Here is a 269,822-nt window from a genome sequence, read left to right on the forward strand (position 1 = left end):
GGCTTTATTTGACACGAAACCAAAATGGGAAATGAGGATATTTTAGCGAGAACAGAAACAATAAGTAGAACAGGAGTAGAATGGCCCTCATCTCCAACCTGGGCCTTTCTGAGAGCCCTACGCCTCCCAGAGCAGACCCCTGCCAAGTGGAACACATTTCTTCACGTAAGACTGTACACACACACACATTGACTGAAACTGCTTGTCCCAAGTGGGGTCGCAGCGAACCAGAGCCTAACCCGGCAACACAGGGCATAAGGCTGGAGGGGGAGGGGACTCACCCAGGATGGGATGCCAGTCTGTCATAAGGCACCCCAAGTGGACTCGAACCTCAGACCCACCAGAGAGCAGGCCCCAGCCAAGCCTGCTGCTGCACCCCCCTGTAAGACTGTAGATTCAGACAATTATGGATGTCAAAGTTGAAATGTACCCTTCCAAAGACTGTGGCCAAGAAGCTCTCCAAAGCTCTTCTATTGTCTCCAGTTTTGCTGTCTCTCAAATGAATGTGTACATTTAATGTGATCTGGTTAAGAAGGCAGAGAAAAAAACCTGCGGTTATATGCTTGTTTATCTTTACATATCCTTGTGACACAAGATGTCAGAGACCTCAGGTGCGTGCTCTTGTGTCCTTTTATTGGTCCCTTGAGACAGTCAGACGGCACCAGATCACGGGGAAGGAAGAGGAGGAAAAGGGGGAACCGGGAACTGGTACGACGAGGGAGGTCTTTGGGTTTGGTCGGGGCTAAGTGAGGTCATCTCTGTCTCATGCTCTTGGCTTCCTTCTCCATCTCCTCCATTCACTGTCGAGCACAGGGTCAGAAAAAGTGCTCGTTATTAGCCCCAGGTGTGGCGAATCCTCCCCTCTCCCCTCTCCATCCGGCCGGCATGCCACAATCCTCTAAAAACAACATCCCCGGGTTCAAAAAATGAACTTCACTTTATAGTCAAATTAACCACTTGCTAACATTTGCAAGAGTTGGTCTAATGTATAGTGGAATAAATGAATAAGGAACTGGCCGTGGTCTAGTTATCCACTGGCTGTTGAGAATGCTTAGAAACATTGAAAGCAACATGTAGAACTATATTCTTCATATAAATAATTTGCGAGCAAATAGTCTTCACAGTACCCTGCTCAACTGTTTTAACCTCGACTTGTCTAACATGACCATCGGTTCCAGGAAACGTGGAGCTTATTCTTGCCATAGGCTAACAATTGCGTTCGGCCTGCTTGTCTTTGAGCAGGACCACATCTCCAACTTGCAAGTCTTTGCGATGGGTGGTCCATTTTTGTCTGCGCTTTAAATAAGGCAGGTATTCTCTGCGCCATTGTGTCCAGAATTGGTTTGCCAGTGCTTGTACTTGTTTCCGCTGTTTAGTGTACATACCCTTCTCCGAGAAGTCACCAAGTGGTGGTGGAGCACCTGACTTTTGGGTGAGAAGCATGGATGGAGAAAGAACCTGAGGGTTGTCCGGGTCTGTAGAAACCGGTACTAGTGATCGCGCATTCATAATCGCAGCAACTTCCGCCATTAATGTAAAGAGAACTTCGTGGGTGAGGCGGGCATTTAGCAACATAGAGTCCAAGATCCTTCTAGCAACGCCTATCATTCTCTCCCAACTGCCGCCCATATGCGAAGCATGAGGAGGATTAAACTCCCAAACATCCTTTCTTGCTGAGGTATCTTTGTATTCCCGAGTCCAGTTGGTTTTTATCCATTCCAAGTTCTTTGCTTGCGCCGATGAAGTTCGTGCCACAGTCGGACCTCAACTGCTTAGCTGGTCCTCTGATGGCAAAAAAGCGCCTAAGTGCATTTATGCAATTTGATGCATCCATAGATTCTATCAGCTCTATGTGTACTGCTCTAGAACTTAAACAGCTGAACATGATTGTCCATCTTTTACTTTCTGCGTGTCCTCCACGGGTCCTCCTAGCAGTAACCATCCACGGACCGAAAACATCTAGTCCAACATATGTGAATGGAGGGCATATTTGTAGACGCTCTGTAGGTAAGTCTGCCATGTATTGTTTTAATCCTTTAGCACAGTACTTAGCCAGACGAGATCTCACAAACTCGGGCCTCCACCAGTTTGATGACAAACCTGAGAACTATCGTGCATGGTACGCATCATTTACTAGTATAACCAGTGACATTAAATTAAGTGTTGTTCAGCAACTCGACCTCATGATCAAGTGGCTTGGGAAAGAATCCCCTGAATATGTCAAACGCATATGGGCAGTTTATGTCGGCAATCCATCCGAGGCACTAAACAAAGCACGGGAACGGCTGGGGGAGTGTTATGCTGCTCCAGAGATAAAATAGAGAAGTCACTTTTTGAGCGTCTTGAGAATTTTCCAAAGCTCAGCGCAAGAGATCACATCAAGCTCCGTGAGCTTGGAGACTTGTTGACAGAAATACTTGGTGCCCAAGAACGATCAGCCAAAACGTGGGATATATTAGGCAGCAAGTGAATAGCCAGTTCTTGAATTTGATGTGTAGGAAGCAGGAAAAATGGTAAAAGTGTAAGGATCTGAGCGACTCTGAGAAGGGCCAAATTGTGATGGCTAGACGACTGGGTTGGAGCATCTCCAAAACAGCAGGTCTTGTGGGGTGTTCATGGTATGCAGTGGTTAATACTTACCAAAAGTGATCCAAAGGAAGGACAATCGGTGAACTGGCAACAGGGTTATGGGCGCCCAAGGCTCACTGATGCACATGGAGAGTAAAGGCTAGCCCGTCTAGTCTGACCCCACAGAAGAGATACTGTAGCACAAGTTGCTGAAAACATCAATGCCGGCCATGATAGAAAAGTGTCAGAGCACACAGTGCATTGCAGCTTGCTGCATATGGCGCTGCGTAGCCGCAGACCAATCAGAGTGCCCATGCTGACCCCTGTCCACTGCCGAAAGTGCTTAGAATGGGGACATGAACATCAGAACTGGACCATGGAGCAATGGAAGAAGGCTGCCTGGTCTGATGAATCATGTTTCTTTTAGATCATGTGGACAGTCGGGTGTGTGTGTGTTGTTTACCTGGGGACTAGATAGCAGCAGGATGTACTATGGGAAGAAGGGAAGAAGGCAAACCGATGGAGGCAGTGCGATGCTCTGGGCAATGCTCTGTTGGGAAACCTTTGGTCCTGGCATTCATGTGGATGTTACTTTGACACGTACCAAGTACCTAAAGATTGTTGCAGACCACGTGCACCCGTTCATAGCAACGGTATTCCCTGATGGCAGTGGCCTCTTTCAGTAGGATAATGCGCCCTGCCACACTGCAAAAATTGTTCAGGAATGGTTTGAGGAACATGACAAAGAGTTCAAGGCGTTGACTTGACCTCCAAATTCCCCAGGTCGCAATCGGATTGAGCATCTGTGGGATGTGTTGGAAAAACAAGCCCGAACCATGGAGGCCCCACTTCACAACTTACAGGACTTAAAGGATCTGCTGCTAAAAATCTTGGTACCAGATTCCACAGGACACCTTCTGAGGTCTTGTGGAGTCCATGCCTTGATGGGTCAGAGCTGTTTTGGTGGCACATGGGGGACCTACATAATATTAGGCAGGTGGTTTGAATGTTTTGGCTGATCGGTGTATGTTGTGTGCAAAGTGACGTCTCGTTTTATGGACAGTAAAGTAACTCTCACGCGCACTGTTAATAAAAACAAAAAACATATTTTATTGTGGGTTATGCCTTATGACTAAGCAGCAAACGTACAAAATTTGCCCTAGGAACATTGAGAACTTTTCCTGGCCGGTCTAAATATACACTCCATTACACTGATCCTCATAACCATTTTTGTGTCCCTAGCTATATGCTCCTCTAAAAATTACACTTTTCTCTTGACAGCAAAATACTTTCCAAAAGTGTGAAATCATGTTGCCTAAATTTTAGAGCAAAATCCACTTAATTATGAAGTCCAACCATCGCCAACGACCGCTTGTCCCGAGCCAGAGCCTTACCCGGCAACACAGGGCGCAAGGCCGAAGGGGAATCACTCAGGATGGGACGCCAATCCATCACAAAGCACTCCAAGCAGGGCTCGAACCCCAGACCCGCCACACAGCGGACACCGGCTGAACCCACCATGTCCCCTCTTAATTATGAAGTGAAACATGTAATACATATGCATCAGTAATATGGTTGTTTGCTAGTTAAACTTTAGCGGTCTAGAACATTCATTCAATCAATCAATCAATGACCACCTGTGCAATGCAAAGTCAGAGCATTCAACACAACAAATTCATGCAACAAATGTCAGGGAAAACTATTAACACCAATAAAATTAGCAAATTGACTTTTTTGTTTTTCCTCCACATAAATGCAATCAATAGATTTGCTTTAAAAATACAACTTAGCTTATTCTGAGAAATGGATAGAAACAGCAAAAGTAGTAATATATTTTGTTTTGGTCTATGTATATAAATATATATGCTTTCCTATTACTCTTCTATTTGTGTTATAGAAGAGGTTCCCAGGTATCATAAAAATGACCCAACTCTCAAACAAAAAAAAAAAATCAATAAATGTATATTATCCTAAGCAACATAAGGGTTCTTTATTCCCATTAACTTGTGTTCTATCAAAGATGGCATACCAATGCTTTCGGACACACACAAAAAAATAGTTTTTCCTTAATATTAAGGCACAAGGTATAACTTACATTAACAAATTCCACTTTTCCATTTGTTTGCACTAAGACAATTTACTTAGTTAATAAAATGTAAGTATGAATATGTACTATCAAAGCTAAATTTGGGAAAAGGAACTAAAGGAATAGAACTAAAATTAAACAACTTACAGAACTTTGGCAGTTTAATTGATAAGACTTGTAGCTGTAAACAAGAACAGGTCCCACAACACCAGTGCTGCTCTCATCTTACTGATAATAGGGTTCACAGATATGAAAAGTCCAAACACCAGAAGTACAGGAAAAGATCTAGTTGTCATAAGTTGTTTGTAAAACCTTTGAAATCATCAATCATCAATTCCTTTATGAATGGCTACCGTGAATGTGATCCCAGTCTTAATTTAAAAATCATAACAAATACTTTATGCAAAATTTTACCTTGTAATGTTATTGAACATATTGTTTAAATAGTCAAAGTCCAGAGCATATAAGGTATGTGAAACTCCAAGAAAGAGTGTAACTGGACTCCAGTCAATAAGAGGATATTCGGAGGTAGGTTGAAATGCACCGGCCTTTAAAAAAACACAATCTCACAAATGTGGTTATGTGCTCTTTGCAACAAAGATCTGCTGAAGCACATCATGGGCCCATTGAATACATTTCAGAGGAGCTCAGAAAAAGGTGCTGAAACTCATAAAGCTGGAAATGGCTACAAAAACACTCAGCCTCCACCAGTTGTCAGGCAGACAGTGCACAAACAGGAAGAAGTTCAGCATTGCTGCTTACTCTCCCAACGAGTGAATGTCCTACTAATATTCCTGCGAGATCATTTAGGGAGGTGACAACTAAGAATCTGAATACATCTCTTGGTGTCAATAATGTTTGGATCCATGAGTCTACAAGAGCAACACTGAACAAAAGTGGTGCTTGGGAAAGGAACAATGAAGGAAACTTTTGCTCTCCAAAAAGACCACAGAGCACTGAGACAAGACTTGGCAAAATTGTACAGCACCAAGACCACTAGCATCAAAACCTGATTCCCAACAGTAAAACAAGGTGGAAGAAGCATCATTGCATGGGGCTGCTTTGCTACAGTCATTGAGGGAACAAAGAATTCAAAATTGTATCAGGAAATTCTACAGGACATCAGAGCATCCGTGTGCGATCTGACGTTCCAAACAGTTGGGCCATGTAGCAAGACAACAATCCTAAAAAGGAGTAAATCAAAAAGTGTGCCTTAAAAATAAATTCTGCATTTCAAAATGGTCAAGTGAGAATCCTGATCTCAGGCCTATTGAAATGCTGTGACATGATCTGAAACAATGTGGTTAGTCAAAACATCCCAGAAATGTAACCGAACTCAAATAGTGAAGAGGAATGGACCGAAATACCTTGTAACGACAGTGCAAGTCTGGTCAACAGCTAAAGAAAACTTTTGACTTATGTTAGTGCTACTAAAGGAGGTCCCACACATTATTAAATACAAGGTATCACATCCTCAACCCTTGAATATTTATTTTATATTTACAAAATATGCTCAATGAAGATATGACAATGTGCAGTTTTGTGTAAGCAATTAGTTTAATCAGACCGTCTTCATCAAATGACTTGGATGAAGATGACATTTTAGAAGCCATTCATGAAGAGATTGAGAATTCCTAAAGGTTCACAAGCCTTTACTGCCAATGGTTTATAAATTAATGAAACCTACAAGCAACAAATGGGTTCGTTTTGAGAGTGCAAATACAATTTAGGAAGGTAAACGCATAAAAACAACATGGAGGATACAATTCAACACCTCAGAACAAACATTGTTATTAGAAACATGCTTAAATTTTACGAGGAGACTCTTCATACCTTAATCAACCAAACAGTCTTGAATTTTTATCAATATAAACACTAAATCGAAGGAAATAAGACATAGCATTGAGAATATCTTTTACAATTCCTTAGTCTTTTTACACTTGTCATAGAACTGACTTCACATGGCTTCTTCTCTCAAACAGGACCAACATTTTAACAACTCAGATGGCTGAAACATTCTTCTTAATATAAGCATATCAGCATTGCCTCCAGCTAAATACTGACTAACCATCACAGCAGGCCTAGAAAAGCCTCCTAATGCAGTCGTGGCAGTAGCGGAAGTGCTTTGTAGCTCCCAGCATTCTTTGCAGCTCAGCCTTCTACAATTCTTCTCAGCAGTGTTCCCAGACCTCCTTTCGCAGCCTGTAGGGGGGTCTTATCCTCTTTATTCTCGATGTAGATGCTGGCACCGTGCTCCACCAGTAGCTTGGCAGCCTCCACTCGCTCCTCATCACACGCCAGGTGTCTGGGAAAACGTCTGCAGTGTTACTTGAGGTACGAGAGCTCAGTGGATAAAGTGCAACCACTGCTGAGGACAGTATATCAGAGTGTAGGAGTCAAACTCAGCTCAACTCATTGCTGTCGTTATGTATGTAGATTTTTTTTCTTTTGCATCAATGATGTAATTAATTTTTTTAAAAAAAAAAAGATTAAATAAAAATACAGACTGATTCGGGAAAGAGACACATATCAGTGCAAAAAACTGGAAGATTTTCAGCCATAACTGGGGAATAAGGTGCTACAAATACATACCAAAAAAGTATACTCATAGCCTACCTTGAACTGAGTTTAACATCCCTGTTTTGGAATTAATTGACAACGTACATTAACACAACAGCAGGCTACTACAATCTATTTTCAATAATTCATTTATACACTGGCTCCAAAACATAAGAACACAACTGGGACTGGAAGCCTGCCTGTAAATTGTTTTGTTTGCAAATCACATTTACCACTAATTAACTGTCAATAAAAGCTTAATAAAATAGAGATCCTTCAATTTATTCATAGGGCAGGCTCTGTAGAAATCTGATACAGTAATAAATAAATAAAAAATGGTTGCAAGACATTTTAAATTTCTATTTGCTGTGAGCTACATCAAAACTAAAACAATTAGATATTCAATATAAAATTATTGAAAAAAAAAAAGTCTCCACAAACTCTACTATTGACTGATTCATCACATTACCATGTGCAGCACTGCACATGTTGATACTGATGAGGGAACTCATGAACACAGTCATGAGCCGAGTACCACACTCCTGTTCTGGGTGTGTTTTATCGACACGTATCTGACGAGCGCAGTCTGAATAAGTGTGGTGAGGAAAAACGGAGCACAGTGAAAAGGCCATACTTACAAGGCTGTGTTTCCCTCTGAATCCTGAATGTTGGTGGAAGCGCATTGATTCAGGAGAAGCTGAATGAGCCGGTAGTTACCCTTTGCAGAGGCTCTGTGTAAGGGAGTGGATCCCAGTTTATCAGTGGCGTTGGGGTCAGCTCCATTTTCCAGCAAAATCTGGGCAATCTGTCAAAAAATGAAGAGAGTATCTTGAGCATTTGCCATGACTAAGTTTAAGAGTGGTTAAATTCGGAGGAAAAACTAGCTGTGGCACGATCAGCCGGGGGACCTTGATGATCCGAATACACTGGCACACAATAGTCTGCACCATTAATCATCTGTTTAACCTTCTCACTTTAGTAGACATAGTTCACGGTGATTTATACAGATGCTCCTCGACTTATGATGTTTCGATTTTACAATGGTGAGCTGGCAATAAACATTCAGTGGAAACCGTACTCCAAATTTTGAATTTTGATTTTTTCCCAGGCAAACGATGTGCGGTGCGATACTGTCTCACAATGCTGGGTAGCGACAGCGATCCACATCTCCCAGTCTGTCACACAGAGGTGTGTATTAGGTGTATTAAATGCATTTTCGACTTACGATTTTTAACTTGCGATGGGTTTCGCGGAACGTAACTCCATCGTAAGTCGGGGACCACCTGTATACTGGTTCTGAATATTAAGCTATTTAGAATCATCACCATTTTTACAAAAACACAATAATTTCACTGTTTTATACTCAGCTGACACTGTTATCCAAAGCAACTTACAGTATTTGTTCCATTTCCCAGATGAGAAATTTTGCTGGAGCAATTCAAAATATCTTTATTTATTTATTAAAAAATTTTTCTTTGCAAGGGTACAGCAGTGAAAGAAATTGGGGCTTAAACCAGAAACCTTCAAGTCACAAAGTCCATGTCCTTAACTGCTGCACTTCAATATTTATTAAATATTAAGCTGGGTTTTTCCACTCAGTTTACCTCATATCTGTCCTTTGAGGCAGCATAGTGCAGCGGAGTGCAGCCATTCTGGTTGACAGGGTTCAGCTGCGCTCCTTTGTTGATCAGAGCCCTCACGATCTCCTCTCTCCCAGCAGAGGACGCGATGTGTAAAGGGGTCCAGCATGCCTGCAATACAGTTCAGAGACAAACTGTGATTTTTTTAAAACCGTTCACTGGGTTACACAAACAAAATATTGACATGAAGCCACAACACTTAAAATAATAAAAAAAAAATCTTTAAAACATTAAAACTCATTATAATCAGTGACAATAAAAACGTCATCTCCACACCCTCCCATTCAACACGGTTGACCACTTCATCCCATAAACATGTCCAGAGTTTGTTAGTTACAGGATACTTTCAGTTATATGATCTACCCAGTCAAAAAACCTTCATTATTCCCTTGACTTGTATTTGGTCAAGTTTCCATAAATACTTGGGTATAGCTATAGCGAATAAAAGAATTTCATTTGAACATTTTATTAAATCTGAGCTACATCAATGTTACACTGACTACATTAAGAGACCGTATAGAGTCCCAAAGGGTAGACTCAACAGGTTTAAGGATTCTTCCATTCCTCAATCAGTTCAACCAAAAAGGCGGTATACTGAGATATATCAGTTATTGTCATACAGGCAGTCCCCGGTTTACGAACATCCGACTTACGTACAACCTGTAGTTATGAATCACCCCCATTAAAACAAAATTTAAAAAAAAAAAAAAATTATTAGGAAGGTGATCAGGAATCGTCGATATCCTGATAACGTTTTATCCAGCTACTTGGGTGAGTAACACTGGTTCATATGGTGAAAGAAACAAACTGTACTTAAGAATCACGTGTCTGCATCTAAGTCTCTCTGTCTGCTAATGTAATTTACACATTGCATTTTCTATGAGATGTACATCGCTTTGTAGAAAAGCATCTGCTAAATGAATACATGTAAACTTAAAGCCTACCAAAAATGAGTTACATACAGTGATTTGTAATAACAAACGGCGCTACTTTGCAATGCTCATCAAAACATCGCACGTCTACAGCGGTTCGTTGGCTCGAGGAACGTGAATCCAAGGTAGGACAAAGACTTGGTTCTTTTCAGTCGGACTGTCACGCCCACAACCTCACCCCGAACGTGCACACTTTCCCTAAATCAGAGCAGGGCGGTATAAAGAAGCCACACCGGCACACCCTGGTTGCGAAATCTCATTTGAGAAACCCGTTTCTCCAGTGCTCTTGAGTGAACCCATGACTACCTATCTGTTCCTTCCAAGTCCCTAGTTCTCTTCAGTCCCTCGTTCCCATTCCTGACGACCATGGCTCCCGAAACTTGTGTCGCCTCCTCAACTACGACATTGGATTCTCCCCAACACCTACATTTGTACACTGACCGACCCACGCCTATCCCCGACCATGAGTCTTGCCTGCTCCCTTGTGTACCAACAATAAAGGACCTGTGATTAGTCTCCCCCCCGACAAACCCCTACCCATCAACCTACCTACCCACCTCAGCCTCCTACCGGCTCAATATGACACGGACCATGCCAAATACAGTAACACACATGAAAACGATATGACTGAAACTGAAGTGGAAATAATAAAGCGACTGGAAAAAGGTGAAAAGCCAACAAACACTGGAAAAGCAAACATTAAAGTTTCTTTAATGTTTTTATACCCACACACACACACACACACACACACACACACACACACACACACACACACACTCTCTGTCTCTGGCTATTATAAATACTGCAGTTACATATATTATTATTATTAAAAATGTTTTAGTGTATCTAGAGGTCTTTAATATTTTTTACGGATAGAAAGGTACACTACATACTATATACTAAGACAAACATTTCACTAACTGACATTAGACACAAACCATACCTAACTGTTCCGACTTATGTACAAATCCGACTTAAAGAGAGACTTTACAAGGGACTGCTTGTATTCCACAATAACAACTGCGCAGGTTAGAACAAAAACTGTTATCATTTTGCGCAATTTTCCTGGTGGAAAATTCGGTTGTCCAACATATTGGACATCGAACTGTACGAATGTTGTGTACGGTCGATCTCCTGTGTTTAGAGTGTGTGTCTTTTAGAAAACCACTGTGCATTATCTACTTATCAGTCTATTTATTCATCTACTTATTTTCTCATTTTGTCATTTCTGATTCTTATTTATTCTTTTCTCTTTTCTGTAACACCCTTGTTTTCTGCAATATGTCATTGTCCTGGACACAGTTACCACAACTAAAAGCTATTTTACCGAACTGCTTGTCCCATTCGGGGTTGCGGGGGACAAGCGGTTCAGTAAAATAGCTCAACTAAAAGCTACTTTCAGAGAAATCTTACAGTAAAGTTTAACTGTACAGGATGTCACTGAAACTATAACTTACTAAGGGGTGGCTGCTATTATACTGGTTAGTCCAGATGCCTCTGGATCCAAAGGTCGCAGGTTCTAGTCTCACCTCCAGCTGTAGTACCATTGAGTAAGGTACTCACCATAAATCACTGTGGTAACATTACCCAGCTGTATAAATGAGTAAATAATTGTAAGCAGTTTAATGTTGCAAGCTGCTTTGGAGAAAAGAGTCAGCTAAATGAATAGATGTAAATTTTAAATCTAGCTTTTAGTGTAATGGTTAGCACTGGCCTTTGGATCCAAAGGTTGCAGGTTTGATCCCCACCTCCCGTTGTAGTACCCTCGAGCAAAGTACTTACCCTGAATTGCTCCAGTAAAATTACCCAGCTGTATGGGTGAATAACTGTAACCTCAAAACTGTTAAGTCGCTTTGGAGAAAAGCTTCAGCTAAATTAATAAATGTAAAAATGACTCAAAAGGAAAAAAAAAAAAAGAGTGTAGCTACTCCACACGCGCTTTGCTGCCAACTAGCGGCCACACAGAGAACCGCAGCAGACAGAAGAGCGCTAGAGGACAGATCGGTAAACAAAATACGATCAAAATCATTCAAACCAACAAACGGGCTGTTCGCGGACGCAAAAATTCGCAATTTAAATAAGAGGAGGAAGCAAAGTAGGATTTAGACTGGAACGCACAAGGCTCACTTACGTCATCTTTGAGATTAACTTCCACTCCACAGTCGAGCAGGAAGCTCACGATGTCCAGGTGTCCCGCGGAACAGGCCCAGTGCAGCGCCGTTCGGTGGTCCTGCAACGCATCACAACGCCAGACACTTGACTTTTACCTTTCTCTCTCTCCTACTCGAGTCGATAGCGCGACTTAGTTAGTTAGTCTACGTAATACGCCGATCTCATGGTGTGCAGCCACCTCACTGCTAATCATAATGTCCAACGCACCACGAAGACGCAGACTGTTTTTCTGCCATTACCTACCGAGCTAAGTCACTAAACGGTGATGAGCTGAAGCTGTTCGCCTCCGTACCATACGCGATCGAACCGCATTCGATTCGGCCAATTTCATGTTGCCTGTGAAACACACTGTGATATTGTTTTGTAATTTTACTCTTACCTGGTCTGTTTTCGAGGCCAGTGATTTGTCGGACAGAATGCATTGTTTCAACTGGTCAAACTTTCCACTGTAAGCCAAATTACACACTTCCAAGTTGGACACAGTACCCTCCATAGTTATCAGTGCAACTAAGCAACAACAAATAATTTCCAGCGGGGCAATTTTTCAGGACACCTTCCGGGTCATTGCTACTCTGTAGATGTAAACCAACTAGATTAGCAACACAACCTTCCAATGCCATACAAAGTACGAACATGTCTACATCACTGACTATATATCTATAGTAAAACCTACCGGATGTTGTCCCCGTTTCCGCTGGGGCGCGCCAATCGGAATATCCGATTAGCTAGGAACTTAATTGTTGTCAGTGTGTTTCATAGGGAATCTAAACACGAAAGAACCTCTATTTGTTCGAGTGTTTGGTGAGAGCATGCGTGGTAAATGTGGTTACTGCTTTTACGAACGGCTTCGCACACGGACATAAACCGAGGAATCTCCTCGCAGGCTGTTTCACGATCACCGCAACAACATGGCGTCCACGTTAGTAAGTGTTATTCTGGCTAGTACGTCGTTGCAGGGGCGTCGCTAGTTAGTGTACGTCGATGTGTCAGATTTTCTTTATTACCGCACCGGAGCCTCACCCATGAACATGGAGTTGTGTTTGAATAATGTCACGTTCGAACCGTGTGGCGCTGGTGCCTCTGAGGCCATGATTGCTCGTCATGTTGTTACACACCGTATTGTAACGATCCGATGCGTTCTGTAAATTCGAGCGGGAAAGCGTTTGTCGTAAATAGTTGCATTATGGGAAAAATGAGTACTATGAGAGTGCAACCACTGGGGGCGCTTCTCGGGGAAATGATGGTGTGACCGTGTATTAAGAAGAGGAGCCTTGTGGCGCTGAGCAGGCTGGGAAGGCGGGCATACATACATAGAGAGAGAAATATTTGAAAATATATCAGGAATAAAACCATAGACATTCATAAGCCAGTATCTTCATGTTAATACATTAACAATGGTGCTTGAATGTATGTGAACCCCTGGTGTCCCTTAGTTTTACCACAAAATAGTTATGTAATGAATCAGTGTTTCTCATGTGACTCAATAGGTGTGTAATGACCAAATGTGTGTAGTAGAAACACACAAGTAGTGCAAGTGTGAAAATAAGTGATCCTCAAGTAGGTAAGGAGAGTCAGGTGTGTAAAACAATTTATTAATTTTATAAGTTTTTTTTTTTTAAATATTTATATTTCATAAAAATAATATTTTATCTAACATCAATGAGCATCCCTCGGTTCACATACTTTCAAGAAGCACTGTAGATATAAATGTGTATACGGCACATATTAACAGTAATAAGATATCATGGTCTCTATTTATTTACTTATTTACTTCCTTACTTTTCATACCATGTGCCCAGGAGTTTAGGACCATTGTGGACCAGTCCTGCAGGTACTCGGAGGAGTTTGTCAATATATACTACGACTACATGGACAAAAAGCGGAGGGTATGTATTTTTGCGACAGCGATCGCGTGGATGTCCTTGCTGTTTCCCATCCTTTACATATTCGTTAAAATGTAATAAGAAAGGAAGTTGTTATATGTGCTTTCAAACTCACTTATCTGATAATTATCAAATTGTAATGATTTAAATTAAATCATAATTTCGGAAAAAACAAAGTCTTTATGGAGCTACTCGTGTGATGTATACTGGTTCATATGGTGGTGTGTGAAACGTGGACTGTACTCTAGAATCACGTGTCTGCATCCAAATGTGTCCTCCTGTTGACGTGGCGCACTCTTTGTATTGTTCTCCGGGTTGTACGTTGCTTTGGAGAAAAGTATCAAATGCATGTATATGAATGATTGTAAATGTGTGGCCGTGCTGTGCAGCACCTGACGCGGCTGTACCTGGACAAGGCGACCCTGGTGTGGAACGGCAACGCGGTGTCCGGCCAGGACGCGCTCGGCGAGTTCTTCGAGTCTCTCCCATCCAGCGAGTTCCAGGTGCACACGTTGGACTGCCAGCCGGTGCACGGTGAGAGGACAGCCACAGCTTTTTCTCAAAGGCTTCTGGGAAATAACTTCAGTTTTATAGCTTTAGCAGTATTAACTTGAGTTTAGCCAGTACCTTTGTCCAAGTTGACTTCCAGTGTTAAACGTTGAACTTCACTATGATTTACCTTCACTTACAGCAGGGTAATTACCTTGATCAAGAGTGCAATTCGAACCTAAGACCTACCGATTATAGTCGTAACCTGGACAGTACCTACTGGTTTGATTATTTTATGCGTGTTGATATAATACACTGGCTCCTCCTTATGAATTTTCAAATATGCATTTTTCAGATTATATTTATTTTTGTCTGTAGTTTCTTCACCTGTGTAGTTTTCTAAAGAGTACTTTACAGAGTGAAAGTGACCTGCCTTTCCACAGCTAGCCGCTAGTTGGCACTAGCGTGACACACAAGGTGTAACAGTAGAGGTGTTGGCTGACCGTGATTCATCTCCTTCCCATGGTGTGGTGTTCGTGATAAATGACAAGATGTTGAATGGGGCGAAAGGTTGAGGTGAATCAGGCAATAATTTTCAATGGATGTTTTAAGCTTATGTTCAAATTTTGTAGAAATGTTGAAAGATCAAAGAATGTTTAAGTGTGTTAGCAATGTGCTGTAACACAGAACTGAATCAGTGAATAAATCAAGGGATGTCTGTTTTACTGATTGTTGCTTGGTGGTAAAGGTCACTTTGTCCTGCTTTTGAGTGGAGGTCAGTGTGTATCAATGAGTTTAAAACAAAGCTAAAAACTTTTATAGATTCAAATCTCTTCATACATACCAGTCAAACTACAAATATATGAATTACTTGAATGTTTGCACTGTGGTTTTAACCCCCCCAATTTCACTGCAGAACAAGCAACTCAAGGACAAACGACTCTGCTGGTGGTCACTGGAGGGTCAGTAAAATTTGATGGGAATAAACAACGCTATTTCAACCAGAACTTTCTTTTGACCGCCCAAGCTTCTCCCACAAGCGACCAGCCTGTGTGGAAAATTGCAAGCGACTGCTTCCGATTCCAAGACTGGGCCAGCTGAAGAGGAGGCGTTTTTGGAATCTGGAACTTTCTGGAAATAGGATCATTTGTGGAATAGCTGTAAAGCCAAGGCATTGATGTACATGATCAGGATTTTAAATCTTGTTGTGAATAAATAAAATGTATTTGAATAAATAAAACTCCCAAAACAAGATTTAAAATAGTTTTATTTTATGGAATGTGCAATACCCAAGAGTACAGTATAGCAATATCATAATACATGAAAGCCATAAAATGTAATAAATAACAATATTCAAAGACAATTTAAATGATTGAATAACAAACTATGATGTTGTTCCCACAACTCCACTGACAACGTTTGGCACACGTTCTGAACCCTGAGGACTAATGAAACAAAACACCACCTCCGAGTGAAAACGCAAGGACCGTTGCGTTGGACACAAACGAGGCTGTTGAGCTGCTGTGCCTGTCAACATGTTTAAATAAATACATAAACCAAATGGGGAAAGAGCTACAATATGATCTTCAAATGAAGGTGATTGAGAGCAAAACCCTCCCCTGATGAGCAGCAGTTGAGGGGCAACTCTTTCCAGCATCACTCCGCACCGTTATTCATCCTTTCTAACAGGAGCATCAGTCTGCTACATGGCCTCTACTGGACACCGTATCGCAGCTGACCTAACTCCTGGTCCCTTCTGCTGACCCTTTTTAAAAAGCAGTGAAATCTGTGACAAAGGTATTAATGTTACTACAGTGCACAATGGAGCGCTGCTGTTCTCGTTTCTCCCCACACCTCTCACAATTTGGGCTGTGCAAGTTCAAAATGCCCTTAATGTTCCATCATGTGCTTCCAAAAGACTTCCACCAACTTCATTCTAGTTACTGGGTCCTAGACTAATAACTTCATAAAACATCTTAATTTTTCCATTCAAACTGCACCGATCACATGGTCAAAAGATTCTAAACGCGTCAGATGGCACACAGAGCCTCAGTTATGCATCGGATATGGCCGAGGATGGAATTAAATAAAACATTTCTGAAATACCTTATCAGATTAATAAACTTCTGTCCTTTAATGTTCACCTAGAAAGACAAACAGCAAAAAATGTCTCTTTCAGATTTGTGCTTTTCCATTAGTGACAGAAATACACACCAGGCATGACTTCTAGTGTTTAAACAGCCTTTCACGTTCTAAACTTTGTGACTGCACCATCACTGTAACTTCTTGTGCAAAGAATGACTGCGCCAAGGTGAACAAGATGTATTCAAAGTCAGAATTTCTCAGAATTTGTTATTTCTGGGCAGTCAGTGGGGAGAAAAATTGGTTGACATCAATAAAACATTAATTTTATTAACACTAAAACAACTGGTAGCCTAGTGCCTTTGGACCCAAAGGTTGCAGGTTCAATTCCCACCTCAAGCTCTAGTACCCTTGATTAAAGGTTGAATTCCTCCAATAATAATAAAAAAAAAAAAGCTGTATAAAATGAGTGAACACTTGTAGGTAACATAGAAAAGCATCAGCTGAACATATAACTAACAAACAAATGTGGCACACAGCAGAGATGAATTTGCAATCAGAAACTGAAGTACAACACAAACTAAAGTAGAAAAGGTAATTATTAAGCATGCGAACCTGGAAGAATAACACAAACGAAACACTGATCATTCGCCACAGTAAGTGCGGGAGGAGTGTGGTACTCTACCCACGATGCAGGTGTGGCTCGTGACCGGCAACAGCATACTTTTCATATACATCCACACACACCTGTACCTGCTATGGACCCACCTAAATTACTGCGCTTTTCAACTTACACAATAGGGACGTTAAAAATATGACTCGCTTCTTGCGAGTTGAGCGTTTGCACCAGCTCCGGAAATGCGCCTACTGACCACGGGGTGTCGTGTCACGGCGACGGCGCTCGACACTTTTTACACAAGGCACAGCACGCGTGCGTCACGCCACCGACAGCATCCCGCAGCCAGGAGGCTGGGATGCTCTACATTTGACCGCTTTTCCCCTCCATCATCAGTAACTCCGCCCCTCCCCCCTTCCCTCCCTCATGTTACGCACAAGCGCAGTGTTTACAGTGTACAGAATGGGATGGGTGTTCACTCAACTAATAGCGCTTTTTCTCTGCAAAGGATGCTTGTGATTGTTGTTGACAGAGACCCTTTTGGACGCTTATGTACAGTCCCCCGACACAAGACTTTAAGCTCTGTATTTTACTCTACAAGGCTACGACTACAAAGCTTCCGCATGGTCCCTACTGTGGGGCCGGATGGGTCACCAATACAAGCATCTAAACAACATCCATTTAACGTTGTATTTGACTCAGATGTACACAGGGCCCCTACTTTCTCCCATACATTCTCTCTATGTCGTGCAGGTAGTGGTTCTTCAGCTCCTTCCTCTTCAGTTTATAGGCATCAGTGACCAGGCCCGTCTCCGGAGTCCAGGGTTCTGAACTCAGACGCACTTTGACTGGGATCTCGAAGCGCTGCAGTTTCTCTGTAGGGGAAATAAAGGAAGAACGAGACACGTGATGACAATTCCCGCTGCACCTCAACGCACTTCCCCGTGCGGCTCATTAATATTCATCTACGACTAATTCATCGTTCTATGGCCACCGCATGCAGATGGTTGGCGAACCATTGCCGTGGCCGTGGCCTTACTTGACTTGGCAACCTCTCTGATCTCTGTCAGCACTGCTGTCTCGATGGCGGGGTGGTTGCAGATCTCCTCCCAGCTCCCTTGAATTCCCTTGTCACTGGCAAGGTCCATCAGCTTCTTCTTATTGGCAACAACAAAGCTGATCACATAGTTCTGGTCACTGGAGAAACATAGGAAGTTCAGCGACAGCATTGCGACGGCACCCGGAAAGAGACTCAACGTACACGGTAGACGAGAGGTCCACAGCCGCTGGGAGGTAGGTACCTGTTGGCGTAGACACAGATGTTGTCGATGAGCGAACAGCTCTTCAGAGCAGACTCCACCTTCCCCAGAGAGACGTACTCTCCAGCTTGAAGCTTCACAAGGTCCTTCTTTCGATCTGTGTGTTGCAACAACACAGAGAGAAGTGACTACTTGATCTCAACACATCTCACTGTTCAAAGCCACGTCAGAAGTCGGCTCCAACAAACAGGCCAAGACAGAGCGACAGAGTCATGCTGTGCTTTGTGAAGCCTTTAGGAAGCTCCGACTTAAGGCTTTAGAACCTTGTCTGCAAAGGGTGAGATTACAGCCATGAGTGATGAGCCCGGATAACGATTCACCTAAAGAAGAAGCATCGGGGGAGGCTGATACCCTAGACATCACCAACCGTGCAAAGCAAAAACGGGACACGGCGGTAAGTCAACGGGGTAATCCGGCTCCTCACCTACAATTTGGAGACATCCATCTGGGTGGATCTCGCCCACATCCCCCGTGCAGAACCAGCGCTGGCCATCCTCATCTACAAAGAAGTCCTTGTTGATATCACCGTCACTCCGATAGTAGCCCACGGTGACGTTGGGACCCCCGATGAGGATCTCCCCGCGGGGATTGGGTTGGTCCTTTGTGGTGTAGCTGCCTGGAAACAGAGGACTTTTGCATGTATCTGGAGGAGCCAAGGCAACTTGGACTGGACCTCACAGGAGAACCACCGAACAACAGTTACACTTTGAGATGTTGAATAAGCCAGGGTGTACCTCAGCACCCACCGTATCTATCAATAGTCCTTCCTGGCAACTAAATCCCCAGGAGTGGATAAAAAATGTCGATCAAATGACAACAAGCACTTCACTGAGACCTCAACTGATAAAGCAGGGAACTCCAAAGTTTTGATGAGCCAGGAGGGGACTGGAGCGCTTTGAGTCACTGCACCGGGGACTGTCCCAACAGCACCCAGCTGTGTCCCGTCTCCCAGCACCCAGAGCTTTGCCTCAAGTGTCACGTCGGCAAGGGAGCAAAGTAAAAACCTTCAAACGAAATCAACATTTAAATGACTCTACGAGCATCACATGGTGTTGATCAAGAGGAGTTTAGACCGGGGGACACCGCCATATGTTTGAGAGGCGGCGGGTACACTTACCATCAGCCAGATCCCGGAGTTTGATCTCGCAGCAGACGAGGGGTGCGCCAACTCTCCCTGTGCTGTAGTCTGCCACTGCACATAGGGCAAGGAGCGCCTTCATTAACGTGATGTAACAAACACATTCTTTAAGTGAGCCATGACCGAGTAAAAGCACGGTACTCCGGTGGAGAGCAGCGTCAAGGCGTGTCACCTCCCACAGAACACTGAGAATACAGCAGCTGTGTTTGTTTCCCCAAACTCGTCGCTTCCCTGATCCTATGGAAGCTGAAAGCAAAACTGAGCTGAACTTTATCGGAGAAGGGAACATGCCGGGTGACCTTGAGGCCCTTCTCGCCCCGCACGTCCCGCAGTGTGCTCCTGAAGCACCACGAGGAGAGCGTGTTGAGTGAATGGACATGCACGCGATTAGCCTGATGGCGGCATCCCCACCACCCCTCGCCTCCGCTCACCCTCCGTGATGGTGCCCGCGCCGCACGTCTCCGTCAGCCCGTAGCCCTGGCCCACCGGGCAGCAGAAGCACACGTTCATGAAACGCTGCGTGGCAGAGGACAGGGGGGCCCCCCCAGAGAGCATCATGCGGACGTTGCCCCCCAGCAGTGCCCTCACCTTCTTGAACAGCAGCCTAGAGGTGTAGAACAAGTGTCTCAGACTACATCACAATCTGAGCAGCTGGTGTGTAACGTGGTACAAATTAGACCGGGGTGCTCGCATTGAGAATATCCCGCTTTTTTTGTAGAAATAACCCAAAATAATCACGTCACAATTGAGATCGGGCACCGCGGAACAGCGGGATGAAGCCAAGGCTCGAGATTACCGCTTACGTAAGCACACAAATGTGTTCTACTCGCGCAGGGAAGATCTCGCATGTTCTGGAGACGGTAAAGGACAGATGACCGCAGCACTGCGTTCACTCCATTACACCACCTAGTCGCTTAGCAGCCGCATAATGTCGTTAAGGACTTACGACACCCTTTAGTGCAACTGGGTGTTTACAAACCAGCACAAGGCCAAAGCCACTCAAAACTGAGGACCTGCCCCATACCTTAACCACTTCGCCATCTACTGTACATCTCTACGAGCCGCAGCAGTCAGGAGCGTGGACTGGCGACGTACGCTGCAGTCAGCGATTCATATGAAGCTTCTGCGTGAGGAACGTGTGTGTGTGTGCGTGCTTACAGATTGCACAGCGGCGCATCGTAGCCCTTCTTCACTTGCGCCAGTTTGTAGTCGTAGCCGAGCTGAAAGAGCGTCCTCCGGAGGTAGCCCATCTCCTGGACCTTGCTCATGACGTTCTTGTAGATGCGGTCCATGATCTCCTGAGAATAAAAGCCAGTGGTGGATTGGGGGGGGGGGGGGGGGGGCCCATGGAGGCAGACACATGGATGAGAGCCAGTTACAATGTGTACCATCTCCTCACATGTTCTAGTATGGGGAGGGGGGTAATATCAGTTATGCAACACCCGTTACCGTCAGTAATCTGAGAGCAAACAGTCCTCCGAAAAATGGCAGGAAACGTCCCTCAACTAGTGCTCTCTTCTTAAAACGACCAATGGGGGGGGACATAATGATCTGTCTTTTTTTTTTCTTTTTTTTTTTTTTTAAAATCTACATTATGTTCACAACGAATGAAACATTTAACAGCCATACAAGTAATATGATCTGCTGAATGCTTGAGATACTCAACGTACACGAGAACCTCGGAGCGGGAGGCAGGGTAACCGACAGGGCTCGACCAGGTCCAGAGAGTGACCTGACAGCTAAGAGCTGCACGCGCTGCTGAGCACAGTGTCCCCAGCAGACGAGGTCCAGACGCAAGTCCGATACGTGTTTCTAACCCTAACCCTCCTTTGCCGGGAGGCATCGTACTGTAGCGCTTAGAGCTGCTGCCTTCGGAGCCAAAGGTTGCAGGTTTGACTCCCGCCTCCGGCTGTAGCACCCTTGAGCGAGGTACTCGCCCTAAACTGCCCCAGTAAAATTACCGTGGTGTAAAAATAAGTAAATAGTGAGTAACATTGTGAGTTGCTCTGGAGGACAGATAAATAAGGAATAAATGTGATGTAAACATGATATAAGTAAGGAGGGACAGGCTGCTCTTTCTCAGAAGGCTTTAGAAGGTCGCTTAATGTGCGTAGCAAATGTCTACATGTTATACCAGAGCGTAATGGCCACGGTCATCTCTTACACCCTTTACTGTTCTGTGTGGGTTCTGTCATCGGTGTGACCCCTCCCCCCCAATCCCGTGGAGGGAGCTGCAGCGGTCAGAGCGAGGAGGAAGTTACTGGCCACCGTGGACGACGGCACATAATCTGTCCACAACGTGATCACCACGAGCTCCTTTAGTCACTGGATTGTTTCGTTACGGTGCACAAAGAGGCATCTTTGGGGCCCTTTTTCCAAACCGCCATCCGGCTCCATGACGCACCGAAGGCCTGAGTCACTGCCCTGCTTCGATCTTTTTTTTTTTTTTACTGTGGTTGAGTGTAAGCGTAACTTGTCTAGAAGCGTAAATGTCGATTTTCATTCTTGAGTGGTTTATTCTGTTTTTTTTTTTTTTTTTTTTTTTTTTTAGAACTGTCCCTTTTCTGTGTCATGGTGAGCTGCTTTGTGTGATTAATAAAAGCCCATAATCCCTCATCTGCAATCCCGAAATCCAGGAGGCTCTGAAATCCAAATGTTTCTTCGTAAGTTTGGTGCCAAACCCATAAAAACAAGCCCTGATGACAATGACAACACTCATGTACATTTATTACATGCATATGGACAGGCCTTTAGCGCAGGCTGGATCCTTTATGCTACAAATTTTACTGAACATTTTCATAAATAATAAGAAGTCCTGGAGAATTTATGGGTTTCATTTACCACTTTGTTACTGTACAATTAAACTATAAATAAATGGTAACGCCACTTCTAGTCTAAATTTTTGCCACTACAGTATTTCATTTGCCAGTTTATTACTCTATAAATAAACTGTAAAGAAACAGTAATACTATTTATAGTCCATCTCAGTGTGCATGTTCATGTGTTTCGCTGCAGAAATACTAATATGTTTGCTCATGGAGTGTTGGGGGCATTACCTACTACATGGTAAATGTATTGTATTACCTTCGTAAAATGGGAAACATTCTGATTCCCAAACCTCTGGGCCCAGGGCTTTTGGACAAGAGACTGTGGACCTGTATGACACCATCACATCCTACACCGTTGTCCGTAACGTTTTCTGAAGTAATGTTAGCTAGCTTCTTTTTACCCGAAATCAGGACGACCAACTCAGAATAAGCACAGTTTTACATGATGAGGTTCTCCTACCGGCACGGCTGCCATCAGGGTGGGCTTCAGCACAGAGCAGTCCCCTTTGCTTCCCTTCTTTATCTTTGTAGACTGTGGCAGAAAGAATTGTCTTATATATTATGTACAAATACAATCATGTCACAGTAACATAATGACATTCATCCATATGTCGGGGAAATTAAAGCAGCCGCTAAGAGAAACAAGCTTCATACCGTTACTAATTCAGCGTTTTTACTCAATGGCAGTGATTTCTTATTCGGAAACCCTTCTGACGGACTATGTCCATTTGTCCACGTCCACCGTGCTAAGCGATTATTCCATTTCGGAGCAAGCTACAGGTGTCAAAGGTTACCCCGAACCCAATTCTGTCCACTGTAATCGGAACCCCTTAAAAGTTCCTCGCATTCCTGCTTGAACCGTTCTCCGAACTCCTTTCAGCTGGGGTGAAGGAGCTGACTTTGAGAAGGCGATGCGGGAGTCACCTGGTCCGAGAGCGTCTGAGGAGAGGAGTAGCCGATCCGGCAACCATACGTCACACAAGAGATCTCTGCCGTCATCTCCAAGACGTGGGCCAGCGGGAGGTAGCCGATGTACGTGTCCTTCGGCCTGGGAAAGTGCGGGAGAACATTAAGGCATCCGGTGCATGTTCCCGCCGCACGTGTTGACGGTCAATTTTTCCTTCCATTACTCAAGAGATGCTTCTGTTCAAAGGCACATGGCCTGTCTGTGAACGATCGGACCCACCCCAGGCCTGGGATCCTCGCACACTGGCCGGCCATGCCCGCGATGAGGTTGCTGTGCATCATCAGGACGCCCTTGGGCTTGTCAGTGGAGCCGCTGGTGTACATGACGACCGCGAGGTCCGAAGGCGAGGGCCGCTGCGCCTCTGCATTCACTGCGGATGACAGAACGCCGCTTGCCTTGCACTTCTTACAAAAACTCTCTCTCTCCTTGCTATTTAAATGTCCTGAGCGAGACCTGCGGAGTACTTTGGCTTTGCTGGAGATCGTACTCACAGTTTTCCGGTTTGGCCCCCAGCTCCTGAACCTCGTGCATGCTGTGGATCCGCAGACCCTCGGGGTAGCCTCTCAAACTCGACCGCTTCGGATCCACGTAGATGATGTGCTTCAGGTTCCGAATCCCAGACAACACGTTCTGTCCAAAGAAGAGGAAACGCTGATGGAACGACTTCGCAGCAGAGCGCGGAGAATAAATGTCACGTTTTGTGACGGTCGCCCAACTACGCCACTTGCATATACACACTATACATTATATTGGCACATAGATGAGGTGTTTGTGAGGCAGCATAATGAATAACAAACCCAAGTGACCCATTTGAGCAACCGTCAAGTCATTGGATTGTCTGACATTTGAATCGTGTCCATTTTACAAAAAAAAGGAATAACATGAAGGGGTGAGGCTGAAAAACACGCTAATTTTCCATTGGCACCCTATGCCTGGTATTACCTGCCGAAAACACGGTGTAACACTCTTACATTGGCATTTATTCATTTAGTTGACACTTTTCTCCAGTTAATTTACTGTTTATTACAGTTATTGATCCATTTGTACAGCTGGGTAAACTTACAGGGGAAATTTAGGGTAAGTACCTCGCTCAAGGGTACTAGAAGGAAAGGTGAGATCTACTACTAGAACTACTACAGTACCAGCCCCCCCCTTATCGTTTTGCTTAAACTTGTGGTTCTCAGTCCACGCCTGGGCGACCCCAAGTGCAGCCCGACCAGCGTTTAAGTGGCGATCAGTCTAGACGAAGCGGCTCATTCAACGAGTCGCACAATTTCAACCACAGCAAATCTGGCCGTGGCGTAAGAACATAACCGCTTTACCTTCAGTCTGGTTTCCAGCAGCTCCACGCTGGTGATGAGATGGGTGACTCCGCATTCGTTGAGTCCATAGGCCACAGCATCCTCTCCCAAGGTTGCGTACAGAGTCACCACTGAGGAGCGAACACACAAACTTACTTTTACACAAAGTGCGTTTAAGACAAACTCCTTCCGACAGCAATCTGAATTTCAGACTTTCAAAGGCCCACAAGCAAGTGAAGGGAACATGGTGCTCACATGGGAAGTTGTGCCTGAAGCAGGCCTGGGCACTGATCATCCACTCAGCCCGAGTCTCACAGAAGATGGCGATGGTGTTCCTGGGCTTCTGGCCGAGGGCCGCCAGCCCGCTGCCCAGGTGTTTCGCTGCCACGTCCACCTCCTGGTAGCTGAGCCATTTGTACTGACCCAAGATGAGCTGGAAGAGGAAATGCGTACATGGTCAGGTCCTCCGCGGGCGCAAGCGGTGTGAGACAAGTACCGAGAAGAGACGCGCAGTTCAGCTACTTGATTATGCAGCGTAAATTGCGGGTGGGTGGTGTTAGAGCCAGAGATCTGGAAGAGGAAGTGTGGATGTGGAGGAGGGGGGCTGCGCACCTTCTTGAAGATCTTGCCGTTGGGTTGAACCTCGTTCTCCTCGCTCAGCAGCTCCCGGGTTCCCAGGCAGTCGGCGGTGCCAAAACGCTGCACGGCCAACTCGAACAGCTTGTCCAGGGTGTCTTTCCCAGGGAAGTCTATGGTGGCCAAGGAGCCAAAGCAATCCACCGAGCGGTACGGTCCCTCAGCCAGGCCAGACATTGACCTGGCCTTCACCCGTCTTGCCACGGCTTGCTTTTTTCTGGCCCCAGTGATCAAGTACCATGGTATAAACGTGAGGAGTGTGTATAACCATATGATCAGGTGTAGAGGGAAGAAAGCAACTGACTGGATGTTGTCTTTGAGATTCATGGTGAGGCTCAGAGGACGGCTATCCCGGCTACTTGAACTTGGATAGTGAGGAGAACCCCAAAAGTGTACCGAGTGAACCGAGAGCAGCAGGCTGTGGAATGTGTAAAGGGACAAGCACCGGTGCTCAAAGTTTGATTAACGGAAAAGAACGCAATCCCAGGCTCTTGTGTGCACTAGAAAATCAAGAATAAAAGAAGGGGGGGGGGGTGGGGGGAGTGGAAAAATGTCAATCACATTTGCTTTTAAGTGCAACTCATTTACGTCACTTTGAGAAAAGGATGGAATCTCCCCACACAGTCATAGTACACACGCACACTTTCAGAACCGCTCGTCCCATACGGGGTCGCGGGGAACCGGAGCCTACCCGGCAACACAGGGCGTAAGGCCGGAGGGGGAGGGGACACACCCAGGACGGAACGCCAGTCCGTCGCAAGGCACCCCAAGTGGGACTCGAACCCCAGACCCACCGGATAGCAAGACTGTGGTCCAACCCACTGTGCCACCGCACCCCCCCCCAGTCATAGTATTATAGGCAAAAACACTAAAAGCATGTAACATATCAACGCTAAACACGAAGCCCATGCTGCGAGAATCGTCTCATTAAAAACGTGTCCACCGTACTTGACCTACGAGATGCGACCTTCCTGACGCCATGTTTCAACAAGTTTCCAAACGCCAAGCACAGGACCGCTAGTTACAGCACCATCTTGTTTTGTTAACAAAAACGAGGTATAAAGAAAGTGAAAATAAGAGGACTCGTTACACTGATTCACTGAGCTAACGCTTTAAATGCGAAGCTACTTACCACGATTTACGCAGTAGGGTAATTTTTACTGGAGCAATTTAGGATAAGTACCTTGCTCAAGGGCACTACAGCAGGAGGTGGGATTCGAACCTGTGACCTTCTTATCTGAAAATGGGAACTCTCTGCACAGAGGCTCAAGTTGTTTCCCCGATTCTTCTTCTCCTGAGATAAAGTGATGGACAGCACTGCAGAGAAAGGCAGAACCTGCATCGTGCCTGGGCTCTACTCGTGGGCCCCGACCGCAGAACACTACCGGTGCTCTCAGAGACACTTCTAGAAGTGCTCCCTTCCCTGAGCACCAGTATTTTAACATTGCCCGTTTGTAGCAAGCAGCATGTCACGTCAACCTTTTTTTAAAACCACCGGCCTTACCACGTGAAGGCTGGGAAAATCGAAGACAACGGAGATGCCAGAACGTGACCTGGGTCTCAAAGACCACCGGCTTTCCAGCGACAAAACACATACATCTGTAGCCAATAGCAATTAGGTGTATTAAATAAAAAATAATAAACTGCATTAAACAGCTGCCTCAGTTTACACATCTACATGTAAGAATAAAGGGTACGAGACGGCGACAATTCATAAGAAAGAAGACTGCCGTGATGATAGATCGCTCTAACTCAGAGCGCCGAATCTGGAGCTTATGAACTGTGGAAAGCGGAGAAATAAATTTCACCTCCTTCTCTTAGACAAAAAAGTTCACATTGCTACTATTTTTTTTTAAATTAAATGCACATTCTAAATGGATGCCTTTGTGCACAACGGTGGTGCAGTGGGTTTGGCCGGGTCCTGCTCTCTGGTGGATCTAGGGTTTGAGTCCCGCTTGCGGTGCCTTGCGATGGATTGGCGTCCCGTCCTGGGTGCGTCCCCTCCCCCTCCGATCTTGTGGCCTGCGTTGCCAGGTTGGGCTCTTGTTCGTCGCGACCCCCACTTGGGACAAGCGGTTTCAGTCAATCAGTATGTGTGGGCTTTCATGCACGTAAGTGAGGGATGACAGAGAAACCGTAGTCCATCACAGACAAAGAGAGAGAGGTACTTACAGAGAGGAGGAGTGTCAGTGGCAGATCTTCCTCATGTGACACTGAAAGGGAACAAAAATCGTGTGAAACAGGATTCGCCCCTAGGTGTGTGCGCGTGTGTACCGAAAACACAGTAACCGGTTCGGCCGCCTCGAGGTCGCTCTGCTCCCGAGGGGTGTCGGCACAGAGGACGTGGCAAATGAAAAGCGACCCAGAGCATCGCGTTGCTTCCAAAGTGACCCGGGAGCAGAGTAAGGCTGCTTTAAACGACTTCTTTTCTGAGAAATCTATCAAATATAAAACTATATGTACTAATGCTTATATGGACATGAAAGAGGCAATGATGCATATGAACATATAGGCCAATAAACTTTACATTCATTCATTTATCCAGCAGATCCTTTTCTCTAGAGTGACATACATCTCAGAGAAAAATATTGAGAGTGCATCACATCAACAGGAGATATTTATATATATATAAAAAAATAATAATTCAAGACTCAATCACATTCAAGTAATTAAAAAAAAAAAAAAAAAAGGCAAAGCTCTATGTCAGACCACAGTGGAGTAACTCTTACAGCTTTACCCTCTTTATCCGTGGTGTTGGCGTCTTCGGCTTTGTTCAAACTCTTTAGTCCATCTTTACTAGCGTTTTCACAGTTAATCGACTGATGGCGACAAAACCACTTTACTCAGGACCGTTCGCCATACTGCACTTCATTACGCCACCAGGAAATTGATCACCGCGTTCTTACCCCGCGAACTCCGACTGTTCTTTCATCGCAGGCTCTATTTACTGCCCGCTAAACACAGGGACGCTGATCGTACTTCCATTTTACTCTGCTCTCAATACGTGACAGGACGGTACCAATTTGTACACTTCTTCAAAAAGTGGACGTTGATCACCCGTCCCTCCGCATCTTGGAATATGTAATAACGCAAATGTGTCCGCGTCCACGTCCTGTGTATTTATTTACCGCCCTGTACTCTGTTCTCTTGCACCGTGGTCTCCGGAGAAACGACATTTCGTTCCGCTGTATACAAGCTATATAGAGGAATGACAATAAAAACGACTTGACCTCGAAATGTGCGCGATCGCGAAATACGGGGTTCAATGTTGCAGACCGTCGACACGCACCACATGGACACGTCGGGCAGATTAATAAAGCTGGACGAGAAGAGTCTCTGTAGAGTCTCTGTGCCTTGCGACAGAGTGCAGCTCCACCTTCGTCCAGCATCGGTCAAACACCCGACCCGCATGGTCATCATTCTCATAGAAAATATTAAAATAAGCTCACAAAATGTAAACGCTACGCCTTAAATGTATAAAATGAGTAAGCGATTATCATTTACACACCTAGTTACCTACTTGGCTTAACCAGTTCAACTTGGGATGCACTTTTGCATCTCCACTACTTTTTTCTACTACATACATGGTTAAAGCAACATATGGAACTGGTCATTACACGCCTATCATGTCACATTCGACACACTGATTCCCATTAAACAACCATTTCGTGGTAAAACTAAGGGACACAAGGTGTGTTTTGTATATGAAAACCATATTTGACTGTGTGGAAAACAGGAGGACATCACATGGGCTCAGTTTATGGGTTTAACCGGTTGATGGGGGGGGTCCCCTCCTCCAGAACATATCCGATTTCCCACACACACCGGTCAGATGAACAACAAATACCACGACCTTCACTAGAGCAACAAGCTGTGCTTCTTTTACCGCTACACATACAATACAGTGTATCACATTTCATTGCCTTCCACACCAAGGACATGGGAGAAAAACACCACCGATGTCCGTTCTTCTCTCCGATCCTCCATTCGCATACTACCGGAACTGAGAAAAACATCTGATCAAGTTTAACACCAAAAACATGATGAGAAGGAGGAAAAATCAATGTAAATGCATGTGGATGGGTATATATAAACTGCCACTTTTCAAAGATAATTTTATTTTTAATGCATTTTTTAATACATATTCTACAGTGTATGTTTGTAGCGGAGCAAATATGTTTACCAGACGGTAGAGAGGTATGCGGGACGGTCCATTTTCCTGGCTTCCACCGCACTTCCGCAGCTCGTGTCAGGATCGGTGATTATTATGCTGTTCATGGTTATATTATTGCTGGTAAGAACAGTCACCCAAGTCGCACGAAGAACAAAGTAGAGCAAAATTAAAAAATTCAAAAGTGGATCAACAACGTACAAACTTGTATGATGAAGGGGTCTACAACTGACATCTAATAGGAGTTTATGGGGGAGAAGAATTATTTTCACCACTTTCAAATTAGTTTTCATAGAAGTTACAGAAAGTAAAAAGTTAAACATTTTTTAAAATTTCCTAAAACGCTTGAATATTAATTTATTATAGGTACTGAAGAGGCTTCTTACAGAATCCAACACTCTAATAAATTGACTTTTCTGTATCATTAAGTTTTTATTGCTTGCGGCTTCTGGGTAAAAATGACTTCGTGGATCCCTACAAAACAAGTTATTTACACTGACGCCGGAGGTCATAGAAACCTTGTTTGTAGTGACCCTTCACATTCTGCCCTAGTGCCTTCCGGAAGTGTTCATGACACCAACGTTGAGATGGCTCACCAGCAATAAGTGGACACATCATGCCTACGATTCAGGTTTAGTGAATACAGTGGGGCGTCAATGTTCATGAAAAACACATTTAGTTTACAGTATCAAGGTAACGCTTCAAAAAAAATTTTGGAGCCACTAGTTACCCCCCCCCCCCCAACCCCCAGCCCTATTTGGCCTGTATTCCAAAGAATTAAACTGGTGGTGCACATGCTTTTCCTACAGTGACAGGCAGTGCTGTACCGTGTCATATAGACGGTTAACGTTATGGGCACAGCAGGCGTCTCATGTAACGGACACCGTGCTCGGGGGGGGGGGTCATTGCACATGGCATAACAGAGGGCAAAAAAAAAAAAAAAATACAACAACTGCACCCAACTGTCACCAGGATCACAATGGGGACATTGACAAAGGAATGCTGTTCGGAAACGACCAACAAAGTTAAATTCAATCACGTCACTTTATTCCTACAATATTCCTCCTTATTCCTTTGATGTGTTTGAACTGCTTTAAGTCTGTATTTTTTAATTGAATTTTGTTAAAATGATCATGTTTTTTGAGTATATTGAGTTTTGCGTTGGTATTCGGACTGGTGGTTTCAGACGGTCGACGTGCTGAGGACCAGAAGCTTCTCTCCACAGGCGCTGTGGCAGACACGAGCGGGTTCGAGGAAAAGCGTCACAAATCTGGTTACAAGACAGGGTCAGCTAAACGCTGTGGGTAGCACACACCCCCGAGGGCTGGCTGTGCGACGCTGCAGCTGGCGATTGGAGTTGGTGCCGTCGCCCAAGGAGGGAGGACAGAGGCGCTTTGTGAGCCGAGCAGCAGCTGGTCTCCGCGGCGGCGTTCAGGCGGTCCTGGTGTCTCCGGTTGGTCGTTCTCCATTCGGATTTGTGACGCTTCTCCTCAAACCCAGGTGTGTCTACCACAGTACATGTGGAGAGAAGCTTCTGGGCTTCACAGAAAACCACATGAGAAAATTGTCTGTTACAGTAATGAGCCCTTCACATCTCCGCTCACACTGGTGTCGGTCATGATGATCTAGGGAAAATTTTGCCGCCATCATCATCTTAGGCCCTTCAATGCCTTTCTAACCCATTCATCATTTTAACTTCCTTAAGATTTCCAACAAGGTCCTGTTACAGTAATGAGAACCCATGGTGTTATAGGGATTAGAGAGAAAATATTTTTAAGGTATGAAAAACAAAAGATCAAATCTTGTCTTCATTTTTAATCTTCACTTCTTGTTGAAGCATCATGGAAGAATGAAACTATTTAAACTCCATCTGTAACTATGACAAGAACTTGAACAAGTTTAACGATACTGAGAAACCTGTTCCAGACGCCGTAATTTCACTTTGTTTACTGACCTTTTTAACAAGGTTATTTCAAGTTTTCAACAAGATTTTAATTTGGGTTGCTGTAAAAACAACTTCTTTCAAAAAGCTAGACATGATTATAAATATTTTGAATCTGAAGGGTAACGACATTAATAGATTAGACTATAGAATACAGATGATACTTTTTTAAATAAAAAAAGTATTTTGATAGATTAGGATATTCAACATGATTGTATGTTTTAAAATTAATTTTATCTCTAAAAATTTGAAGAGATCTAATATAAATACTTTGTGTGCCGACTGGTAGTTCACGCAGGACTGAGTAAGCATGTTTACCACGGATGTCACTCGCAACGGTTTTATAAGACTGACCCGACTGATAGATGAGTGCCGACAGAAAGATCACGGACATACATCTTTTTCCTACACCCTGCCTGCTATCTCGCACCGCAGGCCACGGCGGCTGCAGTAGGTCATCGCTTAATCTCGCACCCAGAACATTAGTCTGCAGTTGCAATATCACTCCGAGGGCAGAACTGACAACGCAAGCAGAAAAGGCCTTCAGCAAAACCACATGCGACACGCATGCAGCCATGGACTCTCCACAACTTAAATACACGGCAGCTCATTTCAAATAAACAGTATCTTATACATCTTCACAGGTTTTAAAACAAAAAAACGGATATTTCATTCGGACTCCGACAACGATTGCGACACCCAACGTGAAAACGGAACAGGCCTCAGGAAACGTTCACTATGTCCGTACACCAGGTTCCACCTTTTTTTTTTTTTTTTAAACCTCTTCCCACTGACTTGGGTTGTAAAGTCTACCGGTTTGCTTGCACTCGTACGACATACCGCGTTGAAGACAGAAACGCAGTTGGGTAGCCCAAGATATCCAGAAACGTCAAAGTCATCCCTTCTTCAGCGCTTTCCTCAGGGTCATCTGGCCTAGGATCAGGATCCAAGTGACATACGCACTGGAAGTTATGGTCATTAGGAACGGGAAGGAATATTAGATAGTATGGAGCGTGACAGTACAGGACATGGACTTAAAGCCGTTCAGCTGAAGAATTTACTGCCTACTAAGTGCTGTAATACCCTGAATTACACCAGTCAACATACCCAGCTGTGAAAATGGGTCAAATACCATAAGTATCTTGGGATAGAAGTATCAGATATGTAATTAATTAATAACAGGCAGGAAGATTTAAAATACTGCAGAATTTTGGGAAACATTTTGGTTTTAACAGCACTCTTCACGTCCTTCTCGTCAACACACCTGTTAGAAAGAAGGGACCGAGCTCAACCGTGGAGCGTGTCCTGCCCTCCCAGCTAAACTACGTACCGTATAGGTGCGGCAAAGTGCCATGGAAAATTGTGGTATGAAGCACATTGCATTTTTAAATGAATGCAATTGCGGGGGGGGAATTGCATGGAAACTGACTTGAGAAATTAATTTGCTCCTATGAAGAAATGTTACATAAGAGTTAATGAAAGTGAGAGCAAATGACAGTATTATGAGTCATTCTTACAAGTGAGGAGGACATTCTAGAAGGATTTGGGAACACTCGTTTCAGCCCGATTTCAGCTGCTGAAGGAGGCCAAGTGAAAGCCACGGCGTGTTGTCGGTGAAAGGAGAAACAACTGACCGACAACATGCCGATCAAAACAACAACAACAAGCCACGTGCACAACTCTTGACCCATGTCCTCGACTTCAGGGTGAGAGGGAAAAAAAAAAAGCCACACATTTTCCATTTGAAATTCTCAAAAGTTCAGCCTGAACGCCTTGAAAATGACGGCGTGAACATGCGCTGCGTACACAGGCATCAACAAGACAAGAAAACTTCACTGGCACACAGTACAAAACTAGTTTAAGAGCAACAAACAGGAGATACAAAGGTTAGGTGCTATTTGCACCACAAATCCTTCTTACCGCCATCCTGTTTCATCAGCAACGCCGCACACATCACATACGCTGCACCTCTATAAACCTGACGTGTGCCATAAAACTCAAAGTGAATATTATATTTTCAAATGTCATGAAATTCATAGCAGACACAAATGTCACGCGCACAGAACAACGATCCATCGGCGAACTCATCTCCTCTCAGCCCCTGAACATTTTCAGTCCGCGTGCCTTTTGGGAGCTTATCCAAATTACCGACTGAGCCAGTTCCTACCAGAAGCAAACCGAACATGATTTACCCCGACAACAATCCCAGAACATCTCAAATCATCACTTTAATTTGACAAAAGTTTCAAAAATGCAGGAATCTGGAACTTATTTTGCAAGAAAGGAAAAGTACATATGTAGTTCAAGCCATCAAATCAAAAATCACATTTCCCTGGAGGATCTGATTTGTGAGTTTACAGACAGTTAAATAATAGAAAGGTGGAAATTACTGTATTCATTTATAAATGAACTAGAGGAAAACGGGTGGAATTAAAAAAAAACAAAAAAAAAAAATTTATTCATAGGAAACAATTCAGTTTCCCTTCCACTCTCCTCAAAAGTGTACAGCTAGGATTTTACAGAGAGTTTATTTTAATTTAGCAGGGTATTCCCACCAAGTGCCTTGATCAAGGTAGAGCAGGAAAGGAGCTTTGATCCACAACCCTTCAGGATTCCGATGGAAGAGCTCTAACCCCTTTACTGTGTGCGGACCTACTGTCCCACTGTGGAACTGGGTGAACAACCGCATTTGAACCTGCATGGGACACAAAGGGCCTCTGCACCCCACCCCGACAAACCACCTGTCACTCAAGACAAGGCCAACCTTTATTCATGTCACCATAAAACCCTTAGTGACCTCTGCAGAAAGGGGCCTTAAATACGGGATGGAGCCCCCAGCTGGCCGAAAAGGGCACGACTAAGACTCAGCCAAGTAGGACTCCTGGATCTTCAATCAAAACATCTCTCTCCCTCTCTTTATATGTCACACATACAATATATACATGCATACATACTGTACACACACACACACACAGTCCGAAACGGCTTGTCCCAAGCAGGGTTGCAGCGAACCGGAGCCTAACCCAACAACACAGGGCGTAAGGCTGGAGGGGGAGGGGACGCACCTAGGACGGGACGCCAGTCCGACCCCAAGCGGGACTCGAACCCGGGACCCACCAGGAGAGCAAGACCCGGCCAAACCCGCTGCACCACAGTGCCCCCATATACGTACTACACATATGTAATACACATGAGCCACAGTGCAAATTATATATGCATATAAACTGTGTGAGAGTGACGGTGCATATTTTACATACATATATGCACATATACACACAGATATGCTATAATATGAAGCCTTAAAATACAGTTATGCAGTGTGTGTGTGTATGTGTATATATATATATATATATATATATATATGAAATTACAATTGTGCACACATTATAAACAAATATACGTATACTCATATGAGTGTAACAAACAAAGCATGTACAGGCACACAATACAGAATACTATACTAAATATATATATATACACACACTATAGTATATAGTAAATTAAGAACTATATATATAGTAAATGTACACAAAAGGTGTTCAACACGAGCCACTGACGATCGTGCTCATCGCTGCTCCTCCGCCACTGAATATTATTTATTATATACTCTGCAGGCGAGAGAAAGTTCCAGCACGGACGCCGGTACAGAACGAGGTACGGCGGCGCGATCCGCGCGAGGAGCAGCTGCGAGCAAAAGAAACACAGAGAGAGGAGCTCAGGCGCCGTCTCGTGTGCGAGTTCAGCTCAGTGCTGCTGCAACAGGCAGGATAGCCGAGTGCGTGGGCAAAAAAAAAGTGGGTTCCTTCGCACACGCATGATTTCCTCAGAATGTGAGCTGTATTTGTCCACAAACCATACGCGAGACGGAGAAGGACAGGCTCTCAGACTGTCCGCATCTCCTCAGCGCGACACCAATGATGCTCTTTCTTTGTGACGAAGCAAAACAGGCACCGTTGCTTCCAATGAGCATTGAGTTGCTATATACCCGCCACAACAGCAACAAAACCAATTATAAATATTATTATACAATTAGGAATCAAATTTAATTAAAACGAATGCAGGTCGCGCTGAGGAAACACGGCGACAGTAATTCCATTAGTGCGATACAGCTAAGAGGGTCAAGAGGTGTTAAGCGGATCTTTAGCGCCGCGTCGCGTGCCGCGTCCGCGCGCCTCCTTACCTTCCCCGCGCGCTTGCCGAACCCAAACACAACGGCGACAGCCGATGACCGACAGTTACCTCCCCATTCTCCTCAGGAAACATACACCCGGAAGCGTTACGTCACCTGACTCCATCGCGCAGAACCAATAAATGCGCAGGACATGCCACGCCCCTTTATTTCTACCCTTATAAGGATGCGCAGAAGCGTTGGGACGCGTAGCCACGAAAAGATTTGCTTAACGGCGGCGACTTTCTTCGGGAAACTGCGTCTTACGACGACACAACGTAAAAAGTGCGCATATTTTCCATACAAGACATGTAAACCTCATCGATAAAGACCAAGTTTTGAAAATATTGTGGTTATCATTAGGTATCCATAATCACAAACATATGGAACATGCCTGTTATTTTTTGCATTACAGATCGTTTTTACACTGAAACATGTTTAGGTTGCTGTACGTACAGTGAATGGAACAGAGTAATAAGAGGACAAAAAAACAAAGAGGATGTGTCAGTACTGTATAAAACAGACACGTACTGTAATTTAAAAGACTTGTTTTCTTCAGACTTCTTCACACTTAACACTCCTGACACGACCATAGGTTACTGACACCAAGTAGAACCTCTGCCGCTCACCTGCTGTAAGGGACAAAACCTGGAGCTCTAGCCAATAAATAGCGCATTTTGCACACTTTTGGGTTCCTCCAAAACAAGGACACACTTACCTCGCTGTACAGTGGAATTTCTGTGCCTAAGCAGTGCTAAATTAGTTTGTGAAAGCTAACCTTCGGGCCTAAGTATGTGGCGTATGGGTTAACGTTAGAGCAACTTTTATTTATTCATTTAGCTGACACTTTCCTCCAAAACAACTTATATTCTTCAGTTATTTACCCATTTACACAGCCGGGTAATTTTTACTGGAGCAATTTTAGGGTGTGTACTTTGATCAAGGGTACTATAGGTAGAGGTAGGATTTGAACCCGCAACATTTCCAATCACAGTAGCTACCCCAGCGGAGAACGTTAAACCAGGGTACCACATCAGCACTTTGCAGCAAAAGTAACACTTGCAGTAAAATTTGTCATGGTTAAATATATTAAGTTAACTGATTAACTGATAATGTTTATAAGATCATTAGTTTTCATGATCCCTCATCACCCAGGAGTTTGTTTTATATTAAAGAATTTTTCAATGGAACCAAAAACACAACTCTAAAAATGAGCATTTATACTCCTTACAAGTGCAAAAATGAATACACAAATAAGAGAGAACAAGTTGTGTTTAAAGTATTTTAATAGACAAGTTCTAGTCAACTTAGATTTTCAAGTCCTGGAAAAATCAAGTTTATGTAATTACACCCTCTACCAAAAACAATGTGTACAAAGTGATATACTCTTTTCGCTGCTTGGACTGTATCACTTCTTGCCCTCTACCATGATGATGTGATAGCCAAACTTTGTCTTGACAGGAGGGTCTGTGTACACTGGTCTGTCCATAGTGCTCACGGGCAGGGCGAACGCCGCATCCTGGAATGGTCCCACCATGGAGCCCCTTGTCATCCAGCCAAGGTCGCCCTGCAACATGAGCAACAAGCTCTTCACCATTTCACAACTCTACGTTAGAGTAATGTACAAAGGACAAGCCCAAACACAACTTTATCACATTTCTGCACTTCCCATCCACCAATTGTACTAGACACTTTGGTACAATATCAAGGAAACCTTTAATAAATAATAAATAAATAAATTCAAAACCCTGGTTACTGTGTACAAATGCATCAATAGGACTGCTCCCGGCTATTTACAGGACTTGATCAACCGGTACGCCCCAGCCAGGCCCCTTCGCTCATCTACTTTGCTCGTTTGGTGGTCCAGTGCACGAAAGGCAAAGCTCAGAGGTTCTCGGTTCTGGGTCCGTTGTGGTGGAATGACCTTCCCCTGTCACTCAGAACTGCGGAAACTCTGTCTGTTTTCAAGAAGGGTCTGAAAACCCACCTTTTCCAGATCCACTTCGCCCAAGATCTCTCCAGCTCATCTATGATGTAACTGTTCACACATCGTAACTCCAGAAGCATCCCCAGATACAACCTTTATTCAGCCATTACTCTGGTATTGTACTGCTCATTTGTGCATCTTATAATTTTTAATTTTAAAAAAAAATTGGTGTAGGTATCAGGATTTGTCTATCCTGTGTCTTACGCACCTACTTGATCGATGAACCTCGGTGCAGCAAGTGGTAGGTAACGAACTAGGTTTGCTCGAGACTTTCATCTCTGCAGCTATGTCTCCTTCTCTTAATGTAGTGCATAAATTGTACTTTTGCTGAGATGTACGTCGCTTTGGACAAAAGCGTCTGCTAAATTAATAAATGTAAATGTAAATTTAATAACATTCATCTAATTTGATATTCAGTTTTCTTGTATAGAAATTCTTTTTTGTAAAAACCGTTTCCCATACAAATGTTTCCATACATTTTCAACAATATCCTTCAGATATTTTCAATATTAAGCTCTGTAGTGAAACGCAGAATACTTTCACAGGGTGTGAAGAACTACTGGAATTTTTTGGCACTTGGCAACGTCTGTCCTCAAATGAAAATACAGCTTTACTTGGTCCTGGAGATGGTGAAACACTTATCCTCTGCCACTACAACCTAGAATCTACTCTATGTTTGCTTTCATCTTTTCAGCTGTTGATGTACTCATCTTTTAAAATTTTCGATTTTTTTTTTTTTTTGCTGCTTATTGCTAGTTTATGTTTGAGGTGGGTTGGAGCGTAAGGGTTTTTTTTCTGTAGAAAATGGGGTAATATATTGTTTTCTCCGTATGTCTGGGTCTAAAAGTCAAATAAAAAAGAATCAAAATTTTAAAACTCAGATATTGCACCATCTAGTGGAAAAAACTGGTACATGGGGTTTGATGTCGCAGTCACCTGTATATGAGTCCAGAAGAAACAAACAAGACAAAAGTTCTCTGAGCAAACGTCATTATTCAAGGACAGAAATATACAGATAAATAATTTTCAAGAAAAAACTGCCAAGGAATCACATTTATTTTTTCATTTAGCTGACAACTCTGTCCAAGACGACTCCTAGTTTGAAAGCTATTTACCCATTTATACGTCTGGGTTTTCTTACTGTATCAGTTCAGGGTAAGCATGAGGGTCATGGCTGATATGCAAAAAAAGTGTCAGTAATACAACTAAACAAATACCAAGAACAACCACCTCTGGCCTGTGTCCACACTTGTAGAGTCATCAGAAGGTGTAATGAAAGCTTAGAGTAATGTGACAGCAAAGTCAGCTTTTTAATGTGCTGCTTTGTTTACTAACCCCTTGTCTGGCTTTGTCTTCACTGTACTGTGATGCCACCTCACTGAATCGCACACCTGACTTCAGCTTCTCCATAGCCTCCATACACTTTCCATGCTTCTCACAAAGGATGTGGCGCACCTGGAAAAACAATATCACATTAAACCTTCTGATGGCGAGTTTTCGCCAATATACACCTGCCACAGAAATGAAGTTGTGACAAATTCATGTTCACAACATAGGTTGCTGGTTCTCAGCCTATGAACTGCTTCAGCAAAAATAATCAGCTCAATTCACGTGCGTAAACTCATTTGCTGAACAACAAGAGTCCCCCTAGATCATTTCACAGGACAGATGTCACACCAGAAGGAAACATCCTGCTGATGTCCAGCAAGAAGGGACTGTCACACCTTAACAGCAGTTCCTCCCTTTGGCGTTTTCTCTTTCTTGTCACTGTCACCGCTTCCTGAAGCACTTGCACCTGTGAATTGATCATTTTACAGCAAAACAAATGGCAGACTGATCATTAAACTGTAATATCTGTGTGAGTAAACAAATGAAATACAGGGCATAATATTTATTTACATCACTGTTGTGTGTTATTGTCCCACTCAGGGCGTTTTTGTCCCACTCAGGGCGTTTTTGTCTCATGCAATTTCCTTCTGGATTAAATTATACATCTACCAACCTATCTATACTTAAATGTATTAATTCAGCAGACATTCATCTGTAAAGAGATGCAGATTTCATAGAAAATACAGCATGTGTTCATTAGATATTAGCAAAAAGAGACTGATGCAGACTCCATGATTCTAAAGTACAGTTAGTTTCTTTCTTTCGAATCAGGGAAAAAAGTAAGAGAACAACAAATCGACCAAGAATAATTACATTTAAGCCTCCCGAAGCCCCCTGCTTTGCTTAACTGAAATCCTGAAAAAAGCAGGACAGAATTTCTGATTCTGTCAGCTCGATGAAGACTCGAGTTGACATGACAAGACTCGAGTCGGGGGCGTCGGAGTCTCTATCTATGCAGCACAAAAATATAACGAGATGAACCATTTACCTCAAGAATATTAAATAAATTAAATTAACTTATAGTTTGTTCACCTTTTGCTCCTTTGCCACCCTTTCCTTTAGGTGGCATGTCTGTCCAGTAACGTTAAACTGTATTTAGGAATAGAGCAGACGAGCAGAGCCAGAGACACAGTAAGGCCCCCAACTGAGGTGTTCACTCTAAAGCCTGTTCAAATATTGTTTTTTTTTTTTTTTTTTTTTTTTTTTTTTTTTTGCACAAATGAAGAGTACATCTATTATGTATGCTTGAAATTATGTTTAAAAATGATCATATATGCATATTATTTTTTTAATTTTCTTTCGCATATTCCCACGTAATACTTTATGAAAAAACTGTAAAAGAAAAGGACGTGGTCTGGCCACCCAATGACGTTTAATGAAAGTTGAAAAAGTTGAGAAGGACCTTCTCTCTTCGCGTTGCAAATCTGAGGGAGAATAAAAGTTAAACAATGTTGACGTGTAAAGTTTGTACTATACGTTTTATTGAATCTCGTTATAATAAACACACTGCACCTGAATAAAATCAGGTCTGAAAAATCGCACATCTCAATAAGATTAATGCAACACGCAAAACTATCCAAAAAAGAACAATTATGAATTAGAAAAACAAGAAAAGCGAAGGGGAAATGCATTTATTTACAGATAGATAAAAAAAAATTAAAAATAAAACAAAGGATTTACAAAGTCTGTACACAGTTCGGATCAATATGTTTTCTCTCAATATCTTTTCAGAATTTCTGAAGGTACTGCCTTGGGTTGACTCATGGATTTTGCCCAGCAAATTACCTTCAGAAAGTGAAGAAAGATGGATACAAACTGTGTACTGTGTGAAGAGCGTGCAGAAACTGTTCTGCACTTACTCTGGCAGTGCTCATAGACTATAGACTGTGATACTTAAGCAAAAAGTGCAAAAATACACTAATATAAACTCATCACAAGCCATTGTACTTACGAAATCATGTCATGTCGTAAAAGCAAATTCACTAAAAAAACTGACTTTTTGGCTGTCGAATGAATTCAAATAGTAAATTATTACTATCCAAAACTCCACTAATAAAAGAAGTTTTATTTTACATTTATTCATTTAGCAGTCACTTTTCTCAAAGTGACTTCCAATGCACTCTGTGTAGTGTTATTAGCCCACACACTTTATTCACCGTGGTGACTTACACTGCTAGATACACTACACTCTCTCTGTCACTCACACACTATGGGTGAAGCTGAACAGCATGTCTTTGGACTGTGTGAGGAAACAGGAGCACTCAGAGCAAATCCAGCAAATCCACACAGTCAACATGCCAACTCCACACAGACTGAGCGGAGATTGAACCCACGTCCTCTCGCACCACCCAGGTGCTCTCAGACTGCAGCACTATTCGCTGTGTCACCATGCCACCTTATTTTTACTTCGTAAAATTAGTACAATAATTTGTACTATTTTACTTTGTAATTTTAATTTTACTTTGTAAATCCTTTAATGTTTTTAATAATTTTACAAATGTTCTTGTAGTCCACATTGCTTGAATGGCGGGCCAAACATTAGACGCCCCTGATGTCCATCATCTACATTTTAAAACTTTTGATATTCTACCAAACGAAACACTAAGAAACGTACCAGAAAGCGCTCTAAGACTAATACTGAGTCATGTAGCTTGTGCAGAGGTACCGCAGCAATGGAAATCAGCAGCTAACCTAAAGCTCTAGGGCCACAACCAGAGGCCTCTGCACCCAGCTTTGAAATACATACCAATTTATAGTCACAAACCAGAAGTTTAGTGCTGCAGGGAGACACCATACAAGTAGTTTCTCCCCAGCTCCACTGTTTATCAAGGATCTGCATACTCACAGGTGTCATATTGAAATCACAAAGATGATATTTGAGAATAGCAACTTGCATGCAAAATCATCCAGTTGTCACAATTAATTATACAACTACTGAAACTATAACTGTAACACAGGGAAAAGAGTGCATAACATTGACATTATTATGGACTGCAGCCATAACAATGGAGCCTCAGACCTGAAAACATTATATATAACATTTACGGCTTGGAGTTCAAACATGACTGAGTTATGTATTTAATTTCTGCGCTTCCTTTCTAAGGAGTGAGGCAATAAAGAAAAAAGATTGTCATGTGTATTGCACTTCACTGCGATGAGGAGCCACTGACTCCAGTGACGTCAGTGCCAAGTTGGCACTTTATTATAATTATGTATTTCTCTGGGGGCAGGTGCTAAGGCAAGGTGCTCAAGGAAGCAAACAACAGTACTCTTCCTGAATCATTGATGATTGCACTCGAGTTCGTTATACGACACCGCACTTAGTGTCATATATAATTTTGTCTCGAAGGCAAGCCGTAACCATGGTGACGGGGGAACGCTAACACAGCGGAGCAGATCGCGCTGGGAGACAGTGGTGACGTCACGCCGCTCTTTGCGCTCGTTTTATTCGGCGATGCTTTTTGTCTTTAAATCGAATCTTTACTATTACACCTAGAAATGACACGAATCTTTCTATGGGAGCATAACTATCGGTCTTGTAAAATTGTTTTGTTGAGCCGAAGCGTCCGGCGTCACCTCAACAACGGCTGAGAAAAATCCTCACCCACTCGGCTCGGTAAGAAGGAAAAGCGCAAAATCCGTATATAACCCTAACACTCCTCTCTCTCCCAAGTTCTGTTTGTGTGTGTGTGAACGTAGATATGCAGAGTTTCAATAAACTTACCTGAAATCGTTGCACTGTAATGGCGTGTTGTGATAATACACTTTGACTTTCGGGGTGAGAGTTTATTCTCAGTCTTTTTATTGTTTTCCTCAGTTTTGTTGAGCAGTTTACCTTTGTAATCTAAACCATGGCATGGATGGTACATCGCAGCTACTCACATAGTTTGAATTTCATTATATTCGAAATTTACATTATATTCATTCAGCTGACACTTTTCTCCAAAGCTGCTTACAATTATTTACCCATTTATACAGCTGGGTAATTTTACTGAAATAATTTAGGGTAAAGTACCTTGCTCAGGGGTACTACATCTGGAGGTTGAGATCAATTCCATGACCTTTGTCAAACTCCAAGGCAGCAGCTCTAAGTACCACTACGCTACCAGCTATTCCGCAAATTGATGCATTCTGATCTTTGATGCTTATGAATTACAGAAAACAAACAAAAATGAACAGCATTAAGAACAAATTGTTGAATCTGGCTCAATGTTAGATTTGTAGAAACCACTGAGAACTGTAATAATCAAAATATTTTAGAATCATGAAGGGACATAATGGTGTCAATGACAAGCCTTACCAGATATTGTCCTTTTTTTTTGCCTAAAAATAGTAATTTAATGATAGATGGATATCATGGATCTTTAAATCCTACGCTATTGAAGAATTTATAATGCTACTGCTGTGCTTAAAAATATCAACCTTACTACAAAATCACTGCCTATTAAGACAAGTTTAATCTTTTTTCTTTTGCTGTCCACAAACACGGAGGAAATTGTTTTCTATTAATAACATAAAATATACAGAAATTTGTGAAAGATCACCTTGGGAACACTTTTAATCCATGGACTTTAAATCAGCATTCAGGAATCTGTGTGCAAGACATATCACCCAGTTAGTTTAACTGTAATGGAATAGGGAGCAAAAGTAAAATAACAGCAATCTACATCTTAAGTAGTTTAAATAATATTGTGAAAATTATTGATTGTATTAATCATAATATCCATTCTGACTCAGTACAGATTGTTTAATCATTGGCTTTGGGTTACTTTTCATTGGCATCCTGAGCACAAGAGCTGTTCTCTTACGGTTAGGTTCATATCACCTGGTGTACTGTTTGAATTGAATTGAAACTGTGTGGGAAGCATGCTGGAGGAAAAACAACTCAGGTATACCACTGGGCAAGGAGGTCATATTTAGGGCAAGGGTACATCTCAACAATGTCGAAAAAATGACTGAATTTCATAAGGAAGGAGTCGTTGCATCTTCTAAATGAACGTTAACTAAACACGTTGATGATTCTGCGTCGCTTATTGCTCAGATTAGCCCGCGAACCTGTAAAACTCATCAGTCTGTTGTTGCTGAAAGTTTGGTGCTCATTACAATTCTCTAAAATCGGGATCACAGAACATTTCGCAGTCTACGCAGAGACGGGCTAAAGGCTCTCACTATTTCCCCGAAAATGTGCTGATGAGTTCAGAATGGCAAAGGAAACAGCACTAGTAACTCCAACACTTTAAATCATACTGTTTTTGTTTTACAGCTGATAAAAAATAATACCATGGAAATGTATGAGAATGTTCTCACGCTAGGAAGGGGCGCAAGTGCAGTAGTGTTTCTAATGAGACACGCTGAATCGAAAAAACTGTATGCTGTGAAGAGAATTCAGATCAACAGCCACCGGAAAACGAGAACCGTGGAGGCCGTCGTGCAGGAGGCCGAAATACTTAAGAAACTCGAGCACCCCCACATTGTGTCCTGCTACAGTCATTTCATTGACGACGACTACATTCACATCGTCATGGACTACTGTGACGGCGGGACGCTGGATGACCAAATCAAGGAGAGGAAAGAGCTTTTTACGGAAGACCACGTCATGGGGTGGTTTGTTCAGGCTGTCATGGCGGTAAACTACATACATTCTGTCAGAATCCTTCATCGGGACATCAAGACCACCAACGTGTTTGTGACCAAGAAAAACATCATAAAACTGGGGGATTTTGGAATATCGAAAGTGATGAGCCACACAACAGACATGGCCAAAACATGCATTGGAACTCCAAGCTACCTGAGCCCAGAGGTCTGCCAGGATGTTCCTTACAGCTCCAAGTCTGACATCTGGGCCCTGGGATGCCTCCTTTTCGAGATCTGTGCACTCAGACCGGCCTTTGAGGCCAAGAACCTCATTCGCTTGTATCACAAGATCATAAAAGGGGAGTGCGGCAGAATACCGGAGGAGTACTCGGAAAACCTGGCTGCTCTAATTCAGAAGATGCTGTCCTTGGAGCCAGGGGAGCGACCCAGTGCAAGCTGCATATTGAACATGACCTATGTCCAAGAGCACCTCGGGAAATTTGTGGAGCAACGGGAGAATCAACTCACAAAGAGTAACCAGTGTTCAAAACATGCACCTCAAAGCAACCTCGCCACCAGGGGTGCATCAGCAGTGGATCCATGCAGCAAGACTATGGTCTCCCCCAGCGAGCTGAAGGACAGCGGCTATGGCAGAGCTCGGTCGGCCCCACCGAACCTAGATGAGGAAGAGGACGGGGGGCGAGACCTCCAGAGGGACAAAGCAGAGGAATTTCCCAACATGGGGAGTGGCTCTGACTACTCTGATGATTTCGATGAGGAGGGCAGTTTGTCCTCCATTGAGGAGCACATCGTAGAGGAGTCTTCCTGTCCTCTAAATGCACACAGTGATGAGGCTTCTGAAGAGCAACATGGTAAGGAGATGGGGAAACAGACAAGAACCGCTTGGAAAGGGGATCATTTCTGTGCATGTAAGAGTTCTTAATGCTACAACATTGATGCACCTTAAATAAACGGTGTTTCAGGATACATTCCGTTTGAACTAGCGGGAGATCGTTGTGCTTGGATAAATCAAAACAGGGACAAGGCATGAGGGTGTATTGTCAAAAGTAAAAAAGTATGCACGATATTAAAAAACTGGTCAAAATACTGTGGGCACTGTTTTACTTGCCCTCATGTATTAAAGTAGTACGGTTACGGTTTCTAGCACGGTTATGCAGCGTGTCGCACCAGCGCTTTGGCCGGGCTGTGGGTTCGAATCCGACTGGGGCTGTGTGGAGTTTGCGTTTCTTCCCACAGTCCAAAGATGCGTTTCAGTTGAATTGGTGACTCTAAATAACCCCTTGACGGTGTGAGTGATGGGGGATGCAGTGGTGCAACAGATTTGGCCTGTGCCTGCTCTCTGGTGGGTCTGGGGTTTGAGTCCCACTTGGAGTGCCTTGTGATGGACTGGCGTCCCATCCTGGGTGTGTCCTCTCCCCCCCCCGGCCTTGAGCCCTGTGTTAGCGGGTTAGGCTCCGGGGGACGAGCGGTTTCAGTCAATGTGTGTCTGAGTGATTACCCTTCAGTGGACTGGTGTCCTGTCCGTGGTGTACCCTGCCTCACACCCTGCATTTCTGGGACAGGCTTTGAATCACTGGAACCCAGCACCAGACTGGTAGTTTTTGTTAATGAATGAATGGACAGGTGGATGATTCTAAATCCTGACATTCAGTGGATAATCATACTGGGAGTTGCTAAACATCTCAGAGCAAAGCCACAAATTAATTCTGCTGTGGTCTAAAACAGAAAAGACACTGTTGATTGAGGTTGGTTCTTAGTAGTGTTGCAGGGGAGAAATACTGAGTCCACCCAAGTTTCATTCTGGACTCCTGCTTACAGCTGGCCCAGGTGAAGGGGACTCCAGCGAGTACCCTGATGACTTTGAGGAGGCTGATGAGGAGGAGCTCATTCACGTGGTCAGCAATGCAAGGAATGACATGGAGGTCACTGTGCAAAATGACCATTTTGAAGAGGAGATGCAGCACAGAGAGGGCTGCACTTTTTCTGCAACTCTAAAATGCATAAGAGACAGGTGTGTGGGTAAGTAATATATCATAATTACATTTACATTTATTATAAGGGTGACTCTACAGTGATAGTTGCAATGAGAAACGTAACCCGTACTTTATTAATGCTGAATTATCCAAAATGTTATTTATTATCTCTATGTTTTTTAAATATTTGTTACTCGAGGCAAACCATTGTAGTCTATAGAGGTCTCCAAAAGTGTGAGTTGCAAAAATGTGTTTTTTGTATTCTGATGACTGTGCACAAATGGAAACCTAGATACAGAGTAAAAAGAGGTAAACTCTTCTTCTAAAGTCAAGGGTAATAACTGTAAACCTAACTGAATTTGCAGAGAACATCGGACCCGAGCTTTATGAAGAAATCCATTCTTACTTTGTCAGTGGCCTCACCCCAGGTGACCTGCAGGCACACTTTGAGCACAAGGTGGGACCAGACCACTTGGAAACCTGCTACGTTATGTACAGCATCGAACAGGAGACGACATAAATGCAACGTGTGCAACTTGGAGAAAGAGACGGACACAACCAGTTCAAACTACTGCAGGTCTCAAAAGGAAACTAGTCATACTTTCTGGATTGTGAGCTAAACTCTTGGAGGTATATTTACGGTAGGCAGGAACCTTGGCCCCACCCCACTGCTCAGACTTAGAGCCGCACCTGGGACCAGCTAGTTAGGAGGCAATGAGTACCAGGTGCGGCCAGTAAAGCCAAAACGCTGCATAGAGACCGAGGATTAAAGTATGAGTTAGGGAGAGGTAGAAGTTTGGATGGAAATTTCTATTAACAGTTTGAATAGTTTATGAATTGCGATAGTTTATGAAGGATATGGAGTACCATGTAAAAAACATTGCAAGTTAGAAACTAAACTTAAAAAAGCAATGAAACTATTAGTCAAAATAACAACTAAACTATACTGAAGAATCATAAAGTTACAGATTAAGGTGAAAGATAATATTGCAATGCGAAGTAAGTGATGAATTGATGCAATAATCCATCCATTTTTATTAACGGCTTTTATTAACTGATTATTAACTCCTAAGTTGTGGTAGTTCGGCTGGGGGGGGGGGGGGGTATTTATGCATTAATTAGAAGTTAATTATTTAGCAGACTTTTCTTCCTACGTTATGTTTATATGTGTAGCAAGTGAAAATAATTTATATTGGTAGGTCTTTTTTTAATGGGGCATTTTAGGATAATTTAGTTTTTCAAGGGTTCTAGAGCAGGAGTGCGGATTTTAACCCGGGTCTTTCAAGTGGAAACTGACACCGCTAACCATTTCCCCACCATAGTGGTAATTACTTTTTCAAATGAGGTTTTTTTGAGCTTGTGTTTTCACGTCAGACGTTGGATCTTCTACAAGCAGTGGATGTCAGCAGCACTTTGACTGGTCATTAAGTGGACATTCGGAGACACACTGGCATCAGTCCCAGTCCTCGTAACTGGGAGGGACACCCTCGCTGCTGTTAAACATTTGGACATTTGGAACTTTCGACCCACTTTGTAGATTTCGCTGCACGAAGTTCATCAGCAGTTCTCTGAAGTGCTTTGGCATAGCTGGCCTTTGTCCTTGCATGAAACGGTAAAATCATATTTGGTATTATATGATGTAGGACACCTCCCACTTGCTGCAAGAAGCAGCAGATCAGGTGGACGGAGGACGCAGATGCTGTCTTGCCATGTCACTGTTGGCCTTTCTAATGTGATGTTTGATGTCGTGTAGGTTTCTCCAAACTGCATCTCTTCTTCCAGGTGTTCCCATGTGTGTAAGGGCATAGTCATCATAATCAGAGCCCCAGCTAGAGCACTCTGCCTTTGGCCTCCACCTTGGTGTACAACACCCGTGAGATTTTTCTTCCACCCTTGCAGGCCTCGTGGTGGGATCTAATGTTCCTCAGATCATGTCATTCTTCACGTGACCTGAGAACTGACGTTTAGAGTCCCTCTGCTGACCTTTGCATATTCATTTGTTGTACTAGACAATGTCAGTTCATTAAAACAGATCATACGTGGAACTAATCTCTGAATGCTTTTTCAGTCTGAATATGCCTTCAGTTTAAAACCTTACTTAGAAAATACTGGTTGCAATGCCTTCAAGCAGTTCTTCAGCGCTGCAGGCTGTTATTTTCCCCTCTCAGTCTGTATCAAAACTATTACCACAGTGTAAGTTGAATTCGGGGAGGACATCTCTAAACGTCAGAGCCAGCGGATCCCAAAACATGGTGAATAGTGTTGAAATAAATGTCTGCTTCTTTTGTGCTCCATAGTTTAGGGCGCTTGACATCCTTAGAATAAATGCTACATTGGGAAATAACGCTCTGGAATAAATATCACATTAGGACAGTTATAAAAAAGTGCAAATACACTCCCCCTTCTTATTGGTCAGTCTGTCCCTAAAAATGAGCTGATAATTGAAAAAGTGGATAATGAAATTAATTATGGCAAGATGGGGGGTGCGGTGGTGTGGTGGACTTGTCCAGGTCCTGTGCTTTGGTGGGTCTGGGGTTTGAATCCTGCTTTGGGTGCCTTGTGATAGACTGACGTCCCGTCCTGGGTGTGTCCCCTCCCACTCCAGCCTTGTGCCCTGTGTTGACGGGTTAGGCTCCGGTTTGCTGAGACCCCGCTCGGGACAAGCAGTTTCAGACAGTGTGTGTGTTATTGCATTACTTCTTAGTGGGGAAAGTTCCAGTGTCCCCCAAGCTTGAAACTTAGAAAAAAATTAATCAATTTATTGACAAAAATGTAAAGCTCTCATTATTTAAATAATTATTTAAAAAAAAAACATTCAGGAGACAAATTTCAGGGAATTGTGCAGCGGCACAATTGAGTTCCGTGTGTGTTCTGTAGGTGGCAGGATGGGGTCGCAGAACGAAGAGGGGAAGCGCGCAGAGGAACTTGTGGATCCAGCGCAAACAGCTGGAACATACACAATGGCTATTTTGCATCAATTTATCTACTTGCCTTTTATTTTGTCCTCATTAAATTCCACATAATAACTTGCACAAATCGATTAAAAAGACTGTATTTTAGGCTTCATTATGCACAAATGTGGTGGTATCAAAAATGTGACATTTAAAAGTAGTGTTTATGGGATTAGGAACTATTGATGTTTGTGCTGTGATTACTGTCAGGCGTATTGCTGTAATCTGTTTGCAGATAAACAAATCAATAGTATTTTACACTTTCAGTTTGACTCCGAAGTCCATCAGTTGGACTTGGCGAAGGAGAAGTGACAAGCAGAACCAAAGGAAACATTTGTAGATACCTTCATTGCCACACCATAGCTGATCATGGATAAATAGATACTATGTATGTAATGCAGACCCCAATAAACACCAGAAATACAGCTGAACATGTGCACTATAGGGTTCAAAACAGAGCTCGTCCACAGTGTGGGAACACTGGCTGTCACCGAGGTGCCAGCCGAACCACGGTCTCCCCACCCCTGACCGCAGTCCTGCTCACGGAAAGGACAGCAGCAGCTGCGAACACTGTGCCGAGATGTGTCCGCGTGCTTTGTTGTCTCAGCAACATCCTGGAAAGGCCTGGGGCAGGGCTGAGCTGTGATACCTCTGAGAGTCCTGAGCTGCAGGGGCTGCTGTTCCTCCAGGCGTCACGTAATCCGCCGCATTTGGAGTCACGTCTTACTTTCCACTTACGATGGTTCATGATTCGCTGTGGCATCTGATCCTGGACCAGTGCTTGCTGCCGCCTTCTACCTCAAGCACCTCTGGCCACTGACAGCCTCTGTCAGCTAAACTACCCACAATGCATCAGCAGGCTTGAAATACCACTCTTGATACTCACCATGGTGCAATAACAGATGAGTCCATCAAGTCTCAGTTAAAAGGAACGTTATACATCCATGTAGCTGGATAATCCGGTCACTGGAGAATGATGCGCTTTCATGCACATTATGCACATTGGCTGCCAGTGACGGCATACCCACTGGTTGGCTCCAACATCACACACCTGTGCGTAGGCTCTTTATCCAACCAGACTCAGGTGCAAAGGATCAAACAGCCTCCAAAAATACAAGGAAGATCTTTTATGGACACCAGATGTAAATGTTCCATTAGTACCACTTCTGCCACCACTAACACCACCTTCATTAAAGGGGTCTTTTTTACTGCCTTGTGCATTTCCTCCAGTCAGTTTGCACTTGATCCAGTTCTTTCTTTCTTTCTAATTTGTTCTTGCAAGTTTTGGCATCTGAATGTTGACATCAAAGGAACACAAAAAAATACCATCACTGGTTTTCAGTGACTTCCAGTGGGGTTACCTGTCCCACCCTGTTAACTTGAGTATGGTCTATATTGTTATGCAGTGGATGGCAGAAACTTAATTTTAAAGTAAAAGAGGTATACACACAAGCAGTTTCATAAATGAGAAACCATAAAGCATAACCTCCTGGGATGTGAAGCACTGAGTACAGCTGCCTGCAGCAGCTTGTAAATGAAGTTCAATACATTCATGAGTCTGAAGGTTGAAAGGACATAAATACAGGTTAAAAATGATACCATGAGGAGGATGAGCAAATCTAGGTGAAACTGTGGTTGAGGCAAATTTGAGGAATTTTGGGAGACCCACTTCTGGGGACGTTTGCTGTGTGCCTTTATGGTGGCGCCAGCATCTTCTGCACTGGAGCCAAACCGCTGGGCCATTTGCGTAATTCGAGTAAGATTAATAAATGGACAATTTCCCTGTGGCCCAGCGGAGGTCCCGAAGAAACAAATATAAAAAAATGTTCACTGCACTTGAACTCGGCATGCGGAGGGTCATCGCTGCGGATAAAAACCTTGTCGCTCCATGAAAAATTCAGGCTGTCCCATGAAGCACATTCACACTCCTCCAGTCGCCTGTTCTCTCTTGGGGGAAAGTGGGAAACATTAGCTGAGGACCTGAACAAAAAAACCTCTGAAAATATCTGCATGGGGGTCAATTTGTTTATATATTTATTTCCAGTGTTTATTTTAGCACCTGGATGAGCTTGGTGAGCCACAAAACCAGCATGGGACTAGATGTTTCGCCAGCAGGTCAGAGTCTGCGTGCACAGCTTTGATGCCGATCAATATTTCATCTTGGGCCTAATGAATGGCTTTGAGACCAAGTCACTTGTTGCTCTCAGACTGCATGTGGAGTGCTCTTATCTTCCATGTGCTTTTATTAGCTCACACTCTCTATTTCCCTCTTTCACTCCCTCCCAACCCACTATCACAATCCTCCTCCTCATTCGTTGCATGTTGTACGTACATAAGATGAAGGAAATTCCAGTAGACAGTTTAGCACAGTACATGAATTCATAAAGAAGATTAGACTTCTGTAGACTTTTCCCTTTCACCGATGACACACTGAGGACCATTTTTAATGTAAAAAATGGAGAGAATTAAAAAAGATATGAAAATCCTTCCATGACAGTGGTCATTCATCCAGTTTTATTAGTGAAACTGATTTTTCAGCAAACTTACATTTAAATTTGCATGTATTCATTTAGGGGAGCGCAGTGGGTTGGGCCAGGTCTTACTCTCTGATGGGTCTGGGGTTTGAGTCCCACTTGGGGTGCCTTGTGACGGACTGGCGTCCCGTCCTGGGTGTGTCCCCTCCCCCTCCAGCCTTATGCCCTGAGTTGTTGGGTTAGGTTCTGGTTCCCTGCGACCCGATATGGGACAAGCGGTTCAGAAAGTGTGTGTGTGTGTATTCATTTATTAGATGCTTTTCTCCAAAGCGACGTTCATCTCAGCAAAAATACAATTTGTGCATTACATTAAGAGAAAGAGACATGGCTGCAGACATGTAATTCTTAAGTACACCTAGTTTGTTACTTTCCACTTGATGCACCAATGTTCATCCCTTGAGTAGGTGCATAAAATTCAGGATAGATGAATCCTGATAGCCTCCTACAAAACTTTTTTTTTTTTTTTTTTAATAATAAGCTACACAAACAAACATTCACATACAATGCCGGAGTAGCGGCCGTGTAAAGGCCTATCCGGAGATGATCATGAAGTTACGGCGCATGAACATTTACACCATACATGAGCTGGAGAGATCATGTGCGAACTGAGTCTGGAAAAGGTGAGTTTTCAGACCCTTCTTGACTGTAGACAGTGTCAGCAGTTCTGAGTGAGAGGGGGAGGTCATTCCACCACAGCGGAGCCAGAACCGAGAACCTCTGTGCTTTACTTTTGATGCATGGGACCACCAAGTGAGCAGAAGTAGTCGAGCGAAGGGGTCTAGCTGGGGTGTAGCGGTTGATCAAGTCTTATAAATGGCTAGGAGCAGTTCCATTAAACTTGCCCTGAAAAGCACTGCCTACATTTAAGGCCCTGACTGGTTGGTTCATTAAAAATCAAACCCAGAGCTTTCTGGCTGATGATTTTTAAAGTCTTTGCTGTAGTGGGCAGAAATAATGCATTATTGCCTTGATGTGGAGTGGGAAGGATGAGCCTTGACACCTTTCCCTGTTCAATCCGCCTAAGCAGCAGTCCATCAGCAGTGTCACAGACCCACTGGTAAGCTGGGCTGATAAGTGATGAGACACTCAAATAAGTTCAGGAGCGGCAGGGCACTGGAACAAAGTTCCACCTGGATGGCTGTAGTTAGTGTAGTTAAAAAGAAGGCCTTGGATACAGAGACGTCCTTTTCCAACCAGGGAGTGAATTTCCTGGTCACCTACTGCATACTCTGTCTCATCTGCAGATAAGTAATAAGAAACAAAAAACCCACTATGATCTGCTCCTCAAATTAATTTGAACAGCCACTACTACCCTAATATGACAATAAAAATACTGTCTCAAGTTTTATGTGAAATCCATTGGCAAGTATTCAAAAGTGTAATTGTAAAAAATTTGTAGTAATAGAACCGCACAAGGCAGTGATGGCAAACCATGACTCTGAATATGGATTATTAAATGTATGAGCACCCCTGTTCATTTTTCTGGGGCAGGTTCTACGCAGTAGATCTCACAAGTTTGAAAATTCAGAGGCTCTGTCAAAGGAAATGGGTTCCAGCAGGCCTTATATATTAAATCTCCCTACCTTGAATTTTCCCTACCTTGATTAAAAGTAATATTTCTCAAGAATTATTAATCCTAGGGGGCTGGGGTAAAATACCTTGTTTTCTGTAATGCATGTACCGTCTTTGCTATGCTTGTAAGAGTAAATATTTTAAAAGTTTTGAGAGCATTATTTTCATTGCAGGAATTATGTAAAAAAGGCAAACAAAATCCCAGTCCAATAATTATTTTGATTTTTCTTCATTGCCGTGTCTCTTTTTTAACTGTCTTGTGCTGGTTTGTTAATGAATTCAGTCCATGCAATTATTAGTCATTTTTGTAAAAAAATCAATCATTGTCATGACCTGCAGGGACAATACCCCCGGGGACCAGAGGAGATGCCGCTCAGCTCCATTATTCCAGACCCAAGCACCTGTTCACAATCAGTCACAAGTGAGGTTAGATCGCGGATTCTTAATCATTGGTCCACTGTGATTTCCTTGCGAACATCAGTGACTCACTTGTTTCCCAAGTCTTGTTCCACAGGTGTTTATGTTCCAGTCCCAAATGCCTGTCCTGTTTACACCTGCCTTTTGTGCTCCTGTCCAGGTCCAGAGTTCCAGTCCGTTATTTCATCATACCTCCGTGTTCAAGTCCCACTCACAGATTCGTGTTTCACTTTTCACCTTTGTGAGAATATACTGTGTGTCTTTGTTTCATGTTCATCGTTTCACCTGTACACGCTACTTTACAGTTCGCACTGTGCACTTATGAGTACACTCAGCATGTCGGGTCATTATACTTTATAATTTACTTTACAGCAACACGCGTCTGTGTCACTTGTGTCCGAACATGGCAATCATAAGACACAGTGGGATGGCTGGTTCTTGGAATCTCTAGGAATGTGAATGCATATATAGCTGTACTGTGTAAAAAGACCAAGGCTAAGATAACTACAGGAATGGAGGCATCGGGAAGAAAAGCTTCAAGCATCTAGGTGACATGATGCTTGAAAGGTATGGAGACAACAATCTTTCCTTTCTGTTAAACAATTTACATGGATTTTCCATTTACATTTATTTATTTAGCAGACACTTCTCTCCAAAGCAACCTTCCAATGGATTCTGTGTAGTGTTATGAGCCCATGCACCTTATTTAGCAAGGTGACTTACACTGCTAGATATACTGGGTCACTCATCCATACATCAGTGGAACACACTCTCTCCATCACTCACACACTATGAGGGAACCTGAACAGCATGTCTTTGGACTGTGGGAAGAAACCAGAGCACCCAGAGGAAACCCACACAGACACAGGGAGAACATGCAAACTCCACACAAACTGAGCAAGGATTGAACCCACATCCTCTTGCACTACCCATGAGCTGTGAGACAGCAGCGCTACTTGCTGTGCCACCATGCTGTTCATTTATATTTATCATGAGTGCAAAACATCCATCCATCCATCCATCCATCCATCCATCCATCCATCCATCCATCCATCCATCCATCCATCCATCCACATCTGCTCGTTCAATGAAGGGTTCTGATGGTTTAGAGCCTGTTCTGGAAGCATAAGGTGCGAAGCAGGGTATACTTTGAATGGAATGTCATCTCAGGGCACCACAAAGATTCATTCTCTCATTCACTCACAAGGGAAGACACTACATTCAATTCACCAAAAACATGCCTCTGCTCTGTGGGAAGGTATTGGAGCATCCAGAAAAAAATCCACGTGAACACAGAACGAGTGTGCAAATGTCAGAACGACAGAGCAGCTGTGAGGCACCAGCACTATCTACTGCCACAAAAACATGCCGATAAATTTTTAATAAATTGCCAATGTAACTGTTACAATATGTCTATATGCTATATTATGACTATCTAGCAACGATTTTGACTTGCTTTGTCATTTTATTTAATTACCCGTTTTTTGGGGGGTAGGTGCGAGGGGGTAAGTTTTAAAATAGGAATTAGCACATACAGACTATTTCTATTTAATTTCTTCATAATGGTGTCAAAAACCCTGAAGTTCTTGTTATGGAAAGTTATGTTACATCTGCATATCTGAAAATTTTTTTTGAGTACATGTCTATGCACACACACACATTTTCAGAACCGCTTGTCCCATACGGGGTCACGGAGCCAACCTGGTAACACAGGGCGTAGGGAACACACCCAGGACGGGACGCCAATCCATTGCAAGGCACCCGAAACGGGACTCGAACCCCAGACCCACCGGAGAGCAGGACTGTGGTCCAACCTGCTGCGCCACCGCACCCCCTACACGTCTATGCATAACATGTAAACCAGACAAGGACACCAGCATCCTTGCCACATCGACTTCTACAGTGAATACTGAAGGACCGAATTACTATGAAAGTAGCCAGTCCGGTACAGTACAGTACAGTACAGTACAAACTTGTGTAACACACCTTGCTGATACAATTTCTTTGAGAAACATTTAGGTTGACATACACATTCAAATCATTACCCAGTTCACTAACAGATAGCCATTGCAAATAATAAGTGTTGCCTTAAGCTTTCCAGAAGAGAGGAGAAGGTGTCAAAGATGCAAACAAAAGCTACATAAACTGTAGGTGATCCTGTGGCTTCTACGCCCACCGTCTTTAAGTCGACAGAGAAGTGCCGACTTTCCTTTACCCTCCACTTCTACGGAATAATTCCACCCCTCAGCTAATGTGCAGCTGTCTGTGCGTCAAAGTAAATAAAATACAACTTTAACTCCTTTTAGATTTCTCGTAATCATGCTTTTATTCGTAATTATGCTCGTACAGGTGGTTCCCGACTTACGATGGTTCGACTTACGATTTTTCGACTTTACGATGGTGAGCTAGCGATGGACATTCAGTAGAAACCGTACTTTGAATTTTGAATTTTTATTTTTTCCCGGGCAAGTGATATGCGGTGCAATACTCTCTCGCGATGCTGGGCAGCGGCAGTGATCCACATCTCCCAGTCTGTCATGAGAGGTGTGCATTAGGTGTATTAAATGCATTTTCGACTTAACGATGCATTTCGCGGAATGTGAACCCATCGTATCTGGGGGACCACCTGTGTTCAGTATTTTTGAATTTTGTGTGAAGTGGGGTAATACAGAAGAGATTAAGGTACCACTGGTGAGTATCAGTACTATGGTCTAGCTCTGGACTACATTTCTTCAATGGGCTTTCTCATTTACACTGTGTCGTAAATACTCCTGCCAGGGATTGTGCAGAAGGGTGCACGAGGCATCCTGGCTCACCAGAGGGAGGGTCTGTCAGTGAGCTCTGGCTTGCTGAGATGCAGACATGCAGTTTCTGAAGTACAGTCACTTCTGTTTTCAATGTCACATTTGACCAACAAACTTTTCAAGTAACAGACCACCTCTCGGTCCCTTTTAAGCTCGTAACTGTACCAACTGCACAACTGGACAAACTGTAAGTGGACCAACTGTATTTCTTACTAAGGGAAAGGAATCTTGTAAACCTCAAGCAAGCTTTGAAGGGCATTAAATAATTTTCAGTGAAAAATAAATCAAGCACAATTTAAAAAAGATTAAAGTTGTTTTTTTTTTTTCAGAGGGAAAGTGCGGTAAGCCAATTTTCCGCGTATTAATTAGGTGTCACACGATGTTTCACTTCTTTCGGCTTAATGAGAACCCACTGCTCTTCCAGCCTAAAAAGTTATGGTTTTACAGGCAACAGGCTATAACTGCACAACAAACTATCCATCATTTTCCATCTGGGAAAGAGGTGGGTGGAGATATTGACTAGACATATTTTATTTTTAACCAACTTTGCCTTGCCTGCAGTTGTCAAGACCTACTGAACAGGGATGTGAAACAGAACGAAAACGATCCGGGAATTTATCGTCTTGGGGAGATGGTTCTTAAAAGCCTGCTGTCCATGGAAGTGTGGGATACACAACTCAGGTTAAATCTGTGCCAAAGAAAAATGAGAATAGTCTTCTCTTTAGTGGAGCCCAGTATTTTGTGCTGCAATCTGTCACACAGTGTTACTGAGGTTCTCTTCGAGCATCACACTGATGTCCTAGGAGGGGGTGGTATTTCAAGCAACCCCGATGCAAGGATGTACTAAAATCCTCTTTTGTTCCCTTTTGTCAAATTACGTTCATAACATAAATGAATTCTAACTTAACCTTTTCATAACTCACGAATCCGGTAGGAGCCGTTGGGTCAGTAAGCAGACGGCTTCATTCAAACATCCGGCATGTGTCATAAATTCGTGCATGAGTACACATGCAGAAATATGCATGTCAAAATGGGAAGAAGAAAAAAAAAACTGAGATGCCTGACAAAAAACATAGAGCAAATCCATAACTTAGCTGCTTTGTGGCAGCAGTCATTTAAAAAAATGGTGCACGAAAGTCATAGAGCAGCAACAAAGCAGAAATAAAGCATTTTTATGTAGCGCGGTATTTCCACCTGTGCTGATTGCATTCCGTTTAGCTCAGTGCAGTAAGTCGCGTTATGTAAGACTAAAATGAGGCCATCTCTTGCAATCGTTCAATTCGTATTCAAAGTGTTACTTGGACAAACGCTCCTCCGTTTGGCTTTAGAAGTTCACGTATTTACACTGATGGTTCCTGAAGTGATATTTCACAAGTGAGCGCTCCTCCCAGACTCCTATCGCATACATCTTATTTTATGAAGCAGTTGGAGAAAGTGCGGAACGGATCGCGCAAATGGACACGCCGACTCTGAATTGCTGCTGTCGGGCCACAAAGGACTGTCAGTTTGCTCAGCAGCGGACTGATGACACCTGCCAGCTGATCTCCCCCAGTGAGCTTCAAACCTCAACTGGAGCACAAATAGCTGGTTGGGCACCTACACCCTACAACCCCATGCGGCGTCTCGTCTTTATTATTACTTCTAGCCCAGTTGCTTAAATGCGGGAACAATATCAGCTGATGTCTTCATTTTCCCACAGACGCACCGGTGCTCTGTGTACGGCACTAATCGGGAGCTGAAGGTGGATTTCGAGCAAACTTTCCCCATTCTTTTCCGTCCGTCATCTGAAATATTGATGCGGAGCTGTCGAGTCTCTCTGGGAGAGAGCAGGTGGAGGTGAATGAGAATGGCATTAAGGAGGTGAGCCAGAAGAGTGGTACTTTCACCTGCCGCACTGGGGGCTCTGGGCACATGGTGGGTCATTGCACAGCTGGGCCCGCTGAGGGAACGATTCCCTCTGCATTCAGGCCTCAAAGCTTGAAAGAGACGAGTTCAAAAAATGTATCGAAACAGCAATATCGTTTGAAAATGGAAAATGATCATGTTGACAAAGAGCTTATTGCCTGCTGTGCAGTGCTTCTTGTTGCCACTTAACTATATTTAATGTAACGCTTATATTTAATTTTACTATATTGATTGTGAAGCTTTTAACCTTTATGCATCGTAGTTAATATAAATGAAGTGCCATTTTTCACATTTATTTAGGACTTTAGTTTCAATGCCATTTGAAAAGGTCCTGATTGTGCTGTAATACTCCAAAAACAGCCTTTTCTCTAAAACGTTTTTGAAAAAAAGGCAGACTTTTATTTTGCTCTGTATTGTAATGTACATAAATCATCTGTGTTGTATTCTGAAATGTTTATAATTGCACATTAGGGATGAGGGGAAAAGGAGATTAGAAAATATGTCGAGGTAGCACAACACATAATTCTCATTTACTACTGGGATCCTTCAGATATGAAGGAGACCTTGAGGTGAGGGCATCTGATCTGCCCTACTCATTATGGGGGGTAATGAAAATGATCACTTTGTGCTGAACTCCATGACAAATGCCCAAGGAATTTACTGGTGTCAAAGGAGGTCCTTCCAGCAGTGCCATTGATTTGGGGGATGGTGGGGCTGTGCAGCCTGTAGTTTAAAGACCAGGTAGGACTTCTATAAAGGTCTTTGTGTCCCACACGACTTATCCTATTTCTCACCTGGGATGAAGGAAAAATTTATTTTCATTACCACAAACCCCCCGCTACCCCCATCACCCCACCCCACCTCCAGCTGGTTGAAATCACACAACAAAAAATACATGATGGTCAGGACATCTCGCCCTTGCCATGCTTCCTCAAGCAAACCCCATGGGTGGTTTCTATAGAGTGAGATGTTGCTTTGACGCCCCTGCCCCCAACCCACCCCATAAAGAATACTTTCGGAGCCCCCTCACTGGTAATTAAGAAGTTAGACAGAATAAAATTAAAACACTTGAAGACAACAGTCCCATCTTTGCTGCTTTTCAGACATTAAACATCCTGTTCTGTTATCGTGTCATGGTCCTTGTCTTTTAAAGTACTTATCTTACTTAATCGCCATGTTCTAGAGACTGAAGAACTAATAATGCACTGAGTCCTCCCTGCAAACAATTCCTGCAACTGTGTGTTGACTCATGGGATAAAAGCCCGTGCCTTTACTTGTTAAGTAAAGTAATAAACCATAAGTAATGAACCGCAGGCAGCAGTGTTCACTGTTTCATTTGCAGAGATGGTGGGGGAGACATTAGCACTTGGTGTTCCAGGGGATGGTGACATCCAGGTCCTACACATCACAAGGGCTGGTTGAATAACCACAAATGTTCAGCGGCAGCATGTTCAACTTCTCCCTGAGGCCCTGAGTCCATTTGAACAGAAACCCCGTGAATTGTGATACAGATTGGTTAGAATGGTGAACTACCAGTTGATGTCTCTTCATGGAAGCCAGATGAAATACTTCAGACAGGCTCAGCATCCCACCGTGTTTTACACCTTCGCTGTGATGGGTCTCGTGTGTACAAATGGTGTCAGGTAGAGGTGGTAGCATTCAAGTGACGCTAATCTTGTTTCGGTAGCACATCAGAGACAGGAGAAGATCTGTACTCTGCGGTATTTGTGGTTACCCTTCTGATGCGCGAACAAGTCTCCTCAAAGCCTTGCAGGTCCAACCTGCGGAGCATCAAGACCTCACAGTAAATGCCTGGAAGGTGATTTTTTTCCCACTCTCTTCATCGATCTTAAATAGTATAAGTTATTACTCAGAATGTTTGGGGCATGTCTAAATACTGCTGCTGTCATGTGAGAGCTGCCTGTTATAAGGACTCAGTGGAAAACAAAAATTTGGACATTGTGTTTTGCCCAAAGGGACACTGGTATGTGTTCCACAGAAGTATCAAAACTTTGTTTTAAGCCTCAATCTATCACTTGGGGGGGGCATGATAGGTGGCACAGTGGTGCAATGGGTGGTGCTGATGGAGCACAGTACCTGGGCTGTGCATTTGGTTGTAGGTTTGATCCGTGCATGTATAAAAATAAGTGAAGCCCAAGTTGCATTGGTTACAGGTAGGTATGTAGGATCAGGTATGTAAATCATAGTCATTCATTCATTTGAAACGTTTAAGAGTTTACATTTAGATTTCATAAGTTTATTTCAATAATGACCATCCCTATAGGGTTCACATACTTTCAAGCAGCACTGTATGCGTGAATGGAATTGCAGGGAGTTCACTGTAGTGTATCCAGCACTGTAAATCACCTTGGTCAAAGGTATCACCTAATAAAAGTCTATAATTATTCAATTCAATTTATTTTTTAGAGAGCACTCGTCTCACACAGTGACACAAAGCGCTGAACAAAGGGATAAGAAACAAATAAGACAGTTGACTTTATACTAGAGAAGTACATTATCCATGCAGCTATTAAAGCTATGCCTACTGGCTACGGAGGAAAGGAACAAAAAATTCCCAAATGAAAGTTAAGGGAGGAAAAAGAAAACCTTTGGGGGTCCAAGTGCCAGTGGTTGCCCACCCCTCCTCACTTTTCTCCTATTATACTTTGCTTTGGAGTAATGTAAACTTGTAAATAAAGCATGGCACCTAACATGTTGCAAGAAATTTTCATAATGTTCTTTGCTATACCACCTTGTTTAGTCTTGGCACTTGGAAGGACTCCCTGAAAAATGTAAAGAAACAGAACGTATCTAGCCAACAAAACAGATTATCATTAATTTAAAGCTCATTTTTCAAGTAACAAATGTCACCTGAAAGCAAAAACGTGTTATCCATCTTCTACAGCTTTCCTTTTTTTGTTTAAAGACAGCTATGGAGCACTAAACTTTGCTGGTCCAGTATGTAATCTCAAACCTCGACTTTAAATATTTAAATGAATTCCAAGATGTAACATTCATACTTTTTTCTATGTGCTGACTTACATTAATAAGTTTCAGATCTTGAGTCTTGAGTCTAAGCTCCTGGACATGGAGAATATGCCATCATCCTGTAAAACTGCTAAATGAAGACACTTCTTTGAGAGAACAGTCCCCGGGCCCCACTGTGTGTGTTAGACTGCTTCGACCCCCTGCTAGCCACTGACACACCATCCCACGGGATACCCCAGGGAGTCTCCTGACGTACAGCAGTGAGCTCAGGTGTGGGATGCACAAGGACTGATGTTCCTTCGTTTTCTCTGAACATTGGCTTCTTCAGCAGCCACTCCGCACTGGTCTCCCGGGGTCCTGGGCTAGATTGATAGGGTGGGTGGGGAGGGGAGTTGTGCCACATGATGTTGGCCAGGATGTGGAAATAGAGATGAAGGCATTCGATTTTCCGTCTCGATGTTCTTGGCTTGGTGGCGAATGGCAGGCAGCTTTTGAGATGAGCGACTCGAAGAGCGCAAAAACGGCTGCAGCAGAGAAGATAAAGGGCAAAGTGCTTCCTCCGTGACTCTGATGGGCGTGATGGCGTTCCATCGGATGACCTGGAGCTGTGGTTGGAGCAGATCCCAATGGCTATTTTCAAAGGCACCTATTTCCTGAGACTCGTGGGCAAACTAGTAATTTAGGATAATTAAAATTACACTTGTAATTACAGTAAAGAAACAACATACATGCCCATCCATCTGTTGTCAACAACCGCTTGTCCCGAGCACAACAACACATATGTAATATATGTAATTATATGTATACTCCGTTTCAATATGATTTCAAATAACTAATAATCATAGCTTCCAGTTCAGTGAATTAATTAACCAAAAGTCAACCTGGAGTCCTTCTGGGGAATCTAACTTATTGAACACTTTGGATCCATTTGAAAAGAAAAAATAAAACAAAAATTTTACAGTTTATCAATGATGAAGGGAACAGCTGAAGTCATTCTGGAGAAAAGCATCAGCTAAATATGTAAATGCAACATTGAATAACTTAATTGGCTAAAATCTCATTCAGGCATTTTTTTGCTCTGACCTAATAAGACAATAAATTCTTTACCATACATTTCAATCTAAATTAATTTTCATTAATTTATAAATTCATAAACTCTCATTCATTTTTAATGGGACTGACATATTATCCTGATGCTGAACCAATTTTTAAAAAAAAAAATTCTATATCATAGACACACTCATACTGCACAGACTGCATAAATGTAACACACGAGGAAAGGTACAGAAGCAAACTAAAAATGGTGAAATGGTGAGATCGCTTGTCTCGCTGCAAAAAATCTTCATGGCCCTTCACAAAATACAGTTTTGCTTGCATTATTTCGCAAAAAACAATTATAGCGGCACTATAACAGAGTGGATACCACTTCCCACATGTGCTATTAATACGCTGTTTGCTGCAGGTAGAAAAAAAAAAAAGAAACATTAAATTGAATGGTTATAATTAAGCTTTCAAAATAGTGAGGCATTTTACAGAGCTGTAGAGCCCTCCTCCAGACTCCTACACCCACTGCTATGAGGCAGTGTAAATGAGATTTTACTATTCCTCATGATATACTTAGTACACTCATTTTTCCTGAGTTTCAAAACTTTTCCTGCATCTTTTTCTGCATTATATGTATATCGAAACATTTTTCTTAACTATCCTTGTAGGTATATTCTTTTTTTCAAATTGTTACTGAATTACTGAATTCCCCCCAGGGATCAATAAAGTATTTATCTATCAGTCCTGCTGTTGCCCAAGATGAAACACCACTGGTGTTATTTTTTATCCACTATCCTGAAGATCATAATTAATTTCTTAAACTGTTAGTATATACGTGGGGGGCGCGGTGGCGCAGTGGGTTGGACCGGGTCCTGCTCTCCAGTGGATCTGGGGTTTGAGTCCCTCTTGGGGTGCCGTCCAGGGTGTGTCCCCTCCCCCTCCGGCCTTACGCCCCGTGTTACCGGGTAGGCTCCGGTTCCCCGGGACCCCGTATGGGACAAGCGATTCCGAAAATGTGTGAGTGTTAGTATATCAACACAGTTATGAGTTATGACGAATGCCCTAGAATGATTTCTGCAATGGTAACTGATTGATTGACGGTAAATGAACTGATTCATTGTTAATCCGTGAATGTTTTAAACATTTACATTTATTCATTTAAACAACTAAGAGTAGCATGGTGGCACAGTGGGTAGTGCTGCTGTCTCACAGCACTTGGGTGGTGTGTGAGGACATGGGTTCAATCTCCACTCAGTGTGGAGTTTGCATGTTCTGTCTGTATGGGTTTCCTCTGGATGGGTGCTCTGGTTTCTTCCCACAGTCCAAAGACATGCTGTTCAGGTTCCCCCACAGTGTGTGAGTGATGGAGAGAGTGTGTTCTGCTAATGTATGGATGAGTGACCCAGTGTATCTAGCAGTGTAAGCCACCTTGGTGAATAAGGTGTGTGGGCTCATAACACTACATAGAGCTCATTGGAAGTTGCTATGGAGAAAAGTTTCTGCTAAATAAATAAATGTAGTGTAAATGTAAGAATTCATTGCAGGTGCTGATATAAATGCAAAAAAAAACTGGAAGTAACTTTTAAGTTCAGCACTACACACAGTGATGTATTCATCATACATAATTACACTTTATCTACTTCTGAGAACTTCCAGCAGTAGGTAAATCTGAGAAACTATGAATAGTAACACAAACATTTGGCGGAGAGGTTAATTTTGGGCTCTTTTGCAGCCTCAGGATCTGGACACCTCACAGTTACTGAGTCCACCATAAATTCCTCTCTGTACCAGGGTACGCTAGAGGACAATAACTGGCCATCTGTCTGCTTTATACCTTCTCTCAAAGTGGATCATGCAACAAAACAATGACTCCAAGTAGCTCTTCAGTTGAGGGGCTGAAACAAAAAGACTGAGGGCTTTGGGAAGGCCAAGTCAAACCCCACATGGATATATTAACGTCCTTAAACATCAGCGACCGAAGGCAGTTCTGTAATAATTGTACCAAAATCCCTCAGTCCAATTTAAGAGATGGATAAACTCACATAGAAAATAATTTGCTGCTAAAGGGGGTTAAAAAACCTCCCGAATCATGGGGACACATTTTTTCCACAAATGAATTAATATTTAAATCATTTGTTCATCTATTACTAATACCTCCTTGTCCAGTGCAGGGTCGCAATGATCTGGAGCCTATCCTGGAAGCACAGTGCATGAGGCAGGATACACTCTAGATGGGACTCCAGTGTTTCACAGGGCAATTTCACACACACACACACACACACACACACACACACACACAGAGACACTGTCTGAAATTGCTTGTCCCATGTGGGGTCACGGCGAGCCAGAGCCTAACCCGTCACCACAGGGTGGAAGACTGGAGTGGGAGGGGACACACCCAGGACGGGACCCCAGTGTGTCGCAAGGTACCCCAAGTGGGACTCAAATCCCAGACCCACCAGAGAGCAGGACCTGGCCAAGCCCGCTGCGCCGCCACGCCCCCTCAATTTAGAATGACCTGAAACATGTATTTGGAGGAAACCCACACCATCCTGAGGAGAATATGCAAACTCCAGACAGACTGAGCCACATTCATGCTCAGTAGTCTTTGGACCACCACACCCCTGACTTGGACAAGTGCTTAATTTATCTTCTGTTAGGACCTGGTGAGGACTAGATAAAAGTCCTAATACATGAAGACTCCATTGGAAGAAAGATCGTAGTCACGTTATTTTGGGACACAGAACATATTTCTCAAGTGTGGGTGTTGTTATGCAAAGGTGCAATTTTTTCTCAAGGGCTTGTAATTGGTTGCAAAAAGTTTAGGTAGGCTTTCCACAGCTGCTCTGTACATGACCCAGTGTCAATTATTCATGCATTGCATGGATATAAATAACAAAGGGCATGTTTTGAAGAAGCCAATTTTTGATTCACACATAGAATAAAGGGGAAAATGATCATAGTCCAGATTGAGTAACAAGTTTTAGAATCATCTCCAATACCACAATTAGTGACTAAAATGCACCAAAATGTAATATCCTTCTATAGGGGGTGTGGTGGTGCAGCGGGTTTGGCCTGTGCCTGCTCTCTGGTGGGTTTGGGGTTTGAGCCCTGCTTGGGGTGCCTTGTGATGGACTGGCGCCATGGGTGTGTCCCCTCCCCCTCCAGCCTTGTGCCCTGTGTTGCCAGGTTAGACTCCGGCTCGCTGTGACCCTGCTTGGGACAAGTGGTTTCAGTCAATGTGTGTCTGTAATATCCTTCTTCCAGAAACCATGTGTTTGTATTATCCAGTTTTTATGTATGGCAATTATATATGTGGAATAAAATATTGTTTCAAAGTTCAGTTTTGTGGAAAAATTCAGTTTTCTCCATTTTGACATTTTATGACCTTGATCATTCATCCCATTAACTCTTCATATATAAAACTCACAACTTCATATATCCCAAAAATTATTACGTGAACACATCTTTTCATGTAATCATTTCCTGTTTCATTTCTTTCGCCTTTCTTTTCGTTTTCTTTGGTGTTGACATTTTTATTCCACAAAGCCTAAACACAACACATTTCAACAAAAATGTAAGTAATGCACTGTGTTTTATGACTCAAAACTATCTTTATGGCTGTTGTCAAGTTTAGCAAAGCAACACTGAGTAGACCTTGACATTACACATCCATCATATTACAGAGCAGCAAAAACAATCAACAGGATATTTTCCCAGATTCTCTCTGAAAATGCTTTTGAAAAACTGCAGAACTTCAAGGATAAAAGATGAAGAATAATATGTCATTGCTTAGATGGTATATTTGCAAAAATAGGCCTATGTTATCATTTAAGCACGGAATGGGACAGGTCAAAAGGGGTCCATGGGCCAGGTATGGAAGATGAATCACTCCAACAAACATCCATCTGAGCAAATGGGTAAAATAAAACACTGTCACTTGGGGAAAAAATGAACAAAACAGTTTACAAATAATACATTTATTCATTTAGCTGACACACACATTCTCTGAAACTGCTTGTCCCAAGCAGGGTTGCAGCAAACTGGAGCCTAACCCGGCAACACGGCACAAGGCTGGAGGGGACACACCCAGGGTGGGACACCAGTCCATCACAAGGTGCCCCCAGCAGGACTCAAACCCCAGACCCACCGGAGAGCAGGACCTGGTCAACCCTGCTGTGCCACCGCGCCCCCCCATTTAACTAATGGTTTTCCCCAAAGCGAATTACAATGTTCAGCTCGCTATGATTTACCCATTTGTTCAGCTAGGCAATTTTTACTAGGGTAATTTAGGCCAAGTACCTTGATCAAGGGCTCTTCAGCAGGAGGTGGGATTCGAACTCGGCCCCTTTGAGTCCAAGAGCAGCAGCGCTGATGGCTCCACTAGCTCCATAATAAAACATAAAGCATATTTTGGAGGAAGTTTGTCGACCAGCCCTCGAGAATTCATTTCTCCTTCGCTCGTCTCTCGAACCTGATTTCAGTGGCATCAAGCAGACCAGCATCAAAGGAGGACGGGAATCCAGAGCAGGCAGGTCTCCAAAGAGGTGTGTGTTACCAAGGGTTTCTTCAGTGGCCTAAGCACAGAGAATATATTCCACCTGTTCTCCGAAACCTACCCTCAGTTAGTTGATGCAAAGCTGTTTACATGTTCTACACCAGGGCTCCCCTTAACATTAATCTGTGAACTTTCGGGACAACATTCACAAAAAGAATTCTTCACAGAATTAATGCAGCTGTGCAACTGCGAGCCCCTGAATGGTAAAATCTGAATTCCTAATAAGACCTGGTGGCACAACTAAGTGTGTGAGATTAAAGAAAAAAACAGGACGTGTGGTAAATGAACCTCCCATATAATCTGCCTGTATGAGAATTATTTTTAAAACGGTGTTAGAAATGTCTAAATATATTTGCATATTTGCATTTGCTTAATAAATTCAGCATTTGAACCTTGGTGGCTGTCATATGTACAGTTTGTAGCTTTGGCCCTGGAAGGTTTCCATCCAGAAATCTGCAGTGATTGATAACAGCCTCCCCAGAATGATCACTCTTAATATGTGATTTCATAATTGATGATGAAATTAATGTTGACCCGGGGGGGGGGAAGCAGTGAACACAGAGCGGCTCAAGAACTCTGATTTTATCAGTCCCTGGTCTTTAGAGCTTCAACATGACTGTGAGCGCTCACTTCAAGCACCATGTAACCTCATGCATGGACGTAATGAGTGATGTACCACCTGCGGGTCCCCAGTTGGATTCAGAACACTTCCGCTGCCCAGCTTCCTTTCTGCCAGCTCTGCCAAGGCAAACTTTTTCCATAAATGAACTTGTGCTTGAGCTTGTCATGTCGTGGAAGAAAGAAAGAAAGACATTTGAAAACAGCAAGAGAGCCACAGGGAACGAATGCACAGCCAGTGTGGTAAAGTTCATCACTGCCACTTCTGAGAAATTAAAAAAAAAAAAAAAACTGTAATGACAGCAGACAGTTTTAATATGCTGGGGAATTGATTCCAATAACCTTTTCCGTTTCACACCTCCTGCATAGACCTTTATTCTTAATTATGGCTGGAGGCAGCGCAGAAACAGGCGCTCCTGATGAATCATTTTTTCCACTGTATAGGTTCTGTCCTCTCAGCATGAGACCCAGGCGTCAGCGAGTGAAAATCCTGCCTTTTGTAAATAAAGCCGAAGCTGCTTTGAGGCATCGGCTCTACGAAGAGGTGCCTTTTGGTTAAATGATTTGACTGAGGCCCTTGCGATCAATTCATACGCAGCACCAGACATTTCTCGATGTAAAAGCGTTTACGATGGACCTTGACGATATCAAACACTGCGCAATGTGTGCGGAATAAACAGAGGCCGGAAAATGGGAGCAACTGCAACGGCTTTTCCCATCCATGTCAAAATGTGTTTGCATTATAACTTTCATAAATCAGCACTGCGTGCAACAGAACCTTAATTAGCTTTTGGCCTCCAGCCCGTGTTTCTAAAGGTTCAAGATCTGGGTCACTTTGAATCACGTTTTAACTAAAAGTGAAACATTTGAGATAAATTTCAGATGGAAACAGCTACGGATGATACAGGAACACACACACACACGCATGCACACACACACAAACATACTGCGAGCAACATAAACTTTTAAATTTAGCCACAAAAATAAGAAAAAACTGCAAACTTGAACTTATGTCAGTTTGCATTTTTTTCTTATTTTTAATGTTCCAAAGTAAAGTAAAGCTTTGGTTCAACCCATCGCACACACTGGGCTGCAAGAGCTCCAGATATTTGAATGTGTTTATTACGTGCAGTCTATTTAACCATCTAATGTGTAGGACATTGAGAAATACTGCTTCAGCACAAAAGGTGGCAAGTTCATATTCCAGGAGGTGCCAAACCATGGTCCTCTTTAACTAGGTATTTTACTGCATTTTTTCAGAACAAATGATGTCACTTTGTACGAAACTTTTCCATAAACAAAATATGAGGCCAACAGATGGTGAGTTTACAAGTCAGTTGGTGTAAATGGGGTATAACTGACTCATTATTGTTAACCACTTGTCCTTGTCAGGGTCATGGTGGTCCAGAGCCTATCCCAGAATCACTAGGTGCCAGGCATGGAGGGGTACACCCTGGACGGGACACCAGTCTATCGCAGGGTAGCCACACATGCCCTCACATAGCAGGAGTCACCAACTAAAACATCTGAAAAACACATCTTTCAGCTGTCGAAGGAAACCAGAGCACCCAGCAGAAACCCACAAAGGCATGGGAAGAACATGCAGACTCCATGCAGACTGAGCTGGATTCAAACCTGTTGCCAAACAAACTAAGCACTACCTGCTGTGCCATCATAAGGAGTTTCATTAGCAGCACATGTCTGCAACTATGTCTCTTTCTCCTAATGTAATGCACAAAGTTTTATTTTCGCCGAGGTGTACTTCGCTTTGGAGAAAAGCATCTGCTAAACAAATAAATGTAAATGGTTTTTCGATATTAGGTCTGTTTTCATGAATGAATTAGGACTGGAAGATGGTGGATAAGTGCGCTTCACTGTCTAACATCACAATGTTATTAGCACGCAGCCCTACGATACGAGTGCCCTAGTGTAAGCAGTTGATGAGGTCTGAGTCCTACCGCTGTTGAGCTGTTTCCAGAAGTGTGATATGGCAAACTGGTCTACTGTGGGCAGGCAGATTGATGCACAGAATATATGTGTTGTGGCGAAATGGCAAATGTCTCCAGACATCAATGACACAGTGAAACAAAACAAAAACAATGAGTAAAATCTAAGCAAGACAAACCAACAACTACAACAAATAAAATGATTTCAGTGTTTTGCAGACAATAAGAACTTTACATGGCTTGTGCTCTTTATATTCCTCCTCAAACTGAAGAAGCACAGTTTTTAAAGGGCATAAAAATTTCATGAATGTGGGTTGTATCTTGTAAAAATTAATTCTTGTACAAAGGGGTATGTATTTATTACATGCCACTTACTGAAAGTATTGGCAAAGGTTGTCTCTGGAACTATCAATTTAAGTCATTCAGGTGAAATGTTGCTCATTTTTGGATTTACTTTTGCTTTGGGGGCACCCCCTTAAAATAAATCACAATTATTCAGTTATATAATTTACTGCTGGTTTTTCAATCCACATGAGCAATTTCCTGGGTAATTATGGATTTTTGAATTATCACTGAAAGTCAGGGAGGAGAGAATGATTTCCATCAGGAAGGAGAGTCTGAAATTTCAGGGAGACTTGGGATGTCAGGTGTAGCCTCTGTTTACCTCACTAGTTACGGCCCTGGCTGATAGACATACTGAGTCTATAAGAAATATGGGTACCTCGTGGCAGCATGGTCAGCCAGTGTTACTGTACAGCAGATGGAGCAGTTGTTGATAGATCCATCCATTCATTGTCAGCAACCACTTGTCCTGAGCGGGGTTGCAGCGAGCCAGAGCCTAACCAGCAAAACAGGCCACAAGGCCCAAGGGGGAGGGGACACACCCAGGTTGGGATGCAAGTCCGTTGCAAGGCACCCCAAGCAGGGCTCAAACCCCAGACCTACCACACAGCGGGCACAGGCTGAACCCACCATGCCACCACTCCCCTGGATGTTGACTGATGTTATGACCAAATGTTCAGACTGAAAAATAATATAAATTTGATGAAATGGCGGTCATACCACTATGTCGTAAGTTGCATATGTCATAAATCAGGGACTACCTGTAACCTACCAGAACACTTGTAGGAGCCACAGGGATCATGGTCATGGAAGTACATCCACCTAATTCAAGAAGATCTCCTCCAGCTTTCTCCCAGACACACTGATCGAAAGAGCACCAAAGATCTAGCCCCTTTAGTCTCTCCATGCTTTCAGTGAGAGAGATGGTGGGGCACAATCAAAACATCGGATCACGGTGTAATGTTGACTTGTGTTCATAATCTGAGATCTCATTTGTATGATAGATTTGCGTCTTCCCTCCGTGGTCATCTGGAGAACTATTCACCGTTCAGCGTGTCCCCCCACATAAACTCCCTTGGTCAGAAGAGGGCAGATGGAGACACGGATCTTCATTCACCAAACCGTGGCATGCGCTAAATATTTGCTTCTAGATGTATGGGTTAAGCTCGAGTAAACATACCTCCACTTTTTTCCCCGCTGCAGACACGTAATAGTAGTGGTGATGGTGGATATTTGCAAACCACCATGATTCTTAAGAGACACCATGTTGACACGGAGAGTGCAGCGAAAGAGGAGTGCTTCTACAAACATGCAGTGATGTACATGGACACAACATGCCAGAGGTAGATGTGTTCACTGTACGTGACTTCAAACACACATTATCTCCAGGTCAGTGAGCATCCATACTATAAGTATGTATCATCTTAGACCATTCTGCTAAAAAACCCAAACCCAGTCGTAGGCAGTGTTCAATGTGAAATGGTTAAAGGCAAATAAAAACAACAGAGGAAAACACAAAACAAACAGAACACATAAAACTGTTTAACCCATGAGAGGAGTTGCTATTTACTTTCATTGTCATGCTCATTTCATGTTAGCGAAGAACTGTAAAAGTGGTCATTTACTCTCCGGCAATGCCATGGTAGAAGTGCTGCAGGTTGCCGGAGAAAAGCTTCAGTCAGAAAGAGAAAGTGTAGAGTCTGGGCATGCTGTGCTTTTTAGCATGTTTGAGTAGAAGCTTTTTCATTCTTCTCTTAGTGGTGTTTTTCTTACCAGAATTTTTGCTGTCACTGACACAGCAGGTAGTAGTGGTTAGAGCTGCCTCGGCATGCTCCAAGGAGCCAGGTTCAGCTCCTGCTCCTGTAGTACCCCAAAAAGCAACATACTTACTCTGAATTGGTTCAGTAAAAATTACCCAGCTGTGTAAATGGGTAGATAGTGGTAAGTAAGGGCTGTAACTTAGTCCCCGTGGAGAGAGTAGAGGACAGGCTGTAGGAGAAAAGTGTCTGTGAATCAATCAATGTGTAGCGTCGTAGTGTTACTGGTTTGTTTGTTCGTTCGTTTATTTTTCTGAGGGTTTCGATGAAGTTTTACGATTTCAGCACATAGTTTGAAGCAGTGCCAACATGTGGTAGAAAGGTTACAGAGATATTGTGATCTAACCTACGTATGATATTGTCAGGCTTGTATATTGTAAGTCGATTGGGAAACCAATGGGGAGGGGGGGCAGAAAGAAAGCGGGAAGAACGAGGGACGAACGCTCGGAAGTCCATATTTTTCTGGTTGTAAAGCAACCGAAAAGATAAAATAGCGTTTTATTTTTATAGTGTAAGGACAGACAGTATTTTCTGTCTGGAGAGTCTGTGCGGATTCGTTTCCGTTTTGTACTCGTTTGTGTCAAACGAGTGAAATTTCTTGAAAAAAGATGGAGTTTTGAGCACGTCGTATCATGTTACGTAGCGTCGCGTCACCTCGTGTCACGTCACGTCACGGAGCGCTGCCGCGGCGAGGAGATCCCAATATCGCTTCGTCTTTCTGGTCCCGCACGGAGTTCCGGACGATCCTGAATTTTCCTGGCTGTTGCATATGGACAGCAGACGAGGTAAACTGCGTTTTTCCCCTCTAGCCCTACTGTTCACAGTGAAGCGGCCTTTCTATTTTTAGTTCACGAGAACACGTTTCACGCCTTCGAACAGGTGTTTTATACGTTAAAATACTTATCATGTTGTTGGGTTTTGAGTGGGAAGCCAAGGTTCCCTCAGAAAATTCTAGATTCCATGTCTGTGTTGTGATGTAATTGCTGTCCTGAACACTTAAGTGCTTGTGAAGCCGTTTGTTTTGTTAATGTTTGTTTACATTTACTGTTTGAAGGGAGCAACAGAGCTAAGGACAGGAGAGTTTAATCATTTTAATGTACAAATCATTCTGGGTATAAAGATGGTTTTATGGAAGGTAATGTCAAAAAAGGGGATTTTCTTGGTGGGTCAATATTTGTGTATTGAACAACTCGACCCTTTAACTAGGGTGAATACTTATTTGTTTTCTATTTACAAAGTTTGGGGATAATTAAATTGGATGTTTATTGGATGTTTTTGTTAAATCTACTTGCATTTCATGTTATAACATTTTATTCTTTGGAACAGAACCCAGGGCATTGCCCTGCTTATAGCCAGGTTAACAGAGGGGTGTGCTACAAATGAATAAGGAGCAATGTTGTAAGGCCTGTTTTGAAAGGTCCAGGAGGATAGGAAGGTGGTGTGGTGGCACAGCAGGTAGTACTGGTGCCTCACAGCTTCCGGGCTGTGGCTCTGAAACTGGCTCATTGTACGTGGAGCTCTAGCCCACTTTTCGGATGGTTTCCTCCAACAGTCCAAAAACGTATTTTGGATTAATTGGTCATTCTGAGTTGTCTGTAGAGTGAGTGTGTATGTGTGGCTGCCCCATGTTCAACTGGTATCCTGACCAAAGTGTACCCTTGTGTAGTGCTCTGTACTTCCAAGATAGGCACCAGACCACTGTGACCCTGTGCTGCACAAGCGCTTATTGGTAGTGGATGGATGGAGGAAAGTAACTTCCCTTCTAGCTGTGTTGTGGAGCAACTGAAAAGCCACTTCCATTTTTAGAAACTATAAATGTTTCTCTTGAAACTTCCATCATCATGGTGGTTCCCTGAAAAATATGGCATTTAACAATGATTGGTGAATTCTTGGTAATTATTTAAACATAAATTTCTTCATACTCGCTCAGTATCATTAACCATTTGTCCAGTTTAGGGTTATGCTGATCCGGAGCCTACCCTAGTTAGGCTGGTCTTGGGAACACCTTAGGCAATCGCACACACTTGCTGGTCACAAATTTAGCCGAAACACATCTTCGCACTGCGGGAGAAAACCAGAGCAGCCGTAGGAAATGTGAGAATACGAGCAGAACGTGCAAACTCCACACAGACTGAGCAAGAGCAAAACCTCCCTGAAGTTCTGCTTTTAAGCCAAAGGTACAAACAAGACTTAGTTTGAAGTGGAATATTTGTTGGTCTGAGAATTGAAAATGGACATTTCTGAAATTACAGGTGCCTTGATCTTGAAAGATTTGTGAAATCAGTGCTAGTGAGCATTGTGACTGCTGGGGAGTGTGAAATGCGTTAGCAGTTTACCATCATTCCAGCCGTTTGCTGCAATCTATTCGTCTTCTGTGTGTCAGCAGCACCGCACTAACCTTTAAGTCGCCTGCAAGGAATATTGATAATTGGTGCAGAGCCATGATTAGTCAGCTCTAATGGCTGTGTTCAATTTCACACCTTGCACCTCTGTGGAGATATATCACACACAAGGCAGGGAGTGTTTTCATTATAAGGTCATTAGGAGGAGCTGGGATTTGGAGGTGGGGCATCACAGTGTAAAAACACTATACAAACACCTGTTGCTCACTGTACAGATGGCATCCTAAAGGCTGTGGTGCTGCTGAGGTCACACTACATAAACTAGCAGATCCATCAATTGAACAAAATAATGGAAACACCCAGGTAGGGCAACCCTTTGCCTTCAACAAAGCTTCAGTCATTCTTGGAATGCAATCATATAGTTACTGGAAGGTGTGTACTGGGATATTGTAGCATTCTTCACTAAGAAAAATCTCCAGTTCTTCGAGTGATGGAGGTGGTGGAAGTCTACTTCCCATAAAGGTTCAGTGATGATCTGGTAATCTGGGAAGGACATGGAGAGTTTTTGATTACATCCTGGTGTTCATGAAACTACTCATGAATTTGTTAAGCTGTGTGTGTGGGTGCACAATATTTGCACGATAGGGTGCATCTGGTCCTGTAAAATGGCCTCACATATCTTGGCTGTTACACGACCATGCAGAGCAATCATCGGCTGCTCATACCATTACGGATCCCCCACTATGTTTAACAGCTGGCAGCAGAAAATGTGGTTTGAAGGCATCCTCTGGCTTTCTCCAAAAATAAACCCACCTGGATGTAGGAAATACAGTGAAATATGACTCATCAGGCCGTATTATGTTTTTCACTGCAGAGGGGTCCAGGTTTTGTACTTCTTACGCCAGGTTATATGTCTTTGTGTGGTGGCCTTTGTTATAAACAGTAACCCTTCCTGGTTTTAAGTCTGACATACTGATGATTATAAACAACCACCTTCCAAATGTCCCTGTATGCTGATGTGTGGCAGCAGTAACTAGAGATCAGCCGCAAGAAGCCATGCGGAATGGCTGTTAACTAATTACTTCTTGAAATGTCCCTTTTCCGAGGGCTTTCAGGACGACAGGCTTTTCCAGCACAAATTACCACTAAGAAAGACACGGACATTATGAAGCTTTTTCTAGTATTGCTGAAAGCAACATTCTAATGTCAGTATCTGTAAAATGTCAAATTAATCTTACGCAAATGTTGTCTCTCGTCCTCAAAATCTTTTACTTAATGTTCGCAGTATCTGGACGTTTGGGGTATTCCTTCGTTAAAAATAAAGGACATGCTGACAAACGGAAGGCTGTGGCAAGCAGCAGCCACAAGAGATTTCTAAGCAAAATGGCATTTAAGACATATGATTAATAAATAGGATGACACAGACTAGTTTATTAATTTAATGTTTTTACCAGTTTCAAAATGACTGCTGGAGAAATGTGACGAGTGCTTCAGTTAGTAAGTAATAGTCTTTTGTCCATCTCTTTACCAACATATTCTTCAAAGGCAGGGTCAGCCGATGCACCGAAGTGCCGTGAGCGCGGCCGAGCCGAAGGTATGTGGCGAGCGCTCTCCACCTCCATCACCTTGAGGAGTAGACCAGAAGGTATGTGCACTTCTAGAAAAGAAAGGGAACTTCCTGCTGATTGTTAGTATTCTTTCTCACTCACTCACACACACACACACACACACACACACACACACACACGCGCGCTCTCGCTCTCATGCCCACTGCCGCCCTCAGATCATCAATGATTCATCGTTATACAACTGTTTTCCCTGCTTCAGAGGTCGGAGAAGAGTGGACTACTTGGCGACGGTAATCGAGGGCTAGCATCACCTTTGATAGGTTCGCAACTTTCTGACCGGCTTTTTCAATGTAACACGACAGTTATGCACTCAAGGCCACTGCAGTGCAAGGCACAGAAATACAATGTGAATAAGTCAAAGAACACACAGAGAAAAGGTTTAAACTGCAAAAAATTTGCTCTCGGCTGCACTGAGGTCAAGATCAGTACGTTCTAGGTATCGTGACTTTCAAAAAGATTTGAGAACTAAGATAAAAAGTAATTGTGTATTAAAACTGAGCTACACTTTTTTTAATTTATTCAGCTGAATATTTTATACCCAACGATTCGCATTTAAGTGCACCCATCCTTCAGATAACGGGACCCTGCCCAATGAAAATAAAAAAAACACTATGACAGCTGGTATGAACACACAGCACTTTCTCAGGGTAGTAATTCAGTAGAATGGCATTCCTGCCCATTACACAGTCATTCTCGCTGCGTACGTGACCTTTGAATGGTCCTGCCAACAATGCTGGAAATATGACCACACGCTTGCAGTAGACCCAACATCGATGATTCTTGAGCACAGCTCCCGTCCCTGTTTACTGGTTCAGAGCAGTGCTTCAGAACAACAAAGCAAACATGCATTAAACACTCATGGGAGCATTTAAGAAAATTACATAACACAACATATTCATTTGGCTATGCACAGAAATGTAGTTATGTGTAGCACAGGGCAACATGGGAGAAAAATTTCATATTGTTGGAATTGATCTCTTTCAGATTTACATTTACACTTATTTATTTACAGACGCTTTTGTCCAAAGCGACTTACATCTCAGCAAAAGTACAATTTATGCATTACATTAAGAGAAAGAGACATAGCTGCAGACATGTAAGCCTCAAGTAAACCTAGTTTGTTCCAGGTTCTTTGGAGTCCCAATAATGAGGCACAAATTAGCTTTAAAATGGTTTATTATAGTTCGGCAGTGTCTCCCCAGATGTTGCCCTATCACAGACAGCGGACTTTACACTGTTCTTACACACTCCCGGTATCCCATAAAGCACAACATCCAAGGGTCTTCCAGACAGAGGAGCTTGGTATTTCATAAATTTCACAAAGAAGGGGAAGACGCCAAGGATGAGGGGAAGGCATATGAGTAAGATATAATGGAGTAAGAATAAGACAACAATTAATGTGTGTGTGTGTGTGTGTGTGTGTGTGTGTGTGTGTGTGTGTGTATATATATATATATATATATATATATATATATGAATAAATAATAATGGTGGAAGAAAACTGACTCACTTTTCCTCCGATCTTGTAAGTAAAAAAAAAAGTGTGTTTATGTTTAATAATCTTTAAGTAATTTAAGCAAAACTGGGTAAACCTGTATGCAGCTACTTGTGTGATGTATACTGGTTCATGTGATGGTATGTGACAAATTGACTTTGCTTTTTATCAGATGTATGTGGCTTTGGAAAAAAACATATGCCAAATGAATAAATATGAATTTAATGTTAATGTAAATATAAGTACACTCCAATGCACATTGACAGTCTCAACCAGTTCCAACCATTGATTAATATTAATCTTGTGCCTCAACTGAAACACCAACATCAATATTATTATTATTAATTCACTAACCTGGTGCTTTTTTCCCAAAATGACAATGTTAAAGACATACAATGATTTACCCTTTTATGAAAGTGGGTAATTTTCACTTTATCATTTCAAGTACCTTGCTCAAGGATACTACACCAGGAGGTGGGATTCAAACCTAGGTCCTTAAAGAAATAACCTATGGATATGTAACACAGAATACGTGTGTGGTGCTCTCTGGTTTCCTTCCCAGGGTTGTGCCCCCTTCTACTCCTGGGGAAGGTTTAAAGCATGATGCAGACATCATTCCTCCTTGCTCCTACCTTCATGCTTCTGTAGCCATGAGAGCCACAATCCTAAAAACATCTTTAATAACACAAATAGCCTCACAGGAGAGTAAATATTGTCTTAATCTTGTAATGAAATGAGGAACATGGGCATCCAACGTTTGTACAGCATGGTGTTTGTGTGCTTTGCAGAGTGATGTAGAAAGTGTTTCGGGGAACTTTCTGTTTTTAAATCATAAAAATCTGCTAGCTGAACTATCAAAATATCGGGTGTACCATGCACTTTGTTTTGCACTCTTAGACTCCCTACCACTGGCAGCCTGGATTAGACATGAGGTTGTTTGATAATGGTTGAATGAAAATATGTTAAAAGACAATCTTAAAGTAATACTTCTATTTAGAAATATTAATATATTTTTGTTCTGATTATAAAAATTTGTATATTATGTGTATTAATATGTATATATAATAATGTAGAAAAATACACATACACACATTGTCTGAAACCGCTTGTCCCAAGCAGGGTCGCGGCAAACCGGAGCCTAATCCGGCAACACACACCCAGGGCGGGATGCCAATCTGTCGCAAGGCACCTCAAGCGGGACTTGAACCCAGGACCCACCAGAGAGCAGGCACAGGCCAATCCCACTGCGTCAACGCACCCCCTGTATAAAAAATACCTTTTTTTTTAAATTAATGTTAGGTGCTGCATTTTTTTAACCCAGGAATCTATTATTTTCTTCATAAGAAAAATGTTAAATTGGTCACTTCACAATGTGAATTTCTTGAAATGAATTAACCTCATTTGGGGAGAGATGGGTTGTACCTTTTTGAAGGGTACAACAGCAGGACCTGAACTCTCAACTTTTAGGATACACACACACATTTTCGGAACTGCTTGTCCCATACGGGGTTGCGGGGAACCGGAGCCTACCCGGTAACACAGGGTGTATGGCCAGAGGGGGAGGGGACACACCCAGGACGGGATGCCAGTCGACCGCAAGGCACCCCAAGCGGGACTCGAACCCCAGACCCACCAGAGAGCAGGACCCAGTCCAACCCACTGCGCCACTGCACCCCCCAGTTTTAGGATACTCCCAGGTAAACCATACTACTTTCTGCACTCATAATGCACTTATAATGAAGCATTAAACTTTGCTGATATTTTCTTCAATGCCCATATAATGGAAATCATTTACAGTACCAGGTTAGAGAGTCTGAAAGTGATAAATCAAGGATAATGTAAACGAGACAATTCCTTAACACCATTTATTTTACCTGGAAGTAAAACAACACCTTTCTAGTGTTTCCTACCAGGACATATACCACAGAGTAATACAGCACCAATTAAAAGTTTGACCACACCTGGGCAACCTGTCCAACACTTGTATGGGATGAGCTGGACCGAAGAGTGACAGCAAAGCGACCCACAAGTGTCCTACATCTCTGAGAAATGCTCTAGAATAGCTGGGAAGACATGTTGGCTCATCTCCCACTCAAAATAGTTAACAGAAGACTTTGGGGGGGGGGGAATTCCAGCAAGTGTAGTCCATTTTCGGACTTGTACTCGACATCACTGGACATTTCTACCCTCAGACACAAGAAGCCTGTTGGCAGACCGGTCAAAGAATTCGGTGAAACCTAGCAAATAACCAACGATTCAGCCCTTGAGTGATCTTGTAATGAAAGGCAGATCTACACAGAAACAGCAGTGTGCAGAACTTGATGGAGCAACCCAGGACAGTCTTCTTCTCCCCCACCTCACCCACTTCACCCTTCAAGGCATCCTCCTCATCTTTCCTGTCCTCTGCAGTTCTATTTATACTCGGATCGTGCCCGAGCTAGACTAAACTGCCTACAAGATCTTTCTGAAACTCACTATACGAAAAGGTATTACAAACATAGCCTGCTTGTGGTCACGTCTCAGCCAAGTGCTCCATCTGAGAGTGAAACAAGGATTCGGGGGTACTTCGGGAGAACAGGAACTAATTATCTTCCCCACTTAGCTCATATAAATCATTTTGGGATCTGTTTGGTGCGGTGGAATTGAATATCAAAGCGTTGGGGGCTCTTGGCTGCTTGGAGCCTCAGTTGAAGGATCAAAGAGCCCAGGTGTTCTATTTAATGAATTAAGCGGTAGACAAATACAAGTGTCAGTCAGGCCTTGAAGCATTGAAAAAGACAGCAGAAGTGCTTTGGCTATCTGGACAAGGTTTTTGCATGTTTGTGATTGGCTATATGTTGAAGCGTAAGGTCATTGCTCGTTATGAAAGATTCGAGGCATAATGACTCACAGTCTGATGATTTGTTCTTCCCCAGACCATGCATTGGCGGAGTGGTGTGTAGCCAGTGGCCTTCTGAGCCTAGGTCCTTGGGTGGAATGTAGAGCACAATGCAGCACAGAGTTGTGCTGAACAATCAGAACGGTCAAAGCCACCAGTCAACCCCCAAGTAGTGGCAAAGTTGACATGGTAGTATGAGTCACTTAATTGAAAACTCAGTTTCTTCTGTCTAAGCTTCAGCAGTGTAAAGAAATGGTGAATTAAGCTGTTTGAGGGTGAGTGATTTTGGACCCCCATCTCCTGGCTCCAAGCACGCCAGCAATATAAGCTTGACCAGAATGATAACGTTTCTGTGGCTTAGAGGAGAATTTGCCGTAGGCTGTTTTGCATTAAGATTTCTACTTCCAGGCTTAACTCTGTCAGCACCTTTCTAATCTAGAGATGTCTGGGTTTCCTGACTATTTTTCCTGCTCATAGTGATTTTATACTTTCTCAAACAGCTGCTTATTCCTGTTTTATCATTTTCTGCATTTCTTTCTCAACAGTGTCTGGAAGGGCTTCATACTAGTCACAATGTGTTTGTTTTGGGGCATCTCATTGTGGCATTTTTGAAAACCAACTTGTCAACACACAGTAGTGTCTTGTGAAAAATGGTTTCAATGCACATGGTTATGGTTGTGGGACGGGTCAACGTGTGGTAACTCTGCCTCCCTTGTGGTTAAATGTCTCTGATGATACCAAAGAGTTTCCTTGCTTCACACTGAAGATTAAAACTGTGTGTGAGGTAGGACACTGGACACTGATAGAAAGGCTATCCTCTTGTAAACCTTGTCGTCTTTCCAGCCTGACAGACCACTTAAGATCATGCTGATACCTTTCATTTTCAGGGGGCGCTTGACAGTTCGGCCCAACTCTGATGCCCATCATGCTTATTCCACATAAATCACATCCCAGACTGAGCTTCTACAGGCTCAAAATTGTCCAGAGTTGTCCTCTCCCTAAGCACTGTGTTTACAATGTGATGTCATTAACCCTGACCATCAGGGGAACATGAGGAAGTTAGAGATGTTTCCACACCTTTCCCAAATGCTACATGTAAACTGCAGATCTGTTCATGAGCTCCTTAGTGGGGTGAGGGAGCAGACATGTAATTCATCTCAGAGCATAGCAGTTACTGATATTTTTTACTCAAACAGGTTATGAAAATGGCCTTGACACATAGTCTTGACCTAGAGCTTTTTTTATACCCACACTTAGTTTTTGATGGAGGTGCTCACACAGTTAAAGACTTTGCTGGAGAAGGCACTCTAATGAACAGTTAGCAGCCTTTTGTCTCAGAAACAAAGCTGCTTAATGGAAGCCGGCGGATTCATAGCGTCTGATTTCAACAGATGACAGCCTGTTTTATTCATGAAGGTGGACTGCTGGAGGCTTGTCTACAGTGCTATAATGTGGAGCTGTTATTCACAGAAAAGGACGACCCAACTTAAAAACTAAGAATGTCTCTTGGTGCAAAGGAAATGAAAATGACTGGTGCTTAAGGCCAACCAATATGGATAAGGAAATATGGAAAATTTGGTAGTGCTGGAACTCATTATATAAGATTTTATTTCACAAATGCTTGTCAATGACCTTAAAGTCTGATTACGGAAGTCTTTACATTCGCATAAAACAAGAGGCTGCATAGGAGAACAGCAGCTCCGAGATGTACGAGGAGACCATTGAGTGCGGCCAGACATTCTTCTTATGGTTTTTAATGACCTACTTGGGGGGTAGAATCTGCAAAGAGAGTCATTCTAGAATAGACTCCCATCATTCTCTGTCGAGCAACGCTACAAAGAGCAGAGGCTTCCACACACATTGGTGCCTTGTTTGATTGATTCCCCCTGCGGAGATTAATCTCGATAGAACACGATGGGGAAATGATGTACCGCCTGTTTGGATTCTCATTTCCCAGGTCTCCTTGGCTTCCTCCCGCCAACCCCCCCAATGCCCATATAGTCTACGGGCAAGATGCCAAACATTGAGTCTAATTCGCTTCACTTGAGCAAGGCAGAGAGCTCCTCGAGCAACCCTTGTCGTTTCCAGTTACCCCACAGAAAAAAAAAAATCCGCACATTCTTGGGGGCGACAGTTTTAGTGGTTGTTATTTGCTGATAGTCGCAAGTTTCCCGAGACAGGTGCACATCGTGTGACCCTGGCGGCAAATTTAATATGTGGAATAAATGCTGAAATGAAACAGGACAACGGCGAGCTCTCAGCGAAAAAAGGGACCTGTGAAATGAGAAATAGGATCGGGCTCCTCGGGCACAGACAGCTTCTGTGGGGGCTGGAAGGAATCTAGTCTGCTGGTCCACACGGTGCTCATTAATTCCAGCACTGCATCTCCTCAACACACCAGCTTCTCACACATACAAGCACCAGCAGTGCTACTGGATGGGCCATTTCTGACACACTGTGGATATGCGGTGTCCGCGAAGTAAATCGCCAAAGCCCTGACATCACATCAAAACCATTTTACTTGTAAAATAAATGCTGGGTTGGACAGATGGCGCTCAAATGAGACCTTGAATTTATGGTCGGGTGTCACCTGCTCAGATGGGAAATGCCAACAGCTCAAAGTTTTTTCAAATAAATGTTGAGCCTTATGGAATCTTTTACACTTTAAGGACAAAACCTTGTAAACACAACAACAGAGTCATGAAGAAAAGGCTAAATGAAAAACAACCTGTGCAAGACAATGCGGTGGATGTTAACATTATCAGAGTAACCACGGATGAACCATCTCAGCTCCTTAAGTGTCTAATTCTGTGCATCAGGTTGCTTATTGCATATGCTTCATCAGTGCATGATGATTTCTGGACCTCAACATCCGCACTGTTCAATACGCAACTGTCATCGTGTACGTTAGTGATTCACAGCCAAGAGCCCCTCCTCCCGTGACTGAGGCTTCCTCCAGATCTAATTAATTTGTTGTTGTACATCATATTAGAGGCCGGAGTGACAAATGGCTTAATGAGCGGCTGTAGAACCTCTAATTACCGCTGTAATTAGAAATGTAATTATGGGGTGCTCAGACTTCTTGCCGAGTTATATAACAGAGCTGTAATGAACATCACATTTAGCTGGTGGGCAATATGTCACACATGTAAGGACTTTCCAGGATCATGGGCAGAATAATCCCGAGGAGGCTGGACAAATCTGAACAAAACGTCTTGACTGTGGACATCCGGGAGCTTCTACTGCTTCAGATCTGCCGTTACGGAGAAACGGCACAAGGAACGTGAAGATTGGACACATTTTATGAATATCATTAAAAGCAGCGGTAGGATATTGTTTGAGAGCATCAGCCCAAAGCACTTAACTAAGACGAAACACTGGTGCTCGACGTACCACATATTTACTGGGAGTACAGAACAGAGCCGAAGAGAACGGAACAGATCAGAGCACGGGGTTTGTTTACTGCTGGCTCTGCTGATCATGCTTCACCGAACATAATTCAGACAGCTGTCCTTAGCTCCATATACCAAGCACGGTGCTTTACTTGGTGGAACCTTCCGTCCTGGGAGGCGTCAGCAGAAACCTTTGCTTGCGGCCAGTACAAAAAAAAAAAAAAAAGACCTGTTGTGTTCAGCTGGCCTTTCTTACATAGTGCTGGTAGAAATCCCACTTGTATAAGAAATGCGGAAACACTGACACTCTCACGTGTACTTCTGTAAATTTGCCCCGTGATTTTTTTCCATTATTATCTTGCCATTTCATCTGATCACTTTACACGTTATGGATCAGAGGGCAATTTTCATCTTCTCCCAATGCCTGTTTTCTGCAATACATATTCTGTGATCCATATTTAAACGGTATTAAAGACCTGCTCGGCAGTATGAAACGTCTGATCACAAAGCCATGTCCAGAGGAGTGGAACAATAGTCCACACCAGAGACAGATCACAAACACAGTAAATCTACACACAGAGCTACTATATTCCGCATAATTCATTAAAACACGCTGACAGCGTAAGAGGAGAAAATATTCAGCCTTTGACATCTGTAAAGCTTCTTTAGTTCCGACCCCCCCCCCCAAAACCCTGTCTGAATGCTAATGAACACATCCACACACAATGATCACACCTGTCACACACACTGGCAATCGATTAGTTACAGATGACTGTGAATTACCCACTAAAGCTGTGTGGAAAAGGGGTAAGGCACAGTACCACCAAAGCAGAATGTTAAAAACCACGTGGGGGACTGAGGAAATGGGGTATCGAAGAGTGGTTACGTGCGATGCTTCTCTTACGTGAACACTTCCAGACGTTCTTCCCGTCTCCAGCGTTCCGGGCGTCGAGAGGTCGGGTTTCGGCCGCTGTCCAACAAACCTGACTTGTGTAAATAGTGTAAAATTATGTCCAAATTGCTCAAGATGGAATTCGGGCAAAGTCGCCTTGCTGGGTTTGGGACATGTTAGCAAGTGTTGCCGTGAAACACTGACGTTTTGGCAAAAGGTGGTTTAATTTGAACGGCAATGGAGTTCCTGTGAAATCATTTTAAATTCTCTTGCTTTATGGCAGAAGTTACAATGTATTTTTCGATGACAAAAAATATGCCATTTAAGGAAGGATAACAAATAACACCGATTTTGACAAACCCTTTAAAGCTCCAAACACCGGCTTTGGACACACACACGCAGGCCTTATTATATTCCGAATTTGCAAGAACTTCCATGCATTAAGCACGGCGAGAAAAGATAGATTACTGGGGAAAGACATGATGATACCATGGTTTTGTACCTGGAAGATCCCCAGCCAGTTTAAATATACAGTGTAGGGCTGCAGAATGGAAAGTGAGAGAAATGTGAAATTCAGGGGCTCTTAAAAAGCTCTGCTCACTTAATTCCTTTTCATTCAGGCACCATGATCAAGGACAACCAGTGCAGAATCTCATAAAACATTTTAAAACCCCTTTTCCTTTTATCAAACCCTGGCCACCTTATGCTGGGTTTGATTACAGCTGTATGCTTTATCCTTTAAAGTCTTCCGGCTTTAGGACTTCACTGAGGAATAATGTATTTCTTTGAGATGTGAGATCGCTAAGCCAGAATCCAGCATTTATACATTTTTACAGCGGCTCCGGCCTTTTCATGTGAACGCTCAGCAACACCGATGGATACACCATCTAGAATGACATCTATGATCTCGTGCACCGTTTTCTGGGCGAAGCGACATTTTAACGCGCATTTACTTCGACGCGTATTCCGTACGAACACGCGCACGTTTTCTATGCGAAGCTCCGGCGAAGGCAGTTTAAGTCATGAACGCCCAGGGGTCTTCGGTGGGAGCCGTGAACCAACGGGGTCTCCGGTTGGGTCTGACACGTGACTACAGGCCCTCGGGGACTCATCCGTGGACTCCACCTATGCAGGAGGACCCCCTGGGGTGCCCGACGTGGCATTTGGGTGAAGGCTGGACCTTCCCAAGGGGCTCCAAGCTCTGCTTGAGCCAGAGGCCCAGGGACAAAGAAAACAAGCCAAAAAAAATATTTCAAATGATTTGGGAATCAGTTTTAATTTGACTCAAGTTCACATAAATAACATTAGTTCATATATTATGCCATTTTATATACTTTGCCCGTTTGATTTACATTCTTATTTGGCTAAAATTCACACAACTATGAAAGCATAGAGTAATTTACACACAGCTGTTTCGAGTATATCAGTAGAGAGATTTAAATGCTTCAGGAGAGGAGTGCGTTGATTTCAACAGCCACTTTTTTCTGGAGCATGAGGAAAAAAAAATAATCTTTCAAGAAACACAGCAAATGCAAAATACTATCATTTTTATGACTGTAGCAGTTCACTACAAAGAGTGTTACCTGTATTCTTTTGCCTGTAACACAAAAAAAGCACAAACTGTAGAAACCTGATATGTAAGAACAGAAGAATTTTAATCATTTGACCAATTCCAAATGTTAGTACAAAACATTATGAAGTAGTACACAGTATGCACTCGGACTTGGATCATGCAGCAAACAGTCAAGTATACCGGCACAAATAAACCGAACTGTTGACTTTAGTTCTGAATTAAGCAAATATGAGTTTTTTTTTTTTTTTTTTCCCCCCCCCTCTCCAATATATTTGTCTTCTGAACGGCCAAAAACGAAGAACGGGTGAAGGACGTGCTTCTCCTCGACTTTGTTCCTCCTGGCCGCGGCGCGTGTTATGCTGGGAGCGCTGTGCTGACCCCGATGCTGCTCTCAAGTTTCCCCATCTTGCTTCGCAAGCACCAACTGCAGCTCCCACTGCCTTTAAGCGACGGCCAGTCGGCTAACGGTGTGCGCCGAGCAAGCCTGGCTGAGACATTCTGTGCTTTTACTCCGCAACGAGAACCAAAAAACACACACTGAAAACAGAAGAAAAACGCAGGTCTACATTCTGTGTGGAGAAAGCGTGCGCTGAAGTATGTGCGACATGAGGCCGAGGACACGGGTGGGAACGACGCGTGTCCGTCAGAGCTACATCTACCAGCCCGCACCCATCGGCCAAAACGGAGGTCCCTTCTTGGCTTGTGTTTCATGGAAGGCCTGCAATCTCACGCTGACCACTGGGACACACGGATCGCGGCTCCTCTCCGCTCTCTTACTCCAGCTGATTGTCTGAGTATCATTTAGAAAACGCTTCTCAGGAAAGTCACGCGCCATAAATTGTAAAAAGCTGAGAAATTAAAAAAAAAAAAAAAAAAGCTTTGAAATTACATAAACTCGAGTTCGCTTACTTTCCACAAAGTCATGAACACATGGACTAATGGACATGGCCTCTGATGCTGAGCAGAGAGGAAAAATATTGCTCTGTGGGATTCAGACATACTTGAAACCTGGAAACGATATGTTCTCCCTGCGTGCCAAAGGAAGGTGAAGAAACCTCGCGACTTATCTGGAAGACTGCTTCAGATCTTACAAGTGGAAAGACAAGAAAGTAATATTCTCAGAGACTTCTGCATGTCAGGACCTGTCATGTGTCTCACAGCTGATCTCAAGGAAACAAAGAACGTCTGGTCTTGCTGGGAATGTAGGCTGCGCTGAAACTCAGCTCGAGCCCAATGGGAATGAACGCAGGGGCAGGACTGTACTTTCCACACCAGCTGGGACCACCGCTCTTGGGTAAGACGGAAGAGACGTGATGAAACGAAGCGCTCGACGCTGCAACGTACTGGACCGTTGGATCATGCTCGTGTCGCGGTGATGAGTCATGCTTTCCAAACAAACAAAAGCAAAATTAAAAAGCAAGACAAAAGGACCTGTTGTGGACAAATCACAGAGAAACTACTGAACATGCAATGAAGCTCAACTTTCAAACAACACCCATCTTCTCCATCGTGGAGATGCGTCATTTTACTAACACAGTTGCCCCTGGTAAAAAATAGCAGTAACAATAAAATTATTTCCCGTCTCTATATAAGATAAAGCTTCTATATACTACTAAACTTGACAAAGAAATACAACCCATTCCCAATTTTCTTTTTCTTACACACTGGGGAAATTAAATCTAAAAAGTGCATTATAAATACATTGAAACTGACAGATAAGCAACCCAACTTATTATTCATAAATAATATACATTTGTGTTTTTTAATAGTCATTAATTTCTTATTTTACAAGACTAGTAGTCACATTATGCAAGTAAAACTTTTGCAGTCGAAACTCAAACACAACAGGGTTCGTTAAACTGCAAAGGTAAGCAATGCTCATCCATGAAAGAAGATGGGGGGTGAAAAAAAGAGTGAAATGAAATGGGTGGCAAATGGGGAGGGTCTCGGGAACGGGTCTCAGTGACAGCCCTTCATACTCGACCCATAGGGCGACTCCTGCGGTCGACACACGCCCTCTTGCTGCTCTGGGCAGTCCACGAAGTCGGGCACGGGCAGGCCTGACAGGATCATCACCGACTTGTTCCAGATCATGAAGGTGGGCACCACCGGCAGCAGGAAGGAGATGTCGAAGGTGTGCAGGTGCTGCGAGTTCATGGCGTCGTAGAAGGAGAGAGCGTTGTTGTCGTAGTCCAACAGCACGCCCAGACGCCGCAGCTGCAGGCTGGCCTCCACCAGCATCTCCTTGCCGTTGTGGCGCACCATGAAGTTATTGTTGCAGCGCGAGAATACCCATGACGACGAGTTCTTCCCGTTCCACTCGTTTTTGGGTGCCGACTTGTAGGCCACGCCCACCGCATACCTGCACGGAGGACGACACGGTTCGGGTAGAATCCGCTCCCAACTTAGTGCGGAGACGTACGTCTCTTACCAATTTGGTCCAAAAATTGGGAAATCCAGAACTAGACAGGAGTGCAACGATGGAAAACGCCGCACGCATTTTAGGATGCGCCGGAACGGCTCACAACACTTCAACGCTTAGTGCTGCAGAGCACGAGGAAACACAGGCTAGAACTCGTACTGCTCCGACAAGAAGCCCACCTGAGAACATCCACAATGGCTTCCTGAACTAGTGTGTCTGGAGTCAGCAGCAGAGACATGTGACCGGGCGACTTTTGTGTGGACAAAGCGCGAGCCTCCCAACTATCCATCTATTAATTATTTCTTTAGCTGATGCTTTTCTCCTAAGCGACTTAGAGCGATTTACACGGCTGGGTGATGTTCGCCGGAGCAACATCGAAGTACCCCTTGCCCAAGGGTACTGCGGCAGGAAGCGCGACCGAAAGCCACAACCTCCGAGTCCAGAGGCAGCAGATCTCACCGCTTTGCCACCTGCTAGGAGTCGTCTCCTTCCGCACGAGGGAAGAAGCGGGCACCGAGAGCTCAGGCGCTCCTGCTGCGGCGTTTCTTCTCCCCAGTGGAACATCTTCCTCGTACGACTTCCCGAGGACGACTGTTACGAGGGGCTGATATAAAAGTGACGATTTAATCGGAGAGAACAAAGCGTACGTGGGGAATTTAACAGCCTCCTTCCAGCGCCCACCACCGGCACCACTGTCAGGAACCTCTATTTCACCCTTGGCTGGATTACTAATGTACTGCTTTTACCGCTGTAACTCCTAAAGAAAGCTGTCTACACCACAGTGACTTTGCTCCCTGCTGATAACAATTTCACCTAAAAACAAAGTTCCTCCCTGCTTTTTTTTTTTTTTTGCTCAGTACCAGACACATGCCTGCAAGCCCTGCGCACGTAATTCTGCACGCGGCATCCGTTCCGAGAAAGCCGAGACTCGAACGCCGAGCCTCGCGACTCCAGCAAGTGAACTAATTAACTTATATCTGGTCGCAAGGCGGTGAAAAGTGCCCGTCTGTGGCGTTCCCAACCTTGGGAGCACATTAAGAACAGCAGCAAAATTAGTGCCGACGACTCAGCCGTGCGTAGGAGGGCCTCCGCATCTTAACTCTCCTGCTTAACATGCTTTGCTTGCAAGATTTACTTCACAAATCTGGGGCCTCGGCTGATAAGTGTACTAGAATTTGGGACAAATAGCACAGAAGAATTTAAAAAAAAAAAAAAAAAAGTTTTGATATTGGGTCCCAAACTTTTAAAAGAAAAAAAAAATCCAATCTCAAATTTTCTTTATTTGCCACATTGTCAGCAATGATTAATTATAAATAACATGCAAAATAACCTTTGGTCACACTGGGTCATCTCTAGACACCTGCTTCTCCTGAAATGCTGACTCTGATAACAGTAGTATCCTGGAGAATGAAATGAATGACTTGGAAATGCAGCTCAGGTGTGCTGATATGTCCATAAGAACAAATGAGTGTTCTAGTAATGTTATTTACTCCATGAATGTGGTATTTAGACCCGGGGGGCATGGACTCCTTTAGACTGTGGTGCTGGAGGTCAGTTATAACCACATCATGGACAGTCAGGGAAACAAGTCGGATGGACGGTGGGCCAGATCGGGCCAGATCAGTCCAGAACTCTTATTAGGAGCATAAATGATGGGTGGCACAGTGAGTAGAGCTGCTGTCTCACACCTCCTGGGTGGCGCAAGAGGATGTGGGTTCGATCCCTGCTCAGCCTGTGTGGAGTTTGCATGTTCTCCCTGTGTCTGTGTGGGTTTCCTCCAGGTGCTCTGGTTTCCTCCCACAGTCCAAAGACATGCTGTTCAGGTTCAGCCATAGTGTGTGAGTGACAGAGAGAGAGTGTGTTCCACTGATGTATGGATGAGTGACCCAGTGTAAGTAGTGTATCTAGCAGTGTAAGTCACCGCGGTGAATAAGGTGTGTGGGCTGGTTATGCTACGTAGAGTTCATTGGAAGTCACTTTGGAAAAAAGTGTCTGATAAATAAATACATGTGAATGATAAGCCCGAGGTTATCTTGGACAAGTAACAGGAAGATGGAATTACTCTCAAAGACAGTAATGCTTGGGAAAGTTGTATAAAGGAGGAGAGGAAAACCAGCACCCGGAGGGATGGACCCAACCACGGATGCACTGGATGCACCGGATGCACCGCTTTAGCACCGAGGACTCAAGTAACTGGAGACACTATTTATGGGGTCACAACGGGTCAGCATCAACCTGACAGCACCGAGCAACAACAGCGGTAGCCAGGGTAACTGGACACTACATTCTAGAAGGCTTCTCCAGCCCCACACCGGATGCCTGCTGCGTTGGCCATCACCTAGTAGGGGGCAGCTCTGAAGTCGCGTGTCACACCAGACCAGCAGAGACATCTGAGGAACGACTAAATACCAATTTAACACGTCGCTTTCCACGATGGAAAAAGTAGAGTTGAAGAGCGGAAGATCCAGACAGGTTTTGGGAAGGTCTCTATTACACAGCACATGTGCAAATCGGTCTCCAGCTCGGGGGAGCTGACAGCTGGATGATGCAACTCTTGCATCCACTATTCACAAAGCCTGGCTGGAAAGAAAGGAAGGAAGGAACAAAATTAATTTGGAAAATCTACATCGGTTCCTTCATTTCCTCTGCGAGAGTGCGGCGCCCAGGCAGCTCCTGGGAGGGTAACACAAGGCCACTGGCTGAAAGCTACGCGGTGGCCCGCCGTAGCCTGAGGGATCATGGGTAAACAAGCGTTCTACACACCCTGCGGCTCAATGTACACTACAGTGAAACACCGTGCCACGATTTACTGTCCTTTAACGAACTAATTCCCAAAAGTATCGCACCATGATTAATCTCTGAAACGGAAATCACTGTAACTCCCCAATAAGACAAGTCCGCAGTTCCTTTAGCCGCTATTCTGAAATCCAAAGTAACCGAAATGCAGAGATTTTGTGACGATGACACTGATGTGGTTGCTTGAGGACCTTGGAGAAGAGGCAACATTTATGGAACATTTATTGCGCATATATTCACAGGTATTTAGAGTTAATTTTTAACCCTATTTTTAACTTTTCCGGAACATTCTCCTCAGAAATAAGTAGTGGAGTATTTACGGTCTTTATTTATCCTCCTCTTTCACTTACGAGTTTACTACTATATAACTATACAAATATTATTTATAGTACAGGTGGTCCCTGATTTACGATTTTTTTCGACTTTACGATGGTGCGTTGGCGATAACATTCAGTAGAAACCGTACTTCGAATTTTAATTTGTTTTTTTTCCCCCGGCCAAGTGATATGTGGAGCGATACTATCGCACGATGCTGGGCAGTGACAGCGATCCGCATCTCCCAGTCTGTCACGCACAGGTGTGTATTAAGTGTATTAAATGCATTTTTGGCTTACGGTATTTTCGACTGACGATGCGTTTTGGGGAACGTAACCCCATCGTAAATCGAGGACCACCTGTATTCAGTATGTATTCCACTTTACCAAATTTATTAATGCCACTCGCGGTGTGAGTATTCATTCGTTTCGCAGCTAAAATATTAACGTGTTCGATTACGAAGTGCTGCCCCGAACTGGCTGGAGGTGTTATGTAATATACGGTATATATGCTGGAGTACCTTCCTGAAACACAAAAAAAAATGTGATTTCCGAAATGCATCTGGCTCCCAGGGCTTCAGATAAAAGACTGTGGAGCTGTACTGAGAAGGTGACCCTTGATCAATTCTACGCTCTTCTCGCTTCCTCATTTCTTACAGTATTTTAGGAGCTGCCAACACTCTGCACTTCGTGGCGCTGCCTATGGAACACACTTTCAATCTGCTCGTGAGAATATGGAACCGACAGGACGGGATCTTCAAGAGCACAGCATCCCATGCGGGGGAGGGACGGATAGCGCGACCACCCGGCAGGCGGTGCGGAGACGGCGCGCCATCGAGCGAGCGGCGGCCCCTCACCATGTGGAGGCCCCCAGCAGCACCTCCCAGTAGTGGCAGCCGCTGTCGATGAAGACGTTGCCGGCGGCTCCGTAGGCTCCCGTGCTGCTGAAGCGCTCGGGCGTGTGGCTCTTCTTCAGGGAGCTTTCATCCTTCTCCATGGTCAGGCAGTCGTTGGACAGCCGCAGCTTCTTGTGGGCCGTCTTGGGGTCCAGCTTGAAGGGCTGACCTGAAGGAAGGAGAAGACTCACTGGTAAACAAGCAGGCTGTGGACCCTTCCTGGTGGGCGCACTGAGAAACCTACGGAAGCTCAACATTTCGTGACGGACGATGACTTTTCCACGCAGACTGCCGGAGACTCGGGGCGCTGTCCCCCTAAACGCGCACACCTATTACTGGGACTGCTAGGGGGCGTCAGCATTCGCAACGGCTTTTCTACTCCCCTTGCATTGCTCTCCCTTTTAATCCGAAAGCGGCACAGAGAAGGGGGAGGCGAATATTGGTGTTCCCCCTCGCCCCCTTGCGCCTATCCACTGGAGGGGTAAAAGGGGCAGAGCGCACCCGGGTTTAAATCGCTGTGAAGGAGCTCCTTCCCTCGCAGCCGAGGTGGGAGCTCTGCTGGGATCCTGCAGCCGCCCCCTGTAGCCCTGACATTAAACCCTGACAAGCCCATCCCCATCTCCAGCCCGGGCTTAAGGAGCAACAATAGAGCGAACCCCACCCCCCCCAAGAAATAATCTCGGCTGAGACGCGCGTGTGACTGAGAGACACTCTGGCAGCGTGCTGCTGCAGGAAGCCAATTACATTAATACGCTCCCTGCTTTGAACTGCTTATCGCTGCGAGCGCAGCCGCTTTCAAACGGTGCCGCTTTCCGGGGGCCCGCTCCGGCACAGGGGGCATCGGGGGGCGTCGAGGGGTTGCGTCTGACGGGTCACCCGCTCACGGGCCTGGGGTGGCAGGGGGGAAGCGGCAGGCGACACATGGGTTCTCGAGAGCTCTGTGTCAGGACAGTGTGCTTCGTCTGCCCTGATTAATCATTCGCGATAAAAAAAGGATCAAGGAATCAGACAATGTGAACATTATGGAGAAAAAAATGATGTATATACACATATATGGAAAACACCAGTTGAAGATGCTGCAGATGTGAGCAGTCGTACACAGCTCTACGAACTGTTTAGAAAATGTATTACCTAAAAAAACATCCTGTGTCACAAACTCCAAATTTAAACCACACTGACAGTGAAAAGAAGGCTTTATATTAAGCCGAAACAATTGTTACGGAGCAGTGCTGCTGACTGCCAGTGGAAGTGAGTCATTTTCAGGAACAGACTGCAGATGAACAAAGAGAACATCGGTACATCTTACATAATTACGTTAATTTAATTTCTGTTTCACTCCAAAACAGTTAAGCACTCCGCAGGGACTTGGCTCTCTTTTGTGTTATAAATCAAAGCAATTTTTCTGCTTTTACAAAACTGCTTGTGGTACAACTTTAATGTTCAACAGCTGTAAGATGTTCCCAGCATGAAGGGTCATACGGATAGAAATACCTATGAATATGAACGCCTCCTGATTATACTTCTTAACAAGTGGACAAGATGCTGAAAATGATAAAGTGAATGGAATTCCAGACAATGTGTGGAGTGTGGATACTAACCAGACAGCGTCATGCTGCTTGTGGTGTGCTATCCCAACTCGCGGTGCGTTACCCAGGCCTGCAATGCACTACCCAAATCCACAGTGCATTGCCCAGACCCGCGGGACGTTAGCCAGACCCACGGTGCACTTCCCATACCTGCAGTGCGTTGCCCAGACCCGCAGTACGTTACCCAAACCTGCGGTGCACTTCCCATACCCACGGTACGTTACCCAGGCCTGCGGTATGTTACCCAAACTTGCGGTGCACTTCCCATACCCACGGTACGTTACCCAGACCTGCGGTGCACTTCCCATACCCACGGTACGTTACCCAGACCTGCGGTGCACTTCCCATACCCACGGTACATTACCCAGATCTGCGGTGCACTTCCCATACCCACGATACGTTACCCAGACTCACGGTACGTTACCCAGACCTGCGGTGCACTTCCCATACCCACAATACGTTACCCAGACCCGCGGTACGTTACCCAAACCTGCGGTGCACTTCCCATACCCACGGTACGTTACCCAGACCTGCGGTGGACTTCCCATACCCACGGTACGTTACCCAAACCCGTGGTGCACTTCCCCTACCCGCAGTACGTTACCTAGACCCGCGGTACGTTACCCAAACCTGCGGTGCACTTCCCATACCCACGGTACGTTACCCAGACCTGCGGTGCACTTCCCATACCCGCGGTACGTTACCCAGACCTGCGGTGGACTTCCCATACCCACGGTACGTTACCCAAACCCGCGGTGCACTTCCCCTACCCGCAGTACGTTACCTAGACCCGCGGTACGTTACCCAAACCTGCGGTGCACTTCCCATACCCACGGTACGTTACCCAGACCTGCGGTGCACTTCCCATACCCGCGGTACGTTACCCAGACCTGCGGTGGACTTCCCATACCCACGGTATGTTACCCAAACCCGCGGTGCACTTCCCCTACCCGCAGTACGTTACCTAGACCCGCGGTACGTTACCCAGACCTGCGGTGCACTTCCCATACCCGCGGTACGTTACCCAGACCTGCGGTGGACTTCCCATACCCACGGTATGTTACCCAAACCCGCGGTGCACTTCCCCTACCCGCAGTACGTTACCTAGACCCGCGGTACGTTACCCAAACCTGCGGTGCACTTCCCATACCCACGGTACATTACCCAGATCTGCGGTGCACTTCCCATACCCACGATACGTTACCCAGACTCACGGTACGTTACCCAGACCTGCGGTGCACTTCCCCTACCCGCAGTACGTTACCTAGACCCGCGGTACGTTACCCAAACCTGCGGTGCACTTCCCATACCCACGGTACGTTACCCAAACCCGCGGTGCACTTCCCCTACCCGCAGTACGTTACCTAGACCCGCGGTACGTTACCCAAACCTGCGGTGGACTTCCCATACCCACGGTACGTTACCCAGACCTGCGGTGCACTTCCCATACCCGCGGTATGTTACCCAGACCTGCGGTGCACTTCCCATACCCGCAGTACGTTACCTAGACCCGCGGTACGTTACCCAAACCTGCGGTGCACTTCCCATACCCACGGTACGTTACCCAGACCTGCGGTGCACTTCCCATACCCGCGGTACGTTACCCAGACCTGCGGTGGACTTCCCATACCCACGGTATGTTACCCAAACCCGCGGTGCACTTCCCCTACCCGCAGTACGTTACCTAGACCCGCGGTACGTTACCCAAACCTGCGGTGCACTTCCCATACCCACGGTACATTACCCAGATCTGCGGTGCACTTCCCATACCCACGATACGTTACCCAGACTCACGGTACGTTACCCAGACCTGCGGTGCACTTCCCCTACCCGCAGTACGTTACCTAGACCCGCGGTACGTTACCCAAACCTGCGGTGCACTTCCCATACCCACGGTACGTTACCCAAACCCGCAGTGCACTTCCCCTACCCGCAGTACGTTACCTAGACCCGCGGTACGTTACCCAAACCTGCGGTGGACTTCCCATACCCACGGTACGTTACCCAGACCTGCGGTGCACTTCCCATACCCGCGGTACGTTACCCAGACCTGCGGTGCACTTCCCATACCCATGGTACGTTACCCAAACCTGCGGTGCACTTCCCATACCCGCGGTACGTTACCCAGACCTGCGGTGGACTTCCCATACCCACGGTATGTTACCCAAACCCGCGGTGCACTTCCCCTACCCGCAGTACGTTACCTAGACCCGCGGTACGTTACCCAAACCTGCGGTGCACTTCCCATACCCACGGTACATTACCCAGATCTGCGGTGCACTTCCCATACCCACGATACGTTACCCAGACTCACGGTACGTTACCCAGACCTGCGGTGCACTTCCCCTACCCGCAGTACGTTACCTAGACCCGCGGTACGTTACCCAAACCTGCGGTGCACTTCCCATACCCACGGTACGTTACCCAAACCCGCGGTGCACTTCCCCTACCCGCAGTACGTTACCTAGACCCGCGGTACGTTACCCAAACCTGCGGTGGACTTCCCATACCCACGGTACGTTACCCAGACCTGCGGTGCACTTCCCATACCCGCGGTACGTTACCCAGACCTGCGGTGCACTTCCCATACCCATGGTACGTTACCCAAACCTGCGGTGCACTTCCCATACCCGCAGTACGTTACCCAGACCTGCGGTGCACTTCCCATACCCGCAGTACGTTACCCAGACCTGCGGTGGACTTCCCATACCCACGGTACGTTACCCAGACCTGCGGTGCACTTCCCATACCCGCGGTACGTTACCCAGACCTGCGGTGCACTTCCCATACCCGCGGTACGTTACCCAGGCCCGCGGTATGTTACCCAAACCCGCGGTGCGTTGGCCCAGACCCATGGTGCGTTGCCAAGACCCTCGGTACGTTGCCCAGACCCACGGCACGTTACCCAGACCCGCGGTGCACTTCCCATACCTGGGGTGCATTGCCCAGACCTGCAGTACGTTACCCAGACCCATGGTGCGTTGCCCAGGCCGCGGTGCGTTGGCAGACCTGCGGTGCGCTACCTGCACTCACGTTCCCGTCTCACATCTGTACAAACTTCAGTGTGCTGCTGTGTTTACCAGGAAAGAACAACAGAGAAGAGCAGCTGCTGTGCACCGGCGTCGTACCCACAGCTCAAGTGCGTGTAGCACGGAACAGCAGCAGGGCACTCGAATAACTAAATACAATATGAATGTTTTAACACATTGTCCGCTTTGCACTTTGACGAGCACTTTGGCTGCTTATCTGGCCTGCAAGCACCAGTGTGGCCTTTGGCGCACACTTCTATGGGTGTGTGTGTGTGTGTGTGTGTGTGTGTGTGTGTGTGTGTGTGTGTGTGTGTGGCCATGCATTCATACGCAGCGCTTGTCGAAGGATATCTCTGCGCAGGGCTGTGTGTGGGCGTGATGCTAGGATCTGCTCAGCATGCTGGATGAGTAGAGACAGCATTCTGTTCACAAATGTAAATATTGAATGTTATTAAACAGCCCTGACAAGCGGCAAACAAATGAAAAATAATATCTATGCCCTCGGCATACTCAAGTGATGCTGTTCATCCCAACTGCTCCGCAGGCAGTGTAGGACATCAGCTCAGGTTCATTAGCCAGAGGGCCTCCATAGGATCATGGCACAATCACACACACACACACACACACACACACACACACACACGTCTGCATTACAGATCACGCTTTTGACACATTATTGCATTATAAAGATGTGACAAAAAGCGAAACTTTGGACCAGGAACCAGAGGAGGGCCGTTTGAGATGCCCCTCCAACCCTACCATGTTCCCATCCCCAGTTTCCAACCCCACCGCGGTTAATGCATTTGGCGCACCACCAACCAACTTTATCTCAACCTCACACCCATTCAGCAGCATGACTCCAGCTCAAAGTGCTCCATCTTCACGGTCCCAAAAGTACAAGCCATATGCTAGGGGTCCACAATACTGCTGTCCCGCTATGTGCTGCGGTCAATTTGCTGTCAGAGACGGGGAACAGCGTGCAAACCGGCCATATGGGCTATAAAGAAAGAAATGACTTCTGTGTCTTTAAAGAGCGCTGGCCTCTCAGACAGAAACTCGTGATTTTTACAGTGGAGTAAACAAGTGTCTCGCTGACATGTGCACCGCTCTCGGCTGTATGCGAGAGGAGCGGGACAGACGTCATCGAAACCCCGGGGGACACACCAATGGACAAATGGCGTGAGGGCTCGAGGGAGGGGGCGCGCGCTGATTTGTTGTGGCCTGGGGGAGGTCGGCATGGGCCGTAACGGCACGGGCTTAGAGAGCATGCCGGAATCACACCTGTCACCATCTTGCCGCCGTATCCCCAGCCCCCCCCCGACAACCAGAGCTCCACAGCCTGTTTGGTCCTGTAGCCCCTGCTGCTGCATCCCAATCGCACTCCTGTTTTTCTTTACCGTTATTTATCTGACACTTTAATCCAAAGTGACGCGGTATGAAGCTACCTACAGTTACTTACGCCACCTGGTGCCCCAACACTTGCTTTGCCACCTCATGTTACAAGTAACCCACAGTTCCCACTCTCACCATGTTCTAGTAAGGTAACGCAAATGCAGAACTCGGGGTGGATGGGAAGAGCTGAAATTGAGGTGGACGTACTGTATGTGGGTACCCGTGTGATGCCTCTGTCCTCCCCATGCAGCAGTGTGCACACAGGGAGCTGAAGCTGTAGGGGATGGACTGGAGATGGGCGGGGCGGGGGCTTTGCATCGCCCATCCGCCCAAGGAAGAGCGCACACACTTCTGCCCTGAGTAGGTGGGGACGCTCAGGTGCGTGTGTGGGCACACAGGGGTTCCGGAACCAGAGGAACGCGGTCCCGGGGAGCACTCACTGTTGGTCTTGAGACGCGCTGGGTCGCTGTTGCGGCTGCCCGCCTGATTGATGGCCTTGACGAAGAAGACGTAGCGGGTGCCGCTCTGCAGGCCGTGCACCGTGTAGTGGTTCTGCTTGATGTTGGGCACGATCATCCAGCTGTCCACGGAGTTGTACAGACCTGCGGAGGCGGAGAGAGGAGATCGCTGAGACACGGGGGGTGGGGGCATGAGCATATGTACCTCCTCTGTTATTCTCAGCCTTCACGTTACAGCAACTCATCTTCCAGAAAGATAAAAGCGGAGGCAGCAGCGCTGAATGTACCACAGATCTGCTTCTGCGGCCAATTTTGCTCGACTCCTTGAAACGCCGGGGAAAGAAGGGTGCGGCGCACGGCCTCGTCCCGAAACGCAGCGCTGCTCCGACCGGCGGGCGCCGCAAGCTGTTAAAACGCCACTCCGAGGACACGGCAGGCGGCGCGGTGGTTGGAGCCGCCGTTCAGCCTCCCCCGAGGACCCGGGTTTGAATCCCACCTCCCGATCAAGGTACTTACCCTGAATTGCTGCGGTCGAAATTACCCAGTTGCATAAATGTGTAAATAACTGCAAGAGGCTGAGCGTTGGCAAAAAACACGAGCTAAATAAACCGACGTTAAATGTCACCATGGATACGTCACATTCAAGTGATTCAAATTCCAGCAGTTTCCGTGTACCGAAGTCAGGCAGCTACAAGAGCACAGTCATTCTCCTGACCTTTCGAGCTTCATCTCGAGGTTTACTGAGCCGACAGAAGGAACGCGGAGCACGCTGAGTAGTGTTTTGCTCTGGCCTACTTAATGAAGACGACACTGGCTGCGGGACTTTGCTGCTGTACATTTGACCGGGGTAAACGCAGCCCGGCGGCCTCCTCCGAGCGCACGGGCCGTCTCTAACGGCAACAGCCGCCCACATCGGAACCCTCGGGGCACGTATCGCCATCGCCGTGCCTGCCCGCGTCTGTCGCTTGGCATCACGAGATCGCAGGAGCCCTGAAACACGCGAGCTGACGGCCTCCTCGTGGGTTGCGGTCGCTCTCTGCGTCCGAGCTCCAGCGGCGAGCGGCGACGGGAGACGGGAAGAAGCAGTGGAACGAGCGGTTGGCTATTAGAGGGGAATGAAGGGCGGCGGAGGAGAGCGGCGTCAAGAAGACAGCGCTTCGGTCTCAGCTTCACCCTCGGAGTGGCTTCGACAAGAAGCCCGGGTCCCGAGCAACTGCGAACGTGCCGTTGATGTTACCGCGTAGAGGAGCAGCCTCGTAGCCCGTGCTTTAATGCCCCTTTTGGCATCGGCAGTGTCTGCATTATTGACAAGGACGACAACAACATCCATAAGTAACGTTTGAGAGCCCGCGCTCGTAAACATAAATAGTTAACATTGAGGGAATATAAAGCGTGGCGTGAATTTCACCTGCGGACGAGAACCTTGAGTGCATTTTAAATATTAAAATATATTTGCAATGCAGGACAAACTGTTGCTGTGTGGTGCAGAGCCATTTTGGAGGACAACATTTAAATTTAACAAAGGAAAAATGAAAGGAAAGCCATGGCTTTTTCACAGCTCCCTCTTCATTTTCCAAGCTTAATCAGCAGGGTATCAGGGCAGCATGGCCACACACACACTGCCCTCCCCTTTGTTAGTCACTTATCCCTGGCAAGTGGAGGGACATCACATCACATCACATCACATCACACAACCTGGCTCCTGTAAGCGAGGGACAAGTGGAAGAGTACAGGACTAGAACCCATCTCCTTCTGGTTCCTGGCCTGCAGTCAGCGTGTGGGAAATATTGTACTGTGTGAGAGAGAGAGACACGGTTGACCTCACATGACCACACAAATAAAAGGGGAGGTCTGGTCATTCAAATGCATCATATTCATATTTTTTGACAATATAGTCAATCTCTGAGTTTTGTCAGATGCAAATGAAATATATCAAATCTGATCATTTTTAATAAAGCATTTCTTGTGTTTACGGCTGCATCCTTGCGACTCACTTTAAATAGTGAAACGGTTCCATTATTATTTATTTAAACAAATTGCGTTTCATCGAAGCTACTTTTTCGGCCACTTGCGATATCCGGTGACATTGACGATGAGGAAGAGGCCGATGCGGAGAACACGCTTCCTTCCAGTTCCACCTTCCGAAAACAAAACATTTTCCAAAGCATTTTCGTAGTACGTATCAAGAGACGTGTGCTTGAAAGTCAAAACAAGTGAAAGTCAAAAAGTATCTGCGGTAATCAGCATTTATTTAAATACGGATTTTCTTCTCACTTTCCCGATGTTGAACAACCACTTTTCCACCTTTTTGAAAATGCTAAAAGACAAGTTTAAAACATAACGCTGTGATGCAGTGGACTGCGGAGCTATTCCGATACCGGGTCGTGTGTGGATGAGCTGTGTGCGTATGCTTGGATGCACCGGGGACGTGAGGGTGGTCCAGGATCTCTCTCTCACACACAAATACACGAAATCTCTTCATTAATCCTCGCCATCGACAGACGGGATCGATCGTGTATTCATCGACTGCGATGTATCGATGGCCTTCGGGAGCCTCGGGCTCTGAAAGCGAACGCAATCGGCCGCGGGCGTCACCTCCGCGGGGCAACGACAAGGGTCACGACTGAAACGCGGGACAACCGTACCAGGAATACATAAAGGACGTCCTCGCGGGCGTCGGGTGCCCCGGCTGCGACGATCAATCATGCCACGCCGTTTTACCACAACGCGCACTGTAGCTTGCCATCATCGCAAAGGCCGGCGTGTAACACACTTTTTTGGGTTTTTATATAGACAGCGTATTTGCGCAGTATGAGAAGATCTAATCCTCCCCAGAGGCGGAACACGTTTCGTCCCAGGGCGCCACCCCGACAGCATCCGGAGGACGGATGCTCCGACTGAGGCAGCCGAGCGGGACGTCAATCACGTGAAGGCACAACAAAGGATGTCGCTCCGACTGGGTTCGAGAGCTGACAGTCGAGCTAAAAGCGTCCGGGAAACTCACGAGCGGCGGGAGGGTGAGTCGGCGCACATGCAGCGCCGAGCGGTGCCGCACCTGCGGCGTTCAGGATGCGCCCCGACGGCACATGCGCCGCGAGCCCTTCCCCCGCTCGGCGTACGTACTTTGCTGAGCTCCGGACTTATTTTCTCATTACATACTTCCTTCGAACTGAGACATTTAAGAACGGTGTGAAAAGGCAGCTGAAAGATCCCGAAATGCCACGCGAATGTGGACACGTCTAGAAATCGGCGCCGGAGTGCGGTGGAAAGCCCTCGTCGGAGAGCTGCCGTTAATATCCTCTTCAAGCTGTATTTGCTCTCAATGTGCCGCGTTGCTTACACACCGATATTCCTGCAGCCGCTGCGCCGAAGCCATTTCCGCGGAGCCTGCCGACAGGGTTTGTGGAAAGTGGGGAAACGGATTCTCGCGTCCTCCCGGGGGACGGGGGCGCGGGAAGTGCCGCCGATAAGTCGCCAGCCGAAATCGCTTAAGGGCCCCAGTCCGGACGGCAATAGCGAAACGCGGCGCCCGGAAGAAATGTCTCTCTCGCTCTCGTTCTGCCTCTCATCCCACGAGGACCTGGAACGGCGATAAACCCCCGCTGCAGCGAGCCTCGCCATGAGCCACGGAGCCGTGAACAGGCCGGTGCGGAAATCGGCGGGGGGATGCGGGGTGCTGCCTTGACCAAAAGCCACAGGCTGCCAACGGTCCACCTGTCCGGCCTGCAAAAATATGGAACCATACACCTCCATTGAGTTATTAACCCGCTACTTTCATCCAGGATGTCCAAAGAGCCACGGTAACATACTTAAAATTACTTCCCCATTTTCACAGTAGGGTAATTTTTACTGTATCATTCCAGCCGAACTGCCTTGTTCAAGGCTATTGCAGGAGGTGGAACATAAAAATATCACCCGGTGGTCATCGCAGGTCAACTTGTTAGTCTGCTGCTATTTTTCACACGTTTATTTCTAGCTTTATTACCAAGGTGTAGGAAAAATTGTGGTTAGTTGTTAAAGTGAGTTATTCCGCAGTCCGGCTCTGGTTCTCCGGTTCTCTCTCTGTCTGCATTTCTTTTCCGTTTATCGCTTTCTCTCCTTTTCCCTCTTCTCTGCCTCACTGGGTCACGGGTTCTAGTCGCCCGACAACAGGACGGACTGGGCTCCTGTAGCAACACTGAGTTCCCAATGAAAATTATCACTTTGGGTGTTAATATAGTTGCAGGTTGAAGGGTTTTAATGACTCAAAATATTACACTCGATAGAAAATCAGTCTGTTCATAACTCCAATAATACCAGTAATTTAAATTACTGAACTTCTGCATCAATATTTATTTGTTTGTTATACTAGTTATAAAGTTAGACTCACATTCCTCTTTACAGATACAAGATTTCAGCAGTGATTTTTCTTCTGCCAGCCTAAATTACAGTTTGATAGCTCATAGCTACCAACTCTTTCAGACGAGGGGCTTGGACTGCGGCTGATCACTTCTGACAAACAGTGTCATTTGCTCTCCGCCATTTACTCCTGCGTGTCACCGAGACCGAGTGATGCAAAAAAAAAATAAATACATGAATAAAAAGGTAGTTATTCATTCAGCTGATGCTTTTCTCCAAAGCGATGTACAACGTTAACGTGTTTACAGGGATTTACCCATTTATACTGCTGGGTAATTTCTGCTGCGTCAATTCGGGGTCGGTACCTCACTCATGAGGTGGGAGTTGAACCGGTTAAGCACTGCGCCACCTACTGCCCCTCGACAGTAAAGGGCACTTACACTTATCTCTACTACGGAAAGACTCGTTCTGCCCACCACGATAACGCCGATGAGCAACACCGGTTCCCTGAGCCCAGAAACACGGCGCACTTGGGCCGCAGCACTCGGCGCTCCCTCCTGCCGCCCACTCACTGATGAAGTTGGCCTGGCCCGTGTAGATGGTGTACTGCAGCTCGTAGGAGATGACGCTGAACTCGTCTTCCGAGCTCCAGTGGACAGTGATGGTGTCATGGGAAGCCGTGCAGAGCTCCTCCCGTATGCTGGGCGGGTTCGGAGCTGCGGGACGGCGAGGGAGAGTCCGTTAATTTCACGGTAGCACCCGTTACCAGTACGAATACATTAGCATTTTTGTGGTGAAACTAATACCGCTGTCAGCAGCTAAACAAACTCCCAGAGATAATTTGCACACCGTTTGCAATAAATTAGTTTACGAAAAAAACATACCTGGCCTAATCAATAGGGCTGTTCATTAATTTGCAAATGGCAGATAGATCTGCAGGAGCCACGAGCTCTTGCTCACCAGTGAGGTAATCCAGGCCCTCCAGGATCTTCTTCTCCCTAGAGAAATCCAGGGCGAAGGTGTCGAAGGCGTCGTTCAGGTTCACGTCGGGGATTAAGACCTGGGAGGACGCTGTGGCCATGGCGACCCTGCGGGGATGGGGTGTGCGGGGAAGGAGAGATCATGCACCGCTGTGTCAAGTCCTCTTTGGACTCAACAGACGCTGAACGAATGAAGGAACGAACGGTGCCCCAAGGAGCCGAGCCCAGAAGCACGCGATCTGGTCCCGAAGGTCCCCGGAAGCCTGGTTCCGAGCGCCGGGCCGCAGCCTCACCTCTCGGCCACGTTGCGGGCGGTCTGCAGGAAGCGGGCGTGGTCGTTCTCCTTCAGGCTGTGCTCGGCCTGCGTGATGAGGGCGCTCGAGCGCTCCAGGCACTGGCGGCAGTTGGCGATCTGCTGGGCCAGCTTGCGCAGCTTCATCACCTGGGGCGGAGAAGGAGAGCAGAGCGCCGCCGGTCAAGGGGACGGGAGGGGGCGAAACCGCCTCGGGCACCTTCAGGACAGGTGAAGCGGCCTCCTTCAAGAATCACTCCTCTGAGCAGCAGTCACCGTTTCAAAAATGTCAACTTCAACTTTGTACCATCCAAAATGAAACTGCCCCGTCCACAAAAATATTTCTTTGGCCATTTCGTTAAGCCTCCGTTGCCTTCGGGCGCGTGGACAGACGCGCGCTCGTCCGCGGGGAACCTTGTCGAGCCGCACCGAGAGCGCGGCCTACACCACCAGCGACTGCAGGCTTGCGAACTTCGACCTCTGAGGGCGGTTCTAATGCGGTAATCCTGAGCAGTAATGTGTTGACGTGTTCTCCGATGCGGAGCACTAATTAGGCGGAGCACCTCCATCTCCACAGTAGATGGAAATGAGGTGGAGCAACAGCTGACATCACTGGGGCAAAAGTCATCTCGCCAAGATAATTTTACACCTTGGAGAACAACTGCGCAGACTCGTGCAAAGCATCGCTCATTCCGTCCATTGATACCACATTTACTCTATTTGCTCCCAGTACGTTTCCTCTGTTTTTAATTACATTTGACAGGCTGAACATCACTAGTGTTACAGGCACCGTGGAAAGGGGCACAGCAGCACGAGTGGCGTGTGCGGTAAAGAGATCCGCACTGCTGTGCTTCGGGGGAGGGGGGGCGAACAGCAAGAATGCACAAAAATTTAACATCTGGCATTTAAAAAAAAAAAAAAAAAAAAAAAAAAACATTGTGTTGATGGCTGGGGCTGAGTAGACAGCCAATGTGCAAGTGTATACATCAGTTTTATTTGCTTTAATCACAAGTTCAACCTGCCACTGTTCACATCGTATTCTCTAAGCTACTGGACATCGTCACACCGAATACTAATCCAAGAAAGTTGCTGATACGCTTTATTCCTCCTTTTAATTAATTCTAATCGCATTCTCTTCACTTATCTGTGTTAAGATGCTCAGCAGAACGATGTCAGTAAAAGGCACAGTAACAGGAGCGCTGGACCAACTTAATTTAACTCGCTTCCACTGCGTTTACAGAGTGCATCTGGTGTTCGTAAGCATGGGAGATCGATGACAAAAATGACGAACGATACACATGCGTGTGGAATGAATCTCAGCAGGTGTGTGGAGACTATGAATTTTCATTCATGTGAACAAAAACATTCACGCAGACTCCTGTTTTTATTTTTTATTACAGTTATGTACAAACAAGAGAGGCATCTGTGTTTTTTCTACCTTTTCCTGACTGTGACTCCGGAGTTACAAACAACTTGAGTTACAAACAGCGTTTGTAAGCCGAGGAATCGGTGCACTTTGAGAGCACGGGGCTACGGGCAAACTAGTCTTGTCCGGCAGCAAGTATTAAGGAGGACCAGACGCGGCAGTTATAATCCTGTAAGGGTGTCTTAGGTCAGCAGCTGGCGGTGCCGGACTCACCAGTCCTCAGAGCCCTAGAGATCGGTCCAACACGCCCTGCGCTGGTACGAGGCCGACGGCAGAGACATGCACGGGCAACGCGAGTTCCTTTAATCCCCTAAAACCTGCAGTGTCTGAACTTCTTCAGCATCCATCACCGGAACTTTGCCAACAAAATGAGCTGCAATTACAAAAAGTTCTCTGTTTTTAAGTAGTCTGAAGTGAAACAGTCTAAAAATACCCGTCTGAGCGGGAGAAATCCGGCAGACCTTTCTCTGCCCGTCTCCGAGAGCTCACATGACATAAGCCGCATTAATACTGATGGATTAGACACTTTCTAATGGGCTTGTTTTGCCGCTTTAAATGTTTGGGAGCTGGAGCCCTGCACGTCATCCGCCGCAGCGTAAGCCGACACGAAGCCGAGCGGAGCGGGCGGCCCGTCGGAGGCTGAACGGCAGCCAGCGGGGGGCGCTGTGGGCAGGGCAGCTCGTTAGGGTTAAAATGTGCGGACGGTGTGGTCGCTCCCTCTGAGGGAGTCTGACCGAGCGAAGGATGGAAGCTAATCTGTCCGCGAGCTGTTCCCCGCACGCCTCTGCGCTCGAGCTCAAGGAGATGCAGCGGCAGGACACGGACGCCCAGGTCTCGGTGGACGGAGACTGGTGCAGCTCAGCCACGTGGACGGCGCCGATTTCACAGCCTGTCTGAGCCGGGGCTCCGAGCCGCCCGAGATGCCATAATCGCGTTGGTTCTGCTGCAGAGACAGCACCGCTTGTCCTCGAACCGACCGGGCTGAACCAGAGGCTGCAGTGCGTCACGTCAACCCCAAGGGGTCTCGAGGGGATGAAGACGGCCCCCGTGACGGGGGTGCGACAATGACGGTGCGAAGAAACAAAGTGTCCCTTCAAATGACAGATTCCTGGACAAGTGAGAAAGCAGATGTCCTCAGAGGTGAATACAAACGCACGCACACACACACACACACACACACACACACACACACACACACACACACACGCATGCTCTACTTGTCTCAGATGAGATAAAGCCCATGTTTCCTGTGCCTCCCAGAAGAGGTGATGCTTGTGACTCCGCCATCAATGCTCTGCACACCTTTCCATGCGACGCTACACACCTCCGGTGCTTCAGGGCGCAGTGACAGGGGTGAGCTCACACGCACCTACCTGTGTTGTCACAGATGAAGCGATGAGCGCTTAGTATTAACTGCGTTTGGAAACAGGAGCAGCGTCTCAGTGGATGACCGGGAGGATGGGCGTGGTGCCAACCAAACGTCTCGCCTCCCACTTACTTCCTTTCACTGTTTGCTGGATGCTGAGCTGTTTTCTGGGGTGGGGGGCGATACCTTAGATTCCTTGATCTTGACAGCGATGACCTGCTTCCTCTGGCGAATGATCTCCACCAGCTCGTCACACTCCTCCACCAGCTTGGCTTCGTGCATGGCCGTGTTCACCTGGGGGGCATAATGGGATGGTTCAATTCAGTGCATGCACAGCTCTCTCACACACACACACACACACACACCGCTCCTCATTTGTACCCTCTCAATGCATCGCAACGGGGACCCTGGAAGCTGGACCGTGCTTGACCCGCACTTCGCACTCGTCTTACGGAAGCCTCCGGCAACATAATTATACGGTTTTGTGGACTTGATTTAATGGTGTAGTTGCCGCTGCCGCCGCTGCGACTCCGTTGATTGATGGGGAGCGGAGTGTTACAACAGGAGAAACGATGCATTGTGGGACTTTATTCCCACACATTATTCCGCTTCGCTTACCGAGTGCTGCCGCTTCTCATTATTCCTATCGGTCTCAGACAATTCGCTTCATAAAGCCACTTAAGACAGTTATGTTTACCCACGTAGGCGGGTGAGCACGCACGCACGCGCACACGCACACACACAAGCAATCACAGATGAAGATTGTACATTCAAAGGTGCTCTGCCTTGCAGAACCTGTGAAAAAGCCCCTCCTGTGGTATTTACGGTGAATTGGCATCACGATGGGGACAGACGGGCCGAGCGCCACTCCCCTTGCCCTTATGGAGCGCCCCCCGATGGAGGCCAAACGCTCGCTTGGCTCTTTCCCAGCCAGGTCAGCCGCTGTAGGCAGGACGGTCCGCTCTCGAAGCTACGGTCTCCTCCACGGCCACATCTCCGCACCGCCTCCTTCCCCCGCAGCTATGACTCGCGGTGTCTTCGAAAAGCATATGGTGCCTTCGGCGGGGCTCCGTGTCCCGACCCGGGCAGGTCGCCAAGCGCGTTAATGCTCTATTGTGTGACTCGATGGAGATGGATCGCCGCCTACGCTCCGCCGCAGTCTGTTCCGGGGTGCCGGTTTGTTCAGCAAATCGGCGCAGGTGCGGATGCCGAGAACCGCACGAAAGTGCGGCCGACAACCTCGACAAAGCGGACGGCGCGACGCGACACCTCGATACAGCGTCTCGTAGTAACTCTGTACGTTATACATTTCAGTAACTGTGCATACATACATAAAAAGTAGAAAGTTACAGTTCATTACAGTTACTACTTTATTACTAACAAACGCAGTATGGGGGGGTGCGGTGGCGCAGTGGGTTGGACCGGGTCCTGCTCTCTGGTGGGTCTGGGGTTCGAGTCCTGCTTGGGGTGCCTTGCGATGGACTGGCGTCCTGTCCTGGGTGTGTCCCCTCCCCCTCTGGCCCTTCGCTCTGTGTTGCTGGGTTAGGCTCCGGCTGACAAGCGGTTTCAGATGATGTGTGTGTGTTATGTAATGTATTTGTAATGCTATTATAAATGCTACGATATATACAAATATATACAACATTTTTAAAAATTAATGGAAGAAATACCTATAAATAAAGCAAACAAGGCACGGACAAAGGGGCTCCGGCTTCAGTGACCGGATGTAGGAGCGCCGGACGTGTTTTCCCAGCATGCACCGGTCTCCTGCTCCACCGGACTGACAACGCAATTAGAAATGCTTAGACCGCTCTCCATAACACCACTCAGCGCTTTAGCTCCAACATTTTGGAGCAACAATACTGCCTTTACTCCTGACCGCTTCCTCCAACACTAATCTCCTGGAATTACAGCCGGCCTGAGAGGGTTTGGGTGCCGCATGTTTTATTAATGAGATTTGTAAATCAAACTCTGCACGAACGGCGGAGAAAAAAAGAAAAAAAAAAAAAGAAATCCCTGCTTGTCACCAAAATTTGCTGAGAGGTCACTTTCTGTTTTTTTCTAAGATAAATTTGTCGTTTCCTATGTAAATAAAGAATTTGAGCTAATAAAAAAAAATGTACTGAACATAGAACCATTAATCATTTACTATAGATGTTTGCATTATGAGAAACACGGAGCGGTATATAAAGAAGGTGGTGCGGTGGTTAGAGCTGCTGCCTTCTGCTTGAAGGCCCATGATTTGAACCCCACCTCCTGCTGTAGGTCCTTTGATCAGGGTATTTGCCCTGAACAGGCGCAGCAGTGTAAGTAGCGTGCCCTGTAAAACGCTTTGGAGGAAAGTGTCAGTGCAGTGAGGGTATACAGAGAGTCCTGCTGTCCTCACTCAAACACACACAGAGGAAAAGAGGGAGGACTTGGATCTGCGTGGGCGACGCTAACGGCAGGCCCGCCTCGGGTGCGACAGCTTGGGGAAGGCCGCAGAGCGCCGTCGCGGTGCCCAAGCAGGGATAGGGAGCCTGTTAAAAAATGAACGAGCCCACGAGCGTAGAGTCGTGGCCCGGGCGAGATCCCTGCGGCGCTCCGTGAAAACACGCGGGTCCGAGGACGGTGCCGTGCAGCGCCCCGTGAAACGATGAGCGAGCAGAGAAGCGCCGCGAGACTCGGCTGCTCCGCGAATTCAAATGAGGACACGTTTCCGGACACGATGCAAAACTCTTTGCGGGTTCAGCAGCTTCGCGCGCATCGCTCTGCTCACGACGTTAAACTGTTTTCAGAGACGAGCGCGGATCCCCGGCAAACACAAAATGGCTTTTATAAAATGCCGCTGTAGTCAAAATCCATCACAAAAACACTTTTAAGTAAACATTTCTTCGTGTTACCTTTCACGGTAAATATTAAATATAAATGTGTGCGGGCTGCAATGCCGGTCCAGTAACGCTAAAGAACGAGGAGCTGCTGGGAAATGAAGCGCATCTTAAATATGGAGCAGCAGGTATTTGCTGGTGGAGTCATTCGGACCGTTGGCCTAATCACACCACGCAGAGAGGCGTCACATTTGGATGAGGGTCCTCCACAGGTCCCTTTTGTCAGGAGCTGGGGGTGGGAGCGGGGGGGTGCTCTCGACTGCCATAAATACTCCTGGAGCCGGGACCGAACCTCTGCTCGGACCTCCGTCATCACGTGCTTCTAGCGACCGCTCTTCGCCGCCCGTATGGAATAAATACGGCAGCCGGGAACAGCTGTGAGCGTAGAAAAATGTTTCTTTTGTTAATTTGCCCGAACAGGTTCTCTCAACACCCCAGACTGCATAATTCATACAATGAATAAAATATTAGCAGCTAGTATGGCAGAAAGTGAAAGGGCTTCTGATTAGTCTCCCCCATCTGCGGTTACGTCTGCAAAATTATCAGTTTTTACTTTTTATAAACATACTCGATAATGATAGACTGATGGGAAATGGGAAAATTCATTTTAATTCAAAGTGTATTTTTTATAAGGAGAAATTCTTCCCCGCGTGGTAATTAATCCGACTTCAGCGAAGTTGGGAAAAAATTAAATTCAATCGATTAATTAGCCGCTCGGCAGCGCAGGATTCCGGGTAGCGACGGTGCCCGGCCTGCAGCGGGCAGGCGCCCTGCTCTTTCGGCGCGGAAGCGTGGTGCCACGGGAGCCCGGCACAGGGGCCTCACGGGAAGGGCCCGGCAGGCCGTCGGCTCCCCGCACGTAAACGGGATCCTCGCCCTTCGCCCATCCAGGTCGTGAGTCATCATCGCAACATACGGTCCCGGTCCAGCTCACCCGGCAAGGGAAACCGCTTGGCCCACGGCCCTCGTTCTCGCAGCCTTGCACGTACGTGTCGCCTGGGCAGAAGAAGCAACCACAGCGCTGCTTCTCGGCGCACCGACAGCTCTCTGCACGGCAGCCCCAAACTGAAGCACATCTTTAGGATGCTTGACCGTTTACGCTGGAATTCATCTGTTAATCGCATCGCATCGCGTGCAGCTGGACTCCTTGGAACTGCTCTCGGGTTATGGTGTCATCTTTCCCTCTCTTCACAAAGTCCTTCAGAAGTGTGGCAAGAGCCGAGTGTGTGTGAATGAGCACGGCAAGGCAAGCGCATGAATCTTTCATCAGCACCGTGAGAGGAACAAACCCCATTTGCATTCTGCCGCGTCCTCATTAGCAGGAGTGTGTGCACGGTGCCCGGTGCCCGGTGCCCAGTGCCCGGTGCCAGGGCTGCCCAGCGCTGGGGGTCCAGAGGGCCCCGACCCAACAATGTGTGTAACTGCAGAGCTAATGATGCATGGAGAGCTATGCTCCAAGAACAGGACGGTGGTGTGTTAGAGTGCCGTTTGCAGAATTGGCAGGTACAGGGCTACACACTCCAATCGTGCATGCGGAAAGAAACGCACGTACAAAAAAAAGAAGAAAAAAATTGTGTGTATAATAGAAAGAGAGAATTCAAAAATATATAATACATAAAAACTATAAATATAAAAATAGTTTGTATAATACATAAAAATATCTATTTGTATAATACATAAAAAATACCCAAAAAAAAGGCGAGGTGGAATAGAAGCTTTAATTAAAAAAAAAAAAAAAAAAAACAACAAAAAAAAAGTATCTAATAGCTAATTCAGTATTTGAAGTAATACTTGCAATGAAAATATTTCATTATAAATGGGGATTTGTTAAAGTGTCTTATTCCAACATGGCCTGACGATTGTGATTTTCCTCTTCAGAGGTCAGTTAATTGGTCATATGTGATATAAATTGTGAGGGGGAGGAAAACAAAAAACAAAAACAAAAAACAAAAACAAAAAAAAAAAAAAAATCACAGAAATATTTAAAGACATTTCTAAGGAATCAACTCTGATATATGACATTAGACTAACCAGTGAACCACGTGATGGGACCTCCCTTCTCCCATGTCTACAGACATGTAGAGGCATGCATGCACAAACATGCAGTCTAACCACACACACACACACACACACACACGCGCACACACACACACACACACACGCGGATGAGTTTCCAACTAGCTTCAAATGGGGACAGTTGTTGTGTTACAGACTCTTCTATTCTGTTTGTCACATAATTAAAATTACATCACAGAGAGAGCCAAGGACAACAATTATCACATCCTGAATACAATCAGTGTCAGGAGAAACGTGGCCATCTCGGCGACGGCAGACAGAATAAGAACTTTGTCATGGCAACAGAATATGTTCCTTATTAACCTTGTTTCTTAAAGTCAGAGCCGAGGTGAAAGTTACATTTTTAATAAGCATTTTTAAAGTCTATATTCCTAGAGGGCACATTGAGACATGAATAAAGACCTGAGATAATGAGGCAGAACATAAGATTTTTAGACAAGTTGAGGGGCAGCACCTCTGTTCTTGGGGCCGTCGTAGTGGTGGCGGCAGTGGGATTTTGAGGGCGGAGTCAGGACCGAACTCACCTCCACCTGCTGGCAGATCTGAATGAGCTTGGCCATCTGGTTCTCCAGCTCGCTGTTCCTCTTCACCAGGTTCGTCAGGTTGTTCTCCAGGGTTTGCTGCCGGGGGGGGGAAGCAACACGGTGTGATTCCAGGGCTGAGGTGGGCAACGAGACCCTCCCACACACCCACCCACAACACACACATACTTCGATCCTGCATCGCTTTTACTTAATGGTGCACTGTGACCCGAAAGCCTGGCAATGGGGTGTGTGCTGATGGAAACAGCGAATGGGTGACGTGCATGACAGCGATGGTGCGCTGACTACTCGGATGCAGAGGGAACTTACGCCGCCACCCCTCCCACGCACTTTTAACTGCAACTCAAAGGTAAAGAGCTTCTACAGTGAGCAATCTCTGTGACAAAACCCTAATCGTCCAACGAATGTACAACTAGCTGACGTGTCGGATAGGAGAGAAGGAACCAGAAATGCCGCCGGAAACCCCGGCGAGCACCGCCACGAGCAAACAGCAGCCATACGTGTCCTGGGGAGGCAAGCAAAGTGACCACATGGCACGGTAATGCTGTCTGACGCCTGCTCCGCAAACACACACATTTGACATGCAAACTATGGCCGCGAAGACAAACATCTCTGTCTGGATGGGGGCTGTTTATCGACACGTCTCGCTGCGACTGCAGGTAAAACACCACGTGCATCTCAGTCACTGGAGTTTATTATCTTACAAATCATCGGAGCTCCTCCTTACTGAAGCTCATAACTAAGAGCTGGGTCTGAGGACGAGAACGACAACTGTCCCCATCACTTCTGCTCCACGACTGCACTACTGCCAGCACGCAACGCAGCGTTCTCAGACAAGTCATTATCCAGCGATACCAACCTCAGATTATTTTCCAAACATCAATAAAACATCCTCCAAGAGTATCTTTCGGGGTGGGATTATAAACTGCACCTTAACTGGCTGTAATTGAGATTCTGAAATTCCAGATTTGACATCTCATGGACACAGAAGACAGAGGAAAATACACACACACACACACACACACACACACACACAGTAGACTTGTGCAGGGTGACATTTACATGGCATGGGGGAATGCAGCCGGTGAGTGAGGTTGCGGCAGCCTGCAAGCGACGGCCACAGCGAGCAGAGTGAGGAGCGTCACTGGAAGCCGGCTGTTCATGCATGGGAGATGGAGCGGGGCCCCCGCTAGCTGGCCCTCTGTGCTGAGCCCTCTGCTGTCCCCAATCACAACCAACACTGTCACTGAACAGGCAACCGGTGACTCACCGCTGCGCTCGTCTTTGACGCCTCCATGATAACAGCTTCAGATAGTCTGCCGGGGCTCACTTGAAAAGCCTATGGACACACACACACACACACACACACACACACACACACACACACACACACACACAGAGCCAGCCTTACTATCCTGCAACACACCCTTAATTCTTTATCTCTCAAATGGAGTGGGCACTCATGGACCCACACCCTTCCCCTCAACCCCGGCTCATCCAATGCGGCTGGTACCCGGGAACCGGGCGCGGGCGGAGGACACCGCAGCCCTTGAACAACTGTGGTGAGGTCAGCTCGGGCAGCGGAGGGTGAGCTGGGGAAAGTGTAAGGGACGGTATCACACACACGCTGGACGTGGCCTCTCCTTCACTGACTATAGTTAAGGAGGTGCCGGGGAAGGGGGTTTGTTTTTCTCGGTTCAGCAAGTGCTGGTGGAGAACGGCGGCGGGGGCACGCAGACAAACAAGCTCGCAGCAGAACGAAAGCAGCCCTAAAAACATGCTTGTTAAGCCAGGCGCCCAGACTTCAAAGGCGAGAGAAGGGGGCTGCGTGGGGAGCAAGAGAGAGCGCGAGCGAGAGAGAGAGAGAGCGAGCGAGTGAGCGAGATGTCTGGTACCAGCAGTGTGGAGCATGCGGTGGGGAAGCAGGAGCAGCACGCATGTAAGGACACACACTGCAAATTTAAACTATATTTATCCCTTTACCTAATGCTTTCCTCCAAATCCACTTACAGTTACTCATAATTATTAATTAGTGAGCAATATATTTCCAATTACAATAATTTACTTATTTACAATTATTGACCCATTTGTACAGCAAAGTAAGCTTACCGTACCAATTCTGCGTAAGCGCCTTTACTACAGCAGGAGTTGGATTCAAATTCGAACCTGAGCCCTTTAAGTGTGAAGGCAGCAGCTCTAACCAATACATCCTCTGCTGCACACACAACTGCACGGTCCACTACTGGCTGCGCTTGCAGCATCCGTCCTCCAGTTTCCAAGCAGTGCCTCATGACATCACTCTGTATGTCTGTAAATGTTTCGCTGGCGTTTGTTTCAGGAGTAAACAAAAGCGGAGCAGATACGTGACCCATATGGAAGCGCCACATACTGCGTCGAGCCCGACTACGACAATACAACGCTCACTCTTTGTTACAAACAGTAGGTATACTTGAACCTGGGATTGTGGACCCAACACATAAAATTAAAAAAAAACCAACAATAAAAATTTAGGCCTGCTCTGTGGTGGGTCTGGGGTTTGAGTCCTGCTTGGGGTGCCCTGTGTTGCCGGGTTAGGCTCCAGCCCACTGTGACCATGCTCGGGACAAGCAGTTGTAGACATAGTGTGTGTGCGTGTGTGTGTGTAAAAACCTGTTCTTCAGGAGGAAGGGTCTCTAGTCAATTTTAGCAAATGTATCTATGAACTTGTGTCAGTTTAGGGCCACATGGCTGCTGATCTGCACAAACTGCTGCTCTCAGAGCACTTTTCTGGTTACAATTCTTTAAATAAATATTAAAAAATTCAACTCCTAAGGCTGCAAACTCAACTTCAAAGTCATCGCCTTAATTATTTTGGATTTTTTTGTTGCTTCTGCCAGAAAGTGTTTCAGCTCCTATGGGTCATGTCTGTAAGCGCATCCTGCTGGGAGAGATCTTTTCTTGACCACCATATACCGCGGTGCAGATGTGGGGAGGCTAGCAGTGACGGAGAGCTCATGTAAGGCCCCTTATCTGTGAACTGGAGCACTTCAGAGGGTGAAGGCCAGTCCGGCTCACCTCGCTGCATGTATTAAACATGCCCTCTTCAGGTGTGTCACCCAAAGGCCAACAGTGACCACATGCAGTAATGATGCTCTGCAAAGAGGAAGTGCTTCTCTCTTGTGTGACGGGGTAATGGATGGGGTGGCAGTGCTCCGGCCTCTAGCGGAAGGCAGGAAGCAGCTACGGAGGGCAACTATTTGCACTGGGGGCACTCTGGAACATGTACTGCAGTATAGCAAAGCAGAAGACCCGAGTCTTGGGGCAGAAGAACCCTCCTGCAGGTCACTGCTGACTCCGACCTCTAAAAAGGAGCTGCTACATTACATGTTTCCCTTAACTGCTCTGACGCTGGCAAAGAAGCGCTAGCCAAAGCTCTGCAATGAGCAGCAGGGAATTAACGTATTCATGGCCTGGGGAAGGAAAGGCGAGAGAGCAGCATGAAGGGTAAAGGGACAGAAGTCCACGGCTTGAGTCGCTCTCCAGAGAAATGAGAATTTTCATCCCTTTGGGTAACAATTTGTCTCTCATGCAAAACAACTGAGAAAAGGAGACAAGGGGAAAAAGTAGAGAAAAATCAGGTAATTTTAATTATGGTCCTGGAGGGCCCCCAAAGACTTGTGTGGAAAAGGCTGCCCATTGGGCGACATCATCCAAGCTTGCTGAGCAATGACTCTGGACAAGTCCTCGAGTTCTTTGAACATGCTACACATTTATTATGTTCGAGAAGAACTTGAATGGGGGACCCTGGCAGTTCAGAATGCCAATGAAGGCTCATCACAGGAGCACTGGCTGAACTATCCTATTACTGCTGCACCCCAACCTGCATGCCCCCATCACTAACCTCGCTCCTGCAGCACCACTTGCTTCCTTGTGCTTTAATTTTATTAAAGGTAATACACTCCCGATCTCATTCGCCCATGTGGAGACGGATTTCTGAATGACCTGCTACCCAGTTGGAAACTCGTACACAGGAGTCTATTTGAACTCCAGACACCAACCTCCACGCACTCAAACACTCAACATTCCTGCTCTTTGAAACTACATACAGCGCCTTGCGAAAGTGTTTGCACCCATGTCCAGCTCTCATACTGAATCCTAGTATCCACACTCAAACGTTCTCTGCACTATTTTCATTTAAAAAATGCTTAAACTGAAAATTAATCATTTTACCATGACAGTGCTTTTTTCTTAAAATACGGGGGTACATTTTTGCAAAGAACTGTACCTAACACCACATCCAATATACACCAGCTCTTATTTCCAATAAACAATATAACATACACTCACTGAGCACTTCATTAAGAACACCTGTACACCTGCTAATTCATGCAATTATCTAATGAGCCAATCATGTCATAGCAACACAATGCATAAAATCATGCAGATACAAGTCAGGAGTTTCAGTTAATGTTCACATCAAACACCAGAATGGGAGGAAAATGTGATTTCAGTAATTCTGACTGTGGTATGATTGTTGGTATAAGACAGGCCAGTTTGAATATTTCTGTAACTGATGATCTCCTGGGATTTTCACACACAACAGTCTCTAGAGTTTACTCAGAATGGTGCGAAAACAAAAAACATCCAGTGAGGGGCAGTTCTGCCGCTGGAAATGCCTTGTTGATGAGAGAGCTCAGAGGAGAATGGTCGGACAGGTTCAAGCTGACAGAAAAGCTACGGAAACTCAGATAACCACTCTTTACCACTGTGGTGAGCAGAAAAGCATCTCAGAATGCACAATATGTTGAACCTTGAGGAGGGTGGGCTACAACAGCAGAAGACCATGTCGGGTTCCACTCCTGTCAGCCAAGAACAGAAAGCTGAGTGGCAGTGGCTGCAGTGGGCAGAGGCTCATCAAAATTGGACTGTTGAGACTGGGAAAACATAGCCTGGTCTGATGAATCTAGATTTCTGCTGAGGCACACAGATGGTAGGGTCAGAATCTGGTGTCAACAACATGAATCCATGGACCCAACCTGCCTTATGTCAATAGTCCAGGCTGGTGGTGGCAGTGTAATGGAGTGGGGAATGTTTTCTTAGCACAGTTTGGCCCCATAAATACCAATCAATCATTGCTCGAATGCCACAGCCTATCTGAATGCTGTTGATGACCATGTACATCCCTTTACGGCCACAATTTACCGATCTGCTAATGGCTACTCCAAGCATGATAATACACCATGTCACAGAGGAAAAGTCATATCAAACTGGTTTCATGAACATGACGATGAGTTCAGTGCCTTTCCCAGCCACTGAATCTGAATCCAACAGAACACCTTTGGGATGTGGTAGAACGGGATATTCGCAGCATGAATGTGCAACTGACAAATCTGCAGAAATTGCGTGATGGAATCATGTCAACATGGACCAGAATATCAAAGGAGTGTTTCCAACATCTTGTGGAATACATGGCACGAAGAATTCAGATTGTTTTGAGAGCAAAGAGAGGCCCTACCCAGTTTTAGTACAGTGCTCCTAATCAAGTGCTTGGTGAGTGTATACTCAAGCCAGGCAACTATAAGCCATGGAGATGAAGGGTGGACACAAACTGAAAACAATGAACCGCTGACACGCTAAATAAATATACAATTATCAAGGAAAGGGCTTGTGTTTAGCTACTCGTGTGATGAACATTGCTTCAAATGGTGGAAAGAAACTACTTAATCACATGTCTGCATCTACGTATCTCTTTCTCCTAATGTAATGCACACATTGTATCTTCTATTAGATGTACGTCGTTTCGGAGAAAAGCGCCTGCTAAGAGAATAAATGTAAATGTATGTAATAAAAAGAAGACAAAGAGAGCTAATTTAAATAAGCCAGGCCTGAAAACACCATTTCCACACAATGACATGACCCAAGCAAACGTTGTGCTACACCATGATAAGAGGTTTACATCTCAGACGTCCACATGCAAGGCAGAGCTGAAAATAACCATGGAAACTATTTGCAGCACAAACATTCAGAAGACTTATACTTGGCACACAGCTTCACACACACTTCATGAGAATGGATTTCTTATAAATAATTAAGTGCCCACTATAATGGGGGCACAGTGGTGCAGTGGGTAGCGCTGCCACCTCACAGCACCTGAGCTATTTAGGTATAGGTTCAAACCCAGCTCAGTCTAGGTAGAGTTTGCATGTTCTCCCTCTGTTTGTGGGGAGGTTTCCTCTGGGTGCTCTGGTTTCTTCCCATGTGCAAAGACATGGAGTTCAAGTGAATTGGCAATGCTAAATTGCTCATAATCTATGAATGAGTGAGTGACAGTGTGTATGCGTGGTTGCCCTGTGATGGACTGGTATTCTAATATCCCCTTCTGGGAGAAACCCCCAGCCCTCCAGGCCCCTGTCCCTCAGCAAGAGGGCACTTTCCAAGGGCATCACTGCAACTGGGGCTGCATCGTTAGATTGTGCTACAAATGGTTTGGTTGAAAATTAATTTGTGAGACTGAGCTGGGCTTCCTCTGTCAATGAGATAAATGGTATCAGGTCAGGCAGCTGTGAGAAACACAGAGCCGTTGTCATGGCTCACCCTGGAACCCTCACCATGGCTCAAACTTTCACTTGAGAAACAGAATAGCCGTACATTTCTTCCCCCCCCCCCTCGCTAAATAGGCGGTGCGGTGGCGCAGCGGGTTTGGCCAGGTCCTGCTCTCCACTGGGTCTGGGGTTTGAGCCCCACTTGTGGTGCCCTGCAACGGACTGGTGACCTGTCCTGGGTGTGTCCCCTCCCCCTCCAGCCTTACGCCCTGCGTTGCCAGGTCAGGCTCTGGTTCACTGCGACCCCGCTTGGGACAAGCGGTTTCAGACAATGTGTGTTTGGACCTAAATAACATGGCTGTTCATTGATACTTGGAAATACCACTCAATTTGGGTTGTGTGGTTGAGGGTACCAGATACCCTCAACCATACAAGCCCAGATACCCTCAGATAAGGCCACATCACTGGTGAAGAATACTGCTGCGCTCCAAACGGGTTCTGGCATGTATGGAAAGCCCTCTTGCCCACACATGTCTACCATGAGCTCTGTGTGTTGACATCTGTCTGTAGTCATCAGTGTATATGTTCAGTCAACACCGTGGGCACATCTTCCGTATTATGGAAACAAGGCCTACCTTTAAAGAATTCCCCACAAGAGCAGAAAACCCTGGATAGTAAACCTTGTGGAAATAAAGGCTTTACAAAGTCAAAAAACATTTTTTGCATGTTATCTTATCAAAATTCCGGTGTTTCCAAAAGTTGTTAGAAATTATTTACCGCATTAAAATAAGAGTCTGTGTGATGAACCCTGCAGGATCACATTTCCTTATTTAGCTGATGTTTCCCTCTAAATCGACTTACAGCGTTAAGCTGCTTACAATTATTTACCCACTTACACAGATGGGTACTTTTTACTCTATCAGTTAAGTGTAGGTACCTTGAGCAAGGGTACTCAATCTGGAGGTGAGATTCAAACCCACCTCTTTCAAGTGAAAGGCCGAGGCGCTACCCACTGTATGTGTACGATATGCGTACCATATGATGTGTACAACAGGAGATGAGTACAAACACACGTGTGCGTGTGTGTATTTTGAGAGAGAACCAGCTCACTTTTATTAAAGGGAAACCAGGGGGCTTGAATGACAAATACATAATGTAATTGAGTGTTTTATGAACTGTTGTTTTTAGCAGACAGCCAGCTCCTCCGAGACACAGGGGATACTGCAATAAATCTGACAAAGCCGTAACACGACAAGAAGATGAATAATTGAGGCCGTGGTTATGAGGTTTCTCGGCTAAGCCGTCCGGAACGCATTCGGCCGCGTTACTCCATTTATGTTTAAAGTGAAAAGTCGCCAGGTCACTTATTCCAGCTGGCTATTGCACTTCACAGCTGTGGCGTAAATGGAGAAGCGGGAGGCAGGAGGAGGGGCACACCTGTTGGATCAAACGTGAGCCGGTATATTAGACGTGAGGCACCATCTCAGTCTGGAGATACCGGATAGACCAATGCACCTGCAGGAGTTTGTACAGGCAATGGGATGTGAAGACAAACTCAGGAGCCCATGTGGTGAGATACCTCATTTCAGATGACTACATTAGCTACTGAAAAAAAAATAAAGTTATGTTTTGAAATTTGCTGAAAACTCAAGGCCTACTGACTGAACAACTGTGGCCCGCACCTTGCTCGATAGTTAAATATCCGTTTCAAGAGGTGGGAGCGCTGGCATAGCGCCTTCCTTCAACATCGGTCACTCAGTCCCATGGATTTCAGCCATTAACGATGTAGCGCAACTCCTCAGATGACCAGCGCTCACCCTCTCCACAACCTTCTCCAACAGCAAGGGCCGAACCCTTCCGGCACCGTGGCGGCGGGGCACCCACTCGCTCCAACACTATCGAATCAAAGTTACTCTAAGTGTCCACCTGCATGGGTTCGCAATGAGAGGGTGCGGAAGTAATTTACCGTTGCCTTTTTCCATACTGACCTTTGGAGTGTGGGAGTAAACCAGAGCACCTGGAGGAAACCCACGAGAGTACGGTGACAACATGCCAACTCCACATAGACTGACTTGCTCATCATGCGGTACCACTAAGTAAACCACCTGGAGTAGAAGTAGACACTGATTTACCCACTTAAACAGCTAGGTCATTTTTACCGTATTAATTCAGGGCATGAATCGTGATCAAAGGTAGTAGACCAGGAGGTGGGATTCAAACCCGGGTCTTTCGACTGTATTTAATGAATAGATGAAACTTCATTAATTCCAAAGGGAATTAACAAGATGCGGGGATAAATACGTAGATAAGTTACGTAAATGAACAACATGGGTAAATAAGCGAGCGTATTTACACAAGAGCTGGTCGAGTGAGGTAAGGTGGTGTAAGGTGTAGTGAGGCAGCACACACGCAGAGCAGCTCAGCAAAGCGACAGCTCCGAGCGCTACACCACCTGCTGACCACCTGCGGACAATGCTCCACGACGATGCCTAATGAAGCTGACAGCTCCAAAGCAACGAGAGAAAGGCAGAGGACCGCCTCCGCCTTGGACGCCCCCCTGTGAGCGCTCCCGCCGATGCCTGCCTCTCAGAGACAAACATCCAAACACGGTATTCGTCTCTACAAACTACCTGCTACCAATCCCGTGGCCAAACCAAACCACCGCATTATTATCGTTAGGTACGGCTCTAAATCACAGATTAGTCTACATTATCTACGTTGGGTGACTGTAAAATTCATTCTGAGCGAACCAACAAGACGGCATCATCAGCACATAATCACCCTGTCAATTAGCAGTTGTAATGCACGCTGTGTTTTCTGTGTGTGAAAATCGCTTCCATATTAGTCAGAACACCTGCTGTGAGTGTGCGCGAGCAGGAAACGTGCGCAACGCATCGAGACGCGAAATGAAAACCGGCTCCGTTTCCACAAGCTCGGAGCCGCCGATTTTAGGTCAATGTAAACTTAGCGATGTCCCGATTCACTACCGGCGCCTTCTTGAAGGGTTCGGCGCAAAGACGTGGCCTACTTCTCAAACCGCAGGAGACGGAGGCGGGCGGGAGATAGGCTCCGCCCTCCCGGGCTTCTCCCGTCCGTGAGGAGAGGAGGGCCCACACCTGAGGAGGTGCGGAAAGCTGGCAGCAAAGAGCAAGCGGAAACATCTCCCTATGCTGGTGGCCTGGTTGCCTCCATCAAGTGTAAAGTAACATGAATGGATGACTGCTGTGTGAAGACGAGCGGATGACTGGATGGCTGAATAGACGGCTGAAGAGGACATGAAGCAGCTGCCAGTAAAACAGTTTACCATAGATGACGCTGTAACCTTCCGCTTTGCTTTCGGTGCAATGTACAACTGGAAAAATCGCGAGCGTAAACATGCGGGCTGCGACGTGTGGGAGAAGACTGGTGCGTGGCGGCTCTCGCAAGTGAAAACCTCGCCGAAATAAACAGAAAGCGACTGCCTCTCGGCTGCAGCGGAGCAGGGGAGCCGCGGCGTCCGTCCCCAGGGCCAGGGCTCCTTTCCAAATGCGACAATAAAAACACGGGCGTTAGCGTTCGCGCTAACACGAGTTGAGCCGGCAGCGTGCCAGCGTTGGTTCAGCGCAAACATAATTTAAGGCAGTCGCTGCCGTGTGAGCAGCGGGAGAGAGAACAGCATATGAACACAGCAAGAGCCCAGCTAGTAGAAAGACTATGAATAAAATAAAACCAAATTAGTGCAAAAGAAACCTTGTCAATGAGCAGGTGGTAATTAGCAGATGCTAACTGACAACACGCTGTCCATTGCGTTTCGCGCACTCGTGTAAGTTCGACGTTTGACAGGGTGGAAGCTGGTTTATTCTATAATGCTGGCACTGGACACGGGGATGATTTTTGTAAAATGGGAGAACAACCACACACACAATTCTAGGAAGAAGAGCGCTCCCCAAAAAAGTATCCTCCTCATGCTAACCGTTAGCAACCGCAGCCATCTTTAAATCTCAACCATGATAGCACAACCTTTATCGCAGCATCGGTATCACATTTTATAGCACCACAATCTAAACTGCAGATTCTATTATTCTATAGTTTTAGAAACAAGTCACAAAAGCGTTAATATTAATTCCATTAAGCGAGCGCAACTTTTAACGCACGAACGCCCTTACAGTGACCACGGCTTGAATGACAGCCTGATACACTTTATGTACATTAAACTACATAATACAGGTTAAGTGAACAAAGTTAGTGGTATAATTTCGAAAAAAAAAAAGAAAAAATTAAGCGCTTAATTTTTTTTTTTTTTAATCAGTTGGTCTGTTCACACACATAAAAAGGGGTTATGGACATCTTACAGCTTTTTATAGCACATAAGTGGTCCACCGTTTCAAGATTCGTGCCTGGTCTGAATACCCGAGCCCAGCATTTCGACGGCCCCTGGATGGGCAAAAATATAATGTTCCGTGAGCTCAGTTTGGCGCACAAAAGCCACGGGGAGAGTGAGCTTCACCCAGAGTGACTTTCGAGCAGCTTGTGGGAAGGTGTTCACCAGGAGCACACGGGTGCTCGCCCCGTCAAACTATTTTGGGACGTGTGTGTGTCTGCTGAGAGAAATGAAAAGCTGACCGTTACCTTGAACGCACTTTTCAGGTCTCACTGCTCAGAGCCCAGATGAGAAGGAGCACGACAGGGCATGAGTGCATGATGAGGTCTGTCTGGTGTGTGTGTGTGTGTGTGTGCGTTGAGGGGAGGGACAAGGTAACTCCAGGCCTTGGTCGGATGAGGTCAGACAAGCCCCAGGGAGCAGATGGGCTGTGTACCTAGTGCTGGCACTGCTAATTCCCCCAAAAGCCCACTGGGGGGGTGTGTTGCTGGACCTGCCAGACCATCACAAGGCCACAAAGGGGTTATTTACTGTGTGACTCTGGAGAGGGCGGGACAGCTGTTAGCACAGCATTGTGACACGCCCACCTAACAGGCTCCACCTGCGTTGAGGGCAGCGATGAAAGCCCAGGGTGGCGTCATGTCGGGAGCAGAGCTGCGCCCCCTTCCGCTGGCACACAAATACAATCACACACAGTGCAGCAGAGGCCTCAAAACTCCTGGACGTGGCAGTTAAGGGCTGTCGACTCAGCGCTTCGGGACTTTAACCGCAGCCAGCGACAGGAGCATCGCGCGGTCCCAGCAGACAGAGGACGCCCCACAGGAAACACCGCACACTTTCGGCCACTTAAAAACCATACGCTCATTAAAGAAGAGCGCTTATAAGGACAAAACAGGAGCTGCGGTCGACCAGCGGTCAGCCTGGCCCCGGCCTGCACCGACTGAGGGACTCCTTCCTTGACCCGGTGCCGGATGATCGCACCCCATGCCCCTCGGCCCTGAGGCCTCCGCTGATATTGCCGGCTCTCTCTTCCCCCGACCATGAGGCGCGTCGCCATGTCCGCTTTCCCCACCCCCGTGTGCTGCCTGTCAACCGCTCTCCACATCTCCTTAAGCCTCGGCGCGTGTAATTCAATCTCGCGCGAGACCACGGCCTTTTATCGGGAAATCGATGGCGCACCTGACAAAAGTCGAACGGCGGATGACTCCGAGAGGGCCCTCGCGAGAGAAATGCTGACAGGGCGCCCCCCCCCAGAGCGGTCAGCTCACCGGGAAAGCCCTCGTCACATCTCGGCACATAGATTGGAGGAAAGGCCTAAATGCTCTTCCCAGATGAGTTAAAAGGGGCCTTATTTAGCGGAGTAAAAACTCTGAACGGCTATTTTAACAATGGCAAAGACATCACCGGGTGCGTTCAGAGTGCAAGGGGATGGGAGAACGTGGCCTGATCTGGTCGAGTGGCACACACCATTAGGCTGTGCTCAACAGCCACATTTCGCGCTCACACGTGCTGGAGGACGGGGGGAGGGGGGATTGCATTCCTGGAAGCTGGACTCTGATCGGAGAAGGTGGGACACCAAGGTCAGTGTCGGGGCAGATGGTGGGGAGGAGAGACAGGAAGGAGCCCGTGACACTCCTGCAGGCTGTGCACGACACGGGCCTCGCATCAGCTGAACTCAACACATTGTTGTGAAAAAGGAACAATGTCGTCGGGATTTCGGGAATGAAAAACAAGCTGAAAACACCTCTTATCAGTCAGTAAAAGAAGCGCAGCTTTGGACGAGGTCCATCTTGTTTCCTCGCTGGCTCGGTGGGACGCGTGTGTGCGTGCGTGCGTGAGCGCTGCAGCGCCGCTTCCGTTCACGTCTCTGTCCTCTTGTCTAGGATCGGCCCGATGTCCTCGCACGTCCATTAACGTTACGCGGGTACGAAGAACGCGCTGCCAAGGACGTCACACCGAGCGCCTTTCCCTCCCGCAGCAGTGTGTGTGATTCACGTGTGGATTTTCGTCATAACGGTCATGCAAAAAAATCCGCGAGGCAGTTATGTGCGTAACCCTCGAGTTGCATTGTGTGCTGTTCCCGTTCAAAACCGGGAGGCCCGTCATAACTGTCTATAAAGCAATTAGAAAACAGATTATTGCGTAATGTTTTGTTACACCTTTTAACCAGCTTCCTTCCTAGTCATTAAAACAAGTTGTAGGCTTCATTCTGGAATTTATGGTCTGCAGATCTCATTTAGCCGAAATGAAACCACTCAAATGCATGTACGAGTGTCAACTTTTGAATTCTGAATTTACAGTTCTACCACTTCTACCGCCACCCTAACCCAACCTGATTCGCAGACGCGGCAATTAACCCTTCAGCTGCTTGCTTCCATGTCCTCGTTCCGCCTCTACAAGATGGGTTCAGCCCCATTAAGGTGCAGTACATGGCCAAGATCAAACTCTTCGACATCCTTTATGAGCTAAATGAAAAGACCGATATTGACAGGTATCAAAATAACCCTCGTGTTGTGTTCGAGGCGCCTTTCTATTCCGGAGATCCAGTCCAAAATCGGGCAGCCCATTGTAGTTGTTGTAATGTTGTGAAGCCATTATAAATCTCAGATGATCAGCTAACGTTGTGTTACACCTTTCGACCAACTTCATTCCACGCCATCATGAATTCTACACTCCTTATTGGAATTTATGGGCTGTAGACCTCTTTTACCTGTAATGATACCACTTGCATGTGGGCGTGCACATGCATATGTGTGTGGACTCCTGAATGCGGCAAGTGATTTTTATTATAGTTTTAATTGCAGTCTCGCCCGTTCATTTCCCATGGCCAGATCTGATCACACAGCACATGTACAAAAGGTGAGAAAAACACATAAAATCCAGTGGAACCGGTGGTCGTTAGTTCTGTATGTCCAGACGCCTGCTGTGGAGAACGTCATGAAGCCTTACGGCAATCGCATGAAAGGAACAACATTTATGATGGAGAAAAGCCGGATCGCATTTGTCCAGAACACAACCTGAGGGTTAAAAGAAAAGCGTGAATGAGAACGAAGCCATGCGTATCCTAAGAGCTTCGTTTAAGAGCGAGCATGTGAGCAGGACTGGTGCCGGGTCTACAGAGGGACAGCAAGGAGGACAGAACGCCTGTCCACGGCATGTAGCCCTTCCCTTGCAGTCCCTGCATGTCCAGCATGTCATGGGGGTGCTGGTGTCGGACCCACATTACGTGGGAGAAAACATTAGCAGGGCTGTCTTCTCCTCACACCCGAGCGGCCGCATGCGTGGCTGAGGACAAGGTGTTATGGGCCTCCAGGGAAGACCCCCACCGTGGAGGTGCCGCTTGCCATGCTGAAGCTGAAGCGCCACCAATCTCCAGGGCGACGCACTGCTGCGCTGTACCGCTGTGTCCAAACTGGCACCTGCGGGGACAGGATGTCCACTTGTGCCGCACTGTACTCCCAACGATGCCCCCGCCAGCCCTACAGCGACCCAGCCACAAACCCCTGGTCTTAAAAGCTTCCCAGGTGCTCTCCACATGAATTGTGCATGGAAAGTGGTGCGGCGGGAACTATGCTGCAGCGCTCCGTCCTCAAAGAGTGCCGACAGCTCGGGACCACCTTTTCACGCAGCATGTATCATGGATGAACTGTGTTCAGGGAGGTTCCACGGACCCTCAGCATCTCCGCTTCAAACTGACTTTGAAAGCACTTGGACATCTTCCCAGAGTCCCCGGTGTTATGGACACGGCAAACGTGTAAGCAAAGAACTACGGAGGAATTACAGTGTCAATAATCTCATTGGTCTTTGATTACATCCTCTAAAGATGGTGATGATAATTGTTATGCCGAAGGGCTCACTTGACTGCAAACAGAGCTCTTGGCTCCCGAACCCCACGGAAACGTGCTTAAGGCTTCCATCCTGTGTCTAACAGTCCGATTACTGGCAACATGTGAACATTCAGACTTACCACCACCTGGATTCTAACTTACTAACTTCATTTAGGTGACGCTTTCCTCCAGAGTAATCGACAATGTCAAGATACTTAGCTGGGTCATTTTTTACTGGAGTAATTTTTGGGTAGGAACCTTACTCAAGGCTACTGCAGCACTAGATGGGATTCAAACCTGTGATCTCTGAGTTCAGAGCCGGCGCCTCCAACCACCACGCGAGATGCCCGAGTTTCAGGTCAGCCGGAAAGACTCGGTGAAGTGTGATCGCCTGTCGAGTCAAAATTTGGATCGATCACTGGCTAGCCGGAAAAATCCCAGAAGCCCCAGCAGCGGCACCGTTGAGATGCAGCTCAAACATCTCAGATTATACGAAAAAAGCATGATGCTGACGGCGGGGAAAAGCCATCGCCGAGTCGGGCTATGTGCAGCGCGCACCTAGTGCCAGGCAGGAGGAGACGCGGTGCGTCCAACAGTCAGGCCTGTTCCAAGTCCCAAACGATAGCGCAATTGAGGATGTGCTCTGTCTGTTCCCTGAAATTAAGCTGCAAATACCTCGCGCTGCGAGGAGCCGGCATCCGAGGCGCGTTCCATAGCAGAGACGATTTGCTAAAGGAGTTTAAGGAGCAGAGCAGCTGACAAAGATAAGGAAATAATCACAGCCTTGACTGGGAGCCATTCTCCCAAACAGGAAGGTGCACGTTCATATTCCACCTTGTCAAAAAGTTGGGTGTGATGTCATAATCTCCGGGGAACGCGATCGACTTTGAAGGTTACGTCACGCCTATCACGAGCCGTACCTGGCGGGGCTTTCCTCGGCAACGGAAGAAAGGCGAGCGGGCAGCACGCCATCATCGCCAGCGACACCGACAGCATCAAGCGCGGCGATATCGCGAGCTCGCATGGCCGAGTTCTTTTGACGCAGGGCTTTCTGGCGACTCTGTGATATGAGTGTGTGATATGAGAACTTAATAAGGCTTTGAAGGATGTCGGCTCATTAGCTCTTGAAGCAAACGACACCGAGATGAACCCGACCCCTCGAGCGCCTGCCTTCTCCATCAATTAGCTAGGATCGGTGGCACGACCATCTGGCCACATCCGAACACATGGCGGCACCTACTTGAAATGCAGCAGCGGCTCTGTAACCGGGGGCGATGCGCCCGTCGCAGACCTCCCGAAACGCCCAACAGGGCCTCCAGAGCTCCTCGTATGGGGACGGCTCCTTCCCGGCTCTGACGCTCAGAACAAACGCACAGACAAGCGCTCTCCTAGAAACCCAACCAGAGCCTCAATGCACGTGCTGCGGTCCTTTCGACCAGACCGGGTTCGCTACGGCACCTCTGGACCTGTATCTGGTGGTCGGCGTGAGGCTAATATCGCTCAGGCACGAAAGCACCGACGGTGCAAGGACGACCTCGACCTCAACACGAACACAAACTGGGCGAGCAACTGAGAACTGCTCAACAATTCCTACAACAAAGTCACTCCATTCAATTACAAAGACACACCACGGTAAACTCCCCCTGGGCAACGAGCGAGGCAGACGGAGCGGCGTCCCTAACATACTTAGCGCTCCAGCGATACGTACGTGTGGGACGGGAGCGATAGCGGGCTGCGCAACCCTCCCGACACCGCGAGCCTCGCGGTTTCCATGGCGGACTCGAGATGGCATTCGGCGTGTGGCGGCGAGGGATTACTGCACAACACGCTTATGAATGAATTTCGTGAAGCCTGGCAGTTATTACATTCGGCATGAATTATCCGCAGTGCTGCATTTCAGATTAAAACATCGATTTGGCAATCGACTAGCGGCAGGACTTGTCAGGGCTCTTTCCCAGCCTTTCAGAAAAGAGGATAATGAATTTGTGTTGCACGCAGAGGGAAGGCAGCAGTCGTCCCGCACTTTCCCAGCGGAACGTGAACTTCTTCCGACTTTACAGAGTTGGAGGGGATTTCGAAACCTGCGCGCTTTCCCATCGCTCTTGGCCTCTGCCGGCTTCTGGGCGAAGCGTTCCGCATCCAAAGGAAGCAAAGGAAGGGCAAGAGTAGAACTGCCTTTGGAGACCATTCGTCATCGGTCCTTCGCGGAAACCTGACAGCGCCCCTAACCCCACCTCCCTCGAGAAGCAGCCGAGCAGAGTGACGTGCAGGCCTCATCAAATGTGTGAGCGTGAGGTCTTCCAAGACCTGCCCCGTGGAGACACTTGCTGGTTTAGCTCTGCCTGGACCGATCAACGTGACCGTCTCCGCGGCTTTCCGCTCCATCGACAGCGCGCCGAGGTGGGGAGGAGGCCACGCTCCACCCTTCTGTGTCTTTTTCCTTCTGCGCAAACCAGCGCTACGGTTTTTGGACAAAATCAAAGGCACGTGCATCCCCACTCCAGAAAGCACCGTGTGAAACGAACTTCTAACGTTCTGGTGACGTTTAGACGACGTGAGAATACGGGACACAATACCGTGTTCTTCGGACACGGTGTCCGAGACAGGTGATGAGCTACGCTCCTCAAGATTCCAACAAGCCACCAGCTCTTAAAATGACGGCTTTAGGGAAACGATGACTGACTGACCCAATAAGAGCAGCCCACCCCGGGGTGCTGGACACCTGGAAATCGCACCCTTGCTCTAAAGGGCGTCTCTCACACACCTGTAACAACAGACAGAGTAGTAAATACCACACTCCAGTCAAATCGGAAACCCTCTTGGGCCACCTTCCCGCACAGTCAACATAGCTGCTGCCTTTGGATCTGAAGGCCGTGGGTTCAAATCCCACATGCTGCTGTAGTACCCTCGAGCAAGGTACTTACCCTAAATTGCTCCAGGAAAAACTACCCAGATCTATAAGTGGGTAAATAATTTAGGTAACAGTGTAAGTCGCTTTGGAGAAAAGCGTCAAATAAATACAAGCATCCGATTCATTCGATCATAATTCGTTCTTTATTGGGGTGTTATTTTACATCGAGACAGGAGTATGCGCAACCGCTGTGCAGACAGAACTTGGGTTAGTCATCAGCGCTGTGATTTATGTCCCATATAAATATCGATGATTGCACAACGGTCAAACGCTGAACGTCCCTGATGTTCTTTCACGGAGGACAGACAGTACCTACGAATACGGCAACGGACTTCTCGTCTCTCCCATGGGCACGGATTCGATACTGTATCGGACGAAGGGGGGAGACAGAAATCGATACTGGAAAGAGACCGAAAAACAACCATCATACTAGAAATGACTGCGAGTCAATGAACATGTGGGAAGTACAGAAGCAGTAACCGCTGAACCAGCAACTCATTTATCTGACACTTTTCTCCAAACCGACTTTCAACTTCTCAGTTATTTACCCATTATTACAGCTGGGTAATTTTCACTGGAGCAATTTAGGGTAAGTACCTTGCTCAACGGTACTATAGCCGGAGGTAGGGACCGAACCTGTGACCTTTGGGTCTAAAAGCAGCACTTCTAACCACTAGGTTACCAGCTCTCCCATGCAACACCTAATTTTAAACATGATGCCATCTAAGTCCAAACAAGTAGAATAATATCGTAACCTGTTAGGAATCTGACTTTGGAATGTGTGGCTTGCGTAAGTGTGTGTGTGTGTGTGTGTGTGTGTGTGTGTATGTGTGTGCATAAAGGGCTTTGGGGGGGGAGGTCCGTGTCTGACATAAGAAGGGGTAAGTCCCCCTCTGTGAGTCTATGTATATATAAGGCTCTTTTGCTTCTCCCGGGATGAAAGCGGATCATAAAAAAAAAAGAAAAAGTTCCCTGCACCGAGTGTGCCTCCGTTTACCGCGTTCGCCCAGGCTGTAGATTGGCAGTTCAAAGAAGGGATGTTCAAAGCCTGAGCGGGGGAACATTCAAATTAGCTGCCGCAACAGAGGGAGCCCGGCCATGCAGGTAGTCTGCAGAAATCGGACTGCGCTCTCAGCAAAGGGCACCCGCAGGCCCCCCCCCCGCAATCTGAACACAGCGAGCGCCCAGCGTCCCGCACCTCGCACCGCTCCCCCGACCAGGGCCCAAGCGTACACGAAGCACTACTTCATCTCAGGGTTAAAGAAGGGAGTCTAATTGTGTCACACACTTCTCCAAGCTTGCAAAGAACGGGGGAACGTCTCCATTTCAGACCCCCCCGATCCACCGCTGCCGACACCGAGCGCCCTCTAGGAAACGCGGAGACCGCTGGGCTCCGGCGCCGGCGTCACCGAAGCGCGGCTGAGGGAGGACAACGGCGAAGGGTCGCGCGGGCGACATTCGCGAGGGGCCGTTGTTACGAGAACCACATAGCGATGGGAGACTGGGGTCGCTGCTCGCCGCTACTCCTCTGCAGCAGTTACGGGGTCAGGATGTAATGCTCCATGATGTTCCATCTTTCAGATGTTTTGACTGACGCGTCGGAGACGAGGACTAAATGGACGCCGTGGCTCCCGGAAACCAGGGATCGCCGATTCGGCATCGACCCCTCGGCACGCACCTCTCAGGTTCAGCGACGCACGTGGAACACGACACTATGGACAGGAGGGGTGGGCACCCGCTGGTGCCTCGACCACCGTGCGTTTATTTCTCTCCAGTTTCCTTTTTTGTTTTCCTCTCCTCAGGTGCCAGATGCCTTAGGTCGGCGTAGTTCAACAGCGACAGCCCTTCCCCCTCTGCCGTGTTTCCCAGCGCTGACTTTGCTGTGTCACCTGATAGCCCGCCCCTCAGAAATAGGTACTGAACTGCTAAATGCATCAATTTTTCTATACTCAGCAGTGTTGGTTGCAACAGTGTTTCGCCGCAGGCTGTTAAGAGCGTGCGTTACCTTGCCACTAACCCTCTAAGTATGGATAAATGAAGGAGAATAACAGGAACAATGGTGGAGCGGTGGGCCGCCCATTCGGACGTAGGTCTGTGTGGCGTTTCCGCAGTCCCGCCGGTGCTCTCGTTTCCTCCCACACTCCAAAGACACGCGTTATTGGTATGGTAGTGACTCTAATTTACCACAGAGTGTGTGTGAGTGAAAACGGGGTGTGGTGGCACAGTGGGTTGAACTGGGTCCTTCTCTCTGGTGGGTCTGGGGTTCGAGTCCCGCTTGGGGTGCCTTGCGATGGACTGGCGTCCCGTCCTGGGTGTGTCCCCTCCCCCTCCGGCCTTACACCCTGTGTTGCCAGGTTAGGCTCTGGCTCCCTGCAACCCTGAATGGGACAAGCGGTTCAGAAGGTGTGTGTGTGTGTGTGTGTGTGTGTGTGTTACATTACTCTGATGTACAGATGGCTGATTGAAAGTAATCATATGAATATTACTAATAATAGTGGTAGTGGGTTAGGGTGAAAATTGTGTATTTGTCACTCGGGCATCACGGTTCAAGTGGGGTCAGCGCCCTTCCTGGCGATCTGCCTCCACCCAGAGAGACGCAGCCCTTCTTCCCCTATGACTTTCGGGCATCCGAGCGCTCGGGACCTTTGGGCCCCAGGTTGACCTCACTTTAAAGACAGCCTCAGCTCTTTTGAGTAACTGAGCCTTTGGAAGGCGTTTTTTTGTCCCGAGTCAGCAGCGGGTGCCTTACGGTGGATCAGCGCGGCGAGTAAACAGCGTTGAGCGCGGCCTTTGCCAAAGCACGCTCATCTGCTAACACAATGGTTTTCACGCTCGATCGGGATCTCGCGTCACGCGGCAACCGGCCGACGCGGGAACACGCGCGCGTGTGGCACGAGCGGGCAAAGCGAGCGACCCGAACATTCCGTTCGAACGTCCTCGGCGGCACTATCCGTATCGTGAAAGTGGGGAAAAAAAAGAAAGGCCGCGATCTGAACAACTGTGATCGATCAAAAAAAATGGGGAAAGGAAGAAGATGTCTAGTCGGCGGCAGGACTCAGGGAATGGCACGTACCGGCCTGAAGTCCTGCGGAAAGGTAACAGAAACCACAGCTATCGCTCCGTTTACCTTCTTTATTTACCCGTTATTGGCGTAATTATTCAGCTGCGGAACCATTTTTTTAATACGAAGAATGGGGTATCGGCCCGACAGCGCGGAATTATTTTAATACCATTTTCCGCAAAAGAAAGGCTCTGGCACCGAGACCTTGAGTGTCTCTGTCATAGTTAATTAGGTTCCTCGCAGACACCGCAGAGCGGCCCGTTCCACACTGCGACAAAGGCCCATTTCGCAAGATTAAGGGGATTATTTACTCTGACCGGTGGCCGTGCGCGGACTCCAAATGCACGCCGCGAGCCGACAGCGCGGGAGCGGTCGGAGATGCCGGCTCACGCTCCGCGCTGTTTGTTTAAAAGCACCCTGCCGAGAAAGGACTCTCGAACCCTCGACCGGGCCGAGCAGGTGCGCGCGCCAAATGGAAACGAGGTCCGAGGAGAGCGGCCCGAGAACCGGACACCGACACGGCATGCGCGGCACACCTAAGGCAGCCCTGGGGTCCTGCCCCAAGACCCCAAGGTGCGGGGTCCGCATTCGCGGTCAGCGGGCCGGGGCGGGACGGTCGGCTCACCTTGAGCTTGTCGAAGCGGTCGCTCAGCGAAGACACCTGGTGGTCCCGGTGGCGGCCCACCAGCTTGCACAGGGCGCAGATGAGCTGGTCGTCCACGACGCAGTACATGTTCACCTTCTCGTTCTCGTGCTCCAGGCAGGTGAGGCCGCGCAGGTGCGCGTCGGGCACGGGTTCGACGAGCCGGTGGCTGGTGAACGGCTTCTTGTTGGGGTGCGTGGCTCGCAGGCAGCGGTCGCAGTAGGACACCTCGCAGGTGACGCACGTCTTGACCGCCTCCCGCGGCGGGTCCTGCTCGCAGAACTGGCAGCCGACGCGCTCCAGGGACATGGCGCTGGCCGGGCTGCTGCGCGCGGTGCTGCTGTGGGGCCGCTGGCGGCGGCTCTCGCTCGGGGAGTTGGGCCCGCTCAGGGAGGCCTTCTGGAAGCGGTCGATGATGTTCTGCAGGGTCACATTGCGCTTGAGCCCCTCCAGGCCGCGCTGACTGAGCGTGATGACGTAGCGGCAGGTGGGGCACTGGAAGGCGGAGATGGACTCGACGGGCTCGTTGGTGGAGCAGTGCGACACCAGGATGCGGTGAGCGCAGTTGAAGCACAGGCTGTGGGCGCAGGGCAGCAGCAGGGGGTCCTCAAACAACTCCAGGCAGATCGGGCACGTCAGCTCCGACTCCAGGGTATCCATCTTCAGTCGGACCGATCTAGAGGCGACATCAAATCCCACAGAAGCTGGTCAGTAACCTGCAGAGCAACAGATTGGCCAATCAGTATCCATGCTAGGGCAGGGCAGGGCAGGGCAGGGCGCACCTACAGCCCTCTATGGTCCTCAACGCCCCGCAAACGCCCGATACGGGGAGAAGGATGTCTCCTTGGGCGCACAGCGATTCCAGACCGCTGCACAACAGCTGTCAATCACCGCACTTGTAGGTGTCTGGGAGACCGGGGATACGATCACAGCAAAGCACAGCTGTCTCCTACCAGGCGCAACTTTCCCCGTCTCTCCAGGTGACGCAGCGGAACCGAGACCGCGCTTCGGCTCACGGCGCGAGACAGCGGTTCGGGCACGCGCCGCCATTTCTTTTACAGCAGCCGGGACTGCTGACGTCGGGAGGTCGACGTGAGCGTCGCGAAGCCTCTGGCGGAGGCGGGGGGACTCCGGCAGGCCCGACGCACACAGGCTCCTTCGCACGGCCCCAGCGCGATCCCGGGGTAAACGCAGGTGCGCGCACACGAGACCCGGACGCACGCTTGCGGATCGGACCTGCGCAAGTCCGCTGCCGAAAGAGGCCGGTGCGGGAAGTAGGCGACACGGTACACGCCTTTAAAGGTCCCCCATACCGCCGCCGTGAGAAGTAAGCCACCGGAACCCAGTCCCCGTTCTTGCCTCTGCTGCGGCTTAACGAGCTAATAGGACCTCTTGGGGAAAAGCCTGCTTTTGGTGATATAGAGGGAGGCAGCCTTGTTTACTCGAAATTCTCATATAAGCTGATTTACCCTGATCTGGTTTAATTGGGACCATGACACAGGCCGCTCGAGACGGCGTCCACACGTAGAGTGTGGCGGGCGCAGGCTTGCGAAGGGCCTGCCCTAAATAAAATAAAAAAAAAAAATAAAATAAAATAAATTAATATTCTGCCCTTCTGCATTCAATTCTTCTCTTTCATAGGTTCGGCAGAACACGCTTCGGATACAGTTGGCACCATCAGGGAAGGACAGTACGGATCAATATTATTTTTAAGAAGTATTTTTCAGAAATTAGAGTATTACAATCATTTTTAATAGCAAAAAAAAAGCAGTCGATGAATCTGCTAAATGAAACACAAACTATTTAAAATGTTTTTAAATATGAGTGGTTTTCAACCACGTGCCTCAACACGCAGTTTTTTGAGGAAATGCAAAATTTAAATGAAGCGACACGGTTTTTGCACCAGTTTTTTTTTTCCCTCCTTAAGGGTGGTCGGATACGGGGAAGTTTAAGGACAATTTATTTAAAAATAACTATTTCAAGTGACGAGCAAGCATACAAATGGGAGCGCGCAACATAAAGTGCACTTTTGTTAACAGATTTTATCCACGCAGAACAAGACGACTATCATGTCCACATGATTCTAAAAAAGAAAATAAAATAAATCACGTATATATTGGAATGACCTATCAATTGCATTACCAGGCCCCCAGCCCCCCTCCATTAATCCGGGCATACGAGGCTCAGATCAGAACCTTGATGGACCCCGGAAAAGAAATTCGTCAAGTCCCGAACCCGTGCCCACGGTGCGTAACACACAGCCCTTTCCTCGGACACACACGGGCCAATTTCCCAGAACCCAAGCCCTGCTCAGCGGGCAGCCTGTTAACCTTCATGTTTCGCTTTGGGAAGCCCAGTTATCAGTGTGAGAGACAAGGGCATTCAAGAGGATGACCCCTCGATAATGCAGTCCTATTAAGGGCCTTCATTCTTGCGTGAAAATGGCATCTTCTCTCCCGCGAACTTGGTTCCCCCTCGAGACTCCACTGATTTGGGAAACTCTCTTCAGCATTTACCGCCTTTTACTGTCTGTAGCCACGCATGACTCTGCGTTGAGAAACAGGAAAGGGGGGCCCGCGCGGCGCTGCTCCGATCCAGTTACGCTCCCATCTCGTCCCTTCTCAAAGCAAAGATGTGAGCGAAGCGCGTAGAACAGGACACACCTCCTGACAGCAGATCCACATTCGTCGCAAGTTCATTAACCGTGCTCAGGTACGGTAATGAACCGCACAATTCGAACTGGTCGGTGTATCATCATACTGCTCAATATAGTGCTGCACAATTTTGAAGTTCGGTGCTGAACAACCCCATCACAACGAATTTATTACATATGGAGTTCAACCCTGGGTAAGAAACCTGGAAGAAATGTGGAGGAATCTACAAAAATCCTTATCATCATCGGTGGCGTAGTGGGTTGGACCGGGTCCTGCTCTCTGGTGGGTCTGGGGTTCGAGTCCCACTTGGGGTGCCTTGTGATGGACTGGTGTCCCGTCCTGGGTGTGTCCCCTCCCCCTCCAGCTTTACGCCGCGAGTTGCTGGATTAGGCTCCGGTTCCCTGGGACAAGCGGTTCAGAAAATGTGTGTCTGTGATTATTATTATGGTAATACCTTGCCCAACGTCGTTAATTGGTTCCAAAGGGCGTGACTTAAGTCGGAAAACGAAATAACCCCTAAAAAACCGATTCAGACCCCCTATAAACCCCTAATAAGTATTCCCCTTAAGTGTATACACTTCAATTAATGCTGAAGTAAAGAAAAAAATTCCAAAAAAAGTGTTACATGAGTGATGTCTATGCTGCTTTTCACCGTTTTCATGATGTTTTATCATAGCCACTTTATCTTCCCATGATACAGCATGACGCTTACCACTACCGCTAGCACTAGGAACTTTCTTCGTAGCCATGGGGGCAAATATTAAAGTCACAAATGCAACGCAAACGAGACACTGAATAGCACAAACACCAACAGGAGTTTGAATCGACTGGCAGCAAACAAGAACGACGCCACGCGGCGAAACTCGACGTTATCGGCGCCGAGCGGCAGGTAAATAAGACAATATTTTTTTTATTTTTAAGCTTTTAATTTATTTTATAGATTACAATTTTTTAATATATTTTAAAATTTCTTTCATTTGACTTTACACTTTTTTAGCAACACGAAGCGACGTAGGGCGAGGTATTACTGTATTTGGTAATCAGCACTGAAGACGTAAAGGACCGTGATGCAATGTATGCACTTGCACACACTGGGCAAGGACTTCGGGTTCTACACCGTCACATTTAAACGTGCCTCCTAAATATTCATAAATCCTTACAATTATTAACATGAGGCCAGTTGACATTAAGTGGCTGTGTCCTCGAGTCCTCTCTCACCTTGGTGACTAAAGCTGTCCAACGGGTTCGTTTCGGCCTCGAGACCACACCCTCCGAACGGCGGCCCCCGCCCCCCACGTAAACAGATAAGCGGAGGTGCTCTTGGGAAAGGTCAGCCGTTGACTGCACAGACGCCGCCGGCGCCGGTCGGCTAAGGGCAGAGGAGCCGAATCCAAGTACGTATCGTGCAACGCGGCACCCTAAACCCTCCCAAGTGCCGAGAGGGCCGTTACCGACAGGGACGAAGACAAAAACGCGCCATGGTTCCCAAACACGTGGTCGAGAGCAAGCCAGGTGACACACATTATGCAGTACGTGACAGACAAACAGCGGGCGCGTGCACAAATAAACACACAGAGGCCTTAAATTAATTACAGTACGAGCTGCACTGCGCAGAACGCCTTCAAATTAATTTTGGGGCTGGGCTCTGCCTGTCAAGAGCCTTCATGACACAACTGCGAGTTGGAGATGAGCGGCACCGCAGGATCTTCGTGACCGATGCATCAGTCCAGAGTGAACCTGCTGCGCGGGTAAAGTCAGCAGCTCCTGCGCAACAAAGAAAAACTCTGATTTATGCCACTGTAAACATATTTTAATGTGGCAACAGGTGGCGTACTGGTTACAACCGCGGCCTTGCAGTCAAAGAACCCAGGTTTGAATCCAACCTCCTGCTGTACTGTCCTTGATTAAGGTACTTACCCTGAACTGGCGTAGTAAAAATCATCCAGTTATACTCAAGGTCCCTGTATTACAAATGTTTGATTCATGAATTTTCGAAGGGAAAAACACTTGTCGGTTTATTTAAATTGTATTTGCTTCATTTATCCTTTTTCACTTTTGTTTGTTGCAGAGTGAAGGTCACCTGCTTTTCTTAAAATAGTTGATAACTAACAGCAAAATGTACCTGGGACCTCCATTCAACTCACTTCCGTGGTATTTTCAGCCTGTGTTTAGTATAACTGAGTGCTGGGGATCAATAAAATCTGTAGGATAGAAATGTGAACCACTGGAATTAAATAGGAGTTCATGGAGATAACCTACTTTTGTCATTTTTGTCATTTTAAATTAGTTTTAATTTTATTGTAGCTTGAAGTTAGTAAAAAAAATTACATCTCCCATGACCTTAGTGTGGTGGTGCAGCGAGTTTGGCTGGGGCCCCCTGTGTGGTGGGTCTGGGGTTCAAGTCCTGCTTGGGGTGCCTTGCAGTGGACTGGTGCCCCGTCCTGGGTGTGTCCCCCCCCCCCCTCAGCCTTACGCCCTGTGTTGCCGGGTTAGGCTCTGGTTCGCCACGACCCCACTCAGGACAAGTGTTTGTAGACATTGTGTGAGTGTGTATATTCCAGACTTTTGCAGAACCTAGCCAGCAAATAAATCAAAGTATCTCATTATCATTCATTGACTGAACAGATAAACTGAAAGTGGCCAGACGCCGACAAACACCGCACATGCTTAAGTGACAAAGTGGTTGGCATTAAATAGAACCTTGTGATGATGGGGTATGTTTTATCATATTTTGTTGCTTTAAGTTAAAAACAATAAAGTAACCCTTGCCAAAACCCAAACTATATTTATAGGATAGACTCAGGACCGCTGCAACTTTGAACTGGAGGAGTGGCTGATGAAAACAGCAAGTTTTAATTCATTGTAGCTTTTTGACTTTATTTATTTAAAGGAAAAAACATATTCTACGAATTATCCGAGGCGCATCTGCATTATTAACCTTTTATTTTGACGAAACTGTTGGATTTACGAATGAATGTAATTACATACAGACTTCCGGTCCCAATTATGTTCATAAGATGAGGACCCACTGTATAGCAGGTAAATTCTAAGTTAACCTTGGCAAAGACTAAACAACAATAATAATAATCATAACAATAATAAAATCCATAGAGCAGAAGGAACATACCTGGAACAAGGAGCTGTCTGGTTTCACTCAGTTCCTTTCTTTACAACACAGACTAAACAAGGAGAAAGTCCCACAGGGCCCTCAGTACAGCCTTCAGCACACAAACCATGCGTCAAAGCATCATGTGACATTTCTGAGACAATGACAATTACCCTCGTCTCCACAATGGCAGGGAAAAGTGACGAGCGAAAAGCCCAGCGGAACGGTTTTTCCTTCAATTATATTTACACCATAATGGGACAATAATAACTTGTGTGACTACAGAGCAGGACACCGTACCTGCTCAAGAACCTCGGGGCTTGGAGATGCAGGAAAGACACAGCTAAGGCGGGGTGGCCACCGGTCAGCCGAAGGCCGCAGCATCTCTGCCGAGCAACAGCAGCCCACGAGCGAGCACTCGAGATCCAGTCTTGCCTAAATGTTTCAGAAAGACCTTTCTTTCTGCAGAGCACTTCACTTTTAAGCGTTGAAAACACACTCCAAATCAAAGTTGGCGAAAAAAAAAAAAAAACTGAACGGGAGGGGGGGGGGTAAAAAGTGCTGACAGACAAACACACTGACCTGGAATCAGCAGTTTACTCCTGAGCGGAGGCTAAAAGCCAGTGTTTGCTCTCAGAGCCGAGCTGTCAGAGAAGCCTAAGCTCGGTCATTAGTACCCAGCCCCTGGCTGACGGGCCGCGCCTGGGTCGGGACCCAGATTAAGACGTCCGTCTTCCATCGGCGAGCCACTGATAGGGAGCTGCCTTGCCGGGTCTCTCCGCGTAGACAACGTGGACTTTGAGCGGCGGGGAACGGGACCCACGGGGTTCCCACATGGCTGGACCAGAGCAGCTGCTGAGCGGGGGCCGGGGGGCTCTTCTCCCTACGTTTATTACTCTAATTATTGTTTCGAACGCCAGCCTTCGCGGCCCAGTTTTTACTTGAGTAATTTTCTCGAGACTTGATCTCCGCCGCAGGGAACGGTAATCACGGGGCCAATCTAGCGCCCGGGAGGGGGGTTGCGTTTCGGCGGAAGAAAGACGGCAGGCGCGTGATGTGCGGGGGTGCCCCGGAGGTTATTTTTACAATAAGGCGGAGGATGCTGAGCAGCGAGCCATGCCACCCCGCTCCTTCAGCTCCTGCTCCTCCAGAAATAGGACGCCATCAAGATCCCCATGCGGAAGAACCCTGTGAAAGAAGCGCTCCCTTCACATGGTGCCGATTCATCTGGCAGCAGGTGGCGTAGCGGTTACAGTTGCCACTTTCCAACCTAAGGACGGAGTCACACCTCCTGCTTTAGTGCCCTCGAGCAGGGTACTTACCCTGAACTGATGCAGTAAAATTACCGAGCTGTATAAATGGATAAGTATAACTGTAAGTATCTTAACGCTATAATTCACTTGTTTGAACAAAAAAACACACATTACTTACATTACACATACATTTTTTAAATTCAAATTGATAAAAATAGACCAAAACAAGGACAACTTGAGGTGTACGTTCAGACATTTGTGTTCTTCCAGAAAAGCTGACTGCTTTCTACCCCAAGCAGCACCCTTGCAGAGGAGGACAAAAAAAAAAAAAAGACACGAAACAAAACAAAGAAAAACGAGACTCAGATACAAAACCCTCGAGGGGCTTCACCAACCAGTCAAACCCAAGCAACCGCTCTTCTTCTCAATTACAGACACATTTATATGGGTAAATGGGACTCTTTGCACTGTCCATCAATTTTCCAATTTAGACCTTCGCGCTACAGACACACACACGGAATGCAACACAAGGTGAGTTCCCATTGCCATGGCGATAAAAAACAGGCCCGTAAACAGCAAAGGCACAAGCGCTGTTGTGTGCGGCCGGTTCCGGCTTGGTGCTATTGTTCTAAGGTCACCCTAATTCGGGAAAGACGTGGGACTGTATGACGTGGGCGTATTGTTGTTGGCGAGAAAGAAACGTCGACAAAAGGCAGCCGGAGGACGGCGAGCGAGGTCGGCCTTGGACGCGTCTTCCGCCGCACATCCTTCAAACGTCTCCGCAAGAACAAGAGCTTAAGGGCGTTAATGAGGAATTGCTGGACTAGAACGGAGGCTTCTTTCTCTTGGAACAGCAACGGTTCCCCAATTAAACTACTTATTTGCCTATTACAGCAGTTCTCAGTCCTGGGGACCCTTTGCGCACGAAGGGTTACGTTTCTAGCTGAGCTGTTACAATTAAAAGTCTTGGCTAAGATATTCGTTAAGTAAATCACACAATCGAACGAGCAATAACCAATTTCCTCACACCTTCGCTGCTGTTAGATTGAAATTTTTAGCTAACCCGTCATAACAGCAAATAAATTCGAAAGATTTTACGTGCCTTTTACCCATTTAGAGGTTTCGACCCCTTTACGCAGCTGGGAACTTCACTGGAGCCATGTGGGACGCCTTTCTCAAGAGCACTGCACCAGCAGGGGCATCTGAAATATCCCGAATTACTGATTACTGTGCTACCTGCACATTACTGAGCACTGGCAGCTGTAAACTGGATTTTTCTACAATTTTCCGTAATTTCTCGAAAAACACAGTAAACCAGCAATCAATTTTAACTCAAACTATTTCAATGGGCGAGAACAAGTTGAACTCGTTGAGAAGCAAGAGAGACTATACTATACAGTATAAATATTTATTTAGCAGACTCTTCTGTCCAAAGCAGCTTCCAATGAACTCTATGTAGTGTTATCAGCCCACACACCTTATTCACCGCGGTGACTTACACTGCTAGATACACTACTTACAATGGGTCACTCATCCATACATCAGTGGAACACACTCTCTCGAAGTGTGGGAGGCAACCCACGCAGACACGGGGAGAACATGCAAATTCCACACAGACTGAGCAGGGATCGAACCCATGTCCTCTCGCACCACCCAGGAGCTGTGAGGCAGCAGCGCTACTTGCTGACTAATACTAGACTCAAATTACGCTACTCTAGGTATTAAAAATAAAAAAAAAAAAAACAATTTTGTGACTAATAAAAATTAAAGCAACTCAACTTGTGCCTTTAGCTTAACTATTTGAAGTGTGATTCATCGAGAGAATAGTGAACGCTCATTAATTACAACATCAATTAGAACAGACATCGTTACACAAGGGGACTACGGAGAGGCCTGGAGAGTGAACCACTCACCTGCTGCAGCCCACGTACGGGCACTGATAACTGTAAGCCCCCCGGCATCATCCCTGTGCCCGACCCTCAATTATTTACCCATTTGGCGAGATTGTACGTTGGTGTTCCAGGCAATGAAACTATTGGTCTTAGTGGAGCTCCTTCTTTGTGTACTTTTGGTACCTGAATACCAAGTACGACGAACACCGGGACATTTCGATTTACCCATTTATACGGCAGGGTAACGTTACTGGAGCAAGGGAGGGTGCGTACCTTGCTCAAAGGTACTACAGCAGTAGCAGCAGGTGGGATTTGAACTCGCGGCTATCGGAGCCCAAGGCTGCAGCGCTAACCGCTACGCTACGAGCTTCCCCCATAAAACATGAGCGAAGTTAGGTAAATGGAACCTAGCTTCTTTCTTACATGAAAAAGGTAACAGGACCAAGCCGCCCAGGCTTCATCACGTGAAGGTGCGAGCACTTCCAAAGGAGAAGTTAACGGCAGCCTCGAAGGGGGTCTCCGCAGCCCCATCACCTACTGCGAAACTCCGTTTCGAGGAAGAGATCAAGTGCAATTGCTCCGGCATCAAGGGCTCCCGCGGAGTCCGCGTTTGATGTCCGGCTATCGCCGTGACGGCTGTCCGAGGGGCATTTCCACACAGCGGGGCGAGGCACGGCGTGACCGAGAGGCTCCCAGCGCCGATGAAGGCGGCGGGAGTGCGGCCCCGGTAACGGACAACGCCCAATTAGCAGTGAAGCGGGGCGCCCAGCCATCGCTCGTTAAGAAAACGGACTTCTCTGCAGCTCTGCATAATGCAAACAGGGAAATGCAAAACGTGCAAAAAAAAAAGCAATTAAATTTGTCTAATTGCGTGCACCTCCCTTGTTTTCGGAAGGGAGACCAACAGTCCGTTGTTAAGGATATTAAAAAAAAAATCTGAAATGTTTGGCTTCTAGCTACTAACTGCTTTTTCCCTCCAAATCCCCGCTCATCAGCTGGTGAAATCAGACATGCAATTTCTATTCATGGGATGTAAAGAGGAGCACAGCTGGGCCCTTCGCGGCGCACGGCTCGGCTTTCTCGCCGATCGGATGACGGGGACGTTCGAGAACGTGGCCGAGCGACAGCCTCTCCGCGCTCGGTTAAACGAGAGCGGCGTCTCGCACGTAGCGCACTTCGAAGCGCACGCTTTTTGCGACGCTATACGAGGTTAACGGTAAAAAAACAAACGAAAAAATAGCGCGGCAATGGCGCACACCGCGAACGAGGAACAATTAAAAGGCGGCAAACAAAGGGCCGCATCGCCGGGACGCGACGGCGCTCACGGAAGATCGACCTTCAGAAGTCCCCCTCCCGTCGCTTTCATTTCAAGGATGACTTTGCGCGGCGGCACCGACGACGAGTCCCGTGTTGTCATTTCAATTACGTGCGTTTCCCAGCGGCCCGAGTCCAGCAGCGTGCGCACAGAGCCCAACAAAGTCGATACCTGCAAACACCTTTTTATTTCCCTAATGCTCTTAGCGAGCGCAGTGTCTTATCTCGGCGCCACACAACAGGCGGCTGCCATCTTCCCCGCTCACCCAGTCGCACTTTATTATTGATGTGCATTAGCTCTGGTGAGAACAAAACTGGAATAAAACCCAGCGCGCAATCTCATAAGAAATTTAGCGGGGCTTATAGGAGCGCAGGTGCAGGAAAGGTGGGGAGAGCCGAGAGTGTCACTTCCCCGCAGCCTGGCCGGGTGCCTCTGACACGGCCACGGCAAGGCGCTGCGCCGCGGCCCGCTCGCCCCTGGACCGGGAGGCTCGAGCGGGTCCTCGAACCGGGGCGCACGGACACGGTCACGCCGACACCGCGGTGGTGCGGCACGCTTACAAGGATTTGGCGGAAGGATGTCGGCACTCGTTAGCAATCACAGCTAGTCCCCTACCACTTTCCAGTGACACACACACACTCCAACTCAAAAAAAACTTTAGTATACAGCTTACTTCGTCCTCGTCTGCGCACACTGAAAGCCGCCCTCATGAAGATGTGCTTTTCCCGAAGAGCGGAAAGGAAGTCAATACTAGAACGCGCGATAATTTCGGCGAAGACTAGGCCGCGTTTTTTCGGATCCTCCGAGGCACGGCTGTATCGAGCGCTATCGGGATGACTACCGTATCCCTTCGCCCTTCACTTTGGTTATGTCCTTCTCTGGGTTTGCGTTTTCCTTCTCTATCCAGTACATCTGTATAATTTCTACTGGCAACAGAGGTAGGACACAATATTATAGGCAATACGATTGAGGTGTGTGTGTGCAAACACACTAAAGTTCTCTTTGCATTGCAAAATGAATCATAAAAGCAATTTTAATACAAATAAAAGTTGCCCAATTGAAAATTCTTAAGGTACTCTATTTCTCACCGAGTGCTCGTCAAATTTAAAACGAGCTCCACTTACACTTTCCGTATGCCGTTTATTTACGGTATATTTTTTTTGCGTATTTACTATTTCAACGGCCGCGCATTAATCCACTGTTTACATGCTACGCCCGTCATCGATGAATTGCCGCGGCAGCAGGAAATGCGTTTGCGCCCCCTCTCCGTAAACACCCTCTTGTGCTGACACAACTTAATTTTTAATCTTGTGTTTCAATTTGGACTCACCTAAAGTGTGAACCCGGAGCGCGCGCCGCTCCGCTAATGAGGTATTCCGGACGCACCTTTGGACGCCGCTTCCTATCAATATGCTAATTTCGTGCAGCCCCTCGGGAGAAAAGAAAGCGTTCCGCGAGTCACGACGAGAGTTGCCTGACGAGATTCCTGCAGCGGGGGATCCGCGACGCGGCGGTCTGCACCCCCAACCCCCAACCGCCCCTTCCCTCCTTCCCCGTTCGGGCACCGGCGCCCTCAACGGGAGCTCGACCGGAAAGACCGGGCAGCACTCGTGCGCCCAGGGGACGTCCCTGAGCCGTGCGGAATTCCAGCGGGTCGGATTTCCCAAGAGAACTTGCAGTCCAAACGCAGCGTCAACCCGAGCACGCCGCCTCCGCTTTCAAACGGCAGGAGCCTCATTAGCATATGAAACGCGAGGCAGAGAACCTGTGATGTTCCTCTGGCCAGGGCTGAATCGACCGCCTGGCAGCTTGCGACTCCCGTCCAAGGTCCAGCGTCTGGGCGGGCCCTCCTGCCAGCCCGTTTCTTCTCGCCTCTTTTATTTACCCGCAACACGAGCCCACGCGGCCGGCCCGCCTCGGCACCTGGCACGGCAAGCCGCGCTTCGCTCGCTTCCAAAATGCACGCTAATTCTTTCCTTGCTCCCATGTTGCCGGAAATGAGCGATAAGCGGGACTCAAAGGGGGGGGTATACGGGTACGGGGGCCCGGTCTGAGGCTTACTGCGACGGGGGGGACGCCGGCCTCCGGCTGAGGCCCGCGGTGATGTCAGACGCGCCGAGCGGGGCTCTACAGAGGCGCGAACGCGAAGCTCCGCAGGGAAGCCTCTCAGATGTGCGTCGACAGCACAGGCACAAAGTCTGTTTGAAGGGGAAACGGGAAAGAGGAGGAAAAAGACGAGTCTGATTTAATAATTGAAGACTGCGAGGACCGATTCCCAGGGCGGCGCTGCACTTCACTGTCAGCGCCAACACCTTCAGGGATGTGCTTACGGGTGACGGCGGTGTCGGGAGGCCCCGACCCCCGAAGTCAGAGGTCGACATGGAGGCGATCCGCCAGCTCGTCCGATGGTCACGGGGACGGCGGAAGCCCTTACGAAAGCAGCAGCTGCCCGGCGGGTGTGCTTTGGCCTCGCCGCAAGACACGTTGGGCCCCCCCGGGGGGAAAGAGGGATGGTGAACGGGGTGGAGTTCGCCTACTCCTGACCCCTAGGGCGAGGCTCCTGTCCTGAGTTATAAATAGCCCCCTCCGTCCACGGCAAACAAAGCAAAAAATGCACGGCATTTCCTCCCGGGAGCGGAGGCCATTGTTTTCCTCGCGCCTAGAGGGGCCTTTCCTGGAAGGCCTCGCTCCCTCGAAAAGCCAAGCGTACGCGGCTCGGCGTCCAGAAATGCGTCCCGAGGACGGCGGCCGCCGCCGCGAAGGCCGGCAGGCTCATTACAGCAGCGCTCGACGTGCCCGCTGGCGCGGCGTGGACCGGGAACGGGGAACTTTCCCGCACACCTGCACTTGCCACGGCGGAGACGAAAGGAAAACAAGCGGGAAAAGGTACTGGCAGCGCGGCCGAGAGCGGCGCGCCACAATAAGAGCCGACACCTCTCCAGGTCCCCCAAGCCAAAGGATATCGCTGCGGATTAGCATCTCCGAACACACGAGCACGAGACATCACTTACAAGATGAAGGATATTTTTCTGGCATCGTGGCACACTCCCATTTCGGTGAACGAAACGTCTCCGTAGGCCCCAATTAACGTGACACACCGGCACATGGCTCTCCGCCCGTTTCTGCAAGGCAAAAATCCACACGCACGTCGTAAGGCCTGTCCTGCGAACAACGGCGACGCAGAAGGCCGCTGTATTTTGAGGAGCCAAAGGAGGCGAGAGACGAGCGAACACCGCAGCCGTAAAGCACCGAACGATTCGCAACTAGCAAAGTGGGGGGGGATCAGCGGCGACGCCAATGACGGCAGATGCGTTTTTTTTTCCCCATCAGACAGCGGGAGTACGGGGTCAGCGTGTACGACCGGGCACAGGGCGCTCGCTAAAGAAATTAAATTAATTATCTGCGTCTCCTCAACTGTCCGACTTGGGAAGTCTGCGGGTGACACCTTGTTTTCTGTCGTACTCCACAGGTAAATTACAGTAACCGGCAAAGTGCTGCCTCGCGCACCGTGTCGCGGGAGGAGGGAAACGGAGCCGGAGAGATCAACTAGGCAGGGAAATTACCTGCCGCTTATTTACGGAGCGCTCCGGACAGGCTGGAAAGGAAGCGGCGCTTCGAAGCGGACCCTGCGCGGACGGCTCATCGGCGCTCCCCCCGACACGAGCGTCAGACGTGCCTTTGACAATCCCTCCATCCACGGGGGTCGAGGGGTCCGGGTAGGAAGAGCGAACACGGGGCGCCGAAGGACTGGCTGAGACGCGGCTGCAGAGGAAGGACGTCAAGCCACATGACACCTCAGCACACAGGTAGCGCGGTGACTAACCTGTGTAAACAGGACACACACGCGAGGGAGCGGGCGAGAAAGAGAGAGAGAGAACTTCACGTTCACAGCTGGCAGCAACTATAAGCAACAATATTACGTAACATAATATGAAACAAGGCTTTATGTATAAAGACTCCTATTTCCTTTTGTTTTCCCCCGTGTTTCGATAATTTCCGTAGTAACCGTGCCAGTGAAGCGCAGCAAATTTTATTAACTCGCGGTTCAGCTGAAAGAAACAACTTTGACCGCGGCGAGTAGCGCTTTAAACAGCACCGGTAAGACTTCCATCATATTTATAGTTGTTATGATAATGCGTTCCCCTCGAGCTCCGGCAATGTAAATATTACGAGCCAAGACAACTGAAGGGAAATGAAAGCGCACTTAACTGAGAGGACGGGACACCGGGACTCTCGAGGGGGTATTTTCTGCGCATTCAACAGCTTGGTGCACGCTGAAGGGAAGATCGATCTAGAAAGAGCGAAGGTCGACGACGGCGAAACCGAGCCGTTTGGCAGAAGCGCGGACCGGGCTCGTCGAGGAGGCCCGTCCGCGGAGCGCTCGGGAACACGTCGGGGCGCGGATCGGCTCGGACCCGCCGGCGTTCACACGCTCCCGGGCCCGGGACACAATGGCGCCATTGTTCGGCGAAACACAAATAAGTCAATTAAGGAAGAAAGAGCCGATTCATTAAGCAAACCGTTCGGCATCAGCGCCGCGGAGGGCCGGAGCAAGACAAACAGGAAGAGGCCGACAAGACGGAACACGTGAAATGCGTTAACCGCATTCCAAAACAAACAGAAGTGGGAATGAGGCGAGGGACATGTTCGGGGGGGGGGGGGGGACAGTTCGGGGGGGGGGACAAGGACAGTTCGGGGGAGGACCCACACCAAGCTGACCTGCGCTAACGTACATCGGGATTCGCACAGACCCGCTGCACATTCTGAAATTAGAGGGGGCGAGACGGAGCGCGACACAGTAACCCATGCAGCACCGGTTCGACACGGCGAGGCCACGCTTGCAAACAGAGACATTGCTCGCATGTGCTTTATGGCCCTCGACGCCCCATTTGGAGGAAACGACGGCAGCCCACGGGAGAGCGCCGCCCTCTATCTGCTTCGCTCATCAAACAGACCCGCGCTTCCTCGGCAGACGGGGGAAAAAACACGAACGCCTCAGATACCGCGGTGCCGGGCTGCGATGGTGCATCTGCGCTACGTTTGCCACCGACACGACAGCTGACGGCGAAGCCTCCGCGACGTCGCTCTGCTTGAAATATGAACACAAAGGGCGATTAAGAGCGACAAAGATGTAGGTGCAAGTTCAGCCGCGCGATATGTCGATTTTACGGGATTTTTCCGTGCGGGACCCTGTTCTGCTGGCGCTCTCCATACGTGCATCCTCACTGCATGTCCCATCAGCACTAATGTACAGCCACAGATTGAAATTTATTTTACAGCCTTTCTGACTGCTGTACACAGTGGGATGCAAATGTTTACGCTATAGAGAAGGGACACCGGGTTTCTTTTACATAATTTTCCATTTCTGCATTTTTCGCAGTTTAATATTTTCCGATATTAAATTCATGCATTTCAGTTTACGTATTAACCTTCCAAAGTGGAATAACACTCATGCGAAGGGATTGTGCTTATAGGTGTTTTCTCTTTAAATTTAGGGTCAGGCTTACAAATTTAAGCGAGCTGTTCTCGGACTTTCCTGCGCAAACCCTCTTCGTACCACAGCCAGCATTTCGCACAGGCAGCCACCTCCCACCCTGTTTCTGGAGTCAAAATATATTTGCATAAGCATGTGTTGACAGTTGTAGGGCGCGAGGCTCTACGAGGCACCGCGAGACACTACCGCTGGTGTTGTGGGTTCGTCTGCTCACAGGAGCCTGCGCAGGCCTGACGGCGCTACCCCGCCCCGCAGCTGGTGTGGAAAACATGCCTCAGCAGCTTTTGGGTGGACCACGTGCCCGTGGGACGGTGCCGACGAGTCCCTCGCCGCGCGGGATTGCGGGAAGCGGAGACGGGCGGGCCGGAAGCACAGCTGCGTTCGCTCCCACCCTCGGGGTCGCAGCGAGAAAAGCATCGGAGCCGTCCGTCAATCTGACGGCCTGACGGGAAGTAGGCCGGCTGCCGTGGAGCGAACCTGCGCCGCGCCTGACCGCATAAACGGAACCGGAGCGGAGATCGCAGTCACCCGGAGACGCCCCGTCAATACAGCGCCAGGCACGGCTCAGTAAGAATCACACCATGGCACGAGTTCGCGTTACACGTAATCTGTCTGTTCAATTATTCATGCCGGTGTATGAAATCGGAACATGAACCGCCGAAGTCGAGCGGCGTAAGGAAAGCGCGCGTATCGTACAGAGGGGACGGAACGGCCTCGCGGCAGCTGGGACGGAACCCCTGCGCGTACGTGACCCGATGCCTTCCCTTCACCGCGCCATTAGAGCGCGCTTGTCAGCCTGCTGGTTACGATTAGCCTTCATATTTACATACTTTGATATGGAGAATAAATGTCGTGCTGAAGGGCAGAGCAGAGCAGCACTTCCCGGGGGATGCGGCAGGTCGGTGGACCGCTTGCTGCCGTATTTCTCAAGAACCGATCCCGAGGCTTCGCTTAGGGTTCGGAAACCCTGCTTAGCGTGTCAGAGCGCGTTTGAGAAAGAGGCTGAATCACGGAGCGCACACCTTTGGGACATGTGCACCAGCGCTGGTGGAATTGGGCGAAGGTCATACCAGTGGGGGGGGTTGTCACCTTTACTGCGGTCCTCATCGCTCATCTGTGGAGAGGTGGCAGGTGAGCTTGCGAATCAGAGCCCCGCGGTCACCTCTTCCCAGTGCCAGGAGGGGGCGCAGCAGCTGAGGGGATCTCCCTGAAACTCTTCCATCGGAAGGACAGGATGAGCTGCAGCGTGACAGACGCCCCCGGCGGGCCCTCTCTCCCGCTCCGGTTCCATTGCTCATCGCGCACTTCCGCCACGGAGGGCTCCTCTAACTGCGTCACGCCGTCGTCACGCTGACGTCGGCCTTTCGAGTCCTGCGCGCGTGGCACGGCGAGGCGAAGGGCACGGGCCGAGGCGACGGCGAGCCCGCGACATCTCGGTGGGCGCGTTTCCGCGATTCCTGCCTTGGGTGCGACCGAAATTAATTAACATCTCAGGGAGGGAAAGCGATTCATAATGCATGACACTAATTTATTACTGTGCAGAATGCGGAGCGCGCGCACGCAAGGCTGGCCCACGGGGACCGACAACATCAATAGTGCGCAGGAAGACTCACCCGAGACTATTGTGCTGTTTAGATCCAAACAAGAGAAAGCCTTTGCTGCCTAAAAAGCCTCGCAGCTCTTCCTTTCAAAGAGGAACGCCAGGAAACCCTACAAACCGCTTAAAGAAGACGGTGTCACCCACCAAATCGCTGCCTTAAATAGGAACAAAAAAAGAAAACAATAATAATAATAATAAGGTTTTCTTGCCGGTAACCGATTACCATATCCCACATACCCAAGTTTCCACGAGTTTGGTAATAACCATTTGTACAGCGTATGTGAGTCAGAGGGCAGTGCAGTGTGTACAGCCATCGCCTCTCGCCGGAAGGACCCGGGTTCGAATCCCGCTGTCGTACCCTTGATCAGGGTACGTACTCTGAATTGCAAGACAGACAGGATCAGTGAATCCCCGCCCCCCCAGCACAAATGTGATATTAAGGATGCATCTATAAGATAGATAATATTTAGAGAAGAGTGCCAGCTAAATGAATCGCATGTATAGAGCACAGCACAGATTACTTTACTCCCATTTTACATCAGAGAACTACTGCACAACCCTGGAGCCAAACAACACCGTGGTGTCAGCAACAGTCACAGATCCAATTTTTTTTTAAAAAAAACAACTAAGGCAAACCCAAGCTTAAACTTTAAAACAACAAAAAAAAAAAAAGAAAGTTCAACTTTTTGGTATTTCTCAGTGCTCCCCGACTACACGCACGCACACACACAGACGCACGCAGTCAGCAGCGCTGTGTGCGAAGCGCTTCCTTTGTGAACATGGCCCGAATTCTGAGCGCTACTCTCGTGGAGGAACAGCTCAGAGTGAAGTCACGCCAAGCTGGAGAGCGGACGGCGCGCTTTCCCGTCATCTCCGAGCGCCGCCATAACGGGATGCTGTTAAGGCGAATACCTAAACGTGCGTCGAGGCTCGAGAGGACGGGCCCCCCCGCGGCCCGGGTCCGAGCCGTCGGTCCCTGGGGACGGCGTGACGCGATCGGGAGAAGCGCTGAGCCACGACAGCAGCAGTCCGAGGAGAGGCACGGGGACCGGGGGTGGGGCGAGCACTTTGATCCAGACCCTTCCCTTTAGGGTCGGAGAGGGAGGACGAGCGCCGCGCCCTCACCGATGACCTGACCCCCCCCCCCCGCGGATGAAGAGGCCTGACCCTTGCAGACGGGCAGCCGAGGCATCGCGGGACAAGCCCGGGGCTGCAGTGCGCCGACACGGCTCGCCTCCAACGCCGCTCGGCCTTTACGCGCTCTTCCCTTCGTTCGGGGGCTGCGGAGGACCACGACGCAGTAAACGCGGTAAAAGAGAAGCCTGCCCATTCATCGTGCAGCTCATCCCAACAGCCATTAAAGCGAACGGGCAGAGGGCAACATCAGAGGCGTTGGCACAAACAGGTTGACAAGTTCCAACGGAGTTCTATCAAAACTACTGTACTGCACATTAACACACATAATATGTACACATAAAATGTGAATGTTGCACATTTTATATTGTAACATGATATATCCCATATATTTTACACTTCTATTACTTACAAGACCTGGTATTAAGTTGTTAATTTAAGTATAATTAATAATAACCAGGATCTGAGTCCTCTTCAGAGCTAAGTTCTACTTTTGTCATAATAATAATAATAATAAAAAAAACAATAATATGCAATTTACAAATGAACCATTTTACTAAATTGTATGTTGTATTACATATGGTTTTTTAAAACTTTTGTCTGTAAACTCTTTGGCATGATTTGTGCAATAATCATTTATTATATCACCATCACTTTATTATTATTATTATTATTATTATTAAGAATACATCTGCAACCTTTAAAGAGCTATAAAAAATAGTTTGCAAACAGTTGAGAAAATGAGGTTTTACTCCTCCCGCGCGACTGTTACCGAAGTGCACATTACAAAGGGGGGGGTGCAGAGGGAAAGAGCGCAGTACTGTACCCTGTTTTTACACTGTCCCGCACTATGCACTGTAGGCACTGTAAGGGCACAGCTCTTAGAAAAGGACTCGGAGCCGCTGCCTTTGCACCCAAAGGGCACAGGTTCGAATCCCAGCTGCAGCGGGCTACCCTTGAGCAAGATACTGGCACTTAGCCTAAAGCACTCCGGTAAAATAATGACCCAGCGGTGTAAAGGGGTAAATAAGTGTCAGCCGCTTGGGAGAAAAGCGTCAGAAAGGAGGAGGAGATGATGACGCGGCTCGAACACATGGTAGAAACGAGGTTAAAGAGCAAGTGGAGGGGGGTGAAAAAGTACTGTTATGTCCGGGAACCCCTTCCCCCCTCCCCCTTCCGCCCACTCCCGGTTTTCCCCTCGTTCACACTCCGCACAACAGTGTAAAGTACCGTACACTACCAGTGTTACCGGGCGAAGTGCGAAACCCCTTTACTCTGTTTACCCTGTGAGGACCTCAGCGGGGGGCACAGACTGTGTCGCACCGACTATTACTATTATTATTGTTACAACGCACTTGTTTCTGAGAGACGCTCCTGCGACACACTTGACTTGACAACAGAACTGAAGAGTGTCGGGTACAGCCCAAGTTTACGTTACGCGTTTTTCCTCTCTCTCTCTCACGCGTTTTTGCACACCTTTTCGCCGCGACGCACACAGGAGTGGGGCGCGCGCGCGCGCGTGTGTGTGCGTTTGTGTCGCGGCGAAGCCGCAAAAAAGGTGTGAGGAAACGCGTTTCCTAACGAGCCGTCGGGCTTCTCTCCCGACACGACAGTGTGTCACACGCTCCAGTCGCCCTTCACAGCACACTGCGGCTCACACACACACACACACACACACAGGCAGTAAAACAATAAACAGGTGCGCGAAGGGGAACGCGAGGACGCGGAAGCAGCAGTGGCGCTCGCGTGACACACGACGGCCGTGCGCGTATGCCCATCTCGCGACCGCACGTCAACGCGCTGTCATTAACGACGAGCCCTAAGCCTAAAGCGCGCGCAGACACCGCGCGTTTACCACGGTACGGTGCCGCCAGCAGCCGGCAGCCCCTCTCGGCGGAGCCAAGGCAGGCGGCCACGGTCCAGTGCGGATCCAGGAAAAGTTGTCCGCTTTGCGAACTGAGTGACCGCCGGCGCCCAAACATGGTGTAAACGCCGACACACACACACACACGAAGACACACAACCGCGACCGAACGAATTCCCCCCCGTTCATCATCATCAACCGCGAGCGTGTGCGCGGTCACCGTGCAGACATAGAGAGGCTTCTCGGACACCCCTCCCCTCCCCATCCCGAGGCGCGCGGACACAGAGCCGCGGAGCCGGAGCGCGAGCCGGCGGGGCGCGAGCGCACGCACGCAGACTGAGCGCGAGCGGAGAGCGGGTGGCGCCTTCTCTGTTACGTACCAGCTGTACGTGCCCGAGCGCGCTGTCTGCTGTCATGGTGAAGTCCGGCGCGGCGCGGAGGAAGGAGCGGAAAGGTGGCCGAGGGGGAGAAGGAGCGCGGCGCCCGAACGGCTGCGGACTGAAGGCGGGGAGTCCGGACAGCGGAGCGGAGAGCGGAGTCCGCGGATCGGGGCTGCGCGCATGGACGGCTCCCTCGCAGTCAGTGTGCGCGTCGTGGGGGGAAAATGAGGCAGCGCACAATCGCAGGAAGCGGCTCCTCCCACCCGTGGAAAAGCGAGGCGGCCGGGTCTGCGAGCGCCGACGATGCTTTTTCCGCTCCGGACTGAGAGTGACGAAGCTCAACAGAAGAGAAGCTCCAGTTCAGGCAGAGTAGTGAGAATCAACAGAAGGAGCTCCGGTCCAGATTTGAGAGCGGTGAATCCCACCAGAAGCTCCAATCCAGGCTGAGGGTGGTGAATCCCACCAAGCTCCAATCCAGGCTGAGGGTGGTGAAGCCCACCAGAAGCTCCAATCCAAATTGATTGTGGTGAAGCCCACCGCAACCTCCAATCCATACAGAGTGATAAAGCCCCCTCAGAACCTCCAATCCAGATTGAGGATGGTGAATCCCACCACAAGCTCCAATCCGGACTGGGAGTGGTGAATCCCACCCGCAGCTCCAATCCAGACCGAGAATGGTGAATCCCACCGCAACCTCCAATCCATACAGAGTGATAAAGCCCCTCAGAATCTCCAATCCAGATTGAGAGCGAAGCCCCCCAGAACCTCCAATCCATAGAGAGAGATGAAGCCCTTCAGAACCTCCAGTCCACCTAAATCCCTACTCCTAACAGTTTGACATAGCCCACCAGAACCTCCAGTCACCTTTGAGGTTGATGAAGCCTCCAGCGATCCCTAGTGCAAACTGATCTTTAGAAGCCCACTAGAACCTCCAATCCAGACTGAGGTGACAAAGCCCACCGGAACGTTAACTTGACAGTGAGGCTGAGGATGCCCCCCAAACCCTCAGTGCTAACCAGAAACATGCTGGGAAATGCAGATGAAGCAAACAGTCACACGGTTTTAATTTCCACTGCATTTCAGGGGACAAATTCACGTGGATACGAAGAGATCCGCAAACAAAAGTCTCCTTGACCTGAAAGAGTTTCTGCAGTGGATGAAGGGTAGGATGCTGCCATTCACCACTGAATCATAACCCCAGGGCAGGAGATCGCAGGACTTCCACCGCGCTCATCCTCCACACGTCAATCATAAATCACCGCAGTCCCGTCACGTGTTTCTTTTACTGGTGTTCGCATCTGTAGGAGACGGTCAACAGAGCGTTGGCGGCCAACTCGTATTAATTCACATTATTGTTATATGTCTTCCGTCGCCTGTCATCTCATGTAATCAACTTTACAATGACAGTAGGGTATTTTTACGATATCGATTCAGGGTACCTTGATCAAGAGTACCGAGTGGAGATTTCAGCCACGAAACCTTCAAATTACAAGCTGACACCACTATGCCACCTGCTGTCTCAAGACATATTTCAAAACCCTGAACCCAGGTGGGACTGAAGCACACAATGCCAAGCTTAGGAGGCCAACGCCTCACCCATCAGGCCACCGGGGCGCTCTTTTACATTCCTGCCGCTTGACGAAAGGTCTTGGTACCAGACAATGTGCTCATTCCCAACGTTCAACTCAGAACGCCTACCGAGAATACACACCATCACACACTACAAGTACACATCTGTTTCATCCTGGAAATAATAGGAGGCTCTTTGACAGTCAGTATAAATATTTCCTGACTCCTGACAGCGCTGACAAAAAAAAAAAAAAAAGTCAGACTACAGATTGATTTACTCCACCTTACATTTCACACACCATTATATTTACACAGTTAGTGTATTCTGAAGACAAGCGAGGCTATCGCAGATCAAATGTGTGTGTGTGAGAGAAACACAAAAGGCTAAAACACAGCACTCCACTAATGGAAATATGACAATGCCTGTATTTAATTGTTCCCTTTTTTTTTTTTTTTTTAGCAAGGAAAACCCTGTTAGTAAAATTAATTGTTCTCCTACACAGTGACGGGGAAGGACCGTGAGAAATGGCCTTTCCTAGTAAGCCGAACACACCGCTGGCCACGCCCCCAGACAGCTGGGACAGTCGCGGCTCTTATTACCAGCCAGTGATTGATTCTGTACCCACAGCCATCAGATAGGCTTCCATCCTCGTCCAAAAAAAAAAAAAAAAAGTCCAACGACTGCAATTATTAACGTTCAGGGTTACGTGTGCCGACTGTCTGTAGAATCGGTGGTCCTTGAGTGAAACCACATGCAAATTAACTCATTTTTAGCTGACAAGTTTATGCAAGGTGATTTACTATGCTAGATACCCTTACTGCAGCTCTTTTCCTAGATATACAGAAGAGCAATGCAACACAGTTGTTACATACACACACACACACACACACACACACACTTTAAGGGCAATTTACAATCGCCAATCCGCTTGAAGCATGTCTTTGGACTGTGGGAGGAAACCAGAGCACCTGAAGGAAATCCATGAGAACGTAAAGTCCACACAGACTGAGCATGATCTGAACCCACGTCTGAACACGCAGCTCAGACACTGGAAGGCACCAGCACTACCCGCTGTGCCACCCAGTATAAAACAGCGATTTAAACAAGTATGTTAAAACTTCCCGTTTATCTCCCACGTCAAAGCGACAGTGTCGGCACGTGCCGGGAATTCCTCCCGCTTATGCTGCTACGCATCGAAAAATATTACAGCATTTGCCGGCTTGGCTGTTTTAAAGACAACGAGAGATCAGGGGTGCCGCGAGAGCATCTTCTCGGAAAGCTCTGTTTCGGAGACATCCAGGAGAGAACAAACAAGTCCATGTGAACGTTGAACTCGAGCTGCTCAGGGTGCTCGGAGGCACGGCGGCGGAGCGCGCCCCATCGTAGTTGCAAGCGCGGATCAGAAGCTTAAAAAAATATTCGCCATTAAAGCACCTCTTTGGAAACGAAGATAATGGGCTCTATTACAGAGGACCGTGCGGCAGACGGACCGAGAGCCACCATTAGTAGCGCCTATCCATTTTCGGGCCTCTAATGGCAAAATTGCAACGGAGGCCCCTCGATGACTTCCCCAGAACACGGTCTCAATTGTGTGTGGCGCGGCAGTCTAGTCCCAACCGCCATGTCCATTTGAGCCGGAGCGGCCGCCGGCGCGGGCGACTCGTGTGGCTTCAAAAGTGATTCTCGGAATTTATTACCGTCGTTCCACTCATTATGGGTTGTGCTTCCTCGTTTTAATGCTCTTTGTTACTTGTGTCACAACAGGTTCCCGGTAGTGTAAACCGTTTCTTTTTTTTTTTTTTATTATGGGATTCTTTGTTGCGTGACTCTGCTCGCTCCGTCGGAGGCCGGTCCAATGCGTGCCGCAACACTTGCCCAGGTGTGGTGCGGTTTGGATGCGAGCCGCGAACACTCCCCTCTCAGGACCGTCCCCTACGGCTCCATGCAGCTTCGCGTAAACTGTTGAATCACTCGAGATGAACAATAGTCGTATTTCTGTCGCTCGAGAGGAAACTAAACATGCCCAGTATAGACATTTATGGCAAAATTTATTTTACCATCTTATCCTTTACCCTACCAAAATAAATCGATGTAAAAAAATAACATGCTTCGCACGAATTTTCAAAGACAGCTTTTTATAGGTGCTCCAATTTAAGCCGTTTCATGTGTTTAGTGAATACGCTGCTCTGACTGTACAACATAATGTAAATAACAGTAACAGGTTTGGATCTCAATGCACATTCACCTCATTTAACTGACACTTTTCTCCAAAGTGACTTACAGTGTTAAGCTGCTTGCAATTATTTACCGATCTGGGTAGTTTTAGCGGCGCAATTTCGGGTAAGTACCTTTCCTAAGGGTGGCATTCGAACCCGCAACCCTCAGACGTGAAGGCAGCGGCTCCATCCACTACGCTATCAGCTGCCCCAGATAAGAGCAGGACCTTTAAGGCTGCCTTATAAAGAGCCCAGCTGTCATGTACCTTCCTTTCATTTAAGCGTTGCATATTAAATCACAGTCACAGCTCTTTATCGCCAAAAAAAAAAAAAAAATCTTTGCATTAAATCTAATCATAAGACGACCTGCCAAATGCTGCCAGACTGCGGGGCTGCAGTTCTTCTCGAGCGAACGCAAGGTGACAGCTGACAGAACGTCCTCTGATGCTCTGAACGCCTCTGACTGCAGGGGCCGGCTCCGAGAAGAAAGGGGGATCCGGGTAACACAAGAATCATCCAAGCATGAGAAACGTGCGATACGATAGTCGGAGTCCCGCTTCAGCGCTCCGGACCTCCGTGAGCCCGAGCGCAGATGGACGCTGTGCCGTGGCACGCCGGTGCCGGCCGCGAGGGCGAAGGCCTGTCTCTCTCCAGCAGCGTTGGGGCTCCCCGCCTGCGCAGCCCGTTCTTAGCCGTGATTCACCACGGGCAGGTCGCGTCGGGCAGCTCCGGTCCTGTCTAGGCCCGGGCCGGGAAACCCCGGTGCCCGAGGGTACGAGTCACACCGCTTTCGAAACACCTGGACTGCTGGCCGAGTCGCCAATTCTAATTTAAAGGATTGGTGAGCGGAAGTGGACCTTCCCAGGGAGCGGGGTGTGGATGCAGGGTGGATTCGTTGCTCTCCGTGTGTGTGTGTGTGTGTGTGTGTGTGTGTGTGTGAGAGACCCACCTCAGAAGGGTGCCCATGCTGTGAAGGAGACCCGTAGGGCGACACGGACCCGTCTGCTACATTCCAACTACGAAGTCATTGAAGCTACACGCTGTGTTGCCATGACGTTGGGTGTACGCAGCGCGCACCAGCGGCGCAAACAAAGACCTGTAAAACAGGGATTATTTACCAGCCTTGGGGTAAGTGGATGCGGAAAAACCGGAAGCTGTCGACAAACACTGCCGAGAATATTTGAGCCTGTTTTTATTATTTTTTTTTTTTTGGTAGAGCTGGGCATCATTTGTTAATCTCAGAGCGCCGTTCCTTCCGCCTAACCACAAATCAGTGCAGGAGGCGCTCAGAAAGTTCCCGAAGACCGAGGTCTGCATCACGAAGACGGTTACTGATTAACATCGAGACAGACACAAGCACAGCGACAGCGCGGGGATAAATTGTGAGCTGACAAGAAAGGCAGCAGCCACGGGAGGTTTCCGTGCTCTTCAAAGGCACCGGCGCCGCCTGCATTTACAGGCCCTGCAGTTCGGCAGCAGCACTCGAGCCGCCTGGTGATTCACGCTCAGATCTCCTAATAGCCATTAATGCCTCTCTCTAATTGGTCGGCCCAGCCCTCGAGAAAGGTGGCGCACGTTGGGCTCCAGGTGAACAACGGACACGGTTTGCGCTGGAAGCCGCGCGAAGGAGGAGGATCTAATTAAAAGACATGGGAAAATATTTCTAGAACGTGAGTCCCAGTAGCCAATCCATGCTGCAAACACACCTGTTCTGACGCTGCAGAACAATAAACAGACCTTCGCTGCGGCACAGAGGCGCAGCGAAAAGTGTCCGCGTTCGGGCGTGGGTTCGAATCCGGCCCGGACTCTGTGGAATTTGTTTGTTCTCCCTGCGCTCGTGCAGAGTGCTCAGGTTTCCTCCCACAGTCCAAAGATGCGTTTGTGAAGACGACTGAAATGCCTGTAGCTTGCGTATACGTGCGATTGATTCAACGTGTGTTACGTTGCTCTGCTGTAATATGGGGGCGAATGACTGTGTATCAGTTTACCGTAGTACATGCAGCACTGTAACACCACCTAGGACAAGGCGATAGCCGAATACTCGTTAATAATCGCCGTATGCCACTTTGGACATCCGCTAAGTGAATAAATGCGGGCGCTGTCGTCGAACACAGTTGCGACAGCTCTGGTTTTGGCTCGGCTCGCAACGAGATCGTGGGACAACGGTGTTTCGCGAGACCGGCTGACTCATCCAACGCCACCGTGCCAAAGCTACAGTCGCCTGTTAATCCCACAAGGTTAAAGAATTGGCCACGGCTGCAGATTGCAGAAACCCTGCAGCAACCCGCGTTCCAGGGCCCGTCTGCACCGGACCCGATCTCGGGTCGTCGTCGCTCGCGGTAGAACGCAACCGCCGGGGGGGGGGCTGCCGCAAAAGGTGTGCCTTAATGATCTGTCAGTCGCACCTAACCCCACCGGCAGCGTGTCCTTTTCACAGTCGATATGCCGGTGTCGCAGAACTCTAAAGAAAGGCCACTGGTGATGCAGAGCCCCCCCCCAGCTTCTCATTTGGGCAGGAAGCCCCTTCACTGATGGCAAATCAACCCTGCTAACAGCTGTGTCATCCTGAGCAACCAGCACTCGCACGTCTACTGCGATCAGGGGGCAATCCCACGTGACAGGGACTGCCTTTTTTTTTTTTTTTTTTTTTTTTTTAAAAACAGCAAGCATGAAAATCTGTGTGCTTCTCTGTCATTATCAGCATCCTCCCCGAGAACTAGATCAGTCTCCTGCTGGACTAACACAACGCCTCCCTTGGTTGGTTACCTCTCTTTCCTCTAATTTCTGACGTTATCAAAGCATAGCAGTCGGGGGAGTGTGCATCCCGTCAATATTCAGGTAAGCCTCGTGTTCCCCAATATTGTGTAATAGCTTCGTTGAGTACTTCCACTCATACTTTTTGCCCCCCCCCCAATTCTGACAAGCTGGTACATAAGCAGCATCAAGAAGAAACTCGCAACCAAGGACCTGATCAGTTGATGCGAAGGAAGGAACCAAAAGGTACTCCGTCTTCAGAGCCTGCTGGGGTGAACTATAATAGGTAAAAGATATTTTTTCAGAAAAGGAAGCACACCGTATGTGCTGGAGTGGAAAAAAAAAAGGGGGAACTTTTTAAATAAAATAAAAATAAAAAAAAGGCACATGCATAGTGTACTGATACCAGTGGGCTCCATCCTAATACTGCATGAGAGCTCTAATGAATACATTAATGCCTAGTAGAGAACAGCTCTTAAAGATGCCTTTTTCTGACAGCTCCCACGGAAGCAGGGCAGAATTACATCAGCGGGATACAACGTTTTTCCCACAGGACGGCAGCAGTCGTTTTACCACAGTAAAACAACACGGAGGGAAAACTGCTACTTGTTGCATTCCGGAGTCCGTCAGAAGTACCACTGCGGTTCCGAGTGTTCGCTTGCAGATGTGCCTGGCAGAATTAAGGGCCTCGGGGAAATAAGTACAGCTTGTTGAAACGGTACACGGCTTGAAATGCGAGGTCCCCCCAATATCGAAACTGCCCTGAAAGGGCGGATGTGACGAACCGACAGTTTGTTTGCACTGCCCTGTTGCAACCAATAATCATAGCGGAATTAAAGACCGCTCTGATGTTTGTTTTTAGGGAACCGGAGACATAAAACTCCGTCTCTATGCGTCTTTCAGACATCAAATGCCAACACGCTATAGGCCGTCCCTTCGAAGCAGAGATTTTGCTCTGTATTTTGCGCCCGAATCGTTTTAAGGGCAGTTCTGATCAAAGATGCTGAAGGGTAAATTATTTCATGGACCTCAGCTTGTGTGGTGCTCAGTAGAGTCCAAACGGGGGGCTCAGTGGATCACGGATTTGTTTGACTGCAATTGGACGGACCTCGTCTGCCTTTGTAGAAAACAGCGAAAAGTAAACTGTACGGCAGTAAACGGGAGGTTGAGAATAAGTGCACCGAGTCCTCAGCTCGCAAACGCAACCGAGACGCAAATTTCATTTGTAACCCGATTCGTTTTTAAAATCAAAGTAACTTTTACCAATAATATAATAATAATCACAGGTTACATTGTGTAGAGGATTAAGCTATAATAAATTTTTCTAAAAAGTTGCCTTAAGTCATCAATTGGTATTCCTATACAGGGTTGTGGTGTTAATCCTGGTAAAATGAGCTGTAAACACTGTGGATGTTGACGCCAGTCTGTCGCAGGACTTCTATTTCCTTTCACTTGAAACATTAAAATTTGGTCTATTTTGAAATTATTGAAAACAAAAAAATGCATCGCACCAACAATCTCCGATTTGTCGCATAAGGACGTGCAACGTTTGTCAGCATCTGGACGCCTTCGGTTTGCTTTATCGTCTATACGATCAATAAAGCCCAATAACACTCGCTGCATAGGTTCTGTTAAAGTCTTGGACATAGCTATAATAAAAAATAAAAAAATAAAAAAAAAAAATTTTTAAAAATTATCTGAGCTACATTAAATACTACAATCATACACATACCATCTGAAACCGCTTGTCCCATACGGGGTCGCGGGGAGCCTGAGCCTAACCCAGCAACACAGGGTGAAAGCCTGGAGGGGACACACCCAGGACGGGACGCCAGTCCATGGCAAGGCACCCCAACTGGGACTTGAACCCCAGACCCACCAGAGAGCAGGACCCGGTCCAACCCACTGCGCCACCGCACCCCCCTCTAAATACTACTACTGCATTACACAACTGAAAATAAAACTGTCTTCACAAATTTATATTCCACGTCAACTGCTATATCCATAAATATGAGCAGCGTTCCTCATTTTGCAGTTGATCACCAATAAGAGCTGCAAACGCTGTGGAAGTCGGGTGAATTATTCCTGCTCTGGGTATGTTTTGCTGCCAACTGATGACTGGGTGTGGAAACAGAGAAATTTTTCACTCCGTGACAAAAAAGAAATCTTTGGAAACCAGACAAGTGAAGATGATATACCTAAAATTAAGAAACGTATAAAAATGTTCGCATCGCAGTAGCAGTTTGCGTGCTGAGGACCCAGGGTACATCGGTACGACTGACAATAGCTTTTTTTTTTTTATTTTTTCCATTTTTTAAACACATAAACCTCAGAGGCAAAGCCAGAAAATGTTTGGAAGAGAACAACTCAGGAGGGACACTGGCAAAATCCAGCCATAATTGGACGGCTGTGGCCGACTGACTATGCCCACTTTGTGTGCCTGGAGGCGTTCGTCCTCTAGGTGCTCTGCCTCTCTGTGCGGGACCTGCCATGCTTCATCTCCAGCTCCAAAGGGAGCAACAAAGACAAGGTCACAGGTTCAGCCATCCAGCAGGAGCAGCACCTCTTCGCTCCCCTCTTCTGAATCTCTCCTCATCTCTGTGGAAGGGGTACACCACCCAGCCATTTGTTCCTCAGAAAGCTCGGGGGGGAGAACCCGAAGGGAACCTTTGTTTCTGCGACGTCCCGAATCGCCGGCACCGCCTACTCGTCTCGGCCGGGCTTTCCAACTGGCCCTCGGAGGCTCGCAGCGACCGATTCAACCTGGGCACCGCTGAATGAGACACGGATACTTAGCTCTGTTTTGTGGTCAATAGCATTCTTGTCTTCCCAGCGACACACGGGTGATCTTCAACTTACCATCGGGCTCCGTTCTGACGATCTCCTAAGTTACAAATCCCCTTCTACTGTATAATACAAACAAATGTAAGCAATGTACACGAACAGTATGTTGTATAAAAGGGCTTTGTGATATTTCACAGAATATTCATGTTATTAAACCACACACACAGAGTCAGAAACTGCTTATTCCAAGCGGGGCTGCAGGGAACCCGAGCTTAACCCGGAGGGAGAGGGGACACACCCAGGACGGGACACCAGTCCGTCACAAGGCACCCCAAGCGGGACTCGAACCCCAGACCCACCGGACAGCAGGACCCAGTCAAACCCGCTGCGCCACCGCACCTCCCATTATTAAAGTACTAATATAGAATAGCAATGTAAATACAGTACCATATGTGTTTTAATACTGTTTATTTAATTTACTTTCATATTTGTTTTCTTTTGTGTTTCATTCTCCCCGTGTAAAACACTCATGTTTTTGCTTGACAGGCATCGTAAAAAGAAAAAAAAAAAAAAAGTGGAATCTTAAACCAAACGTGCGAATAAAACAGCATTTTCATAACAACTCAGAAAGACACACCGACAGTTAATAAAAAATATGGTGTCTTGCAGCAGTGTGGTCAGCTGAAAATAAAATAATAAACGTCCGGACTTGAAAATAATATCATAAGGCTGATCAGACGTCAAGTCTGGGTTTTCGTAAATCACGCGTCATAAGTGAAGGAATACCCGTACCCGTGTTCGAACGTAAAGCAGAAAGCAAAAGTGCAGAGAGTAACTGGCGAAATGAAACACGAGAATTAAAGTGGCTAAACAAAAATGATCGCTGGTCGCGATGACGGCGAAATAACCGTTTCAACGGTTAGCTATTTCATCACGTTAAAACGGGCTCTCAACGGGAACGGAAACGCGCCGCACGTTTCCTGCCGCAGGACCATGCCGAGCGCGGGCAACATCGCCGAATAAACGACTGGCGTAATCACGCGACTCGGAGCGGGACTCCAGAAAACTTACAAACAAGAAATCGAGCACAAGGCTTCACTTTCTCATATGACGGCATTCAACTGCCATCTCCGTCCAGACGTGCGCGAGCCTCATCTTGCGTTCGGAAGCGCATCCTCCCGCGCCGGAGGCGTACGGCACGGCCCTGGGACAGCGATTCGGCCCCGCGCGGCCGCGGGCCCTGCTCCCTACCGCCCGAGAGTTGGCCGACAGATAGGCCTTGGACACGGCGCTGCTGGGCACTTTGATGAACTACCCGCTTCCATTTAATGAAGATTAGAATGCCAGACTAGATTTTAAATCATCCTTCGTTCCGGGGATTTTGCCCTGTGCCGTTTGGTCGTCGCCTGACTTAAACAAAATGCTTTAATGAGCTACTCTACGTGAATTACTTCGTAGCATCAATCGCCAAGCTTTCCTGATGTAATTACAAAAACATTTGATTTCATTTGCAGGGTAGACGCTTCGCTGGAGTATTTAGACGAAGCTGCCGCTATTAAGAGTCGCGAGCTGCAGGGGCATCTGAGAAACGCACACGGGAACGTCACGAAACCGAAATCGCGTCCTAACGACGGACGCGTTTCCCGGAAGCTCCTCCGAACAGAGAGAGACATTTCAACATGTTTTAAATCCCCAGCAGATGTTATTTTGTCAGCAAATAATATCAGAACATTTGCAGAGGGCAAAGTTAAAAGGCCCGGCATACCATTATCATTTTAATACATCCAGGCCTGCATTAGCAACATTATCACGGTAAAATATACACTAAATAGGTCACTATACAAAAATCGCAAGAAACACATTGTAAGAAAGGGGGGTGCGTTGGCGCAGTGGGTTTGGCCGGGTCCTGCTCTCCGGTGCGCCTGGGGTTTGAGTCCTGCTTGGGGTGCCTTGTGATGGAGTGGCATCCCATCCCGGGTGTGTCCCCTCCCCTTCCAGCCTTACACCCTGTGTTGCTGGGTTAGGCTCCGGCTTGCTGCGACCCCGCTTGGGACAAGCCATTTCAGACTCTGTGTGTGTGTGTGTGTGTGTGTGTGTGTGTGTGTGTGTGTGTGTGTGCGCGCGCGCACGACATTGTAAGAAAGCCGTTTTGCTGAGAAAGACTGACGACGGCAATGCACAGCAGCCTGGATAAAACACATTCGCCTTAACATATCTCAATGGAAGTACAACTATTAAACTTGAAATCAAAAGTTACACCTTCTCAACTTGAACCTGAAAGGCAAGTTAAAAGAACAAGAGGACAGAAATTTCACATTTAATTAAAGTCAGCAGCTATTTTGCCCATTACTTGCTAGAGATTTTTCTTTTTTTACCTTACGCCCTTTTAATTTAACAATCAATTGCTTCCCACTATTCATGCCAGTTATGATTTCTGAAGCAGAATGAAGCAAATTTCAGCAGCTTGAAATATAAGCACGGATTGCACCGTCTACTTCGATTGCTTTGTTAGCACAAGGGCGAGAAGGCTTTAGAACAAGCACAGATTGACAGGCTGGTTAAACACGGGCAACAGATGGACACAGTGTTAAGGTTTTTTTTTTTAAAATTCCCTTTATAAAATTAAAAAAAACACCATAATTAAAAGCATGCGTATGAGATCAGAAACCATGCGACGACCCAGAGGCCAGGCGATTCACTCGGCAGAACGCCACCACCAGGTCCCACTATTGGGTTAAACCCATTCTCGAGGAGCGTTTTCACCGCTTTGCCTTGTATAAACATTTCACCGGCTGTTACTCAGGCAGAGCAAAAATGCACATACAAAATTAGCTTGGAAACAATGCTGCATGTGTCTAAACTTAATTACAGTGCCTATAATAAGATAAATAAATAAAATACTGTGCAGATGACACACATTGGTACACAGCGTGCCAATGCATTGTGATTTTCACTCTGCTCCGTCGCTTTACCTGTACGAAACAAATACAAAACGAACATGGCACTGCAGCCACTTTTAACTGAACGAGTGGGAATCTATCAGTCAAAATGTAGTTACTGGCACTTTGGATAATGGCTACGAATGGTCTTAACACGGTTCCTGCATAGGGTGAACTGTAACAAGTGTGTGAGGAAATGAACGCATCAAAGGCTGTATAAAAGAACATTCCAGAAATAGAACAGCTGGAACATATCAGTTTTTTGCCAAAAGAAAAAAAAAAAAAAATGTAGTTTAAGAGCTATGCAGGAATAAATCCTATTAAGGACTGAAAAACAGCAAGGCTGCCCAGGAGAGGTGATGTTTTCACGATGAAGGGGGGGCTGGCTGGCAATTGTTCTCTCTGATGAGCTCTGTAGTCCTACGCTGGGGGTCTCGGCGGGTGATCAACTTGTTTTTCAGGGAGTCTAATGTCACAGGATTACGCTAAACCCCCAAGGTGCGCCGAAGTATGTGGACATTCTCCTGTCACCCCAGACTCAACACGTACCTCCATCCACGATCCACCATCCACAGACACTCTTTGCCGCACATTCCCGACGGAGCAGCCGGGACGCCGTCATTAAGGGCGAAACCCTATTTTAATTTAACTGCCACATCTCATCTTCTTTAAAGCTCACCGAAAGAACCCTTATTGTCGTGCCATTTTCGCATACAAAAGCTTTATGCAAATTGTAAAGGCAGCTTGAGTTGAGTTCAGACTGCGTCAACAATCAACGTAAACTGAGAGCTTTAGAACAAAACAAAAAAAAAAAAAAAGAGAAAATACACACAAAATGTTGTCACTGCAGACGCGCGAGTGACCCCACACAAGCAGGCCATTGTTTCCAAATGCCACCTTGTTCCACTGCAAAGGATGCTGGGAAATTTCTGTGTTCGCTAAGCCAGGGAGGGAGAGAAGAACATGCCCTGGAAAGTATATTCTGGCATGCGGTTTGTCTTCTCATGGCCACAGCCACACACACCCCAGGCTTTCCATCTCAGAATGTGTGCGAAACACATTTCTTTGGCAGTTTCCTGCCACGTGACAGCGTTCTGGGTTTAAAAAAAGAAGCACACAGCCATTGTCGTTTCCCTGCCTTCGGGAAGCCAGATGTAACCAAATGTCCCGCAACAAGCGATCACTCCAAGGGTAGATACCATGAAAGTCTGAGTGGCAGATGAGTCACACGTAGATGATCATATGAGAAGTCATCTTTGAGGAGGAATGGAAATAGCACGTCCCCACTGATCCCTCGATGGCTGTTAACACATGTGCTGCTGGGCATTAGATAACACAAGCAAGGCAAACGGTACCAAAAAAAAAAAAAAGGAAAGAAAACACAAAAAAGCAAGACAAGGTAGCTGAAAGGATACCATAGGCCTGGTGGCAAATAATTTAGAAAAATCGATTCTGGCTCTCGGATGAACTTGAAGACCTTGCCTTTGCTGTGACCTTCTCCGTAAGGGACTTTCTTAGGCAAACTGCTGGATTTACATGTAAAGCAGCACCTGCCCTGCCAATGATGGCTGCTGGATGAGTCAAATAAGAGCCGTCCCGCCCTTCCGTCTTATCTGTAGCAGGAACCAGAGGCGTGGGCCCTTCTGATACCGATCAGCATGCCTTCGCGTACCTTATTACCACCTGATTGCCTTCTCTCCTCCTAGGTACGAGATCTAACCGATAACCGAGAGGTGGGACGCACGCCGAAGCCTGCCGCGCAGGCCGACAGGACAGACCTGACTTGCAGTGCGTTAACTCTCTGCTGCCTTTTAATTACACTGCAAAAAGATGCACGGAGAAGTTATGGAAATTCTTGAGCTGCAGCTCAGAAATTCACTGCTGATCCAGTCAATGCTTCTAAATGAGGAAAACGTCGAGGCGAGCACAAATATTATCCAACATAAATATAGTAAATTTTACATCCTCGCAGTAGTATTGCTTATAATATCTGCAGTAGACAGAACGATAATAAAAAAGTATCTGTTACTGCTGTGAAAGACAACTATTACGTAATTCTAAGCAATGCCACCCCGAATGACCTAAATCAGATCAGTCTGACAAGACTCATTGCCCACAGGCCTGCAATTACGAAACTTAGAGCGAGGATTATTTCAGGTTTTTTCTTCTCTTTTCCTCTCTCAACAACAAACGTGACATGACTGAGATTTGTCAGTTTACTCATTTTTTACGTTGAAACTAGCGTTGACACTACAGCCAGGACACTGAATGAAACTCTTCGGGACCCACTTCTCTCCTGATCTCCTGTGTGCTCCATAAAAATGTACAGGTGGTCCCCGATTTATGATGGTTGGACTTACGATCTTTCGACTTTACTATGGTGAGCTGGCGACAGACCTTCAATAGAAACCATTCTTTGAATTTAGATTTTTTTTTTTCCTGGGCAAGCGATACGCGGTGCGATACTCTCTCGCGATGCTGGGCAGCGGCAGCGATCCGCATCTCCCAGTCTGTCACACAGAGGTGTGTATTAGGTGTATTAAACGCATTTTCGACTTGCGATATTTTCAACTAATGATGGGTTTCGCGGAATGTAATCCCATTGTAAATCGGGGACCACCTGTACTCCATAATTCATTTAAACAACAAATTAAAATAAAATATAATAAAAAGCTACTCCTGTTATTCTCACTGGTTTATGGAATGACAGACAAATTCACTACACGAGAACCATGTGTCTGCAGATCTCTCCTTCTGTCGGTGTGATACACTCGTTTTCTGAGATGTACGTCACTTTGGAGAAAAGAGTCTCTTAAATGAATAAATGTCAGTGTAAAATGAAGGACCATCTCAATGGCCGTGCACAGGAGTTACAATGATAAGTTCCTCTGCACAATCCCATGCCGCCGGAATGAAACTTCAGTGCGTTTTTACTATCCTTGTGTCACTCCAGCTGTGCGTATTACGACAGTTGCCCTCTCCTCAAATGGAACTCCACGGAGCACTTTGGGATATTTAACTAATAAGTTAATTCGCTGCGACAGACACGCAAACTTAACGCACGATCAAATTTTAAACTACGAAAAAAGGGCCATTTCATTCTGGCTAATGAAGCATCCAACTGCACCAGAACCAAGTCATTTCTCGTGAAAGAGAGTCCAGATCAGACTCGAGTGTAAATGGAGGGGCATCACGGGAAGGTCAAAGCCCACGGGTGGCAGGTGTCATGAGCCGTACACCAACCCATGTGGAAGGCTGTGCGCAAAGCCATTTCTTCAGCTCGGATGCAGTATGAATAAAACACAGCGGTTTGCTTGCCAAGGCAGCTTTGAGCGAGAGAATGCCATCCATATCCGCCGAGGTCTACAGCGCACGTAGACGGCGGGAAGTCAGCGGGCGCAACTAAGCATAGAACTCAGTGGAAAAATGTGCATTCAAAGCCCTGACCCCGTTTTTTCTCTCCTCCAAATGACAACGGCGCAAATTTGCCCCGGACTGGCCGCGGTACGGTGGCAGGCAGAAAAATTCCACCGTGCTGAATGATCCCGAGTCCACAGCACGGGCATCCAGCGACAGCTAAATCTTAATCTTTAATCTGCATTGCAGAAAGGTTGTGTGCGTGACCCAGACGCAAACAAATCTGGAAAGAATAAAACGCATCTGACTCGTATTACCGGAACCTTCCTTCCAGGCCTGCGGCAAACAAAGCGCAGGGACGGGTTACGGGGTCATTATTGTTCATTTAGCACACGAGCACAAGGAACGTTCACGTCAAGCAGGCCTGCATTACCTCAGCGCATCTCATAAATTGCTGTGGTGATAAAATAATAGGCCTTAATAGAATGCGTATCTTTGCTTGGAAAAGAAAATATCCAGTGTCTCTATGGGGGGGGGGGGGGGAGCGTAGTCAAGAAACCAGGAAACACTGGAGCGGAGACGCCAACATGGGACACGGCTCTCTTGATGGTGTCAGCGATGGTGCCTCAATTATCTCCTACACAGGTGGGCAACCTTGGTCCTGGAGGGCCTCGGGATGTCCTGTTTTTCACGCTTCTGCTTTATTAAAGCAGTTTTTCGAACTGCGAGTCACCTTACCTGGCGTTTCGGGAGCTAATTAAAACGTTTTTAAATCCGAAAGAAGGCCTCCAAGCAACGAAGCGCGCTTGTTAGTTACGGCGAACCACGCGCGATCTACGCAAAGTTTGCCGAAAACAAGCGCGCGTCTTCGTTTACTCCGAATCACGCAGTTAAGCTACATATTAGCTGGAGATGGAGGGGGCCAAAAAATAAAACGCGCCTCGTGATCACGCACAGCTTGGCTCCGTGCTGTTCGGAGCACAGCGACCGATCCTAAATGGCTTCCAGGTTCTTCTGCTGCCTCGTTGGCTCGACTGTCGACTCCAACAGCGCATTCAGATACAGCTGGCGTGTCAGCTAAAGAAAAGCAGTTTGGGCAAACGAGCGGGTCGGGAGAAGCTCGTGCCCGTCGTCGCAGCCGATAACTAAATCCAATAATAGTAAGTGCTCGCGCGTGCCGTAATCAAACATTCTGCCGAGCACATATTTTATGTATGCTGATAGCTATTTTCTCTCGATGTTTTACTTTGTTTTATAGTTCGGTCTGAATATAGTACAGATTTCGCGGCAATCCATTTACAGGCGGGATGAAGCAGTTCAGCTGCCCCTTTAAAAGCAAATGTGGGCTATTATTACACGTTATGATATCCATCTCACATTTTCCAGGTCCTCATCTTATCAAGATGTGTCGATACTCTACGAATCTAGCCACCGCAGGCACGCTATTAAATGGCTGTAGATGCATCTAACCGTTTTCCTTGAAATGACTTTATAAACGACACTAAAACCCTCGGCTACGAGGACATTCAATTAGGGTAATATCTGGCTTCGGCAACACGGACACTAATCTCAATATCTCAAGACATCTGCTGGATGCTGTGTTTTTTTACAACCGGCTAAGGCAGATACTTCGGCATATTGTGGTATTTAATAAACATAAACACTTTTTACAATAATTCAGTCAACAGATGCTGTTTGCAGCAAGCAACGTGTCCGATCTGGATATTGCTCTTTTGACCTCTGCCACCGAGATCAAAGGAAAACCAAATATAGGGGCGACGTGGCTTTGCGCCGCGCGCGAGTCGGGCCTTTTCGTTATTTTCTCCACACGTTTGCAGCAATCGCTTTGTAACGAGACCGAAGGCGTTGCTCCGCTCGTGTCGGAGTCTGGTGCTGCGCCCGACTGCGGGAGAGCCTGACGACGAGCCAGAGCTGTTGGAGGAAGGCCAGCACGGGCAGAAGGCGCGCGTCTTCACGACAAATTCGCCATCTTGTCGGAGCTCAAAGGTTCCTTGGCGTGTCTTTTCGGTGACTGAGGAAGCGCTTGCTAAGCCTCTCATTACCCATCCAGTCGAGCTGCCGTTGGCTATCGCAACCGGCCCTGACCGTCTCGCGTCTAGAGCCCGTCTATGAACTCCGGTGCCAAGCCTTTGTCTGCAGCGAAACAGTTGCAGCGTACATAAAACACCAGAATGACAGAAGAAAAAAATAAACTGAATTTGATTGACACAGCGGCCTAAAAGCAATTATAAGAACCTCTAGCCAAGATGAAACGGTTATGAGAACACTCCTCCCAAATGTCAGTCCTGCCGCTTGCTCTACTGAACGAAGCTGCCCTTTTTAACAAAGCACGGCCGTGTGTCGCGCCCCAGCGTGCAAACGCCGCACACCAGCCGCTTGCGAACTGCAGGGAGCGTCCGAGAAGCGCCCGAAAGTCTCGGAAGGTCCCGTAAGAGCGAGGGGAAGAAAACGGGCCGCAGTCTCCAGCGCTCCGGTGACGTGCTCCTTGTTCTCGACAAAACGCAACGCGCGCGCGCCGCGGGAGGTTAACGAACAACACATGCGCACGGGACGGGCTTTTCGGCGAAAGGGATAAACGAAAACGGAAGACAAGTCAGTCCTTACGCAGCGTCCACCTTTCCCACAGTGCCGACGATGCGGTTTCATTTAAACGAGTTAATTACAGCTGGGTCTTGATGAAATGCGGTACTGCTAGCGCCAGCGTAGGGGAGGGAGTGCGCTGTAGGGTCCAGTTTGACCGATGGGGTCCGCTCCTGTTGGTTTCAAGGTAAGGGCGTACGCAAGCGGCATGCCATTTACTTCTTGTGCAGAGGCCTTTGGATTACAAAAATGAGGAGAGCACGCGAAGTGCACGCACCCCGAGCCGGATTCAAATCCACGCCCAGACACGCAGCTCAGGCTCCGCGAGGCAGCAGCATTGAGAGACACTGCCGCTAAAAATGTACACTGTACTAAGAATGCAGCCTGTTAAAAAAAAAATGCCTAACTGGTTTCTCCCAAAGTAGAAAACACAGAACGTAGCAACAGGGACATCGACACATACAAAAACAGGAGAGCAAAGAGGAGATTTTTCCACCGGGAAATGTTCGGAAGACCTTTCGGAGTATGGTGAAAACAAACAAACGAACGAGCTGCACGGGTGCCGTGTGCGCACGGCGAGTAGAACTTGAACCGTTTTGATCCTCTCCAAGCAGAGCCATTGTTGCAAACACACTCCAGGTTACCGTGGAGGTAATCTGTGATCAGCACCGCAAACACCGAGCGCTCATGAATGCTACTGCTCTCACTCCCGCTGCACCGGAGCAGACGGCTGCGGAGCCTCCTGGGAGATGCGCGGCAGCAGCTCAGGCGTAAGCCTGTGGGTAATAAAGCCGGAAGAACGCGAGAAACCAAAGTGCCACTGCAGGCGGGGAGGGGTAGCGACCGATCAGCTGGAAGCTCAGATCCAAGTCTCCCGCTGGCGCATGACTCCATTCCCCACAGTCCTAACACAACCCCGCGGAGCAGGCCGGGGGTGCAACTTCTGATTGCGCTGTGAGGGAAGTTTTTTTTTTTTCCACCCAAAAAAAAAAAAAATTAAGAAAACCTGTTAACAAAGAGCACAGCCTGGCAATTACAATCTGCTGGACCGAAAACCAGCAAACCTTGAGGTTAAGTTGCGATCAACAATGGATTTAAATCTGGTGTTGCATACCACTGATTCAGTCATTAAGCCTGAGCAGAAATGAAAACCAAATGCTCCTGAACCCTGGGGCTGGAATTATCCTTCTGTGCTAGTTTCATTCAAAGCATTTGGTCATGGGAAGCACTGTTACGTAATGCTATACAACACAGGACTTACAGGGAATTGTTACGATGAATAACAGCTGTGAAAGCTGCTATAGTACGACAAGGGTACGAAACGGAACCGCTTCTGTAGCTTATGCGATGACACCGAATTACCAGAAGTAAACCATTAAGAATTCCCTCATTAATTACGGAAAACGTTCGAGATTTATCGCACGTGCTACGGAGCAGAGCGGGATATTCTCGCAGCGTTTTATTTTCTCGGAACACCGGGAAGGCGAGGCTGCTCACCCTGATTTTCGTACCTAATTCCGATTTCGTACACCGCAACGAGGCAGCCTTACAGTAGCTTCTGGTACACAGCGCACCCTTCACAGCACTTGTGAATGAATACTAATTGTCAAGAGGCACAGCGACGTGATGAGGCTCACTTCAAAGCCCGGATATATGCGAGTGGCAGTTTTAACTGTTGCAGATGGAGACCTACTGTCAGCGATAAAAAGGAATGCAATTATGCCTTTAAGCAGCTTTTCATTTGTTGTTCCATAAAAATTCTAATAATAACATTTTAAACGACGATAGATTTTCCGTTAAGTAAACTAACGTCTCGCGATGCATTTGCGTCATAGTATAACGTACACTTTCTCACCCATGGTGAAAATACGACAAATCCTGCACAACACCAGCGTTCCACTAGTTAAATGTTTAATGCACAATGAGCAACTATCAGATGTAAAACCAGAATCAATACACCTGGTTTGCAGCCCCAGTTTTAACTGTGGAGTCATTTTTATTTTTTTACCAATTAAAATTGAATTTCTATTCCTGGAGATCAATGAAGGCTCATTCTTCACAAGATAAGACCAGCTGGGGCCTGTAGGCGTTGATCTTTGAGCGGTGCTTGCAGAATTGCAGTGCTGAAATCCACAGGGGGCCCTGAATGAATTCTCTTAGGGCGCTTGCTCTGGTCCAGCGGGCCACGTTTCCCACTTTCCAAAGGCGGAGAATAGAAGGAAAAAAAAAAAAAAAAAAAAGATTAACGTTGGTCTTCTAATTGCTCTCTCTGCCCTCTGATATTCTGCGGTGGTACTGATTTAAAAGATAAAAAAAGAGCACCCTCACAGGTGTTCCACAGGGAATCGGCTATGTATACATTTTGCTCGAGAAGAGCTTACGCCAAAGGTTTCCCTCTGAACAACCGCAGTCCTACTGTCAACTATGCCGTGCGAAGCCATGCCACAGGGGCAGCAACCATCCCTCTCAACTGAGAGTACACGGAAGAGTTAGCAGACCAGAAAAATGTAGACATGCACATGGCTGTGGATTGGCCAAGAGGGACAGCACTTGGGGTGCTCCGGATCAGAAGGTCACAAGACCGCACATGCAAGGCATGACCCTTCGCGTGGGAACAGCAACAGTTTTCTTAGGAGCGGTTCAAATTACTGCAAAACTGTGGCGTCGCTCTCCACACAGACTAAACCAGACTAAACAAGCCATCGGTCATGGAACCTAGACACTGGAACCTGTCTGTAAAAAGGTGTAGTTTTGAAAGGTGCAGTTTAATTCCTCTCATTGGCAGCACAAATCATGAGACTGAGGTCATCGTATTGTGCAGAGGCTGGGTTCTTTCAAAGTCACTGTAAAGCCTGTAAAGGAATACCAGCATGCAGATGAATGGACTCAATCACAGTCACTATGGATACACCCCTTTCAACCCTAATGAAACAAAACAGAAGACGGATCATTCCAGTAGCAGTCAACATATGTGATTGCTAAGAAAAGACATCGACTCGATGACATCACAACTTTAAATACGTTTTTCATGCACCCGTTGACATTCATGTACAGTTTATTTAACAACAAATTAATATGTGATCGAAACATTCTTCGCTAAGAATTTCTTCTGCTCACTGAAATAACAGCAAAAGAAACAGGAGTTCTGGAGAATGACCCAGGGCAAAACGGCTTCAATGGCTGAGAGTACTGAGGGTTACTTTCCTCATGTTTCATCTGAAACCGAAGAACTGAAAAATCACTTCTGAAAGTAAGGTGAAGTGAGTTGAGATGCGGCAAGGCATTACATCATTAGAACGCTGATATGATTTGTTCCGCTGTTAGTGCAAAGAGAACAACTGCTATGGTTGTACGAGGAACAAGAACGTGTCAAGCGACTGATAGAGCAGAGTAATTCTACATTGTTGAAGGAAAAAGTACATAAATCTATGAGAAGTCTAAAGTATTTTGTTACTGTTGCATAAAGGAAAGCATTTCTTGGGCAGTTTTTGAGTTTGAAGGGGCCTCTGAGTAACGGCTGCTGTCAACATATAGGGGCCATTACGGAGGTAGAGTGCGCTCATGGACAGCATGGCTGACTAACGTTCCTCACAAGGTGTGCAGATCTGAGAGCAGCCAGGGAAGCTCATTAACTATGTCCCATGGGGACCTCAGGGAACAACACTACATCACTGCACTTTAGGCGAGGCCTTGTTACTGAAGGAAGATTTTGGAGGAGATGCGAGCCCTTTTCAGATCTTAGACAGGGAATCAGACCAGACTATCCTGCAAAAGTAAAGGAATACCTGCTAAGGAGAAGGGAAGCATACCATTGTATGCCTGGCACTTGATCTGCAAGGGGAAGATGCACCGACTGAATACACGATAAAGACCACAGTGAACACTATATTATCATTACCATTCATGTATTCTCAGCTATGAAGATAAGTTCTTCCCTCAATCTAATAAGTAAAAATTAACTGCTAATTTTAAGATGCACTTACATTTATTCATTTAGTAGAGAATGTTCTCCAAAGAGAAACATGCAGCTTAGAGTAAATGAAAGTGGATTTAGATGCAGACACAATAATCAAAGCACACTCATTTGGTCCAGTCCCACCATGTTTGCTGGCACGCATTATGCAAGTAGCTACCTACAGAAATAAAAGGTAATAAGAAGGTGATCGTGATACATGTGATACTGAGGGAGAGATTTCACCCCATCAGAGCCAAAGCTGAAAACATAAACCTTTCAATTTTTGACCTATTCTGAGTGGGACCACCAAGCAATCAGAGGCAGAGGAGTGCAGTGCTCTTGCTGGGTTATGGGGAGTGATCAGGCACTGTAGGTATTGGTAGGCTATAAGCAGAGTCTTGAACTCGATATTGGCAGCTGAGAGGTGGGGTTGAGAGATACATGGGAATGCATTGGCAGGTGGAACAACTCATGATATGGAATTGTGGAGATCAAATGGAGAGGCTTGACAGCAGAGATCAGAAGTCCAGAGTTGCAGCTGTCTAAGTGGTCTCTACAGGGGGATACCATCTGGAAAACTGCAGGATTCAATGTGCTTTGAGAAGCAGAGACTTGAGTCAATTGTTACTTGCAGGATCTTCAACAACTGAGTGAATGAAATGAGTGTCCAGTTTGATAGGGAGCTCCCGACAGGTGGATGGAGCTGCTAGGAAACAAAGAATCTCAGTCTTGGAGAGACTCCATCAAAAGTGGTGGCCAGTCATCCAAAAATATTTCCATGCTGACATAATGCAAGGGTTGACTAAAAAGGCTTGAGTCCTTGAGTCATTCCCGATCTGAAGACTCCTCTGAGTTGAGGACCCAGGGATGAGGAGGAAGGTACTTTTAAAGTATCTTCTCACACTGTACACTTCTTGCAGCAGTCCAAAAAAACTTCCAAAATACGTGCTGCAGCAAATTTTTTTTCATCCTGTTCAAGACAGCAGCCATAGCTTTTTTTTCATGCCTTCATAGCTTTCTTTTGTCCCGCTCATTGCCTCTTCAATGTTTCATTCAACATTTCAAAAGTTTTTTGACTGCTTTTCCTGAGCTTTCTACTAAATTCAATCACAAATCTTTGTTGCACAGCTGAAGAAACACTCTGGCATTGCAAAATAGGTGCTAAAAACCTGAGGCATAACAAAGGAGTGAACAGAAACCAGTCCCTACTACTGGTGTACAGTCACAATGCCTTGACCTTTGACTCCCCCACTACCATGCAGCCACAGTACATACAGAATGTGTGCAGTACAGTCAGTCTGAAAACATTTCAACCTCTGTACATGCCCGGGGAAAATACATTCCCCGAGAGGCAAGGTGTGATGCGAGAAGGTCCACCTGAGGCCGTTGGGAAAAGTAGAGCTGGATATTTTCAGCCCTAGCAGTTATAGAACCCACAAGAAACCGAGAGCCAAGGGAAGCAGTGCACACAGAGTACAGGACCAGGCACCGAACCCTAGGGAACACCAACTGAGAAAGACTGATGGGAAGACAAGGAGTCACACCAAGCCACCTAGTACGGTCTACCCATTAGACTCAAATCATTCCGGTGCTGATTCTAAGCTGTACTAGAGAGGAAATCAGGACCTGATGGTTCATGGCGATAAACGCTGCAGAGAAGGCATGGAGAATGAGGACCGAGGACAGGAGGGCAGCTCTAGCCCACTGAAACATTTCTAATATTGCCAAGAGGGCAGCGTTCGTGGAATGGGCAATCTTGAACCCAGAGTGATGCCCATCAAAGAGTCAGTTCTGGGCAAAGACCACAAAAATCTGGTTCCAAGCTGCGCATTTAAGTTATAAAAAGAAAAGTTACAACAGAGCCTGTAATTTTGGACTGAGTTTGGGTCCAGATAAGGTTTTTCTATTTTTTTATTTTATTTTAAATCAGTGTTGAGATGTGGGCAATTATAAAGACAGATGTAAAGCAACCAGAGGAGATTTAAGAATTAATATGGAAGGAAAAAAAGGTAGTAAAACTGACTGTAAGAGAGGAGAAGGCATGGGAGTAGTTTATCCTAGAAGTAAGTAGTTTCTGTTGGAAAAAACAGTAAAGTGAAAGGATGCAAGGAGCTCCTTGTAAACTGCAATGTCCCCTTGGCAGTAATAACACAAACTACTCTCCGCAGATGAGCTGGGCAAGAGCGCTTCCTCTCCTTTCGAGCCAGTTCCTGGTCAGATGGTCTTGTGTGCGACTTACCTAATGAAGGGGGAGTTAAGATGGAGCTCTGCGCATGAGCTGTCTGTCTCAGTCTGAATGACCTCTGTGTGGACCTTTGTCTCCTGTTCAATGCAGCAGTGTGGTCTAATGAGCCACAGCCGTTGAACACAGAAAGAGACCTTGGGGTGGAGAAGAATGGGGGTGGCAAGTCAGATGACTGGAGGTGCTCAGGCATCAAGTTCAGAGAGGAGCTCAACCTGAATGCATGGACGGGAAAGCAATGGCTGATTGCAATCTGCTGGGGTGCTGGCCATTGCCAGCCATAGCCGCTATAGGGCATGTCAGTTATAAATAGAGCTGCAAGTGGAAGGGCAGGTGTGGGCTGCGGTCTGCAATTCGCCACCGAAAGGGAGACCGGGCAAAGGGGGTGGGGGGTGGATAGAGTGAGGGAATGATTTAAAATATGTGCCTGTGTCGGCCGGTGGAGGGGTGGGGGCAGATTAGCATGCTGGCTCGCAAGGAACCCAATCAGTCCGCCGTCCGTCAGGAAGGATGGCAATCGGCGCCCCCTGCCTCTCGGCGCCGAGTCTCCGACTCCAGCTAGGTGAATATCCAGCGGGGCAGTGGAGAAGCTGAGCAGAACGCTACTCCGGTGCGTGCTGCTACAATAACCACCGGAGCCTGACGGACGAGCCGCAGCAGAGCCCTGATGGATTGAGAGAAACGCATTAGAGAGAGCTGGGCAGCACCGTGGCCTTGGTCCTGTCCTGCTGCGTGGCTGCCGGAGGGGGCAAGGCTACGTCCCCCTTGGACTGGCAGTCAGGGGCAGCGTATAGTTGCATTCAGCGCTGAGCAGATCAGTGTGAAATTCTGCTCCGTTTATTGGCATTGCAACATAAATACATACCACTTCTGGATACAGGCCCAATAGTCTTCGTGTGATAATACCCTTTCGATAATCACCAACGATTGAGGTACCTACTGTAACCTTTGCTTTTTGTTTGCAACAACAATCTCTAAATAATGAGATATTTCTCCGGACAAAAGAGTAATCTTAACGTCACCGTCAACGAAAAAGGGTGGGATATATTAGGATTTTCTCGTTTAACTCACAGATGGCAAGGTGGCGCAGCGGGTACGGCGGGAGTTTCACGCTGCCCGGTAACTCAGTTCCACGTGGTGTCCGTCTGTGTGTGTCTCCAAGTGCGTTAAATGTCTGTGTTGCACAAATAGATGGAAAAAGGTGTCAGCGGAATACGAGTCAACCGCCGACTGTCGCTGCGGAGAGAAGCGCCTGCTAAACGAACAAATGTAAACGTGCGGACAGGTCCGCGGTACAGCATGTCTACCGTATGCGTCACGAGGGATGGTGCGCGAACGGAGCAACGAGACCGACTGGGCGAACAGTACACTGCAGGTATCTTCCACATTCGAAATATGTATTTCATAAAGAGCACAGGAAAACAGCTGAATCCTGTCTTTAGAGTCAACATTTTGGAGTTTCCTCTGATGGTGTTCGGCGCTGGTTTTAACATGACGCTATAAATAGAGTTAAGGGGAAAATGCTCTAAATAGCTCTAAACAGTGGTAAAAACAGAGTAGGCGCTTTATCTGTGGTGTTTACACCCCCACCCCCACATTGAGACTGTGGCAGAGTCATTATGAGGTTCTTAATTTCACTCCTGTTTTTCAATATTTAAATACCGTGACTACTCCCTTTTTAAAAAAAAAAAAAAAAAAAGTGTTACTACCAGAATTAACAGATTTTAAACACATTAGCACATTTCGGTTCGCGGCCTGGAACGTAAACAAACGGAGCCCTTGAAAGAGATTTGTGGAAACTGAGAAAAGAAGAAAAGAGGTACAAAGAAAGAAAAGTCGCGTGCCGAACGGAAGACGTGTCCCGGCGCAGAGATAAGCGCACGGGGAATAAATGTTGAATGTTATCAAATGGAAGCTTTCACAACGGGGGGGGAGGGGGGGGAAAAAAAAAAATCCAAATCAACATTCAGAGAGCAGCTTTGCCCTGGAGGAGAGACGGCAAGTGAGACATTTTCCTGACATTCCAGTTAGGAGCTCTTCTATTAGCAGGAGAGAAAGCCCGAGGTAATCCTGACCGCACCGGCAATGTCAACCCCACGAAATCTACACATTTCTCGGACATCAAAATTAAAAGTACCACTAATCGACATGCGCAGGCACGCACGGAGACGCGCTCGGAGAGGGACGGCCGCTGCGGGAACGCAGCGTCCCTGCTGTATTTAATAGTCAACGGCGTGCTTCCGGTCGAGAGATTTATTTACGGGGCAGAGCTGCACAATTTCCGCGGCGGCGCCGCCTGTGGACGCGACGTGCCGATGGGTGCGGTTACGAGGCCGCGGCCTGCCGACTCGCCGCCGGTCCGCCGCCGTCCTCCCTCGGCCCCAGCCGCGCCGACCTGACCGGGCGCGCATCCACCATCAGCTCAGGCACAGCTCTGCCCACGGAGCAACACAGTCCGGTGCTGGCAAATACACACATCTCCCAGAGGCAAGGTCAGACGCAGCGCCCGACCCTTAGGGGCCTTACTAAAAAAGGACACCTGCCGAGCACAGCACCTGTGGGGTCCTGACAGCAGAGAGAGCCTCGGGGTGGAAGTACAGGTCACAGCCGAGTTCTAAGACGAGGCTACAGCAGCGGTTCACGATGACAATTCCCTTCTACTGCTGGTGTGCCTTTGCCTGGTAATTCCAGCAAGAGCAACTGGAAACTGTACCCTGAACACAGTTATTTCGTTAGACCGCTTTGGCCCGAGTACCTTAGTCAAGCGGAGTTCGGTTACAGTTTGCGTCTGCCCCTCTGTGAAGAGCACAACATGAATGGGTGCGATGAATACCTGCCAAAGGATTTCACACAACACCTATAAACATCACCGGTGGCAATATCTTTTTTTTTTTTTTTTTTTAAATTTGCGTAGGTGGCTCTTGTGAGGTACGCTGGACAGAGCGGGCCAGACCGGCGGGCCGCAGTCAGCGATCAGCAAAGCCGCTCCGCGCTTTCGCACCCCCCATGACTGTCTTCTTTGGCGACGCAGGGTAATTATGCGTGATGAGCCACGAAGGGCGTCGGACAAATGAGCTGACAGTGGGATGAAAAAACTGCGATGAATAAAAGAATTAATCATCGACAGAAACCTGCAGTCGACGTCCTTCGCCTTCTTGACTTTATCTCATTTGCAAGCCACAGGACCCATCTCAAGGAGCTACAGTGAAATGGATCCTGATGATAAATGTCTGTACAAAGAACGCTAATTTATTTATATTTCCGTAGTACGTGTGGAGCCCACACTAAGGGGCAGGAAATATCTCTCTGGGTCAGATGAACATGTTGGGCAAGGTAGGCAGTGGCAGAGTGGTGCGTCTTGTGTGCGTCTCTACACAACGCCTACTGTATGTAAATCCCCACACCTATAGAGCCGAATGACGGCTGCGTCTGAAAATCCTAGGAAAAATGCAACGTTGTCATTATTTACTGGTAAACTCTGGGATAAACCATGCCTTTTCAGCTTAACCTAATCTGCAAGTGTGTGTATCCTAAAAACTATTTTTAAAAAAGGCCTCCACGGTCAGAAGATGAAAGCACAGCCACCTCGAGACACAAAAAGGCAGGAAATCAGAACTCATTCAGTCCTCATTGCAATTTTCTCACACTTCCATTCCACTTTTAATGTCGACTTACTGCCTTTCTTTGACGACTTCTGATGAGGTTTTACATTTCAGTTTTCGCGTTTAGATACATGAACCGGGCCAGGAGCTCTTACAGGGTTATGTACCGCATCTGACAACTGCTGAATTTGGCTTGCAAGTCATTCTGGGAGCCTCCACCACCTTATTATAAGGGAGGCCAGATGTGGTCAATGGGTACACCCAACTGCTAAGGCATCACAATTACAGAGTTTGCTGAATCCAATAACAGGTCTTAATTGTTTTGCCTAAACTCTGTTAATTGTCAATTATGCACCAACCATTGTGAATTAACAAAGCTAACTGCTTCTCCAATGCTGCACTCCAGCTCCTCTTTAATGTGCTGCCACACTGCAGTCCGCGAACCCCAGCGCTGATGGAAAATGTGTGCGTGGGTGGTGGGTGGTCACCCCTTGTCCCGCGATCCGGAGGAAGGGGGCATCTGCTCATCTTGACCACAACTGCACAGGGCCAGCACAGGAAGCATGTTCCAGTCTTTTCCAAAGTCGATATATTATAATGTTGGCTGCATTCCCACTGGAGCTGACCTGGACCCTGACAGCGGTTACTGCTGTCCTTGTGAATACAAACTGGATGGGTGTTTCAGCAAAACAAGGCTCCAAAAAGAAAGATGTATGGATTAAGCAAGTAGTACTAGTAGCGCTGGAGGTAGGGTTTTGCTCATAAACATCCCATGGGGTTACGTGCCACAAAATCCATCATAAGTCAAAACTATCGTAAGCTGAAAATGCATTTAATACACCTAATACACACCTCGTGACAGACCGGGAGATGCGGATCGCTGCTGCTGCCCAGCATCGCGAGACAGTATCGGTCCGGAGAAGAGAGGGAAGAAAAAAAAAAAAAAAAATTCGAAGTACGGTTTCTACTCAATGTCTATTGCCAGCTCACCATCATAAATTCAAAAAAAAAAAAAAATCCTAAATTGAAACATCGTAAGTTGAGGACCACCTGTACATTTATTCATTTAGCTGACGCTTTTCTCCAAAGCGACTTACAATGTTCGGGTTACAATTATTTTACCCATTTACACAGCTGGGTAAATGTACGGGAGCAAGTTAGGGTAAGTACTTTGCTCAAGGGTACTACGGGGTGGACTAAACCTGCAGCCTTTGGATCCAAAATCAGTAGTGCCAACCACTACGCTACCAGCTGTCCCTATTTGTCCCGTAAGGGGTACCTAAAGTATGCGATCAAAAGTCTAGCTGCCCCCGTCGAATCGCAGTACGACACGCAACCGCAGTACGACATGCAACCGCAGTATGACACGCAACCGCAGTACACATCTCGTGAACGGCAGGCCTGAAGTGCACATAACATGAGCAGAAGGACGGCCACGTGGAACACAGCGCTCTTTTATTGAGAAGCTGCTCAATTTATAGGCATGAGAAACAGAAACACCGCTTCCCGCTGCTCTTTTTCCTCCGTTTCTTATGTATGTGGAACAACGCGCTCACCTCAATGGTTACGTAACGGGTATCGTAACATAACAGCAGGCTCAACAACAAGGATGGAGGCTGCAGAGGAGCGACCACTCGACATCACCTATCCCCCCCCATCCCTCCTCCACTCGGAGCGCCGGGCCCCCGCAGCTCTGCTTCTCGCTCCGGGTGGGAGGGAGAAGCAGGCGAGCTATTCAGAGCCTTTTAAAAGGGATGCTTACAGCAGCTGGTCGCTTTCCCGCCCGCGCGTTGCCGTGGCACTTGGCTGCGTAGTATGGAGGAGCAGGACTTTCTGTCCCCGCTGTGGCCCGTCTTTGTAATTCAGCATGTTGTTGCCGGATGGGATGTAGATGAGCACCTTCAACTGCCCGGACCCCTGACAAAGAGCGGCATGACTTGGAGTCGGAGGATGACAACAGCTCCACTTCCATCTCCCCATCCTCGGGCTCTCGAAGCTGAAAGCCGACATCTCGAAGCGCCTGGAGGATGCACGGAGCAGCCACTGCGGCTGGACCGCTTCATGACATCCAATTACATGCAGATGGCCTGGAAATCTCCACCGCCTTTCCCTGATAACTTCTACCACCTCTGCTTCGAGTAGTCACTGTGTTTATTAAATCTACTCACACATAAAATAAACACAAACGACGATGCAAAAACTTCCAAATACCGTTTTGGGAAACGGTTTCAGAACAGCTGAAATCGCTGAATTATAGTAAAAGTGGTTCCTAAAAATAGACTGCATCCAGAAGGATTATGGAAACACTTTGCTGATGACTGTTAATCATCATTTTGCAGGGTTCTTATAAAGTATTTGTATTTATTTTTCTTCTGCTTAATTTGCATTCCGAAGTACAGTATTAGCGTACTTCACAGGATGTCATCTAAATTACGCTGCCTTACAAAACAGACACCGTGCCCGTTGCTACCGTAAGTGTTTCCCCTCACAGAACTGGGACACATCAGTGACTGTATATTTACACATAACTCTATCTCACTTAAGGGGGTGCGGTGGCGCAGTGGGTTGGACCGGGTCCTGCTCTCCGGTGGGTCTGGGGTTCGAGTCCCGCTTGGGGTACCTTGCGATGGCCTGGCATCCCGTCCTGGGTGTCCCCCCCTCCCCCTCCGGCCTTACGCCCTGTGTTGCCGGGTTAGGCTCCGGTTCCCCGCAACCCCGTATGGGACAAGCAGTTCTGAAAATGTGTGTGTGTGTGTGTGTGTGTGTGTGTGTATCTCACTTCTTGGCTGTATCACGAAACACACATCAGAGAATGCACGCAAACAGTAATTACCTTACATGACACTGTGGCCTTTGTTCAGTCCCAAAATGGCCGGCATGTCGCTGAATGCATCTTTGTGCACCACTCCGTGGACCGCTGAGACACACACACCATGACTACGTCCGTCTCCAGCACTAAAATGGTTTGCAGTACAAGCAATAACTCTATCACATGCTACATGAACTCTTTCTTATGCTCCAAGACACTCAGGTAGCCCTATAATAAGGTAGGTTGTATAAGACTTTCATCCTCAGAAAAGGTTGGAAGATTATCTTTCTGAAGAAGATTAAAATCAACTTAAATGGCTCCGTGACACCGTGGGGGAAAAAAAGAGAAGTTTGTGTAAAGCGGGAGGCTGTGGTAGCAGCAAGTGTGGAGCCTGAGCCATCGAAACCGCTCTCATCGGCCCCAACTCGCGTTTGAACGAGGGCCTTCGGAGTCCACATCTATTTCAGCCTCAGCTCTTGGGGTGGCGGGGAGAGGAGAAAAAAATGTAACGCAACCCACACTGAGATGCCCTCTAGAGAGAGCAAATGTGTTTCCTCACTTGGGTCACTGGGATGAGGGAGCGGCAGCCCTCCCCTACACGTTACAGATAGATAAACACGAAGGGATGTGCACAGTTGGCACTTCTGCGAGATGGTGACGCACAGTTTGCTGCCAACCAGGAAGCACAGCATGATGGTTTCTATGGGTGGGCCGGCAACCCTAGAGTCACCGTTTCCTTCCCTCCCTTCCCTTGACCCCTGCAGAGCTGGATCCCGGAGGAGTCGTCCAATCAGAGACAAAGTCCCACTGGAGCCACCCAACCTGGAACTGGAAGTTGCCTTCAATTCCATACCTGCAGGGAGGAGCACCAGGAAAACACCGCTTAACAGACTGTAAGGAATACATGGAAATAAAAATCACACCCCCTTCTCCTGAAACTAAAAAAAAGGCCCAAGTACCGAGCAGGTTCTCTTGCTGGGAATTTAAGGCTATGGGAAGAGAGTGTAAGAGATGTCTATTAACAACTTAATTGAGCTAACAAATTCTAAACTAATTAAAACTTATTTTAATGTGTACAAGCACCACCACAAATCATGTCATCTTCAAAGTGGTGATCTTTAAAGAGCCAGCCTCAACATTTGTTGGTTGTTTTTGCTCTGTGACTGTTGTGTTATATCTAAGAGGGCAAAATTCAATGAAATGGAGGTGGGCTGGGGCTTCCCACATGGTGGTCATGCCCCCTCGCACTGCCTCTTACTGCCTCGTCTCCCAACCGCCGGGACGACGGATGGCAGGAAAGGTCATCTTCAAAAGGATGACAACTGTGTGACTTCCACAGTGGAGAGATGGAGAGGACAGGAATGCATGAAAGTAGTGTCAATCATAAAATCGCTTTCAAAATCAATACAGTCAATAGGGTGTCACTGTGGGCAATCAATCCCCCCATTCACAGCCTTGAGCACGTGATGGGTGGGATTCTGAAAGCTTCAAGTACTGCCAGATGAGCAAGAGACCCATCTTGGCACTCCCTTGCTTTCCAGAGACCAGCTGTTGACTTACCACTCATTTATAGGACCATCTCTGATATTACAGGTGCCTTTACTGTTCTAATTCATGCAAGAAGACCAGAAGAACAGATTATAAAATTAACATAATAATGGTTCTTTGAGTGTATGGAGGCATCGCTATACATCTACGTGTAGAGGTGCGTATGAACATATACGACTTCTGATAATCCTTTTGAATTATTCTTTTAACTACCGTTTTCCATTTCCATTGCAAACTCATTTCTGCACAAGTTTGGAACATTGCAAGCCATCTTTGTGTTACTCCCGTCATTCCGTGTTATTACTAGCATTAGATATTCTGCCTTTGCTGTTGGTCTAAAGTCATAAGTTATCACCTGATCTTTGAGCTACGTTTATTACACGCAGATGAAGATGTTCCACTGAAACGCACGTGTGTCGTGAAAACCGAAAACGGTTTTGGTAAGCAGTCTACGCACTCCCATTTTCAAAGCTCTTCCTTTGTTTTTTTTATATTATGTTGAATGCATCTTTGGCCTATTTGAAAACAAAATTCAAATAACGCAATATCCGACAAGCGACTGGTATATGCATGACCTGCCTACCAACAAGTCCTACATCCCCAATGGGAACATTCAAAAGTCAGACCCTAAAAACAATGGGATATGTGGTTTAAAACCTAGACGAACAAAGGATGAACCTTAGGAATTCTGACTACTGACAGAATGCCTTGCGGAGCATGATCATAACCACCCTCTACAAGGCACCTTGTGTCACTTACTTGATAAATACCAACCATGTGCGATAAAGCCACAGGCACCATCTCATTATCAGTTGGGATTTCTGACCCTGCTTCCCACAGACTATGTTGACTTTATCAGCTGCGGAGAGAGGAAATTAGCTGTCGCAATATAACGGCTGTAATATCCTTTGAAAACCTTTGAAAGCCACTTGCGCGCTGAAACGACTGCTTGGGAAACTTTGTTAATGGGTTACGCTGCAGTTCTCAAAGTGACTATCGTTCAGCATCACAAGCTTTAAGGAAGAAATACTGAGAAATCGAAAGGAAAATACCAGTCTTCTAGAACTTGCACCCAAGCTGAAGCTCCAGACAAATCACTGTGTGGTGACTAACCTATTGACACACTTGTCATGAGCCCAGGGCGAAAGAGGACTCCAGCTGGTAAGACGGAGGAGAGGGCTGACGCAAAAAAGCCTGTGATGTTCACGGTGCCGTGATCTTGCTGCCGACTGACAAGGACCGAGAGGACCTCAGTCCAGCACCGGGCCTTTTTCAAGAGCACAGCAATCCCAGGGTCAGGGACTGCAGCCCGGAGCCTCCGCCAGCTCCCGCAGATCCAGTCGCACAGTCAAGATGGCACCAATGGGGCCCATCAGACTCCAGCTGTTAAGGGAACGAACTGCTGGGTTAGGCGAAGCTCCTTCCCCAATGAAACGCCACATCATATCTTGTTGGGAGCCATGAATGCCTTGAGGTCCATCTCAATGAAGGGTTAGAATTAGTGTCAGAAGGAATCCGTTATTAAAGGAACACCTAGAAGTCCTTCAGACGCTATCTCCCAAAAACATGTGTTGAATATATGTACACAAACATATCTCCCAAACCAGACCGAGGAAGGAAAAAGTAGCAGCTCCACTTAATCCGGCTGAAAGTTTAAGGGTGCTCCATGTTTGTTTTGTAGAAGCTTCCCGCCATCTCTTCTCACACACAGGCGATTAAACGGGCAAGAAAGCTTTACGCGCCTTTAGTCGATATTGAGGCGGAGAACGGCGAGAGAGGGATGCTGGGAGTTCGTACGCCCAGCCCGGACGCGTCTTCTCAATACAAACAGCCTGCCTCGCAATATCCACACAGCTGGAACTCCAGAGCTCAATTCGCTCTCTCCTCGGGAGCACTTTCTCCTTTATGACCTCGCTTTCAACAAATTACCGGAGTGTTCGACACCGAGGGCCATGATTCTCGTGCGCGCAGAATAAACCCTGCTCCTTTGTGCGTAGAAAGGGCCACGAAGGCCTTGGGCGTGTTTTAAGAGAGCTGGCACCACCGAACGATGGTTGCGATGTCATAAACTTCTCAGGTTCGCTCGTCATTTCAAGCAGAGCTCTCCGTGCGCTCAACGGTGCCTTGAAGGCCTGGAGACGAGCAGCAGGGCAACTCGCTGTAGCACAGTGTCAATTCAAGGTGATAAACTAATCAGGGTATTGATTGGCGAGAAGGATCATTACCGGCGGATGATGTTGACGAAGAACAAGGGTGGACTCCTTCTCCGCTTTTGTTTTGCAGCACACACACACGCTTCCAGTCCCGTCAGCGTGCGCTCAGGCTGGATGAAGGAGCCTCATTTCCATCCGAGTCTGTCTCCACGCCAAAACCCACGAGCCTAATGAGCAACAGGGCAGACAATTTTCGGCCTGATGTACTTTTAATTACCAGCCCCGAGGTCATCTGAACAACATCAACCGAAGGGCTCTCGTCGTTCTCCTCCGCTCCGCTATTTCCTCACCCACCGAGCGTGTGAGCGCGAGCACGTGCATTTATGGATTCGAAGCGGCAGGCCCCGCGCTCTCTATAGGCCCCGCTCGCCTTGACACTTCTGCCATTCCTCATCGAGCTCCTTTATAACAGCGTTCCACCTCTCCGCCTCCAATTACTTACCTGCATCAAGTAACAAATGACCTTCAGTGGCGGGACGAGAACAAATTCCACCTCCTCGCACACCCAGGTTTCCGTCCGTCGCTCGACTTTGACAAAATCGCACACGTTTCTTCAATTTCGGGCATACGAAAAGCAGACAAATACTGGAGCGGATCTCCTGACCATGAGCTCACCTGTAATTGGAGCCGCGTGATGACTGCCGCGTCAGCCTGGGGAAGCGGCAATTACGGTACCCGTGTCCGCGGCGTCCGAGCGAGCTTATTTCCCACAAACACAACGGGGGGGAAGCGACAAGGCGCGCAGCTGTCCGTTCTGCTAATTTCTGCTCATCAGTGACCTTTATTAATGTCCCGCCTCGCTTTTTGGCGAGCTGTCGGAGCCGATCAACCGAACCCCAAACGGCACAGCCGCGCTTCTCCGCGCGCGTTCCAGGCGGCCGAACGAGCGCAAAGGAGCCCGCGCGTTGAAGCGCCTCATCTGAACGCGGCTCAGGCGCTTCACTTTTCACTCCCGCGCTTCGCCGAAACCTTTGTATTTTCGCGAAACGTGATTTCGCTGCGGCAAAAAAAAAAAAGAATTCGCCAGTCATCGCAGAGAGTAAGTCGGGATTCTTCGGTTAAGATGTTCTGAGAGGATTTCGGTTTGAATGAACCGGCAACTGTCGGAATAAATTAGCAGCGTGTTAAGGATTATTTCTGCGCCAACATGAGTTGGTTCACTGAGTGCCACGTGCGTGCGTGTGTGTGTGTCTCAGTCCCTCAGAACCCCTACCAGCAAACTCTAAGTGCTGACATTTACACACTCGTGCGACATAAGGCAAACTTATTGAATACAACTCGTCTATCGCACTACTGCATATTGGACAGCTTTGAGGGGGGTTTGGGATTCTTCTGTTTCCAATGACGCTAAAGAAGGTATCACCTGCGATTGCTGTTGGCGACATTTAACAAGATGTTGCTGTCCAATGTTCAACAGAGCCTAAGCTCTGCTGATGAAACAGAATTAAGACTCATCATATGGAACACACACAGGCAAACTTCAGAAGGTGTGTTTGTTCTACAATGTGATTTAAAGCCTCCCTGTTTATATTTTTTCATTTATCTGACACTTTTCTCCAATGCGACTTACAATGTTAAGGTTACAGTTATCACAAGCTTACAATTATTTACCCATTTACACAGCTGGGCCATTTTTACTAGAGCAATTTAGGGTAAGTACCTTGCTCAAGGAAACTCCAGCCAGAGGTGGGGATCAAACCTGTAACCTTCAGGTCTGGAAGCAGTAGCTCTAACCACTACACTACCAGCTGTCCCCTATTTAAAACCCACTATTAATTTTTCTTTTACTGATGAGTTTTTCCAGAAACGGTTTACAGTTACAAGCTAATGGATATTAATGTTGACTGCAAAGCAACAGGTAACGAAAATGCAATCATTGTATTTGCTGTCAAATTCCTTACGTCGCTTGGTATTACTTTGCAATTTCTTTCACGACCTGCACAGTTTTTATCTTTCTATCAATCAGTGCAGATTTATTTCAAGTGCCCAATTTCACCAAAATATTAACACAAGTGAGAAATGAGATATTAATATGACAGATATTTAGAGATGAAAATTTAACTCTATATTCAGTAATATGGCATCACATATTACTCACACAGGAAGTTGCTGTGTTACGCAGACACAAAATTAAATGACGCATGGTAAAGGCATTATGTACAGGCACTCAAGTGGTAGGTCCCCTGACATTAAAGCCCAAGATTCATCCCCAGCTGAAGTCTGCAGTTCACCAGCTAGACATCTCTTAGCGTGGCTACACTGCACAGGTTCTGTTCCTCTCAACGGGGACGCCCAGGGCTCTTCTGGTCAACAGTCCAAACCAGAATCATACTCGCTCACTTGCCATTTGCTGCTTGTCCTGGTTAGGGTCACGGTGGTCTGGAGCCTATCCCAGAATTGCTTAGTCCAAAGCTCAAAGGGTACTTCCTGGATGGGACACCAGTCCATTGCTGGGTAGTCACTCACACACACGCTTCCATGTATCAATTTAACTGACACTTCTCTCCAAAGCGACTTACACTGTTAAGCTGCTTAGTATTATTTACCCATTTATACAGCTGGAGAATTTTACTGGAACAATTTAGGGTAAGGTTTGGAACATCTGGTCCAAAGACAGCTGCTCTAACCACTACGTTACAACTCCCCCCACTCCCACACACACACACACACACACACACTTCTATTCACACACTATGGGCACCCGCTACCCGCTGCGCCACCATGCTACCCCAAACCAAACTCACACACACACACACACACACACACACACACACACACACACTTTCAGAACTGCTTGTCCCATACGGGGTCACGGGGAACCGGAGCCTACCCGGTAACACAGGGCGTAAGGCCGGAGGGGGAGGGGACACACCCAGGACAGGACGTCAGTCCGTCGCAAGGCACCCCAAGCAGGACTCGAACCCCAGACCCACCGGACAGCAGGACCGTGGTCCAACCCACTGCGCCACCGCACCCCCTCCAAACCAAACTCAAGTTTAAAAAAAAAAAAAAAAAAAACCCCAGCATATCACCCACAATGCACTGCTTCCCTTTCTCTCCTTTCAAGCTGTCACATTTGTATACCACTAAACTTACTGTTTGATCTCACCCCTCATTCAATTAAGATGAATAGGTCAACAATCGATCCGGACACAATGCTCCTTCTAAAAGGACTTCAAACAAATTCGGCTGGACCCAGAACTAACAAGATCGGGGGGATCTTTGCAAATCTTTTCTTTGAAATATTGTGTGCATAAATGATTTGTCCCCTTTGCCACTTTGGGTTATGCATGCCGAGTATAGAGCAGAACGAGTCCCCGCTATTGAATGCTCACTTTGGAACATCAAAGTTGACCATCAGACAAGGTAAACAGAGCAGTGACACACAAATCCTTCCTGAGTGCCTTTTAGGAAGCTGTAAACATCCCATTAAGTAACCCAGATCATCATATGCAAAATAAAGCACCAAAAATACCAGTGGTAATGAGATACAGTAAACAGGCATTTTTTTTTTTTTTTTTTATTCAAAAACAGCGTGGTGTAAAGGTCATTTCCCTTTCCATAAGGATTTTCTAAAGATTTGAAGAACACCTGGATGTGGGGACATCTGCTTTGGAGTATCAGTAAATTACAGCGTGCCTTACGGCTTTGATCTGGGTTCGAATCCCTGCTGTGCCACCCAATCCATCTGTGAGAAAGAGGGCGTAAGACGGGAATGTACTCCCTTTGGTGACTGACATAGCTGCGCTTCTCTCCTGCTCATTGATCACAGCGACACCTACCGCTGGCGGGGCACCTTTTTTATGAAAAAAATTACATTTAGGATACCATCTGCTAATGAAGAAAGCTGGAGAAAAATATAGAAGTATAGGGTTATGTGTACTTCTCAACAGGGCCCGGTTTACAGTTTCAAAGGACCAAAAAAAAAAGAAAAAAGAAAAAGTTGTCCGGCTCTGACTGCTCATTTCAAAGCAGAAGATGCAGGTTAGAAGTCTTTATTATTGTTCTGCAGCTAAATTATGAATGAATATCAGTTCAGCTTCTCTTGGAGCCCAAAAAACACCGCGCCCTTCTCGGGTCCGGGGGAAACGAGAGCGCTGCGCGGTCGATAAACCGAGCGGTTCGGAACGCCGAGGCCGTTGAGGGGGCCTCAGTTCTGCAAGTCACCCGTACATTACGGCACCATTCGAGAACAACAAAGAAATGAGTCCTTCGGGGATTCGTGCTTTCCGCACAAAAGCAATCTGGGAAGAAATAATAAAAAAAAAAAAACCATCCGAGACGGAAAATGTTCTTTTAAACGTAAACATCAACAAAAGCAACGCGCACGGGCCAGCGGCTTATGCTCCTGTGTTCTCGCCAGAGAAAATGACTGAAGGAACTGAAGTCAAATCAAATTGCAAGGTTTCTCTGATGCAGTTCGCGGCCCAGAACGTGGACAAAGAAAATAAAACCAGCTGAGCAGCACAAAAGGGAAGATTAGAGCAGGCACTGGAATCTCTGTAGGACGGCAGGACAATAGCAGGGCTCGCTCCAGAGCGACCCACCCCCAAGAAGCTCAGAATCACGCTGGCTGACGCCAGGGAGCCACGGTGCATTGGGATGCACGGGGGCGCTGGCGACAAAACAACAGCCGGGTGTCCGGTGCTAATCTACCCTAATGAGAACAGACGCCATGTCACGGAGAACCTCGCGTTGAGCCGCCGCTACAGGCGACGCGTTTATTCTCGTCTCCGAGGACCCTTCTTTCCTTTGCGTCGCATCTCTGTCCGACTGAAGGCGCCGCAGTACGTGGCTGCGAAACCCACCCTGGACCGCGCGGTCACGATTCAGGGAAAGGGATTGAGCTAGGATGGGACAAATTATCCGAAACCATTTGGCACCAGGTTGCGACGGGCCAGGCCTTCATGTCCTAATATACTTCCTGTGGACTGGGGTCAGCTGCAACTGGGGTCCTACTTCAGTGCACTACAGTTCATTTATACGAAAGTCTGTAGGCCACATAATAGGGGGGAAAAAAAAAAAAAAAAACGCACAGGTGTCCCTCCATTTACGAACGTTCTCTAGCCATTCGGTGCAACAGCTCTTGGATTTTGGTACCCCATTTATTTCTGGAACCGAAGGAAAACCGAAGCATGTCCAAAACAGGGCGAGCGAAACGGAGGTGCAGTACTGTACCGTACAGTAGTGTACGGTAATGCACTACTGTACCAACTGTTGTGTCCGGTTGGTTTCCTGCCCAGTGCTTGCTTCGTGCAGTCGCGGTGCAAGAATGAGTGCTGAGGCTCCTGCCTCTTCCACCTTATTGCTCACTGAGTACAGCAACAGTTCGCTACAGTTTATTGCCTTGTTTCTTTAAAATTTTCTACACTTATTTCACAAAAAATTCATTATCAAATGTTTGTTGCCGTCTAATGGATATAAGGCAAATACCTGCAACGTTTAAGGACCGTTACTTTTAGAAAAACGAGAGATAGCTAAACATATATGTATGCAAACACACACAGACAACTGAGTCAATTACAGCACATGGGGAAAACAAAAATTTATAATCTAAATCACTGTTTTCTTTTGATAAAGTACTACTACATACCGCAACTAAGTTAACCGCTACCACGATTACTACACGAATTGAGCGGGGATTGGACCCACGTTCTCTCACGTAACCTAGGCACTACGAGGTGGCGGTGCTACTTGCTGCCCCTCGGTAGCACCCACTTTTGAAGGAAAAAGGGAAAAGAAAAGAAAAGAAAAAAAAAAACACTTTGTTCTACATGTAACTGCGGGCACTTATTGCAACATTCTCAAGAGTAGATCGCACTAAACTACATGAAATTCCCCACTTAGAAAAATATTTTTAAATGGATACTGCATAAAGTCACTGCCTGTTTTACACACGTTTCCAGGCAGAGTGTAAAAGACACATATTCTGAAATCCAGGGCATAAAATTCAGTAAGGCTCCGTAAGCGGATTCCAAATAGAGCAGTAATGCCATTTTGGGTACACAAATGGGCAGAAATGGGAGAAATGTCTATTTTTACCATGTGCCGTTACCTCCACCCTTAAACGTGTTAACACCATTAAGGCGAAGTGAGTCCACCGACAGCACTGGCAACGACACACTCGAGCGAAATGGAAATGTCGAGCAGTGGCCTATTCCTTTCGCCAGCCCGCCCTCCGAGAAGCGACGAGTCCCTTGTGAACACATCTAATGGAATGCGTGATCCTGGTACCACCTTCACCCAAACTCAGCAAAACTGCATCGCAGACAGCAGATGGCGCAACGGTTAAGAACGCAGTTTTCCATTACTCCTAGCACTAGTTTTCTATTTGACGTGACAATAAGATTTACGACAGTGCAGCGCAGGGGACACGAGTTCACTGCTTTAAGTCTCTCGATAAATGTCCCTCATCCAATAAGCAATAAAAACCTGGAAGGGGGGGGGGGGATGCAGCTGTGTAAATGTGCAAAATCCCCAGCTCCCACTGCAGTATGCTTGAGCAAGCTACTTACTTCCTGGAATTGATATAGTAAAAAAGTACCCTCCTGATTTAACAACACTCGCTTGCTTTGGAGAAAAGTCTCGAAAGGAATTGAGAACAACACATATTATTATTATTTATTATTATAAAGAGGATTTCAATTTTGCTAACGTTACAATGGAATGGAACAATAAATAACATTCAACAGACAATTAACAGGTGAACGAAGCAAGTAACACTAATAATATTAACAAGAGCAGCATCAGACATGAGAAACACTTCTCCTTGGGCCTCCGGCTTCAGCAGGCTGTACAAAAAATATTCTGTGGTCTAAAAAGTGCATTTCCTATTACCCTTTGGAATAACCGGTAACAACATATCTTGGAATCTGCGCATTGCGGAGAGCCACAACTGCCTAAGCAGACTGGACACGTTTCCTTTAAATGAACGCAGTTACGTTGATGCAGGAATATTCCGATGCTGCAAACGTGACTCTCGGGATGAAATGGCTGGAGTAAGAACTGCGTTAAATAATCCTGCCAAGAGCCACGACGCTTCCCAAGCCTTCCCCAGCCCGTTCGCGTCTCGGCTCGACGCGGAGCCGGCAGTCAAGCCGCAGGTGCTCCTGGTTTCGTTTCACGGACTAAACTCCAGCACGTTTAAGGTGGGCCCGAGGCACCTCGTAATGGTCACATAAAATGGTTATAAAAGAAAAAAAAGTAAGAAACTCCCAAGGTAAAGTATAGCAGGAGCTGACTTGGAAAGATAATTATAAAATACATGTGGCTTTTCTCCAGCAGTCCAAGGTTGAACGTGGCAGCTTTTAAAGCTCTGGAATGGCTTCTATAAATTTTCTAAAAACGGGAGAGCAGCGAACAGCACGTTGACTGGAGACACGTTGGCAAGAAGGAAACGCTGACTGCGATGGCCTGCAGAAACAGCCTGCTTTTATAACTCAAGGAGAAAGAGAAGTATTGTGCTCTGCAGACGCTGGAAGGCATCACTACATTTTAAATACCCCCCTTGTATTTCCCAACAGAGGCAGACTGTGACGCCCTCTTTCGGATGTGCACGGTGGCACAGCGAGCAGTGCTTTTGTCTCAAAGCGCCTGGGTGGTGCGAGAGGATATGGGTTCGATTCCCGCTCAGCCTGTGTGGAGTTCTCCCCGTTTCTGCGTGGGTTTCCTCCGGGTGCTCTGGTCTCCTCCCACAGTCCAAAGACATGCTGTTCAGGTTCCCCCATAGTGTGTGAGTGACAGAGAGAGTGTGTTCCACTGATGTATGGATGAGTGACCCAGTGCAAGCAGTGTATCTAGCAGTGTAAGTCACCGCGGTGAATAAGGTGTGTGGGCTGATAACACTACACAGAGTTCAATGGAAGTCGCTTTGGAGAAAAGCATCTGCTAAATGAATAAATGTAAATGTGCAGTACTACTGGGCCACTGGAACAGGTACAGTATGGAGACTCCTCTCATACCTCATATTCCCGCCATGTGAGTCTGTGGCGCTTCATACTGACACTTCCATAAACATGGTACCTTCCCTTAAAAGTCCTTTGAAATTAAATTATCATCATTATTAACCTTTATTTAACTGATGCTTTTGTCAAAGGGAAATTACAGGCATCCCTCGCTATACCAGTTTTCACTATGCAAAAATTCCATATAACGATTTACAAAAATGCGTACGCTAAATTCACTACCCGAATGGAACACGGGCTGCAACAAATCCACATCCGAAAAAATTTAAGAGCGCACCAGCAAAAACATTTCAATTAAGAGGATGTAGACCGTGCCGCAGTCCTGTCTCAGCTGTTAGGGTTAGGATCCCGTCTAGGGTCGTGTCTCCTTTTTGTGTATTCCTCACATCATTCGTAGATCCTTCGCTCGATCAGTAAGCCACCATTCTCTTAATATTGCATTATTTCGCTGTTTATTTACGCTACAGTACATGTTAGTTGCAGTGTAGAAGGAAAACGTAATTTACATGCGATGCCATACGGTACTGTTGCGTGCTACGCAAACTGACGTTTTACACACTTTATGTTACACAGAAAACTTTGGTGAGCTGTTACGTAAGTGTTCAAGAGTGTTTTAATAATATTTTAGGAAACTAGTTGGGGTTTTGGGATGGGCTGGGAACCCATTATTACTTCCCTGATTAAAATAATGGTATATAGGCTCCCGCTACATAAAAATTTGCTATCGGGAACAGATTAGAGTCGGGGGACGAGGGATGCCTGTATAATGGTACATTTCTGACTACGATCTACCATGATTTACCAAGTAATAGAGCATTTTTACAGCATTCGTACTTCATCGCTTGATGCAAAGCACTGTACTTTGATCAAAGGTACTACAGCAGGAGGGAGGATTTGCACCAGAAACTTGGATATTGCCAAGTAACGGCCCAAAGCACTATATGTAACCCGCTGGCCATGAATCGTTTACAAAAACACAAATGCTTTTAAAATGTGCTCACTGACCAGTGAACCGAGTGAGCATAACAAGCAGATTTTACCACTTAAACGAAGGCCAATTAAAGCGGGAGACACGGTACAACCTGTTTAAAGGCGCACGAGAAGGTGACCCAGCAGCGCCGAGCAGGAAGAAAGCTCTCGGCCGCGGCCAGCGACATTCAACGGCATCATGCATGCGAGTATGGCAGCGGCTGACGGCGGCACGTTTAAATAAACGCGGTGGTTGACAATACCGTGGTGGAGGATTATCTACGCCTGCATTCAGCGTGACTTACTTGGTAGGCAGAGCACACGCTGACCCAGTAAACACCGCAGGCCGAGGGTTTTGCATGGCTTCTCCGCACAGATTGCGCTTCATGAGGTGCGGACAAGCGTAGCTCCCCATAATGAGCTGCTTGGTGCCCTGCTGGAATAATAAACAGTCAAAGTGTCTCGCACTCACGTGGGGAGGGTCCTGGGGGGTGCAGGAGCGAGCAGGGACCTACGACGCTGCGCGACCTGCGGTACCGGCGGCGGAGGTTCCGTCACGTGCGTGACTGCCGAAGACACGCGGACCGAATACTCCATCTGGTAGAGGCTTACGGTGAAAATACCTCAAAGCATAAAAGGAGCTGGTCACAGAAATCAGAAATAATGTACCGAAGCCAATGGGCGAACCCGCCGCACAGGCTCCGGGATGCCGCAGCGATGTTCTCGTTCCGTTTCTCATTAGTAATAATGTGCCGTACAGCAGAGAAGAGCCCTTTGTTTTCCCCACAGTGGATGCACACTCTCCCGTGGTTATCGTCGCCATTCACTGTGCAGCAGACCACATTAAACCGGGGGAGAAAAGCTGGAGAGTAAAACTGAACACTTTGAAGGGCCGGTCCTTTAGATCGCTGAACAGTGTAACTGTGGGTCCGAAGCATTAACATGAGGTCACACGTCTAACAGCAGTTTACTGCCAACGATTTCACCCTCCGTTTGCTAATTACAAACACCGAAAGCCAATTAACACTTCTCTCTTAGTGCTTACATTCGGTTATTATGGAAGAGACCGTACTGTACGGTACAAGGTAAAATTCTACGCCGTACAGCCTGGGTTGGGGTTCATGTCCAGCCACAGGTGCGGTAAAGTGCGCACCGGGACGGCTGGTAGCGTAGTGGTTAGAGCTACTGCCTTTGGACCCACAGGTCGCCGGTTCGATCCTCACCTCCGCCTGTAGCACCCTTGCTCTAGTAAAACCGCCCAACTGTATAAATGGATAGATAACTGTAACATTGTAAATCGCTTTGGAGAAAAACGTCTGCTAATTGAATTAATGTAATGTACTCCTGGAGGAAATAGTAACACCAACAATCACTCTGATGACTTTATTCATACACCATTCACACTACAAGATTGAACGGAGATATAAAGTGCCAATTGGCTTGTATCATGAATTTATTAATCATTTTGGCTAAATATCATATACACAGGTCAAAATTTGCTAATAAAAAGCCTATATTTTCTGTTTTTCTTAAAGAAGTTAAGCAGTAAATTGACACTATCAAGGAATGTGATAAGAAGGCTATTAAGACTTTATTGTGATATTTTTAAGGTCTTGATGTAATATTTGGTTATTGGAGTGTTTTATAATTTCTTTTTTTTTTTTTTTTTTTATTAAAAAAAAAATTTCTCCTGGCTAGGTTGACTGTTCTGAATGAATGTTTTGGTATTGTGTGTGATTTGTTTCATAATAATTAAAAAAAAAGAAAAAAAAAAATAAAGTGCTGACTGAAGGACTGTGAACCCTATAGGGACAGTCATTATGCTGGTATAAGATATTAAAATGTAAATAAAATCTAAATTAACACAAAATAAACTGATAAATTACTCCAATTTACACACATGACTTCCTCTAAAGTAACATATGGAGTTGGTCATTGCACACACATTATGGCACATGAGAAACAGTGATTCTCATCACATAACTATTTTGCGGTAAAAGTGAGGGACACCAGGGCTTCGCGTACTTTTAAGCAGCGCTGCGTGTGGAACCCGGCAAATTTTCCCACACGGCCTGCAAAATCGGGCAGAATATCTCTGCGCGCGTCTCCGCCCTGCAACCGAGTTCCCATTCAAAGCTGAAGTATCTCATCTAAAATGACTGAGCAAAACATGGTTTTCCACAGCAACGTCATACCGGTCACCTAAAAGGAGTCTGGAACGGAGCCAAAGCCGTTATTTACATTTATTCACGTTGTTGAATCTTTTCTCTACAGCCACTAACAATGTTAAGATACTCGCAATTATTTATTCGTTTATACAGTCGGGTAATTTCACTGGAGTAATTGAGGGTACGTACCTTGCTCAAGGGTACTACAGCTAGAGGTGAGATTTGAAACTACAACCTTTGGGTGCAACGGCAGCAGCTCTGACCACTGCGCTCCCAGCTGTCCCGCTGCGTCATTCCCAACGCACGCAGCGCTCCGGATCCTCATGGCACGCTGGAAATGCCAGCGCAAACATTGCCAACGCTTTCCCCCACCCACTATTTTGGCCATCATGCCCTACACCACCGAGCACAGCTAAAGCACCACGACTTCCATGTTTATATTGCGCACTGCACACTTTATAAACGTATATAACTTCGTTTCTTGGATTTTTGCATTAATAATTTTTGTAAATTCGTGATTTTTGCACCGATAGTAATTTTTGGAAATTTGTGATTTACACCATGTGTTTTTCTTTCCTTATGCCCTTACAGTTTATGTCATAGGCTGCTAAGAGCTCTCACAGAGTAACAATTTCACTGCATGGTGTAACACACTGTTTACTGTACACATGACAAACTTGAATCTTTTCTTTTGCTTCTGTTGTCTCGTTAAAAATTAAAAATTTGTTTTACCTTCAGTACCTGTTCACCACACATGTTATCAGCCCAGGGCACACAGGCCACAAGTCTTGGATTTATGTTCATATTATTATTTCATTGTATCATATTTATATAATTTTTTTGTAGGCAGGTTATCAGGATTCATCCATCCTGCATTTTATGCACCTACTCGAGTGATGAACATCGGTGCATCACGTGGAAAGTAACAAATTAGGTTGACTTAAGAGTCACATGTCTGCAGCCGTATCTCTCGAAGTAACGCACAAATTGTACTTTTGCTGAGATTTATGTCGCTTTGGACATAAATGAATAAATGTAAAATTCATTTAAGTAATTTGCACAGAATCACTCTGATGATCAACAGCACATACTTTCCTGTGTCCCACATGCACATTTACATCCCATAACACTGTAATACTATTACATACCCAGATGTGGGTAGTCAAGAGCCACATTTATGCAGTTAAGTACATTTCTGTAGAAACGCTTCTTTTCAGAGTCATTTTTGACATTGACACTTTTTACTCAAGTAGATTCATAAAGGGGGGAGAAAAAAAAGGCCCTTCTAATCTGTTACACTTTTGTCGCTCCTTGTTACGTTTGAATTTTTGGCACTTAAAAGTTGCCGCTTCCTCTTTTTAAAACAAATCACAGTATTTCACTGCGCAATTTAGTAGCGCCTCCTCGCAGTGAGCAGACGTACAGTATTGTGTGGATTCCACTGGCCATGGTTTATGCTTGACCAGACTTTATTGCTGAGTTTTGCCCCATTTCTGCTGACAACCTAGTTTATTCATGTTCAGAAAAACTGAAAATGTGTTACATTGCAACACGACACCTGAAAATAACTAACTTAATCAGGTTAAAATTTTGGAAGTCATTACTTAAACATTGCCAAAGTTTTTTGTGTTGGAGGTTTTCTACGTCCAGCTACTTATGTAACGTATGCTGGGGAAAGGGGGAGGCAGCGGTTAAACGTCGAAGGAAAGTGTGTGCTAAATTAATAAATTATTTACTTATAACAGCTACTGGAGAGTTGTGTTCAAACACGTAATGTCATCAAACGTGTAAATATTTGAGTTTTTTTTGCACTACTTCACTCATACCCTCTGAGTATACCACACTGAATTGTGAACCTCCTCCCCCTTCCCCCCACAGACAGGCAGTGTATTATTTTCACGTTTTACACAGCGTCCAAAAGGCCACTGCTAAATACCGCAGTAGATACTTTACTCGTTGGCACTGGCTGATCCACGCAAATGTGTCCAGAAGTTGGCATCCTGACATGTTGTTGTTCGCTGTAGGCAATGGGTTCCAGTCTGCAGTCTGACTGATGATAAAAGTCAAAAGTTTGGGTACACCCATTGGACACCAGCCCCCCCCCCCCCCAACCCAACCCCAAATGATGTAGTGTGCTTAGAGGATGCTTTGACACTTCTGCCCAGTTTGTCCTGCATAAGTAATAGTGACGCTACCCGCTTGTACTCATGCTATACTCTGGTACTGTATGCACAGGCAACATGGGTCACAAGACAGCACCGCCTGCAGCAACTCACACACACATACACATTCTCGGAAACTGCTTGTCCCAAGCAGGGTCACGGTGAATCTGAGCCTAACCCGGCAACACAGGGCACAAAGCTGGAGGGGACGCACCCAGGACGGGCCGCCAGTCCGTCGCAAGGCACCCCAAGCGGGACTCGAACCCTAGATCCACCGGAGAGCCGGACCCGGTCAAACCCACTGTGCCACCAAACCCCCTAGCTTGAAGGAACTGCTCATCTAAATTCAGACCATGTGGTCAGAAACCTCCTGGAAAAACAATACATTGTCATGAACTCAGCAAAACTATAACACAAAACCCAGAAGCCACACTGTACTCTCCTACAGCAAAATGGCAATGTTCAATACCCCCCTCCCCCGCCAACCTGCCCCTCTGACGCCCAAGGGCGTCATGTCCAAGATGTGCGTTTTGTTTGAAAACCACGGCTTGTCCTCATACTATTGTGTGCAGCTCTGAAGGATTTTTCCATTTCGTTTTGTGTGACAATTCTGTCCCATCCGTGGCTTAAAGAATTAAAAAATAAAAAAAAAATAAAAACATTGCCGAATTCTCAGCCCCTTCCGTAAGTCGCACCTGTACTTTCGGCATGATTCACAAGGAGGCGGAACAGTCAGTAAACACCGGGGATAAACGCCGTCACATCCGCTGCGTTTCCACTTCTACAGCTCCAGGGGAAAAAAACGGGGGAAAAAAAAAAAAACAAAACTGAGAAGTGCATTTGTTCAAATGACACCAATAGTGCAAAAAATACATGATTGAGTTAGACGAGCAGTGAAGTTACGAAAAGCAGCCGTGCACGGCATTCAAAATCGGTGCTTGCCAACCCTTGCTGGTGAAAGTTGAGGACAAACGGTAATGAGATTCGAGGTCAGTTGCTCCCCAACACACTGACTGCATACTTTGGTTAACGTACATTAAGTAGCGCCATTCATATCTGGGTAGCGCTTCGAACGTTCCCATTTCTACAGGGCACATTAGCTTAAACGAAACACGATTAGAGAAGCTCAAGGAGCGATGCGAGCTGCCTAGTCCGCCGAAAACCGCTCCTGATCTCACCGTCGCCGTGAGGTGTAACTGCGTTGAGGCTGAATTTAGTGTCCATTGAGGGATCGTTGCCTGGATTGCAGTCGATACACGGACCTCACAGAAAGCCCCGCACGTTAAAAAATTAATTATGCCCAATATGTTCACTTCATTAACGTATCTAATGGCTCAGCTGATATCGTGCAGCAGTTATGAAGACATTAAGTAGCACAGGGCATTAAGCGGAAGCGTCTGTCCTGGGTGGGGGGTCCAGGTTGCCAGCGCCGTAAGGGCAGCTGGAACAGCAGTAAAACTGGAGCACGACGACATTTAGTGACTTCGACGCACCTAGGGAGCGAGGAGCAGTGAGCAAGGTCTTGTGGGTAAATGGATCACTTAGGGTGAGGACATGTCCAGTGGTTCAATGACAGTTTTCGCACTAAGGTTTGAGTCATGGTAAAAGTTTATGTCATGGAGAAAGGCACATACAAGGTACCCTAGAAACGAACACGTGCCTGTAGACAGCCGTGATGGAACGGTCACGTTTAACGGCGTAGTAGACGAGTGCTGCTCGAGCCCCGACCATCACACACACTTAGAGTTCCTTGCAGCACTCTAGCTGACCCCCCAAGAGGTCCCTTACTTTACAGTGCCTGACAGCCAGCGGGACGCCGTCGCCATTTACTTTCATTCAGAATCTGATAGGTGCCTGTAGAGGAACTTGGATGTGGGTGTATTTCCTCGTGTGCTCCTCGGTGTCGGCGCACTCGTCTCGCGTTTGCACTCAACTGCTTCCTCGCTTTCATGTTTTCCCAGGTAGCCGCTGCTGAAAGCGGCGAACAAACTGCAACGCGCCGCTTTCGGAAAACGCTGCCGATGCGCAGGAGCAAATACCCTCTTTCTCGCCGCCAAGAGGTGCCACTCCAGCAGACTTCCTAGACGTCCACGAAAAGATATAAGCCGCGCGGTGTTGCAGTGACACTGGGAGATTTATTCGGAGGAGCGAAGTAAGATTTGCCCAGCTGGCCTCCATCTATGAAGAATTCAAGCCAGTCATGTGGAAATAAAAGCCATTTCTGAGCTCTGCACGGCCCTCCCACAGCTTCTTCACACTCGATTCCTGCACCGGTATGGCACGGTGGTGCAGTGGGTGGTGTCGCCACCTTACCCTCTCCTGGGCTGCGCATTCCGACACGGGTTGGAATCCTTCTCAGCTCGTGCGGACCGGGCACGTTCTCTCCGTGCTGATATCAGCGCGAGGGGTCAGTCCTCCACGCAGCCGGACGCCATGCAGTCAGCAGACCCAAGCAAAGGCAACGCTGTGCGGACGGTTGTGGACACCAATTTTCAGATTTTCAGCCTGTTATTTGCCCCAGGCCACAGGAAACGTATGCACAAGCGCAAGCTAGAACATATCCGGCTTTGCCAGCAACGGCCGTTCAAAAATCCACAGACGTTTCCACTCACAAATGCTCTTTTATTTAATGGTGCCGCGAAGCTGATGGCAGAAACTTTAGTTCCGGACGTGAACGGTTACCCTCCGCATACCAGACATATTAATCCTTCCGTGATAACTGTGATTTATGCTCCAGTTACATCAATCTAGTCCCCTCATTACTCAAATAGAAACAATTAAGTAAATGTTTTCTGGGCAATAAGACGAAACCGCGGTAAAAACGTACACTGCGAGAGGCACTCAAAGGCTCCTTTTTTTCCAGGCTGCCTGAGGATAACTTCATTTTAGGAAGAAATACTTGGGGGAGCCCCTTCCGTCTCCGGGGAAACATACTCCGGTCTGCCTTGCAGGTACAAAGTGCTTTCCTCTCAAAGCTCCTCTCTCATTTTCCTGGGCAACAGCAGTGTTTACAGTGCGACTGCAGCAACGCCCCGTGGAAAGAACGGCCCGTGGAATAACAGGGCGACAGCTGGGAAACAAAAGTAATCGGGTTAATTTTAAAAGACGCTTTTAAAATAAAAACAAACTAACGGATGAGTTCACTTTTTACCCCAATGGTGTGAAGGGTGTGTGTAAGGTGTGCCCAAGGTGCGCCCAGGAGCTGCAACTGCACCAGGGCACCCAGGGGGAGCGCATGCGTCCACAGTGCCATCTAGTGACCAGGGTGAAAATTACCGCAGAACCTCTGGGGCAGGAAGAGTTTTACCCCATAATCACCGGAAGAAGCGGTCCTCACTAGTCCGAGCCCTGCTCCCAACCGACCGATCCCACTCAGGCGGACGACTAAGAAAGGAGATGTTTTTTACTTTAATTATGATTTGCTCACTTAAACTCCCATAAGACTCAACATTTACACAAAAAAAAGACTTCTTATTCCCTTTTATTCTCTTTTTTTGAGAAATGAAAACCACACTACATTATGGCAGTGAGAACATGTCGTTATTCGCGGTGGTTGCTCGTGAGCAGAGAACGGAAAAACACGTACCTAGGTTAAACGTGCGAGGCCAAGGCTGGATTTCAAAGTGGAGAAGTGCTGCGGCTTGTTCCCACGCGAGAGCGGCGGCTTCGACGAAGGAGGTTTTGCAAGACGGAGCCAGCGAACTTGGCGCCTCCTCGTCTTTCGAGCGGCACACCGAAATAGAAGTTCTCGCAAAGCTGAGCCTTGTTCTGACCTGTGCGGCGTGACTGGATGCACAGCGGCTGTTAGAAACTGTATCCTCCCTTACATTTATTCATTCAGCTGACGCTTTCCTCCAATGCAACTTACAACGTGAAGGTTACAATTCCTTATCCAGTTATACAGCAGGGTAATTTTTAGGGTTAATACCTTGCTCAAGGGTACTACAGGGAAAGGTAGGAATCGAACCAGCGACCGTTGGGTCCAAAGGCAGCAGCCGTTACCACTACGGCGGGAGGTGGCATGGACAGGGAAGAGACGGAGTCCATGTGGGCAGACAGGTCACACCTACAAAACATATGTACCAAACCTATTAGTTGCAAAAGTGGGAAAACCAATTGGGGTGGGTGGGGGGGGGGCTCAGCGTTACCCAGACAACAGCAGGAGCAAGAGCACCCCCAGAACATATGAGGATGGGAGGATAAGGGCACTTTCTGAGCTGCTACGTCCGTTCCAACCCCATCAGCTGTCCAGTTGTCCTGCTCCTGGAGGCCTAGACACCCCTTACGGGGAAGTGTCGCAAAAGCTAGAGTGGCTGCAGACCTTCTCGAGACGCTGACGTTGGAGCGTTTAACGGGGCGTCCGGCTTGTCAGATGATGTGGAATGGCACGTGAACCTCCGGGATTCTCGAATCTCCGAAGAGGAGACGCAGACATGGAAAAAAGACCGTCTCCGCTATTCAGCTGCCGCATATTTTACATCGCACGGACGTGCGCGCACCCACACAGAGGACGCGCAGTGATAAAAGTATACACATTTTAATAGCCTCTCCAGACTTACAGCCATTTAGACTGTATGATAGCAGCTCCCCGGTACAGGATGCACGCACCTCACACACACGGGCGGCTCAGACCCAGGCGCATCCCCCAATTTCACTCTACGCACATACTAAACACGTGCGGAATGTCGCACCCCGCTCTCACTGAACCGGCGCGGGGTTCCCTCAAAGCACCACCACGTTTTCCTTTCTTTCCAGGTCAGTCCCCGGTGCCATGGGAGCGCTGATGCTCTGGTCGCCACGGCGACAGAGCCAGCACGGTGGCAGCTGTTTGCATGTGGCAGTGCTGCGTGTAGAGCGGTGCAGATAAAACCGGGGTTGCCAAAGCGACGGCGCCAGCGCGCGCCTCCCTCCGTCCCCGGGTTCGGCTTCTCCTGCCAGCCGCGCTCGCCACACGCACGCCCCCTGAACCGTGGAGCCGTGATTACAGGGTATCATCCCTTCTTCTTCACTCCACCGCACCTCGGTGCAGCGGGGGGCCTATCTGTTAGCGCGGCACTTCAGACAGCAGTGATCTCACTGCCCTAATCAACTGGAATTAGGCTTTAAAGCTTCACGTGGGGCCAGCCTTCGCACATCTCGCCCCCACGCTCATTATCATAAATCCAGCATTGTGAATAAAGCGGGAGATAATTACACCCTCCGTTTAACATAAATAAATGCTGCACTGGGGACAATAAAATGAGTCCAACTTTATGTAGTCCCAGACCTTCCTCAGCGTGCAGAACACTGCTGAGCACAGCGAGCAGGACACTGGACGCATGAGACGCGACGCAGGATGCTGGGCTGCGAACCTGTGACGACACTGCTAGTTTCTCGGTGGGGGCAGCTGTCGCTGCAAACGGCAGAAAGGGGAGGTGCTTCTGAGGCCACGGTGGAACAACATCTCAATCATCATCAGCTGCGGTTTGGTAGCACAGCCACGTACGTGTGTGTGTGTGTGTGTGTGTGTGTGTGTGTGAGAGAGACAGACAGATCAATAAACTGCACAGCACCCCTCCACCGGCCAGCTTTCTTCTCAGAGGGCACCCACTGTGGCCTGGGACACACATGTGAACCTGAACCATGTGACGGAGCGGTCATTAGCAGAGCTCTCTGCACACGGTGGGGTTGCGGGGGGCTGTGCTCTCAAAAATACGGGGGCAGGCATGTTTTCACAGCCCTGACATTTCCTCACATTTCATTATCCTCCACACAGAGGAAGAGAAAAAAGCAGCTGCATCACCGTTTCTCTCTCAGCTGCCACTATTGCACCCGAGTCCATTTAATGCCTAATACTTTTTTTTTTTTTTTCATAGGACTGCGAGTGACATAACTTGCACGGAACATTGTTTCACTTTCGGACTTTTTATCTTTTTTGCAGCCAGTTTTTCCACGCACCTTTGAAGAGATATAATTTATTTTTTAAAAAAAAAAAAAAAAAAAAAAAAAAGTGGTAGTGAATGAGAGCAAGTACATGCTATGTGCCCTTAGGGACAAGGCTAAAGAAGTTTCTGGCAGCCTGTCCACCCAGAGCTCGGGCTGACATCTTTTCGGGGGGGGGGGGGGGGGGGGGAGGTATCCGTTAGCAATAATGGAAACGCCCCTGAGCAACAAAACATCTGAAAAAGAAAAACAAAGATGTACAAAAAGGAGGCGGAGCTGCAGGAGCAGGGTGCGAGGAGGACGTCTCCTCTTTCACAAACACTGATGTTTCAGCAAACTGCCCAATTAGCTCTAGGGGAGGAACGTGTGCAACACAGAGGGGGAGACTCACGCGGCACACCCTGGAGAAACTACGAGGTACCAGCCGCAGTCGGGTGCAGGAAACAAGGTATCGCCAGTTCAGCCGTACCGAACCGACTCGGCGCCGGGTGGAGTCGACAGTCCTCAACGGCATCTCTGGGAACAGCTACGCTCGCCAACACGGCCCCGCAAAACCGCACACGTGTTTCCTCCCGCGGCTCACGTGTCCTGGAGCTAGAGGCCCATGGCGTGGGAGTTTCCCAGGACCCCCGGTCAGGGACGGAGTTCCCCTGAGGGACGCGGTCGCAGCAGCGCAAGGGGCTACAATGCCGGTCTTTATTCGTAGCTCGAGCCTGACGCGAACCTCCTACGCGGTTGGAGCTGCGGGGACAAGCGAGTCGGCAGCCCTGGAATGCGCGCTCAACTCCGGCAGCGAAGATGGCACCGGCGCAGAAACGCGAGCCTTACACGCTGGCACAGGGCACCCGTGCGTGCGTTCGACGCCCCTTGGTGTCCCGCTCACCAGCGTGTAAGCGACTGCGAAGTGGACGAGGCGCTACAAGGAATCTGGGAATGCGACAGAAGTGCGGAATTCATCCGGTTTCTTTAAGGCCGATTCCTTCGTGCCCCGTCGCCAGGAGCGGTCGCTGCCCTACAAGGGGCCCGCACTCTGCCGGCACGTGGAACTGCCAGCGTTAAACAGTGTGTGGCGCTGGTACGACTGGACATCGGATCGAACGTGGCCCAGTGTGTGTGCGGTCTACATGTTCATACAGGAGTGCTCCCAGTCACTAGCGTAGGAGTGTGTGTGTGTCTACCCTGCAATGGACTGGTGTCCTGTCCACCTTGCCCCGTGAATCCTGGATAGGCTCTGGAGCGCAGATACCATGCGTTAGGATTCGTGGTTACGGACAGCCAGCGCATGAATCGCATCTCCATATTAAAACGACGCAGCACAGCTTTGGCTACTGGGATTAATACACTGACTGGCTGACTGTGCAATCACATCTTTACCTTCAGCAGCCAAGTGATGTCACGTTCTACTCACCCGGCAGTCTCGGTCGAGATCTTGGAGACAAGAGAATCCTGCAGAGCTTGCGGAAAAGGTAGAGCACGACTGCCGCGCCCAGCCTCCAACCCACGTCCAGGCTTTATAGAAGGACACCAAAGGCAACGTGGAGCAGTAAAAGACGTGGGCCCAAGAGCACTGAGGGAACGCCTTTTCTCAGCACATCTTCAGCTCTCTGAGTGAAACTCTTAATGAGACCAGAGCAGCACAATCAGCCGCTGATGTTCCTGAACTCGCCGGATTCCACCTAAATCGAAATTGGGGCCTCTGTGTCCGAAGACAATAAGCTCATGCCCATCGCGTTAACCCTCGAATCAAGATAATTGATGCCCCGTTCAGGTCAGCGGAAAGAGGGTGCGAGATGTACGGACCAGACAGTTTTAACATAATGAAATGCGGGGGACTTGAAGGACGCGGTCAGGCACGGCTTTAATCCCTTCGCTTGCGCGATAAAGCTTTCAAAGCCTCCGTGATCATCCCATAGCTGCCCGACCACGAGGTAGGGACCGATGGCTGCTACGATCAGGGCGTTACCACACATGGTGCCCTTTGTCCCCAAAGTGACAAGGAAGCTGTCTCGATGTGATCGCTAGGTAGCGCCTCAGTACCGCTTGGGCCGTCGCACCGCTTTCGGCCAGGATGCTGGCAGCTGCACTGGCGTCAAGAGGGTTGGAGTCACATAGAAATCTTCGGACTGTTGAAAGAATTGATACTTTTTTAAAACGAGAGATTGATTGGTGCAAATTTCATCGTGCAGGAGGACAATGATCTGAAGCGCACTTCTAAGCCATGCAAAACCTATTTGGTGAAGAAACGGGAAGCCGGAGAACTGTCTCTGATGGCTTAGCTGGCGCAATGACCCCATCTGAACCCTATCGAGCTCCTGAGGGAAGAGCTTTACCGTAAGGTCAGAGAGACGATCGCACCTCTGGGAAGAGCTGCAAAACGTGTGGCATAAAACCTGCCCAGAATATCTTCAGAAACTGAGCTAGAATGGCGAAGATGTAATTGCTGCAAACGAAGGATTCTTTGATCAACGTATACTTTGATGCACGGAGCAGTTGCAGTATATCGAATAAAAATAGTTGACACTGTCAATGTACTGACTATCACTTCTCATCAGCATAACGGGGGACAGTTGGTAGCGTCATGGTTAGAGCAACTGCCTTTAGACCCAAAGGTCGCAGGTTCGAGCCTTGAGCAAGGTACTTACCCTGAATTACTCCAGTAAAATTAAATGGGTAATTAATTGGAACCTTAACATTGTAAGCTCCTTTGGAGGAAAAGCGTCAGCTAAATGAATAAATGTAAAGTAATGCTACCTGGGGAAATAAAAGGATTGATTTCTATGAAAAACTACCATTTCCGGGCGATTCCGATTCCTTGCTGTCCCCTTGCTCGTTACTCAGGGACACGGGGACTTTGTCTGGGCCAGTCTCTCAGGATGCGGCAACTGGACCGGCGCTGCCTGTCACTGCTGAAACTGGAGCGAGGAAACGGGTCACCTCGATCCGGCAAAACTAATTCAGGGGGTGGCGGCTCACGTACCTCGAGGAGCGGTTCGAGCGTCACCGCGAGGCTGCCGCATGCTCACGCACGCTGGGTGCCGTGGACGGCGGCCGGGTCTAATCGCTCGTCTCTCTGGAAATACTTAACATTCCGGTCTTCCCACAGGCACAACGGTGAGAAATAACAGCGTTGCACATTGTTTCCGACGCTCTCCCGACTGTACAGTTACAGCATCTCGGCCGGATTGGGATATCGTGCTTTCGAAGTCCCACATAAAACACAGGGCACGTTTTCTCAAACAGTAGTCCCTGTTTTCTGGGCTGTCATTTTCCGTCTGTGTGCCCTCGGATAAGAGTCCCTAAGAAAAACAAGGGTACAAATTAGGGGCAGCAGGGCAAGTAGCGCATAGAGCCGCAGGCTTCGGATCCAAAGGTCGCAGGTTCGAATCCCACCTACTGCTGTAATTCATCTGGGAATCCTAATGACTAACATACTTACCCTAAATTGCTCCAGTAATTTTATTTACCATCTATATAAATGGGTAAATAAAGTAGCTTAATAGTGTAAGTCACTTTGGAGAAACACATCAGATAAATGAATAAATGTAAACTAAAGACATTCTCCGGGTAAAGAAAAAAACGCATTTTCCACTGAAGCGGGTTAATTACGGTGCTGCCGCCCCACAGTGAACCGACTTTGGAGAGGATCACATTCGTTTCCTTTCAGCACCATTCTGGCTCCGTACAAACGGTTTTTGCTTTCTAAAAATGGAAATAATCTTCAATGATAAGGGCATAGTCACATGGTCACCACATCACACTTTCTCCAGTCCCTCCCTCTTAACACGGGGGAGGGAAAAAATAAAAAATAATAAAAAAAAAAAAACTCAGAAGACTTAATTCTGGCTTTTTGACCATGATAGGAAACATTTCTGAGATAAACACCGACTTCCACGGAATTACAATGGATTCACGTGTTGCGAGAGATTAAAATGATAGCTTAAACAATATTTTCAAAACAACTTTGAAATAACCACCGGGCTGCATCTGCACTGGCTTGGATGCGGTGGCCCAAGTTGGTTGCTTAGCAGAGCAGATGTCTCAGATGGTGTGGAGTGCTGGGGGGGGGGGAATCAGCATCAAAAGGATTGGGGGGACGACCCTGAGTAAAGGACGGGCCCAAGCGCTCCCGTGACCTGCCCTGACCTTGTTCCTCCTCCGCACTTCGCCGGGTGACTTCGTAGCGGGGGGATGGGGGAGCTGACGTTACAATGCCTCCTGCGGGTCGGACAGCGGAGCGGCCTGCAGCTGGCTGACCCCGAGGTGCCCTCTGCCTGCATCAAGAATCCCAAAGGAGCTGCTGCCGTGTCACCGACACTCTACCGCACGCTCTCACCTAATGCAGCACGACGGCCCTGATGAGAGCTGCGTCTGAATGCAGATGAGGACACCGTGGGGAGACCACAAGCTCACGGCGTCTCCTGCGCGGTCTGAAAGAGAAAAGTAACAGCCGAACACGGCTGCCTTTCGAAAGCCCTTAACCCGCGTCTTTCCGAGCTCTCGCAGACGTTCCTGGAAAAATATTCCCTCCTACGGCCGTTAGCCGGCGTACCGAGGTGCTTCAGCGCCTGTCCCGCAGACGCCCATCCGTGACGCAGACGTCGACTTTGCGCTGCTACTGCGGGGAGTGCAGAGGGGGGCAGACGGCACGCTTCATATTTCATTTCTCCTGTAGATCTCATATTGGGACTGAAGGTTTTGCAGAAATGGCTTCATCTTGTTCACACATGCTGGCCGGCTTACACCAAGCTTCTCGATAGCTGTGCCCATTCCCGTTTGTATGTGCATGTGCGTGCGCACACACACAGACACACAGAGAGAGAGAGAGAGAGAAGAGTCACATTTCCACCGTGTTGCGCGCGCCATGAAAGCAGCAGCTAGTTGAAATAAACACTTTCCAAGAAAAGACGTAACTAAATTGAGCCCTTTTACTTTCCTGGACCCTTTGCCCCAACAGGAAAGAGAGAAAGCGGCAGAACAGAGGTAAAAGGCTGAATCAGCTTGCACATCACCCACCTCCAATCACATGAGCAAACCCTCTCAGTTCTGCAATTCCAAACAAAACTGTATTCCTAACCCTAATTTCAAAATTATTGGGTTGTGAAACCTGCCATTGCCTTTTTTTTTTTGGACATCGCTTTTAAGAATGACAGCTGCCTCAATTGCCACTTAAGTTTACATTTATTCATTTAGCAGACACTTTTCTCCAAAGCGACTTCCAATGAACTCCGTGTAGTGTTACTATCAGCCTACACACCTCATTTACCAAGGTGACTTACACTGCTAGATACACTGTGTCACTCATCCATACATCAGTGGAACACACTCTCTCTGTCACTCACACACTATGTGGGAACCTGAACAGCACGCAGTACATTTAGTGCATGTCTTTGGACTGTGGGAGGAAACCAGAGCGCCCGTAGAAAACCCATGTCTGCGAAGAACATGCAAATTCCACGCAGACTGAGCGGAGATTGAACCCACGTGCTGTGAGACTGCAACGCTACTCGCTGTGCCACCATGCCACCCAAAAAGTTACAAGGCGTGTGCGCACGTCTTCCTAACAGCAAGAAACTTATCCACTGATTCATGGCCACGGCACCTCATAGCGAAACGGATAGAACTGCTTAGTTGCAGGTTCGAACCTTGAGCAAGGTACTACCCTAAACAGCTCTGGAAAAAAACTGCCCAGCTGTATAAATGGGTAAATAACTGTGTGTAGCTTAACATTGTAAGTTACTTTGGAGAAAAGTGTCAGGTAAAGGGGGGGTGGCAGGAATATCAGCGAGACAAACGCAAAGACAGCACAGCATCCTCTGAGGCCCCAAGTTCATCTAGTCAGTTCTCAGCGTCACATGCGAGAGCAACATGCCAGTCGGGCCCAGGGGAAGTCCCACCGCCCTCCCAGGGTGCAATGGGGACACGGAGAGAGCACAAAGCAATATGTTTAATGGTGCAGTGTGCACTTCTCGGGAGCCTAATTGACAAGAGGGGGGAGGACAAGCGCGCAGCACCCTCTTCTGTAACTTTAGCGCTCGCTAACTCTTAAGAACCGGGAGAGAAAAACAGCACGGCGGGGTCCTCTTTCGCTCCGGCGAACCTGTCGAAGGCCTCGTTCTCCACGCCGCGATCCCCCCGGCAGAGCGAAGGAAATCACGGCTGTACCGATCCGCCGTCCTCGGAGCACCGTGCGCGCCGGCGGGGCCACCTGCTGGGTGAGGAACACGGCTACTGTGCAGCGCAGGCCCTCCCTTTCCCAGCTGTCCCGGGGAAGAAGTCCGCCCTGGCCGAGATCTCACACTGCTGACATACACCAACACACACTCGTGGCACGAGGGAGACACACACATAGCAAGCTGCAACGGTCATGCACACATTTTTACACACACACACACACACACACACACACAAAAAAAAAAAAAACTACAAACATCATTGACTTTCTGCATCTAACAGCACGTTTTTATAATTATTCCACAAGTGTGATCAAGCGTTGATGTTCTTTCAACTGATGAAAGGCATCTTATATTTAAGATTCATGTCTGAAACTGAGATCCAGTTATGCGATATCACACTCCCATCTGTTCTACATCTGCTTTCCATAATAAAGAAACATTTGATTGGTTTTGTTAAGTTTAATGATTTATAACTTCTTCATACAACTTCAACGTCTTCATATTCCGTACAACACAGGATTCAATCACGTCAAAAAAAAAAAAAAGTGTCTGAACCAGTGTTTCTGTACAAACTACACAGTTAAGCCACTTTCCGTATGATCATTAGTGGGTCAACAAAACTTGTACTTTCAGGCAATGAATCATCTGCAACCATCTGTGACTGCTTAAAATGTATGCAGATTTATTACTAGCAAATATATATATTTGGGGGGGTGCAGCGGAACAGCAGGCTTGGCTGGGTCTTGCTCTCTGGTGGGTCTAGGGTTCGAGTCCCGCTTAGGGTGCCTTGTGATGGGCTGGCGTCCCGCCCTGGGTGCGTCCCCTCCCCCTCCAGCTTTGAGCCCTGTGTTGCCAGGTTAGGGTCTGGTTTGCCGCGACCCCACTCGGAACAAGCGGTTTCAGACCGCGTGTGTGTGTATATATAGATAGATATCTATTTTTTTTAACAACATTTTTTGCAACCAAACAAATGCAGTACCAAAATGTGAAAACTGGCATTCGGCATGTGGGAAATTTTTTTCAGCAGCGTTGATTCTGTTGGCCTGTTATGACTTTGCATCGCACACTGATACCACATGACAGTTGTGACTGTCTCATGTTCACAGAGGAGCTGCTATATTGATAGACAGCACTGCACTACAGACACGCGGTACAGTGGGAACACATGGCAGCAACTATACAAGCAGAAGGGACCCCAAAAAAACAAAAAAAAAAAAAAAAAAACAAAAAAAAGAGGGGGAAAAAACCTTGCTGGGATCATTGACTCGCGCAAAGGTAGCCCATTTATTTCGGAACTCAAATGACATGCTAATTTCCCCACCCCAGCAGGGGCTTCCATGCACACCACCGCTGCTAGTTTTATACTGAAGGAGGAGGGCCAGGAAGCAGGGGCTGTCCACCACCCCCACCAATAATCGCGGTCAAGCGAACTCAATGCCGAGGACTTGGACCGACTCTCCAGACTGAAACAGGCTCGGTAACAACTCGCACCAAGCATCCTTGTTCGACACAGAACTGGGCCGGTGCAGGGGGGTTGCGGACCACGAGGAAGCTTGGCACAGATATGACCGAACGCGTTGCTCCTCCCTTCACAGCAGCGCACCGTTGACAGCTGGCATGTTCTTCCAACTTGGACAATGCGAATGAACACATGGCGCTGTGTAGGTGTACAACTCCTGTTGTCTCGCTGTTGATTTCGACCGCGGCTGCGCGCAACGTCAGGCACCGGGAGCTGCTACTGACGACCGTCACGGCTTGTTTTATAACAAAGACGCCTCCTGGGAACTGTACCGGTTTAGGAGAAAGCTTCTTCAACACCGAACCCCATTACACATTAACTGTAGCGCCAGCACACAATTCAGGACAAATTAAGCTGCAAAATGAGATAATGCAGAAGTTCTCTTTGCGGAGTCCATCGTGATTTCCATCGAAAGTTGCACATGGGCAAAAAGCACATCCTGCTATCAAGGCAAGCCGGTTTTCATTAAACATTTGTATTTACGATGGAGTTCCACGAAGAAAATTAATTTGTCGCCATTAGTTCAGTTTGCTACGGGATGCACAGCAGTACTTTCCGCAAGCAGAACATTTGCAAGGAAAATGTGAAATGAAAGGAAAACCGGAAATGAATTCCTCGTGAACCGACGAGTGCTGTGGATTGAAGATAAGTATGCGGGGTCTGTATCGGCGGAGCAAAGGCTGCCAGATACACTGTGAGGTTCTCAATTGCGACAAACACGTCAAAGAGAAAACAAAAATGCGTCGATCGTAGCGATACCAAAAAAAAAAAAAAAAAATATTCTAAGATCATCACGGTTATACACCGAACAGGGCGAACTCATTAAAACACGGAAGAACTTGAGCTAATAATGGAAACTGGGTGACCAGAGAAGAGCACCAGCTTCCGCCAACCAACCAAACTGCAAAGCAGGACTTGGGATGTCATAACACGGCTGAAGGGCCAGCCAGCCAGCGTGTGTGTGTGTGACTTGACAATTTGTAGATTTCCCCTGAGGCTCCAGCAGCATCGCAGACGTGAACGGATCATTAGAGATATTGTGCATGTAATGAAGTCAGTGAATCACGGGCCAAAAAAAAAAAAAAAAAAAAAAAAAAAAACTAATTATATTGTATTGACACTCATTGACACTCATTTTCGAGTATGTGCAGACATTATGCAAAACACTTTAAATGAGCTTTAAACAACCAGATAATCAACTGGGCTGCAAAGTGAGGAAGATGACCCTTCTCTTTCTCTCTCTCTCTCACACACACACACACACACACACATATACACATTTCAATAAACAAATATAAAATTGCATCTCCAGGTCATACTGATGCTCACTCCTCGTCCTTCTTTCATGCAAGAGGAAAAATATCTCGAACGCTTGTGTGGACATGCAGTCCTTTCCTCGCAGCACCACGATCTTCAGTCACGACTTTATATTAATATTGCGAGACGAGTATTGACTTGTCCTTCTGAAAGTAGCCAATAATTGTGGGAAGATATTACATTGGTCCATCACATGTAGAAATGTGAAAGAAATGTCATTAACTAAGAGGCAGTGTGCCAGTTCTTATTAGGGAGGGGATCTAATTAAAACCAAGGAAAGGGTCTTGAGACAGTTGAAAACTTTGACGTTTAAGGCTTAGACCCACGCACCTGCTCATAACACCCTTGGGAATTGGGGGGGGGGAAAAAAAAAAGTATATATATTATTAAATCATGCTCATGGTGAAGTGAATTTGCTGACATACAAAATAAACTCGAACCGAGACAAGTTGTGGTTGTGAGCAACGCGTCCCTAAAAAAGCCTGAGCAACCGAAAACCCCTGGCCTACCCTTTGTCACAGAACACCACGCAAGGAGAGTTTCACCCTGAACAACACCGAGGCGCGGAACGCTATACGCACGTTCGGAAAACACTCGCAGACCCCAACCGTTTAGGAAGTGGTCCATTAGCTCATTTCTTGAGCTCGGATGACTCCTCGGTTCAGTTCGCCCAGTCAAATAGGTACGTTTAGGGACGGCGGCCGCTGAGCGTGGGTTGGCATCGCTGCTTCGGTTGGAATCCTGGCAGCGCTGCCTCAACCCACATCCGCCGGCCCTCCGCGGCCCGGGCCCAGGAGACCTGCGGTCCACAGTGAGGAACACACTTAATGAAGTCTGCTGAGGGACCCCCTTCCGCCATCCCCACCCCCACCATCACATACAAACTATTCGTAACCTGCGCATCTGGACAGAAATGTTCACAGGTGTTCACCTTGCAGAGCTCGACGCCGCCTCCGTTTTCTTTCGTTGGTGGTTTGGAGAAAAACACCTGATCATGCAAACCAAGCCAGGGCACGTGTTGGCAGGCAGCATCCCACTCCGCGAGGCGTGCGCGCGCGTGCCCCCCACTCCGCGAGGACGTGCGTGTGTGTTCTCCACTATGCGAGGTGTGTGTGCGCCACAGGGTTCCGAACAGGACGTTTTCTACCGAATCATTAATTAATAAACGACATCAAACGCATATGATTTCCTCCCAGAATGTGTCAAAGTTCGGCAAACACTAATTTAAAAAAAGCTACATTTTGACATACTGAGGACGTGGCGCGGGAGCGCGCGCGCGCTCTCACACACACACTTTCAGCCACAAACACAGAAACTTGCCTTCCTGTTTAGGTGTTTATCCTATTAAAAGTTCAAGTAGTGAAGTTCTTCGGACTGAGGCGTCAACGAAACGAAGTCTTACGGAAACAGGAGGATAGCGAAGTTGCGCGTTCGCGTCCTTTCCACAGTCACGGCCAATTCGGCACAGCAAGTTTAAATATTTTTTAAATGTTCTCGCTGCCTTTTTTTTTTCCTGTTAAATTTCTGACAAGGCACAAAGAAAGCGTCCGCGTCTCGGAAACGTCGCAACAAAATGAGCAGAATCATGCAGCACAACACGTACGTCGTCTCCGGCCGCGAGCTCAGTGAGAAAAGAGCGCTCGAGCTCCGCTGCGTTTCGCGCGCGCCGCGCTGCCCGGACACACGTACCTGGCTCGCGGGGCCGTCTGTCCGCGTCCGCCTCGCCGTTCCCGGCGCTCAGTCGCCACACCAGCCACAGCAGCGCTGCTCACGGCCGCTAGAGCCGGCGATAGGAGGAGGGCGGGCTCGCGCTTGTTTACCAGCTGCTCCAGAGCGCGCGCTTCCCTCGCTCACACCCGCAGCGGGCTGCGCTCGCCGTGGTTATTTCGTCGTGTTCGCCCTGCCTGTGCCTCGCCACTTCCGACGGGAATGTTGAGGAATGGAGGCGGTGTCCTCCCGCAGAGGCGCTCCCTCCACTCTCCTCTCCACTCCACTCCACTCGACGTCACGGAGCCACGCGCGCGGCACAGCAGCTGGGACCCATTAAGCGGACGCTGCGCTCGCTCTGTCGCTCGCGCTCGCGCGCGCCCACAGCCTGAGCCTGTCCTCCCCCTTCGCGGTGGAAAAAGACACGCGCAGATAGACGCTCGTTCGCGGTCATCGCCGTGTTTGAAGCCGTTATTGACATCCCCACGCTGTGAAGTGGAGGGCAGAGCCGCGCGCGCGTTCATAACAGTCTAAATACAGTACAATACACCCTGCACCGTATAATTTAATTTATTGCTGCACGTCAGCTGAAATGTACTCTCATGTATCAATGTTATTTATACTTTTCCTATATTTTACAGTATTACTGTTAACTTCAGGTGAGAGGTTTGTTCAGGAAGGCAACTTACATTTATTCATTTAGCTGAGGCTTTTCCCCAGGCGACTTAAAATGTTAGGTTACAGTTATTTACCCATACAGGTGGGTAATTTTTACTGGAGCAGTTTGGGGTAACGTAAGTGCCTTGCTCAAGGGTGCTACAGCCGGAAGTGGGGATCGAACCTGTGACCTTCGGGTCCAAAAGCACCGAGTAGCGCTAACCACTACACTCCCAGCTGTTCCTTACTCACAAGGTAGCATAGTCAATGATACAGTGATTTACACCCTTATGCAGTACGACGCTCTTTCTCCAGGAGCTCAAAGTATGTAAATCAACCAGGACTGGGATTCGAACCCAGAAGCCATGTATTGCAGATGAGCCTATATTTAGAAAACTTTAGGGAGTTGGGGGCGCGGTGGCGAAATGGGTTTGACTGGGTCTTGCTTTCTGGTGGGTCTGGGGGTCGAGTCCCGCTTGGGGTGCCTTGCGAAGGACTGATGTCCCGTCCTGCATGTGTCCCCTCTTGCCCTGTGTCGCTGGTTCGGCTCCGGCTCCCTGCGACCCTGTATGGGACAAGTGGTTTCAGATGGTGTGTGTGTGTGTGTGTGTGTGTGTGTGTGTGTGTGTGTGTGTGTGTGTGTGTGTGTGTGTGTGTGTGTGTGTGTGTGTGGGTATTTAGGAAGTTCTGTGGAAGGTTAGATCAAATGTGAGAAATGTCTTTGACTTGTGGGACACATCCAAGGACATAAGTTCCAGTGGTGAGGAACAGTGTAACTGTACCCTTCAGACTGTTAAAAAACCCCTTCAATATAAATGCAAATAGTAAACTGAACACTCAATCAGCTCCTACTGTCAACATTCTTATTTATTTATTTTTAGCAGTTTTAAACAGGACACTTTATCATAAATACAACTGTGTGAAAGCTGGCTTGTGGATTATAAGATTGTTAAATTTTGCCTGTTTTTAATTGTTATGGATTTTTTGTTATAGCCCAGCGTGCTTGCAAAAGTATTCAGAACCTGAACAAAAACACCCATTTTACTGATTAACAAAAATAATGCTTTAAGAGTTCTATCCCACATATATTTTTATTTCGAATAGTACTACTCAAAATTAATTATTTTACATCAACGTAAATTTTGTATCACAACATTTTAGAAAAAGACTGAAATATGCTGTTTCTTTAAGTATTCACATATTCGGTGCAAGCACCTTATGACTTATGGCACCTTATCAAAAGATAGCACCAAACCTTTTCCTCTGGGTGCTCTGGTTTCCTCCCACAGTTCAAAACATGCACTTAAGGTGAATTGGTGACTCTACATTATCTGTACTGTGTAAAATGTGTGAGTGGGTACTCTGTGATGGACTAGTGTTCTGTCCAGGGTGCCCCCCCCCCCCCCGGGTCTTGCACCCAGTGATTATGGGATAGGCACCCATGACCCTGACCAGGACAAGCAAAAAGTGAATGAGTGAGCAAATCAGTAAAACTCACAACATTGTGGTGTCAAAAATATTACAAGTGAAAGTGTTCCCACTGGAGAAACAACATGTGAAAAAATAAAATGATGAACATACAGTAGTTGTGGCCCCACAAGGCCAATACTGACTCTACAAAAGTACAAGTACTCATTAAAAAACTTAAATTCTCCATCTAATTTTTCTTACTCTTGTAGATTTAAGAGCATATTAATGATTAATTGAATGATCTATGCGATGTGCAAAGGTTCTGTGTGATGACATCAACTGCAATACAGTGCTGAAAATAGACCAGTTTGAATTTGGATAACTAAACTGGAATTTACAGTGCAGATACGACTGTGGAGGGTTCGGAAAGACTGCACGCAAGACCCCTCGCACCTGTTCTCCAGGCTTGCAAAAATATACTCTGAATATGCCAAATGTGCACAGAGTTTCAGTTGTGGAGGGTGAGCCTATGCCAGTGGAGAACATTAACATTCCTAACATCTGGGAGCTGAAAACCATTACATCTCGTTTAATGTGGTGTCAGCTGATAGTTGGCAAAGGATCTTCTGGAAGTCCACTAGCATAGACCCCCGCAGCTTCTTGCTTCTCTTCCAAATCAGTCAAACAGTTCAGCCAATTTAAAATTCCACTGACATTCCAGAAACTTTAAAAATATTCAGGTAAAAGTCATAAAATACCCACAATAAAGCCTGCATGACCTCAGGACATGAGATATGTTTTGCAGAAGTAGCCTTCACTTGTTGCACACTGATGGGAAGAAAACACGGGCCCATACGAGTCGTTACCAACCTGAAGGACATGCAGCTGAAGATGTCTTCTAGGACAGGAGTGGAGATTACAAAGTAAACTGGGCAGGCTGAGCAAAGCCGAATGAGACAAGCAGAAGCCGTCACGTTGCGTCGGGGAAGGATGTGTGATGACAGCAAAGAACACAAGCAAAAAACTGGAAAGGCAATTAGAGCAAAACACCGCAGATTGAGCTGCTGTGAAAGACCCAACTTTGAAATCTGTACAAACAACAATATAAATATGAAGCTATGACTGAAGTGTCATTATAGCTCTTCTGTCCACCAACCCCTTCTTACCCGCATGGGTGCACCAGTGCCTGTGCCAGCAGTGTAGCCCTGGAGATCCACCGGCACCATGCAATGAATCTCAGTAAATCGCATTATCGTTGGCAAGATTAAATCTGAAACGCAAATGCTTGCAATAGGAAAACCAACTGGTATCATTAGCCTTAGTGAGGTATTTGAGTAAGTGTAATGTGTTGATGCCTCTTCAAAAGCAGAAGAGGTAAAAACGGGGAAAAAAAAAACGAGGTTAATTAAGCAGCAGTGGTGACATGTGACATGTTTGGATATCGTCACGTCGCCCTCCTGGGAACCGCAGAAAGTCCCAAGAGCATCGCTGGAAGGGTTTGTTTTTTCTGCTGCTCTTGATCCATCTCCAGCTTGTCAAGGTTGCTCCAGAAAAGAGGAAAAAAAACATCTTTGACAACTTGGAGGGAAATTAACACGCCTCTTCACTCTAGACTGAAAAGGTCTAACAGATAATTAAAGGTCCACAGAGACTTGGTCTACCACTGCTGGACGCTGAATGAGGCATGCTATTCATTCTCTTCATTTGCATGTGCATGGCCTCTTTTATCCCAGGGCCCTAAAAGACTTTCAGGCCGTGTCTTTTTTTGGGGTTTATAAAAATGTCTCAGAAGGGCATCAAAGTGATGTGTAGCTTAACTGACACAGTTCCTGTCAAAGAGCTGTTCAAGTTAATCTATACAGCTAATATATATCTGTATGTATATATATATACACACATATATATAATAGATTTCTGCTCATACATTTTCAGTAAACTATTACAAAGGTATATTTCTGAATTATTTTTTAAATAAGAACTCAATTTAAAATTACTGGATTTTTTTTTTTTCTTTTTTATGTTATACAATAGCATTGATAAATTCCATATTAAAGCAAACAAGGAAGGTAGAGGATGTATGACATGGATGATAAATGTTATGTCCAGACAGCCGTACCTCGCCGTGGACAGAAATTACAGTTTGTAATTGACACTCAGAACACGATCCGTCTCTGAACCGCCTTTTTGGATGAAGAACAACATATGAGTGAATTAACACAGAATTAACAGAGCAGTAATACTTTTGAACTCCAGTAAAACCCAGTACACAACAGTAAGTGTTCTGACATTTCCATATAAATGTCTGCCATCTGTCCTTGCTGTGTTACTGGCATTTGGAGAAAAAATACCTTCTGCAGCTATGCCTGAGACCCAACTCAATAACTGTGGACCCACGTCATTTCTGGGTGAGACCTGTCTGTTCAAGTGCATTTAACCTGAGCATCAAATGGCTTGAGAGACTGAGCTGGCCTTCACTTTGGAGGTGGTAGGTGGTAGAAGACAGACGTGCCAAGAGCCAACTCAATACTAAGACTAAGCAAGTAACCTACACTCATGAGTTCCCCATCTTTCAGTGCTCTCCTTGCCACAGCTCCTAGACCGATCCATCTTTCCTTGACCCCACAGGCCTATTTTCCCCTTGAGTGTGTAAGCACACCTCAGTTAATCCGTGAAATATTCAGCTCTTCTGCTAGGAACAAGACGAACTCCACGGTCCTCAACCCGTGCCGGCGAAGGGAACAGCTGCTCTTGTTGTTGCGATCCAACTTTCTTTCCAAACCTGTGGGTAACCTCTGCAAAATGTGAAGATCCCCTGTGGATGTGCAACAGAGTGCAGATTTCCCAGGAGGCTCATTACCAGCGAACAGCTGATTGCCTTTTTTAAGAACAGAAGGCTTATCAATATTCAAGCACGGAGGAGACCGTCACCATCTTGCTTTCCACATGGGAGCGATGAGTGTTTTGGAATGTTCCTGTGCTACAGACATTTGTATTCCTTCGGGCAGAACAAGAACTGGGTATAAATTTCGTTGCGCTTCTGACACTACACTTTTCCTTGGCTTTTGTTTGGTTTAAAAATATCTCGCCCATCAGTGTACCTGTTCTTCCAGTTCATTCAAGGTGGGAAACATACCCGTAGCAGTAAACAGCACGCTAATTTTGTTTATTTTGCTTGTACTTATTTTAAGTTGAGAAAAATCCGATACTGAATTTCACGAAAACGCTATTTGGAGGTGAAGGATGTGCTGAAAAATCAGTGCCACTTCATTATGAATGAATCAATCATGATCGGTTTCTGCCCGGCATGGAAATCCTGATGATAGACATAATGAGTGAAAGAAAGAAATCTAGTGGGAGTATGGAGCGCACATAGAGGGATGGATTTGATTTAGTCTGTTTTCCTCAGCAGTGGCAGCAAGAGCCCTGGGGGGTGGGGGGTACAAACAAAAACCCAGCGCGGTTGGATTGAACACAGGCAAACATATAACGCAAGCTGGAGAACAAAGCTGGGCACAATAACAGGTTTCCTTCTGAACGTCCACATTTGAATACCCATCTGACTCAGTTTAGCATATCTGAAGGTTCCAGAGGGAACTGCAAAAGCAGCTGCTGTTTGTGCCCCATTGTCTTACATATCAACGGGGAGGAGTGGTGGATATCAAATGGAGAAGCGGGCGATGGAAGCTTAAAAAGCAGAACGTTAATAACATGGAGACATTACATAACAGCGAGGCACAGCTTGTGCAAAATGTATACTTAAAAATCCTGCAGTGATTGAGAGCATGAAGGTATGTATGTCAGACGCCATGTATTCATGCACCCTTTTCTATGATACGGTATGTATTGCCTTCTGTTCCCAAAAAAAAAAAAAATCAGCATCAACATCTGTGCAATATACAATATATTATAGTTTCCTTTCTGAAACGGAGAGAAAGTCACACGGCAGAAATCACAAGGTCCCTCTTTTGCAATATAAATGTTATTCCCTGGGGTCTGAGCACAGAGATACGACCTGCTTGGTCAATCATAGGAATGAGTTTTGCATAGAAATGAGTCTGCCATTGTTAATGTTTAAAGGTTTATAAATAGCTAATAAGAAAGGGGTAAATGATACCAGACCTTAGCAATAATTAATGACTTTGTCTACAGATGGGATATTGCAGCTAATTAATAGCTGGAATTGAGCAGCTTTTCCACCCTATTCCCAGCCCCCCGTATCATCCCTCGGACCTTAACAAAATTAGTAGGCTCAGCAGTAACGTACGGCGAAGGAGGAATGGCAAGTAACATGTTTTAAAAATGAAATAGGCAAAAATCACTAAACTAACAGGAAACACACTTAAAATATTGTCAGCTAAAAAGAAACATTCACACCCCTGTGTTGTGTCTGTACTGATGTGCAGAAAAATCCATATTCTTTAGGAGAAAAAAAGCGACGTCACTTATCATACCTATTTCAAAACTGCGGGGAGGCGTCTGTAGCCCACCACATTGAAATGTTTATTTTTAAACCTAAGTTGAAGTTTTTTATAAATCAGCAGAGAGCGTGGTGTCGTTCCGATGTGGCCGGAAGGCAATTCGGCGCACTCGGATTTGTAATCCAATATTAAGAGAGCTGACTTCACAGCACTCGGCTCAGGCTGGTAATGAGGAGCCGTGATCTATGGGGGGAGTCGGAGGCTTTTCCTTCAGGGAAGCATTGTATGACCCCACTTTCCGTCGCTGACCAGTATCATCATGAGCAAGGGCTGAATTTCGTCACGAGAGTTATTCAAGCAGCGTCTCTGTTCCCATTACCCTGAAAATTAGATAAGCATTGATTTACATTCATAATTGATATTGATTTCGAGCCGCGTGGAGCCAAGATACGGCCGAGTGGACGAGAGCACGCAAAACTGACACGTAGCAAGAAGGGCTTCTTTTTTCCGTGATTCTTGGTGCCACTTCCATCATGTTGCCTGGAAACTTACAGCGTTCTCCATGTGTTCCTCCGCTCCGCTCCGAGGGCCAGATTGAGAAGGATCAGATTGCGGAGGGCTTGCTGCTGAGCCCTGGTGTCTGTGAAGCAGGCCTGTTCTGGGGGAGAAGCCTGGGACCGTCAACCTCAGCCTCCGTTTCCCTGGCAGCAGTGGGAGATCTGATCCGACTGCAGAGCAGCGGCATCAAACGGGGCCCCAGCACCGTCTCCTCTCTCTTGGCTCGCCTGTGAACAGAGAGCTGTCTTTGTGTCCCCTGCAGCAGCGGGGGTGGCCCAGCTCTCGGGAAGCCGTGGACATGCTTTGGATGGCAAAGGCTGGCTGAGAACTCTCCGGACTGATGCTTCAAACGTCCTCTGAAGTCAGCGAGATTCGAGCTGCAGATGGGGCTTGAAGCAGAACCGCTGGAAGAAGACTGGGAAGTGTGTTTGCCATCACTGAGAAACCACCAGGTCTTCGATAATCCCCTAATGACGGGTCGAGAGCGGACGTGTCGGGCAGTAGTGTGAATATGAACATGACGGCAGAGCAACACCCTTCCAACTCTCCTCATATTCTCTTTCCTGCCTTGCATACTATAGGCATCATACCTATTTTTTTTTACTTACTCTACTGTAATCAGTTGAAACCCTCTACAGATTCCAATGTGCATTGGGGGGGAGGGGGTGCTGCGGTGGCAGGGCCTTCAGCTCATGGCAATACCTCTGCACCTGCAAGAAGACGTCCAAAACATCTCACACAACTCCACACAGAGCTCATTCTCCCTGGAGGCAAAGTGAAGAGAAACAGTTGTTAGCCTCCGCTTCCTCCTTTTATCAATACGCCCCTTGTTATCAAGCCTGCCGGCGCACAGCTGGATCGGGACCCAGGGTAGAACCACGGTACCGAGCTGGGAACTTTTGTTTCAAGATGCCTTAGGAATTAGTAAACACACATTTATCTGTTGAGCAAGGGGGCAGAATGGAAACCGGGAGAAACGGCCAATGTAACCTCATATACATGCAAATGAGATTAATAATGCATTCCAGAAAATTCTCCGAATAAAGCTTCCGCAGAGGCATATCGTATTATAGGGGGGCAGAGCAGGCGGGAGGGCAGATTGCCTTCCACGGCTTCCCAGGGGTTTCAGGGAACGGGGGGATCAAGAGAACTCGGAGGACTCCGGGAACCTCCCTCGACCTCAGAAAAGACGCTTAATGAAATGACACGTCTTCAAAGAGAAGGCCGAGCCCGAGCCATCGCCCAGTTGCGTGCGAAACCGTCGCGATTTCTCCAGCAGGTCTCCTCGTTCGCAGAGCTGCCAGCAGTCGCCTTGAGACTCTCCTGCGAAAACGGGGATGAGCGCCATGTATGTTCCTTCACCCTGATAGGACTTCGTCGACAAAGACGGAGAATCTGTTACAACAGTGCCCTCCCGACGCACTTCTGCATCGAGCCCCGTGCGTAACACACTTCTGCATAACAAGAGTCACACTTTTTTGAGTGGAGGCTCTCCCGTGTCACGCTGGGAGCGCAAAGAAAGGGACGAAAGCTGGCGCTCCGGAGATGAAATGTGGATACTGGCGCGGCGGGTTAAGAAGCCGGAGTGAGTTTGAGAGCAGGGTTGGACTCCAGGTGAACCCTCTCGCTGCGGAAGCTGATAACGCAGGTTCTCTACAGGGGTGCGAGTCGACAAAGCCCTTTTGCCTGCAGGATCCCTCCTGGCAGAAGTACACAGGCTTTGGCTGGCTACTGCGCTGGGTCTGGGAAGTAGCTGGACTCTGCGGACAGAAGCAAAGTAGCAGAACAGTCTCCGGAGGGTGGGGTCTATAAAGAGGAGAGGAGAAAAGCTGAGGGCTGCCCCTCCATCCCTTTCTGTCCCAGAGGGACGAGTTCGTGGGGCGAACGGATAACGGACCGAGCTCCGCTCATCTCGGACACGCGAGCAAGATTCGGATGCTACGAACGTTCAAAATCCGAATAAGAAAAATCAACGCTGCGCACAAACGCAAGTCTACCTTTAAATAGTCCTTTAAACGTTAATATCACAACAGGAAAAGTGTCCGGCCACCAATTCAGGCCTTTGTGTTGCTCAAAAAAGCACGAGTATAAATGAAGTTCTTAAAATACGCACCCCAGGAGTACCGGCGCAAGAAACCGCTATTAAATACAACAATGTACGTGGGAAAAACAAAGGAGGGCAAATATAAAAGAAATGTGCGAAAGAAGGTGCTGAATTAGCCCATTTATGGGGAACGCACTTAAAGGGTCCCACACAAAATGCTGACATATACAAGGGCTGTTTCGCATTTTGACGATGGGCCGAGTTCGAGCGCTTGAGCGGCGGTGTAATTGTTGCCATTTAAATCTGCTGGAGTTGAACGTAGAGGTCATCAGACAGGGCTCTTTTGCATAGAGAGCACCCGGGAGCAGCGCAAATGTTATCAGAACCAATAAGTACCAACATGTCGGTCTGCGGACCATCGGTCCTCAGTGCTGCGAGGGCTGAATAAGCAAGCAGTTGCTCTCGCTATAGCCTGCGGCAACATGGGATTACAAAGCCCGGGAAAGGTCACCGATGATCTCAGCAGGATGGAAGAGGAGCTCCTGCCAAGCGGGGAGGGCGGCGGGATTGGGGGGGCGTCCGCTTTGGAAGCAGCGCTGTATTTCCGGAGCTATATTGGAAACCGATTTGCGGTAGTTGGCACAACCAGTGAGGAACGAGAAGAAAAATGGAAAGGATGGAGAGGAACCTTCACAGGTGACTTTGGGCCAAGCCTGTGTTGTCTGTGAGAGAGCAGCCTGCAGGGCACGATGAGGTCACCGCACCTATGACCCGAGCGTGGTTATACCCGTGTTCGACAAGCAATCGATCGAGTTCAGATTGCAAGATGATGCACGGCCCCGCCTATTTTCCTGTCTCCATCGGCAAGAGCCCGGAGGCTTTTCATCTGAAAAGCCACATTTCTCATAGCGTGTGCGCACACGTAGTGGACTTCTCTTAAATGTGCCATGAATATAACAGAAGAAGATGAGTCTCTGACAGGAAAATTACCACTTGGCAGAATAGTGTCCACAGACATGAGAAAAATATAGGGGTTTTTCTACTTTTTTTTGTTTTAATAGGCATTGGTCAAAGTGGTTAATTGAGCGTGGGGTGTGGTGGTGCAGCGGGCTTTGCCGGGTCCTGCTTGCTGGCGGGTCTGGGGTTCGAGGCTAGCTTGGGGTACCCTGTGACGGACTGGCATCCTGGCCTGGGTGCGCCCCCTTCCCCTCCAGCCTTACACCTTGTGTTGCCGGGTTAGGCTCTGGCTCCCCGCGACCGTGTATGGGATAAGTGGTTTCAGGTGATGTGTGTGGTGGTGCAGCAGGTTCAGGTGGTGTCTGCTGTGTAGCGGGGTTCGAGCCCTGCTTAGGGTGCCCTGCGACACACTGGCGTCCTGTCCTGGGTGTGTCCCCTCCCCCTTCGGGCTTGCGCTCCGTGCTGCCGAGTTTGGCTCCGGCTCCCTGTGACCCTGTTCGGGACAAGTGGTTGTTGAAGATGGATGGATAGTTAATTGACCGTTGCTGACATTTTTTATGGGATTTGTTGTAGACTAGGCAATTTTTTATGATCCAATAAAAGTCCACTAAAACAGAAATATAGTTATTTTCTGAAATATAATACCATTAACAAATTGCCCCACACATACAACATATACTGTATATATTTATACACACACGCTATTTTCCCCTTCCTTTATGATATACTTGATATTGCAATGCAAAATGCAGAAAAATGCATGATAACGATGTTTAACAATGAGTATTTGTAGAGGAATAGTAACCTAATGAATGTGTGTAGCAATGGGTTACTCTGAATGACAGCACAACCATAATGAAACACTGAAATGTCCCCCACTATTAACAGAGCTCCTTTATGTTGAGGCATCGTCTTTAGTGAAGTGGAAGCAAAGGCTATGTTCAAATTCTGTACAGTGATGCACAGTGAGAGTTGCAACAATGAATATAATCACAAAATACCGCACCTCTCTCTCTCTCCAGGTTCATTCCCCAATGGCTGAGTAGTTTTATACACACATGGGCTGAAGCCACTTGTCCCAAGTAGGGTCATGGCGAGCAACCTAACCCGGCAACACAGGGCACAAGTCTGGTGGGGGAAGGGACACACCCAGGACAGGATGCCAGTCCATCACAAGGCACCCCAAGCGGGACTCAAACCCCAGACCTGGTGTTAAACTCCATTTAGGTTTGTAGGATGACGTGTGGACTGGACCAGCCCGAGAACATGCTCAGCCACTAGATGCTTTCCTAGATCGGCCTTACTGTGGATCCCTTGTAAAAGGTTCCCCCTTATTGAAGGATGTACTGAGTGGATAGATGGATCAATAGAGTGCATTAACCACAGATACTTGACCCAATTAGCCTGAGGTTGTCAAAGTTCACAAGTGAAAGAACACCAGCTCTTGCTCCATATGCATGAAAGCAAGCAGAAATCACATTACTCATAAATCGTCAGTGTTACTGTAGAACTTGTTGCTGAGTCTTCCCCTGTATCCATTTAATGAAATTAAAATTTGTTCCGTGCTTTTTCATGCCGTACTTAAATGATCCGAGCACTAGCCGGGGGGGTTGAGTTCCAAGGCAGCCCCTCGCATCCTGCCGGCATTAACCTGAAGCTCAGGGTTTTCCTCCTGCTGAGGCTTCCCCTCATGGTCAGAGGTCCCACCAGGAAATGTCCAGGATGTGCTCTCTCTCAAAAAAAAGGCAGATGGAGGAAACATAACGGGGGGCAGACGCATGTAGTTTTGTGAACACTTTCCCCCCTCATCATAAAGGTCAGGGAGACAATTTTTCTGGTCCACCAGAAAGAGCTCCATCAGCTCTCCCATTAAAAATGACCTTTCAGAAGTGGTTGTTGCTCTGTTCCGTGATCGTTTGAGATATAAGGCTACGAGATCCCCAATTCTTTTTTCCAAGAGTAACATGTACCAGTGTGCACAGCCACAACTCAGTGATGTCTTTTTGCCATGTTGGGTTCAAAGGACACAACAGAAAGTTTAGCGCACAGACTTGAGTGAATGTTTCCAGTTCAAACCCAAAGAAGGTTCTTGCTTTATTCCCTTGAGCAAAGTACTGCATCTAAGCTGCTCTATTAAAAAAATCTAAAGACTATAGCTCTGGATGTTAGTCAAGCATGTACCACTGGACTAAAGAAGGCAGGCACAAGACATGCGTTGCGAAGGGTGCGTGCCATTGAACTGAGTTTGACCCATAGAGACGCGTAGATCTCATGGTAAAGGAAGGTACTGGAAGTGGTGTTCCATTGCCTTCTTTTGTGCAGGTCTTTGATTGGGAGAATATGAAGTTACCCTGCTCATGCTGGATTCAAACCTATGCTGGAATGATCTATTGTGAGGCATCAGTGTTACCGCTGTGTCGCCATGCCCTGCAAAAGCAGAGCACAACTTCATTCTTCGATTAACATCATGAGCTTCTCCTTCGGTTTGACTTTAATATGTTTGGATTTCTCTTTTAAAGAAATAATCTGTCCTGTGATTTCTAATTCTGTAATTTAATTGCATCAATAAATAATTATGCTTTAATTTCAAATTGCATAATTATATTTTCCCCATCTTTTAACTCACTGATCTGAAAAGCATTTCTACACCTTGGGTATTTGGTTAAATTAATGACTTTTTTATTTCTAATTGCACTTAAACATGCATAAAAATTGATGTCAAGCAGCTCATTTTGCCCCAAGCCAGTCAGGAAGAGATGTTTTCCACATCATCTGACTTCATCTTCTAATTCAGTCAGAGCGGGGAGTGGAAGGTCAATAAATCACAGGCATATGAGAATCTCTCTTGGGTTCTGTGGAACGTGCTGCACTCACACATGGGAACCAGGAGGAAGGGTGTGCTGTTACAGGCCCCCTTAGCCGAACACAAGCGAAAATACTATAAGTGGGGTGGTGATGGAAGATACTTCCTGCAAAATGTACCTTCCACAGTTGTTTGGTGCTGCCATTTTTGACAGGGGAGGTGGACATGGAAGGCGACAGCTCTCACGCTGAAAGATTCCTGTTCAAGGAAGCAAATCTTTGCACTCAAGGGGGTTCCGCTGCAAAAGAATGACCGACGATGGGCAAGCGGCATCAGAGTTGGGCCCGAGGATGGTGCCAAGCCTGGTGACAGGAGGACAGGACTAATGTCACTGTCCCCATCGGGTTTCACTCATGTCCAGAATTCGTTACACCTCATCTGCAAATACCATGAAAAAAAATCCCACTGGCGGTGACTCATTTTTCCCTCCATTTCGCCACCTCTCTCCCTGCAACCTCAAACACAACAGGCTACTAGAACGTGGCGCATGAAGGGTGTTTGACTCCTTCCGTTCGCTGTTGAAAAAATGGAACGAGATGAATGAGAAGCACACAGTGTGAAGGCCACGACGCTGATCAGAGCCGACTGAGAACGGTAGCAGCAGAACGAACATCTAGCAAAGATGGAAAAGGTCACCTGAGAGACAGCACGCCTAGGAATGATGACGGTTCCAAACACTGGAAATGTAGAATCTAAACAAACAAAATGACCAAGCACTGGTATTACAAGCAAACCCAGACATTCGAAAATTGGCTGGAATTAAAAGGGTAAAAGGGTTCAAAGAAACTATTCTTAGACAAAGATGTCAGCTAAATAGATAATAATAATAACCAGCCTGTGTGAAAGCGCCACAGTAACCTTTCATTAAAAAGTTCCCTCTAAATTTGATTTCAATACTGCGCCACTCAAACAGCATGAAATCCCAATTTTATGTTTTTTTTTGTCTACCTGAAATTGACATAAAGTGTAGCGAAAACGATCCCCCAGAATTTTTCTCAATTTAGATTCATTATTGGCATGTTGACACTTCTGTTACTTCTGTTGTGCCACTAATAAATATTAATGAATTCATTAATTAATTCATTGTCATCAATTTTTTTTTTTTATTAGACAAAAGCACCGGGTTGCTATTACATACTAAGGACAGAACACAAAGTTATACTGAGAGAAACTGTAAATACAAATTAGGAATAGCAAATAACAACAGTTGTCAGAAATGACCAGCTGCCATTGTCCATGTCCAAGATAGTAAGAAACTATCAGCTGTCATTCAAATCTGACCATTATAATTTAATATCATCTGATAAAAGAAAATTCATTGCTCCATACATGAAGAAAAACACAAATGTAGAGGACAATTCAGTTAAGAATAAAAAAAATGAATACATTAATTTTACAAAAAAAGAAGGAAAAAAAATTAAACAGAATTTAGAAAGATAGTGTGATTACGAACAGACTGATTTTCCCATTAAGACAACATTTCAACACATTAAAATCCAATAACAACCTAAGTAATCCTTCTAACTTGAATGAATATTTTTAAAAATATTTTTAAATAAAAGGTTTTTTTTTAAAAAAAACCTCTTTAACTGTATATTATATACTTATTCATACGATGTAGGAAAGCTTTTGACACAAGCAAATGACGAGCAACCATGTGCAGACATGTGTGATGGAAACACAATGTAAATGAAGGACTCTGAGGACAACTTCCAGCCCACAAAGGCTGTAGGGAAGAGTCTGTCCTTGTGCATAGGGGTCAGCCATTGTTGAGCCCAGGGAACACCACCTCTCACCTCTGACGGAACCAGTTTCGGCAGTCCCTGCCCAGAGGCTCTGCACCATATTCAACAACCCCCTCATTTTAACTGGGTGGCCACTGGTTTCGGCAAACTCAGTTCAGCTCAGGAGAGCTGGCATGCATTTGAAACAAAGAAGGGTGTGGAGACAAAAGAGAAAACATAAATTCTCCCTGCACCAAAACCCATGTCGCTAGTTATCCTGGCTGGATACACACATCACACATGGAGTACTGGCCTTACGCCCCAGCCTTGGGACAGATGGCAGTTCATTCCATATGAATTAAACCCCTGTAGTAACCAGGGACCCCATTTTCACTGAGAGTCCAGGACTGTTAAACATTTCAGCAACTCAAACAGAAGGAGTGACTCTTTCGTTTCATCCCACAAGGTCAATAGGCCACGATCCCTTCTCACACTCATTACATCTTCCTTGAGAGCACAGGAATGTACACACACACACACACACACACACACACACTGGCTGAAATCGCTTGTCCCAAGCAGGGCTGCGGCAAACTGGAGCCTAACCCGGCAACACAGGGTGCAAGGCTGGAGGGGGAGGGGACACACCCAGGACAGGACGCCAGTCCGTCACAAGACTCCAAGACAACTCTGCAAGCAGTACTCGAACCCCAGACCCACCACAGAACAGAACCCGGCCAAGGCTGCGGCGGCATCGCACCCTGAGCACAGGAGTAGCGCATCAAAATGAATCTAAAGTATGTCCGAGGAACCATGTTCAGTCTCTGCATTTAAATGTGCACTAACACATAAAGGGGAATGAATACATATATCTTGTTGCCGATGCAGCAGCAGGTATGATTACAGTGAAGAAAAATCCTCACTCCATAATATAAAGTATAATATAATTTCCAACCCGAGATGGACTGGTGTCCCATCCAGGTAGTACCCCTGACAAGCCTCATGCTCCGTCTTTCAGGATAGGCTCTGGACCACGGCGACTCTGACCAGGACAGGCGCTTAACGACAGAGAGCGAGTGACAATTTCCTACCTGTTAAGACAGCAATACAATATCTTAGCCATGTCATTTTTATCTGATCACTGCAAAGCTTTCAAAGCAAAGACATTTACCCTTGAAAAACAGAGGTTTCTCACTTAGAAATATTAGAAAATTGATTGCCCTTAATCGAAGCTTCAATGCAAAAGAGACAAGGTGGAGAACGAGAGCTGCAGGGCGGTAGATGATCCCCACTGAGGAGCTTTAGAGGATGAGCTTGGAGGTGCAGCTAAGAGAACCTCCAAGGCTGTGCTGTATTGATACTCCCGCTGGGTTGCTAATCACTGAGCGGCAGTCGCTTAGTGACTGTGATTAAAACTCTGTCAAGAGCCGTCGGACAAAAGAATGCGCGGCATCTGAGCGAACCTGCCCCAGCCAGCCGACACAGTGGCGAACAAGCCCAGCTTTTAGCGTGGAAGTACAGGGCTCTTTGTTCCGCTGTGAGGTCAACTGCTGGCCTGGGTCAAGCAATATCTGTGCTGCAGGGAGATGTGAAAGGAGTACATTTACCCAAAGAGGAGTCCATTGCAAAGAGCACCAGTGAAGATACTAAAGGGAAAGGTAAAAGTGATTCACAGAAACAGGTGCAACTTTTCCATGCGTGGCTGTTCATACAAACTCCTCCAGTGATGAGGACGGTAACAGTCAAAAGGTTTAAGAGGTCAATAAATCAGTGACGGTTTGGTAAAAACTGGAGCGCCGATTCACATTTGTTTTTCCTCTCTAAATATCTTGCATGATTGTTCTTTTTTTAACTCTTTGAGATCACTCCAGCGGGAAGTGGGGAATGTGCCACATTAAACCAGATGTAGTAGGAAAAGCATGAATCCATGTGAAAAAAGTAAGAATTTCCCTCTTGCCGTTGAATTCCAACTCTCACACATGTCTGAGCCACAGATCTCGCAAATAGCCAACTGTAACAGCTGCTCAAGAATGTAGTGCAGTATTACTATACCCATGGAGCGGTTTACTTTGACCTGGGTTCAACGGGCCTGCCGTCACACCGGAACATTACAGCATTATTTTAGCAGAGGGTGCTGGGAGAGGCAGGTCTCTGGATATCTACTGTCTGAAAGGTCTCATGAAGAAGTGATCAAGCCCATCAAGCTCAGTCATAATTGGTGTGTTTAGGTGGATGAAGACCAAGCGGAAAGGGTGTCTTGGAGGCACCATACCATCACAAAGTGCTGCATTTCAATCATTGCAAATGCTACACATTAGAAAACACCTACAACAAGTTGAATCAAAGAGCATACAAACGCATAGCTCAATGTTCTAAAAATCAAAAAAACCGCTCTACTTCCTAAACTTTTCGAATGAAAATAAAGAAAAAATGCTTTGAACATTCGTACAGCGAGCAGGGTTTGAACCGTCAGCTTTGAGGTCAAGTCTCTAGAAGTCACGCATGCCTTGATTCAAATTTCCTATCCACACTAAAAGGCAAACAAGATCCAAACACGAAACTGAGCCAAATGTATTGCGGAAAATGTTGGCTTAAAAACTGCATTTCAAAAGGTTACAAATCACAGATTCTTCAATATAAATTCTTGTCACGCAAATGAACAGTTGCGGAAGTCTCCTCAAGTAAGTGGAAACTTTCCCTTATCCAACAAGTTCTTGCAATATATGAAGCAGCCTGAAATGGACATGACTGATGGAGTTACAAGCTAATGTTCAATCATCGTTCTGCTTCAAGCTGTAATGAAAGATATCTAGAAGTGATGGAATAATACAGCGACAGTCATCAAAATGAAAATACACCTTCAGCAGAGAGAAAATGCTGTTGTCTGTAAGACATGAAAGATGATACCACTGCTTCTTTGATATCAATAACACTAATTACATTTGAAAAACTAATTTGTATCTTGAAAAAAAGAAAAAAAATCAATAATACAGTGTGAAGAACATAGAGTAGAAGCTGAGGGTGAAGTCATATGACATAATTAGCTAGTGAACACTAAATCTGAATCACACTGGAGTAAAAACATTAATAAAAGTATGACCTTAGCAGAATAAAAGGATCATGTGACACTTGATAAAGGTACCAGCTGTTCAGTCACTAGTTCAGATTACAACTACAGCAGCACCTTTGCTACTTGTAATTTTAAATGGACCAGTAGTGCTGCCAATAACCACCCTTATTAAAGTCGCCGTATGCCATGTAAGCGAGACAAAAAGCAAAATCAAAACGCTAATGTAACCAAGGGTAACTTTTCCGGATGCTAAAAGGCAGATGTGTAACAAACCTCAAACGCGGAAGAGATAAGAGCGATGTGGCCCTTTCAGAAACAAAACATTATTTCAGAGATAACCAGAAACGAGCTTTGCTTGAAATTTTGCTTCTGGATAATCGCAAAATACGAGATTCTCGTTATTGCTGAGCTGCTGTGGTTTCTTTTCTGACTCATTTTGAAATTTTCATATCTTTGGTCTGTGAGAGGAAACCAGAGCACCCAGCGGTAACACATCAGAAGTGAGAAGGATGTTATTCAAAAAGCAATATTATCGACCCAGCAGTGAATTTCGCTTTGAGAAATTTTCCTCTCAACATTGCACCGCAGTTGTGGAATGACCCTAAACCATTACTTCAGTGCTTTTCTGGAGTTAAACTGTGGTTTACAAACATAAGAATCAGGGAACTTGTGGTTTATTTACACACACACACACACACACACACACGTTGACTGAAACCGCTTGTCCCAAGCAGGGTCGCAGTAAACCAGAGCCTAAACCGGCAACACAGGGCACAAGGCTGGAGGAGGAAGGGACACACCCAGGACGGGACGCCAGTCCATCACAAGGCACCCCAAGTGGGACTCGAACCCCAGACCCAGCAGAGAGCAGGATCCTGCCAAACCTGCTGTGCCACCACACCCCCCCACAGTGAGTTATTTAGATTTCTCCTAAATGAAATCTGATGACCTTTCTGTGGGCGGTATGGCAGGGTATTTACCAGTTGTGCAATGCGGCACATCTTCACAATCATAAAGTGCAGTGCTCACAACCTACACTGACCTTAATGAGCTCTAGTTGAGTGCAGAACGTTGTTTATTACCGGAAATCAATGCAATGGACAACTAATGTGAGGTCAGGGTCAAAGAGTATACCAGTTATTCCAAAACAACACGTAGACAGAACCTCAGTGTGATACCAAAGCTACATTAAGAGCACTTGCTCTGTGCTTTGTGTACATCTACAATTTGTAAAAACTTTCAGCCATGCATAGAAGAACCAGAAATATGATTGTGAATGAAAAAAAAAGACTCAATTTGTAAACATAGAACAGAAATCCTTTCTCGAATTGATGAAAAAAGAACCATGAATAATTCAGCTTTTGACAGCAACTTTACAAGTAGCAGATGCAGAAGAAAAAAAAAAAAAAAAAAAACAATTGGAGAGAAAAATGAGAACAGTGTTCTGAAAAACCTCTAGTTTATTTCAAATTTAATACAGAGACATCAATGAGGATGCTAACTTTTTTGGATGTCTGAGGGCAGAGGGTCAGTAGAGGTTAATGGACGTTAGTTTTTACCATTAGGCTTTTATGACACACATCCATGAACCTCGTGGCTTTTTCAACACCAGAGTTGGAGGACAACTGTAAACAAACAGAAGATTACGCAACGGTTTGGCAGCATGGCTATTATTGGCACCGGGTTAGTCGTGCTCTTAAAAGCCAGGAAGACAATCAGTGTGTAACCCCTGGAAAAACAGCAGACATCCTGTAAAACCCAGTTGACATTCCCAGTCGGAGGACGTGTCTGGCTGAGAAGCTGACAACAGACGAAGCACCGCAGGGAGGCCCAGGCACAAGCGGCTCAAAGAGATGGGCCTTCTGTGAGAGAATGCTGGGACGGGGGCCCGTGGCATGGTCAGAGCGAAACCTTCCCAAGACCAAAAACGACAGAACGTCGTCCAGCACCATTTCCCAGAGCATGCGGAATAAGTTCCTTTAAGAGGAACAGCTGCAGTGATGGTAAACATGAGCTCGATGGAAGTAGGGTTTCTTCATGGCCTGCAACAAATCACTCAGATCCTTGGACGAGTAAATAGGAGGAAGAACAACGAACGGGATCAACGGTCATTAGGGCTGAACAATGGGCTCGCTTATGATGAGGGCCCTGGAAACGCACACCGCAAGACAGCGTACCTCTGGAAAGGCACTATGATGCCACTTAAATACAACTTCGGATTAATGCGAGAAATATGCATCACGCTTTAAAATATTTATTGAGTCGCTCAGCGGCCGTGTTGAAAACCGCACAAAAAGCATCTGTGAAAGGAAGGGTGGAAGAACGCTACCAAAATAAATGCTTCGTGCCTTTTGCTGAAGGGTTATAACTCAATTTGCTGCCATTAAAGGAAATCAATTTTTCATTGGCTGCCGATGACCTTAAAAAAAAATAACTCCTTTTCAACAATGGCATCAGCCCAGTTTAAAAAAAACAAATGACAGTCAGTTTGAGAACCAGGCTGCCTTTATAGCGCCCCACACTGACTGAAATTATTGCATATGCGTTGCCTGGAAAACAGGCGCTTGGGAGCAGAGGAGAAACATCAGGCCCGTTTACAGGAAGTGGCTGGGCTTTGGAGCTGCCCGGCTGTACCGCAGTAACGCACGGCAATTCCCCCACCTCCTCTGAGCCCCACGAGCGCTCAGCCGATCGACCCCGACGATCCGCACGCCTTCATTCTCCGACGTGCTTCCCCGCACCCTCCTCCTTGCACCCTACCGGGTTCTGCTGATACTGTACCAGCTCTGCGGAGAAGTACCGTACGGCGCCACTAATGATGCTCAGGAGAAAGCAGCTCTCTGCGGAAGGAACAAACCCGCCGGTACCGAACCGCTTCCATTTCACCCCGCTTCCACAAAGCTCCGAGGTCCTCAGACGGAAGTGTGATCGGTGGCCACCCCGTGCCCGAGACGCCTTCCCATCGTATCAAACCAATAACAGAATTTCGAAAGGAAGCAGTACGTTCCAATCTAATCTGGCTGCAGAGTACCAAGCAGACTTGCTTTATTGCAGGGTCAACTGGGGTGAGCAGAACGAAGCACTTAGAGCAGCGGTAACTCAAAGACCGTAAACGCACTGGTGTCAGAAGCGCCAGTTTGTAAAGGTGACCGACCCTCCTGCTGTTTGGGGTGCAGCTCAAAGGTACAGTTCAGTTCCTTTATCACATCCATAGTAAAGTCATGAATAAATGAATAGACCTAATGGAACCAGTGCGCTCTGAGCGGCGGCTGCGGCACTTGAGCTTGTTTGGCTTTGAGCGAATCGAGGCGTTGGGGAGGCATTCCAGCTCCGCTCACGTTGTCTTTGGAGACAATTAAATGCAGCTAGAGTAAAAAGCCATGCCAGGTTCCCTCAAGAGTGCAGAGTCACAGGAGTTGAGATCAGCTTCCAGTTCCTGGAAGAGAAGACCGTCCTCTTCCTGGCTTTAACGGCACATGTGTCAGAGAGGAAGTGCAAAAATAAAAATGTGGTCGTACCTCTAATTCCTCTGGGCCGGGTCCGAGGCCATCTTGGTCGGCGGCGCGCTTTCCCAGATATGCCTCTCCTTTCAAACCTGATTACTGCTCTCAGGCTGCAGGGCAAATTCCACTGAGAACGTGTTAAATACGATAAAGGTCTTATTTTGAATCCTCCACCGAAATGGCAAGAGGGCACATCAGAGTGAACCACCTGTCAAAATATTCTTGAAGACCTTATGCCTGGCAAATAAAAAAATTGTCCGGGACAAATAATGCTCCTCAACAGTTTCATGGATTCTTCCTAAACACTATGAAAACTTACAGGCCGTCCTTCGGTGTATCTGTTCCGTTAAAGTTCACCGCCGCCAGTCTTTTCACAATTATTTTACAAAATCTCTCCACAACCTTTAAAGTGGCTTCTCTGCCCACTTTCTGCTGCTGCTGTTGCATAATCAGTCCTGGAACACGACTATTGAATCATTTTCCGTTTGATAAATTCAGACTCTTTAGTCAGGTCTGCAGAAATATGAAAATGTTCAACCTGCTGATGGCAAAAGTTCCATTTGTACAGTTTGAGTCCAAGCAAAAACAACTCAGAGGTTTTTGTCACCAAAGACATACCTGGTGAAAATGTTTCTACTGGGCCTGGATTTACTGCAAGGTGGGATGCTAGTGCACAATTACCAATGACAAAGGCCCTCAAATCGGTAAATGAAAAGGAAATGTGGTTATGGGTAGCGCTCCTACGCAGCTACCACTTAAAAAAGAGCTAAACATGTTTGAAAGAGTGTCTTTGTAAATTCATTTCCAATGTTCAAAGTGCCCACAGCAGAAGTGGAGGCCCCGCTAAATAGTGCCCTGGGGTGGGGAATACTCTGCATCCCAACAGTAATCGGGGCATTCTGGCTATCCCGTGCCTTGGTCAGTGCTCAACTCCCACTGAAGGTACATTACTTTTATTCATTTAGCAGATGCTTTTCTCTAAACGACATACATCTTAGAGAGCTATAGAACAGAAGGAGAGATTTGGATGCAGACATGCGATTCAAGAGTACAGTCAATTTGTCACATTCCACTATATGAATCAGGATAGATCGCATGAGTAGCTACATATTGGGTTTTCAATTATTATTAAACATAACAAGCACATGCATAACAAGCTCATAGAAGATTGGGGGAGAAGTGAGTCAGAAAGAGATGAGTTTTCAGACCCTCATTGAATGTAGAGAAATTCTACAGCTCTGAGTGAGAGAGGGAGGTCAATTCATCACACTGGAGTTAAAACCAAAAAACTTTGTGCTTTTCATTTTGGACCCGTTGTGCATGAGCGGGCGGAGGTGGAGGAACCAGCGCTCTGGTTGGGGGGCAGCAAGCGATCAGATCTTCTCGATATCAAGGGGCAGATCCTTTGATGATTTTGTAGACCGTAACCAGAGAATGGAATTAGATGAATATGACCATGAAACATGTTACACCACGATAAGCTGCAAGTTTGAGTTCTGCATCCTCGACTACCCCATGGAGCAGCACCCTGCAACCAGGTCATCCTACATCAGCCAATCAAATCGAAGCCAAGGAAGTTTCCAGCTTCTAGACCCAATATAAAGACTGATATTCAAATCTACATTGCTCACACTGAACACTCACGATGTCACCTCGACTGGTGATGAAACATTTGCAGTATGCATGCCAAGATCGGCAAACACCTGGACCTTACACCCACCCCAGGTAATTAAATCTAATTAAATATAATTTCTAATGCCTGAGACCCACCCTGACCTTAAAGCAGTGGTTCCCAGTACAATGGCAACACTCCTACCAAGACTTCCACACTGAATCTGCCAACTCTCTTACTGCTTTGTACTGCTGGAGAAGCCATGGAAGAGAAATGTAGGGAAAAATTTAATTGTTTTGTATTAAGCAAAACATGGAGGACATAAGGTTAAATAAACCAAGTGATGCCACTTAATCCATTCTTGTCAACTTTGGGTTATTATGTGCCACGACATGAAAACAGAGTGTTCAGCAGAGTGGAGTTATCGCAAAGTCATCCTCTCCTTCTTCCTCCAATAGCCAGGAAGTGACCAGCAGCTTTTACTCTGCTGAATCAGAGTGCCGTTTTGCTTCCTCTTGGTCTTTGATCACGCCTGTAATTAGCTAAATTATCTGTTAGTGCTTCCACTGCCCCCGCAACGGCGCTACAGATGGGATAACAGATGTCTCTGTCATGGCGGGTTGGAAGCCAAACACAAGAGTAATAGGAGCGCTGCCCTTAAAGCAGGCCTCATCGCCACTAGCCAAGCATGTCATGACATATGCAATCAATAAATACACACCTAAAATATTTGGTTTATGCCACTCACATCTATTATGATTTTATTGACAGATCACCTTTTCATGAGCAACAGCGCAATTATGAGTTGTCAGATTGTATGAGTTGAGCCATTACTCTAAATCAAGGCCCATTTATGGCCTTGTTAATGGCGTGCATCTGCCGCTCACTTGGAACGTCCCTCCATTTAAACCCATGGATAATGAGCAAACTGATTATTGCTTATCTAGACATGCGTGAGCAATAACTGAGCTCCTATACGTACATCGACACTCATCTCTTATACGATGGTGCCTTGTACAGCAAAAGCCACAGACCCTTTTCTAGGCAATGCAGTTTTTAAACTCTATTCTGTGGCATCACTTGTTTGCTATTATGGCTAATTCTAATTCTTGTGTTTTTACACAGTGAGACACATAGGCAGTGGTTTTGGGAACTTCTACTTTTGTTATACCATAAACATGTGTGATCCAAATGATCAAAATGCCCCCCTGAATAGGTTGAAAAATGACAAAGACAAATTGGGTAAAGAAAAATTAATGATAGGGTAAGAAATCATATTTGTCTGAGTACTGATTTTTTTTCTCCACATAAGCAATAAAGAAAACGCGATCCAACGGGAACTTTCAGAGAGAAGTCTCTTTCTAAAATTATGTTTAATACTGTTGTTTGCCCTCAGAGTTTAAGTGTAAATGGTTGTTGTGTTACTAAGGCAGACTATTCTGTATATATTATTTGTAATGTTTTGCATTAGTGCTGATTTTTCATTTCCTCCCAGGGTCCCTGAAGGCCAATTTGAAGTCTACAGAGCATGAAATAAAAGAGTATGGCATGAACCAATGTCCCCAATTCATCTGTGGTTACAATATATGTAAATATGCACAAATGCAAATAAGATACCACATAAAAAGAGTAATTTGATTCATAAAGCTAAAACTGAATTATTTTGGAAAACAAAGATTACCATTAGCTTTAACAAACTACAACTGAAATATGAATAAGGTAAGAAACAAAGGTATAAAATGAATACAAACAGTTCTATAAAGTGTGGTTCAGGAATTAACTGACACCTTAAACACTCCTCCATCATATGCGGGTGGGGAAAAATTTTTCTATGTGCGGTTCTCCTGTGTTTCAATTGGAGATCACACACACCAGAGCCTGAACCACAAAGATTTGCGGTCGGTTGCTTGCAAAGATCAGTCGAAATACTGAGGTGTCTGGCGGGAAAGAGCAGCCATGGGGTTGAGGGACAGAGGCCTGTCACTCTCGGGTGCTTCACTTTCTTCCTCTTCCACCATCAAACCAAGTATAGTGGTTAGAGCTGCCACCTTATACTTGTAGGACCCAAGTTTGAATCCTACCTCCATCAGTTGAACCCTTGACCAAGGTACTTACCCTGAATTCCTTGAGTTTACATTTACATGTATTCATTTAGCAGACACTTTTCTCCAAAGCGACGTGCAGCTCATAGAAAATGCAATGTGAGCATTTCATTAGCAGAGAGACATAGATGCAGATGTGTAATTATAAAGTGCGATTAGTTTTTCTTTCCGCCATATGAACCAATGTTCATCACACGAGTAGCTGCATAAAATTGTATCAGAAAATCCACTATTCCTGATCACCTTCTCAGTAATTATTCTTCTTATTTTAGATATATATATGAACATTTACGTTATAGAAATAGCTGTGTGTTGTAGTGCATTATTTAACATATAAAGAGTTAATATATAAAGAGATATAAGATATGAGATGAATAATATATTAAAAGATTTAATCTATAAAGTGTGTAAAAAGCAGAGGGGGTGCGGTGGTGCAGTGGGCTTGACCAGGTCCTGCTCTCCGCTGGGTCTGGGGTTCGAGTCCCGCCTGGGTAAGGTGCCCTGCGACGGACTGGCGGCCCGTCCTAGGTGCGTCCTCTAGTCCTACGCCCTGTGTTGCCCGGTTAGGCTCTGGCTCCCTGCGACCCTGCTTGGGGCAAGTGGTTTCAGACAGCGTGAGTGTGTAAACAGGTAAGCGGTTATAAGCAGCAGGATTACAAATTGCTTTAGAGAAAACCAAGTGGAAAAGGTATCCCCAACAATGCCTTTTTTTTTTTTTTTTTTTTTAAAACCAATAAATTGCAGATACTTTTGGAGTTGCCTTTGCAAACACAGAACCTAAACGGGCCGTTGGCTGGAGCGTAGCTGGGGATCAATGCACTCAGGGCTGTCAGCAAGGGGCGTCATGGAAAACACTGCGGAAAACACTTCCCTTTGCACACACCACTTCTCGGTGCCTTGGTTTCAGTAATTTTCCAGTGTCGCAGAAGATTAAAATTCCTGGGAAAGCAGTGTGAGGCCTGTCCTTCCCGGTGCTCTTCCCCAGAGCAATCAACCAGTGCAAGAAAAATGTGACCAATTTAAAAACAGCATGCTTTCTAAAGAAATTACATCCAAGACCCTAACAGAAGCAGCCAGTGCCCAATCCAACATGTAACCCACATTAGTCACGGCGCTTCTTGGCGTTCTTCTCCCTGGATCATTGAGAACCTAATTGGATTCAGCTGTGGATGAAACTGAAAAGATGAATGACAGATGAATGGAGGCAAAGCATAACAAACAAATTCACATATGTGCAAAGAGAGCCACAATAACACAAAAAACATCCACACCCACACACACACACACACACACACACACAGCACTGCACCTACTGCCAAGCAACCTTTCATAGAACAAATGAGACCGGAGCTCCTCGGCTGCATGAAATTCAAGCTTGATTTCCGAGCAGTCTCTTGCTTTCACCGGTGAACGTCCCGTGGTCACTCCGCTCCGTGGAAACACTCACGTGGTGCAGCTACGGGATGGTGCTGGGCTAAATTAACTCCCAGCGGAGCACAAAGTAAGACATTCTCTTGGCATCCTGGGAACATCCAACACGTGGACCCAGGGGCTGTGGAAGGGGCGGGGGGACCAGATCCCCATGCTTTCTGCACAGCGCCCAGCACAGAACCCACCGCACATCATCAGCTCCTACTCCTACTCCCGACGGACACTACGACCGGGAGGGGACACTAGCTCACGAGTAACTTGTGTGTGACTCGCCACGCTGACCGTACCACACTGAGACACCCCACATCAGCACCCTTCTCTGAGCTCTTTCCTAGCACACACGTGACCACGTTCGGCATCCTCACCCCAGGAGGCGGCAGGAGCTCCGGACTCCCGAAGGCGCCACAGCTCTGTTTGACTGCTCAAAAACAAAACGATTTCAGAAATCAAAGTCTTCAAAGAAGTCCGTAAAGTGTTGAAATATCGACAAGTTGTAGGTGCTGCATAACTCTGTTAGGAACTCTGTACAAACAGTTAAACTGGGCTATAGAGTGTTTTAACTTGATGATGTTTCTAAGGAAACCACCCCCTCTAGTGTTGTTTTTACTACAGTTGAAGTAAAAGAACCCACTATGGCTGCATGTACAATTATGCATATGTTTCTCCTTTTGTTGTGTGTGTGTGTATATATAATATATATGATGATGATGATGGAGGTGCCATCGAATCAACTCCAACTCATGGTGACCACTGTATGTTTTACAAGGCAAAGGAGGAACAAAAGTCAACTGTCTTTGCCTTATGCCTGTTTTCGAGCACTCTGTGTCACTGCGTGAAAAGACTGCGCTATAAAAATAAATTTAATTGAAATTAATTGAACTGAAGTGCTTTGCCAGATATACACACACGCAGGTACATACATACGCACCTATATACGCTAAAATATACATCTAAATTCTAATTCAATGTGATAGATGTATGTAAGCACATGTACAAACGACACAATTTATAACCTATGTTGAATGCAAATATTTTAAATATTAATGCACAGAAATATAACTAGTACGGGGTCTGTTGAGCATCATCCTTGCGCACTAATGCACTGCACAGCGAGGCGAGCAGATCATATCAGGCAGAACGTGCGGCCATCTTAACCCAATTCCGGGCGTTTTTAAAGTGAACACCAAGCATCCTTGGGGACACTCGCTCGGGACTCTTGGTGGTGGAGCGCGCTTTTGAGAAGCTATCGATTTCCCGCCTGTGCCGGATATTCCGCTGATGCCGGAGAGGCGTCGGGCAAATCTCTGCCCTATCCCGCCGAGCATCACATCTCCTGATGTTCCCGGGCTCCAAGAAGTCCTTAACTGGTACGTGTGAGGTATGGGGGATCCAAATGAGGGTACGATTCCGGATTCCAGGTTTGTCATAATCGGGAAGGCATTGACTGCACAAGTTCCCAAGTCTGAAACTCAGCCCAAAGACACTCTGGGCTTCTCTACAGGAACCTGGACTGCCGCCGCTCTATGCCAGTGAACTTGATGTCGAGCCTCTGTCACACCTTCAGATACCAAGCTGCTTTTTTCAGAGTCTATATCTGGTCAACATGTTCTTCCAAACTAATGTGGGCCACGGGCCATCACGCCGTGACTCCTTTCCCGATCCGCGCTATAAATTAAATCAGCCGGAGAATAATAAAAAGCAGTCAGCACAGCTTCCGGGAGCAGCTCGCTTTTTGAATAGACAGCAACGTGCAAACCCTCGAGTACATCTTCAGCTCGCCACTGGAGCCGCATCAGTATGAGACCAATTTAAAAAAGATACTGAACAAAATGCATCCTTGTTGCCATGGTAACAAGGGGGAGCTAGGCAGAAATTGCATCTAATTCCATGGAACCCACTGCTAACCCCATAAAAATACAGCTAAATTAAATAGCGAGTGGAAAGTCAGCCTTGAGGTACTAAATTTAAAGTTATTTCCTCACGAAAAATGGCTCTTCAGCTCCCTTGCAGACACTTCCATTTCTACTCTTCTGACTTCAGAGTGCGTGCTTCTCCAGCAGCGTGCGAAAACCAAGTCTGCGGCAGAGGGAAGAACAACAGGACGCAATAAACCGAGTCTCATCTACGGGGGCTCGTGTGGCAGCTCTCGTAATCTTGCCGCATCCGAACACAACTGCTTGGGAAAAGCGGCGAGAACAATAAAGAGGGGAGGTGGCGTAGAGCTGCAGCTCCTCGGCAGACAAACATGGCTCAGAGTTGCCACGTATTCCTAAAATTAGAATAAAATGCGCACATCCAGGATGAGAAATGATAACTTTAGCACAAATGGTAAGCTGCGGTGGGTGACTTACTGGATGCACGGATTGGATCCTGCATTCTGCGCACGGCACGTAGAGAAAGACGTGGTCCTCAGAACCTGAAGCCATGATGCAAGAGTAGGCCACTTCACTCCCTGCTCCATAACAATTTGTTCAGCTCTTTTCATTCTGATGTGAATTACACACTTTTGCTCTGCTGGTAACAATGTGGAAATTCCCAGTGCCGTAATACACGATTAATCAACACAGTTACCGTGGTAAGCACTCAAACGGAGTAAATTAATTCTAATCGGATTACTGAACACGTTCGATTCCTGCTGCTGCATGTGAAACACGTAAGGTTAGACAGTGAATTACGAGGATCTCATGCATTTTCTTTTGAACCTTTATCAAACGTACTTAAAGGGTATGTATAAATGGCGCTATACAGCAGGTGCCTTCCGACAACTGAAACAAACACGTAACGCCCTACCCTGGTATTCCCTAGCGAGCGAATAACTTTGGAGACGTGGAGCGCCTCTGCAACAGGATTTTGGATGAAATGAATGTTACTCACGTTCATTAAAATAAGGCATGGGATAAAAACAAAAGGCTCACTTCTCAACGCGCGGTGAAATGAAAGACGTTGCTGAAACGAAAGCCAATTACGCATTTTTTTTGGAGCGGCGTGAGCTGGAAGAGCCCTGCTTGCTCGTCGCCGTTGGACGCTCCTCCAGGGACCTCTGAACGCAGTGAGCATTTTGGCCTGAGGGGAAAGAGCAGCCTACAGCTCATACCTCTAAAATGTATCGCTCTTCCAGAAGCTAGAGGAGCATCAGCGATTTAAAGCATCGAGCAGACCTCATGAAGCAGCAGAGTAACACGCTTCTGTGCGCCGAGCCAGCCTCGCCTACCGTACGACACACATCCGACTGCTCCGAACAACGGATTTCACGGTCGCGACGGGCAGCTCCGGAAAAACTGTGTCACGATGACGGGTCCAAACGGCTCGCAGCAGCTGCACATTCGCAGTTCAACCTGTGCGGAACTGTACGCCATCCCTGTTAAAAATAGTCTCACTGCAAACACTCCCCGGACAGGAATCTCAGACACTCATTGTCACCGAGAGGCTTGAGAACCCTAGTTCCGACAGAAGGACCGCACCGCCAATCCACGGTTACCCTTCCAATGGCAGCCACATGTGCCATGTCATGTTTAATGTGTGAAATCAGTCAAGCCAAGGGGAAAAAATGCCATTTTCACCTCTCAGGTGCAGTCAGATGAGTAAGTATCTGACTTGATTGGAAGTCCCGACAGCAAACTTTTCTGCTATCCGGTCATTTCGCTAGTTACACATTTTAAGTCCACTTGAAAGGCACGAAGTTGAAAAACTGTACCCGTCACTGCGCCTGCTAGTTTTCGGTCAACAGTCCAGCTCCATATGGCCATCTTCTCTGATCTACATCACGAATACATCGAGAAGAAACAAGATCAGTCTTTAATGATTCTGCCGCATCGTTCGGATCCACCAAATTCAAGAGGACCACTAGGAAACATGGGGAGGAAACCTTAGTGGCCATTCCCCACATTTTAATACAAGTTGTGGTCTAACGAGACCAATCACAACCACGTTAGTGCTTAAATGTTATTGTAAGCTAATAAACCATTGAAATGCTAAAAGATTTTTATATTTCAACACAGAACGACAGTTTCCGCACAAGCTCGCAGGGAATTTCTGACAATGTACTTTTTCTAAGAGTATTCATATGGACCTTTACAATATTTTAATTTTAGCGACAACTATCCCGATTCCTCACTTTTTGCTGCTTTCCGTTGTTCAAACAGTCCTCTTCACAAAGGTTAGCTAAGCCAAGACTGCAGAAAAACAGACCCGTGTCGTGATCAGTTTTTTTTTTTTTTTTTTTTTTAAAAAAAAAACACGAAACGTTTACTTCACTCTAAATTTAAAATGTAATTACAGATAAGTAACCAAACGTTGAGTCCGGCCAAACACGGAGTATCGATTGCGCAATTCATCACTTTTCATTTCAGTCCTGTAATTTCGAGCTCTCCGAATTACTGCATGTCAAAATGGTCAAAAATAAAGTACTTAAAGGTAACCAACAGCACGAGACCTTGCCTGCGCTGAAGGGCATAAAGAACACCTTCAGCAATTAACAGCGAACTCAAGGAACAGAGCCATCCGGGCCCCACGCCCAACGTCCTCCAGCATATTTTCTTCCACGTTCCTTCTTGCGAGAAGCTCTGGCGACGGCGCGTCTGTTGAAGCTGCACGTTTAACCCTGTCCTCAGCTTCTTAGCGGCAGCAGCCTCTGCAGGATCCCAGGATCTGTCACAGTGGAGGCTCAAAACTGATTTCTCCCTGCCAACATAGCTGCTTCAGAGGCAGACTCAACAGGGGCTGGTAGGTGTAAAGAGAATAAGAGACGGGCTGACTGCTGCTCCAGCACCGGCACTAATGTCCTCGGATGCAGCGTTACCTACTAAACTCTAGTAAAGGACAGCCCTTGCCGAAAGCTGTGGGTCAGCTCCAGCTCAGTGTTGGCAAGAACAGTATCACTGCCATGTGTGGGTTACAGTTCCAGTAGCATTCCACTAATCCAGTGTTTATACAAATGCATTCCGTTTCCTCCATGTGCCTTTGACTGGAAGTCCATCCTTGGCTTCTCTGCGAGTCCAAGCACTATAGCAAAATCAGTAATAATACAGATTAATTCCCCCATTTATCAATGTTTGGGTTTGTAAAAACATGAGAATATGCAACAATTATAGCTCTCAGACTGTTACCTGTGACACTTTGTTCTCTTTTCACACACAGCTCATCCAATGCAGCATCTTGGGGTTCTGGAGTCTGCCCCGGAAACATCATGCATCAGGAAGGGAACACCATGGACAAGACACTAGCCAGACACAGCCAGGATTTTATTATGCTTTATTAACTGAAGTATAGTGAAATGTACTTCAGAATGACTGAAAATGAAAAAGGTCATCTCCACAACCTAATATTCAATGTGTTGTGTTCTATTTTACACACTAGACATTGGCGTCCTCCTCTTGTACATCAGGAAATACGGGAGCGTAACGGAGGACAACTTGCATATCACAGCGTTTGACCTCAAATACCGACTTTGTTTCACATGGAGTATTGATTGTGCAACACATCACTTTTCATTGTATTTCATTTCAAACTTGCAAATGAGGACGACAAAACTGGCTACGAAGTTGGAACTGATTCCTCACATAAGCATGTGCAACATTCAACAACTGCACACTTAATTTTTAAAAAGCAGAATAATACAAGCGTAGCTACAGTATATTTATTCGCTGGCGAATTTCTGTAAAAGTCTCAGATAAAGCTATGATAAAAGATATGTGGGCTGAAAGAAACATGCTGAAAAAATGCTGTTAAAAACAAGGTAAATTTTTTTAAACTTCAGTAAATTTGTTTGTAACAAGAGGTACAAGTGTATACAGCTAGTAATCTTACTGATGCAATTCAGGTTGAGAACCCTGCCCAAATATAGCTAGGACCCCTCTAGGGACTGTACCTGTGCATAACACTTGATGCTTAACCACACTGCTACCTGCTGTCTTTATAAATGAAGAAAAATGAAAGGAGAACAGATACTGAGATGCAGTATAGATATATGCAAAGAGTGGCAGGAAGCAGCATTTTGAAGGAAGAATGAAACTGCAAATGAACCTATGAGAGGCTTGAGGGGCAGGCTTTTCAACCCTTCTTTCGCGCACACACACACAGACAAAAGCTGTACTTGTCCTTGAACTTTCCAGTAAAATGAAGATGAGTCACAGCATAATAATGAGGAAAACAGCCCAGACCAATTATTCATAGGACATATCAAACTTGGATATCATTTACCCAGAATCAAAGGGGCAACGGAAATGGAGCAAATGCAATCTTGTCTTTCACAAAGCAATACACTCCAGTCCTGGTAATTGCAGTGTATCTGATTTTCTACTTCTTCCAACATTCTTTATTTGGCAAAACCTTCATTGTTCCAACCCTTTCATCTGTATACTCTAAGGAAAAATCTGGAGTTTGTATACAATATTCAATTCCTTGAGGGAGCAGATTTTATACTGTTAGAGAATGAAGACTGAACCAAGAGTTTAAGGACTACAAGTGATCAGTCAAGAGAAAATTTAAAGCTACCATAACAGGATTTAGTAACATGAGTTAGCACCTGTATTGTGCATTGCAACGATTAGAGCGGCCATATGACAGCAGAACAAAAAAAAAGGAAAAACTCAAAGTAGAATTTAGAAATGCAGTCAAGATACACTATGCATTTTGGAGGTAAACAAACAGAGCTGCAATAGCTCATGTTAAACATTGGCATTACAGATTTTTGAACATACATTTCAATTGCATTTACATTCTTCAATGCTTTTATTTTCTAAAATTTCCTTGTTGAGGAGTGAAAAATGCCTGTTTCTTCTTGAAGTCCTTATCTGGCAGCAAAACACACTCAACAGAAATTTGAAGGAACTATTTTTTTGGGTGCAGCTTCAGAGTTGTAAAGAATTGATTTCAATATATTCATTGTAGCAATATCCAAGGCTTTTACAGAAACCACACATTAAATAGTATATGTAACATTGGATCATTCTCCTCAAATTAATAAGTATTTTTTTGGTTTATTTCTTTAATTGGGTTCTCTAGTTTTCAGACTTGCGTGAAAATCTGATCATATTTTAGGCCATATTTATGCAGAAGTAGAGAAAATTCTAAAGGGTTCACAAACTTTGAAGCACCACTGTAAGATTAAATACTTTTTAATTCTCTCCATTCTAACCTCCATTACACTTTTATGCCACCTGACGCACTGGAAGAACATGGCAGTTAATTTAAATGGAGGCTTTCATGTCTCAAGCTATGACACTCCTGAGATGGATTGGTGTGCTGTCCATGGGGTTTCACACCCTGTGGTTCCAGAATTGAGGAACACCAATTCTTCCATGTATTAGCTGTTCATTAAAAAAAGAATTACATAAGTCTTACAGAAGTTTTTAAATTCTGTTTGGGTTTATGTCTTCTGTAATTTTTTTAACCAAACTTATGCTGTGGAAAAAAATAGATATGTCTGTATTATGAAACTTTTCTTGTGATGCAATTATTGGACTTTCCTTCCTCAGTCAAGTTATGAAGAGACATCTAGTCCCAAATGTGGTTGTAAACTGAAGCAAAAGTATAACCTGAATTTAAAACAGGATGTTCTAAACTTGGAATTCTGCACGCTCAGTGGCTGAAGGAGGTCCGGATGACCCAAAGATGACCATTGCACAAAAAACTAAATGGAAGCAAATTCATCAACATCTCTAACAACTTTACAGAACTATACCCTGGGGCAACATGAGAATATATTTTTTTTGCAGAACTGCTTACTTCCCACATCAAAATGGAGTAAACATCACAACGCACAAGAGACTGCACTTCCACGGGAAGAATTCAATGTTAACGTCCAAGCCAAACATTGAAATTCATACGCATAATGTAAGCAATGTACAACACAGCGCTTATCCTAAAGAAGCTCATACCTAACAGAAGACATTTTCACTCACAGTGCACACTTTGTGGGAAACAACTGAGCACCACCATGTGGTCATGTAATGCAAAAACTAAAGGTTTGCTCAAAAATAGCAGGAGTAAGGTGATTGCTTTTCTCATTAATATTTTTATTTTTCCCCTCATATTATCATTAACAAAATGAGACAAGAACACAGTCAGAAGATTGTTCAAATTACCATTCCATGATTTTAGGGTCTTCTAGTGTATAGCAAGGAACATGTTAACATACTTTCAAATGGCAGCTCAAACAGCTTAAGAACATTTAAATACAAAAAAAGCAGAAAAGTGCAGATTCTTACAAACTTTTGTTACCAGTGAACTACAATTAATTCTGGCTGAGTTGGCGGTAAAGCTGTATAGTCATTAGCTGAATTTGAGGATCCCCACTTTTAATGTCAAGAGCTTTAATAAAGAATTCCAAAGCCTCTTTAAGCTTCCCTTCTGAGTAGTATTCCTTCCCTCTTTTCACAAAGTTCTCGTAATCTTTCTCCTGTGAATACAGCATTCTGCTAATAACTGTGGGGTTGCCTCTGGTGCTTTGTGATGGCTCATATTCCCGAGTGCATTGCTCCATCATCTCATCCGATGCTAGCTCAACATCACCAGTCGATTCCTCTAGCACACTTTCAACTTCGTCAACCTCAGACTCTGTTGAATGTAGCTCACTTCCGTTCTCTTCTGCCTCATTGTCTGTGTTCAGTGTCTCACCACTAGGTTCTTCCTCTTCCATTACAGACTCTCTTGTTGAGCCCATCATCTCAGCCTCACTGGTGGAGTAATCCGAGGCCTGCTCCTCCTCCAACTCCTCATCCAGGTCTTCCACATCATCCATCACAGCATCTATGAAAGACCTCCGCGATGCAACAGATGTATTTCCACCAAAGCTTTTTCTGTTAGGTGTAGAACATGCTAAAATTCTTTCATGCCTTGGAGTGGAGGGCCCCTCTTGTTCAAATGGTTCTATAAATGCACTGCTGACCACAACTTCATTATCCTCTTTCTTATCCATAGTACTGTCATTATTGTCGCTATCAGAAATTACCTGGGCTGTTCTCTTTTTACGAACAGAACAAATAAAGGACACTTCCTCTGCTGATTGTTCGTTATTCAAGCTAACACTTGTGTCATTCACTGGGGACAAACTGATGTCTTGTTGCTCACCAACATTTTTCACAGAGGACTGACATTCCCCTGAGTAGGTACTAAGATTAACTTTCTGATCTTCTCCCTCACCAATGCCATTGTCATCACTATCATAAATTACTTGAGCTTTTTTCTTGTTATGAACAGAATAAATGAAAGACAGCTCCTGTGCCATGTGGTCATTACTCGTGCAACTAGCACTCATTTCTTTCACTGAAGAAACACTGGCATCATACTTAACACTTCCCACAGGGGATTGCCCTTTTTCTTCAAGGCTGGTTTCCCCCTGTAGGTGGATGCCATGGCCTGTCTCATCTAGGGCAGAAGCTTTATTTTCAGGGCACTCACCATAGTCACTGTCTTCCAGCTGCAAATTGAAGTTACCCTGGAGAGATTCAGCGTTGGAATCGCTTTTCAAGGACTCATCAGCAAAGCAGTCAAGTTCATAGTCTAATTTTTGAAGGCCTGATAATCTTAAATTCACAGATTTAACAAGTGGAACCCTTTCGTCCATTGTTGGGCTATCACAAAGAGAGAGACTCTGAGGTTTTGGAGGTTCCTCAATACTTTCCAAATTAGCAGAACTGAATTTATTTCTGAAATCAGCAACTGCATCCTCTTTATCTTTTTCATGAGCATCCTCATGGACAATGGAAAATGACATGCTGTTCTCAACTTCCTGAACCGAAGTGTCAAATACGTTAATCTTATCTGTAGATGTTCCAAGAGATTGATTAAAAGAGCTAGTGCTATTTTTCTTCGTAATTTCACCCTCTTTTGTCACTTTAAGTTCGGCAGAGTCCTCTTCAGCATTGTCATCAATAAGAACAAGATCAGTTAACTTCATGCTCACATTTTGGACCTGCTCCTCAGTGTTAGAACCAGTATGGGAGAAGTTTAAGGTTGAGGTACCAACAGTAGGGGAGGTGGGCTCTACTTTCATAAAGGTTGTTTTAGGGCTGATATTTTGGGCGTGCTCCTCATTGTCAGAGATTGACTGGGTGAGGTCCACCACTGAAGAACAGCCTTCATTTTCACTACTGGAGATAACAACCGGGAAGGTAAGCTCTGCCTTGACAGGTTTTCCATGAGTTCTTGAGGGGTCTGATTTTCGAAGATGTGCAGGCTCTGTGCTTGTGGCAATGTTGTCTACAAATTGCTTGTGCAGCTCTGATTCAGCTTTCATGAGCTCGTGAGCTTTCTGCACCCGATTTTCTATATATACATGAGACTCCTCATCTTCAGGGCAATCTTCATGTAATGCTGTATCTTGGGAAAACATGAGGTCATGGTCAGAGATGCCAAACATCTCCATGGTGTGCAGGTAAGCAAGATGTTCATCTAGCTCAGGATCTGTGCGCCTGTGCTTGGAATGCATGGATTGCAACTGGAGTTGTGTAGATGACGACCGGGTATTTTCAAGTTTAAACAACTCTTTAAGCTCCTGCTGACTGAAATAGCGGAATGGGTTCTTTTTATCTCCTGTAGTTTGTCTTATCAAGGAGTCTTTGAACACCTGACGTCTATATATCTTTTCCTCTACAGTTGCACAAGTGATCAACCTATAAATCACAACATTTTCCTTCTGCCCAATTCGATAAGCTCTGTCTACAGCCTGGGCATCTGTGGCTGGATTCCAGCTAGGGTCAAAAATCACCACTCTGTTTGCTGCAGTTAGAGTGAGCCCAACACCTCCCACCTGTGTAGTAAGAAGAAACACTGAATAGTCTTTTTTTTTCTGGAAAAGATCAATGCGTCTCTCTCTTTCTTGCAGATGAATTACAGTGCCATCAATCCTTAGAATCTTGAAACCTCTGTTAACCAATACTCTGTCAATGATGTCCAACATCTTCCTTGACTGAGAGAACACAAGTGTGCGACAGCCTTCTTCTCGAAGCCTTTCTAAAAGGGCCACAAGAAATGTCAATTTACCAGATTCTGACACCAGGATTTCATCTGATATGTTGTCAATTCTGCAAGCTGCAGATTCATTTTCATCATCATTTTCCTGATCAGGGATAATCCCCTCTTGTAATCCTAACTGAGCAACAGCTCTGGCTGACAAAAGTCTTGGATGATCACACAACTTTTTCAGAATGTTCAATTGTGCTAGTGGTGAGCGGGTCGTCATGAGTAGTTCCTTTATATGATCCAGGGATATAAACTGGTTGTAGATGTCCTCCTGGACAGCACTCAGATATGTCCACACAATGAAGTCATTTTTCCTTGTGAGAGATGGCATTTCCACATCACCGGAATTTGGATTTCTATTCTCCTTATCCTCCAAATTAGAATTACCACTGTTGACATTTTCCGTTTCTTTTTTATTTTGAACCTCCTGCTTTGTTCTTCGTAAGAAGTACGGACTTATGATGCTCATCAGATTTTCGGAAATCTTAAGACCCAGAGCTCTCTCACCTGGTGTTGCATCCTTCTCCCTAGCTCGAGTAATGGGGTTTTCATACTCAGCCTTAAAGGTCTTGGATGTACCAAGTAGGGACCCTTGGCATGCAAAGTCAAACAATGCCCACATCTCCCTCAAGTTGTTCTGCACAGGAGTGCCAGTAAGTAAAATGCGATGTTTTGCTGGTATGGCATGTGCACTTTTAGAAGTTTTTGTGGAGGATGTTTTGATTTTGTGTGCCTCATCTAGGATAACATAATCCCATTTAAACTCCTGGCCATTGTAAGAGGACAGAAGATCCCAGTTGTTGATCAGCATCTGGTAGGTGGTAATGACGACACCACCTCGTCGTTGAATCTTCTCTAGATTTCTGTTGCGCTCCGTTTTACTACTGCCATGGAACTCCTTAACCCTCATGCCTGGGGTCCACTTTGCAAATTCCTTTGTCCAGTTCCCAATTAGAGAAGTAGGCATTACAAGAAGGGTGTGTTTAATTAATTCAGCATCATACATTCCAGAAAGAAATCCAATTATCTGAATTGTTTTCCCTAATCCCATGTCATCAGCTAAAATGCCTCCCTTTCTGCCATCCCTGTGCAGTCCGTACAGAAAAGCTATTCCTTCTTTTTGGTGTTCATACAGCTTTTCATGCAGTTCTTTGAAAAGCATCAAGCCACTGTTGTTCACATTAACAAATTCCTCATCCTCACTCTCCGATGTCTGTTGCTCTATTTCTTCTACAGCCTGCTGAATCATCTTAATTCTGCTTTTAAGTTTCTCACTTGGATGAATTTGATGTGCCAGCTTGAAAAATTCTAGGGATTTTGCCATGTCACCTTGTCGGGCAGCTTGTTTGCCTTCTTTAATATACCTGTTTTTAAAAATAAAATAAACAGTTACAAGTCTTTTTACTCATTTCATCTTAGATTTACATTTATTCATTCAGATGACTTTTCTCCAAAGCAACTTACAGTTTTAAGTTCCATACAATTTATAAAATCATTATCACAAAAATCTGAGAGCAATCTTGCAATATAATAAACAGTAATTAGATATCCACAATACAGATGAGATGTCAGCATGAAATGACTACACCCATCCCTCACTTAAGAATTAATTTGTTCTGCAAAATCACCCCATGAAGTGAAAATCACATTGTGAAGGGATCAGATGTATTTCTTATCAGGGAAAAATTAGCTTCTGGAAGAAAATACATTACCTAAAACTAAACAGCTAAAAGGCATTAAAATATTTGACAAAATTTTCCTTGAATGTATTTTCATTAATTCATTGTCAATAATCACTTGTTCTCATGAATGTTCATGACAAAGGTTCCCAGAACACTTGCTATGTTAACTGCAATGCACACGAACACAAAGCTGTTACCAGGCCCGATGTAGTGTTACAAATAGTTGACGCTAGATCATTTGATCATGAGATTATGGCTTCATTTACACTAATATAAAGTATTATGTTAAAGCTGTTACACAATTATGGCTTTTGAAGACCATCCATCCTTAGTCCTTTTCCCAGAAAGAACCAAGAACATCACAATGATTTTAACTACTCTGTTAATTGTTTATAAGTTATTTATATAAGGACTTGAAGAATCAAGGTTCAAATCTCACTCCTGTTTTTACTACACTCTTGCAAAGTACTTAGCCAGAATTGCTCCAGTAGAAAAATTACCTAGCTGTATACATGGGCGAATCATTTTAACTTAACACAGTAATAAAGAAAAGCATCAGCCAAATTATCAATAAAAATACTGAATATACTGCTCCCATTGTGATATTAGACAATCGATGGTTGTAATCGAGTGTCAGTTATAGGACATAGTTCTCCCATATTGCCTTCTGCTGAATATAATTATGTTTCTGTACATTGTTTAATTTTTTTTGTGCTTTCTAATTTCCTGAAATTTTCCCATGAGTTTTCATTCCATGTTTACTTTGTCATTATGCTGAATGACAACCCTGAACCAATAATTTGGGGGCGGGAGTTTGGTCGTTAGTTACTGATGCAAGGTTGAGTGCATACATACATATGTGTACTGTACTGTTGTGTCTTTTTCAGGATCTCGCAAACATATATGGAAGTCAACAAGACTGTGTAACAGGCAAAAATCCCATTATAATTAACAGCCTGCTGTACAAGAAAATGAAACATTTGGACAAGCCGTTGTAGTGGGTTTTCACTGCACACAACCCTGTTCTATTAGTAATGGGAAACCTTGAAACTCGCTATTAGAAGAAAACTATGAGAAAAAAGTAACCACTATGTAAGTGGAAACATTCTAGAAAACCTAGGCATAAACTAAGATAAAATACGATTAAAATAAAAGTGCATTTTCAGCAGAGGACTAAACATTTCAAGAAAAGCAGCCATGGCTGGTAAACTTGAACAGATATTTACATCAAATTCTCTTACAAGACTTTTGCAAGGAAATTTTAACATTAAGTATCAGTTCTGTCAGTGTTACATTCTTATTTAACTGTGGAAATTTGCTACTGAGAACTGCTACTGAGACTTGAAAGGTTAACATCAGTTGGCACCACTACTGAAAGGCATATGTATTTCTTACCGAGTCGGTTTGCACCAGCAATTGCATTTACAAAAACATTAACAATGTTCCCCGTTATTTCATTCAAGTTATTTTTTTTATAAACTTAAAATGGATAGCAAGCAAAAGCATGCATTCTGATGGTGCAAAAAATAAGTGATAGAAAACAAAATTAGAAGAGAAAATAATTGCATGAAAATATGTTGTACATCATATTACTATTCCATTTTAGTATCATTTCAAAATGGTTAATATGTGAAATTAGGGGGAAAAAAGAAACCCCTATCACACAACCCAGCTATCAGTTATGTTAATTGTTTATATAGCCTTATGATTCATGTAATACTGTGTAAGGGGAGTTATGACAAAGTCGACTTACAAGGTTATCAACATTTCAAAGTTAAGAAAAGAAGGTGTACCCTCCTTATGCCCCTTGTTTCCAGGACAGAGTATGGAACACACTCACTGTAAATAAGATTACATAAGTAGTTTCAGCAGATCTGCCTTTCTCTGAGGTTTTTACAGAATCTAATTTGTAAAATGTGAGATCTGTTATAATTAAACATTTGATTATGATGTAGCGTTTTGATTTACGAACGAAAAGTTACGATGAGACTTCCGGTCCCAGTTACGTTCATAAGTTAAGAAACTAGTGTATCGTGTACACTGAAAATAAATACTTTGATGAAAACTGTGGATGTGAAGAGGGAGTAAAATTACACTGACTAGCCAATAAAATTGTTTTTAACGTACAGTACAAAAATCTATAAACCAAATGGAAAAATATGTAATCTTGATACAAATGGTCACTCAGTTTCATTATTAATTGAAAACACCTTCATTTCAAGGAAAACTCAAGCAGAGCATTCCCTAAGGACATAAGGTCTCCAATGCTGCATCTTAACTAACCAGGCTTAAAAAAAAAAATCTTGCAGCAAATTTTTAAAAGGCTTAGCACAGTAAGCTACATTTGCTTTTTCTTAAGCTACAGAACATAAGATCAAAAATAAACCTACATGGGAATGTGGAGTAGAAATAGCTAGAAATGTATCCATGTCTAAGTGAACCCAAATCAACAAAACCACTACTGATCTGCTTTCTTATGAAAACATAAATAAGCACAATAACATGGGATAACTGCACGAAACTGTTCCGAATTCTCCTTATAAAAAAAATGTCATTAACCTTTACTTAGCTGAAGCCTTTATTCAAGGTGACTTACAATGCCAGATCATCAAAATTACAGCTATATAACACAAATCAAAATTAAATACAGATGTATAACCTACACTTAGACAGTGGAGTACACTTATTGCATCAGTTCTGTGCAAGTCTTTTGATCAAGTGTAGCACAAAAGTGGGATTCAAACATTGAACTTTGCCAAATGAAAGCCACAAACACCACACTACCTGTGGCAAAAAAATGAGATGCTTTAGGCAGCAAACTACGCATGCTTCTTGTCAACCATTAATGAGTCTACGCAAACAAATAAGGCGGAAGGGTGGGATGTTAAACACACAAGTCCTGCCAGGACACATTCAGTGGTAAAGTCACATGATGTGGACGTGAGCCCAGATGGGTGTATCATCATGGAAAACACCTGAATTTACCAAACAGCGAGGGGTTTGCCAGCATAGCAGCTGACTTACCAAAAATTGCTCAACTCTAATGTAAAGCGAACTGTTCAAGTTCAACTATTTCGAAGTCACAGGAATTACAACAGATGTCAGGACAGGATCTTAAATATATACCCATGGTACTTCTCTGTTTCGTCCGAGTCCACCGTCAGTGACCTAGAAAGGAATATGTACAGTTTACAATCTCTTTTCAGCTCATAGTCATACATCAGCACAGCACAACATCATCATGATGTCCAGCTAACATTTCCCCCCCCAAACTAGGATTAACACTTATATTACCATTTTTAAACGTCAGTTCGTTCAGTCAGTATCTTATATGGAGTTTTTTGTACAGAAACTAAGCTGCTTAAGTAGCTATTCAAACTAAACAAAACAGCAGCAGACACATGTCATGCCAAACTGAACACACACAGACAGACACCGAGAACAGCAATATTAACTACATTTAGCAATTAAACTGAAGACTACAAAAATTACATTCTATGCATCGTTTGAACCGGTACACAACTTTAACATTTTGTACAGGACTCAGGAGCGGCGCGTGCGTCAACACACCACAGACGTGTCACGTGATCCTGCTGAAGCACTGGCTCAACTTACCTCTGCATCCTTTCCGCCACCTTCTCCACCAAGGCGCCACCGTAATGCTGATACTCAGGAGACTCAGCCATTCTACAGTGCCTGGTGTACTGGTAATTAAAGAAAAATCAGCTCACAGACGACAGCAAAACAGGTCTCCCACAAAACGGCGAAAAAAGAGTGGAAAAAACTGAGCACCCTTCTCCCCGCCAATTTCATTTGAACGCAGGACCTCTGCGCATGCGCACGCAGGGCTGTGACGTATATTAGCCAATCATAACATTTCATAGAGTTGGGTGGTTCAAAGCAGGCTTGCGGTCGCCCCTGCAGAAGCCGTAGTTTACAAACGTCGGTTTTTAGTTTAAAATCGCAGTTATTAGACTACACTTAAACAGATGTTAAATTTAGACTGCATACAACACAATAGCGTTTATGCGTGTATGGTATGTAAAATACACAAATAAAAATGCTTCACTTTCTTACTTACATAATCATCCATCCATCCAGAATTTATAATTATACCCAAGATGTACAACGTGGACAGAGTGACAGTTCACTGGAGAATTATTATTATTATTATTATTATTGCCATTATTATGCTAAGTACCATATTATTACCATTATTATTTAGCTGATGCCATGGAGTACAAAATTATCCATCCACCCATCCATCCATTTCTTGCCCGCTTGTTCTTCTAGGGTTGCAGTTGCAATAGGGAGAGTAGAGAAGGCCGAAAGTCCCTGTCCCTTGCAAACTCACTCCAGCTCAACCTGGGGGATCCCCAGCTGCTCTCAGGCCAACTGAGAGATATAATCTCTCCAGCGGGTCCTGTGCCGACCTCAGGGTCTTGTCCCAGTTTGCCATGCCTGGTATACCGCCAAAGGGAGGTGCCCAGGGGGCATCTCCACCAGATGCCCAAACCACCTCAACTGGCTCCTCTCAATGTGGAGGAGTAGCGGCTCTACTCGGAGTTCCTCCTAGATGGCTGAACTCCTCACCACGTCACGGAGAGTGAGTTCCACCACCCTGCGGAGAAAACTCATTTCAGCCGCTTGTATCCGTGATCTTATTCTTTCAGTTGTTACCCAGAGTTCATGACCATAGGTGAGGGTAGGGACATAGACCGACCAGTAAATAGAGAGCTTTGCCTTATGGCCCCCCCTTCATCACCACAGTCCGGTACAGCGACCACATTACTGCTGCTGCTCGTCCCAGTCTGCAGCCAATCTCATGCTTCCTTCTCCCCTCACTCGTGAATAAGACTCCAAGACACTTAAACTCCTCCATCTGGGGCAAACTATCTCCCCTTGCCTGAAGGGGGCATGCCAACCTTTTCTGTGAGAGAACCATGGATTCAGACTTGGAGGTGCTGATCCTCATACCAACATTATCCACGTTGGTTGGTTGGTTACAAGATTAGTACAATGTAAAAACGCAAAGTATCACAAGACAAGAGTTATGTGATGATATCCATTACAGTTTGACATACAAACTCACATTTACATTTACTCATTTAGCAGATGCTTTTCTCCAAAATGACGTACATCTCATAGAAAATACAATGTGTGCATTATATCAGCAGAAAGAGAGACATAAACTTAATTGGGACTGAGAGTTTGTTCATTACTGGAAAAGTTCATAAATAAAACCTAATATGTTTGTGCAGGCTCGTCAGTTCTGTGTTCAGCAACTGCTAATGTGTTCTCATGAAAGAATGGGCTAAATGACTGTACTTTGGAAATGCCATCTCTGTATCAGATGGGATTCTGCCTATATGCTGGGGAAAACAATATTAAAAACACGAGGGGGAAAAGCTGGCAAATGTGGTTTCTTTAAACACTGCCAGAAATTTATTTTAGGCCTTTCACTGAACTGCTCGAGTGTTGAACAGACTTATATACTTGTCTTTTCACTTCTCATTTACTAGAACTATGTTGTAATATGTTGATGTCAGTATCACTGCACTTTGTTGTTATTTGTCATGTCTGTTATGTGTCATGTTAAGCTGCTGTGTGTGACTTTTCCTGCAGCAGTTAATAAAGTATTATCCTACCCTATCCCACCGTAAACAACATCTTATTGACTTGCTGGTGAAGATTTTTCCTATTTTACTGAAAGAAAAAATATAAAAAGTCATGTTTACTGCAGGTATTTCATTAGGTGTCAAAATAATGGTGTTACAGATGTGATTTGGGATGATTATATTGTTATTGTTATGTGTTATAACTATTTTAGCATATTTCAGTAACCTTTTTATGCACTCTCTGTCACTCTTGTGAGAACCGCGCTCTGTATAATTTAATTGAATTGAAATGAATTGAACTGAATTAAACTGAACTGAATAAAACCACGTTTTGCAAAGTTAATGCTGCTTCCATTTTATGAGGACTGAAGCGAGACATGCTTTGCATTCCTGTTTTCCTGAACTTTACCATTGTTTTACTCACAAACATCTAGAAGAAAACTCAAGGGGTAACAATATCAGCATGGTACTGAGCAATCTGAGGGACAACCATATGTCAGTTGACATTAATAAGAGTTCTGCTTAGCACGCACTGATGTCTTTCATGCATCTTGACATCATTTCTTCACACAGGACTGAATTCAAGAACATTCCAGGTTCTGGGCTCTTTGTAGAGAAGAGAATGTTCTGGTGTTGTGCTCCAAAACCACTGTTTTTCCTCTTGCTTTAAAATGAAGTAAGAACAGCATGATCCATTTAACGTGTTTGCTGTCCCAGTCAGCAAAGGCACTGCAATACAATGCAATGCTCTCTGCAGCACATATTTTCTTTGGCCTGTATATTACAATGATCCGACCAGCCGCAGATGAATTACACACACAGGATCCTGAGAGAGATGCATTCCACTCTTTGGGATGAACACTTCTCATGGGAAAGCACGTAGGCCATGTTAAAACTTGCTCCAGTCAAAGGAAACAATTGTCTGCTATATTAGTTCTTGAGAAGAAGCCACCCTATATTATAATAAGTGGTAGAATATCTTTTTCCTTTACTATACTTCACTGTGTTTACTGAATTGCATAGAAAAAAGTCTGTTTTTACATTCATGTTTACATTTGTTCATTTAGCAAGCACTTTTCTCCAGAGCAATGTACAGTTTGCAAATAATAACTATATTTCACCAAAAGAGATACATGTAGAGACACATGATTCTTGATGTAGTCACTTAGTCTAATCCCAGTATTTAACCAGTGTACATTACACAACTTGCTCCAAATGAAATTGGCAGACAGTACTGTTTTACTTTACATAGATAATACTGCAAGTTTAAGGAGTGGATTGGAGATCATGAGAGAAGTTATTCCGAGAGAGATATATTTTGAGAGTCTTTTTGAATGTTGGAAGGGATTCAGCAGTTCTGAGGTACAGATGGGTAATATCCCATCACAATGAAGCCAAAACTGAGAACAGCTGGGCTTTTGATTTTGGACCTCTTGGGCATGGGATCACCAAGTGGCCAGAAATGGAGGAGTATAACTTTCTGTTTAGGTATAGCAAGAGATCAGGTTCTGCAGATACTGAGGAACAGGTCTGTTAACGGTTTTGTAGGCCATCACCAGAGGATGATATTCCCATGTATGCCCTCCTGTCCATTGGCTGGGATTACATGGGATAGGATGCATGGGAATACTTTGACAGGTGAAGTACAACACATGCAGCAGAATTTTGTATCGACTACAGAGGTTTGCTGGCAGAGGCTGGAAGACCAGACAGCAGGAAACTGCAGTAGTCCAGGCAGGATATCACCATGACCTGGACCAGGAGTTGTGCAGAGTTTGTTGTGAGATAGGGTCAGATTGTGTGGATGTTATGCAGGATGTATCTGCAAGACCAAGGTTATGGCTTCACTGTGTTGAGAAAAGCTGAGACTTGAGTCAATCATCACTCCCAGACTCTTAACCAATGAACCATATGAAATGAATGAATTGTCCATTTAGACAGAAAGTTCCTGAAGGGTGGATGGACCTCCTGGGAGGAGATGGCTATCAGTTCTGGAGAAGTTGATGTCCCAGAATAATGAGATGAGCAGAGATGTCCAAGACTCAAGCAGTCATGTGTAACAATATGTCTGTAGCAACAGGGGGAACAGAAAAGAAAAGCTGGATATTGTATGTCTGTCAGAGGTAGGAGGACCTGTGAGAGACAATGACAGTGTTGTGTCTTCGGTAGACAAGGGAAGCAGGAGAATTGTTATTCAAAGATTTTAATAATGAAAACGAGCAAGCATGGAACACAACAAGTCAGCATCAGCACATGCACATCCTCTCTCTTCTTCTTCTCTACTATCTCTCTAATTGCATCCCAAAACCTTGAACGCCAGCTAGCAGTACGCCAATGCAAAACACCACATATCCCCCTCTTACTAAAGGAATTCTTCCTGCAATCACAAACAGTGCATGCAATAGGAAAGCAAGCACTACATTAGCTATCAGCAACCAATTCACATGCATGAAAATACATAATACAATACATTGAAGGAATGCCAATAGCTCGTAACAAAATTTTTAACAGTGCTTTTCAACAGCACAGAACATTTCAACAGTACTTAAATGTCCATGTTAATTCTGTAACTAGTGTACACAGTGCTTCAGCCAAATTGGCTTGTACCTTTGGCGTTTCTCACGCAAATAAGCATCCGAAGGCACAGGATTTTCAGACCAGGGCGTGTGAGATGAAAGTGAGTGGCAGTTTGGCAGTGGCAGTGGCAGTTTGTCCAGTATCCAGTGCATTTGTTGGTACTACTGCGAGGCATGAAGCGTGCCATTTCCTTCCATCTTCCAAGAGGTAGGTATAAGGGCCAACTTGTTTCCTAACCTCAACTGGGGGAATGAATTTGGGATGAGCCTTTGGCACATGTACTGGTTTCTTTATGCACACTTAATCCCCTTCTCGAAAAGAAGAATGACGCACTCAATGTGTGCGATCAAATCAAGCTTTCATGACATCCTGCCGTGCTGAAACACGCTGGTGCATCGGTGCAGGCTCATGACCAGAAGGTGGAGGCGGGAGAACATTAAGGCGAGTGCGCATTTTCAACCCATGAAGCAATTCAAAGCATGAGACACCTGTTATAGCATGCGGTGTAGCGCGGTAAATCAGAAGGAAGTCAGTCACTGTTTCTTTCTGTTTCTATGGGGCTAATTGTATGATGGCTGACTGAATTGTACTTTTAAGCACGCGGTGGAAGCGTTCAATAGCTCCATTTACACCGATGTACGAACATGCTAAGTGTCCCTGTCTTTCAAGAACGCAGCAAACTCAGGCGAAGTGAACTGAGGCCCATTATCAGTCACTAGTGTCCTCGGATTGCCATGTCAAATGAAAACAGAGACAAGAAAAGCAGTCACTTGCTTTGTTGCCACAGATGCAGTAAAGGCTACTTCAGGCCACTTACTATAATAATCTGAGAGCATCAAGGCATATCGGTAATTCCAAACAGCTGTCTCAAAAGGGCCTACAATGTCTATTGCAAGTTTTTCCCAAGGTGCCGAAGGCAAAGGAACAGGCTGGGGAGGTGCAGCAGAAGGTTTGGCAGTCTTATCCAAAGAAGGACACAACTGGCAAGTGGCAATTTTCTCTGCCATGAGCACATCCATTTGAGGCCACCAACAGAGTTCACGCAGGCGTTGTTTCGTTCGCACAATTCCCTGGTGACTTTCATGAGCAATACGAACTAATGTCTCACGGAGTTCCTTAAGTGCCACCAGCTGCGAACCTCTAAACACAAAGTCATCTTGCACACTGAACTCATGCCGTAGTTTGTAGTACGGACATAACACCGAGTCCAAAGCAGCAGGAGATGGCGACCAACCATGCGCAATTTGTGTACCAGAGCAGAGAGTTCAGAACAGCGAGCCGAAGCAGCATCAAGTCTTCCTGTGAGACAGCAGTCAGAGCAGCGGACAGCAAAGCCACCAACTCAGGTTCGGTGTCTTGCTCAGTGGAAGGACAAGGCAGAGGCAGGTGAGACAAACAATCTGCAGTGTGATTGTTGGATCCGACATGGTATTGAACACCGTAGTTAAAGCAAAGCAACCAAGCCACCCACCTTGCTATGCGCATGCCAGCTCTATCGGTCCCTTTCGTAGTCAGCAGGGTAGTTAATGCCTGATGGTCAGTTCGCAAGGTAAATCTGTGGCCCCATAAGTATGTCCTCCACTTTTTGATGGCTCAAACACACCTCAAAGCCTCTTTCTCAACAGTGGAATACTTTCGCTCAGCTGGGTTTAGTATTCTGGATGCAAAAGCAACAGTACGTTCATCACCATCAGCGTATATCTGTGAGAAGACAGCACCCAAGATGTAATCAGGTGCATCAGTGGAGATGACAGTTGGCAGGTCAGGGTCAAACAGTGCTAGAGCAGGACTGTTTACAACAAGCTGTTTGACTGCAGCCAAGCTATCTTCAGCTGCTTCAGACCAGCAAAACCCACTGTCATCCTGCAAGCATGCACGCAAAAGCGCCACTACAGAAGCAAAATTGGGAATGAATTTGTTGTACCAAGAAAGAAGACCCAGCAAAGAACGCAACTGAACAACATCTGCTGGCTCAGGTGCATCGATTATTGCAGAAAGGTGTTCCTGGTCTGCCTGAATACCCTGTGCAGTCACTGTGTGCCCTAAGAATCTCAAGCTCAGCTTCCTGAAGTGACACTTTGACTCATTCAGCAGCAATCAAGCATCTTTCAGTCGTTGCAGCACATCCTTCAGCGCTTGATCATGCTCCTCTAGCGAGCATCCCCACACAATGATGTTATCCCGATAGCTTGCAACATTCAGGAGTCCCTTAAGAATGACAGCCATCATCTTCTGAAATGCGGACGGAGCAGAAGCCAAGCCATAAGGTACCCTACAGAACCTGAAAAGACCCTCGCCAATTTTGTTGCGTCTTCAGTAGACAAGGGAAGCAGGAGATTTATTATTCAAAGATTTTAATGATGAAAACGAACAAGCATGGAACATGCTAAGTCAACATCACCACGTGCACATCCTCTCTCTTCTTCTTCTCTACTATCTCTCTAATTGCATGGCAAAACCTTGAACGCCAACTAGTAGTACGCCAATGCAAAACACCACAGACAGAACGAAGAGAAGAGAGGAATTGCTGAGGGGACTCTCTGAGAGTCCTGTCATACTCTGATGAAGTCTAGCATCAAAGCCAACATCCTATTGCCAGAGCTGTCCCAGATGATTAATTTGTTCTTCATGCCTAGTTGCAAGCTGTACTGCTTGACCTTACATCTACCACTATAACAAATACATGAATAGAAATAAAAAGTATAGTGCTAAAGATTATATACTTCAAGTACAAATCTAATTTTGTGAAGAAGGGTTTGCCTGTAACAGACCAATGTGAATGGGAATGAGCAGTGACAGGCCAACACCCCAAGCCTTTCTAAGCCTTTTCAAATCTAAAGTTACCTTTTTATTCATTTCTCTTCTGTTAATAAACTGGCTGGAATGGGATGGTTATGTTTTGTTTCATGTCAAAACCTTCTGTTATTTTGTACTAGTTGTCTCTGTTAGCTGTGATTGAGTTTTAAATGAACAGTATATCACAAATACATTTTACAAGGTGGGATTTTTTTATTTGCTTACTGAACAAAGAGAACTTGTTCAAAAAATCATTCATGCAAAACATAGGGAGCCGAGACGGCTGGACCCAAGTGCAGCATTGTTCGTCCGGAGTCGAGGGATGAGGCAAGTTCTCGGTGTCAGGGACAGACGAAGGGTTGGTCAATTGGCGGTCAGGGTCAGGGCGAAGATCCATGAGCGAGGTCAGGTGACT

The 269,822-nt window shown here is 46.4% G+C and overlaps 7 protein-coding genes across 13 annotated transcripts; 2 read left to right on the forward strand and 5 right to left on the reverse strand.

The window, feature by feature from the left end:
- Window positions 1–5,158: 5,158 nt before the first annotated feature.
- Window positions 5,159–12,506, reverse strand: psmd10 (proteasome 26S subunit, non-ATPase 10). Its single transcript, XM_018737180.2, has 5 exons — window positions 12,337–12,506; window positions 11,917–12,015; window positions 8,818–8,964; window positions 7,852–8,018; window positions 5,159–6,959 (listed from the first exon to the last, which is right to left on the reverse strand). Exons 1-5 carry the CDS (start codon window positions 12,448–12,450, stop codon window positions 6,806–6,808), a joined length of 681 nt encoding a protein of 226 aa, XP_018592696.1. The 5' UTR covers window positions 12,451–12,506; the 3' UTR covers window positions 5,159–6,805.
- Window positions 12,507–12,681: 175 nt separating this feature from the next.
- Window positions 12,682–15,571, forward strand: nxt2 (nuclear transport factor 2-like export factor 2). The gene is made up of 4 exons (XM_018737292.2): window positions 12,682–12,880; window positions 13,757–13,843; window positions 14,230–14,374; window positions 15,246–15,571. Exons 1-4 carry the CDS (start codon window positions 12,866–12,868, stop codon window positions 15,428–15,430), a joined length of 432 nt encoding a protein of 143 aa, XP_018592808.1. The 5' UTR covers window positions 12,682–12,865; the 3' UTR covers window positions 15,431–15,571.
- Window positions 15,572–15,604: 33 nt separating this feature from the next.
- On the reverse strand, window positions 15,605–35,581 carry acsl4a (acyl-CoA synthetase long chain family member 4a). Its single transcript, XM_029257153.1, has 16 exons — window positions 35,510–35,581; window positions 27,389–27,429; window positions 25,193–25,716; window positions 24,836–25,013; window positions 24,602–24,711; window positions 23,771–23,909; window positions 23,499–23,649; window positions 23,237–23,360; window positions 22,773–22,844; window positions 20,643–20,782; window positions 19,916–20,088; window positions 19,464–19,538; window positions 18,771–18,962; window positions 18,329–18,443; window positions 18,067–18,224; window positions 15,605–17,902 (listed from the first exon to the last, which is right to left on the reverse strand). The coding sequence occupies exons 3-16, from the start codon at window positions 25,541–25,543 to the stop codon at window positions 17,745–17,747; spliced, it is 2,136 nt and encodes a 711-aa protein (XP_029112986.1). The 5' UTR covers window positions 25,544–25,716; window positions 27,389–27,429; window positions 35,510–35,581; the 3' UTR covers window positions 15,605–17,744.
- A 1,207-nt stretch (window positions 35,582–36,788) lies between these two features.
- pin4 (protein (peptidylprolyl cis/trans isomerase) NIMA-interacting, 4 (parvulin)) lies at window positions 36,789–40,025 on the reverse strand. The gene is made up of 4 exons (XM_018737223.2): window positions 39,906–40,025; window positions 39,209–39,279; window positions 38,820–38,939; window positions 36,789–37,064 (listed from the first exon to the last, which is right to left on the reverse strand). The coding sequence occupies exons 1-4, from the start codon at window positions 39,940–39,942 to the stop codon at window positions 36,906–36,908; spliced, it is 387 nt and encodes a 128-aa protein (XP_018592739.1). The 5' UTR covers window positions 39,943–40,025; the 3' UTR covers window positions 36,789–36,905.
- A 2,114-nt stretch (window positions 40,026–42,139) lies between these two features.
- On the forward strand, window positions 42,140–47,306 carry nek12 (NIMA-related kinase 12). Of its 2 annotated transcripts, XM_018737229.2 has the most exons (4): window positions 42,140–42,489; window positions 44,137–45,319; window positions 46,287–46,487; window positions 46,807–47,306. In XM_018737229.2, the coding sequence occupies exons 2-4, from the start codon at window positions 44,155–44,157 to the stop codon at window positions 46,959–46,961; spliced, it is 1,521 nt and encodes a 506-aa protein (XP_018592745.2). In that variant the 5' UTR covers window positions 42,140–42,489; window positions 44,137–44,154; the 3' UTR covers window positions 46,962–47,306. The 2 variants fall into 2 exon arrangements, with proteins under 2 accessions (XP_018592745.2, XP_018592746.2); XM_018737230.2 differs by lacking the exon at window positions 42,140–42,489 and having other exon boundaries at window positions 44,046–45,319.
- Window positions 47,307–85,833: 38,527 nt separating this feature from the next.
- Window positions 85,834–219,561, reverse strand: mid2 (midline 2). 6 transcript variants are annotated; one of them, XM_029257402.1, is made up of 11 exons: window positions 219,406–219,561; window positions 134,223–134,916; window positions 114,188–114,256; window positions 112,900–112,995; window positions 107,619–107,726; window positions 104,642–104,790; window positions 104,329–104,456; window positions 103,941–104,084; window positions 99,013–99,174; window positions 92,527–92,734; window positions 85,834–88,499 (listed from the first exon to the last, which is right to left on the reverse strand). In XM_029257402.1, the coding sequence occupies exons 2-11, from the start codon at window positions 134,898–134,900 to the stop codon at window positions 88,097–88,099; spliced, it is 2,145 nt and encodes a 714-aa protein (XP_029113235.1). In that variant the 5' UTR covers window positions 134,901–134,916; window positions 219,406–219,561; the 3' UTR covers window positions 85,834–88,096. The 6 variants fall into 6 exon arrangements, with proteins under 6 accessions (XP_029113235.1, XP_029113233.1, XP_029113232.1 ...); XM_029257400.1 differs by having other exon boundaries at window positions 134,223–134,956; window positions 219,406–219,462; XM_029257399.1 differs by lacking the exon at window positions 219,406–219,561 and adding an exon at window positions 154,933–155,274.
- A 34,316-nt stretch (window positions 219,562–253,877) lies between these two features.
- On the reverse strand, window positions 253,878–262,221 carry ercc6l (excision repair cross-complementation group 6-like). The gene is made up of 3 exons (XM_018737131.2): window positions 262,032–262,221; window positions 261,543–261,584; window positions 253,878–258,098 (listed from the first exon to the last, which is right to left on the reverse strand). The coding sequence occupies exons 1-3, from the start codon at window positions 262,100–262,102 to the stop codon at window positions 254,006–254,008; spliced, it is 4,206 nt and encodes a 1,401-aa protein (XP_018592647.1). The 5' UTR covers window positions 262,103–262,221; the 3' UTR covers window positions 253,878–254,005.
- Window positions 262,222–269,822: the final 7,601 nt, after the last annotated feature.

The sequence above is a fragment of the Scleropages formosus genome, chromosome 13 (assembly GCF_900964775.1).
Source record: "Scleropages formosus chromosome 13, fSclFor1.1, whole genome shotgun sequence".
Lineage (NCBI taxonomy): Eukaryota > Metazoa > Chordata > Actinopteri > Osteoglossiformes > Osteoglossidae > Scleropages > Scleropages formosus.

What these genes read in the sequence shown, in the direction of transcription:
- ercc6l (XM_018737131.2), bottom strand. Translation starts at nt 262,102, where the DNA reads ATGGCTGAGTCTCCTGAGTATCAGCATTACGGTGGCGCCTTGGTGGAG. An exon ending in GTGGCGGAAAGGATGCAGAG is followed by an intron (nt 261,585 to 262,031) that starts GTAAGTTGAGCC and finishes ATTCCTTTCTAG; the next exon opens with GTCACTGACGGTGGACTCGG. An exon ending in GAAACAGAGAAGTACCATGG is followed by an intron (nt 258,099 to 261,542) that starts GTATATATTTAA and finishes TTTTAAAAACAG; the next exon opens with GTATATTAAAGAAGGCAAAC.
- mid2 (XM_029257402.1), bottom strand. Translation starts at nt 134,900, where the DNA reads ATGGATACCCTGGAGTCGGAGCTGACGTGCCCGATCTGCCTGGAGTTG. An exon ending in TCAAGATCAAGGAATCTAAG is followed by an intron (nt 104,791 to 107,618) that starts GTATCGCCCCCC and finishes TCTCCGCCCCAG; the next exon opens with GTGATGAAGCTGCGCAAGCT. An exon ending in CTGCTGGGGGCCTCCACATG is followed by an intron (nt 88,500 to 92,526) that starts GTGAGGGGCCGC and finishes TCCTCCGTGCAG; the next exon opens with GTATGCGGTGGGCGTGGCCT.
- nek12 (XM_018737229.2), top strand. Translation starts at nt 44,155, where the DNA reads ATGGAAATGTATGAGAATGTTCTCACGCTAGGAAGGGGCGCAAGTGCA. An exon ending in GGCTTCTGAAGAGCAACATG is followed by an intron (nt 45,320 to 46,286) that starts GTAAGGAGATGG and finishes TCCTGCTTACAG; the next exon opens with CTGGCCCAGGTGAAGGGGAC. An exon ending in CATAAGAGACAGGTGTGTGG is followed by an intron (nt 46,488 to 46,806) that starts GTAAGTAATATA and finishes CTGAATTTGCAG; the next exon opens with AGAACATCGGACCCGAGCTT.
- pin4 (XM_018737223.2), bottom strand. Translation starts at nt 39,942, where the DNA reads ATGCCACCTAAAGGAAAGGGTGGCAAAGGAGCAAAAG. An exon ending in AGGGAGGAACTGCTGTTAAG is followed by an intron (nt 38,940 to 39,208) that starts GTGTGACAGTCC and finishes TTGTTTTTCCAG; the next exon opens with GTGCGCCACATCCTTTGTGA. An exon ending in AAGACAAAGCCAGACAAGGG is followed by an intron (nt 37,065 to 38,819) that starts GTTAGTAAACAA and finishes CTCATGTTGCAG; the next exon opens with GGCGACCTTGGCTGGATGAC.
- acsl4a (XM_029257153.1), bottom strand. Translation starts at nt 25,543, where the DNA reads ATGAATCTCAAAGACAACATCCAGTCAGTTGCTTTCTTCCCTCTACAC. An exon ending in ATCTGTGTCTACGCCAACAG is followed by an intron (nt 18,225 to 18,328) that starts GTACCTACCTCC and finishes ATGTTTCTCCAG; the next exon opens with TGACCAGAACTATGTGATCA. An exon ending in CAGAGAGGTTGCCAAGTCAA is followed by an intron (nt 17,903 to 18,066) that starts GTAAGGCCACGG and finishes TTTCCCCTACAG; the next exon opens with AGAAACTGCAGCGCTTCGAG.
- psmd10 (XM_018737180.2), bottom strand. Translation starts at nt 12,450, where the DNA reads ATGGAGGGTACTGTGTCCAACTTGGAAGTGTGTAATTTGGCTTACAGT. An exon ending in AAGTTAATCTCAAAGATGAC is followed by an intron (nt 8,965 to 11,916) that starts GTAAGTGAGCCT and finishes ACTGTATTGCAG; the next exon opens with GCATGCTGGACCCCTTTACA. An exon ending in CCTCAAAGGACAGATATGAG is followed by an intron (nt 8,019 to 8,817) that starts GTAAACTGAGTG and finishes ATTTTTTGACAG; the next exon opens with ATTGCCCAGATTTTGCTGGA.
- nxt2 (XM_018737292.2), top strand. An exon ending in ACATGGACAAAAAGCGGAGG is followed by an intron (nt 13,844 to 14,229) that starts GTATGTATTTTT and finishes CGTGCTGTGCAG; the next exon opens with CACCTGACGCGGCTGTACCT. An exon ending in GGACTGCCAGCCGGTGCACG is followed by an intron (nt 14,375 to 15,245) that starts GTGAGAGGACAG and finishes ATTTCACTGCAG; the next exon opens with AACAAGCAACTCAAGGACAA.